Source organism: Malaclemys terrapin, chromosome 8, assembly GCF_027887155.1.
Source record: "Malaclemys terrapin pileata isolate rMalTer1 chromosome 8, rMalTer1.hap1, whole genome shotgun sequence".
Lineage (NCBI taxonomy): Eukaryota > Metazoa > Chordata > Testudines > Emydidae > Malaclemys > Malaclemys terrapin.
Window position 1 is genome coordinate 89,286,417 of NC_071512.1, and position 245,428 is coordinate 89,531,844.

General features: G+C 43.7%; 2 protein-coding genes across 2 annotated transcripts; one reads left to right on the plus strand and one right to left on the minus strand.

The window, feature by feature from the left end:
• Positions 1-116,827: 116,827 nt before the first annotated feature.
• CTH (cystathionine gamma-lyase) lies at positions 116,828-166,239 on the minus strand. Its single transcript, XM_054037863.1, has 12 exons — positions 165,898-166,239; positions 154,461-154,542; positions 153,901-153,996; positions 143,111-143,220; positions 142,261-142,392; positions 140,000-140,057; positions 138,328-138,405; positions 136,152-136,304; positions 135,771-135,892; positions 133,757-133,809; positions 122,956-123,094; positions 116,828-117,915 (listed from the first exon to the last, which is right to left on the minus strand). The coding sequence occupies exons 1-12, from the start codon at positions 166,063-166,065 to the stop codon at positions 117,889-117,891; spliced, it is 1,218 nt and encodes a 405-aa protein (XP_053893838.1). The 5' UTR covers positions 166,066-166,239; the 3' UTR covers positions 116,828-117,888.
• A 21,254-nt stretch (positions 166,240-187,493) lies between these two features.
• ANKRD13C (ankyrin repeat domain 13C) lies at positions 187,494-242,280 on the plus strand. Its single transcript, XM_054037176.1, has 13 exons — positions 187,494-188,152; positions 205,737-205,778; positions 212,543-212,647; positions 213,807-213,892; positions 216,260-216,305; positions 217,609-217,675; positions 220,875-221,019; positions 221,728-221,859; positions 224,206-224,367; positions 231,629-231,708; positions 233,286-233,384; positions 234,333-234,433; positions 237,949-242,280. Exons 1-13 carry the CDS (start codon positions 187,792-187,794, stop codon positions 238,077-238,079), a joined length of 1,557 nt encoding a protein of 518 aa, XP_053893151.1. The 5' UTR covers positions 187,494-187,791; the 3' UTR covers positions 238,080-242,280.
• The last annotated feature ends 3,148 nt before the right edge of the window (positions 242,281-245,428 follow it).

A 245,428-nucleotide genomic window follows, 5' to 3' on the forward strand; every position in this document is an offset into this window, starting at 1 on the left:
TGGGCTCCCACAGTGTTCCAGTGAGAGCTGCTTCCTTAGCCAATTTATCTGCTTGTTCATTTCCCTTTTTCAATGAACCGGTCCTCTTATGGGCTTTTATTTTAACCATCTGGATCCTCTGATAATGCCCTGCTAATTTCTCTATTTGCTGTCATAAGGTCCTGTGTTTAATTTCAGATCCGTCAGTTACTGTAAAACCTACATTATTCCACCATGGTAGGTAGATGGTGGTTCCCTAGTAAACATAATCTGAATCAGTTCCTATTATTAGCTCCGTTTGTTTGTTCTTCATTCTAGCTAAAACTTCTAAGACCACTGACACCTCTGCAGATTGTGTTCCTCCTTTGATCAATTTGTACTGGAAGAAGTTAACCCTTCGCAGGTTTCCAGTTAAACAAATCCCTGCAAAGCCAGTGACTTGTTTTCCTTCGGTGTAATAGGAGCTACCGTCCACAAACCAAATGGTTTTTCCAATCACCTTTTCAACTGGGGTTGCTTTAAAGATAGGGTGTGCTTTGGATTCCGAATGGGGTTCACAAACATGTTCTCAACCATTTATAGTCAATCCCCATGCAGATATTTCAGGTTCTAATTGAACATTCTCAGACATGAGAGCAAAAACCCATTGAATGGCCTTATCTATACTCACATGTCCTTTAGACAGATTTTTCTGACTGAGTAATTTTCCTAGTGCATGGTGACTCTTTACAATCACCTTGCTTGCTCCGATAATTGCCTGCGCTTTTTGTAGCATCCAGTAGGCAGCGAGAGCAGTTCGCTCACAAATTCCCAGTTTGCTTTCTGGACCTAATGCTCTGCTATAATAAGCAACGGTCTCTCCCCAGCACCAGTATCATCTGTAAGCATACTAACAATACAGAAATTCTTAACATTAGGGTACAATTCAAAGGGGAATTTGTTGTTAGGGGCAGCCAAGGTAGGTGCCTCCATTAACCCTTCTTTCAGGCTTTCCTATGCATTAGTTGCCTCCTCTGTCCAGGTCCACTGTGGTCTTTTAAGTACCTCATACAGGGGACCTGCTTTCTCTGCGTACTCAACCATAAATTCTCTGTGGAAGCCCCAAAAAAGATTGCAAAGATTTAGTATCTACCGGCATAGGGAGGTTAACAATCCTTATCCGCAGACCTTCCCCCTGTACTGAGTTGAATTCCAAGATATTGCAAAACGTTCCAGCAATATTGCATACCCTGGAATACAAAAGATCTCCTGTATTGAGACTCTGGATTTAAAGATTTCAGAGGGATAGCTGTGTTAGTCTGTATCAGCAAAAACAACGAGGAGTCCTTGTGGCACCTTAGAGACTGACAAATTTATTTGGGCATAAGCTTTCGTGGGCTATAACCCATTTCATCACATGCATGGAGTGAAAAATACAGTAGGCAGCTATAAATATACAGCACGTGAAAAAGACGAGAGTTGCCTAACCAAGGGCGGGGAGGGTCAGTGCTAACGAGGCCAATTCAGTCAGGGTGGATGTGGCCCATTCCCAACAGTTGACAAGAAGGGGTGAGTATCAACAGAAGGAAAATTACTTTTTGTAGTGACCAAGCCACAGATTGAGCCAGAAGGGTACCCAGAAGTCACCAACTACAGGACAAACACAACAAAGAAAGTAACAGAATGTCTCTAGCCATCACCTACAGCCCCCAATGAAAACCTCTCCAGCGCATCTAGGATCTACAACCTATCCTGGGAGATGATCCCTCACTTTCACAGACCTTGGGAGACAGGCCAGTCCTCGCTTACAGACAGCATCTCAACCTGAAGCAAATGCTCACCAGCAACTATACACCACACAACAGAAACTAACCCAGGAACCAATCCCTGCAACAAACCCCGTTGCCAACTCTGTCTGCATATCTATTCAAGGGACACCATCATAGCACCTAACCACATGAGCCACACCATCAGGGGCTTGTTCACCTGCACATCTACCAATGTGATATGCACCATCATGTGCCAGCAATGCCCCTCTGCTATGTACATTGGCCAAACCGGATCGTATCTACGCAAAAGAATAAATGGACACAAATCAGACATCAAGAATTGTAACATTCAAAAACCAGTAGGAGAGGACATCAATCTCCCTGGATACTCAATAACAGACTTAAAAGTGGCCATTCTTCAACAAAAAAACTTTAAAAACAGATTTCAACGAGAAACTGCAGAACTGGAATTAATTTGCAAAATTGACACCATCAAATTAGGCCTGAATAAAGACTGGGAGTGGCTGGGTCACTACAAAAAGTAATTTTCCCTCTGTTGATATTCACCCCTTCTTGTCAACTGTTGGGAATGGGCCACATCCACCCTGATTGAATTGGCCTCGTTAGCACTGACCTCCCCACTCCCCTTGGTAAGGCAACTCTCATCTTTTCATGTGCTGTATATTTATAGCTGCCTACTGTATTTTTCACTCCATGCATATGATGAAGTGGGTTATAGCCCATGAAAGCTTATGCCCAAATAAATGCGTTAGTCTCTAAGGTGCCACAAGGACTCCTTGTTGTTTTTGGGTTTAAAGATAAACTCGAAAAGCCATTTGCCATGTCAAGTACTGAGAACCATTTCATGTCAGGGGTGACTACCTCCAACAATTCTGGGTAAGCAGCCACTACTGGTGCTCCCCATTTGGCAGTTCTGTTTAACCCCTGACAGTCAATAGTTAATCTCCAGGTTCCATCAGGGTTTTTTTAACTGGCCAGATTGGTGCCACATTAGGCGCTGAACACCTTCGAATTAATTTTCATTTTTCCAATTCTTCTATAACTTGCCTTAAAGATTCTTTTGCTTCCTGAGATATTGGGTATTGTTTTATGTATGGGGGTATGTCTCCTTCTAATGTAATGGAGGTTTGTATTTTTCCCATATCTAGGGAGTCCACTGCCCAGATAGCTTGAATCTCAGCCCACCAGCCTTCTGGTGCAGGAGGTGGCTGTTTAAAAGTCAGGGTGGCTTTATTGCTTTCACTGTGTGAGTAGCAAGTCCCATTGGGATCAGGTTAGCGTTATTTGTTTCTCCCGTTACAGTGAGTATGTCTGATACACATAATTGGGAAGTCCAGGATTATTCCCAATCATTTGATAGTTTCTGCCCCAATTAGATTTTCTCTCCCTGAAATAGCACACTTCTCCTGAATGGTATGTACACCAAATTGGAGAGGGAGGGTTTTAACATCATATGTTTCTTAGTTCCTGATATGCCCTGTCTTTGTACGGAGTCCACAATTGGATATACATTAAATACATCTTTTACTATAGGAATTCCGGCCTCTGTGTCCAACACAAAATCTGCAAGCCCATCCCCGACTTGGATGCTTAAGTGGGGGCGCCCCCGAAAATCTATTGTCATGGGTTGCTGGAAAATGCATTCTGAGTTGCAGGGAGGGCTGTCCTATGTTACTGAATTACTAGCAATTGGATCATTCAATCCAGACACCAAAACAGTCACCTTAGCCAGCTTCATCACTGCCTTTTCTTCCTCCTTTTGAGACTCCTTGCCAATCATACATGCCTGTAGCTGCGCCCGCAGCTTCTCATTCTCTCCTTTAAGATCTAGATTCTCCTGTTTCAACATTTCAGGCAACACCCATTCACTCTCTCCATTTACTTTTCTATCTCTGTTCATTCCATGACCTCTCCAACCCCGGCCGCGAGGAGAGTATCCAGGACCCTCTGTTTTCCACTGTCCTAACTGTGTTTGCAGCTCATTGACAAGAGTTTCTTCCTGCTGTTTAACCACAGTCTCCACTTTTTCAATCCATTCATTCCAAAGTATGTCTCTGCCTCCATTCTCACACCAAGCATTGATCCATTCTATCCCCCCAGAAGGCAGCGCCTCCAAAACAAGTTGCTTCAAATCCTCGAGATCAGTATCCCCCACTGTTAAAGCTGACATACGTTTGTCTTATGTCAGCCAGCTTGGACGGAGCCTCTTCTGGCATTCCTGTAATTCCTTTAAGTGCAGTAAATCCACTGGATAACTTAAAATGCTTTTGAGCCACACATTTAACCATTTGCCTAACATCATCATCAAAACCAAGGGTATGACAATTCAGTGGTCCCAACAGGGTTTGTACTAGAATTGGTTCCTGTAACAGGTCAATTCCCACCGCTTTTAACAACTGCGAGCACTTATGTAGCCATACCATAAACTCATTAAAATTCTCAGAAGGCGGGGGGCCGACAGCTCCAGCTAACGCAGTTAACTCATTAATTTTTAAAGCGTCGAGCCCGGCTGTTAAGCCACGAACTCGAGGTGGGTGAGGTGAATATGTACGGCATTTGGGTGCCTCCATTTCCCTTTCCACTGCATTCTATAACCTCAATGGAGGTGGAACACTAGTTTGTGGGGTAGCATCAAGGGTAAAGTGGGGTGTAAGCAGGGTGTCAGGGTCAGGTTCCGCAGTAAGGCTCTCTCTCCCATTTTCCCTCATTTCTCCTGTTTTAACAGGAATTTATCTAGGTTTTGGGGAGGGTTTGTCCAAAACCCGGTTCTCATCATAAGGTGGTGGTTGCGGTGTGGTGGCCCCTGACCATGGGTCAAGAGAGGATGATCCATCTGGGTCATTCACATGTCCCCAGTGCAGCAACCATTCCAATTGTCCCATGTTCCATCTTTTAATTAACTAGGGCCACCTGTTTCCATTTCTGCCCCCATCCTTCAGGTACTGTAAAAGCACTTGAAGTCTGTTGAGCAACAGGGGACGGTACCTTTTTCTTCTGCAGGTTTTCCACAGCTGTCTCCAATTTTTTGTTTTCCTGCTTTATCTGTTCGAGCATATCAGGAGTCTGGACCGCCTGGTGCCCTGTTAAAAGAGCTTGGGATTTCCAGTGCTTGACTGCCTGGGTCACTTCCTCCACTGCTTTAGTTATCTCCTCCACTTCCCTGGTTTTCTCCATTACTTGCCTGGCCAGTATGTCGGCGTGTTGTTTAAGCCCTCTTACTGCCATAGACATTCATAGAATCATAGAATCATAGAATCATAGAATATCAGAGTTGGAAGGGACCTCAAGAGGTCATCTAGTCCAACCCCCTGCTCAAAGCAGGACCAATTCCCAGCTAAATCATCCCAGCCAGGGCTTTGTCAAGCCGGGCCTTAAAAACCTCCAAGGAAGGAGACTCCACCACCTCCCTAGGTAACGCATTCCAGTGTTTCACCACCCTCCTAGTGAAATAGTTTTTCCTGATATCCAACCTGGACCTCCCCCACTGCAACTTGAGACCATTGCTCCTTGTTCTGTCATCTGCCACCACTGAGAACAGCCGAGCTCCATCCTCTTTGGAACCCCCCTTCAGGTAGTTGAAGGCTGCTATCAAATCCCCCCTCATTCTTCTCTTCTGGAGACTAAACAATCCCAGTTCTCTCAGCCTCTCCTCATAAGTCATGTGCTCCAGACCCCTAATCATTTTTGTTGCCCTCCGCTGGACTCTTTCCAATTTTTCCACATCCTTCTTGTAGTGTGGGGACCAAAACTGGACACAGTATTCCAGATGAGGCCTCACCAATGTCGAATAAAGGGGAACGATCACGTTCCTCGATCTGCTGGCAATGCCCCTACTTATACAGCCCAAAATGCCGTTAGCCTTCTTGGCAACAAGAGCACACTGTTGACTCATATCCAGCTTCATATCCACTGTGACCCCTAGGTCCTTTTCAGCAGAACTGCTACCTAGCCATTCGGTCCCTAGTCTGTAGCAGTGCATGGGATTCTTCCGTCCTAAGTGCAGGACTCTGCACTTGTCCTTGTTGAACCTCATCAGGTTTTTTTCTGCCCAATCCTCTAATTTGTCTAGGTCCCTCTGTATCCGATCCCTACCCTCTAGTGTATCTACCACGCCTCCTAGTTTAGTGTCATCTGCAAACTTGCTGAGAGTGCAGTCCACACCATCCTCCAGATCATTAATAAAGATATTAAACAAAACCGGCCCCAGGACCGACCCTTGGGGCACTCCACTTGAAACCGGCTGCCAACTAGACATGGAGCCATTGATCACTACCCGTTGAGCCCGATGATCTAGCCAGCTTTCTATCCACCTTACAGTCCATTCATCCAGCCCATACTTCTTTAACTTGGTGGCAAGAATACTGTGGGAGACAGTATCAAAAGCTTTGCTAAAGTCAAGAAATAACACATCCACTGCTTTCCCCTCATCCACAGAGCCAGTTATCTCATCATAGAAGGCAATTAGGTTAGTCAGGCACGACTTCCCCTTCGTGAATCCATGCTGACTGTTCCTGATCACTTTCCTCTCCTCTAAATGTTTCATAATTGATTCCTTGAGGACCTGCTCCATGATTTTTCCAGGGACTGAGGTGAGGCTGACTGGCCTGTAGTTCCCCGGATCCTCCTTCTTCCCTTTTTTAAAGATGGGCACTACATTAGCCTTTTTCCAGTCATCTGGGACCTCCCCCGATCGCCATGAGTTTTCAAAAATAATGGCTAATGGCTCTGCAATCTCACCCGCCAACTCCTTTAGCACCCTCGGATGCAGCGCATCCGGCCCCATGGACTTGTGCACGTCCAGTTTTTCTAAATAGTCCCGAACCACTTCTTTCTCCACAGAGGGTTGGTCACCTTCTCCCCATGCTGTACTGCCCAGTGCAGCAATCTGGGAGCTGACCTTGTGCGTGAAGACAGAGGCAAAAAAATCATTGAGTACATTAGCTTTTTCCACATCCTCGGTCACTAGGTTGCCTCCCTCATTCAGTAAGGGGCCCACACTTTCCTTGATTTTCTTCTTGTTGCTAACATACCTGAAGAAACCCTTCTTGTTACTCTTAACATCTCTTGCTAACTGCAACTCCAAGTGTGATTTGGCCTTCCTGATTTCACTCCTGCACGCCTGAGCAATATTTTTATACTCCTCCCTGGTCATTTGTCCAATCTTCCACTCCTTATAAGCCTCTTTTTTGCGTTTAAGATCAGCAAGGATTTCACTGTTTAGCCAAGCTGGTCGCCTGCCATATTTACTATTCTTTCTACACATCGGGATGGTTTGTTCCTGCAACCTCAATAAGGATTCTTTAAAATACAGCCAGATCTCCTGGACCCCTTTGCCCTTCATGTTATTCTCCCAGGGGATCCTGCCCATCTGTTCCCTGAGGGAGTCAAAGTCTGCTTTTCTGAAGTCCAGGGTCCGTATTCTGCTGCTCTCCTTTCTTCCTTGTGTCAGGATCCTGAACTCGACCATCTCATGGTCACTGCCTCCCAGGTTCCCATCCACTTTTGCTTCCCCTACTAGTTCTTCCCTGTTTGTGAGCAGCAGGTCAAGAAAAGCTTTGCCCCTAGTTGGTTCCTCCAGCACTTGCACCAGGAAATTGTCCCCTACACTTTCCAAAAATTTCCTGGATTGCCTGTGCACCGCTGTATTGCTCTCCCAGCAGATATCAGGGTGATTAAAGTCTCCCATGAGAACCAGGGCCTGTGATCTAGCAACTTCTGCTAGTTGCCAGAAGAAAGCCTCGTCCACCTCATCCCCCTGGTCTGGTGGTCTATAGCAGACTCCAACCACGACATCACCCTTGTTGCTCACACTTCTCAACTTTATCCAGAGACTCTCAGGTTTTTCTGCAGTATCATACCGGAGCTCTGAGCAGTCATACTCCTCTCTTACATACAACGCAACTCCCCCACCTTTTCTGCCCTGCCTGTCCTTCCTGAACAGTTTATATCCATCCATGACCGTACTCCAGTCATGTGAGTTATCCCACCAAGTCTCTGTTATTCCAATCACATCATAGTTCCCTGACTGTGCCAGGACTTCCAGTTCTCCCTGCTTGTTTCCCAGGCTTCTTGCATTTGTGTATAGGCACTTAAGATAACTCAACGATCGTCCCTCTTTCTCAGCATGAGACAGGAGTCCTCCCCTGTTGCGCTCTCCTGCTTGTGCTTCCTCCCAGGATCCCATTTCCCCACTTACCTCAGGGCTTTGGTCTCCTTCCCCCGGTGAACCTAGTTTAAAGCCCTCCTCACTAGGTTAGCCAGCCTGCTGGCGAAGATGCTCTTCCCTCTCTTCGTTAGGTGGAGCCCGTCTCTGCCTAGCACTCCTTCTTCTTGGAACACCATCCCATGGTCGAAGAATCCAAAGCCTTCTCTCCGACACCACCTGCGTAGCCATTCGTTGACTTCCACGATTCGACGGTCTCTACCCCGGCCTTTTCCTTGCACAGGGAGGATGGACGAGAACACCACTTGCGCCTCAAACTCCTTTATCCTTCTTCCCAGAGCCACGTAGTCTGCAGTGATCCGCTCAAGGTCATTCTTGGCAGTATCATTGGTGCCCACGTGGAGAAGCAGGAAGGGGTAGCGATCCGAGGGCTTGATGAGTCTCGGCAGTCTCTCCGTCACATCGTGTATCCTAGCTCCTGGCAAGCAGCAGACCTCTCGGTTTTCCCGGTCAGGGCGGCAGATAGATGACTCAGTCCCCCTGAGGAGGGAGTCCCCGACCACCACCACCCTCCTCCTCCTCTTGGGAGTGGTGGTCGTGGAACCCCCATCCCTAGGACAGTGCATCTTTTGCCTTCCAATCGGTGGAGTCTCCTTCTGCTCCCTTCCCTCAGATGGGCCATCTAGTCCACTCTCCGCATTAGCACCTGTAGAGAGAACATGGAAACGATTCCTCACCTGTATCTCCATTGCTGGTGCATGGACGCTCCTCTTTCTTCTTCTGGAGGTCACATGCTGCCAAACCTCCTCACAATCCTTCTGTCCCTGCTGCGCCTGCTCTGAATCTTCAGAACATTGTGGCCGTAGAAGCATCTCCTGACGTCTGTCCAGGAAATCTTCATTTTCCCTTATGCAACGCAGAGTTGATACTTGTTTCTCCAGCCCTCGAACCTTCTCCTCCAATATGGAGACCAGCTTGCACTTTGTGCAGACAAAGTCGCTTCTGTCCTGCGGAAGAAAGACAAACATGGCACAACCTGTGCAGGTTACAACAGCTGATCGCTCACCTTCCATATCACCGTCCTCTTAGGAGCTTCCTCAACTGTTGCAGGAACTACTCGGAGAAACCTGCAGATGAAAGCCTCAGTGCGCTCTCCCTAGGCGAACTCCCGCTGTTAGCCTCTGCTGTTCGCCGCTCAGCTGGTTCGCTGCTGACTGCCCTTATATACCAGTCAGGCCCACTCAAGGCCCAGCTGGAACGGGGACTCCCTCCTCAGGATTAATTGCAAAATCCTAGCTTTTTTACTTTTTTTGTTTTTAGAGCTTCTGTTTCTACCATTGCTTTACATATGCCAGTCTATGTTTCCCCACTTTCTTTTTAAAATTCATATGGACCCCCTTTACTTGCAATCCAGCGGGTCCACGAGTTATCAAGCTCTGTGGATTTGAAGGGAGGGGATAAGGAGGTTCCCTAGCTCGTGGTTTTCTGTCATGTTAGATCACAAATCCTACAGTGGATAGCTCGTTTACTCACCAGATCAGCGGTCGGGGTCAGCAATGTCGTCAGACGTCACCGGTGTGGTGCTCTGCTCTGTCCAGTGTTGATAACTGTCGACTGCGTGCGTGTGTTCCCTCTGTGTGCTTCCCCAGCTCTGCGCAGATAACTGGCACAGCAGATGCTGAGAGAAACCCCAAGGACCACAGACTCCGATAAGGTATGAAGGCATGCGGCCAGGTGTATTGCCAAACAAAACATAGGCTCTAGCTCCCCGTATCAGACGTCTCCCATCTTTTCATGTGCTGTAATATATACACTGCTTACTGTATTTTTCACTCCATGCATCTGATGAAGTGGGTTTTAGCCCACGAAATAAATGCCCAAATAAATTTGTTAGTCTCTAAGGTGCCACAAGGACTCCTCGTTGTTTTTACAGTTCCGCTAGTATATATGTGCTCCCTGACAATGGACCGGCTCAGTCAGTGGCAGGATTTACCACTGCCCCCTAAGCCAGATAAAGACAATCCCTCAGAGGTCCATTTTTATACACAGGTACAAACAAGTTACACATCACTCCTGATGTATTGAGGTACAACCCCTCTACTTGTCAAGGTGCCACCTATTACCTTGTACTTGTTGGTTCGAGCAAAACAACTCTATGCATCATATTATCCTTTTAACCCTGTCTTTAGGACGGGTCAGCATGTTCCTGTTACCTGTGTGGAATGTGCTAGTGATGGAGTGTTCTGGTACCATCCTGGCATGTGTTTACACTATTTGTGCCCAGTACCTTTTAGGTATGTGTGTTTTTGCAGCATCAGCCCTCTTCATGTCAGATTCTGTGAGCAGGGCCTGCCTCTTATTCACAGCTTACCTTTGTTTTATATTCACAAAGTCTTGACCATTACTTTAGCTCTGGCCTGAGGCCTCATACCAGGCCTCTGATATAGGGACTTATGTTTCAGGACCTCATCTTACTATAGGGATCACTATGAGCTCTGCGTTTTGTAAAAGTTACTTATAAAAAGACGAGATAATAGATAGGGCTGTACCAAATTTGTGGCCATGAAAAATGTGTCATGGACCGTGAAATCTGGTCTTGTATGTGCTTTTACCCTATACTATACAGATTTCACGGTGGGGAGACCAAATTGGGGGTCCCAACCCAAAAGGCGGCCGTGGGTGGGGTTGCAAGGTTATTGTAGGAGGATTGCATAATTGCAACCCTTACTTCTGCACTGCCTTCAGAGCTGGATGTCTGGAAAGCAGTGGCTGCTGGCCGGGTGACAAGCTCTGAAGGCAGCAGTGTAGAAGTAAGGGTGGCAATACCATACCATGCCACCCTTATTTCTACGCTGCTGCCTTCAGAGCTGGGTGGCTGGAGAGTGGTGGCTGTTGGCCCAGGGCCCAGCTCTGAAGGCAGCAGTGCAGAAGTAAGAGTAGCAATACTATATCATGTCATCCTTGCTTCTGCGCAGCTGCTGGCAGCAGCACCACCTTCAGATTTGGGCTCCCAGCCAGCAGCCGTCACTCTCTGGCTGCCCAGTTTTGAAGGCATCGCCACTGCCAGAAGTAAGGGTGCCAATACTACAACCCTCCTACAATAACCTTGAAACCCTCCCACAGCCACCTTTTGGGTCAGAGCCCCTACAGTTACAACACTGGAATTTCAGATTTAAATATCTGAAAGCATGAAATTTACGATTTTTAAAATTTAAAATGACAGTGAAATTGACCAAAATGGACTGTGAATTTGGTACGGCTCTAACACTAGAGTGTACTTTGGAGCAGTTCTCTGAAGCTATCCTGAGAGAATTTCCCTCCCCCTGACACCCTATCCCTGGTGAAGAAGCAACCAGCCATTGTTTACCTACTGATAATTACTAAATACCATCTCAGATTTTATTTTATTTTAATTATTTGGGATGTACTAAACCTATTGCTTATGTCTGTGTGTGCTTAAATCTAATAAATAGTAGTTTTAGATAAGAACATGCTTATTTATATCAATCTTTCATTAGCCAGGAGCGTTGTGTTCCCATTGATTTATTCCTGACACTGCCTGGAGTGAAACAGTTATGTTACCACTGCTTTGGGTTTAAGATCCAGGGTAACAATGTGTGTTTTCCTAACTGCAACAATTCTATTTTTAGTCTCTGGTTTTACTCTGCTGATTGGTGCTACATAAGGTCTGAATCCTAAAGACCCCTACACACGAAAGTAGTCCTGACTTCTGCAATTAGTGTAATTAACTCTACTCAGGTGAGTAAGGTTTGTAGCATCAGGTCCCAAGCTACTAAAATTAATGAAATAATTGCACTTCCCTTATTTACTGTGAAGTTTAGACTTTACAGTTTGATAGTGGAAGAAATTTCCCCCACTTCCCATGAACAATAAAATGACCAAATTTGATTGCAGACTTAATCAGGCAGAGTATTTTCAATCATATGAATTCCAAATAATATTTACTTTTTGACACCCAGTCATCTGTTAAGTAGTAAGAACCCAGGAAACATTTATGAAGTATCCTGATGTTAGAAAAAATAACTGTAAAATATTTTGCCTGTAATAAATCCAGTGCTGAGAGAATTAATATTTAATATCATCCCGAGGTCTCCAACTACCATTTATTTTCTAAAAACTCATTTTCATAACTCATAGCTGGTGCAGTTTTAGATAGAATTTATCATCTCCCGGGATAGTACTATTCATTTTACCAGTGTAGATGAATCCTAGAAGTATTTTAAAATAAATGTTAATCCATTTTAATTAAAATGTTTTTAAACATCCCTTAGCATCTAGTGTAAACAAACATTTTAAAATGTTATCTAGTGCTGGTCATGTCTAGTCCTACTGTCAGTAGTTTGGCTTTGAACTGGGTCAGTTAGACTCTAGTTCAAGGTTGAGATGAGAAAGGGAGAACATCCTAATATGCCAGGGGTGGGAAAACTACGACCCGGGGGCTGCATCTGGCCCTTCAGACGTTTTAATCCGGCCCCCAAGCTCCTGCCAGGGCTCTGCATGTGCCATGGCTCTGCATGGCTCCCGGAAGCAGCAGCATGTCCCCCCTCTGGCTCTTACGCAGAGAGGCAGCCAAGGGGTTCTGCACGCTGTCCCCACCCCAAGTGCCACCCCCGCAGCTCCTATTGGCCGGGAACCACAGCCAACGGGAGCTACAGGGGCAACACTTGTGGACGGGACAGGGCACAGAGCCGCCTGGCTGTGCCTCCACTTAGGAGCCGGAGGGGAGACATGCCGCGGCTTCCAGGAGCTCCTTGAGGTGAACGCCACCCAGAGCCTGCACCCCTGACCCACTTCTGTGCTCCAACCCCCTGCCCCAGCCCTGATCCCCCTCCCGCCCTCCGAACCCCTTGGTCCCAATCTGGAGCACCCTCCTGCACCTCCAACCCCTCATCCCCAAGCCCCAACCCCCAATTTCGTGAGCATTTTCATGGCCCGCCATACAATTTCCATACCTAGATGTGGCCCTCGGGCCAAAAAGTTTGCCCACCCCTATAATATGCCCTTGCTGGGAGTGAAGCCTTGGGCCCTCTGAGAAGACTTTGGAGCTCACTTTCAAAGAGCTTTTGCAAAGGGAAATAGGAGACTTGGGCCTCCACCCTCAAAGACAAAGATGCACGGGGTTAGTCTGAGCATCTTTAGGGATGATTGAGAGCTTTCTGACAGTAACAGAGAGCTCAGTCTTTCTCCCAATGAAGTCAGCAGCGCATATTTTATTGGACTTCATTGGGAGCAGGATTGGGCCCCAAAGCTTCAGTTAAATCTATCTAAAGTTTTGAATGATGATCCGTCAGACCAAACCCCTTCACTGTCTTGGGTTTACACATCATCACTACTAATACAGAATTGTTCTCTACTGTATTTTCTTAAGTGCTTTGTAGAGTTTAACTTAAAACTGATTCAAGCAATGAAGTTTCCACTGCCTCCTTGGAAAATTATTCCATGTTCTAAATAAGAGACCTCGCACAGTCAGGTCACTGTTTCATATTATCCCATTACTCCTTATTATTGCCCCTTGGTCTGCCCCAAAAGAGTCTAATTTTTTATACCCTTCATAGTTATAGAGAGAGAGATCTCTTGCTGAGGGAGCTACCGTTCCACACCTAGAACAAACAAAAACAAAAACAAAAACCACACACCAATTCAGATACTTTCATCGGTAAAGACACAATGGAGCAAATTCACCCCAGTGTGACTCTGCTGAATCCAGTGGAGTTATAGCAAGGAGGAGCTGGCCGACTCTTGTACCAGTATGCCACGTTACCCTAAATGTCTAAGTTACTGCACTATTTACAACAATATATCCCACAATAATAGTTTCTTACTCCTAAATTTTTCCTTAATCAAGTAGACATTCATGATTCCTTTTACTTCATACAGCATAGCCAACCTCTCCTTACTTCACTCTGTCACTGTAGCACTAGGGATAGGTGAACAGGTTCAGGAAAAAATAAGACCCAGTCTAACATACAGCCCAAATCTCAACCCCACCCCATATTTCATTTTTATATTAACCTGAATTGATTTTGTTTAATAATCTAGCACTGAGAAATTAAATTATTTATTTTAAAATTTAAAATTTAAAATTTAGAAATTAATTATTAAACCAAAATGCCAGTATTTGAGGAGAGATACTCCAAATCAATGCTTTCTATACATGTGAGTCCTGTATTGATTCTGCATTAGCAATTAACGAAACAGACATTTTCCCAAAGCTATAATGGCAATATCTAGGAAGTTTATGTACAGACAAGAAATAATCAAAACTCAGCTGTTTATTTTAAGCTCTGTTAGAGGTACAAGAGGAGAAAAATATCATTCCAAAGGAAAAAAGACAAATCAAAAGAAGGGGGAAAAGTCATTTCCACAGATGTGGGATTTGTTTTTTTAATAAACCAAGTGTAAAACTGACATTCAAAGCCACAAAAATAATTGCCAATGTCCTAATTAACTTTGCATTCTACTCCAAAATCTGACATCTTGTCATTCCTTTTCATTATCCCCTTTCATTTCAGATTCAGTCAAGGATAGCTAGTGACTTTCAGGAGACCCAGTGCCAGCCTAGTGAAGGTCCTCTACCTGGACAGAGGATGAAGATTTGTAGGCTCTTAGTTCTAGAGGCAGAGAGCTTTAAAAGGTAGAGGGATTCCTAATGTCCTTACACTTCGGCACTTCATCTCCTGTTATGTGGTTCCTCCTGTGTCCTACTTCCTTGAACTTTGTATTTTCCTTGTAAATAACCAAATTTTAAAATCAAGAGTACCTGACTCCAGCATCAATTTCTCCTAACTGGAACAACCTGGAAGAGTGAATCTCTTGCTAACCACTCAGATCAACACTATTGTCATTCACCAAAAGAGGATCTGTGATATCAGAGCTCTAGAGTTATCAGAGCTAACTTGCATAAAACTAAACGCACACTTATACACAGGTCTCTGTTGGTTCCAACAGTGTGTACTGCACAAAATTTGACTTAAAGGACAGCATTAGCTGAACAGAGTTTTGTGATAACTGTTTATTCCTCCCTCATGTGAGAATCATGATTAATTTTTTTCACTTCTGAAAAGACTTTTGAATTATTAACTTATCCTAAAATTACTTTTCATGTGTAACCTTATGCTAGAAAAGTAGCACGTGAGCATCTCCAGGAAGCTATGAAATCGATTTTTCCCAGTAAAACAAGAACTGCATTTCATTACAATCACAGAGGAGTCATTATCCCACATAAAATAGTTACAATAATTTCCATCTTAAAACTGCTTCTATACATTTTGGTAGGAAAAGAACATTAGTCACTTCCACACAAAAAGCAACTCAGTCCTCTTTTGAAGAGCATAAACAGAAATGCACAGTATGCTCCTGATTCAGAATAAAAAGGTTTAAAACAATTTGTGCACTAGGCAGTGACATGCTTAAAAAGGAACAAATTAATTTCTATGCCCTCACGCAAATTCAGTGCATTTCAGCGTGCAACATAAGAGCCTGCTTCTGTTGAAATCAATGGCAAAACTCCCATTGACTTTGATGGAACAAGGATTAGACCACCGTTTATAACGAAATCCTGAGAGGTACGGAGCAGCTGCAACTTCTACTCAGGTAAGTGGGTCTTGTTGCAAGTGCTCAGCACCTCTCACAGGCCATTTGGGCCTTGATTCAATAAAAACACTTAAGCACGGGCTTATGTGCTTCATTGAATATGGATGACTTAAACATGTATTTCTCCCTTGCTCTCTCACTGTTCTACAGCCACCCGTATAACAGAGCACCAAGATTACAATCTGAGACTGCGTGCAGATACAGAAAATAGAAATAGGTAAATAAAAAGGAAACCATAGAACAGATGGAGGATTTAAAAGGAAGTAAACTAATTTAATATGGTTTCAACATTTAAGTGCACAGCCTTATGACTGTTGTTCTTGGCTACCTTCCCACCTCCAAGTCTTCAACTAGTGAGTGTAAGCTCTTGAGGGTGGAGACTGATTCCTATGCTATTTGTATTACTCCCATGCTACAAATGGGGGAAACTGAGGCACAGACACACTATACGAGTTGCCCAAGGTCACACAAGAAGTCTGTGGCAGAGCCAGGAATTGAATATGGGTCTCCAGAGTCCCAGGCTGGCACCTAGCCACTGAACTATCCTTCCTCCCCGGAAGCTTGGGACAACAGCCAGCTGGTAGTATGCGGCTCCAACCTGTAGCCCTGGGAGGGGACCGGGGGGAAAGTGACTTTTCCCCCACAGATATAAGCTCATGCACCTACTCCCCTCTCTACAACTTCTCCACTCAACTTCCTTCTCATTGTAGGTCCTTTGTTTCCATCCTCTGAGGGTACAAACATAGGGAGAGAGGTTTTTAATTACCCCACATGCCCAAGATGTTTTAGCATTTCACCCTCGCCTACGAGACACAACACTGCTGGCCTGCCCCTGCATTCTGAGGCTGGGCTGGAACTCCTCCCAGAGCCTTGACACTTACCCCGGAAATGCAGCACCCTGAGCAGCCTAGGCCTAAAGTTAGCGCTTTGCCTTTTTATGCCATGAAGTTACAGCTGCCTACAGGCTACTCTGCATTTAAGAGAAAATTCTTTGGAAATGTGTTTATTTTCTAGGGATCACAAGGCCTCTTAGAAAGATGGCTTGAGAAAAATCTTTAGCCTTGCAACTTCAAGCCAACCTAGCAAAGAGGTAAAACAATCCGCTACTGAGGTAGGGTGTGGGGGGGAGGTGGGGAGTATAAAGAACACTTAGCACAGAGCAGTAGGAAGGTAAAGAACTAAGATCTTTGCCACAGGGAGAACAAAATACAACAGGAAGCCAGACCCATTGTAATCTGTTCTTGTGCGCTACTGTTTAGCACCAGGGCCAGCTCCAGGGTTTTGGCCACCCCAAGCAGCCAAAAACAACAAACAAAAAAGCCGCAATCGCGATCTGCAGCGGCAATTCGGCGGAAGATCCTTCGCTCCGAGCGGGAGTGAGGGACCGTCCGCCGAATTGCCGCCGAATAGCTGGACCTGCCGCCCCTCTCCGTAGTGGCCGCCCCAAGCACCTGCTTGCCAAGCTGGTGCCTGGAGCCGGCCCTGTTTAGCACAAAGCTTCACTGAAGATAATTATTCAGTTGTGCAGGTACCCAGAGGTCTGCTGCAGTGCTCTTCTTTTCAAAAGGAGACATCCCCAAGGAAAAAGCTTTCTTTTGCCTGACTTATTCATTATATATTTATTATATTCGTGATTTAATTTCCAAATTAGCACTCTGAAATTTGGTAGGTTCTTGTCCCAAGATTAAGCCTACCATTATCATCATCACTGTTCCGTTGGGAGCTCCCATGTGCACAGTCACAGCATTCTCACCTCAGAAATCACACTACATTTATAATAGTTTTATTAACACAGTGAACAAATTCACAAACACTCTAACCCAGCAAGGCAGGTAGAGATAATACAGAATAAGCTGAGCATCCACATATTTAAACTATCCCTTGCAAAACAACTAATATTTCAGGTTATCTCCCATGGGCTACAGCCCCTCCTCTCAAAGCACACAGGGTGGGATATAACTTTTATGAGTTAAGTTTATGCTACTATGCCTAGCATAGTCACTAGGGGTTTCAGCCCCTTTTCCTTATTTGTAGCACCCTTCTCCCATAGGTTATTAATCCTTTTACCTCAAGCTTATTAGTATGTGTGTCAATTAGTTATCATGGCATTCTTGTGGTCAGATATCAGCTGATGTCCCTAACTACAAATATCTCAAGATGCTATAAACTAGCATCTTGTAATTATTTACCTAACAATAAGAGAACTAGATAAGTGCATGGAGGATAGGTCCATCAATGGCTATTAGTCAGGATGAACAGGGATGATGACCCTAGCCTTTATTTGCCAGAAGTTTCATGTTTCATTTCCTTGTTTTTTTGTTTGTTTTTGTGTCTTTCCTTATTAATTCAATCTATCAACTATGGCACAAAAGGGAGATCCAAGAATTAGCCCAGTCTGCTGCTCCCCATGTCACATTCTGTTCTTCCACAACCTTTTGGCTCCATCCCTGCACACACTGATCTTTCTTCTTCTCCTCCCCCTTGCATATAGTCCCTAGTGACTTTCCAGTCATGCCCTGCTTACACTGCCTGTGCACCACTCTCCCACACAGGTTCCCTGACAGCTTCCTGACTCCCTCACACCAACTGTCTTTTTCTCCCTCTGCATAGATCCCAGTCATTTCGCCTTTTCCTCCCCTCCACAGAGTCCCTAGTGGTTTTGTTTCTCACACCTCCTGCTTCCTTACACTGTACAAAGTTCCTATTGGTTTTTCCTTGCTCTCTCTGCTCCAAGTCTGACTTCCATTCTTTAGATAAAAACCGGGGGCTTCGCTCCTGCCATCTCTTCTCACATTACTTCTTTCCTTGGCCCCAATCTCCTCTCTCTCTTCCCAGTCTCTCAACTGTTCTTCTCCTCTTCCCAAAGTCCCTAACTGCCATTTTGCCAACCTTCAGAATGAGATTGATATTTAGATAGAAATAACCCTCCCTCTCTCAATAAAAGAGAAAGCTGCCAAGCTTCACCTGGTTTCCACATCAAAACTATGCAAAACAGTAACTTTTCCTGATTTCAATGTAAAATCATATGTTGGCCAAAAGTTGACCCAAACTGTGCCTAAGTTCTGAAAACCATAGAACCAAACAAATTGTCCTGTGAATTTGGGGATAGTTCACTTGATGATTACTGTTCTGTTCATTCCCTCTGGGGCATCTGACATTGGCCACTGTTGGAAGACAGGATACTGGGCTAGATGGTCCTTTGGTCGGACCAAGTATGGCTGTTCTTATGTATTTCAGAAGTTTTATACTGCCACTCAGCACCACAGTATCTTAGAGCACCAGGATGTTTGGGAATTCAGCACACAGTTTACTCATCGTTGTTAATTTTCCCATAACTGGAAGCACACAACTCTAAATCCAGGCCTTAAATGGAAGAGAGTTCTGAAGCCTACTTTCTTATTACTGTTTGTTTTGTTAACCATAGTGACAGGTCAGTGGTAGAACCAACAAGCCCAGTGTTTGAAGCTCATATTAAAGTGCTGCTCTTATCAAATTTAGAGGAAGTGAATTTTTATAGCATCATTCTAAATTAAGTCCACAAGAGGCTTTACTCAGTCTATGAAGGGCAGCCCAGATTTCTTCTATAGACCCTGATGATATTTCCTTTGGGGAAAATTCTGTCAGTCCATGCATAGAAAGCAAGCATGTGCTGTTAATCTTCTCCCTACAGACCTCTAGACAGTCTCTACAGCAGGGCTGGCCTTACCATGAGGCGAACTGAGGTGACCGCCTCAGGTGCCAGACTGTGGGGGGAAGGGCGCCACTAGGACCCAGACTGTAGAAAATTGTGTCTGCTGCTGGTGCATATGTATTATCTCTACTCTAGATGCACAGAGATGGTGGAGTGCTGTGCTGGAGGAAGGAGGGCACAGGCAGGCAGGAGAAAAGGTGAGAGGGAATAACAGAAAGCAGAAGGAGCTGCAGGGAGAGAGAGGAGGAGGAGCCTCTTATGTACCTTTCTAGCACCTCCAGGAGCCTGGACTGATTAACACCAGCTTCTCAGGGAGCTTCCTGTTTCCTGCTGCTTCCCTGAACCGACTTGAGGAGAACAGACAGTCAACTGAAGTAGTAGGAGCCAGTTAGGCCCTTAAGATGCTGATATCTTCCCTCACTCAGGCCCTGCTACCAGCCTGCTTATTTGTCCCCTTCAATTGAGTGTTGAGAGCCACTATAGCAGCACAAAACAGCAGTCATGAGTGAAAGAAGAAAACGCCCCTCTGGGGCAGCATTCAGAAAAAGAAAGAAAGCAAAGGAAGCTTTTCTATATAAGCAGGAAGGAGCTCTCCTTGAACAAATGTTCATGGTGAGCCTTCCAGCCCCAGTGAGCATGTGAGTGGTGAGGAGATGCCTGATCTTCCAGGTAGTCAGAGTGCAGGTGACCCGGCAGCTACTGCAGCATCCATATCTCCATCTCAAATGGATGTAACCATGCACAGTCCTGAAGAAAAGTGTAGATCAGAAAAGTGTGTGGTGGAGACACAAGAAACAGCTGCTGCTGAGTTTAGTTCCTTAAGTCTAGATGATCCAGGACTGTGAACCCACTTGAGAAGTAGCCTGAGGGACTTCCTTGTACTGCATGGGCTACAGCAAGTGAAAAACCTCATGTTCCCCAAAATGAAAATAGAAGTTTCCATCCAACACGTTACTGGTGTGAAATCCCCCATGGTGACAAAGTGGAGAGGCCATGACTTATGTACTCAAAAATTCAGAATGCTTTATACTGTTTTTGTTACAAACTCTTCCAGTCTAATGTTCCAGCCACATTGGGTTCTACAGGAACAAACGACTGGAAAAATCTGGCTAGAAATCTGGCTTGCCATGAGAAGGCAGCAAATCACCAGAGAGCATTCCATAGGTGGAAAGAGCTTGAGATGAGACTAAGGTTAAAGGCCACCATAGATGATCAGCATCAAGAGAAGATTGCATCAGAATCTCTTTACTGGCAAAATGTTCTGAAAAGGCTCATTGCCACTGTGAGAATGCTTGCTACCCAAAACCTAGCACTGTGTGGCACTTCAGATCATCTGTATGTGCCAAACAATGGAAACTTCCTTAAAATTGTGGAGCTGATGGCTGAGTTTGATGCTGTACTCCAGGAGCATCTAAGAGTCACCACCCAAGAAATGTACACACACCACTATTTTGGAAAAACAATTCAAAATGAGATCATACAGTTACTGGCAACAAAAGTCAAACAGAAGATTGTGGCAGATCTGAAGTCAGCAAGATATTACTCTGTTATTCTGGACTGCACACCTGAAATCAGCCATACGGAACAAATGACTTTAATGGTGCATTTTGTAACATCAACAGAACCTAGTGAAAATGTCCCTGCAATGGTGACTGTCAGAGAGCATTTTCTAGAAATTATTGACTTTGATGATACTACAGGAACTAGTATGACAAATGTACTTCTTAAAAAGGCTGGAAGATACGGAAATTGCGATAGCTGACATGAGAGGTGAGGACTACGATAATGGTGCCAACATGAGAGGAAAGAACAGAGGAGTGCAGACACGGATCCGAGAGTTAAACCCTTGAGCTTTTTTTGTCCCATGCAGTTCTCATTCATTGAACTTGCTGGTCAGTGATGCAGCCTCAGCTTCTAGTGAGGCTGCTGAATTTTTTAATGTAATTCTAAGCATCTATGTATTTTTCTCTGCATCAACTCATCGATGGCAAATTTTGAAGCAACATCTGGGAACATTCTCTCTGACACTGAAACCATTGAATGCCACACGATGGGAAAGTCAAGTGGAGGTGATAAAGCCTATCAAACACCAAATTGGGAAGACAGATGATGCCATAGTTGCCATTATGGAGGATAACGCTATGACAGGAACTGTTCATGGGAGAACAGTGGCAGAGGGAAATGGAATCACCAGAAACATACATAATTTCAAATTTCTGTGTGGCTTAGTGATGTGGCATGACATACTGTTTGAAATAAATGTTGTAAGCAAGAGACTCCAAGGTGTTGACCTTGATATATCTGGAGCAATGGAACAACTGGACAAAGCAAAGTCATACCTACAGTCTTACCAGTCAGATGAGGGATTTCAAAATGTTCTGAAGAGTGCACAGAAGTTGGCAGAGGAACTTCACACTGAAGCTATTTTCCCACCCATTCAAGAATACAAGAGTTACCGAAGAACAAGACATTTTGCTTACAAGGCATGGTTTAATCCCATAAGAGACCCCAAACAACAATTCAAAGTTGAATTCTTTAACCAAGTGCTAGATTGTGCAATACAGTCAGTTGAAGAACGTTTCATACAGCTCAAGGAACACAGCAGTATATTTGGGATGTTGTATGATATTCCAAAACTCCTCACTATACCTGAAGAAGACCTACACCAGCAATGCAGGACACTAGAGACAGTGTTGACACATGATGACATGCGCGATATTGATGTGAGTGATTTAGGTGATGAACTGAAAGCCCTTTCAAGGTGCATTTCAGCAGGATCAACTCCAAAGGCTGTTCTGGAATATATGTGCACAAATAAGATGATCACCCTCTTTCCAAATGCTTTTGTTACTCTGCGCATACTTCTAACATTCCTGTAACAGTTGCCAGTGGAGAACGCAGCTTCTCCAAGCTGAAGTTAATAAAAAACACATCTATGCTCCACAATGACACAGGAGAGGCTGGTCGGCCTTGCAACCATCTCAATAGAGCATGAGCTGGCCCAGACTGAGGACCTTCAGAAGAAAGCAGTTCAAATCTTTGCAACCAAGAAGGCACGGAAAGCACCACTTTGATTATTCAAACAGATAAAAATGCCAGTGTTTACTACGCAGACAAGAAAAGTTACATTTGCTGTTCAGGCGTTTGAAAGTTAAGTGTTACTTGAAATTTTTGAACGAGGCATTTTAAGTTGTTAGTTCTCCTTTATTGGTATAGGTAGCAGAGCAGTACCATGAGAGGAGTAGAACAGGAAGAAGGCAGAATTGAGACCTTTCAAAGTTGTGGCCCAAGCAAGGGGACCTGGGGGCCGGGGGCGTCATTTGAGCTCCCCGCCTCAGGTGCCAAATGTTGTGGGCCGGCCCTGCTCTACAGAACAGCCCCATTCAAAAAACTTATTTAATGAAAGACTCATAACTTTAAAAATACCTTGTAAGACAGGGAAGACGATACATAAAAACCAATAAACAGCAATTGCATGGATCTTAATCAAATGTACCACAGGGAGAAAGTATGCTTCAGAGGAGAGGGAGTCAGGAGACCTAAATGCTATTCTCAGCTCTGCCATTGACCTTTTCCTGTGACTTGGTAAAAACTAAATATCATCATGGGGTATAAAACAGATTTGACAGACAAGTTCTGCTTATGTGTGAAGAATTAGAGGATTTGCAGAGCATTACAAAGAGAAGCCATGCATTGTTTAAGGTAGCATAAGACAACAGCTTTATGCTTCCTCACTAGACGCTGCTTTCAGATCACCATTGCAATCACCACAGGTACTATATTTATTAACTACCTTGCAGCTCCATTTAAAGCCCCCCATGCATTTTATTCTTGGAAGAATTAATCTGCATTATTGGTTGCCTGTGAAAACCAATAAGTTGTGCATGTATGTAAGAATGTTGCTAATTATCCAGCTGTCCAGATGCTACAGCCTATGCAAGTGTGAACACTACAACGTATTACAAGAAGTTGCCCCAACCCGCTTACTTCACAAACAGAAGCAAAAATCTGTCTGTGGAGCAGCTCAGACCATAAATCATTGAGCAACAGGAGCCAAAAGGAGTTCCCTACTTTAAAGATGAAGTGAGGAGAAACTCTCCCTGGCAGGTAACTGCTTTCTACTTCAACAACTCCTAAAACTAGTCAGGCTCTCTCTCTGACCCTCATGAGCTTAAAGACACCAGTAGGGAAACTGACTTTTCTACTTAAAGCTTGAGAAGCAAATTAGAAGTAAAAAGCAACAGAAGGTCCTGTGGCACCTTTAAGACTAACAGAAGTATTGGGAGCATAAGGTAGGCGTATATACTGAAAACCCACCGACCGCTACGCCTACCTTCATGCCTCCAGCTTCCACCCTGGACACACCACACGATCCATCGTCTACAGCCAAGCGCTGAGGTACAACCGCATCTGCTCCAATCCCTCAGACAGAGACCAACACCTACAAGATCTTCACCAAGCATTCTCAAAACTACAATACCCACACAAGGAAATAAAGAAACAAATCAACTGAGCCAGACGTGTACCCAGAATCCTCCTGCTACAAGACAGGTCCAAAAAAGAAACCAACAGAACTCCACTGGCCATCACCTACAGTCCTCAGCTTAAACCTCTCCAACGCATCATCAGTGATATACAACCCATCCTGGACAATGATCCCTCACTTTCACAGACCTTGGGAGGCAGGCCAGTCCTCGCCAACAGACAACCCGCCAACCTTAAGCATATTCTCACCAGCAACCATGCACCGCACCATAACATCTCTAACTCAGGAACCAACCCATGCAACAAACCTCGATGCCAACTCTGCCCACATATCTACACCAGCAACACCATCACAGGACCTAACCAGATCAGCTACAACATCACCGGCTCATTCACCTGCACGTCCACCAATGTTATATATGCCATCATGTGCCAGCAATGCCCCTCTGCTATGTACATTGGCCAAACTGGACAGTCACTACACAAGAAGATAAATGGACACAAGTCAGATATCAGGAATGGCAATATACAAGAATCTGTAAGAGAACACTTCAACCTCCCTGGCCACACAATAGCAGATGTAAAGGTAGCCATCTTACAGCAAAAAAACTTCAGGACCAGACTCCAAAGAGAAACTGCTGAGCTCCAGTTCATTTGCAAATTTGACACAATCAGATCAGGATTAAACAAAGACTGTGAATGGCTATCCAACTACAGAAGCAGTTTCTCCTCCCTTGGTGTTCACACCTCAACTGCTAGCAGAGCACCTCACCCTCCCTGATTGAACTAACCTCGTTATCTCCATACTGATTTATACCTGCCTCTGGAAATTTCCATTACTTGCATCTGAAGAAGGAGGTTCTTACCCACGAAAGCTTATGCTCCCAATACTTCCGTTAATCTTAAAGGTGCCACAGGACCCTCTGTTGCTTTATACAGATTCAGACTAACACAGCTACCCCTCTGAAATTAGAAGTAATTTATCCCCCCCACAAAAAAATCAACCCTATATTAACTTAATCTTTTAATTTGATGTGGCCAATCCCGAGTAGCTCGCTGTATTCCTTTCTGGTACCCTGTCTTTCAATTTTAAGGTCTTTGAGGCAGCAACTACTATTTCGCTGTTTAAGAAGCAGATAGCACTTTGTCAGCAGTATGAGTTAGGTTGGCCTATACATAACTTACTAGAGTTTGTGTATTCTGGTAAGTGGGAGATATTTTCTGCAGGATAGAGTTCTTTGATTTTTCAGCCCTATAACATTATAGAAATAACTTTGATTCCTGGGGATTTAAGCAGAGAACTTTAGGGCACCTTAAAACATAGTTCTACTCTGGAAGTAACTGTGTAAAAATGGTTCAGTGGAGCGTACGTTATTGTGTCTTGGTGATTTCCAAATCAGACTTCATAAGTTCTCAAGTCAAAAGATGCTTTTTCTCTACATACTTGACTTGGGATCCAAAAGAAACTGGGTTCTGATTTATGCATCAATCATAAAAAAGAGTCTGTAAGTCAAATACTGCCCTCACTTATACCTGGGCAACTCTGTTGCCTCACATTCAGATTTCATTTACATCTACGCAATCCTATTGTCTCCAGTTCAGAACATAACTGCCTTTTGAAAAGCAGTCATAATTTGAAAGTAATGGGAGGCACAAGTGACCCTGCAATTGGAACAGTGAACAATTCTATTGATAAGCCAGAATAAATGCAATTCACTTTGCCAGAATCGACCGTAAAAAACTGTGTTTCATCATGAAAACAAGCAGACTAGACTCTGAATACACAGACAGATCCGCTATGAAAGTGTGCTTTTTTTTTTTAAACAGACACTTTTCACAGTTGCACACACTCTTCAAGAATGAGATTTAAATGTCTAGTCTAATGTAGTCATTTCTAAGGATTGTCATGCAGTGCTGTTTAAATGTAAATTACATAACAACGCTACTAAACATGGATCATCATTAAAAGGTCATTAGAGATTAATAAGTCACTCCAAAAGAATATTCTGACTCTGCTCATAAAACAAACTGAATTGTAAAACATGGTGATAATTGATCCAAATAAATACAACACATTAAAAAGTGGTAAAAGATTTGTGGAATTCAATAACAAAAAACAAATAAAGCCTACATTGCACACGTAAGTGTATGTGCTGGCAATTTTGAGGATTCATGTTTGAAGACCCACTGAAAATGTAAGTCTTAATCATTACCTTATATGTTTAAATAGAACCTAAAATGATTTATTTTGTTCCAAACTTAGGCAAGTTTGGCAGGGAAAGTTCTCTTCCAGAATCAGTGAAATGTATAGAAGAATCACCACTGCAAGTGACCTTTCTACTCAAGCTCCATCTACAAACAGATCTGTCTTACTTTTGGTTGTTAAGAGGGAGGATGTGCTGTCAGTTCTAGCTAGGATTTCCTTACTTTAGATAATTCTAATAGAACCTAATATACCAAGGCCAATATGTTCAACTCTGGGTGCAGCTCCTAAATCCAGAGTCAGGCACCTAAATAAAAGTGGCCTGATTTTCAGACATGCTGAGCAACCCTAGCTCCCTTTGATTTCAGCATGGATGGGTGCAGAGAGCTCAGTGCAGGATCAGGGTCTTGATGTTTCTTTCTCTTGTGATCTTTACTTACTCTTATGATGCTGTGCTGTCCGTCCTCTTTTTTTTAATCCAGTCGCACTCAGGGCCGGATTTCCCAATAGGCACAGTGGGCACGAGCCTAGGGGCACCGGCATTCTAGGGGAGCCTAAAAATTCAAATTATGCCCCCAGCAGGGGGCTGGTCCGGCTGAGGGGGAGACGGCCCCACGCAGCCCTGCTGGAGCGCTCCTCGCTCAGCCCGGCGGTAAGAGTCGCAGAGGGAGGCCGGGGCTCCTAAAAGTGAAAAGTGACAGGGTACCCCTGCTGTCCGCGGTGGGGGGCTCCAAGCCCCTGTGCCTCTGGGTGCACAAGATGTACATCCGGTCCTGGTTCCACTACTTCTTTTGCTTGCTTTGTACCGCTCTTGTCAGCACATTCACCCCCATCCTCCCAATCTAGATTTCATTCACATGGGGCTCAGACATCTGTCACCATACATCATATAAATTGTTTATCTTGAACAAGAATAACTACAGAAAAAACAAGTAGAAAAAAACATTAGGAGAGGCTGCCACTAAAAGGCAATTGTGAGGATATTCTATTTCCTTGAGAGCAAGAAAAGTAAAACATAACGGGAGTGAAAAATCCTTAAGCACTAATAAGGAGATGCAGTTTAGAGATTCAGCTATTTGTCTCTGCCAAATTTAAAGGGTCAGTACACCAAGAAAGGCATGCTGGGAAAGCAATCCAATAAGGTGGTGATCCTGACTGAGGAGAGCTAGTACTAGGGACTAGGGAGCTCTAGGCTTCTGCATTTTGTAACTGCAGACATGCATTAGATTAGAGATATCCGCTATGAAAATGCTAAGGGGCATTTTCTAGCCACACAGGGCAGTGGGCAGATACATGGCGTGAAGGCTGCTACTGCCTTTGGGCTGAAGTAGGTTTTACAGTTAACTGCAGGTGGAGGCAGGAGTTTCTGCATAGCTACAGTTCTCCTCCCACAGTTCAGCTGTGTCTTTCACCCATCCCTGCATAAGGGTGTTATGCTACAAAGTGCTCAGCTCCCAGGGGAGCTCAAGATGCTCAACATCAGGATCAGGCTTTGAAGTACAACATGAACAGAAATGTCCCAGCCAGAGTCTAAATTCCAACCCACCCATTGGATTGTGGGTACAGTAGAACCTTTCAATAGCTGCCTGGGGTTGTGTGGCACATGCTGTGCAGCACAGATTCATTTTTACAAACTCTCCTCGGGGTTTAACTTTTTGATAGTCAATATCTGTTTCTTATTATTCCTGGTCTCAAATCTGATTTCACACCACCGCCAATCAGAATGTTACATCGTAATGTCAGACTTTATATCAGTCAAGCAGGCACTGAAGAATTCCAACAGGTTTTACAGTGTGTGTACTTCTTTAGCATATAAAACAAAATGGCTTCTGTACAGAAGTATATAATGTTTTTATTTTCCTTTTGACAGGTAATTTTCTCCATAGTAAGAGCATTCCGTTCCTTGGCAAACTCTACCTGCTAAACGCAGGGTTGTAAGTTTAATCCTTAATGGGGCCATTTAGGGGTCAAGGGCAAAAATCTGTCTGGGGATTGGCCCTGCTTTGAGCAGGGGGTTGGACTATATTAGGGTTACCATTTTTTAAAATAACAAAAAGAGGACACTCCAAGGGGCCCCACCCCCACCCAACTCCGCCCCTTTCCCAGAGTCCCCACCCTAACTCCGCCCCCTCCCCTGAACACTCCACCCCCTGCTCCTCCCCCTCCCCTGCTTCCCGCGAATCAAATGTTCACGGGAAGCCTGAAACAGGGAGGCAGGCAGCAGGTAAGCTGGAGTGGGGGGGGCGCGAGGAGGCACAGCCCAGTCCAGCCCCCTGGCTGAGCGGCTCAGGCCCGGCTCGGCTTGGGCCCTGGGGCGCCAGCCCTGGCCCGCTCCGGTGGTTCAAGCTCAGCTCGGGCCCTGGGGCACCGGCCCCAGCCGAGCGGCTCTGGCCTCGGCGGCTCCGGCCCAGCTCGGCTCGGGCTCTGGGGCGCTGGCCCCGGTTCCGGCGGAGCGCGCCAGCCCTGGCCTGCCCCAGCGGCTCCAGTTCGGCTTGGGCCCCGGGACACGGGCACTGGCCCCGGCCGAGCGGCTCCGGCCCCGGCAGCTCCGGCCCTGGTTCCGGCCGAGCACACTGGCCCCAGTCGAGCGGCTCCAACCCGCCCCAGCCCCGGCAGCTCCAGCTCGGCTCGGGCCCTGGGCACGGGCCCCAGCTGACCAGCTACGGCCCCGGCGACTCCAGCTCGGATCGGGCACCGGCCCCAGCACCAGCCCCGGCCCTGGCCGAGCGGTGCCGGCCAGCGGCCGAGCACCGCCGGTCCCAGCAGCTCCGGCTCCGGCCCCAGTGTGGATCCAAACCCCACGACCCCTCCCTATTTTCCCTGACATTTCCGGCTTTTTGGAATTTCCCCCGGACGGGGATTTGACGACCAAAAAGCCGGACATGTCCGGGAAAATCCAGACGTATGGTAACCCTAGACTAGATGACCTCCTGAGGGCCCTTCCAACCCTGATATTCTATGAAAGCAAGAGATCTAGAAGTTTTGCTGCATTAGGTGTTGACTATTTTATACCTTAAAGATTGTACTACTAAGAGCTTAATTGGGCTCATACTTTGGATAAGTAATTGCACCTGTCTCAGAAAATCAGGATGTCTGACAGACTACCAAGTATGCTGAAAACTGTATTTAGTGCTACATTCCTCCAGAAGACATCGTTACTCTTAATCATTTAGAACATCCTGCTTGGGGCAATGTATGATCTAAAGGGTCACACTCACCTAAGAGCAGAGTCATCATGTGAAGGCTCATATTGGAGTTAGTAAGTGCAAGAGATCCCATTTCCAAGAGCCCCAAGTATAAGTGTTCTATTTGAGGAGCTTCACAGAGGCAGAGAGCCTGGCATAGGCCCTCTGAACAGCAGCGAATTTCACCAAAAATTTGATAGGGGATGTAACAACAAGTACCTATGGCTAATTTACCCCTCTAGTTTCAAAATTCTTGGGGCCTGGTGATTGACAAGTCATTCCCCACTCATTTAAACAGCTGCACGAGCAGAGATCCTGTTCCTGAGAATGTCACATGTGCCTGAAATTCTGTCCTTATTCCATGTGTTCAGAGTCATACTCTTTTTCAGAATGGGCTTGCTATTGCTTATCATATGCTTCCTGCCTTTTCAGTCAATCCTTAGCGCCTGCAATAACCCTGTTCCTTGGTTTGATCAGGACTGGTATCTATGCCAAAAGGGAGAAAACCCTTCCTTAAATGTATTTGTTTTACAACTGCATTTTGTTCACCTCAATAAATCAAACCACTGCTCTGAAACTGCTGCCCCTGTCTGAATTTTAAATGTCAGCAAGTATACAGATTGTTCTGTATGAGCATCTTATGGCAACTCAGTCAGCTTGTTTTCACAGTTAAGTCCTTTGAATCAGTCACTTGAAAAAAAAATCTTTAAAGAAAAATATTAGTGCAAGTAATTCAGTTTAAACACACGGGGCCAGAGGAGGAAGCTGAGAGGAAGAGAGAACTGATTCTAGCCTTGAGCGTGCAGGTGTTTGGAAACTACTCAGCCTATTTTCTTCCAATACAGTTTGATCAGAATCACTCCCACTACAATAGTCTGAACTCTGCAGTTTAATGGGTGGCCCAACTCTGCGATGTGGAATTAAGGTAAATATCTGAAGGTATCAGTAGCCAATATCAACATTGCTCTGAGTTTGATTAACAGATGCCTTTCAAAACATACTGAAGATTCAATGCATCTTATATTATAGCAATGAGTAGAAACCAAATCCCAAAATGTAAATATCCCCAAATTGCAGAGGATTAATATTCAGATCCAGATCCAAGTGTTGCAGCTCATGGTCATCCCTGATTTACTGAAACATGTTCTCTTTGCTCTAGGCAAAGGCATCTCCCCAGCTGAAGACTCCGCTGGCCTGGGTCTCTCCAGAGAGGAAAGAACTGGAATAGCTGGCTGTGTCACCTTCTCCACAGCTCCCTGCATATGGGCCATTTCAAGGGTGTGCTGTCCTTTGGCTATCCTCAAGGAACCTTTGCCAGATGGTGCAGGCTGAGCAACTAGTGATGGGGCAAGAACTGCACAGAGAATCAGGGATTTGTAATCAGCTTCCTATTGCCCTCATCACCACCACTAAAGTGGGGGAAGCAAATAATCTGGTCCATAACTTATATACTGTAGTACATCTTGGGTGTACAAGACACTTTGCAGATGTAAAACAGAGATCCTGGGACCAAGAGCCTGGGGCCAGATTTACAAAGATATATTTAGGAGCCTTTCAATGGGAGTTAGGTGCCTAACCTGTTTAGGCACTTTTGTAAATCCCACTAGGTGCCATTCTGCATCTATAGGCACATAAATTCCTTTGTAATTCTAGCCCCTAAAGTCTATATTAGAAATGAACAAAATGAATAATGACAGACTATGGCTGGGTGTAGAGAAGGAGGAGAGACTAGAAAAAGAGGAGACAGGAGTTTTCCCTAGAAAAATCTCTCATGTACTTTGTTTGATTCATGGTCAGGCACAAGAGTGGAGGCAGATAGTTCCAGTGTGAAGACTGCTGGTGAAAGAAAGAAGTTTAGTAGAGGGATAACATAGGTAGTCAGCATTTGGCTTAGACCAGAGGAAAGGGAAGACTCTTCCTGGCATAAGAATGGCATAAAGAGAATAAGCTGGTTATGAAAGAGGGAACGGGACAGGAGAAGTCAGAGCTTAGGACATGTTAGGGATTGTCAGAGGAAAGGAGAACAAAATATCAGCATAAGCACAGATGTGTAGGGCACTGAAGATAATAAGGAGATGGAAGTTGATGCAGGAAGAGAAGATCAAAAAAGGAGGAGGATGGCTACTCCCTTTCAGCCAGCAGACCTATCACCCCTAGGGTTTAGGATCTAAATAACTGGGGGAGGTTGCATTGTGGTTTCCAACACGAAAATTGATTTTGGATAGGTCTCACTGGGTTGGTCAGCGTAGAGTTTGCTGGGGTGTCTGAGACATGGTCTAAGGCTATAAAAGATGCTGCTGCAGAGCTGAAGGTCAGGAAATAATAGGGGGTAGTGAGGTGTTTGGGAGATATCTGTTGGTTGGGCAAATATCAACTGCATTTAAATAAGTTAGGTAAAGGTGAGCAAATAAGAGAACAGACTCAAGGAGCACTTATGCACTTTGCTATCATTTATTCAGCGCCTATTAGCCAACAGGGAAAAAACCTCAATCAGTCATTTCAGTTTGCCTGTGAAAGTTTTACAAGCCTGCTGAAGTCACCCTCTGAAAAAAGCAACAGAGGGTCCTGTGGCACCTTTAAGGCCTGGTCCACACTAACCCCCCACTTCGGACTAAGGTACGCAAATTCAGCTACGTTAATAACGTAGCTGAATTCGAAGTACCTTAGTCCGAACTTACCACGGGTCCAGACGCGGCAGGGAAGCTCCCCCGTCGATGCCGCTTACTCCTCTCGCCGAGCTGGAGTACCGGCGTCGACGGCGAGCACTTCCGGGATCGATCTATCGCGTCTAGACCAGACACGATAAATCGATCCCAGAACATCGATTGCCTGCCGCCAGACCCCGAGGTAAGTGTAGACGTACACTAAGACTAACAGAAGTATTGGGAGCATAAGCTTTCGTGGGTAAGAACCTCACTTCTTCAGATGAGGTTCTTACCCACGAAAGCTTATGCTCCCAATACTTCTGTTAGTCTTAAAGGTGCCACAGGACCCTCTGTTGCTTTTTACAGATTCAGACTAACACGGCTACCCCTCTGATACTTGACACCTCTGAAAAAGATGTTTTAAGCACCTGGAGCCACTCTAGCCTCTAGATCAGGGGTAGGCAACCTATGGCACGGGTGGCACTCACACTGCCTGGGTCCTGGCCACTGATCTGGGGGGCTCTGCATTTTATTTAATTTTAAATGAAGCTTCTTAAACATTTTAAAAACCTTATTTACTTTACATACAACATAGACTTATAGAAAGAGACCTTCTAAGAACATTAAAATGTATTACTGGCATGCGAAAGCTTAAATTAGAGTGAATGAATGAAGACTCGGCACACCACTTCCGAAAGGTTGCCGATCCCTGCTCTAGATATAGTCCTTAAGAAAAATTCCTGAACAATATCCAAATGCAAATACACAAATTAATCTTGTTAGCAGGAAGAGTTTGAAATGTTACATTTTGCTACTTCCTATTCACCTTAATACTTGCCAGCATACATGACTTTTTATCTGACAACTGCTTGGTAGTAAGAATACAGAAACATTTTCACATCACTTCTTGTAAATAGCAATGAAAACATCCAGGGCCTGAATCATCTCTCAGTTACACCAGTGTAAATCAGGAGCATCTCCACTGAAGTCAGTGGAGTTATGCAAGCATCATGCTGGGATAGGTAAGTGGAGAATTGAACCCTCAAGATCTTTAACCCATTTAAAATATCTCTGGGCCCAGTCCTGTGTGATATAATATTCACTCCCAATGAATGCAGTCTTGTGCAGAGGGGCCAGCATGTAGCCAGTTCATCACTGACATTTCCCTTGTTCTGAGGGAATCAGTATGCCTAAACTTCCGCACATGGGTGAATTTCATCTTTTGAGGCTAGAATGGAACAAACATGTACACACTTTCACATCCATGCCAAATGTAGCATTTTCTTTATTTGAATTGAATTAATGATTCTGTGTTAATCTACAATGGGTTCAGCTCCTGAAGCTACACAGTTTCAAACTCAGAGTGAAAATAAACTCTAGTGCTTTTCTATTTGCCTCCCCACGTAATCACAGAGGGATAGTGCTTTTTCACTATAACACTAAACAAACACAATGAGAAATGAATGATAAAATAAACTAATTGGCTACACATTCTGCCAAACACCAGCCACTCTACTTTGTAACTTGTTACAGTATCACTAGCTATCACTTTGTAGCATGGAAGATCATCATGGAAGAAACAACTAACTTGGGCTTCAGTGCTAGGCTGCAAACGTTGAAAATTTGCAGGAAAATAGTAGTACAAAGGAAAGGTGTTGTTTCTCTGCTAGATTAGGTTTTATTCTGAAATAATTTTTGACAGAGTTAGTATCACATTTCGTAGATGTATGGAAGGTCATTTGAGTGTACTGCATGTTTGGTCATTTGAGTTGGACAACAAGACAGTGGGTGCTCCAGGCATGGAGAAAGGCATTAAAGGGGGCCCTAGGACAAGAGAGGATGCGTTATACAAAGCGGATGGTAAAGAAGGGAGACCCAGGAGGTAGCTTCAGTGCCAATGCCAGCTTTCAGCCATTCAGTAAAAGACATAAAATGAAAAAAAGTCCTCAGATTCAAGGCTTTAATAATTCAGCCCCAACCTATATCTTAGATCTCACCTTTTGTGTTTCCCCATTTGCTCTGCCAATGATGCCAGCCTTCTTCAGGTCTTTACTCAGGGTGCCCCCCCCCACCCCATTGGAATGCCCTTCCAGCCTCTGCCCTCCTTGTGGGAAGAATGCTAGAAAACTACCTCCAACCTGTCTTTGCATCAGACAGACGGAAACTTTACTTGAATGAGTTCAAAATGAGGTTTGGAGGTGCGGGGACAGGGCCGGCTCCAGGCACCAGCGAAGGAAGCAGGTGCTTGGGGCGGCACGTCCGGGTCTTCGGTGGCAATTATGCGGCGGGTCCCTCAGTGTGAAGGAGCGAAGGACCCGCCACCGAATTGCCGCCAAAGAATGAAGCCGAAGTGCCACCGATCGCAGCTTTATCTTTTTTTTTTTTTCCACTTCACCGCTTGGGGCGGCAAAAAAGCTGGAGCTGGCCCTGTGTGGGGAGGGGAGAAAACCGGACCCTACTTGTCACATAGAAAGTTTTTAGTATTCCCAATCCCACTACGCCCCTTATTTCAGGGCTGTAGAATACATTTACTGTAATAGCCTCTGGGAGTATATTCAACGCAGTAGTGGTTACAGTACTCCTTCACATCCTAACTACTAGTGCACCTGCACAATTTTGAAAAGCAAGTTGGGCATAATACGAGACCCCCACATGCAGACACAGTCATTTGCAATACCCAGAGAAACCCTTCTGCATGCAAGAGACTGCTAAAAAGTTATCAGCTGCACCCTGAGGCACTTTTCTGAAAGATCAACAAGCACATCTGAGGTCAGTCCTTCAGTACTTACTCGGGCAAAATAGCAGCTCCGCATAATCTCAGGAACCACTGCAGAATGTGACCCTTGATGATTAAGCAAATGGAGTTTATAGCTAATGCTTTGTTAATAGAATTATTTCTCTCTTCAATACTTCTAAGGATAACAAATTTGGGTTGCAATGATTATGCCTTTAATATAATTGCACAGAAAAGGATGTGGTAAGTTGCTTTGAAAAAAAAATCTTTATTGCCTTAGTGAATTTGATGGGCATATTTATGTGCCAAAGAAAAGCATAAAAAGGAAAATGAAGTCAAAGCAAGGGTAATGCAGGTCTTTTCAAATGCAAACAATTAGCAAGATGAAGAATAGCCCTTAGGAGGAATGTGAATAATATTACTTCATAGTGATGAAAATTGTTTTTCTTTAAGGAAGAGAGTGTTCAAGAATGTGACACAGCCACCATAAACAAACTAAACCATAAACTTTGTCCATACTCCCAATTAAACCCTGCTCCACCATCTGTGACTGGAATTATTCCACTCACCCATCACCCAGTTTCAGAATCTGGTTCTCATGCTGTCTCTTCCTCAGCCACACCTTGTAACTTTGTCAAATATATTAGTGTGAACACATTACATGCAAGAATTGCCAAACATTGCCCTGGTATATGTAACTCACACACTTTCTAGGTGTGGTGTTCTGGCCCAGCTAGTGGCACCGAGAGCAATCAAGGAGTCTGCAACCTTAGCTAACAGCCAGTTGACTTGTGGCTCATGCACTAAGCCCCAGAGGTTCCCAGTTTGATCCCAATGACTGCGGTCTGTCGGCATTACATATGCATTTATTTCAATAGGCTTTCCCAGGTATTTCAATAGGAACAGCATGCATGCAAAAAGAGCATTTTGTCCCAATGTATTTAGTACAGTTATTAATAAGTACCATGCCATTTCCCATTTCAATAATTTCTTCCAAAGCAGAATATATGTGATAAAGTCATCATTTAGACTTCTTTCTTTCAACTTGAAGTGTAATTATTACTAAGGCCATGTCTACACTACCTGCCGGATTGGCGGGTAGTAATCGATCTATCGGGGATTGATTTACCGCGTCTCATCTAGAGACAGCATCAAGGCAGAGGTACAGTATGAACAGACTATCTACACAATATTAAGTCTAAGAGTTCAATTTAACAGTCTGATGCTGAAAACCCTCAAGCTTCATACTTCCCATCAATTTACCTTCACATCCTGTGAGGTTCGCTTTAGTTCTGCACAGGAGGTGACAAAATCCTCATCACACCTTCCAAGAGCATGACCGTGTCCTCCTCCACTTCCAGAAGCTCAATCCTGCTCACAGTGAAGTTAATAGGAATTTTGCCACTGAGTTTAATGGAAACGGATGCAGAGCCCAGGATTGCAGACAGCTACCATGCTTGCAGCAGCAGGAGGAAGCCTGTCAGTAAGCTATCACTCCACAAGTCTGTCTCCTGAGAAGTAGATGGTCTGGGGGTTACGGGAAGGGTCCCCTGCATTCTGTAGCAGCAAGACCAGAGAAAGACTTCTCCAGTCCCACTGCCGCTCAACCATCCCTTTAACTCACTCTGGGACTGAGGTGCTCCTGAATCTCACCAAAACAACTAAGCTAGTACATCCTGATACTCTTTGAGGCAGGCTAGAAGATTGGTTGAACTTGAGCAAGTTTCAGGTTCATAATGAAGATGAAAGTGATGAATTTTCACTTAGTGTAAGCACACTTATGTAAACCTTTCATAGAAAAACCTGAAACAAGGTCTGACATTACATCATAAAGATTAACAATAGCTTATTGAAGGACCATTTCCAGCAGCATGAAATCATTCAGTGAAATGACTCTTGAATTCCTACTTCTTTGAGTGAAGACTATATCAAAGTAAAGACCAGGAAGTATTAGGGAGAATGAAAATCTGGTTTCTGAGTTTAGATTATAACTAATACTTCGGATGATTTAACCATCCTTGAAATGAGGACAGCTCAAAACTATCTAATTTTTATGTCTGACTGAAATGTATTGTAAACCTATAGAATGGAATTCCACCAATCAGTATGTCACTACAGAGATCAAAGAAGGCTCGTGTGAATATGATGTGGATAATGATGCATCAAGTCAATATAATAAAGGACACTATTGTTCATATTTCTCCAAATCAATAAGGAGCCCGGCCCAAGGAGCCTAACAGACCCAACACAAAGTTCAAGCCTTACCAAGGAGGAGCCAAACAGAAAACACACACACACACACACACACACTCTACTGAGATGAGACTCTGTTCACAATGATTCACGTGGGCAGCGTGTATGTCATTGGTGGAGTTTGGAAGAGTACCACTACCAATCTGACCTCTGATTAAAACAAAAGTCTCAGTGATTTCATGAATGTTTTTCCCTACTAGACTACCTCAAGTACTCCTAAATTAGAATTAAATATTTGGATAAGATATTAGAAATATTGCAGCTGATAATATCAAGTTGATAGATTGTCCAGATTTACAGAAAATTCAAATTTCTGCCAAAAGCTATTTACTAAGTGTTATGCATTTAGCTAGAATCCATTTTTCATTGGTAGTCAATCAACTGACACTTGGATCCCTGGACTACTTAATATAAGCATGAAAGAGAAATTCAGATGCCATTTTATGGGCTTGCTAGCATCTTAACTGGGTTGTTTGGGTTTCTACAGGTTTGGCTGAGCAGAACACATCGCTCATTGAGAGGTACAAAGAGTGTCAATTCTTTAGAATTTCCTGCAGCTATTTCCATGATACAAAGGTTAAAATGTAAATGCTAACATAGCCTTAATTTTCCATAGTACAGACACTGCCAACTGGATTGCCACCTGTCAGTACATTTATGGTTTGTCATTGTTAAGAGTAAGCAGTAAAAGTTGCCTAATTGTATTAACCTGTTAAGATATTTAGGTCAGTAAAAATGGCACTGGTATCATAGTTTAAATCTAGTAGCTGAACCTAGGAATTATTTTCCTTATCCTGGCATTTCCCTCTATATTATTAGCAGGGAATTTAATAAAAAGACATACACAAATATCAGCTACTCATACCACAAAAGGTAATCACTGTGAAAAACTGACCAGGGAAAATAGAATTATTATGTATGACCAAAAAGAAAAATTGACCAGCTTACATGATTTCTAAGCAATGTCTATTTCCCCCCATACACAATTGGCTACATGTTCCCCCCCTCTTGTCCCAATATACTTGCACAAAGAAAGGTAAGGGGGCCCGAGGAGTTTTTTTGTTTGTTTGTTTTTTTAAGCAACCTAGAGAGGCCATGCAGTAGGCAAGCAGAATGGTGACCTGACACTTCATTGAATGTTAGATGTGAGTTGGGTGAATGCACCCAACAATGCGTTAGTGAAAGGGGATGTGGTTAAATGGATTGGAAGAGAGGCCATTCCTCTCTCCTCATCTCCCGCAGGCTGCCACCGCTGATGCCTGGAAGTAAATATGGGAAGCAAATGCTGCCTCTATTTGGACTGGCCATAAGCAGTGCTGAATGAGCTGCCCCGGCTCTTGCACTATGGATCAGGAAATTTTCACTTGGCTCTTACAGCTCTGCTCCTGCCACCCCAGTTCATGTCTGGCAAAAAGTCATCTGCTATGGCTATTTTTAACACTCCTTAATCTGCATACATGAGTTTTATGGGTTGGGGATGGGAACATGGCTTCAGATTGTCATTAAAAAAAATGCCATAAAACGGACTATGAACACCAGTACGTTTTTTCCTAAAGCACCTCAGAGCCCTGTTAAAATAAGCACCATTTCAATATTAAGTATCTCTACCACAAAAGCAGCTCTAAAACTTTATAAGATATATTGCTAATGGGAAAATCTCAGATAGGGCGTATCTTATCTACATTTCCTTTGGTGCTGTGCATTAGACTGGGAGAGACAATTTAATTTTAACATTTTTGTTTTCAATGTGTTTTATTCAGTGTAGTGACTTTCCTTCCCTATGACTAAGGCTAAGATTTTATCGTGGATATTTTTAGTAAAAGTCAGGGACAGGTCATGGGCAATAAAGAAAAATTCACGGAAGCCCGTGACCTGTCCCTGACTTTTACTAAAACTATCCACAATAAAATCAGAAGGGGCTGGGCAGATGCTTCCTCACCCCCCTTTCAGCTGAGCCATGGAAATCCCCCTGCAACCAGTGGTGCCAGCGGCCGGGGAGCTGCGGGGATCCCCCATGCCGCCGGTGGCAGCTGGGGAGTTGCAGGGTACCCCCCACAGCCGTGGGGGCTGGGAGCTTGGGGACAGTGCTGCCTTAGGTGGCAGGGTACCTCACAAGCTGCAGGATTCCCCAGCCGTCAAGGCTGAAGTCACAGAGGTCTTTGGAAATCACAGATTCCATGACTAAATTGTAGCTTTACCTATGACCCATTCCACTTGAAAAATAGTTTTGAAGGAGTAGAATTTGGTATTTTCCTACAACACCCCTATATCAATGTATCCTAATTTCCTTGTGCACCTCATTGACTGCACTGGGAATGAGTCATGCAAGGAATGCAGATTCCTGCCCACAAATGAATCTAGAGAGATTTCGCCATCAATTTTTTCAGCTAATACATTTCACTTACTGCTATTTGTCCCAGACATGCAGGAAGAAACACAAGATGTGAGATGTAGTTTAATTGGACACAACTTTATTAACTTAACTCGTCTGGGAATTATCCAGCAATAACCCACCCAGGGCTATCATCGTTCCTTCCTCACTCGTTTCCATCTATTTGGGGAGGGCTGTCATCAGCATCCCACCTCTCCTCACCTGGCCCCAGTCTATTGCTGGGACCCCACTGCCTTCCCCTCAGATGAGGGTTAAGTGAGCTGAGGAAACACCATTGTCTTCTCCATATTATGAGGCCCAGCCCCGTTCCCCAGCATCTTTAGGGGATGCCCTCTTCCAGTCCCAGTTTAGCAGGGAATCAGGCACACTTTGCAATGAATACCTGCTCTAGACCCTTACCACGTGCTAAGCTGCAGCAACTTGAACCTAACCTCGTATCTCACATCCCGGGAGCTGCTGTAGGAAGGCAGAAAACGACCCTGACCAGGACAATCTGGCGAGGAGGGAAAATTCCCTCTCCATCCCAAAAAAGGTAACCAGTGCAGACCAAAAACGCAGTCCCAAGCTAACCCAATGGCGATCCAGAAGTGAGACAGGGCTCTGGCTGGCAGGACAGAGCATATGCTCTCCTCTGGCCAACATGAGACCAATCGCTTATCTGAGCTCCTCCAGCCATTCTCCTCCCCACCCAGAGGTGTGGGAGGAGCTCTTAACGGAGCCACTACCCCCTTCCTCCTGCTTGACCAGACAAAGTCAGCCACCTCCCTCCTTTGAGGTTGCAAGAGTTGCATTCTAAATCCAGTTAAAGCTGAACTTGGGACCAGTGCAAATTCCTGTTCCATTCAGTATCATTGTAATAAAGTCTTGTTGTTATGGGAACAAGACTGCACTAAACAGATTACCCCAACTTGAAGCAAACTGTGTCATTTAATTTACACTCTGGTGCTTTTATTCTCCCTGTTCTACGCAATCCTTTTTATATATAAAAAAATGTTAACACACTTCCAAGCTATTACACCATAATGAATTGCCAACTGAAAACTCGGCTAAAAGTTGCTAGTTTTTAGCATTTCTATGATTTTAAACTGAAGTTGCCTTTTAAGAACAATATTTTGGATTTCTAAATTGCCTTCCACCCAAGGATCTCAACCTGGTTGACAAACAGCAGTTTATCAGCCCACAACGTCCCTGTGAGGTATTAGACTACAAGTTCCGTTGCGCTGGAACTTTATCTGGTGTCTGTAAAAGACGGCTAGTGGCAGTTATATAAACATTGGATCATTAAGTTATGGTTACAAGGAAACTGAGGAACAGAGCCTCTTGCAGAAAAAGCCACACGGTAGAGCCAAGAAAGTCCTGTTTTTCCCTGAAATTCTTTGTTTTACTGTTGTGAGATGGTATAGGACTGTTCCTATGTTTCATTTAACAGGACACACTCATTACTAGATATATACCAATTATAATTGGATTATCTATTTATATCCAAAGAAAGCCAATAAACACCACGACAAAACACCCTCTAAGTAGCAGAGTCTTTACTCTGAAAAGGGAGAAGTGCCGGAGACTTCAGAAAGTCCACGAGGGCTTTTGGTATTGCTGTTAATATTACATGGAAGACACTTGGCTACTACGTTAATAGGCAGTCATACAACCCCCTAAGATACATTACAGAATTTCTTTCCTCCTGTTCCCTGTTATGTTAATACATCTCTAATTATTTCATAAGCATGTGAACATTGCAACAGCTACAAGCTGTTGGAAATAATCACCAGGATTATTTATATTAAAGTGTTGAATGTACACATACATATAAGATCGGAACAGCTGTCAACTCCAGTTAGCAAACCAAGAGCATGCCATCTAGTCTATCATTATTCTGTTATTTGATGTGCTAAGCATATCCTCCCATTTGGCTATCAATGAGCTAAATCCATTAATATTGATGTGTAATATCAGTATATTACTGTGTTGTGGTTTTGGCTGTTCATTAGTAGGTTCTCTTTATCTTACAATACCTAGTTCTTATCCCATGCTTTTCCTCAATGGAACTCAACGTGCTTTACAAAGAAGATCAGGATCATTATCCTCATTTGATGGCTGGGGAAACTGAGGCACAGAGGCAAGTAAGTGACTTACAACGCAGCAGGCAACTGGCAGGCCAGGAAGAGAACCTAGTCTTCTGATACCTGTCCAGTGCTCTAGTCAGTAATTGTTTTATCATCAGTTTTTATTGTATAGGATTTAGAGGAGGCACCTAATAAATGGATTAAAATCAAACAAATATGTAACTGCTTCTCAAGTACATCAGCAGGGCTATACCCCTGGCCTTTTGAGAATGATTGAAAGGTGGTTGAGCTTGCTTCTGAGCTGCAGCCAAAAAGAGATAAGGGGATGATTCGAAGTGAGAATGAAGGAGAGAGAAACCCATTGCTTGAAGATCCCAGTTTCTGTGTAGCAGGGAAAAATGAAAGCCTCAAACCATCTTAAAGAAGCTATATCCATATAAACAGGGTGACTGGTCACCCTGTCCAGAGAGGACATCTCCTCATGCTCCTTCTCACTCTCCACAGAGGTACTTGAAGGAAAGACTGGATATATAACTAACTATTACTATTTACCCAGAGGTATCCTCTCATAAGGAAATGGTGGGCCTGTTACCTTCTCCAGGGGACAGGACAGAGGACACTCAAAGGAAGCTGTGTGTGAATGAGCCCTGGTCCAGGTAGGAAGTTTCCCCTACCCTTTGTTGTCCCCCTTCATGCTATTCCCCACTTCCAATCCAATTTGTAGCTGAGGAACAGGGGGTAGGATGGCACCTCAAGTCAGGACTGAAGCCCTCCTTATACTCTGCTGCTGTAAGTGCATATAGTCCAGAGGAGCATGTCACAGGAAATGAAACAGATAGGGGGAAAGAAAAAAATGGTGATTTCAAGTACATAGCTTCTAAGCCACATGTGGGACAGTTGTGTCCGGGGATTAGATCCATACTACTCTTGCTATAGCTCACTTTAAGATACTGATTGCTACTGTGTCTCTGCCACCTCCTGTGCCCCTGCATATTAGAACTTTCTCACAAAGAGAGAACTTTTAGCCACCCTCAAGACAGCCCTCCTGGTAGGGAAACCGAAACACCCAAAGGAAAACAGCCGAGAAGTTATGAGACCAAGTGATGGAATCCTTGCCGTTAACATATTACTGCAGACCAATCGATCTGTGCGGACAGCTTGCTGAAGGCTTCTGGGGATGGCAATGAGCAGCAGACTCAGCCCGCTGCTTTGCAGCTACCCGGGCTCTGAACTACATGGATTCATGTTTCTCCCTGATATGCCCACTACTAGCCTTCCACCAATCTGGAGGCAGCTGCTGCATACAACCTACAGACGTTTGCATGTATGTAGATGGATACTCAGCACATGCCACCAGTTGCACATTCAAAAGAGGGCTTGAGGCTGGCTGAAAATTTGGCCATCAATGGTCACTATACACGACTGAATTGTATTCCCTGTCCATCTGGCATTTACACTGTAGTGTAGGAGTTGGGAATTATTGTACTTCCTTCCCATACTGCGGGAACACTGACTTTCTGTAGCTCACCTTCTCTCTTTAGAAAGTAGCCATGACTTCCATTTCCACCTTAAATGATTATTTTGTTTCCAATCTGCATTTTATACAAGAGAAAGGCAGGACCAGTACCCCATTTACTACTGACTAAGTTAGACTGTGTTTCCTCATCCGTTTAATATAACCAAATTAATATCAATATTGTACTCCAATTCACTCTAATCTAATTAGTGTCAATATTTTATCTGCAAGTTGCACTGAGAATGAGGTTCTCAGCACCAGCTCTGAAAAAGAAAATAGCATTCTCTTCTATTTTGGGAATCCACACTGAATATTAATAAAGAACGACATCTGGCAACCCGAGTATTAGTCCTTGTGTTATTATTGCACACACTTTGTATACATAAGATGTATTCTGAGGGCCTGGAGGCAGTCAAACATCCTTGTAAGGTTTGGCAAGTTTCCTTGGAAAGAGCAATGGCAACACAACACTTCAGATACTGTTGCGAAATAAATTAAAGCTTTGCTCTAACCAACAGAACGTAATGGAAGCTCAGTGAACAATGTGATTTCTCTTCCTCTCCCCTATTAAGAGTACATTGTGGGGTATGTTATGTTCCCCCTGGGGAATTCTTGGTATTTCTTCTGAACCCCTGAAGATATGTCTCCCCCACTCGTATCTCTCACTTTCTGTCTCTCTTAGAAATAGACAGAACTCCCTTCACAGGCTTAACCAGCAGTAGAGTGATGTTGACACTGGTCCCTGAGAGCACATCACACTGCCATTTGGCTCCCTGTCCTGGCTCTCCTCTGTGTACAAAGTCAGATGCAAGGTTCTGACACCTGATCCATACCTGGGGAGTCACTTCTGCAAGTGATTAGAGTAACTGCCAACCCCACCACAATGCAAAATTCATTTCAGTGTAGCTTTCCTACCACCACCCACTGAAAGAGGAAGGATGGAAACAGAGACTTACCCTTTTAGAATCTGTAGAGTGCTCAGACACATAGGAGCCGACTCTGTGGGTGCTCCAGGGCTGGAGCACACCTGGAAAAAAAAATAGTGGGTGCTCAGCACCCACCAGCAGCCCCGTGGATCAGCTCCTCCCCCTCCTCCACGGCACCTCCCGCCCGCTGCAATCAGCTGTTCAGCAGTGTGCAGGAGGCTCGGAGGGGAAGGGGTGAGGTGAGGCCTGAAGTGGAACAGGGGCAGCAAGAGGCAGGACAGGGATTGGGACTTGGGGGAAGGCGTGGAGTTAGGGTGGGGCCTGGGGCAGAGCAGGAGTTGAGCACCCCCAGGAACAGAGGTAGTCGGCCCCTATGTTCAGACACCATGGTGATTGCCATGCCTGTCTGGAATAGAACACAGAGAAATGCAAGGCACTCTTACTTCTTCCATTGTATAGGGTTGATTCTGTTTGCACATAACTCCCAAGCCCCTGCTAGCTCAGGTGATATATACTGTAGGAGGAAAGGTGGGAGAAATCTACAGCAACAGGAAAATAAATTGGAAGGAGTCTCCACTCAGAGCAGCAGCAGGAGGAAAGGAGCAATGGATACGTCTTTATCAAAACGTTATTTTACTCACTGGATAGTTATTACTTTGAAAAATGAATGTAATTTAAAATCCGGCACTAATGCATCTACATAGAAAAAGTGGAGATAACATGGGCTGTCTTTATAATCCCAGTTGTTTGTTTATACATTCCCTGAATTACTGGCCAATGAGCTTCCAAAGATATGTTTAACTTTTAGTTCATTGTTCCTTTAAAGTCACAGAGAATAAATAGAACTAAACTACCACCAGTCTGGCAACATTTGATTCTTCTTTCTCCCTGATCCTTTATCGTCTCTATCTTCTGGTACCATCTCAACCCCGAATCACATCATAAATTCTTAAGAGACCCAGAAAAATACCAAGATGTGCTACATAATCTGACTAGAATATATAGAGAATATATTTTAAATTGTCTACAGTTTCTTTTCAGATCTAATAGAATATAGACTTGTGAAAGGAAGGCTGAAAACAAAAAAGGGGATGTTACCAGTGACTGAGGAAGACATTAATTAGATTGGCTTTCAGATGTCTTCTGGGAGGTACATAACCTTTCCTCTGACTCAGACAGTACTTAAAGAAAAGCAGAACATCCTATTCTCTCAGAGAGAGTAGGGAATGTGAAATTACTGAGGGCTTCCTTCAATGCCGAAGTAGAATTGATCCCACTAGTCCCAATTCTACTCTGTTATATTTGTGCAGCCTCGCTGACACAACATTGTCAACCCCAAACATTCATGAGTCAAGTGGCAAACATGAGATTGGCTTAAAAAGCCTAAATTTAAGATTCTTATTATCATCTGGGTTTTTGTAAGTATCAGAACTCATAAAAAGATCTAATTACATTCTAAAGTAACTTTTAAAGGACACTATTCAAAGTTTGTAGGACACAATCAGCCATAGAAATCACCTAGCAAGCATATAGGACATAATTGCTTTTTCATAATAGGCCCAATCCTCCAGTTACCATCTGAACCTGCTCTCACTGAAGCCAATGGCAAAACTCACTTTGCCTTTAATTGGGAAGGATCAAGTTCATAATGTCATGGGACTTACACAAAGAAAACAAAATCAGGTCAAATGTTCTAGTTAGATTTGCACAGATATTTGCGGGGGGGGGGGTAATCTTGAACTATGTTGACTATTTCTAAACTGAATTTGATTTACTGTATTTCAACACAGTTCACTTTTTGCTAACATTTTCCAAGCAAGTTTTTGCATGAATATTTACAGAAAACAGAAGTCAACAAATATTTGTTATAATTCGCACCTTGCAGCCATCTTGAGGCATTGTTTCTAAACATTTGTTTGTCGATCCTCGAATAGAAACAATACAATGTGACTTCTCTAGTTGAATGCTGAGTTAAATGTGACCAATCACACAACACAAATGTTGAATATCAAATAGTTGTGGAAAAAGTCAGTGCAAACAGTTCACAGGCAGTTGATAGTCTGAAACTTGTTCCCACTAAGCATTTCTTCACAAAACAAAATTGTTTGACAAATACATTGTGAACCAAAAAGAGGCCTAAATTAACTGGCATACTTATTAGCTGTGAATTGCTTGGCCACCTGTCATGCTAGTAAATTGCACATACTAACAATACAATACAACTGAAGAATCAAGAAGGAAAAGTTTTATTAATATATACACAAGCTGGTGCACAGACAATCCCTGAAGAGGGGATTGGTCCTGCTTTGAGCAGGGGGTTGGACTAGATGATCTCCTGAGGTCCCTTCCAACCCTGATATTCTATGATTCTATGATAAAGTAGTTTAAGGAAGGTTCCTATAGGTGTTGGTCTTGATCAAAACAAATAAATCAACATCATCAAGTTCAACCTAAAGAATATCATTCCTGATTCTGTAAATGTAATTCTATTACTGTAGCCTGGATGGTCTGTTGAGCAATAAACTCTGCTGCCTACACCAGTGGTCTCCAAACTTTTTTGATCGTGCACCCTATCAGTAAAAAAATGTTGAGCACGCACCCCCTGCCGTGCTGAAGCAAAAAAAAAAAGAAAGAAAGCTGCTCGGACTCCTGCCCGAACTGCTGAAACAAAAAAAAAAGTGCTCCTCCTGCCGCGCACCCCCACTTTGGAGACCACTGGCCTACACCACCACCCCAATTCAATTGAGGAATACAGAAAAAAAAATTAGTAACTTGCACAAAACAAAGTTACATGCAAACAATCATTGGAGGTTCTGTAGAGCAGTTTGAGGTAGCATCACACCTATGTTTGCCCCGGTAATTATTCAAACAAATTCAACATAAAGAATGTCATTCTGGGTTACTCGGAATGTAATTCCATCTTTATTTCAGACCCAACAGCAATCAACATCAGCATCTCTCTTCAGACAATATTCTTTTGGGGGTAGGGCTTGAAGATGACATACATGGTGAGACTGGTAGTATTGCTGGCCAACCGGCCAACCAAGATTGCACCCCATCCTCCAAAAAATTTGGGAATTTTAACAAAAATTAAGCGTTTTTTGGTCTGTCTTCAAATTCTTCCCCTGTCCAGCCCCCAGCATGTGTTGCCAATTTATAGTGAGAAAATAGATTTTGGTTGCCATACTGCCCCATCAATTAATTTTCTGCCCCACTCCACCCCACACCAACTTTTCAGTCTCAGAATCAAATCAATTAATTGTGTGCACCCAGCCCTCACATCTGCCTCAGGCCCGAGCCTGGGGTTACTACCTCTGAGACACACACACACACACACACACACCTGGGATGATCCTGAACCCACAAAACTGGACAGCTGTGTCTAAAAAGGCATACCCTGGGAATCCTGGGAAACCCTGGACAAGTGGCAACCACAGCTCAACTCCGCCTACCCAGCCATACCTCTGCACCCTGTGCCCTCAACAAAACTTCTGTTGCTCCTGCACCTGTGGAGGTTCTTCACTCTCTCTTGGGGGGCTGGAGGGAGGGCTGTGCCAGGAGATCTTCATCCCAAGCCTGGGTCCTCTTCTACCCCTTCCCAAATCTGGTGTTGCAGCACACAAAGGAAGAGCCGATCACAGGTGGTGAAGGAGGGAGGAGCAGAACTGCCTGTGACGGGTTGGATCACAGAAACCCCCTTGGGAGCTGCCACCTAATGTACCAAGACTACTTCTATTCCTGTTTTCCCTGCCAGCTCAGGACTTCAGCACTCTGTCTTGCTGAGCCAGACACTCCCGTCTGCTCAAACACAGACCCAGGGTCTGAATTACTTGCCCCAAAGCTGCAAGTTTACCTGAAAACAGCTCACAGAAGTGTGCTTGTCTTTAGCACTCAGATGCCCAACTCCCAATGAGGTCTAAACCCAAATAAATCCGTTTTACCCTGTATAAAGCTTATGCAGAGTAAACTCATAAATTGTTCGCCCTCTATAACACTGATAGAGAGATATGCACAGTTGTTTGCTCCCCCAGGTATTAACACATACTCTGAGTTAATTAATAAGGAAAAAAGTGATTTTATTAAATACAGAAAATAGGATTTAAGTGGTCCCAAGTAGTAACAGACAGAACAAAGTAAGTCACCGACATCAAGCAAAATAAAATAAAATGCGCAAATCTATGTCTAATACAGATAATCTCACCCTCAGAGATGCTTCAGTAAGTTTTTTCTCAGACTGGACACCTTCCAGGCCTGGGCACAATTCTTTCCCCTGGTACAGCTCTTGTTGCAGCTCAGATGATAGCTAGGGGATTCTTCATGATGGCTCCTTTCTCCTTTGTGTTCTCTTACACCCCTTTATATATCTTTTGCATAAGACGGGAACCCTTTGTCCCCCTGGGTTCCGCCCCCCCACTGGAAAAGCACCAGGTTAAAGATGGATTCCAGTTCAGGTGACATGATCACATGTCACTGCAAGACTTCATTACCCACTTGCCAGCACACATAGATACAGGAAGACTCACAGGTAAACACAGCCATCTGCAGACAATGGTCCTGGTTAATGGGAGTCATCAAGATTCCAAACCACTATTAATGGCCCATACTTTGCATAATTACAATAGGCCCTCCGAGTTATATTTCATATTTCTAGTTTTAGATACAAGAGTGATACATTTATACAAATAGGATGATCACACTCAGTAGATTATAAGCTTTGTAATGATACCTTACAAGAGACCTTTTGCATGAAGCATATTCCAGTTACATTATATTCACTTATTATCATATTTTTATAAAACTATTCCAGTTACATTATATTCACTTATTATGTTTTTATAAAACCATATAGACTGCACAACATCACACTGCCCATAATTGTTGAGCTTTTCCCCACCCCCTTCTCCACCCTCCTCCCACTCCCAACAGCATCTCAGCTCCTCAGGGAGCTGTTCCTGCCTCCTACAATGCCTGCCGCCTGCAGGTCAGTCAGAGGGAACTTTCTCCCTAGGCAGCCAGAAAATTGCAGGAAGGCTGGAACTTCTTGCATCCTGGTGACGCTGGTTCCAGAAGGGTTTAAAAATCCCATTACTCAGAAGGGTTGGCACCAGTGGAATGCAGAATTTTAAGCTACATCCACAAGGATTTCGAATCAACCAGCGTGCAATCTCAACAGATAAAATGAACCTGCCGAGATCTGAAAAAAAAGCATAGGGGCAATTTCAGAGTGGTTGGCTTGTTTGTATGGTGTGTCTGGCTGAATTGCAATGTCAGATAGGGCCACTATTGACAATACAACATGCTTTTGTTCAGTTTCTCTCTCTCCCCGCACAGCCTCTAGCAGGAAAGTTGATAAGAAATCACTTGTTATGTTCGGGTCATGTAGTAAGGACGCTGTAGATTAGTGGGTGGTTTCAGAAGCCAGAGACTGGAAAAAAAGCTCCAATCATTAGTCCTTTTATGACCCTTTCTTCAGGGCTTTTTACTATCCACAAATCAACTGATAACACTAGGTAATAATCCCCAGAGGCTGCCCCTGCTTCTGGCAGGGACAAGACACACCCTCCCCTGAATTCCCCTTTGACCCAGCTTCTCCTTCCTTCACTCTGCCATGGGCAACTGTATGACTGGTGAGGACTTGTTAACCCTTAACAGAGTGCAGCCCCTTTACTTTGTCAGAGAAACCCAAATATTTGTCTTTCATTCCAGTCCTTGCAATTGTGCCTTTGAAGTTATGTTCCTCAGTATTGTTTTCCTCAATGTGATGAACACACCTATCTGCTTTATTGACCATGTCTGCACTGAGTACTCCCATGACACTCAAACTACCAAAGTCCTGTCCCAGCATGAACAGGGTTCAGTACAAAGCTTGAGATGGACTCCCTGGGAGCAGTCTCTTCCTGATTGTTCCAAAGGCCTTAGTCTATATTACAGAGGATTGTACCTGCACCATTACCCTCTGGGCAGATTGGAGGGTCTAGATTTAGGTGAGCTGTATTGCCCACTACAAGCATGTAAATGTCATGAGTCCATCCCCTCAAAATCATGAGACTGGCTAAAAAAAAAGAAAAAGAAAGAAAAAAAAAAAAGAAAAAATGTCATGAGATTTTAAAAATAATTCAGAGTTCCTTTTATTTGCCTTCTAACATTTGAGACTTGAGGGTTCATGTTTTCCAGCTTTACTCCACAATTACAAGGGCTAGAAACTTACTTTTTTTTAAATGAAAGCTGAGATCACCTGACTCCAAAAGTGGGGCTTTAAGAAAGACACCCAACATTGGGATAGAGATCATGAGAGTTGACACAAGTTGAGTGTCAGGAAGACCAGAGATCTTGCAAAATGAGATGTGAGTTGATCAAGGAATCAGTGAGAAGTTTTGGGGCAGGAATGGGCAGAATTTAGATATGATATGGAAATAAAACCAGCAGGATCCAGTGATGGGTTATGTGAGGAGAAGATGACGATACATAAGGCAGGAGAGAAGAATGGAAGATGACATCAAGGTTGTGAGCCTGTACAGGAAGGTTAACGCAGCTGTCCACAGTAATGACTTACTCAAATTCAAGTAATATTTCACATTCATAACCACAAACTGGAACTACTTAACTCAGTATCCATCTGGAGAACCTACCAAATACATTAAAAAGCAATAACCCTATATCTGAAATCTAATTGCGGTGGCAGGTTTAACTACTATTTTTACTTCCGAACTGAGAGGGAGCAGTTTATGGCCACATCCAGAACAAGGTCAGTGATGTATTTCCAGGGTCAGTGAATTTACTTATTTTTCTTAGTATAAACTACAGAAGCAAAGACAATTATGTTTCTCCAAAGGAAGATTTGAATAGTATGTTATCGGGGCAGAGTGCATGGGGAGAAAGAGATGGGCAAAGGAGTTTACTCTTTACCAAGCAAAATTAAGAGTGAAATATAAGGGGTTAATATATATGTCCTATGATTCTGAAGATCCGAACACATACAGCAAGTAACCAGCAAAATGGATATTGAGTTGCTTGCCAATAAGGCTGAGGCACCCACATATTAATTAGAATGCCCAGTACTTAGTTAATTATGTGTTTTGTTCCTTTAGAGAGTAAGGATATAGTAAGCATGGAAATGTGCAAATCTCTATCCGGGCGTTGGCAGCACGGCTACCCACACTGGGATGGGCCGCTCTCTGGGCGTCTGCTTTTCACAGGCATGTGGAACTCCCTGCTGCATGACGTGGCTGTGGGGTGCTGGCTGATTGGTTGCTGTCATGGACTTTCAGCCCTGGGCTCTCATCTCCATACAGTCTCTGGGAGGAACCCCCCTCAGTGTGACGGCCTTCCATGAAGGTTACACTCTCTCCGGGGTTAGGTTCTTTGGGACCGTACCTCTGAGCCTTCAGCACACCTGTCTCTCACCGTGGGCCCCCTCTGGGAGTCCAATCGCGCGGGACCCCCGGGGCCTCCACACCCAGAGGGAGCAATGCCCCCGCCCCGGTCTCTAGTGACTCTCACCCAGCGTAAAACTGAAGGGTTTGTTGGGTGTCTGAACGCAGCACAGGCAGTTCTCAGGGCCCTTGGGCCTAGCAACCCTCAGCCCAGCACATCGGGTTTGTCCCCAGTCCAGCAGCGACCTCCTTCCTCCAGACCACCCTCTAGCACCTTCCTGCAAGCCCCACCTCTGTCCTTTGCCTTCAGTCCCAGGCAAACAGGTCACCTGGGTCCTCTCTCTTCCATCCTTTGTGCCCTCACTGGCTGGAATCAGCTGGTTAGGTCCCAGGGTCCTCTCTCCTCAGCCCACTATCCTACTGGCCAGCTTCCAAGCTGGGCTGGTCCTCTCAGTCACCAGTTGCTAGGGTATCCAATCTCCAGGCCATTGTCCGGGGTCCCAACTGATCCTCTGTAACAACAGACTCCCTCTCCCACCCCCTCGTTACACACACAGCACACAGGGAAACCCAGACCCACCCACTGTTCATGCAAAACACTAAGAAAATCCCCCACTTTGTCACTGTTTACCTCCTTGTGTCGGGCAGGGGAGCCGGGTGGACGTGGGCACGCGGCTGGGTGCTATTCGGGGTACACGGGCTGAGTGCCCAGTGGTAACAGGGCAGCAAGGTGCAGTGCACCTGCTCACCTCCAAAACACCTATGGGGATCAGTTGGGACCCCTCCAAAACAATGTCTATCAGGGATGGTCTAGACAGTATTTGGTCCTGCCATGCGGGCAGGGGACTGGACTCGATGACCTCTCGAGGTCCCTTCCAGTCCTATAATCTATGAATCTATGAATCTATGAACCTATAGTTCTTACTATGGTGAACTAGTAGGACCCTACCAAATTCACAGCCATGAAAAACATGTCCCGAACTGTGAAATCTGGTCTCCCCCCATGAAATCTGGTCTTTTCTGTGTTTACACCCTGTACCAGGGGTCGGCAACGTTTGGCACGCGGCTCGCCAGGGTAAGCACCCTGACGGGATGGGACAGGCCAGTTTATTTACCTGCTGATGTGGCAGGTTCAGCTGATCACGGCCCCCACTGGCCGTGGTTCGCCGTCCCGGGCCAATGGGGGTGGCGGGAAGCTGCGGCCAGCACATCCCTCGCTCGCGCCGCTTCTTGCCGCCATCATTGGCCTGGGATGGCAAACCGCGGCGAGTGGGGGCCGCGATCGGCCGAACCTGCCATGTCAACAGGTAAATAAACTGGCCAGGCCCGCCAGGGTGCTTACTCTGGCGAGCCGCATGCCAAACGTTGCCAACCCCTGCCCTATACTATATAGATTTCATGGGGAAGACCATCATTTCTCAAATTGGGGATCCTGGCCCAAAAGGGAGTTGTCGGGGGTTTGCAAGGTTATTGGGGGGGGCGTGTCATGTAATGCCACCCTTATTTCTGCGCTGCCTTCAGAGCTCAGCAGCCAGAGAGTGGTGGCCGTTGGCTGGGTGCCCAGCTCTGAAGGCAGCGCCCTGCCAGCAGTAGTGTAGAAGTAAGGGTGGCAATACCATACCGTGCCCCCCTTACTTCTGCACTGCTGCCTTCAGATCCAGGCAGCCAGAGAGTGGCGGCTGCTGACTGAGGGCCCAGCTCTGCAGGAAGTGGAGCAGAAGTAAGGGTGGCAATACCATACCATGCCATCCTTACTTCTCCGCTACTGCTGGCGATGGCTCTGCCTTCAGAACTGGGATCTGCCCAGCTCTGAAGGCAGTGATGCCGCCAACAGCGCAGAAGTAAGGGTAGCAGTACCACAACCCTCCCTACAAAACCTTGCAAACACCATTCCCCATCCCCGCTCCCACAACTTCTTTTTTGGTCAGGACCTCTACAGTTACAACATCATGACATTTCAGATTTAAATAGCTGAAAATCATGAAATTTATGATTTTTAAAATCCTATGACCGTGACATTGACCAAAATAGACTGTGAATTTGGTAGGGCCCTATTAATTAGTATAACAATCTTAGTAACCTGCAGAGGTAGTTTATCTCCTCTCACTACTTTTCTTATTCATGTATGCCTTAAGTGTACAGCCAGACTATAGGCTTAAATAGGTTTGTCAACATGGTTTTCTTTACTTTTGCAGATACACCTCAGCATTTATTTTTCTCCGAGTAGAAGATACAAGTATTAGAAAATAGAGAGTAGTATGGTACGGGGGTCTTAGCACAGAACTGGGATCCAGAATCTCGAGTCCTACTTCCATTTCTCATGAAGATTCACATAGGGTTCAGTCATGAGCCCTCTTGCACAGCTGTGCAGCAAAGTAAGGGAGTGTAAGGAGCCCACTTGGGGCTGGTCTTCACTACCGGGAAGATCAATGCTGCTGATATTGATGCAGCAGGTGTCGATTTCGTGGGTCAGACCTGACCCAACCCTCTCAAAGGTGTTTGCCTGCCTTGGGGAGGCAAAGGAAACAAAGAGTCTTATAGCCCTTCTCATGAGGGCCTAAAAAGGGGGGAAATTGATCAGAAGTTAACCCCTAATCCACCAGAGACTCAGGAGAGTCCTGCAACCCTATCACAGGATTTGAAACCTTAAAGCACTGTGTTCTTTACAATGTTTTCCTCTAAAAACCGAATTGAAGTTGGCACTGTTGGTTTATGAACCTTTTAGTAGTGCAGGCTCTGGTTATCTGCCCAGGAGTTCCTCTTTGCATTTAAGTCTGATGAGCATCTGGCTACATCTATACTTCAGCCAGGATCGGCGCCCTGAGAACAATCCACCGGCAGTCAATTTAGTGGGTCTAGTGAACACCTGCCAAATTGACAGCAGATCGCTCTCCAGGTGACCCCTGTACGCTACCCCTGATGAGAAGAGTAAGGCAAGTCATCAGGAGAGTTTTTCCCGTTGACCCCCCCGCAGTAACTTAACCTAAAGTACGTCAACTCCAGCTACATTATTCACATAGCTGGAGTTGCATAGCGTAGATCAACTTATCGGGATAGTGTAGACATAGCCTCTGCATTCACACACCACCTGCCTTTTAGCCACCATCATGTCACACTACAGGGGCATAACAAGAGGGAGGTTGCGGGACCCAGCCATCACCCTTTGGCCCTTGACTAGAGCTGGGTGGCATAACAGCAGAGACCCTTCACTGGAGGCATATTAGGGGGCAGTTAGGCTAAATTTGAGTGGGATTCTGACCCCCGGCACCCGGTCATAATGCCACTCAAATTTGGGGGACTAGCAGGTAGCCTTAGCAAAATTCTGATTGCACTCCTGTTGCACTGGCAGCCAAGAACTACCTCCCTGTCTCCCAAAAGCAAAAACAAATCCATGAAACTAGGGTTACCATATTTCAACAAGCAAAAAAGAGGACGGGAGGAGCCCCGCCCTAGCCCCGCCCCTGCCCCTCCCACTTCCCGCCCCCCCAGAACCCCCAACCCTCCCCCCGTTCCTTGTCCCCTGACTGCCCCCTCCTGGGACCCCTGCCCCTAACTGCCCCCCGGGACTCCTCTCCCTATCTAAGCCTCCTTGCCTCTTGTCCCCTGACTGCCCCAACCCTTATCCACACCCCCACCCCCAGACAGACCCCTGGGACTCCCACGCCCCATCCAACCACTCCCCACCCCCTGACAGCCCCCCCCCAGAACTCCCGACCCATCTAAACCCCCTGCTCCCTGTCCCCTGACTGCTCCGATCCCTCTCCCCACCCCTGCCCCATGACAGCCCCCCCCAGAACGCCCAACCCATCTAAACCCCTCTGCTCCCTGTCCCCTGACTGCTCCGATCCCTCTCCCCACTCCTGCCCCCTGACAGCCCCCCCCAGAACTCCCAGCCCCCTACCCCCCGCTCCTTGTCCCCTGACTGCCCCCTCCTGGGACCCCTGCTCCTAACTGCCCTCCAGAACCCCACCCCCTACCTAAGACTCCCTGTTCCTTGTCCCCTAACTGCCCCCTCCTAAGACCCCCCCCCAACTGCCCCCCAGGACCCTACCCCCTACCTGTACCCTGACTGCCCAAAACTTTCTCCACTCCCCTCCAAAAGCCCCCCCCCGTTTCTTGACTGCCCCCTCCAGAACCTCCCTGTCCCTTCTCCTGCCCCCCCTTCCCCTGCTGCTCAGAACAGGGTGTTGGGCTCTGTGCCAGCCGGACACATGGCTGAGCTCCCCAGCACAACACAAAACCCGGTCCCTGGCCCTGCACAGGGTTGCCGGAGCGGGCTGCAGGAGGAGGAGCTGCCGGCCGGCTCAGAATGCAGGGGGGGGGGGGTGGGAGGAGGAAGCTGCTCCGGAGTCCAGCCCGGGACTTTCCTGCAGCCCTCCCAGCCGCTCGCTCTGCTCTGCCAGGGGAGGGGGAAATCCCGGACATTGTGAGTGCTTTACAAATTCCCCCCGGACGCTATTTTTAGCACACAAAAGGAGGACATGTCCGGGGAAATCCGGACAAATGGTAACCCTAATGAAACAATCTTTCCCAAATGGAGTTTAACATTAACTATTATGAATGCGTTTTATAATGCTGAGCACATGCTCGGCACTATACAAGAGACGAAATGAAAACAGCCCATGCGCCAGAGTTCAAAATTGTGACCAGGAGCAATGGGATGAAATGAAAACATAGGTGAATATCAAAATCCATTAAATTTAAAATTAGACTGGACAACTATGTTGTAAGGAATAACCCTACACTGAGAGGGTAATGGAAAAGATGACTTAATAGGTCTCTTTCCATCTGTTTGGAACTTCTGTGGTTTTTTACTTGGGCAGGAGCAAGGTAATCAATGAGGTTATGGCTAGATGTAACAGGATGATGAGGTTATAACTAGCTGTAATAGGACTGTCTTCTTCACCATGCTAATGGTTTCCCCGGAGCAACAAAGAGAGAGAGAGAGAGAGAAGCAGATAGACACACGAGGGGAGGACAGGAGATCATCTCTGCCTATCATTATGAGACACACAAAACAGAGATTAGTGGACATTTGTGACCTTGTGTAACTGTATTCTTATACCTCCGTCCTACCCAATCTCAACATTTTCACAAGACTGATTATGGCTATTACAGAACATTACAATCAGCAGAAAACATGTTTTGACAAGCTTTCAATACCAGGTGCAGAAAGGTAATGGAAATGGTAGCGCTATATAAATATTTTTCTTACAAAGTTAAAAACATCTGGTCTGTCTTTCCTCAGTACTGTAATAATAATAACCACCTTCTCACTAGTTCCAATGGATTAAGAAGTCATTTGCAACAAGACATGTCCGTGCTATTCTTGCCAACATATTTCTGTTATAAGCATCACAGGTAAGGCCCTCCATCTGAGATAACTACATTTGAGAAATGGTATGTGTTATGTTTTTCCACTTTCAGTTATAGTGACCTTTTTTAGACTAGAGAAAGTGTACAAAACAAATGCAGAAAATGACTATACAAACAAATAAAGACATTGAACAAAAGACAAATTTTAGACCCAAGTGTGGTTATATTCTGAAAAATGGAATTGTGGGAATGTTTATTATCTTTCAATTATTTCCAGATCTTGTTCCATTTACAATGGGAAGGAGATTATATATGTAGGCACATACCGCAATCTCAGTTTGAGATCTAAAACTCTGGCTTGTGTATTAACATTAATAGAGCCTGTCAAAATTATTGTGAATGATCTACTTGGTGAATTTGCTTCTTTTTTTTCCCTTCTATTAAAGAGCCATTTGTGAACTGGTGCTGATTTCTGAAATTATTAGCTACAGGTATTTGCAAAATAGTTTATGCAAAACAAAATTTCAATTTTGTGCGTTTGCAAACTATACACTTCAACCATTAACCATTCCTGGGGTGCATCACCTAAAATCACCTGGTAAGGATCAGTGAAACTTTATATAGCATATAATTTGCTCAGAATAGATTCTCTGCTCACATGTAAATAAGGATGGATATTTGTGGGAAGAACAGGCATTCCCCTAACATTGGTGCAGACAAACGATTCATGTGAATGTTTCCCAGTAGCTAATAATAAGGGCTATGAACATGGTCAAACCAAACAACCATTCAGCATTCAAACAAATGTTTGGAAACCCAGTTTTTCCATTATCTGACCAACTCGAATTTCTAGCAATACGGATTCTTCAATCAGACCTTGGTTAATAACTTTGTTGATATATGAACCAGAAAAAGTAATTTATGCTTTTATAGCAGCATTGACTCTGCAATTCAAGTGAGTCAAAATACCCTGGAGCGTATACAAATAGCTCCTTCTTAGACAACTCATCTACAACCTCCCATTGAAATCATGGTACAGGATCAGGGAATTTTTCTGACCCTAATCACACTTGATATGTTCAAGCTTTTACACATGCCAACCTTAATGGCTTTGATTCGCCAATGACCTTTGCATAGGCAAAGCCCCATTTTAGTCAGTGGGGCTCTGTGCAGATGCAGAGGTTCATCGATGTGGAATTGATTCCACAATTAGCATAAAGGTGGCTAGTGCACCTCAGTAAACTAGTATCTTTGTGCCTTGGAAGGTGAACATGATTTTAAAATCATGGCAAAAATGATACGCAGTAAAAATGTTCATTAAGTTGCAGAAGTGCCATCTAAGCACTTAAGTTGTACAACTTGATAGATATAGTTAGATATTTTTTATATCTACAGAGTGGTTGAAATTAAAACCTAAGGAGTTTTGACAGATGACATTTAGTTTTTAGTAAAGAACAAGTCACTATTTTCAGGCAAACATTTTCTATTCAATATATTAATCATACTGCATGAATTAGTATTGTAATTAAAGAAGTGTCACAATCTTGATCATTCTTTTAAGTTTAAATTTCAAAGGATAATCTTTAAAAGCCTTAAAGATGCTGCATACTTACTAAAAAGTATATTTTAAATGTTTCAGTCTGCTGTAATTCTTCATCTTCACAGCTCATGGAAATCTCAGCTTGGTTTTCCTGGAACGCTACCATTCTCCCTGCCTATTACAAAGGAGAAGAACCTCTATTATTTCTCTATTTCAGTAAATTATGTGCCTAGTATTGCACTGAGTAATAAATGAGAGAACTGAGTAAATTACTACCATTTCAATGGACAAAAAATTATGTGTATTAATTCTTTAGTAGTTCAATAACAACTGAAAGTGAAATGTGCTGACTGATTTGAGTTTCCCCAATATTTCTTAACAAATCCAATTAAAGAGGTTATAAAATTTTAAAAGCTGGATTTAATACAGGAAAATTTTATTAGAGGATTGAAAAATAAATCTAAACATTTTAAAGTGCCTATGATGCAATAAAATATAAATTTCTTTTGAACCATTTATACACCATAATGCTATCATTTGACGCAGCTTTTTCATATAAAACCATAGTTACTAAGCTAAAGAAAAAAGGATTTGTTTAAAATCCATAATATTGCTATGCCTGCATATCTTTATTAATTAGAGCTATCATAGTCTTTAGGAGGAATTTAAGTTTCTCATGACAATAAGATACTAGGGACCTAATCCTGCTCCCATTGAAGCCAATGGGATTCTTCCATTGACGCTAATGGGTTTTGGATCAAGCCTTATGAGTGTGAGCCTGCTCACATTGAAGAAAATGGCAAAATTCATATTGACTTCTGTTGTACAGAATCAGGCCCTGATAGCACTTGCTAGAATAAGGAAGAATGGATGGTCTCTGTGCAGGATACTGTATCTGAATCCTACAGTGCAATATTCTTGCTAGTCCAACAGTAAACCTCTACTGAGCGGAGACCAGCAGTGGTTATGAACACTGGTTCCTCAAGGAGAACGAAGAAAGCCCACCACATTTTTCACTTGTAACCTAGCATACAGGGGCGGCTCCAGGCACCAGTGCAGCAAGCGACTTCGAAGGCGCGGGACTGGCAGATCACCCGCAGAAATGCTGCCAAATCCACGTGACCAGCGAACCACCCGCAAGCGTGCCGCTGAAGGCCACCTGACTGCTGTGCTTGGGGCGGCAAAAAACATACAGCCGCCCCTTCTAGCATAGATTTCAAGCTCAATTTCTAGAAACAGAGACTAGTGCTTTAGACTATTACACTATTATAGGGACTTCAGCACCAGGAGGCCCTTGTCATTTCAAGGTCCTCTTGTACAACACACGAGCCCACTGTAGCTCCAAAGAAAGCCTTGATCTTGCAAAGGTTTATGCATGTCCCTAACGTTGCACACTGCACCGTCCAATTGGTTTCATTGAGACAATTCAGAATATGTAAAACTATGTGCAGATGTAAATCTTTGTAGGATCAGAACTAAATTAAGATGAACAACTAGTGGGTGAAACACATGGTGGGAATCAGGGAGGTAGCTGGAGGGTAACAGAGCTAAGAACACAAGAAAGATTAATTAGAAATCCTTATTGGCCTGCTGCCAACACCAGCTGAGATGCAAGAAATTGGGATTATGACATCATCCTTGCTCCTCCTGGAATTACTCTTCTGGGGCTGATAGTGCTGGTGGCAACACTAATTACTCCCCCCAGCCCCTCATTCCCTAGCGTTACAGCCAGATTTTGGCTGCCCCCTTCACAGATGTACTGTGGGGCGGGATGAAGGGCTCCCCATATCTTCTCCACCTTGCCCCAGTAAACCATCATCTGGTCCCTAAGGGGGAAATGATGATTAATTTTCCATGGGGAAAATAAATCACTCACATTATTGATAACTAACTCAAAAACAATATACTTGGTTAGTAAGAGGTATGAATTTGTTCCACACTCACAAACATGTTAGAATGAAAAATTCTTGTTTTGGAAATTATTTCATTGGGTTCCTTTATCTTGGGGGACCTGTCACTGTGCACAGGAAATAATGAAAATAAATCCCATGGCATTTTTAAAGGTGGGCCCTAAATACATTTGTACAATTAAAGCTGACAAGACCCAGGAGGAGAAAAGATGAGAAAATGGAGAGGTGGATTGAATCTTTGTTTTGCAGATAGTTAAGTGTTACTCTTTTCCACCTATGAAGAGCAAAAAACATATACGTTCAGTCTGAATGGTTTTTATTTTAGAATAAAGGAACAACAAAAGTCAAATCTCTGACAGAACACAGTGCATCCTAACACCCTACATCACTCGGCTTCATCAAAATGGAAGTTGACCCTACAGACAGCAGGCTCCATAAAGTGCCAAGGTGTTGAATGCTGAAAACAGTTAAGCAGTGTATACAGAACAGTTAGTCCAGGGAGGCTAGCTTAAATCAATACTGGTTAAAGAGATATTTATATGCAATAGTCAAATATAGTAATGCAGCAAAGCCCTTTAAAATGCATCTTTGATATGGTAGTAAGTCATATGTTCAAAATACATTTCCATTACCCCAAAAGTTAAAAATAGAAAGTGACTCAAAATGAACGTAAGTGGAAACTGCCAAGTTTCATCTGACTGTGTCAAGGCTGCAAATTTCACATGATTTTTGTGGAACCCATAATGTACAGAAATGGGCACATATTAATCTGAACGTTTAGTGAACCTTTCGGCACTGCTTTCAGAGTGGTAGCCGTGTTAGTCTGTATCAGCAAAAAAAAAACAACAACACAGGAGTCCTTGTGGCACCTTAGAGACTAAAATTTATTTGGGCATAAGCTTTCGTGGGCTAAAACCCACTTCATCAGATGCATGTAGTGGAAAATACAGCAGAGAGGTATAAATACACAACATATGAAAAGATGGGAGTTGCCTTAGCAAGTGGGGGGTCAGTGCTAACAAGCCAATTCAACTTCCATCTTAATTGAATTGGCTCGTTAGCACTCACCCCCTCACTTGGTAAGGCAACTCCCATCTTTTCATATGCTGTGTATTTATACCTCTCTGCTGTATTTCCACTCCATGCATCTGATGAAGTGGGTTTTAGCCCACGAAAGCTGATGCCCAAATAAATGTATTAGTCTCTAAGGTGCTACAAGGACTCCTCGTTGTTTTTTCAGCACTGAGTTACAAGTTTGTGACAAAATCAGAAACCAGGTGAACTGTATATTGTTTGGGGGTTTGTGTAGCAAGAGGCATGAACCACAAAGATCCAAATATGGATTTCCCTAAAATTTACATCTAAGGTTTTGGCTCGGACTGCCGTAGGAGACAGAGGACAAGAGTTAAGTCCCTCAGAGTTAAAAGTAGGTCAGTGCAGGACACTGGAGGTTTGGTTCTGGAACATCTAGGGTTTGTTGCAAATATTTTGTACTGCCCTAGTTTCTCTTTTAACAAGGTATTTGTATTTCCAAGTTTCAGAGATACCAAGGCCAGATGGGACCATTGTGATCATCTAGTCTGACCTCCTGTATAATCCAGGTCATAGAACTTCCCCAAAATAATTCCTAGAACATATCCAAGGTTTTTTTTTCTGAGTCACTGTTTTCCAGGTCAGAGTACTCCCATCCTGCAAGTATGATGTACATTTTTTTGTTCCTAGATGTATACATTCACATTTAGCTATATTAAAAACATTGTTTGCTTGTGCCCAGCTTACCAAGTGATCCAGATTGCTCTGTATCCGTGACTTGTACTCTTCATTATTTAGCACTCTCCCAATTTTGGGGTCTTCTGAAAACTTTCAGTTACGTTTTCTTCCAGGTCATTGATAAAAATGTTAAACAGAGTCAAGAATTGATCCCTGTGGGACCCCACTAGAAACACTCCCACTCAAATGATTCCCCATTTATAGTTACATTTTAAGACCTAGCAGTTTTAATTCATTTAATGTGGGCCATATTAATTGTATATCATTCTAGGGTTCAAGTTGTTTTTCTTAATCAAAATGTCATGTTGTACCAAGTCAAATGCTTTACAGAAATCTAAGTATATTACATGAATTCCATTACCTTTATTAATCAAACTTTTAATCTCATCTAAAAAAAAAGTTACTTTTTCAGGATCTATTGTCCATAAGTACTTGTTGATGAGCATTAATTATATTCCCACTGGTAATTTGGGGAGCATATGGAGGAAGGAGAGTTCTCAGAGGCTCGGGAGGACATGGCTTCCCTAGATGAGGAATACAAAGGGGTGGAAATACTGTTGTTCAGATTCTTTTTGTTACTAACATACTTTAAAAAATCCTTATAGTCCTGAACTCTACTGGCCATGGATTTCTCCTTGTGTCCCTTTGCATGCCTTATCAAATTTCAACAATTCCTTGCTTTTGATTTACATTCATTACCATCAACTTCCCCTTCCTTCCATTGGTTATATATTATGGATAGCTGCCTTCATTCCTCTTTTAAGCCACAGCATGGACCATGCTAACACATTTCATTTTTAAATGTGCTTAGTTTGAAATATTAATGATTTACTCATTCTCAGTTCAAACTCCTATTTATTTCCTAGACCAGTAGCAAATTGATTTACAATAGGCACTTTTCTCCAGCTGGGCAGTCCTTTCCCTTTAACAAAGAACCAATTCCAATTTTTTCCCCCATTAGTGCTATTATAATTGTTGCCAATCTCAATCTCATTACTACTCATTCAATATCATACTGGCTGTACAATATGGAAGAAAGTATTAGAATAAGTGCTCCATCAAGAGTCAGAACTTTACATTTCAATGATGAACTATGAATCCATCAAGAATTGAGGATAGAATGTGATGCTTCTCAGTTTGGAATACTATTACTGTATACAAGCACGACCTAATGCTTGCCGTCTTTACTTAGGCCAAATTTACTCCAAGCATAAGGAATAGATACATACGCAGTTTAAAATAGTCTGCATAAATTGTATCATCATAATAGGTGTTTTTATGGAAATGTGTAAGGTTGTTGTATGTGTAAGATGGTGGAATCCCCAGCCAGCTCCAAACCAAAACAAACCAAACACCATTATCCACAGAGTCAAAAAGTCACCCCTCCTGCTGTCTGATTTATTAACAAATGTGTGATCCAAAGTAACTCCAGCCTTCTCTTTAATCTTGGCTGTTCTTAGGGTTCCTACCCTCAGGACCTATCTGATCCTGACTCTGGTTCCATGTGCTAGAGGGCTGCTCCCACCTCCCGTATATATTCAAGGTGAAGTCCAATGAGTCATATCTGTTCCAAGGAGGGTCAACCTGCAACTCCATTCAGGGTTCCAGCACCTGGTCTCAGAGTGTGTCACCAGGAGAAACCCAACACTCTGGAGCAAGTCTGATCCTGTAGCCACTACTAATGTGAGTGGTTGCAGAAAACTCAATGTAACTACTCATCTGTGTAAGGACTAGTCATGTGAGGATGAGTTACAGAATGGGGAGGCTCTTCATTTATTAGCTGAAGTTTATATCTTCATTAGAACATTGTGAGAAAAGTACCATTTTTTTATAAAGGACCCACTGAATCCTGCTACTACAGCTCCCAAGACATCCCAGGCAGCAGAAAAAGAAAATTTAAAAAATGCAGGAATAGTGCATTAAGAGGTAGAGATGGGAAAATCAGGTCTGATAAAATAAGGACCATGTCCCTGAACCTCTTTCCATTTTTAGAACTGAACTAGAGCATAAGGATTTATGAAAACTGTCGGCACTGTCAAGTTCCAGCAGAAAGTGGAAGTGCCGACATATTGCATTGGCATTTCCAGCTACTATTAGAAGCAGAAGTGCTAGAAATCCCACAAGATTAGTTTACAGATTCAAGAGATTCAAATAGCTCACATAAAGTACCAGAAGTGTTTGATGCTTTTCCAAACTCTATCACCATACTTTTCAAGACTAGCTTTATCACTATTAGTGAATAAGAAGTCTTTGCCAGGCTTCATGGAGGCCATCTGAAAGAGAATAACCCACCTCTTGGGAAAGGCAAAATATGAAAGCTGATCATGGTCTAGTAATGCCCTTAATATAGTAAGATCTCCCAAAGATATGACAATTTCCTCTCATCTGTCTCACTGGCCACATAGCTCAGTTTCTGACCAGCATTGCATGTAGCCCGTTTTGAGTGGAAGGTCCTATTGTTTGAGCTACCTTACACCAAAAGGCACTTAGCTACTTCTTACGGTTGTCTGAATGAAGGATAGCTATCACACCCACCAGCAACCAGGTTTCACCTAGCCTCCATTATACCAATACGTACTCTTTGATTCATGTCTTCAGGAGACAACATGCTGCATGAGGCACCAGCAGTAATTTCCTCAAGATCTTCTTCCTAGGCCAAGCTAGAGTGAAAGCATTCCTTAGATCTAAGGACAGAGTTAAAAAAACTAGATGAACCTAGATTAATGATCTCAGGGTAAAACTAATTTAGATGCTTTCTCAACTTGAGCCTTTCTAGTCAACTGCATAGAGTTTACTGGATGCCTTGCAATATAATAAAATAAAAGGGCTTCCACGTGTTGGTGTATTAAATGGCTAGTTGCAAAACCTATTTCCTAGGAACTGAGATTTATTTACTACATCGTGATCTTATTCAGAAGCCAAATTGTTACTTAATTTTAAGGCATTCTTAGAGCGAAAAATCTGGTGCCCATGTTCGGGAAGATGGTAAAAGTTCAGTGCACCTAAATATTTCATGGCTGTAGAGAATTATTGTTTCATTATCTGCTTCAGAGACTCCTTATAGTAATTTCCATCTCCTTTATTAACAGAATCAATAGAAACTGTTTTATGTAGATAGAAAAATGGTCTGGGTCCCACTTACATGAATGTAGTTTGTTAATGAATACCAGTTCTTATTTTGCCCTTTATAACCCTTTACATTTCATTACTGGATTATCTAGATTATGTATATCCTTACATGGGTAGCTCATGTGAACAATACCTTTTAGAAAATAATGGAACAGATGGCACTGTTCCCAATGAGAGTGGCATTTCCCTTTATGAAGAACAGATGTGTAAATGAACAAACACCACACTCAAATTGCATAGTGACTGACACCAGAAGGATTTGAAAAGTTATCTTAAAGCTCTTGAAGGAGGATATATTATCCACACTACTCACCAGTCTTTTGTGCTTCAAAATCATGCCATGGCCTTTTGTTTTGACTACATTTTTGAAATATGGCTTTATATGGAACAAGTTAAATTTAAACCTTTGTAATAAATGGTACTATTCATTCTTTTGAGTCTCTGGAGAAGTTGTCATTAATTTAATTGGGCCAACTGGGCAAGTAAATGGGAATTTTGCTTGAGTAATAAAGTTAGCTAAGGACTTCAAGATTCAACCCATATCATAGAAATGTAGGTCTGGAAGGAGCCTCAAGAGGTCCATCCTCCTCATGTTGTGGCAGGACCAACTATACCTAGACCATCTGTGACAGGGGTTTGTCTAACCTGCTTTTAAAAACCTTCAATGATGGGGATTCATCAACCTCCCTTGGAAGCCTATTCCAGTGCTTAACTATCCTTAGAGTAGATATTAAGAAAATCTCTTTTGCTGTAGACTAAGCCCATTACTTCTTGTCCTGCCTTCATTGGCTGCAGAGAAAAATTAATCACAGTTCTCTTTATACCAGCCCTTCATACATTTGAGGATGTATGTCCATCCTCAATCATCTCTTCTCTAGACTAAACACGGCCAGTTTTTTCAATCTTTCCTCACAGGTCATGTTTTCTAAATGTCTTTTTGTTGTTGTTGTTGTTGCTTTCCTCTGGACTCTCTTCAATTTTGTCCATATCTTTCTTAAAGTGTAGTGCCCAAAACTGGACACCATACTCTAGCTGAAAGACCCATCAGATTGCATTGTGTGGCCAGCTATCTGGATAGAGTTGGTCATGCATGGTGTCATGTCTTGTGGTTTCTAGAAAAGCAACTTTAAAACAAAATAATGTGGCCACATTCTGGTTTCAGAATACATCTGCATCACTACCACTAAACCGAGAGGGAGCTACATAAGCATGTTAGAAGACAAACTACTGGTGTGCCTTATTATCCCCATGAGGTTTATTGTACCTTTCTCTGAACCATCTGGTTCTGGACCTGGTCTGAAATAGGATACTAAACTAGAAGAATCAGATCTGATTGTATAACCAATTTCTATGACTAATACTTTTTAATTTATTCACCAACCAACCAGAAATCAAGTAAAGACACTTTGGGGGATTTACTTCAGCTTGATTCATTAGCACAATTAGATTTGCTGTTACAGAGTTCATAAAAGGTCTTGGTTTATATTCTGTTTTGGGAACCAAAATAAGATAGGATCAAGTCATGTGATAATCCTAAGGAATCTATAGAGAATAGATGCCTGTTTTATTTGATGCAGGAGAAGCGGAAAGTGGTACAGCAACAAGATAGTCAGGGACCAGACCACTTAGGACCACCTGCTGGCCTGCTCCCTAACTGTGCTGCTAGGCAACCAATGAGCCCAGCTGCACTGCCTCTCAGGCTGGTCCCAGCTCCTGATCTGCTGCTGGTTTCGCATTCCTGCCTATCAGCCTGGTTTCCACAGCAGTTCAGTGGCTGCTCAATGGATACCATGCCTGCAGCTGTGCTTGCCCTTCCTCCTGCTCATTCCAGCCCCCACTCTCCTCTGGTTTCAGACTTCTGGCTGTGACCCCCCCCCCCCCACACACACACACACACCCTGTTCTGCCTCTGGCTTAAAACTCTGGTTGACCCACTGATTCTGGCATTCCACTTCTGTCTCTCCAGTACTAATCCCCTCGTCTGCCTGTGATTTACAACTCCAGTTTACTCCCCCTGCCCTGGCATTTGGTTTTTGCCCCCTCCAGTACTGGTCCTAGGCTCATTTCCTGGATTCTGCTCACCCTGGACTCAGTTCTAACTGGCAGGCTGAACTCTTGCCACCAGGGCCATGGGCAGTCAGGCCTAGTGGTGATGGCAACAACTACTACTTTAGATTTAGAACTACTACTTATGAACTCTTTCAGATGCTGGATAATGAACAGGGCAATGATACTGAAATGCAGTGAGTTTTCCAAGTTATGTAATGTGCTCTAATGCACCTGCTCTGGTTTCTGGTCTGTCTCAAAATCTGCCAATTTTCTTACAAGAAATTCATGGGAAAGATGCTGGTCCCTGACTTATCATGAATTGTTGAAAAACACCACATATGCTTTCTACCAGAGAGGTAATTTAGTCTAGGGGAGTGGAACCAAAGATGTTTGTATTATATTTTTAACTTCCTATCTGCTTGGATTTCCAGATATTGCAGTTCTGACCACAATTAACTATCACCCCGGTGTATTTTGAGAAGAAAACATGTCAAATGGGCTTCAAGCTAGACAGACCTCAGTGATTAAGACTTTGGGAAAGATTTCATTCTCAGCATTAAAACTACAGGGAAACCCCGCTATAACGTGCCCCGCAATAATGCAAATTCGGATATAACGCAATCATAAGGTGGCTCTCACCGCCCCAAGCGCACAAAAAAAAAAAAAAAAAAAAGGCTGCCGGAGCACCGCCAAAGCACAAAACAAACAAACAAACAAAAAACCCGGCCGGAGCGCTGCTGAAGAAAAACAAAACAAACAAAAAAAGGAACTTGCCTTCCCACTGCCTCTTCCCCCCCTACCCCTGCTTCTCCTTTTGGCAGGAAGAGCCATTCTCCTCCCCAGCTGCTCCTCACTCTTCCTCTGCCCCTTGCACATCTCCTCTGCTCGCTGCCCAAGAGAAATTGACCAGCTTGAAACTGACCGGCTTTAAATGGTAAAATTTTCATAACTCCGCTATACCGCGACCCCGCATTTATCGCGATCAAAGTTTTTGGACCCCAATCATCACGTTATAGCAGGGTTTCACTGTATTTCAATAGAATCCTATGGAAATACCAACAACTAGAGCCTAGAGTAGTTAAGACGGTACAGATCCTATTGTACCTAGGGTTACCAGTCGTCTAAGCACACAAACCCAAATACCCTTGCCCCACCCCTGCGCTGAGGCCCCGACCCTTCGCCGAGGCACATCCCACTCCACCATCCCCTCCCTCTATCGCTCGCTCTCCCGCACCTTCACTCACTTTCACTGGGCTGGGACAAGGGGTTGGGGTACAGGCTCTGGACTGGGGCCGAGGGGTTCAGAGTGTGGGAGGGGGCTCTGGACTGAGCCTGGGGCAAACGGTTAGGGTGCAGGAGAGGGTGCAAGTTCTGGGTGGGAATTTGGGTGCAGGAGGGGGCTCTGGGCTGGGGCAGGAGGTTGGCGTGTAGGCTCTGGCCCGGCAGCACTTACCTCGGGCAGCTCCCGGGTGGCGGCGCAGCGAGGCTAAGACAGGCTCCTTGTCTGCCCTGGCCCTGTGCCACTCCCAGAAGTGGCTGGCATGTTCCTGTGGCCCCACAGGGGGAGGGGGGCACTAGGGGTCTCTGCGTGCTGCCTGCACCTTGAGGACCAACTCCACAGCTCCCATTGGCTGAGAACTGTGGCCAATGGAAGCTCCAGGGGGGCAGAGCCTACCTTAGCCTCGCTGCGCCACTGACCAGGAGCTGCCCCAGGTAAGCAGGGCCAGGGGGCTCCGTGCATTGCTCCCTCCCACTCCCTCCCACTCTCAGAAGTGGCCAGCACATCCCTGCGGACCTTGGGGGGAGGTGGGGAGCTCCAGGCACTACCCCCACAGCTCTGATTGGCTGCACTTCCCGGCCAATGGGAGCTGTGGAGACAGCATTCAGGACACAGGCAGACCTGTGTCCCCCATCCCTCCCTCTCCCCCCTACAGGGGCATGCTGGCTGCTTCTGGAAATGGTGCAGAGCCAGGACAGGCAAGGAGCCTGCCTTAGCTCCGCTGCACCACCAGACTTTTAGCAGCTTAAAATCTCCCCATTTGCCTCCAGTAACCTCCAGGAGATACAGCCTGATTCTGGGGGCCTCCCAGCAAAACCTGAAGGGTTGGCAACCCTAATTGTACCAAGTGCTAACAAACACTTGGATGGAATTCCCTAATCTTAAGTATTTAGGGGAAGGAGGAGTGCTGTTTAATGGGAATATCTGAGTAGTCCAAACAGGAAGTTTCCCCATTCCTAAGACTTTTGTGATATTAATCACCTTGCAACCATTTCTAATGGAAATAAATTTTGTCTCTACTCCTGCCAGCTTTAATGTTACCCTTGTGAAACATGTACAGTCTTTCGAAATAATTTTGAAGCCCTCAAATAGTAGTTTTGTTAATAATGTATCACAGACAAAACAGAACAGTCATCCTCTTACAAGACACATACAGAAATAGAAACACTACAGAAATATAACTTGACCAAGAACTTTTCTATTCCAAGGCAAAATTAGAAGAGAACCATACCACATTCTGATCTATTTCACATTATAGGAGTCAGTTCCACAATTTAGATACAATTCTGTTTCTTAGAGACATACTATTCTAGCAATTATATATAATCCCATACAGATTTCTTTGTTCTGAATTGAATGCATTTATTGAAACTTTGTGTTTAAACCTATGACATATCTGAGTTTTTTATTCCCTTTATTTCATTCAGCAGCCCTCTTTCTTGATTATTTATCTCATTGTAAGCCAGCCAAATCTACATATTTCAAAGCTGTTCCTTGATGGCTGCTGAAAAATGGTTCACAAGATAGTTTTATATTTGTGTTTTTGACAGAGAAAAAAACAGTACATGACAAAAAGCAACTCAGTAAATCAGTGAGAATAAGCCAAAAGGAAAATGAAAGTACTTCCCTACAAGTATGAACTTAATTACTACTAGAAAGTAGTAGCAGAAAATGTTTCCACAGATGTTCATTTGAATGCAGATTTCAATTTGACCACATCTGCGACCCTTTCATGTTTACATGCTGCGAACATTCCTTTGCTTGAGTTTTACTGGTGTGAAAAAACGAGCTTTTCATGCGTTAAGTCCAAGTGCTTGAATAGTTGCTGAACACTTTTTTAATTGTATATTTAGTTGTAATATTCAAAAGTACATGTTTCACATTAACAAGCACAGTTACACAAGTCATCTAATCCATGTACAGAAATAGTAACATGATTTGTGTAAAATCCCAGATAAAGACTGGAGTTATAGTTGAGTACATAGCACTAACAGAGTAAAAATATTACAGGGGTGTTGTAGTTATCCCCAAAAGTCATTAGAAACTCAGGAAATTCAGCATTAATGGGTAAGTTTAAAAATAGTTAACTGCAATTAATTGCAGCCCTCACACGATTAACTCAAAACAATTAACTGCGATTTAAAAAATTAATTGTGATTAATCGCACTGTTAAATAGAATACCAATTGAAATTTATTAAATATTTTCAGATGTTTTTCTACATTTTCAAATATATTGATTTCTATTACAACACAGAATACAAAGTGCACAGTGCTCACTTTATTTTTATTACAAATATTTGCACTGTAAAAATGATAAAATAGTGTTTTTCAATTCACCTCATACAAGTACTGTAGTGCAATCTCTATCATGAAAGTGCAACTTACAAGTGTAGATTTTTTTTGTTACATAACTGCTCTAAAAACAAAACAATGTAAAACTTTAGAGCCTACAAGTCCACTCAGTCCTACTTCTTGTTCAGCCAATTGCTAAGACAAACAAGTTTGTTTACATTTACAGGAGATGCTGCTGCCTGCTTAGTTACAATGTCACCTGACACCTTCACATGGCACTGTTGTAGCTGGCGTTGCAAGATATTTACGTGCCAGATATGCTAAAAATTCATATGCCCCTTCATGCTTTGGCCACCATTCCAGAGGACACGCTTCCATGCTGCTGATAATGATCATTAAAAAATAATTTGTTAATTCAATTTGTGACTGAACTTCTCGGGGGAGAACTGTAGGTCTTCGGCTCCATTTTACACGTATTCTGCCATATATTTCATGTTATAGCAGTCTCGGATGATGGCCCACCACATTTGTTTTAAGAACACTTTCACAGCAGATTTGACAAAACACAAAGAAGATACCAATGTGAGATTTCTAAAAATAGCTACAGTACTCAACCCTTTAAGAATCTGAAGTGTCTTCCAAAATCTGAGAGGGACGAGGTATGGAGCATGCTTTCTGATGTCTTAAAAGAGCAACACTCAGATGCAGAAACTACAGAACCCGAACCACCAAAAAAGAAAATCAATCTTCTGCTGGTGACATCTGACTCAGATGATGAAAATGAACATGCATTGGTCTGCTCTGCTTTGGATTGTTATTGAGCAGAACCCATCATCAGCATGGACACATGTCCTATGGAATGGTGGTTGAAGATGAAGAGGCATATGAATCTTTAGCACATCTGGCACGTAATATCTTGTGATGCCGGCTACAACAGTGCCATGTGAAAGCCTGTTCTCATTTTCAGGTGACATTGTAAACAAGACATGGGCAGCATTATTTCCTGCAAATTGTAACCAGACCTGTTTGTCTGTGTGATTGGCTGAAGTAGGACTGAGTGGACTTGTAGGGTCTAACATTTTACATTGTTTTATTTTTCAATGCATTTTTTTAACATAATTCTACATTTGTAAGTTCAACTTTCATGATAAAGAAATTGCACTACAGTACTTGTATTAAGTGAATTGAAAAATATTTCTTTTGTTTTTTACAGTGCAAATATTTGTAATAAAAAAATAAATATAAAGTGAGCACTGTACACTTTGTATTCTGTGTTGTAATTTAAATACATATATGTGAAAATGTAGAAAACAACCACAAATATTTAAATAAATGGTATTCTATTATTGTTTAATCGCACAATTAATTTTTTTAAATCGCTTGACAGGCCTTCTTAAAAGAAACCCAAACAAGTTAAGATATGGAAATGCACAGGTAAGGCACCCAAACAACCTTAACTCTGCCCTGTAGTGACACTATGCAATAACCAAGTAACCATGATTAATTAGTGCATAAGTGTTCGTAGTTGCAGATTAGATTTAACTGATTTCTAAAGACATTCTTTTTTTCCTCATGGTGCCACTAAAGAAGCACAAACAACAAGGAGTCCTTGTGGCACTTTAGAGACTAACAAACTAAGCAGCACAGTGCCTCTTAATGCCATAGAGGGATACTGGTTCTGTACCTACTCAAATGATGAGCATCATCTATTGAAGCAGCAATACAACTTGGTGCAATATCTGTTTTCCTTTGATGTCTCCTATACAAATAGTGATCAGTCCCAACACGGTTTAATTTATAACAGCAGTGTTTAGATACCATGATAAATAGCTGTTAATTACACAGCTAAAGGTATTAAGTATATAGGTACACATGTACCTGAACCAATGATTAATGTAATGGTTTGTCTGAATGTTCTGCCAAAATCCTTTTGCAGATATTATACTTCAGGTAAATTCCAAGTGATAAAAGAGTACTGCAGTGCTCAGAGAGAAATGCAGTCTATGGAAATGGCTAATATTCAATTCAATAAAATTACAAGGGGGAAAAGGGTACATTTAGCTGGAGAAGGTGGCTGCCTTCCTCCATATTACACAAAGCTGTTTTTACAGCTATATTTCAAAAACAATTAAAAATTATCTGTATTTCAAAATACTATTAATTCTGAATAGAACTCAAAAACATATAAAGCACACAATGCTAGGGAACGCCGCATGTTCGCATACGTCCTTGCAGGTGGTGGTTTTGCATAGAGAGTCAAGACTCACCCTGCTGGACTGTATTCTCAACATCTATTATTGTCTCTCTTCAGTTAACATCTGAAATAAATTTCTCTTATATTTGTGAGGCTAGGATGAAGTAAAGATGTCACTTCACATAGGGATCTGAATATTATGAGCTTGTCAAGGAAGGGAGATACAATGGTTACGGCACTAGTCTACTACTTTGGTGACCTGGGTTCAAGTCCCTGCTCTGTTAGAGACTCTGTGTGTGACCTAAGACAAGCCAGTTAGCTTTTCTGGGACTCAGTTCCAAATCTGTAAGGTGGGGATAATAGTGTTGCCCTACCTTACAGCGGAGTTGTGCAGATAAATAAATACGCTTAAGATTGCAAAGTGCTCAGATACTATGGTAATAGAGGCCTTACAAGTACTCTGCTATTTGTATATGTCTAAACTCAAAAAGAAACAGACACACAAGAGAAGATTTTTGCATGTGAAAAAGGATTGCAGGAGAGGTCCAGCTCGTATTAATTTAGATTCACGTATATTTACCCTCCTTTATTCTCTCTTCTAGGGAGAATTAGGGAGCTGTGTGGATATTACCGTTCTCTAGTTTGAGTTTAATCATCAGTTCCAGCTGGCCTGCCATGGATGAAGTCACTGGGGAATTATCAGTATTTCTTGAAATCAGGGACAGTACCAGCAAAGTGCAGGTCGGTTCTGTAAAGTTGTCCCAAGAGGTGCTTTATTTTGGAGAATGAGGCATTTTGCAATCTAGAAAACAAGTAATCCCATTAACTTCAGTAAGTAACTAACTATGTGAGTAAGGCACGCAGCATTTGACCTCAAATGTGGAAGAAATCATCCAGAAACACTCCACCCTCTCCCTCATACCCGCATGCCTTGAATAAGTGACCTGTGAGAGTTGTGCAACCTCTATGAAAGAGACCTCGAAACAAATAGCTTAGGCTAGGATTTTCAGAGTTGCCTAATAAAGTTCCGTGCCCAACTCCCAAGAGAATTGGGAACCTTCATTTCCTTGGATTCCTTTAAAAATCCTAGACTTCATTTATTACTGAAGTCAATGGAGAATCTGGTGAGTAACTATTTCAGGATTGGCCCATGTGAGTTACATTACAGTTTCATACCAGATACTCAGACTGGGAATTTTACCATCCATGTCAATGGGAGCAACAGAAACTCTGCTTATTAAGTGGCCAATCCAGCAAGGCACTAGATACCCTCGGAAAGTGCTCAGCCCTTTGCACCTAAATTTCACTCTTCGCTGTCAATACAGCTGTTGGACAAGTGACTCTGCACACTGGAAACTATGTTTTCACTAAGTTTTTACAAGTGTCTGTGCTTCATTAGTGGGAACATAGCATGAGTAGATTGTTCAGTAACTGCCTCTTTATGCCAACTGGCAAAGGGCACACACCTTACTGTTGTCAGAATATTTAGCCAAACTGCATGTTTGTAAGCTATTGTGTCACAAGTTTTTTGTTATACACTGGTCTTGAATATCATTGTGAGATGTATGTATGAGTTGTGTATGTGTGCTGGAAATATGTTCTTAAAAGATTTGGTGGCAACAGATAATCAAGCCTACCTTAGACAAAAATGTGGACTTACCAGTCTGGGTCAAGCTTTGTAAACCATAAACAATGAAAATACATTTACTTGTAAAGGTTAACCAGACAATCAAACAAGGGAGGAGCCGACAGCTTGGTGAGCACACCATGATACACACCAGAGAGTGAAACCCAGGAGATTTTCCTGGCTCTTGAGGCAAAGACAATGAACTGTGGGAAATAGAAGGGGAGCAAAAAGACATTCAGGTTATCCATCACTTAGAGGATGTTGCCTCCTTTGGCCCCGATTTTGTGAGGGCCGGAGATGCTCATAGCTTGATGTAAGTGAGAAACTGTTTAAGCAAAGTTATAGCTTGCTAGAATTAAGTTTTAGGCACTAGAAAGTGTGTTACTTCTTTGTAACCCTTTTCCATCCTTTTATTCTTGCCTAGTATCACTTAAATCTGTGTTGTCTATTAATAAACTTATTCTTGTTTTATAAAGCCATCTCAGTGCTGTATATTAAAGAAAAGAACGAGTCCTCAGCTAAACTAAGACTGACGTGTCCACTGTCTCTTTGGAGACAAAATTTCTGCAAGTGCCCAATGAACAGAACTGGATGCTGCAGAAAGACGTCCTTGAGGTTCACTGATTGATATCTGCAAGGCAAGGTTAAGAGAGGCAGAGTCTTGAGGACTTGGCTAGTGAGGTGGACAACCTATGGTTCCCGGAAGCTGTCTCACAGAGTAAGCTTCAGCAAAGCTCTCTCTAGACGGGGCTCAGGGTTCCCAGCGGAGAACCCCACAGTAATAGATAGTAAAGAAATGAGCTGCAGAAGGGCCATGATGCTGTGCTGCACTGGGCTACTCTAACCAGTTCAGTTTTGTTTTCATCAGACCATGTTCTCTCTTCCTCTATCACTAGTAACTTCATATATTTCATAGGTTTTTACAGAATTTATATTTTAGGTGACTGTATTAAGATCTATAAACAAGAGAACAAACAAACTCCCTCTTGTAATATAAAGCAAACCATAAATTGGAATATTGTCCTAGATTCACATTGCCATTTCTACCAAGCAACTGCAATCCTTGATTCTGTTTTCTCCCTAGAGTACCTTAACAAATGAATTATTACATGGTTCTGGGAAATTGGCAGAGTCCCTTGCTACCCACTAACTGGCGTGACACTCCTTTATCCAGTGAGGGAGCAGAAGAATTTATAGTATCAAACATTTGCCTCGTTATGTGCATAGCGATATGGGTAGCTACCACTAGAACAGCTCCAATAGCTTAACAAAGTTCACTCATTATTCAAGTATCAGAGGGGTAGCCGTGTTAGTCTGAATCTGTAAAAAGCAACAGAGGGTCCTGTGGCACCTTTAAGACTAACAGAAGCAGGGCCGGCTCCAGGCACCAGGCACCCAAGCACATGCTTGGGGTGGCACCTGGTAAGGGGCGGCGGGGGGAGCACGGCACGGCATTCCGCAGGGGGGGGGTGCTCCGGCGGCGCGGCGCTGGGGGGGCGGGCTCCGGTTGCATGGGGCTCGGCGAGGGGGCGGCGCAGGCGCGGCGCTGGAGGGGGGTTCCGGCGGCGCTCGGCGGGGGGCGGGGGCGGGCTCCGGCAGCGTGGCGCTCGGCGGGGGGGGGCAGCGAGGGCTCAGCGCTCGGGGGGGGGGGGTTCCGGCGCGCGGCACTCGGTGGGGGTGCGGCGCGGGCGTGGCGCTGGAGGGGGGTTCCGGCGGCACTCGGCAGGGGGTGGGGAGGCGGTGCAGGGCTCAGCGCTCGGGGGGGGTTCCTGCGGCGCTCGGCGCAGGGGGGGGGCGGGCTCCGGCGCTCGACGGGGGGGCGGCGCATTGCTCGGCGGGGGGGCTCGGGGGCAGTGCTTTTTTTTGCTGATTGGGGCAGCAAAAAAGCTAGAGCTAGCCCTGAACAGAAGTATTGGGAGCATAAGCTTTCATGGGTAAGAACCTCACTTCTTCAGATGCAAGTCAGGGTTGCATCTGAAGAAGTGAGGTTCTTACCCACGAAAGCTTATGCTCCCAATACTTCTGTTAGTCTTAAAGGTGCCACAGGACCCTCTGTTGCTTTTTACTCATTATTCAGTCACCGAGAGATCAGTCATGAGCCTGGCTGCCACAGCTTTGTAGGAGAGTAAGGGGCTTTAGGGGGAACTACCCACATCAGACCCAGCATGAGTGGAAAAACTCCCCTTCCCATGCAGCGAGCAGTGATGGAAAATAGGAAGAACTTTCAATGGTAACTAAGTGCCTAAATACCTTGGAGCAGGGCCGGCTTTAGGCCCTGCGGGGCCCGATTCGAATACCCGGCAGTGGTCTGGATCTTCAGCGGCATTTCGGCAGCGGGGGGGTCCTTCACTCGCTCCGGGTCTTCTGCGGCACTGAAGGACCCCCCGCTGTCGCAATACTGCTGAAGACCCGGACTGCCGCCGGGTGAGTAAAAAAAATTAAAAAGGCGCCTAAGGCGCGGGGCCCTCTTAGGCGCGGGGCCTGATTCCGGGGAATCGGAGGAATCAGCCAAAAGCCGGCCCTGCCTTTGAGGATCTGGGCCTTTGTGCTTTGGAGTCCAGAGCCCAACCAGTGCAGCTGACCTGGCACAAAAGGAAGAAATAAGCTGCAGGGGGAGGGGAACAGGGGCTGGTGCAGCTTACTTCTACTGTGGAACAGAAGGGAAGCAAGGAGCAAACTGAGACTAGAGTTACAACTCAGACCCTGCACTGCCCCTGACTTGCAGAGTGCCAGAGCAGCCCAGAGGGAATTCCTGACCCCATTCAATAGCACTGATGATGATTAGATATTCTGAGACCTCTTTAAGTCACCTGCTTCTAACTACTGTGACACACCCAGACCAGTGGGGTACAGGAGTCTGGTAGAGGGCAAATATACTGGTCACTGGATGAGTAGTTTTCTGTTCCCTGAGTGACCAGAGCAGGGGCTGCACTAGAGTTTTTTGAACACCTTTACAAGCAGCAATCATTGTTCAAAAAACCAACAACAACAACAAAAAGGGAGAGGGGTTTTTTTTTTCCACCACAATGGATGACGTACTGCGGGCACTGATACAAGCTATGGCGGCCCAGCAGGAGGCTACCCGTGTCCAGGCAGCCGCCCAACAGGAGGCAGCGTGGCTGCAGCAAGAGACCTATCACCTGCTGATGGACCAGGCTGTTCAAGACCAAGCTATGTTGCGGGAACTGGTAAACCAGGTAAAGTCCCTTACAGAGCTGAATCGCGGCCATGATGGGACGCGACTCATACGGGCCAGCCATTGGCTGCAGAAAATGACACGGGAGGATGATGTAGAGGCATACCTTCTGGCCTTTGAGAGGACAGCCCTACGGGAGGCCTGGCCTCGAGATCAGTGGTCTGGCATCCTTGCCCCATTCCTGTGTGGGGAGGCCCAGAAGACCTACCATGATCTGCCTGAAGAGGCTGCGGCAGACTACCCGCAGCTGAAAGCAGAGATCCTGGCCAGATCTGGGGTAACGACAGCAGTGCGGGCCCAGCAGTATCACGGTTGGAGGTACCAGGAAAACAAAACCCCGCGGTCCCAATTGTATGACTTCATCCATCTTGCACGAAAGTGGTTGCAAACAGAGTCCCGGAGTCCGGAAGAGATACTAGTGGTTCTGGTCATCGACCGCTACATGAGGCGACTACCACCAGACCTTCGTGCCTGGGTAAGCCAGAACGAACCCTCCACCTATGACGAGGTTGTCGCACTGGTAGAGAGGCGAAGGACAGTGAGGGAGCTGACCCGACCAGTTAACGAAGAGGCACCCTGGGTTAAACTAGCAGCACCAAGCCCTAAAGTTCGGGTGACTGGGCCACCAGGAGGGCCCAGGTGGAAAAAGAGAGAGGCTGAAGGCCCATCAGAGGCCACAAAGAGTCGGAACACTGAGGGAGAAGAGGATCATGATGTTAGACTGCCCAAACCAAGAGACCGGGGAACGCCTAGGGCTCCATACAGATGTTATTCCTGCGGGGAGTGGGGACACATAGCTGCACAGTGTCCCAATGCTGAGGAGCCTATGCAGTGTAACCTGGGGAACTGGGCAGATCCATGCTCCCTAATCCACCTTGTGGGGGGTCTCACTAACCCCACATATGTATACCAGACCACTGAAACTAAATGGGGTAGGGACCACGGCACTGGTTGATTCGGGGAGTGCTATCACGCTTATCTCAGGGAAGCTCGTGAAGCGTAGTCAGCTGCTTCAGGCTAAACGTAAGGGGATAACATGTGTCCATGGGACAGTTAGTTACTACCCCACCATCCCAGTAAAAATCGAGATCCAAGGGAACACTACTGAGGTAGCAGCAGGTGTAGTCCCTAAACTCCCATACCCAGTGCTCAGAGGGAGGGACTTCCCAGGGTTTGGAAACTTACTCCGAGTAGGGGGATTGGAGAAAGATGGAGACCCTAAAATTGGTGAGGCATCCACAACAGACTGTCAACCCCCAATCTTCTCTGAAATATCCCCAGATTTGTTCTCCACTCCCAGACAGGGTAGAAAGACAAAAAGGGAAAGAAGGGCAGCTAAGGCCTTGGGAACCCGAATACTGACCCAAAGCCAGAGGGTCGCTCTTGTAGGTAAGCGGACCCACGCAGCTGAAAAGGAGGCCACCCAGGAGGGAGAAGCACCTGAGTCTGACTCCCACCCTAATGCTTCTGAACCAGTAGAGGCAACAGAGACTGGGCCCCTAGATCTTGGGCAGATTAGCCGCGGGAGAGGAAATTTTGGATGGAACCAGGCAGAAGACCCAAGGTATGACAACATTAGGAAGGAGGTGACTGAAATAGATGGGGTCCCCGTGGAAGGGAAAACCCAGGGACCAGGACCCTACTTCATAATGAAGAAGGATCTCTTATACCAGGTTGCACCAGTACAGGGGCAGAAGGTACAGCAGATCCTAGTACCTCAAAAACATCAGAACGTTGTATTAAGTCTTGCTCATAGTCATCTTTTTGGGGGGCATTTGGGGGTAGAGAAGACCCTGGCATGAGTCCTACGACGGTTCTTCTGGCCCGGAGTACATGAAGAAGTGCGGAGGTACTGTGCCTCCTGCCCGGAGTGTCAGCTGCACAGTCCCCGTCCCCACTTGAGGGCACCTTTAGTACCCCTTCCCATCATAGAGGTCCCCTTTGAGCAAATAGCCATGGACCTAGTGGGACCCCTGGAGAAGACGGCTCGGGGCCACCAATATATACTTGTTGTTTTGGACTATGCTACTCGCTACCCAGAAGCCGTTCCCCTGCGGAACACGGCCTCTAAAACTATAGCCAAAGAGCTGGTGGGGATCTTTGCCCGAATGGGGCTACCGAAGGAGATATTAACCGACCAAGGAACCCCATTTATGTCAAAGCTAATGAAGGACTTCTGTACGCTGCTCCGTATACATACCCTGAGAACTTTGGTCTACCACCCGCAGACTGATGGGTTGGTAGAAAGGTTTAACCGAACCCTCAAGGCTATGATAAGGAAGGTGGTAAGTCGGGACGGGAAGGATTGGGACACCCTACTACCCTACCTTATGTTCGCTATCCGGGAGGTACCTCAGGCCTCAACTGGGTTTTCCCCCTTCGAGTTATTATACGGGTGTCACCCCCGTGGCATACTAGATATCACCAAAGAGATCTGGGAAGAGGAACCTAATGAGGGGAGAATTATAATAGAGCATGTAATGCAGATGCGAGACCGGATAGCCCGGGTTACCCCTATTGTATGGGAACATTTGGAGAAGGCACAGGAGGCACAGCGAACATATTACAATCGCCAGGCAAAAGTGCGACAGTTCCAACCAGGGGATCGGGTTATGGTGTTGGTACCCACGGCAGAAAGCAAGCTTCTGGCCCAATGGCAGGGGCCCTATGAGATGGTTGAACCCTTGGAGGAAGTAACCTACACGGTGCGGCAGCCAGGATGCAGAAAACAAGAACAGATTTATCACGTTAACCTTCTGAAACCTGGCATGCACAAGAGGCATGCACAAGGGTCCAAAAAGACCTAACCCAGGAAAACAAGCCTTCCAAACAGGTGAGAGTGTCTCCCGATTTAACACCAGACCAGAAGAATGAGGTGTCTGAGATGATCTTCCGGAACCAAGATGTGTTCTCAACAAAACCGGGTCGAACAACCGAGACATATCACCACATTGTCACGACCCCTGGGGCCAGAGTAACAATGAAGCCCTATCGGGTGCCAGCGGCAAAAAGGGAGGAAATAAAAGCAGAAGTAAAAAAAAAAAATGCTGGGATCATCGAAGAATCCCACAGTCAGTGGTCCAGCCCAGTCATGCTGGTGCCCAAACCTGATGGCACCACAAGATCTTGCAACGACTTCCGGCAACTAAACGAAGTATCCCAGTTCGACGCGTACCCCATACCTTGCATAGATGAGCTAGTGGACCATCTGGGTAATGCCCAGTACTTGACTACCCTAGACTTGATAAAGGGGTACTGGCAGATTCCCCTTGTAGAAGACGCAAAGGAAAAGACTGCGTTCTCTACACCAGAGGGTCTTTTTCAATATACTGTCCTCCCTGGACTACATGGGGCCCCAGCTACCTTCCAGCGACTCATGGACAAGCTATTATGCCCGCATAACAGTTATGCTGCTGCCTACTTGGACGATGTGGTCATTCATACCCCAGATTGGGAAACCCACCTGGAGAAGGTGAAGGCAGTCCTCGATACCTTCAGGCGAGCTGGCCTTACAGCAAACCCTGCCAAGTGCTCTGTAGGGTTTACAGAGGCCAAATATCTTGGCTACATTGTGGGAAAAGGTCTGGTAAAACCACAAGTGAACAAGTTAGAGGCCATCCAAACTTGGCCCCAACCAAGTTGCAAGAAACAAGTCCGGGCGTTCCTAGGTATGGTGGGGTATTACCAACGATTTATCCCCCACTTTTCCACAAGGGCAAGCCCCCTGACAGACCTAGTGAAAGCCCATGGACCTGATCTGGTGAGATGGTCTGACGCAGCAGAGGAAGCATCCACAGACCTAGGGACTGCCCTCTGCAGTAACCCTGTACTGATAGCCCCTGATTTCACCAAGGAGTTTATCCTGCAGACGGATGCATCAGAAGTAGGGTTGGGGGCCGTTCTATCACAGTTGGTTGGGGAGGAGGAACACCCAATTCTATACCTCAGTTGGAAACTCCTTCCAAGGGAACAAAAATATGCAGTGGTGGAGAGAGAATGCCTCGCTGTAAAATGGGCCATGGAAACATTGCGCTACTACCTGCTCAAGCACAGATTTGTCCTCGTGACCGACCATGCCCCTCTTCAATGGATGCAGCGGAACAAGGAGAAGAACACAAGGGTGACCAGATGGTACTTATCCCTCCAACCTTTCCAGTTCCGTGTGCAACACAGAGCAGGGAGCCGTCATGGCAACGCCGATGGCTTGTCATGTGTGCACTGTCTGGCATCCCAAGCTTCCCAACCCCTTGGCGTTGAGCAGGGGAGAGGGATATGTGACAGACCCAGACCAGTGGGGTACAGGAGTCTGGTAGAGGGCAAATATACCGGTCACTGGATGAGTAGTTTTCTGTTCCCTGAGTGACCAGAGCAGGGGCTGCACTAGAGTAATCAGGAACCTGCTAGAACCAGTTAAGGCAGGCAGGCTAATTAGGACACCTGGAGCCAATTAAGAAGAAGCTGCTAGAATCAATTAAGGCAGGCTAATCAGGGCACCTGGGTTTTAAAAGAGCACACTTCTGTTTGTGGTGTGAGTGTGAGGAGCTGGGAGCAAGAGGCACAAGGAGCGGAGAGTGTGAGGGTGAGCTGCTGGAGGACTGAGGAGCACAAGTATTATCAGACACCAGGAGGAAGGTCCTGTGGTGAGAATAAGGAAGGTGTTTGGAGGAGGCCATGGGGAAGTAGCCCAGGGAGTTGTAGCTGTCATGCAGCTGTTACAGGAGGCACTATAGACAGCTGCAGTCCACAGGGCCCTGGGCTGGAACCCAGAGTAGAGGGCGGGCCTGGGTTCCCCCCAAACTTCCCAATTGACCTGGACTGTGGGTTCTTCCAGAGGGGAAGGTCTCTGGGCTGTTCCCCAACCCAGATGGTGAATCTCTGAGGCAAGAAAATCCGCCAATAAGCACAGGATCCACCAAGATAGAGGAGGAACTTTGTCACACTACCCAATTAGCCCATAATTACCACAGCAATGTTTTGAAGAGGGAAAAACCAGAAAGATTAAGACTAATGTAACTATAATAAAAAAAGAGTCTATGGCATTAGCTACTGGCTCTGCATAGTATATTCTTTAGTTTCGATTTTCTAAGAAGAAATCAAGTCAAATCTATTGGTAAGATGCACTTGTTCTTCATGTCTAAAAAGGAATACATGTACAAGCACCAATCCCGGATCCTTGCTACCTCAGAGGGGTAAAAATCCAAGACAGCCTAATTGTTACAACACCCAAGTAGCTATAGTTCACAGCTTTCAATCAAGGGTATCGGTAAATGATCCCAATAAACTATCTCCATTTGTGTTTAATTAGTCATACATTTTTTCAACTCAAATCATTAAGGAAGACTCTTTTCCTTAATTCTGTTTCCTCCCCTCCATCATTTGAGCATTTGTTACAGTGTGCTTGACTGTGAACTGGCATCCTCTCTAAAGTGTATGTGCAGTTAGGACATATATAGCTCCTGGGCAAAGTGAATGTAAGATTTTAGCACATAAGAAATCAGGGTTGCCAACCATGCCGGATTGTCCTGGAGTCTCTGGGAATTAAAGATTAGGTCATGTGATGAAACCTCCAGGAATACATCTAACCAAAACTGGCGACCCTGTAAGAAATTAAAAGAGCAAGAGCTTGTTTTCCTCTGTCATTGGAAATCACCTAGCACATTTTGGACAGTACAAAAATAAGTACAGCACATGCAAATGAATTATTTTAAACTTTTACCATACTATACGGAGGCATCCAGTATTTATATTCTGACTAGATACATTCTAAAAGTCTTCCCTTATGATAAGATAGGAATATTTTCAAGCTTAGTTAATTCTAAACTAGAGTGAAAATATTGCAGTGTTAAATGTTGTACAATTTCCTTACTACAAAACCACCCAAAAATTAAACTCCATGAAGATCCCAAAAGGGTGTTAAAGTCAAATGAACACCTTTACAAGCAGCAATCATGTCTAGGGTTATGGAAAAGATGATGGCATAGATCCTAATATGCTATTTGGCACCAAAAGTGAATTTCTGCTCATCCACTTAGTAACAAATTAATGCATCAGGAGAGAGATCTAGATCAAAATTTAATCATTCTGGTGTTTAATCATTTGAAAAATCTATTTTAATAGGATTATCTAGATTTTCCCCTCCAAATTAGCACTGTTATCCTATTTTCTACTTCTAATAATAATCTCCACCTTTATATTGTTATTGTAGATGGATTATTATATTTTTTATCCCTCACAGGTCATTTAAACAAGGTGATCACATTTTTCTCTGTTCTCTGAGGCCCCAGTACTGCAATCTGATTTGATAACTTAGGTCCTGCAGCTAAATGAAATCCTATTACAGTTTATGGGACTCCAAATGGGCATAAGGTTCTGTGCTAATGGATCAGATTGCATAATCACAGCTTAATTTATCAACTTCTCTTTATATAATGAAATGCCAGAAAGAGGTGTTGTATGCAATGTGGTTGTGGCTATGTTGGTCCCAGGATATTAGAGAGACAAGATGGGTGAGGTAATATCCTTTTATTGGACCAACTTCTGTTGGTGAGAGAGACAAGAGCCCTGTATTAGCTTGAAAGCTTGTATCACCTTCTGCTTGTAAGAGACAAGGTGGGTGAGGCGGTAATTTATTGGATCTCTTGTTTTACATGGGATACAGAGCATGTGTACACTGCAATTACACACCTGGGGCTGGACCATGACTGGGGCTTGTTAGACTCAGGGACCATTTAATCGCAGGGTCCTAGATCCCCAGCCCAAACACCTACACCGCAATTAAACAATCCCTTAGCCCAAGCCCTGTGAGCCCTCGTCACCTGGCATGGGCCAGCTGTGGGTTTTTAATTGCAGATTAGACATAAACACTAAATGTATATGTGGGTGTCACCTCAAATTAGAGCCTCTGTATCTAGCTAACAAACAATGAAAAGCAGTTGGGAAGGGGAAAGGTCCATTGGCCCCAATAGCTGCTGCTGCTGCTGTCAGAGAGAAATAGGAGAAAAAGCAAGTAGCAGCTCTCTAGTCAATGAAAAAGTGGAGAGGGGACAGACAAACAGGCTGCCTACATTGCAGCTGGGAGCAAGCTTCCCAGCCCAGATAGCATAGGCGTGCGCAGCACATTTAATTAGGATGTGCACCCAGGGAGCCCTGCCCTAGCCCCGCCCCCATCCACTCCCTCCTACTTCCCGGCCCTGACTGCCCCCCTCAGGTCCTGGGCTGGGGATTAGGGTGCAGGAGGGGTGCAGGCTCTGGGATGGAGTTTGGGTGCTGGGTGCAGGCTCCGGGCTGGGGCGGGTGTGCAGGAGGGGGTGAGGGGTGCAGGCTCTGGGCTGGGGGTGGGGGCATAGGAGGGGTGCAGGCTCTGGGAGGGAGTTTGGGGATTGGAGGGGCTGCAGGGGTGAGGGCTGTGGATGAGGGGTTCATGATGCAGGAGGGGGCTCAGGGCTGGGGCAGAGGATTAGGGTGTGGGGAGATGAGGGCTGGGGATGAGGGGTTTGGGGCATTGGAGAGGCTCAGGACTAGGGCAGAAGGGCAGGGTAAGGGCAGCCTGCCCTGCCATTAGGGGTTGGGGGGCACTAGGACCCTGGGGCAGCAGACAGCAGGCACACCAGCAGCACAAGGAGGCAGGGGAGAGGCAGTGCGGCTTTCTTTCAGGCAGGGATGCGGTGGGGAGGGAGGGACGCGGGGGGGCAGGCTGGGGCTGGGGGAGAGACCCAGGTCCAAATATTGGTGGAGCAGAGCCCCCAGCCCTGAATATTCCTGGAGCCTGACTCCAGGGGAGGGGAGAAGGCGGGGGAAGGGCCAGCGGCTTGCTGCACCGGGAGAGTGGAGCCATTTCCCCACCCCTGCATTAGGGTGTGCCTGGGCACACCCCGTTTGCACGCCTATGCCAGATAGACAGACACATGCTAGCTCATCTCAAGCTAGCAAGCCAAAAATAAGAGCAATTATTTGGTGTGACTGTGGTAAGGGAAAATTGAATATAAAGTCTGCTAGATGGTTAAGAAATCTGACATCTTCCCCTCTCCCTGAATTAAGGAGGAGCTAGTATACATCAGAGAGAATATGCATATAGGAAAAAAGATAAGATATTCTAGCCCTGGGTATCTCTTGCTTTGTTTCTCTCCCTGAAGTGGTCCCCACCCTCTCATACAATGCGACTTAAGTGACCCATCACAGCTTGAAGAACAAATTCAGAATAGCCAAAGGAGTACTTCCTACAAGCAAGTTTGCAAAAACCACATAGACCCAAATATGTTTATAGAAGCCACTGAAAGTGTCAGACTGTGACCAGATGTTCTGCAGGTGCACCAGGCCAATTGTGGGGAGGGTATAGGAAACCAAACATGTGCATTATAGTCTGACCCAGCAACTACAGGACTGCTTTCTCCATGTACCCCTGGGCACAAGATATCCAAAAGGTGACTGGAAAGGTCAGAGAGAAGGCAATGCACAATGTATCCTGAAGGGGTGTAGATATTGACCCATTCCCTCTGCATGCCAGGAGCCTTTGGAAGGTATTAGAAGTCTCCTTTTGGCATGGTTGAGCCCACAAATCTGCATTTAAAAAAAAAATCTCATTTGAGATATCGTATGGAATGCCACATGGCATTTAAAAATCTTCAGATCTCCACCCTTGAAATTCAGTCCCCTCCGTTTGGAGATGGCATGTATATCATGCCACTTCAATAGTCTAGAAATGTGTTTTATTCTTGCATTCTGATTACTCTTTGCAATAGTACCAAAAACAAGCTTTTCCCCAAAGTACCTTGGGGTGTCCCAGATTCCTTGGAGCCTAGACTTCAGATATTAAAGCTCATCATCTTTAACAAGATTACCAGCTTTATTGAATACATGCAGCTGGACTGGATGTCTATATAGAAATAACTAAACTTCTCAAAGGCCTTTCTCAACATGTACTAGGAAACGTATAAACCTTGAGAGAGATTCCATGATTGTTTCAAGAAATGTTCCAGAGCATGGGTTCTTTCAATGATGTCATACTCAAAGATACAGGCAGGCAAAGGATTCAAAAAATCTTGGTCATTTACTTGAAATAGACTCATTTATTTAGGGAATATTTTTCTAAGCAACCTTACCCACAGATATATGCACTTCTCTGTTTAATATAGCCATACTATGGCCCTGCACAAAATCAGGTATATGGATGCAAGTAATGGAAATCTCCAGAGGCAGGTATAAATCAGTATGGAGATAACTAGGTTAGTTCAATCAGGGAAGATGAGGTGCTCTGCTAGCAGTTGAGGTGTGAACACCAAGGGAGGAGAAACTGCTTCTGTAGTTGGATAGCCATTCACAGTCTTTGTTTAATCCTGATCTGATGGTGTCAAATTTGCAAATGAACTGGAGCTCAGCAGTTTCTCTTTGGAGTCTGGTCCTGAAGTTTTTTTGCTGTAAGATGGCTACCTTTACATCTGCTATTGTGTGGCCAGGGAGGTTGAAGTGTTCTCCTACAGGTTTTTGTATATTGCCATTCCTGATATCTGACTTGTGTCCATTTATCCTCTTGCGTAGTGACTGTCCAGTTTGGCCAATGTACATAGCAGAGGGGCATTGCTGGCACATGATGGCATATATAACATTGGTGGACGTGCAGGTGAATGAGCCAGTGATGTTGTAGCTGATCTGGTTAGGTCCTGTGATGGTGTTGCTGGTGTAGATATGTGGGCAGAGTTGGCATCGAGGTTTGTTGCATGGCTTGGTTCCTGAGTTAGAGTTGTTATGGTGCGGTGCCTTGCATGGTGTCAAGTATCAGAGGGGTAGCCGTGTTAGTCTGAATCTGTAAAAAGCAACAGAGGGTCCTATGGCACCTTTGAGACTAACAGAAGTATTGGGAGCATAAGCTTTCGTGGGTAAGAACCTCACTTCTTCAGATGCAAGTAATGGAAATCTCCAGAGGCAGGTATAAATCAGTATGGAGATAACAAGGTTAGTTCAATCAGGGAGGGTGAGGTAAGCATATTCTCACCAGCAACCATGCACCGCACCATAACAACTTGCAGCAAAAAAACTTCAGGACCAGACTCCAAAGAGAAACTGCTGAGCTCCAGTTCATTTGCAAATTTGACACCATCAGATCAGGATTAAACAAAGACTGTGAATGGCTATCCAACTACAGAAGCAGTTTCTCCTCCCTTGGTGTTCACACCTCAACTGCTAGCAGAGCACCTCATCTTCCCTGATTGAACTAGCCTCGTTATCTCCATATTGATTCATACCTGCCTCTGGAGATTTCCATTACTTGCATCTGAAGAAGTGAGGTTCTTACCCACGAAAGCTTATGCTCCCAATACTTCTGTTAGTCTCTAAAGTGCCACAGGACCCTCTGTTGCTTTTTACAGATTCAGACTAACACGGCTACCCCTCTGATACTCTCAAGTTGTTTGTACTCAGAGGCCTCCCTAATTGGAATGATACACACAGGGCCGGATTAACTCTCCTGTGGACCTAGGGCTATTAGATTTTGTGGGGCCCCTGTATACAAGTCTTTCCTGGGAGGGAGTTTGGTGCAGGAGGGGGCTTGGGCAGGGGATTGGAGTGGGAGGGAGTTTGGGTGCAGGAGGGGGCTCCAGGCTGGTGCAATGTGTTGGGGTACAGGAGAGGGTGAGGACTCTGGGAGGGAGTTTGGGTACAGGAGGAGATTCTGACCTGGGGCAGGGGTGCAAGGTGCAGGCTCTGGGCTGGAGGTGCTTATCACAGCAGCAGGGCTCAGGCAGGCTGCCTGCCTGTCGGCCATAGCCCCATGCTGGTCCCGGAAGCAGCTTGCTGCTAGCACATCAATGCAGCCCCTTAGGGGAGGGGGACAGCGTGTCCCCACGCGCGCCAATGGGGACGGTGCTGGGGCAGCGTGTGGAGCCACCCCTCCACCCCCTGCCAGGGGCCACAGAGTCATGCCAGCTGCTAGCCACTTCCAGGAGTGGGGTGTGGCCACGGCATGCAGGCAGCCGGCATGCAGGCAGCCAGCCTGAGGCCTGCTGTGCCACGGGACTTTTAGTGGCCCGGAGTTGAAGATCGCTGCCTGTGATTTATTTTTGTGGGGGCAGGGCCTTGAGTTGGGGCCCTGGGCTGCAGCCCTTAAAGCCCCTGCCTTAATCCAGCCCTAGATACACACACATTCTTGGTCCATTTTTTTTTCTAGTTATTGTGGGAAACTCAATTATTCGTTCCAAATGTATTTAAAAAACAACCCTAACAATACACTTTGGAAACTGTCCAAATTTGCTTACGCTAGCAGTAAGCACAGCATTAAGTCTGGCTGCTAGTCTGCATTTTTATACATTCCGAGGCTCAACCGTAATGATCCATCAGAAGACATGACAACTTCTGGTTAATTTAACAGGGAGTTCTGTACAGATGAAAGAGAGGAACCAATGGCACTGCCTTAAACCAGACACGATATTGTAGACATGAGTCATGCAAATGTACCAGCAAAACTCAGCACCAATACTTTATCCTGACCTGTGGTTTCAGCACCTCTGCTGTTCTAATCATGGGCAGAAGCTCAAGACACCATTTGTACTGAATTGTATGGTGGGTTTATAATGTACATAAATGAAAGACTGGTGCCCAAACTTGCAAGGTCCCAAGCATCCTCAACACCCACTGAATTCAGTCCAGCTCAACATAGAACTGAAGTGAGGTCAATGGAAGTTTTGCCCGAGTGAAGACTAAAGGCTTGAATCCTGCAAAATGAGGAGTGCCTGCAACTCCTGCTGAAATCACTGAGAGCCGGTAGGGGTAAGTACCTCCACGGTTCTGTCTATACTGAAGCTGGGAGCATGCCTCTCAATACACATAGACTCGCACTAGTTTAGCTCAAGCTAGAATGCCAAGAACAGCAATGTAAATGTTGTCACACCGGCAGCTCGGGGTAGCCACCCAAGGTTGGGATCTGAGCTCAGGTAGCTAGACTGAGCCACAAACACATCGCTACTTTTAGCACACTTGCTCAAGCTGGCCTAGCATGAGTCTGTCTACCCGGGCTGGGAGGCTCACTCACTCCCTGCTGCAGTGCAGATATACCTAGCAGGGCTCTGAGTCTTGGCTGCACCCAGACAGAGCCAGATGGCCTTAGAATATCAGCAGTCCACTGCCAAGCCTCTATCGGTGCTTTGTAAAGCGCTGCATGTGTTTAGAGATGTTTATAAACTATCAGTAAATGTAGTTGGAGGAGACAAAATTACAATTGGAGGGGAAAGGACCCATTGTGCTCTGCAGAGCAACCTGAAAATCCTCCCCAAGCATGAAACATGAAAGTGAGAAATAATTGGCATTGCTGAACTTCTGATCTCGATGACAACCCGCCACACTGGACATATCACATGAGTTTGTAAAAACAGTTTCCTTTCTGTTGGATGAGTGATTTAACAGCAGAGAACAGCTGCCAGTGTGAATGTTCAGACACACAGTTTAGAAGATGCGTGCTGTATTTATTTGCTCTTCAAGGGCACATTTTTCAAAGTGACCTCTGTCTTTATATGCAGGACAGCCAATGGGGAAGGGGGCAATTGCCAGGGGCCCAGGTGATTTAAAAGGGCCTGGGGGTCCCCAGCTGGGAGCCCCGGGCCCTTTTAAATCACCTGGGCAGGCCACAGGGCTCCTAGGCACATGCAGGGATATACCAGTCCCACCCATGTTATGGAAATTCACACAGATGTACCAGTGCAAACTCCTTATGCAGACACATTACACCAAGCAGATCTTACTTCAGAATGTTACATTACAGTAGGGTTCACATACCCATGTCAGTTCCAGGGATCCCATTTCTGGAGTAGCAATAGACCGACAACAGAATAGGAACCTTTTAAAATCCACAAGTTTAGAACAGGATGCAACTCTCTTTACCGGCTTTTTTTCCAGACCTCCAAAAGATCCAGATCAAGTTCAGTTCAGATCTTATGGCGTATGAACTTGCCTAAGACAGTTCTAATTCAGTCCAGCATTATCTCATTCACTTTAGAAGCCACAGGAGTGCTCTCCTGCAGCTACAGAATCAGCATTTTTAGTGGTCAAAGCAGGGCACGAGGAGTCTGAGTCCTGCTGCCAACCTAGCCGCTGAGACCTTGAACCACTTAGTTCCGTGCCTCAGTTTCTCCATCTCAGACATCTCCATTGAGACCTTTGCAGGAAAGGTGCTATACCAGTGCTAATATTACTTTACTTATTCCCTTGTTGGACAGAAGCCAAGAAATGAAACCCTTACTGTACATTTTACTTTCTTCTTGTCATTAATTGTGGACACTAATGGAGATTTATGTTCTACATTAGACTTCGAAAAGGAGCTTGTTCAGCATGCCATGTACAAGAAATTTACTGTAAATTCCTGTTGACCACTCCAATTAAATAATGGCAGGAAATGGTCTTGGCTCATGTGTAATTGCTGGAAGATACAGACATCTATATTCATTAAATCAGGTTCTCTCTCTAAAGTGCCCACTCTTCTAGCAGAAAATGAATTTTTGATGGTTCTGTAGATCAGTTTCTCTTGATTTAAAACAAACAATTAGCAGCTTTTATTACAATAATAAATTGGATTTATACAGCACCTTTAATTGTGCAGGATCCAAATGCTGTTTGCAAATGAGGTTAGATTTTGCTACTCATGGATGAATGGAGAAGGAGTTGTTTGTGGACGACAATCTCAGCAGAGAGAGTATCATCCTACCAAAAAGAGGCCAAGACACACTTGTTAATACTGAGGTTTAAGAAACTGTCTCCTACAGAACCCTTGAGAAGAAAACAATTATTTCACACAAAGGAGCCTGGTTCTTGGGTTTAAAAGGCCTGTGGTGCACCACCAGTCTTCCTGTACAGGACTATCACAGTGCACACATAGGTAGGGAACAGCCAGAAACTTGGAGGACTCCCAAGTTTAAGAAAGATGAATTTAAACTGAAATAGGTGCAGAGAATGGCTACTAGGATGATCCAAGCAATGGAAAACCTACCTTGTGAGAGGAGACTCAAAGCTTGGCTTGTTTAGCCTAGCTAAAAGAAGGCTGATGGGGAGACATGATTATCCCTCTGATGTATTTAGAGAACAAATATCATGGAGGGAGAGGAGTTAAGTTAAGCTAAGCACCAACGTGGACACAAGAAAAAATGGATATAAACTGATCATCAACAAGTTTAGGCTCAAAATTAGGCAAAGGTTTCTAATTATCCAAGGAGTGAAGTCCTACCTTTCAAAGGGAGCAGTAAGGGCAAAAAACCTAACTGGATCTAAGACTGAGCTAGGTAAGTTTATAGAGGGGATGGTATGATGGAACTGCCTACATGTGGCCCATCGGCAACTGCCAGGAGAAAAAATTCCTAACAGCCGGAGACAGGACACAAGATGAGAACAGCCCTGAGTTACTACAGAGAATACTTTCCTAGATATCTGCCTGGAGAGTCTTGTCCACATGCTCAGGGTCTAACTGATGGCCATATTTGGGGTCAAGAAGGAATTTCCCCCCAGGTCAGATTGGCAGAGACACTGGGTTTTTGTTTTTTTTTTTTTTTTTTGCCTTCATCTGCAGCATGGAACACAGGTACTTGCAGGTTTAAACTAGCATAAATGTCAGATTCTCTGTAACTTGAGATCTTTAAATGATGACTTGAGAACTTCAGTAACTCAGCTAGAGGTTAGGGATCTATTACAGGAGTGGGTGGATGAGGTTCTGTGGCCTGCAATGTGCAGGTCAGACTAGAGGATTATGATGGTCCCTTCTGACCTTAAAGTCTATGCATCTTAGTGGAGGTGGAGGGGACCATATGTCCTTGTAACCAGGAATCCCCAATGTTTTCAGATTTTGCCCCCATGTCCCTATCCCCCTTTTCCAAAAAAAACTAGTGTTTTGTTCTCTGGCTAATTGAAGGCAGCATCAACCAGCTGAGCAGGTGAGTTAAACAGCAGGCTAGTGACTACATATGTACCCATAGGGCTACCCCACTACTAATCCTTCCATATAATTACTGTGCCCTCAAGCCAGCCCTGTCCTGTATGTCAGGTCCAGATGGAGCTAGGGACTCACTGATTCCAGGCAGTGCTGCAAGGGGCAAACCTGCCACCATGTTCAAAGCAGTTACTGATCCAGCCAAAACTGTTGCTGACATTTGACTCACAGGAACACAGAAAGGGAGCGAAAGGAAAGGACAAAAGCACGAAAGATTACAGACCTCAAGAACAGGAGAGAAAAATGGAGAAGAGCAAGAAATAAGGCAGGATTCAAAGCAGCAGATTTTAAATAAATCTAAGCCTGCAGATACAAGGCGGACTATAAATGGGATGGAACTGGAAAGCAGGCAACAAAAGAATAAATGCGACTCTCTTCCATCATGCCCCGGTTCTGTCACTGCTTGATGCCTCAGTTTACCTATCTGTACACTAATACTTACCTCATGATTGTGACACACTACTGCACTGAGATTCTTGAAAGAAAGACAGTGGTGGCCCTTAAAAGTTTGATAACTGCCTTAAATAGATTTTGCAGCTGAATAATGTCACTATTTGCAGTGTTCAATACATTTCCTTTAGTACTCTATGGATAGAAGGGAATACTGGTGATATTGAGCTAAGCCAGGGGTTCTCAAACTGGGGATTGGGACCTCTCAGGGGGTCGCAAGGTTATTACGGGGGGGGGGGGTCACGAGCTGTCAGCCTCTACCCCAAACCCTGCTTTTCATCCAGAATTTATAATGGTGTTAAATAGATAAAAACATTTTTTTAATTTATAAGGGGTTCGCATTCAGAGACTTGTTGTGTGAAAGGGGGCACCAATACAAAAGTTTGAGAACCACTGAGCTAAGCTTATCGAAGGTAAAATTGACAAATTAAGAGGCATAGCTAGATTATTATTATTGTATTATGTAGGCTTGTGCTTTCCAAGAGTCATGGTGGTGATGATTTTTTTAATAGAAGAAGATACAAGGAAGGAATGAACATAAGAACAGCCATACTGGGTCAGACCAAAGGTCCATCAAGCCCAGTATCCTGTCTACCGACAGTGGCAGGTGCCCCAAAGGGAATGAACAGACAGGTTATCATCAAGTGATCCATGCCCTGTCACCCAATCCCAGCTTCTGGCAAACAGAAGCTAGGGACACCATTCCTGCCCATCCTGGCTAATAGCCATTGATGACCTATCTTCCATGAATCTATCTAGCTCCCTTTTGAACCCTGTTATAGTATTGGCCTTCAAAACTCCCTCTGGCAAGGAGTTCCAGAGATTGACAGTGCGTTGCATGAAAAAATACTTTCTTGTGTTTGTTTTAAACCTGCTACCTATTAATTTCATTCGGTGGCCCCTTGTTCTTGTATTATGAGGAGGAGTAATTTCCTTATTTACTTTCTCTATACCACTCATGATTTTATAAACCTCTATCATATCTCCCCCTCCTCCCTTAGTCGCCTCTTTTCCAAACAGAAAAGTCCCAATCTTATTAATCTCTCCTCATACGGAAGCCGTTCTATACCCTTAATAATTTTTGTTGCCCTTTTCTGAACCTTTTCCAATTCCAATACATCTTTTTTGAGATGGGGCGACCACATCTGCATGCAGTATTCAAGGTGTGGGCGTACCATGGATTTATATAGAGGCAATATGATAATCTCTGGCTTATCTATCCCTTTCTTGATGATTCCCAACATTCTGTTCACTTTTTTGACTGCTGCTGCACATTGAGTGGATGACTTCAGAGAACTATCCACAATGACTCCAAGATCTCTTTCTTGAGTGGTAACAGCTAATTTAGACCCCATCTGAAGCCACTCAGACCTTCAGCTTATAATTAGGATTATGTTTTCCAATGTGCATTACTTTGCATTTATCAACATTAAATTTCATCTGCCATTTTGTTGCCCAGTCACCCAGTTTTGTGAGATCCTTTTGTAGCTCTTCGCAGTCTGCCTGGGACTTAACTATCTTGAGTAGTTTTGTATCATCTGCAAATTTTGCCACTCCCTGTTTACCTCTTTTTCCAGATCATTTATGAAAATTGCATGTTAAACAGGATATTGCAGACAATGGGAAAGTTAGAGCACAGACTAACTTAAGTTTCTGAAACAGATTTCACAAAGTCATAACTGTAGTAGTTATTAGACTGCACAGCAATGAACTAGCATCTGCTCAACCAGAGCTAATATCTTTATGTTAAGACATTTAAATCATAAATATTCTGGATACCTGAATGGCCATTTCCAAAACTGTGCCCTGGTGAAGACATTGATTAGTAGGGAAAAGAAAGTATCTTCATATTTCTACTTTAACAGCCTAGTGGTGACAGTCAATGGCCAGCCTGCAAATCCTAGGAGGCGTTGAAATGGAAAATCTGTTCTGTAGCATTTGACAGCAACTATATAAATAAGTTTGCTTAATTATGACAAATAGTCTTTGTATTTCTATTATAGAAACTTTCCTGTGAGTAAAGATGAAAGCTTCTAAGAACCGTATCTGACTAATATGGTAGAACACTTGGCTGCATTAAGGCTTAAAAACAAAAAGTGCACTTTTAAAAAAGGTTACTATTGTGACACCAGCTGATAAAAGCCAAAAATCCTCAGGTTAGCCGAGGATGAGGTGGGAAGGGAATGAGGGAGGGTGCTCACTTGCTGCCAGTAGTGTAGTTGAGGATAAACTAGTTTACCCACTTCTCATTTGGGGAACCTGGAGTTTTTTGCTGTTGTTGTTTTTGTTTTTAAAGTGGGTAACCTAAACTAAGCCACTACGTCCCTGCTTTCTGCCATATAACACCGCAGGCTGAGAGCCAGGTTGTGACTAGTCCTTGTGTAGCCCCACCCTCCTCTGCCACGCACCCTGCAAAAGGGATAATCTCTGCCTTTAGGGGAGCAGAGGAACTGGAGGACACACATCACCCCAAAGGCCTATGGACCTACACTTTCCAAAGAGGGAAAGTCTAAAAGGTATGGGGCACCTCTGGGGCACATTCCTTCTCAAGATCCCCACTGGGATGCTGCAGTCCTGAACTATCCCTTGCTCAGGGATGTGTCTTAAAAGCACACTGTGTTATCACTTTATTGGGTATCTCCAATGAAGTGCCTTGAGATATCTTGTGATGTTAATGGCACCAATAAGCTGTCATCCATCCTCCAGGCAATCTTGTAAAAAGGCCAGCAGAAGTGCATGAAAGTGTTCAATCTAAGTGAAACCAGCATTTTTGATTGCAGCGGTTCTTCCGGCTTTCAAAGACCAAGAAGGACTCGTATGTGCTTCTTTCTGAAGCCACTCAGATCTTCAGCCTAAAGCAGTCAGCTTGAGCGCAACAGGGGGTGCTACTTCTTCTACATGGTGAACAAGGGGCAGCAGTTTGAAAATGACTTGCTTAGATATTACTCGACTTATTTTAAGTGCCTGTCTATAATATCACTTGACTACAAGTCACATAGATGACAGTTCATTTGCTGTGCAGTCTACTCACTTTTATAGTTCACTTATGTCTCTGCATTTTTTGTTCTGCGCTGTACCCTGCTACCACTGCTCTTAGCTCTGTCTGTCCCAGGAAGCAAGAAACCAACCCTTTATAGGCCATCAACCTTAACTTGAATTTTCAGGGGCCTGATGCTTTCTACTTTGGGCATTAAATTTCTGGCTCAAGCTTTTTGCAAAGGGATAGCAAATGTTTGCCAAAATTTAGGCCACAGCTTTCCCCTCCCCCACCAGCATACCCCATCTCACAGCCAGTATGGAGGTCAATCACTAAGAAGGGAGGCAAGGGCATCAGGACCCTCCACATTTTGTAAGGTTCCTGCACCTTGAGGCAGAATGCACCAGTGTCGTCCGAATAACTAATAATAATAAAGAGTATTTACTGATTTTGGTTGCTTGATTAGAGACACCTTGGGTCTGATTGCCAGAAGAGTTAGGCACCCATAGCTCCCTCCTTGCTCTCAGCTGGAGCTGGGGAAGGCTCAGCACTTCTGAAAAATCAAGACCTACTTGTCTTAAGTTTAGCACCAAAGAGGAACTAATCCACATTTTGAGAAGTGTTTACACAGGCAAGCAGACAGGTGGATGGAAAGGCATTGTAGGTCACGTACCAACCACCAGGCCTTCAAGCCCACCCAGATAGCATATTTAGATGTTTGTTTCTCATACATTTTACTTCGCTGGACAAGTGTGTGTGCTTGGAAACAGAGCTGAATGCATTTATGAAACAAAATGCAACTTTTTGAGGAACAAACCTGGAAATCGAAGTTCTATCAGCTGCACCAGGGCAGGTTCATTAATAACAGTGGACATGCAGGTATAATTAAGAGAGTATGTGCCCCCCCACTTTAAAAAAAACAAACAGTGCATTTCTCAGAAAAACTTCAGAATGCATCAGCTAATACATATTTCAGCCATACGTATTCAGATGCTGAATAACTAGCTAAGCCCTTCTGAAGGAATTGTCAAACTTTGTAAATTTCACTTAATCTCCAGCGTTATCAGGATATCTATTAATGTTTGTTTCCTTAAAGCAGAGTCATTTGCATTTACTTCTAAGTTTAGCCATGTGTGACTATTTTCATGGGAACAAATGTAGTCTTTATTTAATTCAACCATGATCTGGGACTCCAGGTGCAAGAGAACTGCTCCATTAAGTGTGGTACAATCTGTGATTCCAGATGTGCAAGATGCTACTAGAGAAATAAAGTTCTAAAGTTGAAGCAAATGTGAAATAAGTTACTTCACAGTTTATCTACTGAACTCCCTCTAGAAGGAGTTCAGCACAGAATATCTTTAATTAGCCTTTTTAAAAAAATATATTTTGTCCCTCCTTTGAAGTTTTCCTTATGCTTCCTGGTTCACTATAGATATCCCAGAATACATCATTACGTCTGTAACATCACAATATAAAACAAAACTCATTGCAAGCAACGTAATTTGCGATGTCACATATATTTTGGGATATGTTCAGCAAACCAGGAAGTACCAGAAAGATTTTCTAAAGGAGCGGGAGGAAGGATGGTTGGTTTTTTAAATGTTGAATTCATCTAAGTTCTGTGCTTAATGTCCCAAGCAGGCTGAGTGTCATTTTAGCTTTAGAGTTCACATTTAAGAGAAAGTTTCCATTTCACGTAACTTAGGCCATTGAAGACTGACAGATTTTCAGGGAACAGTGATTATTTCTTACTGATTCAGTTGAAATATTGCATTTTAAAGATTCTGCTGCCAAGTGGGAGATCATGGCATTTGCAACAGCTAGATCTGGACATGGTATTGATTATATTAATGGACTGTAACTAATGGAAAATATCAGTGAGCTGTCCCAGAGCATATCTTTTTTTTTTGTTTTTTAAACTATACAGATTTTAAAGAAAATGTGATGAGACAGAAGTTTGTTACCTTTTTTCCTATGTTAGTTAGCTGGAAAATTATTAGGACATTAAGAATCTGTTTAAATTCTACTATAAAAAATCAATTCTTACAATGGCTCTGTACCTTAGATGGCTTCTGAAAACATCTCTATGTTTATTAAAGTTGACAATTCCCCATCATTTTTCCATAAAGACCAGTTCTGGTCCCACTGAAGCCAATGGGAGTTTTACCTCTGACTGCAATGGGAACAGGCTTGGGCCCAACCATAGACCAGTATTTCATGTGTTAAAAATAACTATTGACCAATTAATTGAGAATGTAGATGCCAGGAGCTACCTTTTCCCAATAGAAGCAGTGTATAAAGGAAGCCACATTTAGAAAAGATAGCCGCCAAAGTCTTAAGAAACATTATCCATTTCACAATAGAGATCCTGTTGGTAAAAATGGAAATCGATACCAAATGCAGCCAGTTTTCCTGTCTCATTATATGTGGGTGTAGAGGAGGAAGTTGCAATAATCTTTGCTCTTTCATAATAAAAGAAGAGAACATCACCTACTGGTAGAGCAACAGAATGTTGATTCCAGATTAGAGCTATAACTCCTGCAGAACTCAATTAAGAGTTTCCACAGGTCCTTGTTTTGCTGGCAGGGAGCTAGGAAACTGTTAGTGGTTTCTAAGTGAATGATAGTGACCACTAATGAAGTTTAGAACTTTGCTGCTGTACAAGTATTGGATTATGTGTCAGAATGACTTTCTAGAGATCAGTCTTATTAGCAGGAGGGCTTGTGTAGCCAAGATATCAAGAGAATAAAAAAAACAGGACACTGTAGTAAAATAGTATGTGTATACTAACATGCATGATGCACAGAAATTATGATGGAAAGGCAGGGCAGAGCTGCAATGTAGTGAGGAAGTGTATCCTACCAATACTCTGGGTATGGTTGCTATGAATTGAGAGACCAGAAAGAGTGGGAAGATTTGTTTCTGGAATTCACCACCCACCTCTACAAGAACACTGTTCCAGAGCTCTTTTGATAGTATCGTGGTTTTGACTGCTAATCCAGAGACAAAACTGCAGTGGTTAAGAATCCTAAATTCTGCAAGTACATTTTTTCCCAAAGAGAAAAACCTTGATTTCCCTCAGCTTCACCTCAACAAAACAAGGATTCTCCGCTTGGTACAGAATGAGTTTTAGATGGCCAGATTAAAATCCTGCTGCCATGAAATTAACAGGACATCAGGTCCTAAACAATTACTATAATAAATCAAAACGAAAGAGACCAAGAAGAATTTATCTTTATAAATTATCTAGATTATAATTGGCAGTCAGATATCAAGGCAGAGCACTAGCTGTAATGAGCCCGTGATGCCACAGCCATTATGGAATAATTCTGTAGAGCAGACATAGGTTTAAATAAATTTCCAATTAAACAGGGATCTTTTGAGCATTAAACAGTGCCATACAATTATGAATGGCCGTTCTAGTAAAGATCCAACAATAATGACTTAATGACAGGAGAAGGGAAGAAATTTACCACTTAGATGGTTTCCACTTTTGCCTAGGAAATTCCATGGTTCATTTCTCAGATGCTGGCAAATTTTATCATTATTTCCTGTCACACCAGCTAATGATTGAGGGTCAGATGGTTCTTGGCCATTGCCTAGATGTGCAAAGTGGTAGCAGGATGGGTTGAAGAAGCCACACCCCTTCACAGAAGACAGGCCCAGTCACAGGCTTGGGGTGCTTCATGTCCTGAAAAGTTTATGATCAGATGACCCAATCCCATAAATTACTCCGCTCCTACATCACCTTGCAGGATCAGAGCCTAGATGGATGACAGCCGAGAAAGTCCCAGGCTTGCTTTACCTCTCAATAACAATCTTCAAAGAAAAGTACTTTGTGTACTTTTGCCTCCTTTACAGACTTGATTTATAGTTCAGTTTCATTACCTAACTTTACCAGCCTCCTTCCAGTTATTACATGCAAATAATCTATAATACACAACTTCTGAACTTGTTATTATAATGAAATTTTATTTCAACATTTATGTGTTGAATTTGGAAATGTTGATCAAGGATATTTCTGTGAATAAAGGATAATGGGGGGAGGGGGAATCAGTATAGTTACTGGTTCCTGATCTCCATAAGGAGTGTGTGTGGGGGAAACAAGTTTTATTGTCTTAACTGGGAGCTTAGGGTTTTCCAGCTCTTCTGCACCACCTAGGGGTACACATTTTTCTTAGGCTATCCCAGTGGTTTTCAAACTTTTTTCATTTGTAGATCCCTAAAAGATTTCAAATGGAGGTGCAGGGTCAGACCCCTTTGGAAATCTTAGTCTGCAGATTCCCAGGGGTCCACGGACCACAGGCTGAAAACCACTGGGCTATCCCCGATCTCCATGTGTCATTTTCATATATGGATGTGTATACAGGTAGTTTTATGGTTTCTTAAAATGCCCATATCCATAACAACTCAGTGTTACATTAAGCCAGGGGTGGCCAACCTGAGCCTGAGAAAGAGCCAGAATTTACCAATGTACATTGCCAAAAAGATACAGTAATACATCAACAGCCCCCCCCCACACACATCAGCTCCCGGCCCCAGAGCCTCCCCCTCCCTCTCCGTACCTCCCAATCAGCTGTTTTGTGATGTGCAGAGGCTGGGGGGGGGGGGGAGGAGCAAGAGCACAGCCGGCTCAGAGGAGGGGATGGGAAGGGGTGGAGGGGGAGCAGGGCCTGTGGCAGAGCCAGGGGTTGAGCAGTGAGCACCCCCCGGCACATTGAAATGTTGGCGCCTGTAGCCCCAGCCCCAGAGTTAGTGCCTATACAAGGAGCCGCATATTAACTTCTGAAGAGCCACATGTGGCTCTGGAGCCACAGGTGGGCCACCCCTGCATTATGCTGTGCTGTCCAGATTAGCTATGGCGCTGTAGAGACTTAAAAATGACTCTCTTTTCTGTCTCATTCCATATTTAAAAAAAAAAAAAAATCAGAAGGCCAGCATTACAAATGTATTTGGGACTACAAAACAGAGCCATGAAGATTAAACGTAAACCAAAAAAGAGTCACTGATCTATATTTATACTGAAAGCTGTTTTCATTAGCATGGGACCATTTAACAGCTCATATCATGGAATTATGAAAGACTGTTCACCACCATATACATTATATTTTTGCCTTTTAGAAAAAAAACAAACCAAAAAACCCCCCAAAACACTTAGGTCCTGATTCTGATCTCATCAGATAGTGAGCAAGGTCAGCTATAGTCAGAGGTGAAAGAAAGCAGGTATGGTCCAGTACCGTGTACCGGCAAGAGCCAGTACCCCGTGCCGGACCCGACCAGCTTCCCCAGGCTGGCGATTTAAAGGGCCCAGGGCTCCCTGCAGCGGCCAGACCCACAGGCCCTTTAAATCGCCTCCCCAGCCCCACTGCTGAAGCCCCAGGGTAGCAGCAGCAGGGCTCAGGTGGTGATTTAAAGGGCCCAAGGCTCTGGCCACTGCAGGGAGCCCTGGGCCCTTTAAATCGCCAGCCTGAGGAAGCTGGTCGGGTCCAGCACGGGGTACTGGCTCTTGCCGGTACACGGTACTGGACCATACCTGCTTACTTTCACCTCTGACTATATCTGACCTTGCTCACTATCTGGTGAGATCATCTACCAGATGAGATCAGAATCAGGACCTAAGTGTTTTGGGGGGGGGGTTGGTTTTTTTTTTTTTTTTTTAAAGACAAAAATATAATGTATATGGTGAACAGTCTTTCATAATTCCATGATATGAGCTGTTAAATGGTCCCATGCTAATGCATGCATTTGTTCCAAGTTACTATTAATGCAGGTATGCACAAGTACCCAAGATGATTATTAGACTCAGTTTATTAGGGAGGAACTGTCTTGGAAAATCTAATCATAGATAATCAGAATTCTAGGTAGAAGTGTATCAGAGTGCTCAGGAACAGAGCTACGTGGAGATAAGAAACCCTAGTGCCTAGATATGGGTATCTGTTGTATGCTGTTTTCACCTTTATAACACAGCATGGAACCAATGCAGCAAACCATATTTAATTGCAATCTATAAAGCTACTCAGATGCTTAAAGCTAAGCCCATGCTTTGCTGGATCATGGTCCATATGCACATTTATTTGACAATCTTCAAGTGCAAATAAAATGAAAACATCTTTGTGATCTGTATATGGTTTGTGCTCCTTGGCTTTGTATTCTGCAGATTTTTTTCCTGCTGCCACCACATCAGGTTTCCTCCACCACCTTACTGACTTGCTATCTCTTTATAAAAGATGGCCTGAAATCTAAGTCTTAGCTCCCATATACAACTAATGCAAGCACTCACTCATTGCCAGACCAGTGAGCCTGTTACCCACCCCTCTAACGCCCCTCCATGGCTACAGGCCTTGTCTGTTCTGACTTCTCATAATATTTTGCAGCATTATCAGTCACTGTAACTGCTGTGGGTTGTAGGACATTTGTATGAACATATAATACAATTTAATTTTTTTTACAATACAAGTTAAGAGATTGATGAGCTTCACCTGTGATCACATCAGAGTTCAGTAGGTGAGCCAAGGGCTGCTCACTGATGGAGTGAGGGATGAAAGCAATAGAGGAACAACTGAGTTTCCTTTACAGCAATGATAGTCAAGGCTTCAGATCAATGCAGAAAAATCAAATTGGCAAGATTCATTTTAATCAAAAAGTGAATATTAACTAGTTTAATAGTTAGAAAAAGAAAATAAGTAAATAAAGGCAAAAACACCCCCAAAATAAAAGGAAAGCTAAAGCACAGAGCTGTACAGCTGGAATCTGTAGTCTGCATTCACTGGGTTCATTATACACTTAGGTTGGGCTGTCACAGGCACTGAAGGTGCCCAAAACCCTTTGACACTTCCTGGCTCCTTAGGAAATCCCAGGCTTACAGACCCTCCATAAAAAGTATCCCTAAAGATAGACCATAGTGCCATATAAGTGGTATTTAGGATTAGCTCCTACAATGTCCCATGGTGCTAGTGCTCCAGCTAGTATCATGGTCTGTCTTGTGCACCAGGCTTGCCTCACCCCTGTGATAATAGCAATGAGCACTAGCATCACATGTTGAGTCTGCATCACTGGAGAGATGGTTCTAGCTTGGGGCAGCAGCCATTCCAACACTGAGCTAGAGATTTCAATCCACAGTCTGGAGTAGTTTCACAGGTTTTTAAGCCCCTGATACAATTAGGTTGCCCCAATGCTGGTGCATGGGAAGAGATTTCCCAAAGGTCAGCAGAATAGGCAAGGCATTGAGGGCTAGACAGCAAGTGAACAGACCCATGTGATACAACCCATTCTCCATAACTCCTGCATTGTAGTTCTGTAGCATGCCCTGCTGGGCTGAGATCACTTTGCTGGCACCCTGCCTCAGTTCTCCTTCTTCCTGGGCTCCCCACTAAACTCCATACACAGGCATCTTTCTGTGCAAACACCCCGCTTAGGGCGTGGGTTTAGTCAAAATTGCAAACAAAATTCCAAATCCCAAAACAGATTCTGCAAGGTCCAACTCAATTCACTGCTTTTAGCAGATCATTTCTAGCCCTACCTGGCTCAAGTCTTGTTCCCCTGGCAGGGCCGGCTCCAGGGTTTTTGCCGCCCCAAGCGGCACCAAAAAAAAAAAAGCCACGATCTGTGGCGGCAATTCAGCGGGAGGTTCTTCGCTCCAAGCAGGAGTGAGGGACCGTCCACCAAATTGCCGCCAAATAGCTGGACGTGCCGCCCCTCTCTGGAGTGGCCGCCCCAAGCACCTGCTTGGCAAGCTGGTGCCTGGAGCCAGCCCTGTCCCCTGGTGTCTCAAAGTCTTCCACAGCCATCAAAACTCTGCAGCTTTACTCTGTCCCTTTATAGGCCCAAGTGCCTTCCCTTAAGTCCAATTCGGCAGCAGGTAATTAGTCACAGGTACGCTGCTTCTTAAAGGAGCCAGTCACCCTTCTGATAGCTAAACAGCAGTTTATAGTTATCAACTCAGGAGCACACTTCAGCTTGTGCTTAAATGGCCCCTTGAGTGAAGTTAAACACATGCTTAAGTACCTTCCTGAATAGGGATAACTTACTGAACTAGGTCAAGAGCTTCCTGTAGCACCTCTGGGTATGTCAACACTGCAATTAAATCCCTATGGCTGGCCTGCATCAGCTGACGGGGGCTCACAGGGCTCGGGCTATAAAACTTCAGTGTAAATGTCCAGGCTTGGGCTGGAACCCAGACTCTGGGATCCCACAACAGGGGATGGTCCCGCAGCCCAGACCTGGACATATACACTGAAGTTTACAGCCCCACAGCCCAAGTCAGCTGACACAGGCCAGCAACAGGTGTTTAATTGCAGTGTAGACAGACCTCTGAGAATGTGTTTGGACTTCCAGTCCCTCATCCTGCCTTGATGCTCCATCCTCACCCCTGTGAGACGCCTCAACAAGGAGCTAATGACTAGAAAGCAAAGCAGGAGCCACTCGATAGTGTCACTGTGACACTGCCTCTTCTTTTCTGCACCCTTTTCTCTTCACCACTTCTGCCTCCGCTGCTGGGGTGGAGGCTGTGTACCGTGACAGTGCACACCACCAGCACTGACATTTCTCTCTTCTCTCCTCCTTTGGCCTATTTCACCACCACAGCAGTGTGTTCATAGTAGTTTTGTTTGCTTTGGCTCTGTCCCTATAACACAGAGATTAAACTGGGTCTTTCTTCAACTCCAGGAAGATATATAGCCAACAAGACTGGTGATTATGAAATAACCCTGAGCAGTTCCTGGTAGATATATGCTTTACAGTATATATTTTAATCCAGTAAATAGTATTTCATTGTAGCATAGTCTACTCACTCCAGACACACACCATTATGGCTGGACATGGTGTAGTGACTCTCCCCTGGCTATTGGCAGGAGGTACCAAAGGCAATTTGGTTCTGCAGCAGTCTGCCTCTTCCTGTGATTTGGCCCTCTGGCCAGTCCACTTTTAGTCCAACTCCTTCCAGAGAAGCCTCAATCCACCACATCATTGGTCTGCTAACATCACATCAGATGTTCAAGCTCTTTGGGCCTGCCAGGGTTCCTTGACTCCGGGGTCTTCAAAACTCGCACCTTAGGTAGGAGAACTGAGGCCTGACCTCCATTCTGGGAGCCAAACCAGGGGACCATGTATGAAGCAGCAGAGGTCTGTTTATTGAGATCCTCCGATGTATCCCTAGGCTGCTCCCTACCATGGCCTACAGCTAGGCCTTTCTCATAGTCTCTTCCCCAGCTGACACATTTGCAAGTCCCAAAACAAAAGGGAAGCAAACTAACTATGAAGACCAAAAAAATAAAAGGCCTGCACCAGGCCTACCTGCCCTAAGGAGGCTCAGACACTTCAGAGGCTCTAGCACTAACTAGTCTACCCAGGCAACTTCAAAGCAGTGTCTGCCACTAGCCAACTAGCTCAAGAGGTCTACTCCCTCACCCAATCAGCCATGACTGAGCTAGGCTTTTCCTTTTCACATCTCCTCCCTCCAGGCTTGACACCTTGCATAGGTGTAACAGGGTGGGGCTGATTGGGCGCACAGGCTCTCATTAACCTCTTCCTTCAGGTGTTCCTCATTAAATAAAATAAATAAAGATATCCTATCTCCTAGAACTGAAAGGGACCTTGAAAGGTCATTGAGTCCAGCCCCCTGCCTTCACTAGCAGGACCAAGTACTGATTTTGCACCAGATCCCTAAATGGCCCCCTCAAGGGTTGAACTCACAACCCTAGGTTTAGCAAGCCAATGCTCAAACCACTGAGCTATCCCTCCCCCCTTCATTAACCCCTTTAGGTGTAGGATCTGTATACCCCAGCACACTCATCGTGTATGGACATGGGATGAGATAGAGTGCATGTGAATTGGGAATTTGCTTATTTTTTTAGCAGCATCTAGGAACAGCAAAAGGAGATATATGGTTTCAACTTTATCTAGCCTGCTTTTAATTAGTCAGGATGCAGAGTCAGATAGAAAGGCCAATAGGGAGAGCAGTCTGGAAATTGGTTTGACTACTGTTTTGATCACCATCACTCCTTTGAAAGTGTTTTTCTCTGTTAGTATTTTGTTATGGAAGTCCAAGTGGAGGTTCTGTGGTTCTTCCATGGAAAATTCTTTTTGCACAATCTTTGTAATTTAAAGAGGTAGAAACAGACTTCATTTTGAAAAACATTGTTTCAATCCTCTTCTCTTTCGGTCCTGGAGGGTCAAACGGAATGATGTGGTCTTTGGGGCCTCTACAATACTATTAGCTATGAACCCAATTAATCTCTGAGCCATTAGCATTATCTTTGAGAACTCGTGGAGGATACCCGAGGACTGCAAAAGGGCAAATTTAATATCTATCTATAAAAAGGGGAATGAGGGATTCTACAGGGAATTCTACACGTCAACTTAACTTCGGTACCCAGAAAAAAAATAGAGCAAATAATCAATCTATCGATTTGTAGATCCCTAGAAGAAAATAAGGTGATAAGTAACAGTCAACATGGATTTGTCAAGAACAAATAATGTCATACCAATCTAATATCCTTCTTTGGCAGGGTAAAAAAGTCTTTTGGATGGGGGGAAGCAGTAAATGTGATATATCTCAAGTTTAGTAAGGCTCTCTCACATGACCGTCTCATAAACAAACTAGAGAAATATAGCCTAGACAAACTTACTATAAGGTGGTTGTACAATTGGTTGGAAAATTGTCATCAGAGAGTATTCTCAATGGTTCACAATCGAGCTGGAAGGGCATATCAAGTGGTGTCCTACAGGGATCTGTCCTGTGTCTGGATCTATTCAATATCTTCATAAATGATTTAGATAATGGCATAGAGAGTACACTTATAAAGTTTCAGAAGATACCAAGCCAGGAGGGGTGGCAAGTGCTTTGGAGGACAGGATTAGAATTCAAAATGATCTTGACAAACTGGAGAAATGGTCTGAAACATATATGATGAAATTCAATAAGGACAAATACAAAGTACTACACTTAGGAAGTAATAATCAGGTACACAATCACAAAATGGGAAATGACTGCTTAGGATGGAATACTTGCAGAAAGGGATCTGGAAGTTACAATGGATCACAAATTAAATATGAGTCAACAACATAATACTGTTGCAAAAGAAGCAAACATTATTCTGGGGAGTATTAGCAGGAGTGTTGTAAGCAAGATACAAGAAGTAATTCTTCCACTCTACTCAGAACTGATAAGACCACATGTGGAGTATTATGTCCAGTTTTGGGCACCACACTTTGGGAAAGATGTGGACAAATTGGAGAAAGTCCAGAGGAGAGCAACAAAAATTATTAAAGGTCTACAAAACATGACCTACAAAGAAAGATTGAAAAAATTAAGTTTGTTTAGTCTGGAGAAGAGAAGACTGAGGGGGAGTCTGATAACAGTCTTCAAGTACATAAAAGGTTGTTATATAAAGAAGGGTGATAAATTGTTCTCCTTAATCACCAAGGACAAGACAAAAAGTAATGGGCTTAAATTGCAGCAAGGGAGATTTAGGTTAGATATTAGGAAAAACTTCTTAACTGTAAGAGTAGTTAAACACTGAAACAAATTATCTAGGGAGGTTGTGGAATCTCTGTCACTGGAGGTTTTTAAGAACAAGTTATCAACACCTGGTCTAAATAATACTTAGTCCCGCCTCAGTGCAGGACTAAGATGTCCTATCGAGGTTCCTTCCAGTCCTACATTTCTATGATTCTATGCTATGTGCATGTATAGATAGATTTTTGATATACACAGAATGGGGTGCCATTCAAAAACCAGATCAGCATTTACTGCACCAATTGACATGATTGCAATATTTATATTCCATATTCTTACAGCACATGGGAAAACACTGTTGATACTTCCATAAATGTAAGCTACGGGGGCAGCCAATCGTGTCTTTTAATAGTGCCCACTCAATTACTCCATTGAATATATTCATGTGTTTGCCACACATGTGTGCATGCACACAGACACACAGACCCACACATTATAGAAAGATAAATAATGGAGGAAATGTGCACCAAATGTTTCAGGAATGTTTGCTGCTGCTATGGAAACCTTTTCCCTACTCGCTGCTCTGTTGTATGGGATCTATCAGAGTTAACAGCAAGTCCCATTTCCTCTCCATTGTGAAACAAGAGCAATTATAAAATCAGGACATTTATCTAACATTCTTTCCATGTACTGGGAAACACGATGTTATGGTACTAGATAGAAAATACAACTATAACAGTTGCTTTGATAACAAGCTGCTAAATGCCTTGGAAAGTGTGAAATCAATTGAACCATTTATGCATACAACGTGGGCAGAGTTTAGGGGGAAAGCTGCCTTTTCTGTTAAAGCTTCATTACCCCTTATATGCCTCAACAAACAATTCAAAAATAAAGCTATTTGTGTTGCTCAGGACCTGCAAATATAACACGTCACTAAGAAAAGACAGAAAATGACTTAAGTGCAGGTTAATTCCCCTCCCCTCCTTACTCTGCACCAGCTAGTTATGTGAATTTGCATATTATAATCAACTTACTCCTACAGCGATGAGCAGGGCCGGCTCCAGGCACCAGCCCAGCAAGCAGGTGCTTGGGGCAGCCAAGGGGAAGGGGCGGCACATCGGGCTGTTCGGCGGCGGGTCCCTCTCGGAGGGAAGCACCTGCCGCTGAATTCCCGCTGAAGAAGAAAGCGGCGCGGTGGAGCTGCTGCCGGAGTGCCACCGATTGCAATTGCGATCGCGGCTTTTTTTTTTTTTTTTTTCGCCGCGTGGGGCGGCAAAAACCCTGGAGCCGGTCCTGGTAATGAGATGCATATTGACATCCTCCAGCATCCCAAATTCCATTGGCTCTGCTGACAGCCAGTTCATTTTCCGGTTGTCACTGGAGCACTCTATGTAGCAGCTAACCTGCTGAAAAACCTATGCTATGTACTTGCTGGGAAATATGTTTCATTAGAATGAAAGAGAGATGGGTAGTCCACCTCAATCAGGCCAGAAGCACTATGATTAACACTTGTGGTTTCCATTATCAAAGGAGCTGAACACACCAGCCCCAATCCAGTAAATCATATTTGGGCTAAACTTAAGCACATGAACAGTCCCACTGAAGTCAAAGCTAAGCATGTGATTAAGTGCTTTTCTGGACCAAAGCTAGAGTTCTCAGCACCTTGCAGGATTGAACCCTATCCTCACAAACTCACTATCCAGAACCATTACTCAAACTCCAGGTGATTTCTTTTGAATTATCACAAAAGTTAGCGATGGAAAGGCCAATTAGAAGCACCCTGCCAGTGCCAGCTTGTTTCCTCTGCACATTTGCTAGTGTTTTGTCCTACTTTTAAATATGGGGCTTCCACTAGTTCTTAAGAGTAACTATTTCACAGTCTCATAAGCTCAGCAAGTGGATGATTTTCCCTACTTAGCCTTAATGACCCCAAGTCATCCCTTGCTCCTGTAATTACATGTCCATCTTCTGCTTTGGAGATTACACTTTCTAAATAACTAGATTCATCCATTCTCTCCTGAGTTATTTTGCTCTTCTGGGGCCTGCTCTCAATGAAGTTAATAAGAATTTCCCCATCTGCTTCTAAGTGGGGGTTGGAGGAACTGAATCCTTAAACTTTCCTTATGAACCATTTCCTCTAGCCTCTAGTCATCTTGTTTCTCTTCTCTGATCTGCAGGCAGTCTGTGTATCTTGCAAGTAAACAAGGCAAATAAGGGTCAGCACATTACTGCACTGCCCCAGGAATAGAGCAGGGCCCAGGCTGTAGTTCTGAGAGTATGCTTCCCAGAACAACGAAGGGGCAGAAAGGAGCGTTTTGTAGGTGGCTGGCTGAGTACCTGTTTGAATTATTATTTTTGCTGCTGAGGTTTTATTGTAATATTAATTATGTGTTGAGAGCCTTATATAGTCATCTTTATTCATTATTATTTAAATGTACATGCATATATTAATTAAATAGCTCTATTCAGAGTCACAATTAAGTCCCAACAAGAGGGAAGTAATCTGTGCCAATCCCGTTCCTGGCACAGTTTATTTCCCTTGCTATTTAGTGTGTGTTGAAGGATGGAGCTAAAGCTCTACTCACTCCCCACACACCTACTTAGGAGGCGGAGTAGCAGCCTAGCAGCAGCTGATTACCCCATCCAGAGTCTGGTGATGTGGGTAGCCAATGGAGAGGAGCCAAGAGGCTTCTTACACCCCTGCATGGGCACATAGCAAGGCTCACCAGCAAGCCCTAGGGTTTAGCAGTACAGTTGTGTGCTTTGAATCATGAAGCACCTCTCCTTAATGATCCTTTGGCGAGGGAAATGTTTGTTACTATACCACTTCTCTCTTCTAAAAAGTACTTCAACTTGCAGTGGGATATTTCTGTTAGCTGCTTTGGCCAGCACTAACTTCATCTAATTACTTTAAGCGTACATAATATGTATAGGTAATAAGCCCTTTTAGGAAAGGCCATTCTATCTCAACACATATATCAACCTTTTTTTTTTTTACCTGCTTAGAAAATAGAAGTTAGGACCAACACAACTTTAGTTGCATCTGAATTAACCAAAGTCCATTTTTGGTACCATATGTTAGCAGCAGCCATTTCCTAAGCTTTCAGGAACAAGCAGCCATTTGTTCTGTCAGTTGTTAAACTCCACTTGCTGTAGCTTTTGAGAAGTTAATCTACTGCTTGGATGATAACTTGATAACTTAACAGCATGGAATGACTTCCTGAAAAGAAATAAAACAACAGCAGCTCAAATGAAGGAGAAAATTAAATGAGCACTCCTTGTAACACGAGTAGTAGATTCTATTGTTTTAGTCCTTTTGTTCTTTTCCCTTTCTTATTACTTTCCCTACTTTTTCATCTGTTCCTTCACTCTATTGTTCTCATTTTGTAAGGGTATACAAAAACATAAGATATGTAAATTTTCAGACTAGATGTTCATGATGGTCCATTTTTGCCTTGGAATCTATGGTATGCTGATCTTAAAATGTTATTTGAAAATGTGGAAGCCCGGAGGCTCTTTGTGCTTTTGTGCATATTTACTGTATATTTGTTTTGTATGGTTTAGATGATAACATTCCTTTAAAGCCTATCAATTGCCTCCAATGCTAAATGCCTTTTTTAATTTTTCATTATCATATTTTGTGCTATATTCATTTGAGCAACTTGTATATATACATATACACACACAGACATATTTATGTATAAAAATATATATCATCTGTAGCATATTATCCGTGTTTGGAGGAAAAACTAAATAACTATTAATATAAAAGTAATCAAATCTACTAGTAAATCACAGGAAACAGTAAAGCGTGGTTTAACCTGGAAAAGTAACTCTAAAAATTAATTGAAAAAAATTTCTAAGGACTTTATTGACAAATGTACTTTTTACTCGTATTAGCCTTCCAAAGTTATCACAGGCATGAAAGTGAGCTGGATTCTATTCCTTGGGGTTCATCATCAACAGAATTGTTTATTATGTTCCAGTCCATTACCCTCGTTGAAGGAAATGAGACCGTACAGGTGTTGTTGCAAGCACAATTTGAAGACAATAGGGTTGCTCGGCTGTAACTAGAATCAAATTTGGCCTGCAGAGCTTTGTTACTAGTGATGTGTGAGAAGAAAAAAACTCCACTTGACTTTCCAATCCCTGAGAGATTTTGCTGGACTGGCTATTATAAAAAGTGTCTTTACTTCTAAGCATTTGATCTGCTAATAATTGAGACACAATAAAATGGTGCCATGTTTTGAAACACCTTTCAAAGTTGAGCCACACTTTAAGTTGCTTCACAAAAGACTACACTCAATACCAAAAACAATTAACAGCACTCAAAAGCAAAGTGTAGATATTCAGCACTCAGAGACTGGTATTCCCAATACAGGTCTGTAGCGAGGAGGCATGGCCTCCCTCAGAGAGTGACAGGGAGGGACCACAACACGCCCCCTGGTGGGCCGAAGCAGAAGAGCCACGTCTGCCCAAAGGGCGGTACAGGAAGGGGAAGTACAAAAGGCAGGCCTTAGTGCTCAGTTGTTGTGGAGTTACAATAGGAGATAGATGTATTCTACTTGTTGGCGCTTGTAGCGGAGCTGCTGGGGCTACCTTTTGAGGACTGACCAGAGCTCCCAGGACTGCTGGCTGACCAAGATGCCAAGGAGTTGCTGGGGCTGCTGCCGGAGGACTGGCTGGGTCTCCCCAAGCTGCTGCCTGTGGACTGGCCAGAGCTCCCTGAGATGACAGATGCTGATACACCTGAAGGAGAGAGTAGGAAGCAGCTCAGGGAAACCAGGAACAGTCTGGCTGGGAGCTGATCTGACAATGTCAGCATGTTGTGGGTGGATCCCTGCTGACCCAGTGGCAGACCACTCTGTCACTGGTAGGTCCCTGGGCTGGGGCATAGTGGAGTTGGGTGGGCCCAAATCTCCCCCCATTCCCCTGCCATTCCATCCCTGGGATGGCAATATCCCCCTCCTTAGACCAGGAGGCCTGTGCTCCTTTGGTGACCCTATCTGAGCCCCACAGACTGCTTAGCTGCTGTGCCCTGATTGTGGGCCAGAGCCCACCCATTGCTTTGCTGCCCTTCCTGGGCCTCATAGATTGCCATACTGTTCTGCCTGGCTGGAGGATCAGAGCACTAGGTGAAGCTCACCTTTACAGGTATGTGACAGTGAGGCTGCATAGCCTCTCTCAGAGAGTGACAGCCATGCAGCATACAAGGTCAATTTGTTTTTATATGCCCCAAAGTAATTTAATAATGTCCATGGTGTTATGTAAAATGCAGATCAGATTGACTATAATTTCCATACAGTGGACTAGTTTGACCCATAGTTGTTGGATGGTATTTTAGATGTTAGGTTTCTAATGTTGTTGTGGGTGTTTTTCTTCAATACACTTCTAGGGTCAAGAGTGAGGATGTTAGCCCTAGCTGTGCCTTCTTCAAGTTGCCTTTTAAATGGTGAATCCTTTTCCAAACAGATTATTTTTGTAGACACCATACTGAGGCTGAAAGTTAAATCCATAAACAGTTGATTTGTCTGGACAATAGACCGTTTACTGTTGTGATAAAAGATTGATGAGTTGTATTTGTATGCTAGCAGCAGAAAAGCACTCAGTCTCAGCCATATGGTTTGGAGGATCTTTAGAGAATTTACTAGATGCTTTGCTACAAAACACCTGGCATAAATTCTCACTGTTTGTACACATTCCCCATACTTCAATTCTGTATATTCTAGAAACAAGTATTTTATTATATTATGAAGACTTGTTAAACACAGAACTGCTTTACTGCAGCACTAGAAGTTTATAAATCAAGTCATTAATTTTAAAGGTTCCCACATTGATTGCTAAACAAACAAACAGCAGAATGTTTAAGCCTTTGCCTTCTTTGCATCCCAGTGTGCTGCAAAACATTTCACACACTCACTTTGCTACAGCCCTTATTTCAAACTTGACTGTCTTCTTTGTCCTGTCCCTTCATCCCCCACAAACTGCATCTTAGAATTTGCCTTTTCCAGTTGTAGATGGGACTCAGGTGTGCTCTAGGTACACTGATGACTTAACACCACCTCAGGTACCTCCCTATATAAGCTGGATTTCAACAACCACTTGCCTGAAGGATAGAGGTCTCCAGAATTTCTAAACATGTTTTCAGCTGAAGTGTGTCAAGTGTTTTCTTCCAGGCTCTTTTTAAATGGGATACTTGAGTGGAGGAAAACAGGATGCTTTGTATTCTTACATAGACATACTTAGGCTCCAATCCTACAAACATTTGTGCACATAATTTACTACTGCGAGTATTTGCATTGAAATCAATGAAACAGCAGCAGCCCCAGCAACTCCTTAGCATCTTGGTCAGCCAGCAGTCCTGGGAGCTCGTGGTAAAACTAAGCACGTGCGTAAGAGTTTGTAGGATTGGGGTATTAGATTGCAAGCTCCTTGGAGCAAAAGGTGCCTTTTTGTTCTGTTTGTATATTGCCTAGCACAATGGGGGCATGATCCATGATTGGATAGACACTTAGACAATGAAATAATTTGTATTATAGTTGCTCATGGAGTCATGACCTAAACCCAGTCACCTAACAGAATGCAGGAAACCGCTGTGCTATACGCCTATCAAGAATGAAGATGCATACTATAGAGATTCACAGAGCTTAAGGTCAGGAGGAACCATTAAATCATCTAGATTGACCTCCTGTATATTTACTTACATTTCACCCAGTTACTCCTGTATGCAGCCCAATAATTTGTGATTGACTAAAACATTTCTTCCGGAAAGGCATCCAGTCTTGATCGGAAGAAATCAAAAAATTGAGAATCCATCGCTTCCCTTGGTAGTTTCTTCCAATGGTTCATCACCTTCACTGGTGGACACTTTTTTGCCTCATTTCCAATTTGAATTTCTCTGGCTTCAGCTTCCAGCCATTAGTTCTTATGCCTTTCTCCACTAGATTAAAGAGCCTGTTCATACCCAGCAAATTCTTCCTATGAAGGTATAATCAAGACACTTCTCAATCTTCTTTTTCATAAGGTAAACAGATTGAGCTCTTTAAGTATCTCACTGTAAGGCATCTTCTCTGACCCTTGAATCATTTTTGTGGCTCAACATGGAGCAGGTGAAGACCAAATCAGGCTTTATTTATGCTGTAATGGCTTCACTCTTATGCTTCTAAACCTCCTCACAAGCCATTTATTCCCTTGCAGTGGTAGAGTATATTACCCAGCCCCGGCAATTCATTCTGTATGGCTGGTCCTGCACAGAACCCCACTGAATTTCATGGTACCATGTATAGGGCCTATGATGGCTATTGCATTAATTTACGTATCCTGTGCTTAGATGCAATACCGCTGATGTGAAAACCTATGAAATTATGGACATATATAGGAAGTAAAACTTCTGGCTAGGGAGAGGGGCAGTTGTGGATAGTTTTAATACACAAAAAATTTAATAAGGTGTGTCAAGAGGCGTTGCTTGTATGTTGATTCCCTTCCCCCTAATTTTTGTATCTGTCTTTAAAGATTGTGAGCTCTTGCGGAAAGGACTGATTTCTCTTGTACATCTGTAGTGTCTGGCACATCTGAGGTGTGACTGTTACTCCTGGGGGAATTCTGCGCCACTGCACCTGCACAGAATTTATGTCCCCTGCTGATTCATTTCCCTGCAGAAAAATGACTTTCTGACAGGGCAGCCACAAAAGTGGTCCTACAACTCTCTCCAGCAGTATGTTTTGGGTGCCCAGGGCAGCCGGCAGAGAGGTAAATCACTGTCGGGTGCAGGTGGAACTGGGGAAAACATGGCTGGTGGCTCCTACCCTGCGCCAGGCTCAGCTGCTAGTCCCAGCTGGGCCGGTGAGGATGGGACTTCCTCTTCCCCTGCACGGCATCTGGGGCTGGGTCAGACCCACCCAGATTTCTCCCCCAGTTGTAGGAAGCTCTGCAACCCTGTCTCCCTCCCCTACACCCCCCCCGCTTCCTGCACCCATTGCGCCTCAGCTGCAGGGAGAGAGATCCCTGTACAGTGCATGTATGGATGGTATGCACCCATCCATACATCCAGACCCTTCTGCACCCTGATTCTCTCCCTGCCCCCCCAGATGAGCCCCACTCCTCCTGAACCACCCTCACAAGCTACCCGCACCTGGATCTCTCCCCCCAACCCCCTTCACCTTGCTCCCAACCCCAGTGAGCCCCATTCCCCCAGCATCTGGGTCCCCCACACTGACCCCCCCCAGCTGAGTCCCAACCACTTTCACCTGGACCCCCCTGCCGAGTCACATTATTGTTGCACCCAGAACCCCCCAAGACCCTGTCCATCTGAATTCCCCCCGGAGCTGCCAGCACCCAGATTGCCCCACACACAACCCTCTCAACTAAGCCCCTCCACACTTGGCTCCTGCTTTGCAGGCAGGCACCTAGCACAGAGGGGCAGGCCCAGTCCTTGTGCTGTGTCAGGGTTGCATGCAGCCTCACCACTGAGTCTATGTCCTGGGATAGGGGAGCTACACAGTGATCTCCAGTGCCATGCTGGAGCCTCCACTTTGTTGTTGTTGACAATTTGCAGAATTTTTAATTTTTTGGCACAGAATGCCCTCAGGAGTAAAATTAGCAAAACAATAATTTTACTGGCGGGACAGGCACCCTCAAAATAACTTCAATAGTGAAAGGAGAGATGGCTTGTACTATTTCTAGCAGATCAGCTGAAGGGCATGATGGCCAAAGGATGAGCATGCCCTCTGAAGAAAAGACTGCAACAATGAGAACTCTTAGTAAGACCAAAGTTTCCTGCCTTTCTGTACAGAATGTAGCACAGCCTCGGACAGGCTGGACTTTCTATCACTAAGAAGGTAATGATTTTCACTTTTGATGTGCAAGTTTCCTTCATGAACGTGTGATCCAGCTTGCAATGTATTTGAGATTCAGAGATGGTTTAAAAGGTATAATAAATGCAGGGAATCTGTTTTGGAGTGCCAGTACCCGAAGGGAAACTGGCTTTTTTCCTTGGCAATTGCGGCTATACTGCCAAAGTGTGTAATTCTCATCTGTTGGAGTTGATGTCAACCAAACACAAATACAAGTATTACTTAACCATTTTCATCTCTACACTCCATAACCATTACCTTATGGAAGTGAAGAAACTTTTTGTACAAATCAGCTACAGTTCATTTTTTTTTTGGGGGGGGGGGGTATGAAGTATTTTCCCCCCTCTTTTTCATTGCTCCCCAAGCACCAGAGAACACTCTTCTCTTCTCTCCCCCTCCCTCACTCCCTCCCCCCTGCCCCCCCAGCACTTCAAGAGAACTCTGTGAATAACCCACCCATGTTTGTATTTTCTTGACCTTTTGAGATGCTATAGGCCACTTCAGTGGATTATTTAGCAGGGATACTGCATAAAAAAGGATGCCAGTAAATAGACTTGGCAATTTCAAAATCTTTTTCTTAAACTAGTTTTGCTGCTTTCTGCTTAATATAAGCTTTTATTTGAAAAAAGATTCTAGCTACCTTCTAAAAGGTAAATGTTAACGTCAGTGAAACCTACCCACAATGTGGGAATGCATCAGAATAAACCCTTCTCCATCCTAACTTCCAACATCTTGTCAAGCCAGTGAGGATTCAAGTGTGAGATTTCAATAAAAATGACAACATAGTAAAATATTGATAAGAGCTTATCGCTATAAAAAGGCTGCATTGATCGAAGAACGCCAGCTTTGTCCCATTCATTTTATTCACTAATATGTACCACGTACAATTCATACAGAACATTCTAAACAACTTAATGTTAGATAAAAAATAGAGGGTTTCAAAAGGCCAGAGAACTAGTATGTGGTGTAATATTAGGTTTTTCTTTTAAAAACTAAGTCTAGATTTCATTTGCTTTGTGAAAATTTTAATGTTTTTAAAATTATCATTGTAGTCTGTCTGACAAATGCCCCATTTAATTTCCCCTTTCATTAAATTATCCACTTTAGAAATTCAAGCATGCAGAAAAATTCTATGTGGGTAAGACAGGAATTAAGACTGAAATTGTTCTCAAGTATAACACATTCCATTAAAAATTTCAGACTAAATCCTGCTTTTACCTGTCAAATCATCTTCAGAAAATTACAGTACAGTATCAGGTATGACTTTAAAATGTTCAGTGTTGCACAAAATCAAACCAGATTTGATATTCTCATCCAAAGAGTCTGAGTTGGATCCTACACCATTCAAAATATACTTTGTTAGACATAAAATATTTTATTTTTAAATTCTGCAGTATGGATGATGAAAGAAACAGCCTGTGCCAACATAACTGCAGCATGCACTCACCATTGTACAGCATAACACACACCCCCACCCCCCCAAATTTTTAATATTTGAGATCTGGACATAATACTCTTGCATGTACATCACAGCTGCTCTCAGATCAACAAGCTTCTGTCAGAAAGGAGAGTGACGTTTCAAGTCATAAGAGCAGGAGGAACAAGAGGATGACACATCTGAAAGCGTAAGTTTTTGTGCACATATTTATGACCCATGTTGAGTCACTGGAGAGCAAAGCTTAAAAAAAACAGACTGCTTAGGTATCTAAACTTTGACTATACGTTTGGGTGTGGTTTGTGGTGGGTTTTTTTTTTTTGTTTTTTTTTTCCCTCCCTTCTTTCGCCTTTCACTTTTAAAGGCAAATCCGAAGAAACTTATCAGTGGTTTGGCTTTTCATTTAATCTTCTCTGGGTGTCTTAGCTGTGTAGTGATCAGCTTCCAATTTCAGGTCTTAAGATTCCTAGTTGCGAACCATATGCTCTGGGACCTGCAGTAACAGAAGACAAGCATGATATAATTATATTGTGGTGTTCTCTAGTATTGCAGAGCTGTTCATTAGAACAAGAGAGACAAAAGGAAAAGTCCATGGGGAAGGGGAGATAATAATGGATGACACAAAGAAGACAAAGGTGTATAATGCCTAGTTGCTTCAGTCTTCACTAAAACGATGCTTAACAAAAATTAACACAAACCAAAATAGGGTAAGAACTGGTTATAGAAATATTTAGATATGTTAGATGTATTCAGATAGTCAGAGCCTGAGGAAATTCACTCTAGGATACTGAAGCAATCTCAGAATCATTAGCAATTATCTTTGAGAACTCATGGGTGAGGTCCCAGAGGAGGGCTGTGATGGGGTGTACTGGCCCCACACTGGAGAGGAAGGGGTTAAAGCAGTGTTCTTGGCAGCAAAAGCCACACCTCCCCGACCCTACTGGGCATTCTCCAACTGCTGCTGCTACAGTATAAAAGGGAGCAGCCTAGCTCAGTCTCAGCTGGCTGCCAAGGAGGAAGGACACAGCTTGCCTGTGTCAGCTGAGGAGTAGCCAGAATTCCAGATCACAGGAGATGCCGAGTCCCCAGGGAGACTCCACCTGAGGGGCCCAGAGACTCCCAAGACACCACGATTTCAACGGCAAGAGTCACGGTAGGAAGTAGCCCAGGGAGGGACGAGCCAGTGTCCTGGCAGCAGTCAGCATGTTAGGGACGGATTCCCCGCTGACTTAGTGGTGAACCCATTCACCACTATCAGGGCCCTGAGCTTGGACCAGGGAAGGCCTGGGTCCCCCTACCTGGCTGCACCCTTTGGGGGGTGACCCACCAAACCACCTCCCACTGATTGGCCATTAGGCTGTGCTTCCCCACAGCCAAGGGGAACCCTTCTGACTTTGGCCATTAGGCCATGCATCCCAAGGGAGTCCTATTGACTCTGGCCGTTGGGCCAAGCTTCCCTGTAATCCAGGGGAGTCCTATTAGCTTTAACTCTGGGCCTATCCTGCCCTTGCCCCACCTCCAGGGGGATGGGGTGTACTGGTCCTGTGACAAGGGCAAATACTGTACCTATCTTTAAAAAGAACAAAGAAGAGCAAGGCAATTATAGAACAATCACCCTAACTTTGAAATCTGGAAAGATATTTGAACAAATTATGAATCAATTTGTAAGCACCTAGAAGATAACAGGGTTTAAGAAATAGCCAGCAAAACAAATCATGCCAAACCAACGTCATTGACAGTGTTGCTGGCCAAATGGATGGGGGGAAGCAGTAGGTGTGACATTTTGATTTTTAGTAAGGGTTTTTGACACAATCCCACATAAAGAAACTAGGGAATGTGGTTTAGATTAAATTACTATTAACTGGTTGAAAGACCATACTCAAAGAGTAACTACCAATGGTTCTCTGGTGGGGTTCTGCAGGGGTCAGTCCTGAGTCCTGTACTAGTCAACATTTTCATTAATGACTTGGATAATAGAGTGGAGAGCATTCTTACAATCTGCAGGTGACACCAAGCTGGGAAGGGTTGCAACCACTCTGATGGACAGGATTAGAATTCAAGACCAGCTTGACAAATTGGACAACTGGTATGAAATGAACAAGAAGAAATTCAATAAAGGCAAGTGCAAAGCACTATGCTTAGGAAGGAAAAATCAAATGCATAACTACAAAATGGGGAATAACTGTCTAGGCAGTAGTAGTGCAGAAAAAGATCTGGGAGCTATAGTGGATCTCAAATTGAATGAGCCAGCAATGTGATTCAGTTGCAAAAAAGGCTAATGTCATTCTGGGGTGTATTAACAGGAAGTGCTGCATGTAAGACACACGATGGAGCTGTCCCCCTCTATTCCACACTGGAGAGGTCTCAGCCGGAGTAGTGTTCAGTTTTGGATGCCATACTTTAAGAAATATGTGAACAAACTAGAGAGAGTCCAGAGGACAGCAACAAAAAACTGTTACAAGGTTTAGAAAACCTGACCTAGGAGGAAAGGTTAAGCTGGATATGTTTAGTCTTGAGAAGACTGAGGGAGACCTGAAAACAGACATCAAATATGATAAGGGATCTTAAAGAAGATGGTGGTCAATTGTTTTCCATGTTTAATGAAAGTAGGACGAGTAGTAATTGGCTTAATCTGCATCAAGGGAGACTTAAGTTACCTATTAGGGGAAAAACTACAGGATAGTCAAGCACTGGAACAGGCTTCCAAGGGAGGTTGTGGTACCCTGGTCAGTGGAAGTTTTTATGAATAGATTAGACCAGAGGTTCTCAAACTGTGGTTCGTGACTCTGTTTTGATGGGGTCACCAGGGCTGAAGCCCAGAGCCCCGAGCAAGGCTGAAGGTAGGGGGGGCTCACGATTTTTCTTAAGTCTAAATGGGGTCACCAGCACAAAGTTTGATAAACACTGGACTAGACAAACATCTGTCAGGGATGGTCTACATATACTTCATCTCGCCTCAGCACAGGGAGCTGGACTAGATGACCTTCTGAGGTCCCTTGTAGCCCCACATTTCTATGATTTGCTACTTCATAGGATAGGAGAGTAAAGGTGTCAGGGCATGCCATCCTAACATAGCTGTGCCTTTCTTGTATTGTAGCAATGTGTGACAAAACAGACCAGCTGAGTTCCGCCTTAGCACCATGATGAGAACACTAAAATGCAATATTAGGACTTCATGCTGCAATTTTTTAAATTATGCACCTCCAGATTGGTGCTCCAACTCAAAGATAAGTGTCTCTGCTTTAGATTAGGCAGTTATGCCTGGTCCATTCTATTAGGAGAGCTTGCAGAGAACACTATATTTGTTGAGAGCAGGCATCATTCACCATGCCAACCATGTAATGGAGAGTACTATTTTGTGCAAGTTCATAGAAGAAGCAAGTAATATTTATCAATTGCTGTTGCCTTTTTTTCCTTGTGTGTGTTTTAGGGGACCTATGCTGAAGGAATGCAAATGGCATGATATCGCAAAAAAAATTAATTTCTTTGAGATACCTCTGGTGGTATGTAAGGTTTGAACTCTTCATAGAGCTTAATTTTCAAGAATTAAGAATAAATTCACTAGCTTCAAGAAAAAGAGAAGTTACCAGCCAATTATTTCCTGCATTTGATTACTTTACAGGGAGCAGCCATTGTTCTTATTAGAAGTGCATAAACTTGTTAACCACTTCTATGCCTAAGCATTACCAATCAAAAGTCATTACTATTACTGCCAGCTTCTAAGTACACCTCTACCCCGATAACGCGACCCGATATAACACAAATTCGGATATAACGCAGTAAAGAAACTCCGGGGGGGCGGGGCTGCGCGCTCCGGTGGATCAAAGCAAGTTCAATATAACGCGATTTCACCTCTAAGGCGGTAAGATTTTTTTTGGCTCCTGAGGACAGCGTTATATCAGGGTAGAGGCAGTGGTGAGCTGGAGCCGGTTCCTACTTGCGAACCGGTTGTTAAAATTAGACGCTGGTGTAGAACCAGCTATTAAGGGGCGGGCGGGTGGGCAAACAACTCCAGTCCGTGGGCCACATCCGGCCCACGGGACCGTCCTGTCCCCCATCTGAGCTCCCAGGAGTCCCAGCTGGGGAGGCCGAGGCTCCCCCCAGCCCCTCCCCCCCTCCGCAGAGCCGCAGCATGCCGAGCCGCCAGCAGCTGGGCAGTTCAGCTCCTGAGTCCTGCTGCTTTGAGCGACTGCAGGCAAGGTGTGTGTGTGTGGGGGGGGGGGGCTGTGAGCTCCAGGGCCACCGGGGGGGGGTGGGGTGGGGGTAATGGGGGGAAATTTGCACCAGGTCCTGGGCCTTGCAGGGGCCCCCGGCCCCATGAGGATGTCTCCAGGGCTGAGCTCCTCCCGCTCAGAACCGGCGGGCCAAGCGGCAGGAGCTCAGCAATGCTCCAACCTTTTGTCGGGTGTAAGAAAAACATCAACAGCTACCTTGCCATTATTGGGGGGGAGGGGGGAAGAAAGCTAGAGGGGACAGAGAGGCAGCCTAAAGAGCCAAATCTGCTTGCAAGCTTTCTAATTAAATAGTGTCCACTGGTTACTTGGGAGGTAGGCAGCCGTTGGGAGAAAGTTGTATATTTTTGCAATTTAAAAAAAATATAATTTCCATTATAGGGACAATGTTTTATAATTATTAAAATACTCATGACCAACAATTCTATATTATGAGGAAAACTGTGGTCTGTGCTTTACTAAAAAATAATAGGGCGCTTTCTTTTTTCTAGCCTGGTGGCTGTTATCCTATACTACAGTCCTGTATTACTAGTGTTTCCATTTCATAAACTAACAACACTATTCAGAATGGGGGGGGGGGGAATGTCCCTCCACTCTCCTGCAGCTGCAGCCCTGTTTCACCTACTCAAAAAAAGCTCTAGCAGAACTTGCATCAAAATCTAAACTCTGTGTGAACATGTAGGGTTTTGTTTTGTCCAATGGGCCATTTTAAAACATAAATTATAAGATTATTTTTCTCCTTTGTATCAATCACTGATCTGTTCTTCACCGATCCCTGATAAACATGTAAAAAATGTGGTGTTTGTTTGTTTTTTGGTTTTGTTTTGTTCTGTTTTGTTGTTTGTTGTTGTTAAGTAGGACTCCCAATGATGACTCAATGCATTGCCATTTCTTATGGAGAAAGGTACAAAAAAATACTTACTGTGGAACATCCCTTTTTATAGGGAATCGGTTGTTAAGATTTTGGCAGCTCATCACTGGGTAGAGGTGTATCATACATATTAGAAATCTATAGATATCCTTTTTTTTTTTTTTTTAAACAGGATGTTGCAGAGGATATGTAAACAGGATACTAATCATGGAAATTCAAAAACCCAAAATGCAGTCAGATTAAAAATATTAAGTAAGATGATAGGTTTGTGATAACGCACTTGTGTTAGTTATCTGAAAGTAAATGTATTCCACTGATTTAAGATAAATGGTGAACGATACCATACACCATTAGTTTGAAAAGCAATAAGTAAAATGCAAAAGGAAAATCATTTTTCTAAACAAGAGGCACTAAGGATTAGATGACTTACTGCTGCTTTCAAAGCTTGCTCCAGATCTTCCAGTATATCTTGTGCATCCTCCAAACCAATTGACAGGCGAATCAAAGTATCATTGATCCCAAGAACCTCTCTCTCCTCTTCAGGAACTGAGGCATGAGTCATAATGGCCCTGAACGAAAAGAAAAATAGTCTCTGTGCAGACCCATTAGGGGGTTTATTAAATAACTAATTATCTGCCAGCTCTGTAGGAGTGGTGACTATTTTTTGAACGGCAGTTTTGTGATCGTCTCTACTTAATCTACACATCAAAAGCCCAGATCTTCAGATAGTGAAAACTAGCATAGCTCCAATTAAGTCAATGGGGCATCAACTAGAATAAATCTACATAGCTCCATTGACTTCACTCGTTTGTACTAGCGGAGAATCTGGTACAATATTGCCTGACTATAACTGCTAAAGAAAAACAGTGGGTACTTTGGACACTCTAGCTCCAAGTTTTCATCTGGAAAAGGAAGCAACATCCTATACTACTTTCCTTCAACCTTTTTATTGTATTTGTCTAAACATGTGATATCTAAAAGTTTTCCTGCTGGAACTGGATATCTGTGTTTAAAGACCATGGTTTGAAGGTAAATTCAAAGAAACTGAGGTTATGCAAGTAAGGAAGGTAGAAGAACCAAGTGAAGTTTCAGGTGAAAGCTGAATCAGAAAGAATTTGTGTACTTGGAAACATAGGTGGCGAGTTATAGGGGACCATGGTGCCCATGCTCCACCAATGTTTGGGCTTATATCTTCAGAACCGTCCTGTCCATAGGATGGACCAGGGCAACTGCCTCGGGCCCCGCACTTTGTGGGATGCCGTGCTTCAGGGGGAAGCAGGGTCCAGGGTGGCCTGGGTGGTTTGCAGGGGGCCTGGTGCCAGCAGCAGCAAGTGCCCCTGCCCCACCCCCACTCCAACCCTTCCCCCCAGTCCCCACCCTTGCCCCAACTCTTCCTATCCCTGCTCCGCCCTGCCTCTTCCTGCCCCTTTCCCCAAGCCTCCGCCCCACCTCTTTCCAGCTTCCGCCCCCTCACCCAAGTGACACCAGGAGCCGGAGGGGCAGGGCGGGCTGGGGCCAGGTCGCTCACTGCTGCCGGCACCAGGCCCCCCACTAACCTCCCTGGCCACCCTGAACCCTGCATCCCCCTGAAGCATGGGACACCCAAAAGGGTGGGGCCCAGGGCGATTGCCTTGGCCCGTCCTATGGATGAGATGGCTCTGCTTGGACCCATTCTGGGCACCACCAAAAATTATACAAACCTGGAGCCCATGCTTGGAAAGTATACTTAGTGCCACTGGAGAGAGATTTGGAGAACTGACAATAAGAACCCAATGTTCATGGGTGGCCGTGAAAAACGTGGTAGGAATATTGAGACCAGCAATTAAGTTACAAACTGAAAGAAAAAGTATATGCTGCATGTGTCTGTCCCTGCCTGATCTATGATTTGGAAATTGTGGATCTTACAGAGAAGGAAGAAAAGAAGGTACAAGTAATAGAAAATGATATACTGGGGAGAATGGAAGGTTAGAGGAGGGTAGATAGAGTGAGCATGGAAGAAATTTCAATGACAGGCTGGAGAGTACAAGTTTGAGGCGAGCTGGACATATGGATAAGAATGGGAGAAGAATGACCAGCAAAGAGAGAATGGCAGGAACTGGACAGCAAGAAAGGAGGTGGAAAATCAAGGATATGATGGAAAGACTGTTGTGACACACTGCTAGACAGGATTAAGAATCCTGCAGGATAATGACCCAAATTCAACCTTTAGGGCCATATTGGTAGATAATGTTTGTATTTTTGTGTTTTTATTTATTTTTATTTATATATTTTGTTAGAGGTTAATGTAACCAAACAGTTCCTGTCTATGCTGTAATCTGTTAATTCAGAGATCAAAATGAGAGCTTAACAGTTACATGTACTGTAAATATAGATTCTAGGACTGGAAGGGACCTCGAGAGGTCATTGAGTCCAGTCCCCTGCCCGCATGGCAGGACCAAATACTGTCTAAACCATCCCTGATAGACATTTATCTAACCTACTCTTAAATATCTCCAGAGATGGAGATTCCACAACCTCCCTAGGCAGTTTATTCCAGTGTTTAACCACCCTGACAGTTAGGAACTTTTTCCTAATGTCCAACCTAGACCTCCCTTGCTGCAGTTTAAGCCCATTGCTTCTTGCTCTATCCTTAGAGGCTAAGGTGAACAAGTTTTCTCCCTCCTCCTTATGACACCCTTTTAGATACCTGAAAACTGCTATCATGTCCCCTCTCAGTCTTCTCTTTTTCCAAACTAAACAAACCCAATTCTTTCAGCCTTCCTTCATAGGTCATGTTCTCAAGACCTTTAATCATTCTTGTTGCTCTTTTCTGGACCCTTTCCAATTTCTCCACATCTTTCTTGAAATGCGGTGCCCAGAACTGGACACAATACTCCAGCTGAGGCCTAAGCAGAGTAGAGCGGAAGAATGATTTCTCGTGTCTTGCTCACAACACACCTGTTAATACAACCCAGAATCATGTTTGCTTTTTTTTTTTTTTTTGGCAACAGCATCACACTGACTCATATTTAGCTTGTGGTCCACTATAACCCCTAGATCCCTTTCTGCCGTACTCCTTCCTAGACAGTCTTTTCCCATTCTGTATGTGTGAAACTGATTTTTCCTTCCTAAGTGGAGCACTTTGCATTTGTCTTTGTTAAACTTCATCCTGTTTACCTCAGACCATTTCTCCAATTTGTCCAGATCATTTTGAATTATGACCCTGTCCTCCAAAGCAGTTGCAATCCCTCCCAGTTTGGTATCATCCGCAAACTTAATAAGCGTACTTTCTATGCCAATATCCAAGTTGTTAATGAAGATATTGAACAGAACCGGTCCCAAAACAGACCCCTGTGGAATCCCACTTGTTATTCCTTTCCATTAGGATTGGGAGCCATTAATAACAACTCTCTGAATATGGTTATCCAGCCAGTTATGCACCCACCTTATAGTAGCCCTATATCACTATATTGATCTCTTTGAAGTATATAGCAAATCACCTGCAAATGGTGGAAAATGGGCAATTGGCTTATGTTAATCCATGTAGCTAATTACTGGTGATGCTTAGGAAATAGGTCTACTTCAGAGTCTCATCTGTTAAAGGTGTCAAAGGACTCTCTGTTGCTTTTTACAGATCCAGACTAACACGACTACCCCTCAGATACTTCAGAGTCTCTATTACCTATTGTTCGCCTAAGGATTCTGAGCTGTCAAGAGAAGGCCTGGAACTGTATTTAAAAAAACAACAACCTTGGATCCTGATCCTTTTTATCTCTGATCTGCTTGATGCATTATGCAGGGGAAGCTTGAGTTGTAAGACTGAGATCTCCAGTCCTTCCTGGATATGAATATTGGACTATAACCTATAAACTAATTCTTTGCAACTATAGTGCTCACTATCTCTACTATGAAACTAATCAACTACACTTATGTCTGTATGTATACTGATCTTTTAACCAATACACTTTAAAAAAACACTTTAGTGTAAGAATTGGCTGTAAGCGTGTATGTAGGTAAGATCTGAAATCTTCATTAACCTGGGAGGTAATGCTTCCGATCCCTTGGGATTGGTAGAACTTCCTTATATGATTAAGATTTTCCACTAATCCCCACCATATTTGACTTGGGTGTCTTGGTAGAAGCCCAAGGCTGGGTTGTTATAAGGGAACTGTGTTTTGGCTTCCGGGTAACCAGTACGGTATTACAGAAGTTGTTTTGGGCAGGCTTGGTAAATCTAAGTATTGGAATATCCACCAGCTTTGAGAATTATCTGCCCTAATTGAATAACCTCAGTGTGGCTCCCTAGAAATCCTGATCACAACTGTCAAGAGGTTTAAAGAGGAAAAAGGATTGGAACTCCAAGGCCTACAAACTTGTGCCATCGACCAGGAGGAGTGGTAAAGAATTGTGGGTAACTCTGATCCCATGTAAACCAGAAAAGGAGTTGAGAAGGGAAGTGAATTAAACAAACATTCCTAGACATTCAAAAGTGGGCCACATAGAAAATTCATAAGGATTTCTTCTACCTTAAGGTAAGAGCTGATAGAGCTTTATAGGTATTAGACTCAATACTGCCCTTATTTACAGTGATATCTCCCATTTGATTTCAGTGGGCAGAAGAAGACAATGGTATACACATCATGCAGAGAATAGCCAATTTTTCCTTTGTATTCTCCTCACCCCAAGCTGACAGACAATATTAAATTCATTTTCACTACTGGCTGCAGTGACTACGGTATTAGCAGAGAAGCACAGGTCTTGAAAGGGTCAACCATTTTATCTTCAAAGTCTTCAGATAAGCCCAGAATGATCTAGTGTCAGGTAATGAAGTATTGTTTCAAACCCTATGTTAAAATACACAAAGTTTACTGGTTTCAGAGTGGTAGCCGAGTTAGTCTGTATGAGCAAAAACAAAGAGGAGTCCTTGTGGCACCTTAGAGACAAACACATTTATTTGGGCATAAGCTGTGGGTGGGTGGAGATTCTCGAGATAGAGAGAGAGAGAGAGATACACACTGCTTACTGTATTTTTCACTCCATGAATCTGATGAAGTGGGTTTTAGCCCCCGAAAGCTTATGCCCAAATAAATGTTAGTCTCTAAGATGCCACAAGGATTCCTCTTTGTTTTTACAAAGTTTACTGGGTATGAAAAACAGGTGCATGTAGTTTTGTGTGCCAAGTATGCCCTCTTGTGTAAGGAGTTAGAATAGCAGACTTTTTTTACACTAGCAAAACTGAAGAATAAGTACAGTAGAACCTTAAAGAAAAGAACACCAGCATTATGCACTAACCTGTCAACTGGACACCATGTGAAACTGGAAGTAACCAATCAGGCAGCAGCAGAGGCCCACCCCCCAAAAAAGTCCAACCAAGTACTGTGCCTGTATTGCATCTTAAAGGTAGGTACATCTGGGCTGTTGTCCCCACATACTTACAACTAGGAAGTGAAGATACTGGGGCTGCCAGCCCAAGACTGCCAGAGCCAGCAGAGCAGGATCAGTGCCAAGGTCTGTGCTGCTTTCACCCCCTCTCCTCTGGCCAGAAAGTGGGGGATGTACTGTTTTTACCTCCCCACCTCCAGACAGAAGGGGGACAAGCTTGCAAGGAAGCTGCTAGCACTGAGGAGGGAGCTCAGAGCCTACTGGAGCCTGGAGTGTCAGCTGCTGGAGCCCAAACTACACTTTGTTCAGAATTACAAACATTTCAGAGTTATGGACAACTTCCATTCTCAAGGTGTCTGTAACCCTGAGGTTTTACTGTACATAGTGTAGATTTAGTGACTCCATTGTCCATACTTTCATTCGTGGCTGAGACTCCCACTTTGAAAAAGGCAGGTCAAAGAACAATACCGTGCTGCAAAAAAGCCAATGATTATACTGTGGAAGAAACTGAAGGATATTCCTTGATTTACAGTAACTGAGGGGGCAGTTCTTCAGTTTGTTGATCTAAATGCTACTAACATAACCTCACCTTAAGCCAATGATACAATAAAATATAGCATTTTTGAGGGAGGAATTTTATCTGCTTTTGCTTCACTTGCATTTTACTAATCCAGCTAGTTTCTATAGTTAAGGATAAGAGAGGTAAAGATTAAATACGCTCTGGGTGAGATTCTAAGAGGCATAGCACAGAACTTGCAGCCCAGTTGCTCTAGGGGAGACAAAGGTGATTCTTTGTGCCCTCCCAAGCCCTTGAGGCCTGTGTAAGTTACACCAGCTTTCCAGGGCTGCCTTGGGGGGGGGGGGGGGGGGGGGGGGGGGCGTGTCACAGCGCCACCCAGAATCTCCACAGTGCTGTGCACTGCAGCTCATTATGCCTTGTAGTTCATGTATGTGGTATTTTGAATTGAGGGTGTTATCTGCTGTATGCAGATATTGTGAATCATAGATTTGTCAGGCAATGTATCCAGAAAGGGGAGGTGTGGTTCTTGATAGTCACATCTTTCTGCAAATACTTTAAAGACAATGCAGAGCAATTTGCTTTGAAGCCCTGGCTCAGCTCCCCACTTGCTGGGCCTGCCAGACCAGTTCCAGCAGGAGGGACTCAGCCCCTTGGAGAGGGAAGGGGTCAAGCAACCTCAAAAGGGTTTAAACACATAGATACTCCTTTGAGGGGATCTGACAGTTAAGGGGGAGGATGATCCAGACATTATTGGGGAGCTAATTGACCCCTGGGCTCCAGAGGTCAGGGTAAGACAGGGCTATCTAAACCTTTAGGTAAGATAGATATGCACATAGATGATTTTTTAAAACAATAAATAGTCTCTCTCCTATCCTATGCTGCATTCCTACTGTTAAGATTAAATAATACTTTGTTTTATGGAGGCTGTGTGGGGTCACTATATTCACCACTGAAGAACAGCAGGTAGCCAAAACCCAGTTGGATCTACTGATCAGTCATGTTTGGTATCTAGGGCACTGTAGCCTAGCACCCAGTCTGAGAGTGGAAGAATCAGGGAATTCCACCACAAGGAGGTTAAAGACTTGAGACCTAAGATATGGAGGGGGTGCACTAAAGAGTCCAGAAAAGGGGACAAACCTAAAGCTTGCTCTGAACTGTGACACTCCCCTCCTGCTCCATGCCCCGCCCTGCCACCTACAGCAGGACTTAGGAGGGGATGCTTAGAAGTAGGAGTGTAAGTAGGGCAGTACCCTGTACCTGCAAGAGATTTCTAGTAGGTTGCAGTGGGGGGGGGGGTGGTGCAAGGCTGCACTCTGCTCCTTTTGGGCTAGGGAGGGCATTCATTCTTAGGGCTTTAACAGCACAATCCATATGCTAACAAACTTAAACAAAGGTTTTGTTTAAGTTTATTAGCATATGTAGTTCTGTTTTATGTTGGTCATGAGTCCTCAGGAGGGGGGATGGAAGGTATTTAAATAAAAGTGGTTTTGGTCCTTTTTCTCCCCATTGGTCTGAATTATCCATGACATTCATACTGTATCATATCAAGTCCAAATCATTAGAGGAATGCCTCTGCTTGCACTGATCAGAGGATGTTTGGAGTCTGATGTCAGCCCAGTTCTGCAGCCTGACAGGAATCAGTGGTGTTGTCCCAGTGTAATTAAACATAGAATTCTGCTTTGCAGCCAAATGAGTCTAACATGCATTTTGTTAACTGGAACTGGAGCAGCAAAATAAAAAAAACAAGGGCCTCATTTTCCAGCTTCGTGGGTGAGAGAACTATAAGTGAAGATTATAATGCTGGACACTGACAGCCTTAAACCAGCTGCCTCAGGAATCTGCCAAGAACTTTGCTGAAAATATGTTCCTCATCTTAGCAGGGGCAATGGTGCTAAGACTTATCACACATCTGCCCACCTTTATTCGAATGAAGCTCCTTCTGACCTGACAGCTCAGGCATGGTCACTTTCATTCAGAACAATTTACAAACTTGGAACCTAATCCTGTAAACCCTTAATCATTTGATCAGTCCCATTGAAGACAATGGGACTATTTGCATAACTATGGACCATTTTTGTGGCAAGAGTTTCAGGAGTCCGTTCCTATAAAGGAAGTTGAATCCCCCCCATTTGAAATACATTTGGGTACAATAGCATAATGCAGTTTAAGATACATTCTACTTAAAATTTGTCTTTTAATAAATCATACATATGTTGAAATGGCTCCTCACCCAAATCCCAGATTCCATATAAACAGACTGAATACTATATATTTGGGGGGGAAAGTGTGGAGTTAAGCATGTTCATATATACAAAACACCCATTTCAGCACTGCACTGGAAAATATAGTTGAACTTAAACTTTCTTCAAATTCCATAGAAAATTAATAGACACAATTGTTTTCTGTGTTAATCAGTGTGTACCTGAAAAAATTAAATGCCTTCTAAGAGAAAAGAATCAGTCCACACTTACTTAAAAAAAAAAAAAAAAATCCTTCCAACTAGTGTTCAGAAGAGTGCTACAAGACACATACATAACCTCATGAGCAAAGGGTGGAGAGGATAATGTGGGAGGATATGACCAGCAATAAATAAAAAAATCTCAAAGAGGCAGAGGTTCACAGATTTGCAAACCTAAAAACCTGTGTTATGCTTTAAACCACCTCATCACATAACTTTTTAATGTCCATAAACCTGGGAACTGCAAAGGAACACTGAAGCCCATTAACCTGAATGTGTGCCAGTATGCCGTCACTGACTAGGCTCAAAGGCTCATTCACAACTGAACAGCTAAAAATTAACCTTGCCCTTTTAGGCTAAACAGTCATATCATTGGCTCCATCTCTGTTGTTACACAACAGAGAACAAAACTCCAGTGGGGCATGACGCTGGCACAGAGGGTCTCAGGTATGTGATGTGATTTTTCAGAATCTCTTGTAATCATGTACATGAAATAGCTGGTACTTATGATTATGCTATTTCTATGCATTGTGACAGACCCAGACCAGTGGGGTACAGGAGTCTGGTAGAGGGCAAATATACTGGTCACTGGATGAGTAGTTTTCTGTTCCCTGAGTGACCAGAGCAGGGGCTGCACTAGAGTAATCAGGAACCTGCTAGAACCAGTTAAGGCAAGCAGGCTAATTAGGACACCTGGAGCCAATTAAGAAGAAGCTTCTAGAATCAATTAAGGCAGGCTAATCAGGGCACCTGGATTTTAAAAAGGAGCTCACTTCAGTTTGTAGTGTGTGAGTGTGAGGAGCTGGGAGCAAGAGGTGCAAGGAGCTGAGATGGAGTGGGAGTGCTGCTGGAGGACTGAGGAGCACAAGCGTTATCAGACACCAGGAGGAAAGTCCTGTGGTGAAAATAAGGAAGGTGTTTGGAGGAGGCCATGGGGAAGTAGCCCAGGGAGTTGTAGCTGTCATGCAGCTGTTACAGGAGGCACTATAGACAGCTGCAGTCCATAGGGCCCTGGGCTGGAACCCAGAGTAGAGGGTGGGCCCGGGTTCCCCCCAAACCTCCCAATTGACCTGGACTGTGGGTTCTTCCAGAGGGGAAGGTCTCTGGACTGTTCCCCAACCCACATGGTGAATCTCTGAGGCAAGAAAATCCGCCAATAAACGCAGGACCCACCAAGCTAGAGGAGTAACTTTGTCACAGCATGTATATTCATCTTGGTATCTGAACTTATGAATATTAGCTATGTTTACTACATGTTTACTCCTGTGGTAATGCCCACAAATTGTTTAGCCAGCACATGAAGGGACAAGTCAAGTTGAACGGCTCATTAAGGAACACTTAGCTCACAATGAACCCTAGAATACGTGTCTACACTTACTGGATTTTTCCTGTGAACATTCTAACTACAATATGGGTGGGGGTGATGGACATGTAACTTACCCATGTGACTCCAAATACCATCTTTCACAGTGAGAATAGATTTCCCTTCACTTGGCAGAAGTTAAAAGGCCCTGGAAACATCTCCATTTTGCTTCTTTCCTGCTCCAGCCTCTGGACAATGAACATATCCTAATGGGAGCGTTCTGACCAAGGGACTGAGGGGACTTCAAGGTAATCTGGAGCCTTGATATTCCTCGATCCTTTGCAGGTGGACTTATGAGTTGGATATGGTACAGAGACTGTTCTAGCCTCACTGATTGCTGATTTCTCCCTTGCCTTGCAATGGACAAAGATCAGATGTCTGCTGACTTTCTCACATGAGTCAGCAGCCTTTGATACCTGTGGTATAAGCAACATAGCTCTTGCTTGAGTGGTTTTGTTCTTTCCTCTCCAAATGTCAAAGCCTGTTCCCATTGAACTCAATAGCAAAACTCCTTTTGATTTCAACGGAACAGGATTTGGCCCCAAGAGATCAGAGAATGTGATTTTGATCAATTGCTTATCTGTCCAGAGATATTTCTCATGTATGTTCTGCCAGGCTGATTTTGATTGCCCCTCCTGTATGTCATGCTGAGGAAAATAATAGAACTACAGCCCAAATTGTTTTATCAAGATGCACATGGCACAAACAGTTCTATGCCTCTTTTCCATCAAACCCAGATGGCACAGCATCTTTGCTTTCTTAGTGCTGGGCTGAGAGCAATACTTAGATAAAGGCAAGCTGGCAGAAGCTTAGTTTGGACATAAGGGAGGCACTGATAGTGTGTTAAAGGAAAGTGGGGCGATTACCCTTCCTATCCTTTCATTTAAAAAGTTTTCAACATGGGGTGCTGTTGGATCCTCAATGACACCTGGAAGTACAGGTGGCACCAGGGGCTCAAAGCATCATTTTATAGCTGCATTTGTTTAACACATGGAGGGCCATGTGGGGAGGTCATATCGTTCATCTCCCCCGCCGCCCTTGCGTCCCTCCTATGAGTGAAGTACCGGCAAGAAATGATTTCTACTTGCACCACTGCTTAGAAGGCAGCCTTATGGCCATCTTCCATAATGCCTAAAATAGGGGAATTCTCCATTAGCCAGAACCATGGCTTTTAGGGCTACTTTATGCTATTGTGACCCTTTTACCTGGCATTTTATGGGACTGGAGTGGAGGTAAAGAAATCATGGGAAGGTCTTGGTGACAGCATACTGTACCATTCAAAGCAAGAGTCTTCCATTGTATAAATTTCTAAAATAAGATCACATCACTGCTCATTTCTTGACTAGCCATAAAATGCTCACGTGATATAAAAATTAGCTCTATGGTGCTTGGTCACAAAGTGAAACATTCAAATTTTAAACACTACACAGTTTCAAGATGACCACAAAATCCAACGGAAGCTTTTCTTCCACAGTATGTGCAATTGAAGGATTGTTTCATCTTAAATCACTACTGGAAGACTGACTTACGGATGTTCAGCTAGGCTTTCATATCCTCCCAGACTCTCAGCCAGCGCGAAAAGCTATAGCAGGGAATACAAACGTTCACTTTGAAAAACTGCTTGTTTATTTATTTGAAACAAAAGCAAGAGGATTTAAAATAGCTACATTGTAGAGGAAAAGGCAATTATGTCTTATAATTTACTTAATTTTGAAGTGGAATTTGCTGAACTAGAAAACCACAAAACTTTCATATCATGGAAAAAATACTGGATGCACTAAGAAAAAACAATTGGTATGTAGTTTACTAGCAAAATGTTACTGGGTGTGAAAACATCAGCCTTAACTTGCCTAAAGAAGAGAAAGCAACTCAAGGGAGAAATTTTTGTCAGGGCTAACCAGGGTGGACCTCTGAGTTCTGAGTATAGTCAGAGTGGGGATGGGGTAAATCTCTTTGGAAAAAAATAAGAGCAGAACTAAAAAACTTTAAATTGAAATTACTCCCTCCTCTCTCTCTACCATATCCCTCTCCTGTCCTAACTATTAATTCTTCAGGTTTCATGCACCCCCTACACTTTCTGGGCCCAATCAAGGGCAGAACTGATGGAACACTGTTTCAGAGGTATTTTACTTGTGTTTGCAGCCTTACTAGAAGCAGAAAGGTCATGAGATTCTTTTCTCACAAGATTACTCATATGACTTTGCAAACCCAGAAATTTGGAGGAGAATCCAAACTTAACAGAATTCAATTGCTGATCCTTTGAGAAATGCCCACCACCCATTAAAGGTCTTCACTAATCTTTAATCATAGATATGTTCTTGCACTAGATGACAAAATGCTCTCTACATACTCTGCTGCATTCAGAAATATACTCTAGATGCGTGTCTGAGGAGGCAGCAGCTGCTGTCAGGATCAGCATGCCTGCTATTGTTCCTCTTGCCTCTTCTGCATTCAGGAGTAATCCACTCCTTGTATACTCAGACAGTCCAGTTTACAAAACACCTCTTTCCTTAAGCATCAGCGCAACAACTGATTAGCCAGGACGCTGAGGGGCTGGAGGTGAAAACACTCAGAGGGAGGTGAATCCTTGATTCTGGAATTTGCTTCTCCCTATTAAACAAACAGATGACTGACCTTCCAGAGCAGGATGAAAGACTCATTTTTGTACTCAAACCTTTGTTTGTGGGATGTTATCTGATTATGTGAAAGTTCAATTGTGATTTTATTTGGGGAGTGAGGGCTAGTGGTGGTGGGATGGTATGGGAGGAAGAGAAATCCTTAATTTGACCGTCAATATAGCTACTAATTGGTTCTGTTTTAAAAAATTTACCAAAATGTGTCCAGAGAACAATAGCCATGAACAAGTTAAATGATGAAGTTTAAGAAAAAGGGAGCTAAACAATGCTTCAAAGCTCATGTTACGAGAACACCTGTCAGGTGATCTGCCAGAAAGAGGCAGCACTTCCTTTTGGAATATGGATCATGAAGAAATCTCAAAAGGCATTTTCTATTGTCAAGTATTTTAAAATGTTCTAGCAGTGTTACATCAGAAACAGCTTTTCTGCTTTCAAATTGCATTAACGGTTGTCAGAAGATATGCAAATACACCTCTACCCTGATAGAACGCTGTCATCGTGAGCCAAAAAATCTTACCGCGTTATATCGAACTTGCTTTGACCACCGGAGCGCTGCTTTACCGCGTTATATCCAAATTTGTGTTCTATCGGGTCACGTTATATCGGGGTAGAGGTGTACTTTTAGTAGCAACATATGGTTTAAACTAGCTATATAAGCCCTAGCTATGATTGTAAACACTTCAAATGCGCGGATACTTTCTTTTCTTCCTTCTCATTACTGTGCCATCTCATAATTATCCATTATTTAGATTGTGGTACTACCCAAATAGATTAGAAGCTTCCCAAACACCTAGGAAGACAGTCCTTGCTTTGAAGATAACCACTTCCTCTTTCACTCAGACCCCTAACTGAGTCACAATCGGGTTCTCTTACAGAATTAGTTTACATTCATTTGAAGGGAAATTACCTTTAAATTCTTGAGAAAGATTTCAGAATGTTCAAGATTTCCTTTAATGTAAAAGGTGACCATCCCAGGACAGCCAGTGGACTGACGCTTCATTAGCTCATGCTGAGGATGTGAGGGCAGTCCTGAAATAATCACATTCTGAATAAAACAGCTTATACAGTCTGTTAAAATTGCATCAGAGAGCAAGCCACACTAAGGCACATAAAAAGCAACCTTCAAGTGTTAAGCAGCATAGAATCAACGGCAAGATAAATGCCTATGCTGGAGTAAAACTAACAAAACAAATTCAATGGATGTATCAGCAACACCTAGGAATGCAGCATCCTATACCAAACAGAGACAGAACCAAAATATCTTCTCTTCAGAAATCCTGCAACTTACCAGGATAAATGACTTTTTCTACCCGGGGATTTGATTCAAGGTACTGAGCAACAGCCAGTGCATTGTAGAAATGCTGCTTCATCCGGATCTGCAGTGTCTTTAAACCCCGATTGCAAAGGTAACAGTCAAAAGGAGATGGAACTGCTCCAAGGGCTATAAAATAGCACAATATTACAAATATATAAAAAACCTCTTCTGCTTTATTGAATAAGGTCTTACTTTCCAAACTGACCCCTGATGTTAACAGATGCAATTACTATTTATTTCTATAGGAACTTTGCCTGTTTATATCAGGGTGTAATTTGGCCCTATATCTGGAAACTCAAACCTAGTACTTAGAATATTTAGTGTGGTATCAAACGTTAAAACAAGATAGGGGAGAGAGAAAAATACATGTTTGTATTTTCTCCTCTCCTCCCCCCAAAATATGAGAGTCAGGCAGGAGCTAAAACACTGAAGATTCAGGGATGAATCTTCAATCAGACATACAGCACTCCCTCAGATTATTTTGTTTAGACTTACTTTGTATTCGCCCTGCCTCATGTGTTCTTTATTCAAAGGATAAAAATGAATTTGTAAAAATATACAGATGACAGAAAAAATGAAGCTGCCAAAACATAAGATTCCCAATTTATCATACAAAAAAATCACGTGTGCGCACTGAGTGATATGGTCATAGGTCTAAAGGAAAACAAATCAAAAAATGGACACCAGCTACATAAAATATTTATTAATTATATGCCTCCTTATATACATGTAAGGAGATATTTTGCAGGGTATTAAGGGGGAGGAAACAAATATTTAAATAAGTTTAGAAAGGTACTGTCCTGACAGCCCTGCAGCCAAAAGTCCTCTGTTTATCCACAGAACAGATACTGCTTCAATCCTGATCTGAAAGGACTACCTCCAACAGATGAGGGCAGTTATTAATGGTTTGTAGCACAGTGGGAATAGAGGTTCAATTCTGTTGGCACTGTACAAACGTACAGTAACGGTACATCTATACTTACCTCCGGGTTCGGCAGTAAGCAATCGATCTATCGCGTCTCATCTAGACGCGACAAATCGATCCCGGAAGTGCTCGCCATCGACGCGGTACTCCTGCTCCGTGTGGACCCGCGGTAAGTACTTTGTAGTTCAAACTAAGGTACTTCGACTTCAGCTACGTGAATAACGTAGCTGAAGTTGCGTATCTTAGTTCAAACTGGGGGATTAGTGTGGACCAGCCCTAAGATAGTTCCTGCCTGACAAAGCTTGCTATCTAGGACCCTGATCCTGCAAAGGACATACAGTAACTCCTCACTTAACGTTGTAGTTATGTTCCTGAAAAATTTAACGATATTAAGTGAATCCAATTTCCCCATAAGAATTAATGTAAATGGGGGGGCGGGGGGAAGAAGGGTAGGTTCCAGGGCAGCTTCCCCTACTGTGCAAGCACCAGAGGTGGTGGTGGGGGGGGGGGGTTCAACCTTCAGCCCGCCCATTCCACTCCTTCCCCCAAGCCCCCACTCTTGACCCGCCTCTTCCCCCCCCCCCCCCACCTCCTACCCCTTTACTTCACTTGCTGGCTCCTCCCCCCTCCCTTCTAAACACCACAAGCCAGCTGATTGCCACATGGGGGGGAGGTGTGCCGAGTCCTCGCTCCTCCCCCCTCCCTTCTGCCTGGGCAATCAGCTGGCTTGTCGCTTTCCATGTATAAGCAGTGCAAATAGTGATAAACATATTAAATAATGCTTTTCATCAGCAGATTTCAAAGCACTTTACAAAGGTCAGTATTATTTATCCCCATTTTACTGCTTGGAAAACTGAGGCACAAAGCAGCAACATGACTTGTTCAAGTCTATCTAGGAGGCTGATGGCAGAAGGGTGATCAGATGTCACGATTTTTGGGTCTTTTTCTTATATAGACTCCTATTACCCTCCATCCCCATCCTGATTTTTCACATTTGCTCTCTGGTCACCCTAGGTGGCAGAGACAGGAATAGAACCCAGATCTCCTGAGTGTCAATCCAGTGCTATGGACACTAGGCCACAGTCCATCCCATTTAAACTCTTGGGTCATATTTGTAGCCTAGATACATGGATTTCATATGTAAATATACCACATGCTTTCTGTTGTGTTCAGGCATACCTGGATCCAATAAGTTTTAAAGAATTTCCTGTGTTGGCTACTTACCATTTTGTAAGAATTTGAGCCTTTCATAGAGATCATCACAATTTACTGAAACCAATCCCATTACAACGTCACTGTGCCCTGAAGATAAAAGAAGAGCATTAAATTTTAACTTGTTTGTAGTCAGGAAGCTTTCAATATATAAAGGGTTGGGGGGGGTTCTTTTCTTGGTCCTGCTACTACATACTTCCTTTTCTGTTTTTGCAGTTCAAGACATCAGATATTTCTCCTAACTGCTGCCATCATCTATGCACTGACATGCACAGCCTTCCCTACCCGGTCTTCCATACAGTTTCGGAACCCCGACGTGGCACTCAGGCCAAAAAGTTTGCCTACCCTTGGTTTATAGAGTGTTGTAACCCTGTATGTACTTGAGTGACAGGCTGTCAGCTCTTGTAAGGAAGTACAGAGCTATTCTTCTGACTCATCGGGGAAATCAGATCATTAGCTCCATTCAGGAATATAAAGGACTCTTTGCTGTACTACTGATTGATCTCTTTATCTCAGAGAAGCCCTTGAAATTGCCAGAGTACATTCTCCTCCGTGAAACAAACTATCTCCCACCTCCAGTAATGCCCCCTGGTAGATGAGGGTTTGTCTACCAGCTTTGTATCAGCTACTGCAGCCCCAACCAGCAATCCATCTGACTGATGCACTCACTTTACTGAGCTGCCTGCAGTTGCTGGCTGGGGAGTGGCCCAGCCAGAGTGGGGGTAGGGGGACATTGTTGGGGGACATAGTGGGTGTGTGGGTCAGTGATGCATAGCTGGCAATCCAGGGGAGGACCTGCAGAGCGGGAGAAGAGGATTTGTAAATGAGGGGTGGGGATTTAGAAGGGGATATCCATGATCTAAAGGGAGCTGTCAGAGCTAAGAGCTATCAAGGAAGACAGCGTTCACACCATCTATTGTGAAAGTGTTTCCCACCTAAAGTAGCACCCAGTTTATTAAGCTTCCACTGTCTATTTACCCCTACACGTTTCAGGAGGTAACGCCAGTCACTTGTGGCCTTTCACTCAGCATTTTTGCACGTGGACGTAAGGTGCTTTTCAGACAGTTGAGGGTCATTACAACCAATGGCTCTTGGTAACACAGACAAGAAAGAAAGACAGAAGAAGGTCCTGGAGGGAGAAATCCTAGTCAACTTGCTCAAGAAAGAGCTTAGGTTTGAAAGTACAGTCCTGTTTTAGGGCTTTGTTATTTTAAATTAAATAAAGGCAAATCAGTTGAGCAATATCTGTTGTGTGTATGCTGTGGTCAGGAACTGGGTAGAAATACCACCTATTTATAAAAGCAACAGAGGGTCCTGTGGCACCTTTAAGACTAACAAAGGTATTGGGAGCATAAGCTTTCGTGGGTAAGAACCTCACTTCTTGCATCTGAAGAAGTGAGGTTCTTACCCACGAAAGCTTATGCTTCCAATACTTCTGTTAATCTTAAAGGTGCCCCAGGACCCTCTGTTGCTTTTTACAGATTCAGACTAACACGGCTACCCCTCTGATACTTGACACCTATTTATAGGTTTCCTCATAGCAAGGATTTCTGAGGGCTCTTTAGACAGATACGGAGAACAAAGCGCATGAAGCAGCAAGAGAAACTGATATTTTATGGCAATTATTATTGGTTTTAGACAAAACCAAGAGAACATTTGAGCTATGTAATATTCAGACGCTTACCATTCATGTATTTGGTTGCAGAATACATACAAATATCTGCCCCAAGAGACAAAGGACGCTAAAATGGAACAAACATAGAAGATCTGATTTAACATTCTTTCACCATTTTCAATCACAAACTACTCTCACCTCATCCCACAGAAAGCAGAAATTTGGTGATCAAAAAAACTAAGACTCAGGTAACAGACACACAGGCTGGGAGTTTCAAAAGTACGTCTATCTCCTATTGACTTCAGTGGGAGAAGAGTTAAGGCAATGCAAAGCACTTCTCAAAATCCTACCCCTAATTTTAAAAATTATTTTATTTCCATTTACAGACTACCTACCAGACTGCTTATAGGCATGTACAGAATAGTAACCACTTCAACATGCTTACAATCTAATCAATGTTAACTGCACATACAAAATAACTTGCCCTACCAATCAAAACCCTTAGCCTCTTCAAAGAAAGGCCCAGGTAACCAAACCAATTTGTTCATTGCATTTTTTTTTACATTTGTGTCTGGATTTGTCTTTCACCTTAATGACACTGCCACAGGAAAATCGAAGCGTTTAGAGCAGGAGCAACTGACAAACAGAATTCTTCACATTTGCTTAAGTTTTCAAATTGCTCTTCCAAGGAAAGAGTAATTGGAAGTGACAAGAGAAACAGCTGCTTTCTCTAAAAATGAGCTGACTTTACATCAGTCACTCAATTATAGACTGCAAATTATTACTCTAACACTTATACTGTGTTTATTCAGTGTGTTAAAAGGCCAATGTAGTTAATAGATTCAGAACAAAAAGGTAGAAAAATCTTGCTGTCAGACTATGTACAGAAGTTTGTATGGTCTTGCTGTCATCTCTCAATAGTGGAATAGTAATTAAAGCACTAGTGCTTTCTTCTATATGCAACATATTAAAGTAATAATAAATTCATGGGGATAGTTATCCTCTTAGCCATGTGTCCCAGTAGCAACCTTCAAGTGCTTAATACATTACCTTTTAATACTTGTCAGACAATCCTACAGAGTTAATCATTGAAATAGATTTTCTCTCTTGTGATCAAGTGAACCGACATACTAACTAGACAAGTTATTGCATATATTGCTCCTTCAACACATTTCCATATTGAGTCTTGCAGAAGCAACTCACAGCCAAATTAGAAAAAAGATCACTAAACTTTTTTCAAACTAGGGCTCCAATTCAGCAAAGCACACACTTAAACTTTAAGTACTTGCTTATATGCTTTGATGAACCAGTGCCTTAAAAGGAAGAATATGAGGTATTACCTTGACAATAGCAAAATCTTACAAGTTTGTATTTGTGCAGATCTACTTTAATCACATACAAATCCTTTATTTTGTAGCACCTCCTAAATTTATGAAGAAATTAAAAAGCAAACCAAACATGACAATTCCTGCTCCCAAAATGTAGTAAATTAATCTAATTTTCATTAAATCAGATAAGTGTATGTGTGTGTCTTGGCATGAACTGGAAACTGTACTTTGTCTGAATCTTATTCACTATACTTCAGAATTTTTTAACTTGAAAAAGTATTACCTGCTGCACAAATGGAAAAAATAGGGGAGATTTCTGTGGCCAAAATAACAAGCTCTAAATTACCACAAATAATAACTAAAGATTGTGTAGCTGAGAGGTTAAAGTGTTTTTTCTATATTTCGAAGATGCTGCGTTCAAATACATTAAGGTTATAGTGTTAAAATATTTTGTTCACTTATTCTCCAAATCAAATGAGATTACAGATTTATATTTTTTAAAAAAAAAACAATTAAAAACACAGTGTAAGGCCCAGAAAGGTGTCCTAGATTAAAACAAACAAGACAGGAGAAGAATTCAGCCATTTAAAGAGGCGTTAACTATAAAAGCAACCAAATCAGAAAATCTATTTAAAAGGTCATGTTAAGTCACAGTTAGAGAAGGTAGAAAATTAGCTTCACCTTAGATAATTGTTTTGATTTAGTGCAACCATTAACTAAATGGGCATCTTTGTTTTAATAGATCTCACATCTTTATATGGTTAGCTGATTCTTTTTCCAATTCATTCTTTAAATGGCGTAAAGTGCTTTGGATCAGATCTGTATTAAAGAGCCAATTGTGCATCACACTTTCCGTGTGAAAGCTTTAAAACAAACCAGAGGCCAAGAGCACACAGTTCTTCATTGGTCGTCCCTTCTGCCATTAGAAGTCATTAAAAAAAGATAAATTAATCCCTGTGTACCAACCTTTTTCCCATTATTTCAGACACCCAGTCAGCTTACCTGGAAATATGCTGACATAAAGGTGTTGTCCACTACTAAAATAATGTCTTTATGTTTATGGATGACATCCGCACAGCCTTGAATATCAATGACCTTCAGAGTGGGATTTGTGGGAGTTTCAAGCCAAACAAGCTGTAATTTTTCAAACAGAAATCATTAGTTTTAGATACATTGTGTAATTTACAGGTACCATCACCTATAACTTTCTTTTTAAAAGGACACTTTTTCCTTTTCTTCTTTTGCATATATTCTGAAGAGTGCGACAGACTGAGCCTCACATACTTACATCTGGGCCTGGTGCTATGGATCTCACTCACACATGCACCCTCCTTTCTTAGAATTTCTTTAGCAACAGCTTTACCAATATAATAGTGAATTTTTTTTCATTTTTTAAGAAAAGCTCTTAAAAATCATTAGCTGTATTTAATATTAGTTTGCCAAATGCCATGTTCCTATCCAGCTGTGAAAAGTGTAATTACTAAAAAAGAACCCCATGAAAAAGCAGTCTTTAACCATTAACAGAGTCAACAGCAAAACCTTCCCTCCTCAACCCAGAAGCCCCTTTACAACATTCACCTTTGAACAAACCTTTATTACTAGCCCAATAAAAAAAAAAAAAGTCCCTCTCTATGTGGCCCCTGAAGTGTTCTGAATTTGCCACCCAAATGCAGAGCATTCCCAAGAAGAGACTTCAGAACTTTTAAGATCTGTGTTTATGCTTTCTGCCATAAATAAAAGCCTGTCCTAAGAACTCCTACGCTCCTATAGTAAAAACAGCATTTGTAAAGGAACAAAACAAAAATCATTCAAGACACACTGCAAATGGAATTCAGGAGTATTCTTCCATTACCTTTGTATCTGGTGTGATTGCAGCCTCCAGGCATTCCAATTTGCTACAGTCAACAAAAGTAATCTTCAAACCCATTCTGGAGGCTACCTTCCTGAAATATCTGTTTGTACCTAAGACCGGAGAAACACTGTATTATGAAAGATATGCTTCTGCTTTACACTTATTTTATAAGAGGGAAGAAATTTTCCATTAACACTAGAGTACACTCACTGATTTTCATTTTATGGGTAAGAAAGGCTCAAGAGGGCGGGTGGAAGACAAAGGCAGGATGCTTTATGCAAAAATTAGACTAGTAATTTTGTATTTTTAAAGTACTTTTTAATGACTGGATGGACTATTCCCTTCCTGTATGCAATTCAAGTTACCACTTCCCCCTTTTCTCTGGATTTGCCACCAGATGATTCGTGCCAAAGCTGTGTAAAAACTTGTAGAAGATACATTTAATAACAGTAATTCCAATGTCAGCCAAGTAACTATGTACAGAAGACCCTGATTATATGATAACTTAACCAAAGCATGTGTTGACCCTTGACTGACAAGCCATCCAGGTTGGGCAGAATTGTGGGAGATGGTGCTAGCAGAAAGGAAGTTACTGGGTAAGAAATTTTCTGTTCTGCAGCCCACTGTCTCCCACAATTCTGCTACACATGCGAAGCAGCGAACAGGACCAGAGAGGGATAACAGAACAAACACAAAGGAAACAAAAAGACCTCTCTCTTTTACAAGATTGCTCAAACAACATGGTTATTACTGGACCACCACCTTTAAGACCTTCCTGCCAAAGGAGCCCTCCACAGAAGACAGAAAGTCCATTCTATAGCATCTGATAAAGGTTTTAGTTCAGGGGTCGGCAACCTACGGCACGAGCAGATTTTTCCTGGCACGCGGCGTGGGCTGAGCTGCTCAGCCCCGCCGCCACTCTGGAGTTCCCGCTCCTGCGGGAGCGGGTCCAACTCGGCCCCTGCTGCTGGCCTGGCGGGGAAGGAACCCCAGGCTGGCAGCGGGCTGAGACCCCGGCAGGCAAGAGCCGCCAGTGAAAACCCCAGAGCCGCGGCGGGCTGAGCCGCTCAGCCCGCACCCGCTCTGGAGTTCCCGCTGCTGGCTCCTGCCAGCCGGGTCCCCGTGGGTCCCACTCAGCACCTGCTGCTGGCCTGGAGGGGAAGGAACCCCAGGCTGGCAGCGGGCTGAGACCTCAGCTGGCAGGAGCTGGGGGCAGAAACCCCAGAGTGGCGGCAGGCCGAGCCAGTCACTGCTCTGGGGTTCTGGCTGCTGGCCCCTCGCCAGCAGGGGTCTCTACCGCGCAGCTCCACTTATCTTGCTTCCGGTTGGAGGCTCTCTTGCAGACAGGGTCCAGGCCTCCAGCCCTGCTCAGGCCTACCAGCCACCTACTCCACTCACCTCAGCTGCCAATCTTGGTTTCCAGCCCTTGCTCATCCTGCTTTCGGGCCTGGAGTCCCAGCAGGCCACCCTTTACATATAACAGTAGTTTGGTTATATATTATAGGCTTAGAGAGAGACCTTCTAAAAAGCGTTAAAATTGTATTACTGGCACGCAAAGCCTTAAATTAGAGTGTATAAATGAAGATTCAGCACACCACTGCTGAAAGGTTGCCGACCCCTGTTTTAGTTGATGACCATATTGCTGCTTTGCAGATCTCTGTGGTGCAAGCATATGCTCTTCTGGCCCATGAGTCACCATAGATATTGTGCAGAGCTCCTTGATTCCTTCTGGTACAGGAACATTGGCTGCATTGTATGCCTCAACAATACATTATCTGATCCATCTAGCAAGGGAGAGCGTCAAGATTCTGAGTCCTAGAGGTTTGGTTGGAAGGAGACAAATAGGGGTGCTTGACCTCCTCACTGACTCTGTATGCTTGATGTAAATCTTTTGTGTTCTTCTAACGTCCAAAGTGTGCCACAGCTTCACAGCTGGGTGCTGTGGCTTTGGACATGAATGAAGGGAAGGAAATCTCCCGTAAGGCATGGAAAGGAAAGTTCACCTTTGCAAGAAAATTTCTGGCAATTCTTAACACCACTGTGTCATCGTGAACATGCAGTAAGGTTTCTGCATAGCTAAGGCTGCCAGTTCTGAAAGTCACAGGGCAGATGTGATAGCCACCAGAAAACAGGTTTTGATGGAGAGGTAGTATCATGACGCAGAAGTCAGGGGTTCAAAAGGATGAGTGGTTAGGGCTTTCAACACCAGTGGTGGATCCCATTTAGCGAAGGTCAGTCCAACCACCAGTCTGACTGCTCTGAGAAGCCTGGAAACCTGAAGGTTCTTGGTCAGGGAGCGTAAAGATGCTGTGAACAGTATGCTACAGAGGGCTGATACCTGAAGTCCCTTATCCACCCCTTGAAGGAAGTCTAGAATAACTGCAAACCCAGGATCTTTTGGGTTTGCTCTGTGCTCGACTGACACCAAAGGCTGAATTTAGTCCAAATGGATGAGTAGGCTTTTAGAGTGCAAGCTCTCCTAGAGGAGAGCTAAGTCCTCTATCTTTTCTGAAGATAGGCCGAGCACAGCTAACACTTCCCTTTCAATAGCCAGGCTGCTAGATGAAGGCGTCTACCAAATCCACTGAGGTTTGGAAGTCCCCTTGAAACAGACGTCATTATCAAAGCGAGGATCTCCATCTGAAACTTTGTTTTCTTCATCCATTTGTTGAGCCTTTTGAAGTCAAGGATGGCTCTGATTCTTCCTATGCCCTTCTGAATAGTGAAGAAAATAGGATTTCCCCAAAAGAATGCTTTTCAGGGTTTTACTCTATCACTCATATGTCCAGAGGTGGAAGATCTCATTCTGGAACAACTTGCGCTTGGCAGGATCCAAGGTGACTGGAAACTAGAGGAGGGGGTGTGGTGGAGTCCTCATCTCAAGAGAGTAGTAACTCTGGCATGCTCTCTCTCAAATCCACTTGTTTGTGGTTGAACTAAACCATTTGACTTGAAAATAGTACACCCTGTCTCCAAAGCTCAGGTCTGGGTCAAGGTATGTTTGCTCATTGTGATACTGAAGATGGGGGTTTTCCCCTCACTCCTCAGTTCCAAGGTTTTTCCCTTACATATCTGTTGACTTTTCTCAGGAACCTCCATAAAGAAAATGAATGAAAGAAGTGTCTCTGTCTGCATGTGGGTTTGTAGTCCCTTCTTAGAGCACTAATTGGAGAAGGGAGGATTGATTGGTTTTAGTGGTTGAAAATGCAGCTATCTTATCCAACTTTTCTCCAATGAGGAGAGATCCTGTGAATTTAGAGAAGCAAAGGGCTTGTTTGAAGAGAGTAATTACTTTACAGGGAAGAAGCCATGCTTCGTGGCCGCAGAGCTCGATGCCATGGCCTCGGCACAAAACTGCATAGCATCAATTGACAAATTGCCACAAATGCTGTTGCTATGGAGATTTTCATAAGTATAGACAAAGTTGGTTTGGTTTTTGCCCTTAAGAGCTTTACATTATTCCAGCCATGACACTACGGCTCGACCAAAGCAAGTGGCTGCCAGAGATGCTCCGAGAGTGTCTGGGGAAGCACTGAAGTCCCTTCTGAGGGGGGCGTCCACCTTCCTATCCATCAAATGCTTAGGAAAGAAGTCTTCTTTGGATGGAATAACCATATCCCTTGCTAGAGATGCTACTGCAGCATTGACTTTAGGCATGTCAGTGACAGCATTTTTTGACTCCTGGATCATGTACAATTTGAGCATGTACTTTAGTCATTACCCTTTTCAGGGGCTTCCCACTCCTCCCTCATTACCTCCTCAAATGGCACGTACAGGAGCATAGAAAAGATTTAGCAGGCAGTATTTACTCTGAAGCTTGTTCTCATGGCCCTGCTTAGGTTGGATCTGTATAGCGGAGACAACTTTTTCCATGCGGCTTCAAACTTCTCGGGGGGGAGGGGAGGGACACAAAACAAAATAAAACCTTTGTTGCATTTTATCTGTGTCCTGCTCAGAAACTAAGTCTGATATCTCTCCTTCCTTGGTAGAGAAGGAGGACAAAATACTTTTGGGGCTTTTTCTTATCCTTTTTGTTCTTTACTTTTTCGGGAGATGGGAGGGGAGAAGAGCAGGGGGGCACATGCTTTTCAGGCATGACCACGCAGCTATGCCCTGAGCAGAGTCTTTTGCGGCTAGCCTTGCATAGGCCCTTGACCATGCTGGAAACTTCTCCCTTGGAGTCCTCCCCCATAGGCTCCCACTCCCCCAAGCTGGGGGATGGGGACTCATTGCCAGAGTTTCCTGACTCAAGCTGGGAGGGAGGGGGGCTGATTGTGAGCCCAGATTCTTTCCTCAAAGTATTGAGGACCCATTTCAGGACTGAGGTGTGGGGGTGAGGTGGGAACAGTAGCCCTGCTACAGACTTATCCTGATTTTGAATTGCCCTGGGCTGGCAGAATGAAGTCCTCCTGGTCCTTAGAGCCTCTCCCAGTTCTGTTTTAGGTTTCCTCATAAGGATTTTCTGTGGTAGAGTCACCGCTTCCTGGGGAGATCGGGTCCCAACATGTGTGTTTGGCTAAATGCTCCATGCCCTAAGCTGGCTGACCATTGCACTGCTAGATTAGGCAGGGTGTAATTCACCCTCCATGGAGCCCGTTAAAGTTGCCTCCCAGATGGAGCAAAATCTGGGCTTAGCTCTGTATTTGGGTGGCTGCTCTGCCATCCCTGAAAGGGGGCAGAAGATCTCATCAGGGTGGCAGTGAAGCAGAGACTCCGTGCAGTTTCACCGCTGCACTGCTGAATACCTGGTCCAAGAGAAGGAGAAGAAAAACAAGAAGGCTGTTCACTGCTACCTGAAAACAAAGAAAATAAAAAGGCAAAGGAAAGGTCAGAGGAAAAGAGAACCGCAACTGACTGCTGCCAGGGAAGCAGAAAATCTGATGGCAGCCAGAGAAAGGGGGTTGGTGGAGTGCTGCAGTTTGAACTGCCTCCAGAACGGCACACAGGAGGCGACTAGCTCATACATAGCAGAATTATGGGAGATGCTGGGCTGCAGAGTCTTGTATTTTCAGACAGTTCTGTGGATATAAGTAATGGGAGACCATTAAGGCTATTGTTTCAGATAGATTTCTTAAGTACTTTTTATTTTGTAGTATTATATTGGACTCTCCTATAGGAAGATGAAAGTCAGGATTGAAAGGAAATCTTTTTACGGTCCCAAAGTGCACTCCCATAGTGGTTTTCAACTTGAGACCTGAAAAGAAGAGGAAAAAAAAAAAAATAGAATGCTAGAATACCAATGTATCCGTTGTACTAAATGCTCTCCTTACTCTGATTTGGGGCATTCAATACACAATACTAATGGGTTTTGAATATCACTTGGAAAGCATTATGCTTAGGACTATTTGAATGTTTTCCCCTTCATTCACGAAACTAGCTATTATTAATAAAACAAAAGAATGGACTTTTGTTACATGGCTGAATTACAACACTTGTTAATTACATTAATTTTCCGTTTTTCAGACAGTCCATCTGCGTTTGCCTTCTTCCTCCCTTCCCTCCAGCCCCTTGCTGTTCTACTCTCCACATCATCTTTTCACACCCCCACCGCTCCTAATTCTCCTCACTGTCATGTGTTTCCACCATGCAGCTTCAGAGTAGTCACCTGTTTCAGGGTCTATTGTTGTGGAAAAAGTCACCCACGCATTGATTTTAGTTCACAGACTCAAGCCTGAGGCCAGTTTATTGCAATACATACCAACGCGTTGGGGTAGCAGTCCGAAAACTACCACAGCACGCAGGCTGCTTTTATTCCTTCAAACCGCAAGCATAGTACAAATAATGCGTCATTTGCGTAAAATAAGAGTTGGGGTCTGTCCCTTTTTCCCGGTACCTTCCTTATTATTTTACGAGAATTGGGTGCCTATTGGGTGGGGGGTTTCTTGGTGGTTTTCGCCACGGGTGGTACTTGGCACCACTTGGAATGCTTTTCTCGTCAAGGTACATATTATTTTTCCGGGGTTTTACGGTTAAGGGCTAGGGGTTTATCACAGACACCCAAAGAAGATATATGATTGGCTAGTTTGGCAGTTAGCTGGAATTACAGGGTGCTCACAGGAGAAGTTGCATTTAGTCAGTTTGCATTCAGCTATTGCTTCACACAAGCGGTTATTATATTTCATCAGCCATGAACATATTTCATTAGTGCGGCTGCTGGGGCTTTTTATTCTTTCCCTCCTTGCACCCCCCCCCTCCTCTGGTCATGACCCTTGACCGAGTTTGGCAGGAGGCTGTGTCACTTAGCCTAGTTCCAGCTTGTGGCCTGCAGGGTGGGCCTATATGATGAGTCTTCGCTGATGTTCTGATCGGTGCAAGGGAGGCCAGCCAGGCCTATTCCCCCACAATTTCCCTCCTCCGATGCCGTGTAGGCATCACCAAGATTCGCTTTTGCTGGACACAGCCGAGGCCTGGTTTCCCGAATGAAACAACATCATGAGAAGTGTTCCTTCTCGGGAGGAAGCTGCGTTGAAGATGATGAAAGGAACATGTCTGAACATGCAGGATCTTCAAGTCGGTATTTTTTTTTTATTTCATTCTTCTTTCTTAAGGACTGCCGGTCTTCCTGCTGGACTACTCTTGAATTCTCGTGTTTGAGCCAAAAAAACCCCCCAAATTATAGATAAGATAGATGTTACTCTATCTATCTATCTATCTATGGTACTATCATTTTAGATGCACTTGTGATAAAAAATAAATAGCTGAAATAGACAGATCTTCCTTTTACAATTTCACCTTTAAAGTAGTACTGAGTGTCAGTGAATGCAATGAGTAATACTAAATGAGCATTATGGTAATAATGATTAAATAACATTGACTTATTTTGTTTAGGAGAATCCATCCTCAACATACAGGATTCTGAAGACTATCCACCTTCAAGATCACCATCATTTTCTACAATGGCAGATAACTCTGAAAATGATAATGTTTCAGTCACATCATGTATGTCACATAGCCACAGTACATCACAGTAGCAAAAAGAAAAACAAATCTCCATCATCCAGAAACAACCATAGATAAGTTTGTGATAAGAACCAGCGGATTACAAAAAGAGGTAATTGATGAAAGAAATTGCCTGGTTTGTTTATGCAACAAACTCTCCTTTCCGTATGATTGAGAACCCACACTTCATTAACATGGTTCAGTCATTAAGACCAGGATACAGTCCACCCAACAGAGCAGATGTCACAGGCAAATTGCTGGATAAAGTGTATGAAAGAGATTGAGCAGGGTGCAAAAGTTCTAGAGGGTAAAATTGTTAACTTGAGTCTTGATGGGTGGAGCAATGTCCACAATGATCCTGTTGTATGTGCTTGTGTGACAACAGAAGAAGGGAATGTCTTCCTTACAGAAACAATTGATACATCAGGAAATGTACACACAGCAGAATACTTACAGTAGCAGCAGTAAAAGCTATAACAAACTGTGAAAAAAAATTCAAACGTCTAGTACGCAGCTTGGTCACAGACAATGCTGCAAATGTATCCAAGATGAGAAGAAATTATTTAGAAGAGAGTCCCAAGCTAATAACATACGGTTGCATTGCTCATTTGATGCACCTCCTAGCCAAAGACTTCAGTGTTTCAGAAATAAAGGCTAATGTTGTTGAAATTGCAAAATACTTCCGTAACAACCACTTTGCAGCAGCTGCTCTGAAAAAGGTGGGAGGAACCAAGCTAACTCTCCCACAAGACATACGATGGAACTCAGTAGTGGACTGTTTTGAGCACTATATATCAAGATCTGGCCTAATCTGATGACAGTCTGTGAACAAAATTGTGAAAAAGTAGATGGCACTGTCACAGCCAAAGTTCTCGCCATTGGGCTTAAGAGAAATGTTGAACACATGCTGAGTACCCTGAAGCCTATTTCTGTAGTCTTGAACAAAATGCAGGGAAATAGCTATTTTATTGCTGATGCGGTTGAAATTTGGAAAGAACCCAGTGAGAGCCTAAAAAGAGAAATATGCAATGACAGTTAAATTACAAAAAAAAAAACCACGAATGGGACAAGCACTATCTCCAGCTCATTTTCTTGCAAATATTCTCAATACTCGGCACCAGGGTCAAACCTTAACTGCTGAAGAAGAGGAGTTGGCTATGACATGGACATCCAGCAATCATCCCTCCATAATGCCAACTATAATAAACTTCAGAGCTAAGGGTGAACCATTCAAGAAATATATATGTTTGCTGATGATGTTTTAAAGAAAGTCACACCATTGAACTGGTGGAAGTCACTTAAGCACTTGGATTCGGAGACTGTTGAAGTGATAATCTCACTTTTAACAGCAGTAACTTCTTCTGCCAGTGTAGAAAGGATATTTTCTTCCTTTGGACTAATTCATTCCAAATTTAGAAATCATTTGGGACCTGAAAAAAGCAGGAAAGTTTGTTTTTCCTTTTCCAAATTATGAACAAACAGGAAAATGAAGGTGAAGACGACTGACTTAGTTACAGAAGCCAATATTTTAAGTTTCTTGTGTTGATGCGGCTGACATAGTTGATTTAAATTTTTTTTTAAATATTTCATTTAACTATTTTAGTTAAAAACAATGTTAACAAAAACAAGCCTGATTTTTAAAAACTTGAATGGTTAAATTCAAAAATTAATATTCTTGTTTTGTTAAAATATTATGTGTTTGCTGATGAAGAAAAAAATCTAGAATACATAATGTTGTTGTTTTTAGTTAAATAAAACAATTTAAATGTCTGTCTGGTGATGTTCTCCTCCTAATACAGCATGGCAAGAAAATCCTCCAAATATTAATGATTAACCTGTTGAATTGGAGATAGTTCACCTCCCAATGACTGCATAAATATCTGCTTCAATTACTTTTGGTAAAATAACCAATCATTTATTTTCTGATATAGTTGTAAAACTAAATCTGAAAAGTTTTCAAAATAAATCACTTTAAAAAATGTATAGTGTGTACCTTCTAAAAAATGAAACCTACATCTATCTCTGATTTGTGAAGGATATGTATTAAGGTTATAACAACCTTATGTAGAAATCCATAATTAAATAGAGGCTTCCTGACGAGTGATTTAAATCATAATTTAAATCAATTTGATTTAAATCAAATCCACCGTGGTGAGCTCATTAACTCAGAGGTTTAGCCACAAAGCCTACAGCAATGACCAAGGGCTGTAGGCATATCCAGTGTAATTTTTTATTTAAATTTTTTTTAAACACTGGAAATAACCTATTTAAAGAGAGATGTCAATCTCACCAAAACAATTCTGTCTGGGCAACTTCGAGTTTTCTGAGTCAACTTCTGGGTTTTCTGAGTCAACTTAGGTTCACATAAGCATATGATATTTAACTTGTGGATTCCTTTTGGCTCCATACATGTAAATAGACTCTTTAGATCTTATTTCTGGGTTGGGAATGTGAGGATCACACCCTTGTCATGCTAGCATTACCTTTTTCAGGTGGAGATAAAGGCTCATTTTTGGTCTCATCAGTGTAGAAGACTTTCCCCCTCCCTCCCCATTTATTCTGTCTGGGAAAGTAATGGACCAGGTTGGATTGCATACTTCTGCAGAGAAATACTCTGCAGCCAGCAGCCTACTTTACTGATTGCCTGGTAGGACATGATGATGATTTATCATCTTCTGACACAATGGTTCCTTAGTCACCCCCCTTTTTTAAGCTATCCCCCCAGGTTATCCTGGTATATGGATGACCTGTAAGTGATGAAGCATGAGGGGAGGCGGTTTGTAACAGCAGCCAATAGAGGCAACATGGCAGGGGTCAGTATCCCATCTCCAGTGGTCACGGTTGAAAGGCTGGAGCCTGAAAGATTGTAGTGTGGAGCACTTAAGTCTCAGGCTATGTTGGTTTTGGTAGTGGAGAAGTAAATTCCACCATTTCCTCTGTAAATTTAAATCAGCAGCACTGCTTCATGTACTGGACAGCCAGGTAAATCTAAGTGGCTTGGAAAATAAGTTAACATTTTTTTAATATGAAAAACTGCTTTGTGGATAATGGAGGGCAAGGTGCTGAATTCCTTCAAACATACTGTCCAGCTCTTGCTCAAGAAATCATCTTTTAACAAATATTGCCAAATGGTTGGCCTTTCCCTAATCTTTCCTTTACTGAAGAGGCAGCTAATCAGCTTGTGGCATCTGGACTCTTCTGTCTTTTTTCAATTTGGTTCAAGACCTGGGTATGATATGGAGGCTATACTAGCTATGTTGGTTGATTAGCTCCTTGTAGTGATGAACAAAGGTCACCTGTTGACCATGCTGATTATTCTAGTTCTCTCTCTGCAGACCATGAAACAGGAACCTTGAGGTGGTATTTACTTTCTCAAAGATTCTGGCAGAAGTGGACAATATATTCTTTCCTCTGAAAGTTCCCAGAGTAATATGAACAATTCCTTCTCTACCATATGGAGGCTCAATAAGGATATGTCACCCCTCCCCCATGTAAGGCTCCATAAGGATGTGTCATCCCTCCTGTTCACATTTGTGAGGCCACTAGATAAGAAGATCACAGTTAGCCATACCTTTTGAGTTCTCCAGCTTAAACGAGTGCAACCATTCTACAAACAGTCACATCTCCACCTTTGGCCAACGAAGTCATGAAGGAATGGTCTGTTATTACAGAAGACTTTTCATTGCATGAAGTTTTCTTTCCAATTAAAAATAAGGTCATCATAAAGATACAATTCAAACAATAGCTGGTTGAACATCCTAAATGCTTAGTTATCTATGATCAATTTAATATATTTAAGGTGTAGTACATCTAACACAGTTAAGACCTAACATATATTTGTGCTCACTTACCTCCATAAACATCATCCATACAGATAACAGTGTCTCCCATCTTTAACAAATGTGCAATATTCATAGTAGCTGCCAAGCCTGAAGCATAAGCTAAACCTAGAACAGAAAAAAGAATCACTGTGGCAGAGAACATACATATTTACATTTTAATAGAGAGATGTCTTTACACCATGTTGTGAACATAAAATTTCTATTCCCCCTGCCTCCCCCATTTTCCTATTTAGTGTCAATGTTTTATAAAGGGCCAGGTTCTGCCACTCATACTGAATAGTACATTACTGCATGAGTAGTTCTACTGACCTGCAGAGTGGAGTTGATATTTATATACTAACCACTGTTAGAATTTTTGGTTAAAGAATATTAATTCAGGTATATTTTAAGAAAAAAGCTTAGACCAGTGAAGAAGCTGACGAAGTAAATGCTGACAGCAAAAGCTGAGTTAAATGATTTACTGTTAGTGGTCAAACTCCAGTGCGCCAACCCTCTTAGGATACTTTTACTGTAGTCCACTCAAGATACACATGCTGACATATTTTTTAATGAAAATGCTGAGAGCTTACAGTACTTGGCTCCATCCAGTGCAGCTACAGCCTTTTCCAGGCAATTTCGAGTTGGATTTCCACTACGGCTATATTCGAAACCCTGTGGTGAAAATAAGATACAAAAACAACAGTAAGTGTTGGAGATTTTGGAGGAGGTGCTGTACAATAATATAGATAAACTTGTACTGACAATCACCGGTCTTAAAATTTGGTAAAATCCTAGACCATCCAAGAAATCCATATTCCTAACACTAAATTATGCATCCAAAAAATAGCCACCTGCTATCACAAGCTGTTGTACAACACCCCACAGGGACCCAACAGCCGTTGCTTATCAGAATAGAAGACAACCTATTTGCAGTCAAACTAAGCACTCTCATAAGCTCTAGTAAGTCATTTCTCTGAGACATAACCATAATTTGGCTTGTAAGGTTTTAATATGTCCTGTTATATTTTGTTGATAATTAGTCTCACATTAGAAGCCCTTTTTAGTAAAAGTAGTCTTTCATAGTTCAATTCCAAGCATTAACATTTATCCCTCCATTTTGGGAAACTGAGGCTAGAGCTTCAGCTATGTAAATCTGCACAGCTCCACAGATTTCATGTAGCTATGCTAATTTACATCAACTAAGAATCTACCCTGTATGTCTAAATCACATGCAACTTTTAAAACTTAGGAGTTACTATGGGAAATCTGGATGCAGTGTGTGCTCATTAAAGTACAGGCTGTATTATAATGAAGATAAAACTACAATAAGTTAATTTGCTACCATTTTAAAAATTAACTCAGTTTTTGGCACCAGCTGATTTTAATCATCTTATTCTAGCAATAATCTTATGAGACTCCCTCATGGATGTTCAAATAGGACATAATAATCTCTCTGGTACTTTGCAAAGGGTCCACGCACCTTTAACTCCAGTTGACCTCAATGGGAGGCAATGAATATTTCAGGATCAGGCTCAAATATAGTGTAGTTGGGGCTTGATCCTGCATCCATTGAAGTTAATGGTAAAGTTCCTACTGGCTTCAAATGGTGAAAGCCCAGGTCCTGAATCCTGTTCCACAATTCAAGAATGCAGTGGTGTCTCAAGTTTTCAGCAATGCATGACTGTCACACAGTGATGCCAAAATGTATAATTGGTAGTCACATGAGCTGCCTCAGAACAAATGTTTAGATATCTGAAATAATAAACTGAACTGAATCCAAAACCTCCAAGGCCCTAATCAAAGAGAAAGATGAGCTTCCCTTTTAACACACGCAACACTCCTGCCAATTGCAAGGCAGGAGCTGCAGAAGGCCTGTCAGTAGATTCTGAAAGCCACAAAGTCATCCTGAAAAATTATGATCCTCAAAAGGACAAGTATTTTCTTGGCACAAGTCATCCTAAATTCCAACTGGCATGTTGGGAAGACCTTCACTGGTGCAATGAGCCCAACAGCCCTCAAAGGGGCATTGGAGTTCTGTCTAAAGAAACTCAACAGGGGGGAAAAAAAGGGGGGGGGGGGAGGGAGGGAGAGAGTCTGGTTAAGTATTCTGATGTCTTTCTAGTTTCAGAATCCCAGTGTAAAGAGATTCTTCATCCTGTTCTAGATTCTGATACAAGCTCACACAAGGTAAGGAAGTTGTCTTTGAACTTGCAGTAAAAACATGCCTCAGAAAGTTGGATAAAAAAAGTATATTCCATTAACTCTCCTGTATTTCTGTTCTCCAATTGACTGTAATCAGCTTGTGATTATTTGCTATTTTAACTCAAATTTGGCAAATAATTATTGGTCTGTTGCTCATTCACAAGTATTTGATATTTAAATTCAAATTCTGTCAGGAGGATAGTGAGAGGACACACTGATCACATGGTATGTTTCCATTCCTTAGTTAAATAAGGGTAATGCTTAGAATGGGGGGGGGGGAAGGAGGAGGGGGGAAATCACATTTATGAATTCAAAAGTTTATTTTTCACAATTATTGCCCAAAGTCTGCTTAAAATTCTTAGTTTCCACAAACATTTCTGCCAGCATTCTCTATTATATTTATGGAAAGTGAGCAGCAAATGTTTGCTAACATTGTCGGAAGACAGGTTACTGGGCTCAATGGACCTTTGGTCTGACCCAGTGGGGCCATGCTTATATTCCAATTGAAGCAAATTCATTTAACAATACGGAGGAGGTTTTTTTGTGGTGGTTGTTTATTACAGTATGGGTCCAGATTACATTCTGCTATCAAATTTCAGATGAAGTAGTATTCTGCTTGCCCATAGACCATGTGATAAAGGACAGAACATTCATCTGGCTATCAGTTTCCTGATGTCGAAAGCTCTTCGGAATCTACACCAACATATCTACAGAGAGTCAAAGGCACAAAGAAGAGTTAGGTACTCAACTCCAACTGACTTTTAGTTTGTGTCTTTGAAAATTTCCCTTAGAGACTGTATGTTTTTTCAGATCACAGGGAAAGAGGAAGTTACTCACCCTGTGCAGTAACTGACGTTCTTCGAGATGAGTGTCCCTGTGGGTGCGCCACGCCAGGTGTTGGTGCGTCCCTGAGCCTTTGCTCAGAAATTTTTGTAGCAGTACTCGTACTGGCCACACATGCGCAGAGGCTGCCCCCCGGCTCGGAGTCTAGCTTAATAGTACACATGCATGGCCGGTCTCCTCAGTTCCTTCTCTACAATGGAGGCTACCCCAACTCCGAAGTAGAGGGGAGGAGGGTGGGTAGTGGAGCACCCCCAGGGACACTCATCTCGAAGAACGTCAGTTACTGCATTGGGTGAGTAACCTCCTCTTCGAGAGAGAGATGTCCCTGTGGGTGCTCCACTCCAGGTGACTTAAAAGCAGTGTGTCTCAAGGAGATAGGGACTTCGGACCTGATTGGAATGCCGTAGATAGTACAGCCCTGCCCAAACGTATATCAGAGAGAGGGCCTTGAGTAAGGGCATAATGTTTAACAACTGTGTGTTCAGAGGACCAAGTGGCTGCTTTACAGATGTCAGCCAGGGGAACTTTGCTTAAGAAAGCTACAGAAGCAGCCAGAGATCTAGTGGAGTGAGTTCTGATGCCGTCTGGAGGTATAACCTTCTTCATCTGATAGCACAATCGGATGGACTGAGAAATCCAGTTCGAAAGTCTCTGGGTAGAAATAGGAGTCCCTTTGGAACGCTCCGTGATGGAGACAAAGAGTCTAGAAGAATTTCTAAAAGGTTTGGTTCTATCCAAAATAGAAGGACAAGGCCCTGCGTACATCTAATGTGTGCATTGTGGCTTTGAACGAGTTGGCATGTGGTTTCGGAAAAAAGGTTGGTAGGTGTATCGGCTCATTAATGTGGAATGATGAATGCACATTTGGAAGAAATTTAGGGTGCAATCTGAGGGTAACCTTGTCCTTGAAAAATAGCGTATATGGTGGGTCTGCCATAAGAGCTGCTATTTCTCCTGTCTGTCTGGCGGAGGTAATTGCCAATAAAATGCTGTTTTCATCAAAAGGTTTAAAAGGGAGCACGTGGCTAGGGGTTCAAATGGTAGTTGAGTTAGACAAGATAGGACTAAATGAAGGTCCCACGGAGTGATAGGCGGTTTAATGTCTGGGTATAGGTCTTGGAGTCCCTTGAGGAAATGCTTGGTGATTGGATAACAAAAACAGAGGTATCATCAATTTTGTCATGAAAGGTTGTAATAGCAGCTAAATGGACTCTTATGGAGCTGAAAGAAAGGCCGGATCGCTTAAGATCCAGTAGGTAGTCAAGTATGATCGGGAGAGGTACCGATATGGGAGAAAGTTGTTTAGATGAACACCAATGTGTGAATCGTTTCCACTTTCGTAGATAGGTGGTGCGAGTAGATTGTGTTCTACTATGTAGGAGCACTCTTTGAACTTGTTCAGAGCAATCTAATTTGTTTTGGGAGAACCATGTAGGAACCAGGCTTTGAGGTGAAGCATGGACAGGTTGGGGTGGAGAAATCACCGTGTTGCTGTGATAGGAGGTTCGGGATGAGAAGCAATGAGATTGGTGGTCGAATTGACATTCTGGTGAGGAACGGTTGTCTGGGCCGTGCTGGGGCAATCAGGATCACCTTGACACGGTCTGTTCGTATTTTTATCAGGACCCTGTTGAGAACCGGTATCGGGGGAAATGCATAGAGTAAGTTTTGGTGCCAGGGGATCATGAATGCATCTCCCAGGGAATGTTTGCCCAGTCCTGCTCTGGAGCAAAAATCGGGACATTTCGTGTTTTTCGCAGTTGCAAAAAGGTCTATGGTTGGGTGACCCCAAATGCGGAATATGTTGTGAATGGTTTTCTCGTCTATCTCCCATTCGTGATCCCAGGGAAAGCGTCTACTTAGTTCGTCCGCTGTGGTGTTCATCACTCCAGGAAGATAGGCAGAGGATGTTGTTCACAAGGCACCAATTCCAGAGCTTCAGAGCCTCTGTGCAAAGTGAGTGGGAGCGAGCTCCTCCCTGCCTGTTTACATAGAACATGCATGCAATGTTGTCGGTCATTATGCGTACATGGTGATTCCTGAATAGTGGGAGGAAGTGACAGCACGAATTGCATATGGCTCGAAGTTCTAGGACATTTATGTGCAGAGAGGTTTCGGTTGAAGACCATGTGTGGTGAGACATGTGTGCACCCCAGTCAGAGATGCATCGGTAGTCAGTATGAGGGTTGGAGCCTCTTGAAGAAAGGGGACTCCAGAGCAGAGGTTGGAGTGAACTGTCCACCACAGTAAAGAATCTTTGACTCGGAAAGGTATGGAGAGAGTCTTGTTTAGAGAGTGCACATTCGGTCTGTAAACCGTGCCCAACCACGCTTGGAAGCACCTCATGTAGAGTCGTGCATTAGGCCATGTGACCTAGTATTTGTAGACAGTCTCGGACAGTCACCTGGGGACTGTTGCAAAGTTTTGTGGCCAGAAGGCTTATGGAGCTGAAGCGGTCGGGTGGGAGAGATGCCAGTCCCGTCCGGGAGTCGAGATATGCTATCTCATAGAACTGGAAGGGACCCGAAAGGTCATCGAGTCCAGCCCCCTGCCTTCACTAGCAGGACCAAGTCTGATTTTGCCCCAGATCCCTAAGTGGCCCCTTCTAGGATTGAACTCACAACCCTGGATTTAGCAGGCCAATGCTCAAACCACTGAGCTATCCCTCCCCCTCATGCTCCTATGAACTCCAGATGTTGGGTGGGGCATAATGTGGATTTGTTTATTTGCAGGCCTAGAGATAGGAAACAAGCAACGGTAAGCCGCGTGGATCAGAGAGCTTCGTTGAACGTTGAGGCTTTGAGGATGCAATCGTCGAGGTAAGGCAATATTACGACCCCTTGTTTGCTGAGGTGGGCAGTGACTACGTCTAGGATCTTGAAAAAAAACACGGGGGGCCATGGACAGTCTGAAGGGGAGAACCCTGTATTGGAAATGTGTTGAGCCAAGGGTAAAACGTAGGGAGCGTCTGTGGGCCGGGTGTACAGTCACATGAAAATAGGCATCCTGTAGGTCGAGGGCTGAAAACCAATCGCCCCACTCCAGCGCTGGGATATGGTGGTGAGAGTAACCATCCTGAACTTTTGCTTTTTGACAAATTTGTTGAGCCGCCTGAGGTCGAGGATTGGTTGTCATCCCCCGGTTTTCTTTTCTGTTAAGAAATAATGGGAGTAAAAACCCTTCCCTTTGTGTCGTTCTGGCACAATTTCTATTACTCCTAGTTGAAGGAGATGTTGCACTTCTTGGCAGAGTAGTTGCTCGTGAGAAGGGTCCCTGAAGAGGGACGGGGAGGTTGGGTGGGTGGGAGGCAAGGAGAGGAAGGGGATGGCGTATCCAATTGTAATGACCTCTATAACCCACTTGTCGGAGGTAATGGTCGTAGGTGGTGTCCAAAAATAGGTATGCTGGCTGAAATGGGAACGCTGTTTTCTAAACCCTCGACCAAGGCTTCAAATCTGCTTATTAGTTGGAGGGGGTTGAGGCGCCCCCGCAGAATTGGGACGACGATGCTGGAATCTCAGTCTCTGGCGTTGCTGTTGTTGTTGCTCCTGTGCTCTATGGAAGTGTTGTGTATATGCGGGGTAGCGTGGGCGTTGGTAAGGTTGATATCTATATTGTCATCTCCTGGTCATAGGTGTCTGGAGACCTAAGGACCGGAGGGTTGCCCTTGAGTCCTTCATTGAGTGAAGCACGTTGTTCGTGGTGGAAGCAAAAAGTTTTTCACTGTCAAAGGGAAGATCTTCAATGGTACTCTGGACCTCTCGAGGAAAGAAAGAGGAAGAGAGCCAGGAACCTCGGCGCATGACCACTGCTGTGGCAGTCGATCTTGCTGCAGTATTGGCTACATCGAGGGCCGCTTGAAGAGCGGTACATGATATGATTTGTCCCTCGGAAACCAGAGCTGTGAATTGTTGTTTTTTCTGTTCTGGGATGTCATCAATGAAGTCCATGAATTTATTATAGTTTCTGTGGTCATATTTTGCAAGAACTGCAGTATAAATAGCTATACAAAATTGTAACGTTGAGGATGCATATACTTTACGACCAAAGAGGTCCAAGTGTTTACTTTCCTTGTTGGCCGGGGTGGAGCGGGAAATACTGTTGTTTGGTCCTTTGGTTCGCTGCATCTACTACCAACAAGTTTGGCGCCGGATGGGTAAAAAGGAATTCAGAGCCCTTAGAAGGGATGAAGTACTTCCGGTCCGCTTGTTTACGGGTAGGTAGGCTTGTAGCTGGAGTCTGCCAGATGGACTTAGCAGGTTCTAAAAGGGCTACGTTGATTGGTAATGCAACCCTATAGGAAGAAGAGGGCTGTAGGATGTTCGTTAACTCATGCTGTTGTTCAGGGACTTCCTCCAAGTTAATTCTCAAGTCACTGGCAACTCTTTTAAAAAGGTCTTGGAATTTTGTGTAGTCATCCGATGGTGTTGGAGGAGGGGGAAGTAAGGCTTCCTTAGGCGTTACCTCCGGCTCTACTGGAATAGGAGCAGGACTTGGTTGATCCTGCAAGTGTGACGGTGCTGCCTGGTGTCTTGTGTCATTGGCAAATTTGTCAGGTGGTGGTGTTAGACCGATGTTGCACCTGGTTGAGGTGGAGTAGTGCGTGTGTTCTTGAGAATACGATGCCCATGGTGCCCAATATTGCCATGGTGGTGGGCAGGGCATAGGTGGTGCCATCCAGTGGTTCACCCCTCAGGGGGCAGGATCCTGAGAATAGGATGAGGTAATTTTTCTATAACCTCTGTTGACTGGGGTCTGGGGACGGGAGTCTTGATATGGTGAAAAATCCCCCTGTGGTTCAGCTTCCTTCTCACTGGAGGAAGGCTGTTCAGACCCTGACTCAGCCATTGGAGAGAAGCAGGCATTCAGCAGGGGAGACTGTGGGATAGGTGATACAAACAGATCTCTTGCCTGAGTAAACTGAAGTGCTGAGGCTCCTGTGTGAGGTGAAGGCTGTGCAGGAGGAAGTTACAGTGAGGGAACATTCCTCTGAGTCGGGGTTTTGTTTCTTGGCTCACTGCCAATCAGCTCCGTGGGTGCCGGTGCTGGGAGTGCAACATCAGCCTGTAGGGGGTCAGGCAGGTTGTGGAATGTCGGCACCGCGTCCGAACGGTGCCAGAAGAGAGGCAGGCAGCTGGAAGCCTAAAGCCTTGGCACCGGAGCTTTGCACCGCCGCCGCAGCCTCAGGCTGGTTTCGCGCGGTGCCGGAGGAGCCCGGCTCATCAAAGGTGCTCAGGCGGGGAAGCACAGGCAGGGAAACTGTTGATCTGCCTGAAGAAATCTTGTGCCTCATAACCTTCTTTGGTGAAGAAGGTTGCCCTTTTTTTGTAGATTTTTTTAGCTTCTTTGAGGTGGGGAGGCTGTGTTGGGCAGCGGAGCTGGAATTAGCGCCTGGGTCTGAAACTGAACCCAGAGATTTTTGAAGGAGGAGCAGTTTGAGTCTAAGCTCCCTGTCCTTCCATGCCCTGGAACTAAGTTTGCTACAGTGGGCACATCTTTGGGGAATGTGGGCTTCCCCCAAACATTTTATGCATTGTGAGTGGCCATCTGACAGCGGGATAGCCTCCTTGCATGTAGAACAGCACTTGAAGCCTGTGGAGGCATCTCCGAAGCGGCTGTGGCTGACAGGAACAAATTTTTTGTTTTTTTTTGTAACAGATAGAAGTGGTAACTAACTATACTAACAACAAACTAACAACAAACTAACTAACTAGAAGGCAATTGTAACTAGATGAAAGGATTTCTAAACGAGTCTGCTGAGCTCCATCTCAGGCTGGGGACGGTAGAGAAGGAACTGAGGAGACCAGCCACGCACGCGTACTATTAAGCTAGACTCAGAGCGGGGGGGCAGCCTCTGCGCATGTGTGGCCGGTACGAGTACTGCTACAAAAATCTCCGAGCAAAGGCGCAGGACGGACCAACACCTGGAGTGGAGCACCCACAGGGACATCTCTCGAAGAAGAACCTATACCTCTAGCTGGGGGGAAAAGATCGATGTTGCTGGCTTCACTTGTTTACTTAAGTTAGTACAAGGGAGGGATAGTAACATTTGGACCTGCACACATGGGTCATTTTTTTTAAAATGACTGTTGATTTAGGGTGCTTAATTTGAGACAGCTTAGAGGGCTCTGATTTTCAGGGGGCAGGTACTCAGCACTTCTTTAAAGTCAGGCCCCTTTAATATATCTCAAACTGGGCACCCAAAACATCACTAATCAGGTGAAGATCTTGGCTCTGAATCAATGGCATTTCAGTCTCTTTGATCTCTGCCAGCAGGCATTATTTCCTTTCAGCCTACAGTACAACCCCTTCTGTGCTAAATTTACTATACTCAACCCCTTCTCTAGCATAGTTTGTAGTTTATGGAGTATTGCATTGCTTTTTGCTCTGCTCTGCAGTATGACCACTTTTTAGTAGTATTACAGTTAAGAGAAACTGTAAGGACCATATATCCATGCCTACAAACTATCAAGGAACTTTTTCTATTGCTCTTCCCCCATACCAATACTACCGGGAAATCAGACTGAAAGAAGAAATACAGTCTAATGACCTGATTCTGATCCACATTCAGCTAATTGTGGGAGATATTAAGCTCCAAGCTGACTAGTCTCAGAGGAAAACAAGTTTGCCTTCTCTTGACAACTGCTACAATTCTGCACTAATAGAGCAAAGGGAGCAAGGGAGGGAATTGTTTTTCTTCCAGCCTGTTTTGCATGTTTACTTAGGGCTTCTCTACACAGGAGGAAAGTCCAAAGTAGCTGTTGTGCACTAGCTATTCTGCATTAACCACCACAACCACCCCCATATGGATACCCTTCCTGAGTACTAAAAGGGCCCCTGTGCCCATTAACATACTTCCAATATGAATTAAATTAAGCTAAACTACTTAAGGGTACACTTAATGCACAGTAAGAGTGTCCACACAGAGATAGGGTAAGAATTTAAAGTGATCCATTGTCTACAGCCAAGCTCTAAGATATAATCGCATTTGCTCCAATCACTCAGACAGAGACAAGCACCTACAAGATCTCTATCAAGCATTCTTAAAACTACAATACCCACCTGCTGAAGTGAAAAAACAGATTGACAGAGCCAGAGGAGTACCCAGAAGTCACCTCCTACAAGACAGGCCCAACAAAGAAAATAACAGAACACCACTAGCTATCACCTTCAGCCCCCAACTAAAACCTCTCCAGCGCATCATCAAAGATCTACAACCTATCCTGAAAAATGATCCCTCACTCTCACAGATCTTGGGAGACAGACCTGTCCTCCCTTACAGACAACCCTCCAACCTAAAGCAAATACTCACCAGCAACCACACATCACTGAACAAAACCACTAACCCAGGAACCTATCCTTGTAACAAACCCCGATGCCAACTCTGTCCACATATCTATTCAAGTGACATCATCATAGGACCTAATCACATCAGCCATACCACCAGGGGCTCGTTCACCTGCACATCTACCAATGTGATATATGCCATCATGTGCCAGCAATGCCCCTCTGCCATGTACATTGGCCAAACTGGACAGTCTCTACGCAAAAGAGAATGGACACAAATCTGACATCAGGAATCATAATACTCAAAAACCAGTGGGAGAACACTTTAACCTGTCTGGTCATTCTATGACAGACCTGCAGGTGGCTATCTTACAACAGAAAAACTTCAAAAACAGACTCCAAGGAGAAACTGCTGAGCTGGAATTGATATGCAAACTAGATACAATCAATTTAGGATTGAATAAGGACTGGGAATGGCTGAGCCATTACAAACATTAAATCTATCTCCCCTTGTAAGTATTCTCACACTTCTTATCAAACTGGCTGTACTGGGCTAACTTGATTATCACTTCAAAAGTTTTTTCACTTACTTAATTGGCCTCTCATAGTTAGTAAGACAACTCCCACCTGTTCATGCTCTCTGTATGTGTGTGTAATTGTGTGTATATATACACACACACACACACATATACATACACACACAATATATGTTCCATTCTATATGCATCCGAAGAAGTGGGCTGTAGCCCAAGAAAGCTTATGCTCTAATAAATTTGTTAGTCTCTAAGGTGCCACAAGTACTCCTGTTCTTTTTACCTACCCCACACTAACTCACTGCGCACTACCTCCCTCAGGCAGCCAAGCCCCTTCTTTCATCATTCTGACATTGCTAGATTGACATGCATTAAATGGTTAAAAAGTCAAAAACTTTATTAAGCATTATAAATATTGATTTTTAAATGCATAATATGTCTCTGCACTGAGTATTTAATGATAGCTATCCTGCTTTGGACAGGTGCCTATTTGGGCAGCTGTCACCTGGTTTATGAAACTTCCAAGCAGTGTTGTAACATTTAAAGTGCAGTGGCAAAGGATTTCTGTTCTATGGTATCCACTGGAATCTCTAGAGTGAAAAATGAGTGTGCATTTCCACTCCAGACCTTTTTGTGATACAGAGGAGGATTATTTACGGCAATGATACAGAATTTTTGCTTTTGGCTGAAACTTGGCATACTTGAAAGAGCCTTCTCCAGGAAAAATAAGTTTGTTTTGAAATTTTGCAAAACAAAAAAATTGTTGAGACTTTTTTTAAACTCTTCAGCTGTAAATAGTTTGCTGCTTTACATTCTTTTTGTGCCCCAAAACTGGATTTAAAAAAAAATAAACCACTATTTCCAGTCTGAATTGACAGGAAATTAATTGGTTTCCCTTACAAATGTGCGCGTGTTTACATGTGGATAATTTGTGTAAGGATCAGAGCTGGACTGGACCTATAGGGACGCACGTTTCTGCTTTATAGGGGAGTAAACCTTTTACCCCACCTCATTTCCTGACAGGTTGAGAGAGCCTTTGAAACCGACATCTGTTCCATGCCTCTCGCTCCTGCCCGCAGCGCTTTCTCTCGCTCACTCCCCACGTTTCCCTTCGCCCCGCATCACCCCTTCCACTCCCTCCCCCGCAGGAGTCCCCACTCACACAGTGCTGGCCGGGCGCCTGCTGCTTGAAGGTGGTGGAGAGAGAGATGGGGGGTACGACGGCCATGGAGGTCCATTGTTCCGGCTCCTGCCCCACGTGGATAGCCTGAGTGGCGAAGTGCTCGAAGGGCGGCAGGAAGCCCTGGGACCCGTCCTCAGCCTTCTCCATGGGGAGCTGTGGCGGTAGGGGGACCGAGGAAAGCGGCTGGGGCTGGCAGCTGCCGGGACAGGAAACGAGGCAGGCTTAGGCTATAGGTTGCAGCCGGCCGCTGTAATATACCGTGTTCCAGGCGCCGGCGAGTGCCTGCAAAGCAGCAGCTCCGCCTTGCATTGCACAAACCGTCTGGGGGAGGAGACCAGCCCGGGCGTCGCCGCCTGGGCCTGCCTCTCATTGGGCCCCGGCTGCTGACCCTGGGAGACCCTGGCTTCTTGGGAGGAGACCGGCGGGAGCTGCCGTGTGTGCCAAGCTGCCCGGGGTAGCATTGCTGCTGCGCTGGCCCATGAACAGGCGTTTGGCTGCATAAACTGAGAATCTGCCAGGGAGATAGCGGTGCTGGGTCCGTGCCAGCCCAGGCCACAGATACTCCCCTAAAGCACAAGGTCTGCACCTGGCCCTGGTTTGGTGAAGCAGAGCGCTCCCCGCTCCTGGCTTGCTGCCCTCAGAGCTCTCCCTCCTCTTTCCGTTTATTTTAACTGTTCTGTATCTACAGCACCCTTGAAGTGCAGCTGGCTCTGGGGTAAAAGGCTGCCATCCAGCTGACCGTAGCAGTCTGCAAGGCATTTCTTTTTGCATAACATCTCTAATATACAGTCTTTCCTATCCATAGCTAAAATTCTTGGCCAGGTTCTCATAATCTTATGTGATTACTACAGCAGCCTTTCCTCTAGCAATGTTGACAAATGCAATGTTGCCCCACTTGTATCCAGTTAGCATGCTGCTGCAAAGGCCATTCTGCAGGCTTGTTGCTTTGATTATATCACCCCCTCTCTTTGCATCTGTCCACTAGCTCCCCCTCCTCTGTGTATCAAACATAACCTACTTTTCTTCTCTTTCAGTGCCTTTCACAGCCTATCTCCCCACTACCCATCATCTCTCCTTTGCTATTAGGGTGACCAGATTGCAAGAATGAAATATCAGGACACATTGGGTGAGCGGGGAGGGGAGAGGACGACAATGACAGACACAGGTGCACAGAGCCATGAGAGGGGGCCCTAGGAAACTGCAAGAGGGGTTGTACAGCCCCTGCTGCAGCCCGCACCACAAGCCACAGGGCAAGGACACCTATTGAATTCAATGAGAATTTTGCATGTGAATTGATGTACCTAGTTCTGAGATTATAAAGCCAGAAGGGATCCGGGGATCACCTGGTCTCACCGCCTGTATAGCACAGACAAAGAACTTTCCCAAAATAATTCCTAGAGGATAGCTTTTAGAAAAAGCTTTTAGAAAAACACCATGACCCTTAGTTTATTGTTAATCGTTAATTACTCTCACCATTGAAAAGGTATGCCTTATATCCAGTCTGAATTTGTCTAGCTGCAACTTCCAACCATTGGCTCATGCTCTACCTTTCTCTGCTAGACTGAAGTGCCCATTATTAACTATTTGTTCCCCATGTAGATACTTACAGTCTATAACCAAGTCACTTCTTAACCTTCTTTTTGTTAAGCTAAATAGATTGCGGTCCTTGAGTCGATCACTATAAGGCATGTTTTATAATCCTTTAATCAGTCTTGTGACTCTTCTCTGAACACTCTCCAATTTATCAATATCCTTCTTAAATTGTGCACACCAGAACTGGACACAGTATTCCAGCAGTGGTTGCACCAGTGCCAAATACAGAGATAAAATTACCTCTCTACTCCTGTTAGGAATTCCCCTATTTAGTCATCTGGTCACCCTATTTCTGTGTGCATTTCCCCAAGGTTTTTTTGTAAAAATCAAAACTGAACTGGCCCCAAAAATTCTGTCATGTGGAATCATCGTGAAACTCATATGGCTCCAACCCTGCCGATGAACCTTTAGATCCATTGCACCGACTTATGCCACGTGAGCTAATGGAGTAAGTGATGGCAGAGGCAGTAGGTTGTCATCCTGTATGTGATAGATCAGCTCTATAGGGGGATGAGACACTTTTTTTGCCACTGGGTTTCACAGATATCTGTTTACAGAAGAGGAACTGTGAAACTCAGGAATCCTGGGTCTATTCCAGGCTCCTGAATGCAGTGGTCTCTAGTAGTCAAAGACCCTTCTTCCCCGTCCCCTCTAGCCTATTGCTGTCTAACCTGCCCCAGCTCCTCATCTGATTTCAATTGCCCCCCACTACCGCTCTGGATTCCTTGTCCCAGTTTCCTGGTCCTGTCTCACTCTCCTCTCTCCCCGCCCCCATCCCTCAGATGGGATGCTTGTTCTAGACTGGCAAAATTATAAGGCTTCCCAACATTTCAACACTTCCCATTCTAAATTTTCAGTTGCTTAACTATAGGCTATCTTTGCCTACAACAAAGCATATTCAGAACCTCTGTTTAAAGGGATTATAAGTGTAGCAACCTCCATCATAGCTAGTCACCAAAGATTGAACCTGAGCCATCCAGACTTAAAAGGATGAGCTTCTACTACTTGAGTTCAAGATATAACTCCCACTCCCTTAACTGGTAGTTATACAGTTATCCTCTAAAAATCCACCAGAGGAGGGCACAAAACACATATTGGGATGTCTGGTCACCCTAGATGGGAAAGTACAAGGAAACAATAAAACAGTGTTAGTCAGCATGACTGGCAATTGGGTGAGCATGCCAACACCTTAACTGCTGTCAAGTTTTTTTGTAGGCATTGTGGAAAAGGAGCATTTTAAGGAGGGATTTAGAAGAGGACAATGAGGTAGCTTTATGGATATTCATGGAAAGTTCTCTTAAGTGTGGCAGCAAAGGTTCTTGTGTGAAAATGTAACAGGTGGGTGACGGAGGCTGGCATCATTGGCCAATTGGAGGCAAGGAGTTGGTATCTCAGTAGCGAATAGGGTGACCAGACATCCTGATATTATTGGGACAGTCCCGATTTTAGGGGACTTGTCCCGTGTCCCGACCTTACATTGGTCGGGACGTCTGGTCACCCTACATGAGGGGAACCGCGGCAAGCCGGCGCCACTCACCTTTCCTCCCTGGGCTCATTGAATTCAATAGGTGTCCTTGCCCTGTGGCTTGTGGTGCGGGCTGCAGCAGGGGCCGTACAACCCCTCTTGCAGCTTCCTAGGGCCCCTCTCATGGCTCTGTGCACCTGTGTCTGTCATTGTCGTCCTCTCCCCGCCACCCGCCCCGCTCGCCCAATGTGTCCTGATATTTCACTCCTGCGATCTGGTCACCCTATTCCCATCTGTTTGTACAGTGCCTAGCACATTGGGATCTTGGTCCATGAGTAGGGGTCATGGGCACAATGGTAATATAAATAATAATAATTGGGCGGGGGGATTGTGGCCAAAGACACCAGGGTAAAATACTGTACTTAGGAAAAAGCATGTGATCTTTTTGGTGACTATGCAGAACAGACCCTATTTATTCATACAGTCATCTTTAAAAAAAATAATAAAAAAATCCCTGATCTCTTGTAAGAAATCTAACTCCACCCTTTGCATTCACACAGCATGCAACTCAATGTAACTATTGCAGGAGGAGGAAGAGATGAATCAGTCCTACTGGAACTTGAACCTATGATTCTAGGTGGTAGTTGTTTCTCATTGAGCATTGACAATATACTTTCTACAGTTCCAGTGTTTCTACTGGGATCTGAAAATCGTCCTTCCTCCTCATTTAGCCTCCACTTTGTTTTTTGACTGCTTTTTAGGTTTCCTTGCACCTTTAGCAAGTAGACAGCTTTTAATTAGTATTTATTACTTCCACAGCATCAAAGATGTAAGCAATGATTTATATAACATGTAATTTACATAGGTCATTGACTTAAGGAGTTTACAGTTTAAACTGGGTGTGTGCAATATAAATAATCAAAGAAAGACATGGCAATGATGACATAGAATCATAGTCAGTCAGGAAAAAGGCAAAAGTTGAGAATGGAGGATGGGACAAATGGAATAATATCCCTTTGTATCATTTAATTCACACACATACACACACAGAGAGAGTGCAAAAGATAATTTTACCAATAAGAATATGCTACTGTTTGTTTTCATTGTATCCATTTCCCTAAATATCTTTTTTATCCTTGGTAGGGGTTTGTCACCAAACCTTTAACCTAGTTACAAAACATGGCTATGGGCCAATCTACAGTGCAAATTAGGACCATTGTCTTGATTGTCCTCTCACTTACACTGGAGTAAATCCATGATGTAGAACAAATGCAAAAGGAAACTCTGGCTTGTGTTTTTAACAAGGTCGGGAGAAATGAGTGGACTTTTCTCTGACATTAATAGTCATGACCTTATTTCTGTGAATAGGGCTTCTTAGGGAAAAAAATAACTCAGCTAGTTTGTACAGCAGGGGTTCTCAAACCGGGGGTCGGGACCCCCCAGGGGGTCGTGAGGTTATTACATGGGGGGTCGTGAGGTTATTACATGGGGGGTCGCGAGCTGTCAACCTCCACTTGCCTCCAGCATTTATAATGGTGTTAAATATATTAAAAAGTGTGTTTAGTTTATTGGGGGGTTGCACTCAGAGGCTTGCTGTGTGAAAGGGGTCGCCAGTAAAAAAGTTTGAGACCCACTTGTGACGTTGTGTAGTTTATATAGTTTATAAAAATATGATAATAAGTGAATATAATGTAACTGGAATATGCTTCCTGCAAAAGGTCTCTTGTAAGGTATCATTACAAAGCTTATAATCTACTGAGTGTGATCATTTTATTTGTATAAATGTACCACTCTTGTATCTAAAACTAGAAATAGGAAATATAACTCTGAGGGCCTATTGTAATTATGCAAAGTGTGGGCCATTAATAGTGGTTTGGAATCTTGATGACTCCCATTAACCAGGACCATTGTCTGCAGATAGCTGTGTTTACCTGTTAGTCTTTCTGTATATGTGTGTGTGCTGGCAAGTGGGTAATAAAGTCTTGCAGTGACATGTAATCATGTCACCTGACCTGAAATCCATCTTTAACCTGGTGCTTTTCCGGGGAGTGGGGTGAAAACCCAGTGGGACAAAGGGTTCCCGCCTTATGCAAAAAATATATAAAGGGGTGGAAGAGAACAAGGAGGGAGAGGAGCCATCATGAAGAATCCCCTAGCTACCACCTGAGCTGGAACAAGAGCTGTACCAGGGGAAAGAATTGTGTCCAGGCCTAGAAGGTGTCCAGTCTGAGAAAAAACTTACTGAATCATCTCTGAGGGTGAGATTATCTGTATTCAGTTTGATTAGACATAGATTTGCACATTTTATTTTATTTTGCTTGGTGACTTACTTTGTTCTGTCTGTTACTACTTGAAACCACTTAAATCCTACTTTCTGTATTTAATAAAATCACTTTCTACTTAGTAATTATCTCAGAGTATGTATTAATACCTGGGGGAGCAAACAGCTGTGCATATCTCTCTATCAGTGTTATAGAGGGCGAACAATTTATGAGTTTACCCTGTATAAGCTTTATACAGGGTAAAACGGATTTATTTGGGTTTAGACCCCGTTGGGCATCTGAGTGCTAAAGATAAGCATACTTCTGTGAGCTGTTTTCAGGTAAACTTGCAGCTTTGGGGCAAGTGATTCAGACCCTGGGTCTGTGTTGAAGCAGACGGAAGTGTCTGGCTCAGCAAGACAGGGTGCTGAAGTCCTGACAGGGAAAACAGAAGCAGGGATAGTCTTGGTACGTCAAGTGGCAGCTGCCAAGGGGGGGTTCTGTGATCCAACCCGTCACACCACTGTTGTACAGTAATGTGCAGGATGGTTTTGCTGCAGAACTGTAAAAAAAAGATACAGTAGAGCTCTTTATTGGTAGACTTGCTGTTTATTGTGTCTTGGTTGACAATTCTGAGTAGCATTACCCTTTTAAATATTGGCCCTATCCAGCTAAAATGAGGTTGCATGACTACTGGCTCTAGGAAGAATGTGTACCTTTCTAGCCCCACCTGCATCCCCAGGTTCAACCTGTTACACCCTTTAATCCTATCATTGTATATGGCAATCTGGCCCCTAGGATGACACTGGAGTCTTCACCAAACATGTTCAGTGAGCCCCCTAATGTTCTACTGTGAGACTATGCTTTCCTTCACTGACTGAATATCAGTTATTTGAGGAAGAAATTTAAAGGAACCATGCCAAACGTATTGGGACTCTTCCTGCTTGAAAGCTAGCAGTTCAGTTTCACAGGTTAGCAAGGGAGAGGAAGAAAGATGCTTAGGTGGTCTGAAGTGTATCTCTCTGTTCCACTCCAAAGGTAAGCAGGGTGCCCAATGTATTGTCTGTTGGGGATGGGAAGTCATCTTCCACACAGCATGGTACAATATAGAAGATAAACTATACAAGTGGGCTGGGAGTATGCCTCATTAATGGGGGAGAATATGAGATCATACCAAACACACAGTTCCTAGGAAGTGGTTTCATATTATTTTAATATTCTAGGTCCATAAACCAGCATAGGTCAGTACATACACAAATGCTCTACAACTACAGAAGAATGAGCTTACGAGCCAAGTAAAATATGAAGCATTGGTTTGCATGAGTTCTCTCTCCCAGGCTGCTGAGCAACTCACTGCCAGAGCTTAGAAGGAGGCTGCTTTTGTTTTAGGGCATTAGCAGCTGGCTCACCTTTCTAATGAATGCCTCAGCGTGCTACAGAGTTAGTCTTCTTCTCTTTGTGTGACTCAGAAAACTGAAGCTATTTTATGGTGCTCATGATCTATTATTATAGATGGATTACATCACAACATTTATATTCAAGGTTAAACAAGGGTTTCTATTCCAAGACCCTTTTCAAATGCAGTACCTCCTCACTTAAAGTCGTCCCGGTTAACCTTGTTTCGTTGTTATCTTGCTGATCAATTAGAGAACATGGTCGTTTAAAGTTGTTCAGTGTTCCCTTATAGGTTTGTTTGGCAGCCGCTTGCTTTGTCCGCTGCTTGCAGAAAGAGCAGCCTGTTGGAGCTAGCTGGTGGGGGCTTGGAACCAGGCAGCCCCCCATCAGTTCCCCGCTCCCCTAAATTCCCTGTGCGGCAGCCACCCAGCAGGCTATCAATTGCCTGGCAGTTCAGCTGTCCCAACCCCAACTGCTGTGTGCTGCTCCTGCCCTCTGCCTTGGAGCTGCTCCCGGGAGCCTCCTGCTTGCTGTGCAGGGGAGGGGGGAAGAGGGGAGGTCTCCCCCACTCCTGCACCTTATCTACACAGAGCAAGAGGGGGACATGACAGGGCTCAGGATTGAGGGAGCTTGCTGGCAGCAGCTGCTGTCTCAACTTGCTGATCTACTTAAAATGGTACAGTGGGATCAGCGTACTTAAAGGGGAAATACTTGTCTCTCTCTCTCACACATTGTTTGTGTCTCTGTCTCTCTCTGCCATGCTGTCTCCCCTCCCTCCATTCGTGCTGCCTTGTAGAGTGTGAGGCTGCATTAACAACAATGTGTTAACTCTTGAGGGCTCAGCTGAGTGCTAGTTCATCATTTAGCAGTAAGGCATTCCCTGGGAAATATCCCACCCTCTTCCACCCTCTGACTTCACCACCTCAACCAAGCTTCACAATCATCATTGCTGTGTACAGTATTAAATTGTTTGTTTATAACTTATACTGTGCATATGTGTGTGTGTATATATATATATATATATATATAAAATATAAAATATAATCTTTTGTCTGGCGAAAAATATTTCCCTGGAACCTAACCCCCCCCATTTACATTAATTCTTATGAGGAAAGTGGATTCACTTAACATTGTTTCGCTTAAAGTAGCATTTTTCAGGAACATAACTACAATGTTAAGCGAGGGGTTATGTGCTTACAACTTTCTCCAGTTTTTATTTTTCAAGATGAATTTTCAATCTTTGATCTCAGCATTTCTTGGCGAAGTTTGAACAAAAATGGTTGAACCATTTTTGAGTTTGAAAAGAGTGGGAGACACCCCCCTGCCACACGTTTGTCATTATAACCACTTTTTTTCCAACCTCAACTGCAGGTGGTAGGAACTTGAAATGTAGGAAGGACTTAGGTAGTACCTAGGTCACAAATATGCTTTTCAGTGGTCAGGGGGAAATCTTTTTACATTTTGTCAAAATATAAGAGTTAAAAAAACATCCTTTGCATATGCAGCACTGGTTACTCTTATGAATAGGAAACCAGAAGAAGGGATCAATCCTACATTCCTTGAACATGCGAAACTCCTACTAATTTAATTAGATCATAGGCAGACCTTTGATTTGTTCCTTTATGGTCATTCTTATATTGTGAGAGGCCTGGATGGGTAGACTGAGGTCAAGGAGAAAAAAAAATTATATTGTTTCCATGTGGAATCTCCCTACCTCCAGTTTGACACATCACTATATCACATTATTTTGTTTCTGTTCTTAGAGGGATTCCGTAGGGCCTTCTCAAAATATACAGGATCACCCATGATAACTCCTTTCACAGACTCCCAATAACCTAATATTTGGTTCTCAAAATTTTTCATTCTATGGTAAACCAGAAAAGGCTCTGTCCTGGTTCCATGGACTATAGTTTGCGAAACCTCAGAATAAGAAGAATTCTTAGCAAATACAAGTATATTTATAAACAGCTTCAGAAACAGTGACAGCCCCAAAGGAAAGGAGAGAGTTATGTAACACTTCTAATTAAGACGGATCCTGGAGTTTTGTCAGTTCTAATTTCTTTATTACCTGATTTTGCTCAAGCTTAATTTTCTCCAGCTGTTATTCTTTCTCCCCTTGGGAAATATGTCTCATCTGTATCAGGTCAACCATTGTGAACATTAAGGCAAAATATAATTTAATTTTTTAGATTTGGCTGGTCTAGCTAGTTCCATTTACTATCCTCAGGGGTTTAGTTTTGTGTTTTTCTGTGCTGGCAAGGAAGCAGGTGGGAGGGTAGCATATCTCTTTACATACTTTCAGATAAGGAGGCGTCCAATATTTCAGTAGGAAGGATTTATTTTTGAGCTTAAATATTATTAATAATTGGATTGGTAATAAAAAATAAATCAGTTGCTCTTCTCTAATTGCTTTGGGTTTTGTGCAATTTTTCTTTTTCCTCTTTATTCTTGTCTGTCTTTCCTCCCTACCTTGTTTCGGTGCATTTCCCCAGATCTCTTCTCCAATTATTTTCACATTTCCCTACTGGCTCTTTGTTTCAATCTCTTCCACCATCTCCCCCACCCAGCTCTTTGGTCAGAGAGATGGTTGCTGTGATACAGGGTATCTTGGGGCAGGAGAGAGGTTATCTTCCAAAATTCCATATCCTCTTATTTCTTCCTCCATCTCATGGGCCTTGTATCATAGCTACGTTCTACCAGTCAAAAAGTGCTGGATGCTGCTCCTTGAGTCAGCTAGAGGACCCAAATGAATATGCAAAAATGCTGATGACCAGTGCAGCTCCCTGTCCTTTTGTCAGTCTTCTCTCTGTAGTCTAGTTGTGTGTATCTCTCCCTACCTCACCACCTTGTTTAGTTTGTCTCCCTCAGTCTGATTTTAGCTGTGATGGATTAGCTGCTGCGCCAACGGGCCCCGTGCCCAGGGGCCTCGGCCAATTGGGGAACCCCAGCGCCCTGTGCGCCTGCCGAGGAGCGGGGTTGGGGCACTGGGGCTTGCCCCACTCCCCTTGACCCTGCTCCCTGGCAGGCGCGCCAGGCTGATGGGGTAAGCCCCTGCACCCTGACCCCACTCCCCGGCAGGAGTGCCGAGCGCTGGGGTGGGGCAAGCCCCTGCACCCCAATGCCATTTCCCTGACAGGAGCACTGGAGGGAGGTGCAGGGGGGACTGCAGGCGCAAGAGGTGGAGAGGGGCCCCCACTTGCTTTGGTGCTGGGCCCCACAAGCCCCTAATCTGCCTTTGGATTTTAGGATTTATTACTGCTGCTTCTCTTGTGGGGAACTCTGGATTGGAAGCATTGTTTTATAAATAAATGGTTTTTGAATGTTATAATTCTTGACGTCTGATTTTGCGTCTCTACGCAAAAGAATAAATGGACACAAATCAGACGTCAAGAATTATAACATTCAAAAACCAGTCAGAGAACACTTCAACCTCCCTGGTCACTCAATTACAGATCTCAAAGTCGCAATACTCCAACAAAAAAACTTCAAAAAGAGACTCCAATGAGAAACTGCAGAATTAGAATTAATTTGCAAACAAGACACCATTAAATTAGGCTTGAATAAAGACTTGGAGTGGATGGGTCATTATACAAAGTAAAAACTATTTCCCCATGATAATTTTTTCCCCCTACTGTTACTCACATCTTCTTGTCAAGTGTTGGAAATGGGCCATCCTGATTATCACTACAAAAGTTTTTTTTTTCTCCTGCTGAAAATAGCTCACCTAATAGCTCAACTTAATTAATTACTCTTGTTACAGTTGGTATGGCAACACCCATTTTTTCATGTTCTCTGTGTATATATATTTTCCTACTGTATTTTCCACTGCATGCATCCGATGAAGTGGGTTTTAGCCCACGAAAGCTTATGCTCAAATAAAATTGTTAGTCTCAAAGGTGCTACAAGTACTCCTCATTCTTTTTGCTGATACAGACTAACATGACTACCACTCCGAAGGTTGACAGTGGCCCTTTAAGAGGGAAGAAGCCAGTGCACCTATGACTGGTCAGCTGAACCCCAATTAGGCTTAAGAGAGAGCACTTGAGCCCTAAAGGAAAGGCAAGTGGAGAACTGTTCAAAGGAGAACAGTAACTGTGAGCTGCTAGTGAGGAGCTTAGAGGAAAGCTGTTGTGAGAACTGACCAAAGCTAAGTACGCTCAAGAAGTGGCCCACTAGTAAAAGGGGAAGATCCAGCTTGGTCAGGAAAAGCTAAGCCTGGGTGCAAGATAATCGTTACAGGAGGGTGGATTCCCAGGCAGGGGGGGCTGGAGGAATGTAACACTGCAGCAGCAGGAGCCCTCTAGGTGCAGACCTGAGTGAAGGGCTGTGGGAAAAGTGGCCCTTCTCAGATAAGGAGACCTAGATAGTGGGTCTCTAGATCAGGGACAGAAGAAAGTGGGACCAAAGTGCTGTTACTGATTCTCAGGTGGGTGACCTACAGAGGGGATAGGAAAAAAGAAACTGTTGTATATTTGAATATTTGTTGTGGAAATTGGAAAATAGTTTTATTACAAGGTCTTTGGGTATTTTTGCACTGGTATATATAAATAAATTATGCCCATAGGTGGGCTTTCACTGTGGGAAACTATGTTCTTTTCATTGGCAAATAGCAGAGGAAACTGAGGCAGGCATATGTGCTGTTGTCTGGCCTACTGCTGAAGGGCACCCCTGGTGGTAGCTGCTTTTCCCTGTGTGCATGTGGTTTATGTTTTTACAAACTTGTTCTAGGGATTTCCATAGGTCAGCTTATAATTATGCATTTCTGCATATACTAAGTTTATCTCTATTTAAGTTGAAAACAAGTTTTATCAGATTTGTTATAAAAGAATGGATCTGATCATAAAAAAAGAGGAAAAACCTTAAAGAAAAAAAAGTAATTTAGCTTAGCTTCCAATCACTGGCTCATGTTAAAACATGACTAAGTCACTTAAACATTTCTTGCATATTAAATTTAAATATGAACAATGATGCAGGAAGCAGCCATACTGTCAGCCTGATGATGACGTATCAAAATAAGATCAGAGGTCAACATCAGAGATGCAGAAAATAGCTTTCACAGCTTTCCTGTTAACTCTCTAAGCTTCTTGCTCACTAAAAGCAGCAGGAAAGTGAAAGCTAAGTGATGGGAAGGGTGGGTGGGTGGATGGTGTCACCAAAACAGCTTCTTGTGTCTTTGTAGCTCTGATCTTCCTGTATTGATAGATGTCAAACCCATTTCACACTGGAATTATCATTAAAATGGCAACTTCCGTGGATTATGAAACTTTTTTTTTTTCCCCTTCACACTGACCTATAATTTCTTTTTCACTTCAGTGGGAGCTGGGAGTGCTCAGCACCTCACAGGACTGACCCTAAGAAAGATGTGTACAAACTGGAAAAAGTCCAGAGAAGAGCAACAAAAATGATTAAATGATTAAAGGTCTAGAAAACATGACCGATGAGGGAAGATTAAACAAACCCAGTTTTTTCAATCTGGAAAAGAGAGGACTGAGAGAGGATATAATAATTGTTTTCAACTACATAAAAAGTTGCTACAAGGAGGAGAGAGAAAAATTGTTCTTCTTAGTATCTGAAGATAGGACAAGAATGGGCTTAAATTGCAGCAAGGGAGGTTTAGGTTGGACATTAGGAAAAACTTCCTGTCAGGGTGGTTAAGCACTGGAATAAATTGTCTAAGGAGGTTGTGGAATCTCCATCATTGGAGATTTTAAAGAGCAGGTTAAACAAACACTTGTCTGGGATGGTCTAGATCAGGGGTTCTCAAACTGGGGGTTGGGACCCCACAGGGGGTCACGAGGTTATTACATGGGGGGTTGCGAGCTGTCAGCCTCCACCCTAAACCCCACTTTGCCTCCAGCATTTATAATGGTGTTAAATATATAAAAACGTGTTTTTAATTTATAAGGGGGGTCACACTCAGAGGCTTGCTATGTGAAGGGGGTCACCAGTACAAAAGTTTCAGAACCATTAGTCTAGATCAGTGGTTCCCAAACTTGTTCCGCCGCTTGTGCAGGGCCGGTTTGTGTACCTGCCGCATCCGCAGGTTCGGCCGATCGCGGCTCCCAGTGGCCGCGGTTTGCTGCTCCAGGCCAATGGGAGCTGCTGGAAGCAGTGTGGGCCGAGGGATGTACTGGCTGCCGCTTCCAGCAGCTCCCATTGACCTGGAGCAGCGAACCGCAGCCACTGGGAGCCGCAATCGGCCGAACCTGCGGACGTGGCAGGTACACAAACCGGCCCGGCCCGCCAGGGGCTTTCCTTGCACAAGTGGTGGAACAAGTTTGGGAACCACTGGTCTAGATAATACTTAGTCCTGCCATGAGTTCAGGAGACGGGTCCCTTCCAGTCCTATGATTCTAAAGAAGAAGTTTCTCTATTAGCTGTTAGGAAACCTATAAAAAGCTGGGTCTGACATAGTCCATACAGCAAATGGTGGGGATGTTCACATAAATGTGGCATAAATCACATTAAAGAAGGAGCAACACGGCACAACTGTAGTGTTCTTTCCACTTGTACTGTAGACCTTTAAAAGGACACCAACTTGAAACCTAGTTAACATCAAAAAGACTTAAATACTTTCATGCACTATACCTATCCCTGAGTTTCTCCAACCAACTTTTGTGGTTTTTAATATCATGCATTCCTGCTTTTTAAAGATGCTTTTCACCTCCCTGTTGCCGAGTGAAAGAGCCACAACAGGAGAAACTGACTCATTATCTGCTATAAATGGGGGATGAGGGAAGTTTTACACTTGGGATTCAGACTTAATAGTATGTCTGTTTCCCCTTTTGTATCAAAGCGGTGACACAGCAGGAACAATGAGGGAGAAGCAAGAGTTGCTTTAACGTGAGATTACTGTGGAAAAGTTGCTGACTAAAAAAGATATTGTGGGATAATTACACAGCTGCTTGTGACATTGCACTCTCTAATGTTTTATGGAAATATGCTTATAAGTATGAGTATGATGTAACTGGAATATGCTTCATGCAAAAGGTCTCTTGTAAGGTATCATTACAAAACTTATGATCTACTGAGTGTGTTCATCCTATTTATTTGTATGTATTATTTCTATGTCTGGAGTTAGGAGAAACCATTAAGGGTGCTTCAGAATCAATGACCTGTAAATGGCTCTGTTTACTTGAAAAAAGAAGAACAGGAGTACTTGTGGCACCTTAGAGACTGTCAGTCTCTAAGGTGCCACAAGTACTCCTGTTCTTCTTTTTGCGGATACAGACTAACACGGCTGTTACTCTGAAATCTGTTTACTTGCAAACCTTCCCGGGTATGTGCGGCCCAGCCCTGGAAAAATGGAGGCTGGGGTATCACAGGACAAGTGAACATGTCACCTGATACTGGAATCCATCTTAAACCTGGTGCTTTTCCATTTAGAAGGAGGTGTAAGGACCCAGAGAGACAAAAGATTCCCGCCTTGTGCCAAACTATAAAAGGGGATGGAACAGGACAAAGGGGGCTGCCAGTCATGAGAAAACCTCTAGTTTCCACCTAAGATGTCTGCTGAAACTAACAAGGACTCTGCCAGAGGAAAGGATTGGGCCCAGACTAGGAAGGAGTCTAGTCTGCGAAAGAAGCTTATTGGAACATCTCTGAGAGTGAGATATTATCTATAATCCGTTTCTTAACGTAGTAGTTTTAAACTTGCATGTTTTTGCTTTATTTTTTGGTAACTAACTTTGTTCTCTCTGTTATTACTTGAAACCACTTAAATCCTACTTTTTATACTTAATAAAATCACTTTTGTTTATTAGTATACCCAGAGTAAGTGATTAATACCTGTGGAGAAAACAGCTGTGCATCTCTCTCCATCGGTGCTATTAGGGTGACCAGATCGCAAGAGTAAAATATCAGGACACATTGGGCGAGGGGGAGGGGGAGGGGAGAGCAGAGGACGACAATGACAGACACAGGTGCACAGAGCCATGAGAGGGGGCCCTAGGAAGCTGCAAGAGGGGTTGTACGGCCCCTGCTGCACCTCACACCACAAACCACAGGGCAAGGACACCTATTGAATTCAATGAGAATTTTGCATGTGAATTGATGTACCTAGTTCTGAGATTATAAAGCCAGAAGGGATCCGGTGATCACCTGGTCTCACCGCCTGTATAGCACAGACATAGAACTTTCCCAAAATAATTCCTAGAGGATAGCTTTTAGAAAAAGCTTTTAGAAAAACACCATGACCCTTAGTTTATTGTTAATCGTTAATTACTCTCACCATTGAAAAGGTATACCTTATATCCAGTCTGAATTTGTCTAGCTGCAACTTCCAACCGTTGGCTCATGCTCTACCTTTCTCTGCTAGACTGAAGTGCCCATTATTAACTATTTGTTCCCCATGTAGATACTTACAGTCTATAACCAAGTCACTTCTTAACCTTCTTTTTGTTAAGCTAAATTGATTGAGGTCCTTGAGGTCCTTGAGTTATAATCCTTTAATCAGTCTTGTGACTCCTCTCTGAACACTCCCCAATTTATCAATATCCTTCTTAAATTGTGCACACCAGAACTGGACACAGTATTCCAGCAGTGGTTGCACCAGTGCCAAATACAGAGATAAAATAACCTCTCTACTCCTGCTTGAGTTTCCCCTATTTAGGCATCTGGTCACCCTATTTCTGTATGCATTTCCCCAGGTTTTTTTGTAAAAATCAAAACTGAACTGCCCCAGAAATTCTATCATGTGGAATCATCGTGAAACTGCATGGTTCCAACCCTGCCGATGAACCTTTAGATCCACTGCACCGACTTCTGCCACGTGAGCTAATGGAGTAAGTGATGGCAGAGGCAGTAGGTTGTCATCCTATATGTGATAGATCAGCTCTATAGGGGTATGAAACACTATTTTTGCCCCTGGGTTTCACAGATATCTGCTGACAGAAGAGGAACTGTGAAACTCAGGAAGCCTGGGTCTATTCCAGGCTCCTGAACGCACTGGTCTCTAGTAGTCAAAGACCCTTCTTCCCCGTCCCCTCTAGCCTATTGCTGTCTAACCCGCCCCAGCTTCTCATCTGATTTCAACTGCCCCCCACTACCGCTCTGGATTCCTTGTCCCAGTTTCCTGGTCCTGTCTCACTCTCCTCTCTCCCCGCCCCCATCCCTCAGATGGGATGCTCGTTCTAGACTGGCAAAATTATAAGGCTTCACAACTTTTCAACACTTCCCATTCTAAATTTTCGGTTGCTTAACTATAGGCTAGCTCTGGCTACAACAAAGTATATTCAGAACCTCTGATTAAAGGGACTGTAAGTGTAGCAATCTCCATCATAGCTAGTCACCAAAGATTGAACCCGAGCCATCCAGACTTAAAAGCATGAGCTTCTACTACTTGAGTTGAAGATATAACTCCCTTAGCTGGTAGCTATACAGTTATCCTCTAAAAATCCACCAGAGGAGGACACAAAACACATGTTGGACAGTGAATTACAAAAGTGCCAAAAATTATTATTATTAGACCTGCAATACTTTTCACAATGAACATCAGCGGGGGATAAACTGGGAGTTTAAGAATATTTGGAAAACAATTTTAGAATAACATTCAGTGCTGTGGTTTAAAAGAAAAAAAACCTGTTAAAACTCATAACTTAGCAGCATTCAGTGTTTGAAAAAAAAAAAAAAAAAACTTCTAGGAGCTATGGGATACAAGTTAAGAATGTTGAAACAGGAACATATTATGCTTAGTTACCACTGGGCAAGGTGGCATGCTATGTAATACTTGCAAGATTTCACTGTAATGTTTTACAATATATAGCAGCGCAATGCTGATTCCATTGATATTGTTGAGCAATTCATGCTGATTTTATTTCAGCCCACATCTTAATAGTTTTGAATACTGTAGATCACAATTTTCAGCTCCGTTGGTCTGAACATGCAGAGCTTTAAAACTGCTATGCTCTAAACTGTATATTAACTACAATTTTATAAACCTGCATGTCAGAGAACTGTGTGCCACTACTACTAGACAGTGGCACAAGGCAATTCAGTGTGAATAACAGAAATGTAGGACTGGAAGGGACATCAACAGGTCATCTAGTCAAACTCCTGCACTGAGGCAGGACTGAGTAATAACAACTAGACCATCCTTGACAGGTGTTTGTCTAACCTCTTAAAAAACTCCAATGACTGCTATTCCATAACCTCTCTAGGTAATTTGTCCAGTGCTTAACTACCTTTACAGTTAGGAAGTTTTTCCTAATGTCTAACCTAAATCTCCCTTGCTACAATTTAAGCCCATTGCTTCTTTTTCCTGCAAGTCCTGAGTGGGACGGTGGTGTGTGGGGATGGACTGGGGAAGCAGCGTGGAGGAACTGAGGGTGACAGGACTGGGACTGGGGAAGTCAGGGGGGGCTGAGGGGGATGGGACAGGACTGGAATGGGGGGAGTGGGTAGGGGCTGAGGGGAGCATGAATGGGACAGGGTAGAGAGAGCTGTGTAGAGTGGGGCGGGGCGGAGGAGACAATGGGGTTGGGCTGGGGAAGGTCGGGGGGTTGGGGAGAGGGACAGAGTCTGGAGAAGATGAGACAGAGGGGAGCAGGACTGGAATGGGGGGAAGTTGAGGGGGTGGGACAGCACGGGGAGCGATGGGGGTGGGATGACGGGGGAGGCTGAAGAAGAGATTTGGGGTAGGGCAAGGCTGAGGGCAGTGGTTGGGGGGAGCAGGGGGACTGTGGGGGAGGCTGTTGGAACAGGGGCAGGGACTGAGGGCCGTGGGTTCGGGTGGGAAGTACAGGGGGGACTGCGGGGGAGGCTGAGGGAACAGGGTCAGGGTGGGAGCTGAGGCAGTGGGTCGAGTCTACACTGGCACCTCTCAGCATTGCTGTGCCAGGCGGCAGACCTGCACCAGCGCTACCCTGGTGATGGAAGAGTCCTCAGTGGAAATGCAGACTTCATGACACAGACCCTCCTCGTCACTTTAAACCTGACGCTGCTCTGGTCAGTCGCTAGGCTGTTGTCACTTTCAAACCCATGCAGGGTATCTGGCTCTTTTTCAGTTCTCAGGTTAAGAAAAGCCTCTGCATTTTGTGAGGGCTTCAGCATTCACTTTCCTACTTGACAAACTGTCTGCCTGACACATTGCTCCCAGGGCATTCATCTTTATTCATTATCGGCATGTCCATCAGATTAACGAGCAACACAGGGGGAAGCAACACAATGGTGTCAAGGATTTTTAATTTTTCAAACCACTTTGGCCTCAACAGGGATAACAGCAAATCTGGACAGAGCAGATGGGTGTCAGGATGGGTTTGGGTATTTTTTTTTTTTTTTTTAAGTGAAAATGTTTGGGTCTGAGCAAAGGCTGCAAACTTCCCTTTGGAAACCTGTGCTTAGCTTTTGCCCCCGGGGCTAATGACAGCCTGGAATCCGGGACAGATTTCCACATCCATGCAGGGTGAGATGATGGGGGGTGGGGGGAGGGACTGTGGGGGAGGCAGAGGGAACAGGGCAAGGCGGGCTGAGGGCAGTGGATTGAGGGTGGGGGGCACAGAGGGGACACTGTGGGGGAGGCTGAGGGAACAGGGTCAGGGTGGGGGCTGAGGGCAGTGGGTCTGAGGGGAGCCCCCTCAGAGGGACCTGCCAGGGGGCCAGGTGAGCCCAGCAGTGCTTACCTGGAGCAGCTCCCAGGAAGCATCCAGCAGGCAGGTCCCTTCCAGTCCCTCTGGCTCCTTCCTAGGGTAGGGTCGGATCGGGTCGAGGGGAGGGCTTTCTGCCCGGCGCCTGCTGCCGGAGTCTACAAGCCCCGCCCCGCTGCAGCACGCAGCGGAGCGAGATCTCCTCGCTGCCTCTCTGTGTGCCCGGGGCAGGGGCAGGGCTGCGCTCTGCAGGCTCCTGCCAGCCGGGCAGCGGGCCCTGTGGGCTGGTGCCGCCGTGCCGGGAGCTCAGCTGCGAGCTGGCACAGGGAGGAAAGGTGAGTGGTGCCAGCGGCGCCGGCTTACCGCGGTCCCCCTCATATAGGGTCACCAGACGTCCCGACAAATGTAAGGTTGGGACGCGGGACAAGTCCCCTAAAATCGGGACTGTCCCGATAATATCGGGACGTCTGGTCACCCTAAGTGCTATAGAGGGCGGACAATTTATGAGTTTACCCTGTATAAGCTTTATACAGAGTAAAATGGATTTATTTGGGGTTTGGATCCCATTGGGAACTGGGTGTTGGAGATAGGTGACCCGATGAGCAGTTTTTGGTTAAAGTCTGCAGCTTTGAGGGCATGGACCAGACCTGGGTCTGTGTTGCAGCAGGCTAGCGTGTCTGGCTCAACAAGGCAGGGTTCTGGAGTCCCAAGCTGGCAGGGAAAACGGGCTCAGAGGTAATTCCAACACGTCAGGTGACAGTCCCAGGGGGGTCACAATGTTATTTTGTTTACAAGATGCACTAATCAATTAAAGTTAACTTTACTGTTGTACAGTTCAGTTACACTTGTACCATGAAACAAGATTTGGCACTTATGAAAAGCTATCCATCCTAAAGTGTTGAATAGCTTGAACCTCAGAATATCAAAGGCAGTAATGTATATCATCTTAATTTTATAGATGGGGGAATTGAGGGACTTGATCACCATTTGTGTCAAAGGCAGGATTAGAACATGAGAATTCCTGGCTCTTACAGACATGCTTAGTTTACTGACTCATGCTGCTTCTCTACAAATGAGTGAAAAAGGTTTCCTGTAACTTCCGGCACAGCAAATTCTACTGTGAACTGAAAACAATGCTGTGTCCTTACTTATCCACACATGACAGGTTTAATGGTTCTCTCAATCACCCCCAAAGGGAGGGTGCGGTTGCTGAAGCTGGAAGTGGAACACACTGTGCCCTTCTCTCTGGGCTGAGGGGAATGTGGACAGTTATGTTCTGCAAATGTAGCAAGAAAAAGGGAGCCAAACTGAGGTTTTCCAGAACAGGTTAGACAAACACCGGTCAGGAGGGACTATGTATAAGTAGACCATGCCTTGAGTGCAGGGAACTGGACAGGATGATCTACTGAGGTCCCTTCCAGTGGAACACTTCTATTTGTCTCCCCACAGGTCGTATTTACAGGAAGGGGAAGGTATATTTAACATGTTAGATAAGCTGTATTAATAGGTGTGTTAAACTCCTACTGTAGACAAAGTAGGTTACCAGGCCAAGCTACGAGGTAGGACCTTTTTCTCATAGTATAAGTGTGACCAGTTAGCATGCTGGTTACTACACCACGGACTGAACTGGGACCATAGGTGTGTGCATGGGGTGTGCCCGGGCACACCCTAATGCCCATGGGCCAGATCTGGATCTGGCCCCTCAGGGCTTTGGATCCGGCCCGCAGGATTTGCCCCCCGTGGTGCCGCAGGCCCCACGCTGCTTTCAGAAGCAGTCATCAGGGCACCATGTCTCTGGGGCTGGGGGGGTGTTGCTCCAGGCACCGCCTCCCGAAGCTCCCATTGGCCGGGAACGGGGAACCGTGGCCAATGGGAGCTTCAGGGGAGGTACCTGGAGGCGTGGCAAGGGCAGTATGCAGAGCCCTGTGCCGCCCCTCCCCTCTCCTGGGGACGTGGTGAGTGGTGCGGCATGGGGCAGTGGCAGGCAGGGAGTGTGCCGCTTTGGGTAAGCGGTGCTGGGCTGAGCCGGAACCCCTCCTGCACCCCCCCTCCCTGCCCTGAGCCCCCTGCCTGCACTCTGTTGAGCTGGGCTCCCCTTCCCCAGGGCCGGGCTGGCTGCTTTAACAGCCCCATGTGCTCCCTGGCAGCCTCCCACCCAGCATCACCAACACAGCCACTTAAGGTGGCCCACGGAGGTGCTGCCACAGCCCTCCCCCCCGCAAGGCAGCTGCTCCCCTCCAGGGCCCCAACCCGCCTGCGGCTCCCCGTGCTGGCTGGGGGCCCGGGCACCACCCTCCTGCACCCCAACTGCCTGTCCTGAGCCCCCCTACCCCCCAACTCCCTGCCCTGAGCCCCCTGCCTGCACCTTGCACCCCAACCCCCTGCCTGCACCCTGTACCCCAACCCCCTGCCCTGAGCTCCCTGCCTGCACCTCGCACCCCAACCCTCTGCCCCCCAACTCCCTGCCCTGAGCCCCCTGCCTGCACCTCTCATCCCAACTCCCTGCCCTGAGCCCCCTGCCCCACAACCCCCTGCCTGCATCCTGTACCCCTCCTGCACCCCAACTCTGTCCTGAGCCCCCCTGCCGCACCCTGCACCCCAATACCCTGCCCTAAGCCCCCCTGCACTCCACACCCTTCCTGAACCCCAATACCCTGCCCTAAGCCCCCCCTGCACTCTGCACCCCAACCCCCTTCCCTGAGCCCCCTCATCCCGTACCCCTCCTCTGCCCTAATCCCTTGCCCTGAGCCCCTTCCTGCACACAGCACACCCCCACACTCCCTCCCACACCCCAACCTTTGTGATGTTCGCCGTTAAAAAAAAATTCCCTGGGTGCACACCCTAATGAAATGTGCTGTGCACGCCTATGACTGGGATCACCCTGGACTAAGCGCATCGGCTGTTTTATCTAAGGAGCCGGTGGCCGTGTGGGGCTGTCTCGGGTCTGAGCCCCGCAGCGCTCCCAAGGCCGACGGAGTCCTACGCGCAGCCGGGACAAGGCTGGAGCTGTAACAACGCTGTCAGGGGCGGGGGCGCCACCAAGGGTTACAGGGCAATGGCCGCTCGGCTGAGCTGTGACTAGCGTAGCCCACGCCCAGCAGCGAGCGTCCTGCCTGTCTCCGCTGGAAGGGGGCGCCGTGCCGCCCAGCCCAGAGCCCGCCTGGGGCCTCGTAGCGCCCAACGCCCCGCCCACTCCCCTCCCCTCCCCGCCCCGCCCCGCCCCGCGCGGCGCCGACTCACCCGCCCCTCTGCCAGCTCTACGCCGACTTCTCCGCGCCCAGCCGGGCCGCTGTGCTCTCGCGATGTGGCCGGCGCTCTCGCGCCTCCTCCTGCCGCGTCCCTCTCGCGAGATCGCTTCGACAAGATGGCGGAGCGGCCGGAGGGAGGGAGGTAGGCTGGCTGGCTGTCGGCTCCCCTGAGCCTGCTGGGTCCGGGCTGTTTCCGGCGGGGATGCTGACGGGACGGGACTCGCCGCCGCGGCTCTGAGTGCCTCGTCCCCCCGCAGCGGCTCCGGCTCCCCCCGGCTGCGGCGAGTCTCCCCGGCGGGGCCCCCCCGTTCCCGGGGCCGCCGCTGGCGATGACCGGAGAGAAGCTGCGCTCGCTGCGCAGGGACCACAAGCCCAGCAAGGAGGACGGGGACCTGCTGGAGCCTGGCGAAGAGGAGGCGGCGCCCGCGCCTGGAGGCGTCTTCACGGGGGGCCGTGGGGGCAGCGGCAAGGGCGGCCGCGCCGGGGGCCACCGCATCTTCAGCAACCACCACCACCGGCTGCAGCTGAAAGGGGCCCCGGCCCCCGCCACCCCGGGGGCAGTCAGCCCCGCCGCGGAGGCCGACAAGTGCCCGGGGCACTTCCCGGTGCACGAGTGTGTCTTCAAGGGGGACGTGAGGCGGCTCTCGGCACTGATCCGCACGCAGGGCATCGGCCAGAAGGACAGTCACGGTGAGTGTTGCCCCTACCCGCGCCTACGGACAGCAGCCAGCGCCCCGCAGAGATCCTCCTCATCCCCGCTCCTAGGAGAGAGCTGCCCCATCCCGTTCAGAGAGCGCCCACCGCCGCCATCCCTGTGCTCTGCCCTCGAGCTGCCAGAAGGACAGGCGGGATGACAGTTTTATTTGGGAATTCCCCCATATTCCAATGGATGCATCCTCCCTAACTCACCCATCCCTCTGTCATCTACAGCCAGGGCATCTCCCAGAAAGATGGCCATGAGCAGTGTGCCATAGGTTGCTTCCCAAGTTACTTTCAGGAACCCCCTCATCCAGACCCAAGACATTTGGCCAGAAGGACAGCCACGTCTCCCATTTCTTGGGATTGCACCTCAGAAAAGCAATCGTAGTGGGTTCTTCTTTGAAGCACCCCCAAACGGAGGTCCACCACTGGGACATAGTGCAGATGGATTAGTGGGGAGATATTTCTGCCCCACGCTGCTTGTAGAGAGACTCCCCCATTCCTTCCTATTTACTTGTGCGATTCATTATCGTGGCTTCCATTCCCTTCCCTTGTGGAAAAACCTTTCCATATGTGAAACTACAGGATCAGTCAGAAAGATGATGACAGTGAGTTTCTTAATTTCCCCCCCATATACTCTAGGGGGCGATTCTTTATTCAGACACCCTGTGACATTACATAGGGTACAATCTGGACTGATAAACAGCTGTCCCCTCTCAGTTCTCTAACCTGGGGTGCCTTTTACACTGCTTTGCTGGTCTGGTCACACTAAGGCTTTGTCTATGCTGCGCACCTTTTAGCAATAAGGCTGTGCCACTACAGCTGTGCAGCTAAAAGGCATGCAGTGTAGCCACTGTCAGCAGGAGAACTGTCCCGCCGACAAAAAACTTCCACTCCCTACAAGTGACAGTAGCCTGCCGACAAACCTCTGTTCACACCACTGTTCACAGCTTTTCATCAGCAAAACTTTTGTTGTTTGGCGGGGGGGGGATTTTTATTTCACACCCCTGAACAATAAAAGTCTTTGTTGTTCAGTTTCCAGTGTCGACAAAGCCACCGCCTCCTTCATGTAAATTATACTGCAAGACTGCTACAGTCAGTAACCCTTGAATCACACTGTAGAGCAACACCAGCAAATTCCCAGCCCCAGACTTTCCCCCAGAAATGTACCTCATGTACTGCCCAGCACTGTCCTGGATAATACAAGTTCGTATAAAGTCTTTATTAATAGAAAATGATATGCACAAATCCTGTTATCCCAAATGGAGCTTCCCAAACACACTTGTCTAGATAAAACAAGTTCATTAACTAGAGAAAGATAGATTTTAAGTGAGTATAAGTAATGAAGCATAACAATCAGAATTGGTTAGAAGAAAATAAAAGTAAATCTCAACTAATGCCAAATTTAACAAGCTAGAGTGAATTCAAAACAAAGGTCTCTCACCACATGTTTTAGCATTCTTATTGGCTGAATCTTTCAGTCAGGATCCCTCCCCCAATCCAAAGCTGTTTCCTTTGTTCTTCAGGTGGTGTGGATGCCGGGGATAGAGAAAAAGGAGGAATAATTTGGGGCATCTCCTCTCTCTACCTCTTTCTCTTCTTTGAGAATCATCTCTTGCTGTGGTTCAGGAGTCAGACAGCCTATGTGGATGGGAAACCCCAGCTGTTCCTTTGTCAAGATGTAGATTTTCACCCACATCCTCTTTCCTGCCAAAGAATGACCACTTAACCAGGGGGTGGTCCATTTGGTTTTGCTGACACCTGGCTGAGGCATTGGATAGCCTTTTGTCTTTGGGAAACTGGTTTGTGGCTGCTTCCCCCCAGACTTGGAACGTGTTGAGTAATAGCATACAGAGGAATCCTGTAACTTTACATGCAGTATTGCCACACACGCTTTACCTGGACAATAATGATCAGCAAGTTATGAGTTTCCAAATGATACCTCACAAGGCATACTTTGCACCAAATTTAGTATAGTTCTGTAAAAGAGGGGAATATTGGAGTACAGCTGTCACACGCCAACTTTAAGGAGCAGTGGGATTGGGACAGTCCAGAATTTGGAGGAGAATCCTGGGATATTGCTTCCCTGGGAGGTCTTTTTCTCATCCAGAACCACTGGATTGGCCAGAATCCATGGGGTTGAGTAGAAGAATAATCACTGCCAGTTCTTCTTAGTGGACCACTCTCCCTTCCCCTGTGGTGAGGCCCTCATCATCTTGTCTACCCCGTTTTTATAGTGAATTCCTTTCAAGATTTCCTATTCCAGTTTGTCAGGATAGATCCTTTGGGGCAGATTCTTTCCTACTTCTAATCCAAGTGGATTCCCTGACACTATTCTTCTGCTATCTCTATTTGTGGTAGTCTTGTGTGGAACCTGGCGGTTAGGGATGGACTCGCTTACTATGATTTTTCTATCTCTTTGCAAAAGTAGGATTCATTCTCTTCCTCCCCCTTTCTCTGCCCCACAACAGCAGAGAGTGAAGCCTTTCATCCTGAAACTCTTGATGTAAGCGCAGTTTAGTGAGTTGCATTGTAGTGTAAGGTTGGAAAAGCTTCCAATATGTAACATATTTTCACATGCTCATAACTTGCTGATGTTCTATGTTTGTGCAAATTCACCTCTGGACATAGAGCAGTTTTGGCTGGGGAAAAATAGTCATAAGTGATTGAAAAATCACTTCCGCACATGCTCTAAGACTTGAGTGGAAGGATTTGGGCAGAGTTTTTCCCCAGCTGAAAGACACTCTGGATGAGTGATTGTAACGTAAACTCTTGCACACAACAGTCCTCCAAAAATATTCTTTAAAGTTATGGGTAGGAAAAAAGAGGATATGTGGGGGGAAATATGCAGATTTCTCTTTTAATGCAAGTGTAGGGCCTGTAACTTGTGATGTACACTTTACAAATTCTAAATTTTGTTTTTAAATAAAAAAAATCTTTCCTTTGCTATGATACAGCTATCATAATGTAAACAAATGTGCTACTGCCCCACTAATGTAGCCTAATAGAATATGGTTTCTAGCTGTATAATAGCAGTGGCAAAGGTGAAGGCTTGCCTCCTTCCCTAATTCATAAGGTTTGAGCTTTCAAAGCCTGATCAAGGTCCTTTAAATTATCATCTTAAAGCTGAAGGGTTCCGATTAAATAAATAGAGGATAAAACTGGAAAAATGTGAGGGGCAGGAGAGAGGGGGAATGGATCTGCCTGCACTTCCAAGGTCTGCAGGTGCCTACAGGGAGGGTGACTCTACATATACAAATTTTAAGGTACAACTTTATTCAGCCTTACAGACTCTAAGTAACTTTCTTTCTGGTTCCTTAGACGGTTGTGTAAGATAGGTTTTACTATTCCAAAAGAGCTTCATTTGTTGTCAGAAGCTTGTTGTTTTATGGCTGTTTTTATATGCATTGTGGCATCATGTTAAGGGAAAAGATGGATTTTTGTGCTGAACTGCTCCATGAAAACCATTAAATTTGGTTTTTAGACTCCCACATTTTCATAATAGTGAATCAAAAGTGTACAAACGCAGCTAGAGCCTTTGAATCTCTACTTGTACAGGTGCTGGATTTTGCATATATGCTTATAAAAATGTTTTGTGCATGCAAACCCTGGAACCTAAAACATGCATGTGCACTAGTGCTAGCTTGGATGAGCCCCCAATGAAAGTCTGATCCTAAATGTGCAAAGAATCAATATCTAGTGAACTTCAGTCTCTTAATTTGGTCTATCATCAGTTGTTTTATGATGACAGGTTGCAAACTAATTTGATTTTGCTCTTTCCGAACTCTTACACTAATACACACAACAGCCACTTGAAGTTTACATAATCATTTAAGTGGCTGTTAGTACAAATTAACTTATGTTAAAAGTTTATGCATGTCAGACCCTTAATAGTTGTAAAACTATAAATGATCCAGTAGCTTATTCTCCAAAGCTGGCAATATTAATTAGAACTTGTGGCATCAGATGCATGGTATACATGACAATTTTTAGGATACACTAAGGTGGTGGCTGGAAAAATAAAGTGTGGATTGAGAATGAACCTGATGATTGATAATCTGTATTTTCCATAAGTAACTGAGCCTGAAGAGGAGCTCTGTAAGCTCAAAAGCTTGTCTGACTCACCAACAGAAGTTGGTCCAATAAAAGATATTACCTCACCCACCTTGTCTCTCTAATATCCTGGTATCACTACAGTTACAACAATACTTTGTCACGTGTTTGGTATTTCATTCTCTTCCAAATGTACCTCCTCCGTCTTCTAAATTGCATCAAGTCCAAGGATGTTGCATGAGGCTCCTCCTTCCTTATTTATATATACTACATCGGGGTGGACAAACTATGGCCCATGGGCCGGATCCGGCCCGGGGGATTGCCCCCTATGGCACTGTAGGCCCTGCGCCACTCTCAGAAGCGTCTGGCACCATGTCCTTGCGGCCCCCGGGTGGGGGGGCAGAGGGCTCTTTGCGTTGCTCTTCCCTCCAGGCACCGCCCCCCGCAGCTCCCATTGACCGGGAACAGGGAACCACGGCCAATGGGAGCTTCGGGGGAGGTACCTGGAGGCACCGCAAGGATAGCACAAGCGGAGCCCTCCGTCCCCTTCCCTCCCCGAGGGGCTGCAGCGCTTTCTGGAGCGGCGGGGGGCCAGGGCCAGGGCCAGGGCAGGCATGCAGGGAGCCTACCCTGGCCCCGGTGCGCGCTGCTTCAACCCCAATGCCACTTTAGGTAAGCGGTGCCGGGCTGGAGCATCCCACCCCCCCAGCTCCCTGCCCTAAGCCCCCTGCCTGCACCTCGCACCACTCCTGCACCCCAACTCCCTGCCCTGAGCTTCCTCGTACACCCTGTACCCCTCCTGCACCCCACCCCTGCCCTGAGCTCCCCACTGCACCCCGTACCCTTCCTGCACCCCAAGCCCCTGCTCTGAGCCCCCTCTTGCAGTCCACACCCCTCCTGCACCCCAACCCCCTTCCCTGAGCCCCCTCATACATCCCGCACCCCTCCTCTGCCCTAATCCCTTTCCCTGAGCCCCTTCCTGCACACCGCACCCCTTCCCACACCCCGCACTCCCTCCCACACCTCAACCTGCTGCCATGCATTCAATTTCCCCACCCACATGTGGCCCTCGGCCCAAAAAGTTTGCCCACCCCTGTACTACATTGTACTACTTTCATTTCCTCTTTTTGTATTACTCCAGTAATAAGCAGCTTAGTCTCTGTCCCTTTTGTGTATGTAGTCTCAATCACTGTAAAAAGTAAGGTCTTACAGTCTTTTACAGTAACTTCCTATTTCATAAGTGACTTTCTTGGTGCTTCTATTATAGAATGGATTCTGTTATAAAATGGGTTCCCTTACAATACAGATTTTACAATAGTGATGCATATGTTAGTGCTCTAATAGTATTAAATCAGAATTCCTTACAGTGAAGTATCATAAAAAGCTGGTTTTAGATTTGTCATAATTTATGGTGTACAAAATGTATTTCTGGCTGAGTAAGAAAAGTTAACTTTACTACATGGCTCTTACATATGGTTTCTGATTGCTACTAATTTTGCATTAGAATTTCTAAAAATGGGTAAAATTTTAGACTTTTATCAACTGTAGTTGCAATTTAATTTAGTTGTAATTAGATTGTAGCAATCCTAACACAATTTTTTAAAAATCTATATTATAGCTTCCCTAGACAGAGTACACACTGATACTTGATAATACTCTTGAGAAGCCTTATTTTCAGTGCCATAATTAATAAACCTTAGGTGACTGACACATTTAATATGGAGTTCAATAAGACTTCAAGACTGTTGTATGTTAGGATTGCCTGTTTCCATTTATCTGGAATTCTGTTTTGATTTTTTTTAATTTAAATTCCATGGATACTAATTAGATAGTAAGGCTGAGACTTTTTGCAATTTACTGGTACTAGGAGACACTTAGGAGCATTTTGTGTGCTGTAAAACAATTTTGGCATTTTATCAGTTTGAGACTTAAATTTACCCCTGGTGGAATTTAATTCCATTCCAACAAACCAAAGTCAGGCCCTGTAGGTTTCTTAGATTAGGCTAATGAACTGGCTAGGGGAGGTGCTCTGCAAAAAGTTGTGCCCTGGTTGGTTTTCAGTGATAATATGTTACAAACTAGTCACTCGTAGTTCGTACTGGAATAGTTATTCTCCTTTTTTAGGGGTGAGAGAATATTTGTTAGACACCTTTCCATTAAAACATTGTTCTAAATGTGTGTGGTGACTGGGTGCAATTTCCATCTTGACCTTTACTTTCTTTAGTTCTTCTATGAGCTGTAGATACAAAAATCCTTGATTGTACTATCTTTCCACTGTTCATGCTGAAATCAAACTGAATTCTTAGTTTCTTTAAGGTCATTTCTTTAAGTCTCACACCTTATGCTGTTTTGGTCACGTCATAATTTAAATGTGTTCACTCTTTTTGATACAGAGCTGAAGTATTTTAGTTCCTGGGACTCAAAACTTGCTTCTTGCTTTTTTTAATGCCCTAATGGGAAACTTATCTCATCTGCATCTACTGAGTTTTAGGATCCATTGATTGCTGAGTTATCCTCTGCTTCTCATTTTGTTTTCAGATCTTTCAGGCTTAATTTTGCATAAGAAATGCATATTTGGGGCAAGGGAGGGAGAAACAGGATCTCTTGGGTTAATTACGCTCTTTGGGGCAGGGACAGTCACTTTTTTGTCTGTACAGTGTTGAGTACATTAGGGACAAACCTAGCTGTGGCCTTCAGGTGCTACCACAATATAAATGTTGTTGGTTGACATCTCCTTTCAAACCTAGGTGAGGTCTTTCCTGATCAGAATTGAGGCACACGACTGGGAAGCATGGAAAAAGTTTGCCATTTCCTATACTGAACTTGTTTTGTGGTGAACAAAATAGAAGACTTCAGCTCTTAGGACTACCATCCAGAACCTGGCATGAACACTTACATTCAGGCAATAGCAAGTGCATAATTTTACACAACTTCTTGCTGTTATGTAAAGCCTTTTTGCAAGTAAAACCTTAGCACGTGCATTAGCTTTTGGTTTATTTTTGGTCTTCCTTGCTCTCTTGGCTGTTTCTACAATGTTTATAGCTTGTTCAGAACCCCATCACTCAATTTTAATAAGTCAGTTTGTTTTTTATATCATTCTATTAGTCATATGATTGAACTTGCTTTTGGAATGGCAAATGAGTATAAAATTTTCTTGCTATCTTTCAAGCTGTCTCAACCTTAGTGCTCCTACCGGCATAATCTGGTCCAGGGCCAGCCATGTCTTTTGATATCACACTTTTGAAATACTACTCTACTCCACTGCCTCTTCCCTTGTGCCCTCTTCAAACCAATTCATCACCACAGCCCAATTTTAGAGTATCTTATCCTGTGATAATTATGTAGAAGGTGCTCCAGTATTTGTAACATTTAAAAAAGCACTTTTGTCTGATTCCGTTCATTTACTAGCGCTGTGTGCATAATATGGTATTATGAATTCTTAATTCCAAACTAAAGCATTTTTCAAGTAAATATTCCTCACACTTTTAAGCAGTATATTCACATCCTTAAATAGGTTAGAGGGCTAGTTTCCTAAACTTAATGGGCTTGATTTAAAAAATAAAAGATGGGAGGGTTAGTTAAGGCCCTCAAAATTTGGCCATATATCAGCATACTTTTGAATGATAAGGTGTTAGTACCATGGCTTTTTAAAAACAAATTCTCAACTGTTGTTCAGTGTGGAAGATTCCTATGCCAGCAGGCTCCTATCCCATCTTCAAGCAACCCCTTTTCAATTTATAGTAGTAAAATAATGTTCTGTTTGTGCACTTCATCTAATGTTGTACGTTGTTAGGCGGGTATCTATATAATTTTTTTACAATGTAACTTGCATTTCTTGTTTTTATACCTTTCCATTTGCTTTCACTCTTCTCATAATAGACCATAATGTTTCTTCATTACCCTCTGCGTCTTCGTATGTTGTGCTTTGTACTGTTTCGTCATTTTCCCCTTACTTATCTCCTTCATGACTCTCCCCCTCTACCAAACTTTTTCTAACTTATCCCATCAGTGTTCCCTCTCCCTCCATGCTCCTCTACTCACAGAAACGTAGGCCAGGCATCTAATAGACTGAAGACTAAGGACCAATGTGAAAGAATGGTGGCTTTATTGTTCAGAGGCAATGCCCAGGTGAGAAGCCAAGATATTTTTCTGAACAAATTGCAGTCAAAGGTGAGGGTACTGGGATTCCTATTAGAGTACTGTTCCTGGATTTTGCTTAAGGAGCTTCAGCCTCTGTCTGATAAATTGGCTGCTGGGGAAAAAGGAGAACTTTCTCTTTTCTTACCCCAGACTTTCCTCACACTAGAACCTCCTGACTTTTGTAATGACAGTTGAGAATCTGTTACTTTACCTCTCCTCTAGCTTCCTGGCTAACGTAATGTGTATCTTTCATTTTTTCCTTGTCGTCCCTCATCTGTCATATCAACCTGTTCTATTGTCTTATAGTTGGTCTGCAAGAGCTTTGGGGCAGGGACCCCACTTGTTATGTTCTTGTACAGTGCCTAGCACAATCCTGGTCTCTGACTGAGGCTCCTTAGCACTAGCACAATTCAAATAATAAATAAGAGCAATACTCTGCTCTTCCATGATCTTTTATTTTATTTTTTTAAGTCCCTTTTCCTGATGACTATTTCCAGTGACTGCATCTGTTGCTGAGAGCTTTCCCAGTCACCGGTAGAATGAAATTGGTCAGAGTTCTGAATACCACGTATGAAAAGTAGTAAGGCTCTGGTTAGTTTTCATTTTGTTATAGGTTGGCAAAGTGCTGAGACCTATCCCAGGCATTGGAGCTCTGCCTGTGTGCAGACTGGGAAGTCAATTTTCTGTAAGTGAGTATATGCTTGGTTGACATTTGGAAGAATTTTTGGAATCATAAGGCTTAATATTCTAAATGAAAAATTTAGATTCTACAGAAGCTGATGGTATTTGTACGGAAAAGATTCCTACTCACCACAGGTGCATAGGTGAGTGGACTTTTAAATCCCTGCTCACTCCTGACTCATATTTTTTTATTTTATTTTTTTAGATCACTTGTGTTGGATTGTGATGTTAAACTTATTCTATTGTAGAATGGCTACTTCCTTGTGTGAGGTCACATAATTAAGTGGCCATTTCCTGCATTCTGCAGAGAGCATAGTTTGGTACAAAAATATTCTTATAATAAGTGATTGTTAGCTTGGCTGTTGTGAGTTGATATTGCATAAGGAACTAGGACATACCAGTCTGAGATGCTGTTAGTGACCTAGAGAGAGGAATGGTTTTCACAGCACATCTTTTTGACTGATTCATGAAGTTGCATTTATGACCTCTCTGTTGGTGACTGTTCACCTGTCTAGGCCAGAGATTTTATGATGTCTGCTTTAAAGCCATAGATATGAAGCTATTGACTTAGTGCCTAGAGCAGGGGTCGGCAACCTTTCAGAAGTGGTGTGCCGAGTCTTCATTTATTCACTCTAATTTAAGGTTTCGCGTGCCAGTAATACATTTTAATGTTTTTAGAAAGTCTTTCTATATGTCTATAATATATAACTAAACTATTGTTGTATATAAAGTAAACAAGATTTTTAAAATGTTTAAGAAGTTTCATTTAAAATTAAATTAAAATGCAGAGCCTCCCCGGACCAGTGGCCAGGACCCGGGCAATGAGAGTGCCACTGAAAATCAGCTTGCGTGCCGCCTTTGGCACGCGTGCCATAGGTTGCCTACCCCTGGCCTAGAGAGAACCCCAAAAATTCATAGGCTATTTCTTACAAAAGTATACCAAGAAATTATATCACTTCCTTGCATATGGTGCTAGCACTTTCTGTTTTCTGCAGTGCTGCTTTAAAGTAACAAGTGCACCCAGACTTAAACATAGTTACAAGAAATGCAAATTTAGGGTTTCTATTAGTTTTTAGTTTCAATAAAAAAATTTGCTAAAAATCAATAGAATAGTTAAATATATGCAGTTAAATGGAAAAATATAGCAACATTAGGTTGCACAAATAAAATCAGGGAATTCAAAAGGTAAGGTTCCAATACATTAACCCAGAAGAACAATGTTCTGTATAATTCATGGTACATACTTCATGACAGTGCTACAAAATATACTACATGTTGTGATCCAGGGGCTTCTTGATGCCATTTGGCAGAGGGGATGGGGTGCATAGAGTTTTACAGGGATCCTACTAGATCAGGGATATGCATAATAATTCACCAAAGGGTGGTATGTGAAGTTTCTACTGTGAGCCAGTAGCCCGCTGGTTGTCATAATAATTTCAAAATGTATGTATAGATAATATTTAAGAAATTGTGTATCTCTACTGGAAATTATGTTCTCTAAACCTTTTGAGTTGAGGCAGGTAAACAGAAGGTGACATGTGTAAGACTATCACCTACCTGGAAGGAGCCAATAGACACTTACCTCCCTATGCGGATATTGTATGTTTGCATTCAGATTCAAAATGCTAATAGAGAGGAAGTTTACAGGAAGAAATAAAACTGTGGGATGGTATCTTGTTTATGAGTAAAGGCAATGGATTGTTGGAGTATATGTGGGGTGCAGAGGTACCCCCTGGATCTTTTCCACTGAGGAGGCAAGCTGACAGCGTTGCTTTTCTCATGAACAGGAGAGCATAGCCAAGCCTGCCTGTAACATGCTGCAAGGATTTTAGGTGAGCTTTTGCTCTATAAGACATGATAGTGACTAGTTAAATCTAGAATGCAATATGTTTTTATTTAATATGTAACCATTTGTTTCCAATATTCTACTTGCTGTTATTAGAATCTTTACTTAAATTAACTTTTGCTCATTTACTCTGTAAACATACCTAATGTGCTGTGTGTTAAGTGGAGCTGTGATCTAAGGAGTAACTGGTAAGATGGGCATACTGTTCCTTTGGGAGTAGTGAATCTGTGAATTCTGTGATTGTTCAGTGGACCAGGGGCTGGACACTTCCGGGAGGTGCTCGGAGGACTTGGGAGTTGGAGTATGCCTGTTGCTAACCAGTGTAGAGGGAAAGTGGAACCTGCGAAGGGCTAAGAAGAGAGAGTGCTTGTGTTGCCAGTGGAGTCAGAGAGTTGACACGGTTCTTCACGCTAAGGGTAGGTGATAGCAAGGTGCCTTACAATCCTGGGTGCGCCTGGAGAGTGTCAGTCATGTAGCCAAAAAAATAGGAATAGAAAATGCTACATGTCTGCAGTACGGGTGAGTTGATATTTCTGTTGGTAATTGGGCATTTCTTGCTTTTTGTGTGTGCAAAGTTGATGTTGCATTAGCATAGCTATATTGATTATTTGTATTTCATTTTTTATAAGAGGGTGAGAAGTTCCTGTTGGACTGACCCAATTAGACTCCAGTTCATACTAAACACCAGAACTTCAAATGAATTAAGGAATTTTGCTTATCTTCTCCCCCAAAGCTGGATTGAAGAATTTTGGGGCACTGTACACTATGGAAATTGGGGGGGCTCCTTACCTTCCTTAAGGGACCTGAGAAACTGGACACCTCCCAGAAGCCCCACATGTCTGATTGCCATGACCGTCCAGGAGAACATCAACTATCTAGGATGCAAAACCTGAGCAGTGCTGCAACCTTGTGTGTAAGGTCACAATGCTACTTATTGAAGTTTGGCCTGCCTCCCCCTCCCCCCCGTCTTCCACCCCCAATTCTGACTCATGATGGGACTCTATTAAATGGGGGGGGAGGGGGGAGCGGCAAACCTGGTCCAGGTCCAAATGGCGTCACCTTTACGAGGCAGAAAAAAGGGTCAGTTCCACTCCCCTCCCCCCTAGCCTGAACCTTCCTTTTTCCTCAAGGGTGCATGGGGCCCCCCCCACATCAACCTTAGTTCTCTGGCCCATGACCCCTACCCACCCTTCCCCCCAGGAGCCTCAGTTCTAGGCACCCATGTGAATAGGAAGCCTCAGCTGCCACATCAGCATATTGAGAGGCCAGCCTGTGGAGTGAGACCTGGGGTTTGTGCTGGCCGCACTCCCATCAACCATGTGACTTGCAAACAGTAATGGAAGCTCTCTGCTGAGTCAGTATGGTTATTCTCAAAGAACTTCATAGCTGCATTGTCTGTCTTATATACTATCATTGTTCCAACTAATAATAAAAGAGAAACTGTTAGGATTAAAACTGCATTAAAAATGTTTGTGTTAAAAATAAAACCTTTGGCCAAAATTTTTAAAAAATGTATATCTAAAAGTAAGCTCCTAAATAAATTTGACCTGATTTTTCAAGGGTGGACTTATTTAGAAGCCTAGTTTTATGCACTCAGGTTTGAAAATTTTTGCCTGAAGGAGTCTTATTTATGACACTTTACTACTCATTTCATTCAGCTTGGAGCAGATAGTATAATTCTAGTGGATGTGTGTAGCAATAAGAAAAATAGGGAAGTATTGATCTCCCTTTCTAGTTCTTATGCACTAACAAAGGTGTGGTATTTGGGTAGCAAACACTGTTGGAGGACATTAAATTTCAATGAAAAAAAGTGTTGACTTCAAATTAGTGGAAACATTTTATATTATTATTAGGTTTTATAAACTTCTTGAACTCTACACCATGAGGCCTGAACTACCGTGGTGTCCCTTTTTTAATAAGCATTTTGCTGGCACTCGTGTAATCACCTTGATCATTCTGAAGAGCAGAAGCTGGTGGTTTTATAAATTCCATTCAGCTACAGTAACTCCTTGCTTAACGTTGTAGTTATGTTCCTGAAAAGTGCGACTTTAAGTGGAACCATGTTAAGTGAATCCAATTTCCCCATAAGAATTAATGTAAATGAGGGGGTTAGGTTCCAGGGAAATTTTTTTCCAGACAAAAGACAGATATAGACAAAAAACTATATATTATATAGATATACACACAGTATACGTTTTAAACAAACAATTTAATACTGTTCACGGCTATGATGATTGTGAAGGTTGGTTGAGGTGGTGAAGTTAGAGGGTGGAAGAGGGAGGGATATTTCCCAGGGAATGCCTTACTGCTAAATGATGAATGAACACTTGGCTGAGCCCTCAATGGTGATCACGTTGTTAATGTAGCCTCTCATACAAGGTAGCACGAACACGAGGGAGGGGAGAAGCGTAGCAGACAGACAGACACACACCTTGTGTGTGTGTGTGGGGGGGGGGGGAGAGAGAGAGAGATGCACACTGCCCCTTTAAGTAAGCTGACCCACTCTTAAGTGCATTGTCTTTTTAAGTGGATCAGGAAGTTGAGACAGCAGCTGTGCCCCAACCTCTCTGTCTCTCTCTGTCCGTGTCCCCTCCCTGCTGTATGTGGAGAAGGGGTAAGTGGGGTGCAGGAGGGGGACACCCTGACAGCCCCCCCCCTCAACCACTGCACAGCAAGCAGGAGTCTCTGGGAGCAGCTCCAAGGCAGAGGGCAGGAGCAGCACATGGTAGTGGGGGGGAGGGACAGCTGAACTGCCGATTGATAGCCTGAAATTGCTAGCCTGCTGAGCGGCTGCAGCACATGGAACTTAAGGGAGCAGGGAGCTGATAGGGGGAAGCCGATAGGGGGCTGCCGGTCCACCCTGGTTCCAAGCCCCTACCAGCTAGCTGCAACGGGCTGCTCCTCCTGCAAGCAGTGGACAAAGCAGACTGCTGCCAAACGTTAGAAGGGAGCATTGCGCAACTTTAAACGAGCATGTTCCCTAATTGATCAGCAACGTAACCATGAAATAACGTTAATAAGAATGACTTTAAGTGAGGAGTTACTGTACAGCTTCATAGGTGAGCATGATGCTCGACAGGCCAAAGGAAAAAAAAAAAATGGGGTGGCACCTACCCAGAGGACGCTACAATCCTAATTAGCTATAATAGAGCTAGGGGGATGGAGTATTGGAGGTTAAGGGTGTGACAGGATCCCCGGGGTGTGGCCTGGGACTGTGGGACTGCTGTGCCCCCTTAACTCTCCAGCCTGGGCTGTCTCTCTCAATGCTTTGCTAGTGACAAGCAGCAGACCCCTCCAGGTGCTGTTACCATTCAGTACAACCACGTGTGGAGCCCCACACCTAGTTGCATTGCATGAATCTCGGAGAAAGGCACCAGCCAAATCCTCCACGCCTTGTACCCTGGGAATATACCATCTTGCACTGCTCAAGACCCTTTCTTGAGCAATGCAAGTTTATTAATTGGTTCACCACTTCATCAATGGAAAGTGGATATACACCAGCCTTTGAAAACCTGAGCAGATTTACCAAGCACTTCAGGCAAACTCACTGTTAAAGATAAACAGTAAAACAAGTTTATTGTTTACAAAAGATAGATTTTAAGTGGTTACAAAATAAAATAAAATATAAGCATGTAGTCTCAACTCTCAACCCTATTAGACTGGGCAACATCTAGATAAAGCAGTTTCTTTCACCCCACCGGATATTGCAGTTCATAGTACACAGGTTTCACACTTGAAACCTGGGCCAGTCTCCTCTGTTGGAGTCTTCAGTCTTCTGAGAGTCCTTGTTGCTTGCAGCATAGGTGGGGGGAGGAAAAAAGGCCAAGCACGAGGCCACTGTGTTCTGTTTTATACCCTTAGTCCATGTGCTTGGAGAACACAAATCCAGGCATGTCTGGTGGCCATTGCTGAGTCAGCACCAGACAAGGTTAAGCAATTCCCCTGGAGTGGCCTTGTGCAAGTGAGTCATTGCATTGTAGCTCCCTTGCTGGATAATGGCTGTTGATGGTTGTTCAACACCTGTCCGGGTGTTGGTTATCCTCCTGGTTGTTGTCTTTGGGGAGCTAGTATCTGGGCGCTTCCCAAACCCACAACATATATTACTGAGAACCATACAACACAATTTCATAACTTAATATGCATTAATGATGTACATATTTAGATGGAACAGTGGGTTTCAGCAGATCATAACTTTTCCCTGATACCTTACAAGGAATGCTTTATATGCAATATCACAGTTATATACAAATGATGAATATAGGGGTTACAGGGCGTTCCCCTGGGGGGTAGAGTGTCACAAGGGTTATAAAGATCATTCCCTTTCTAGAAGGTAAACATTTCCAGTTCCTGCACTTAGAATCTACACTCTGTAACACAGTAATTGAAATTTTGTATATATAATGATGTATGGTGGCATATTTAGAGGCACTCAAGATACATTATCTTCCTCACCCTTGTATTTTTCAATACTTAGGTAAGAAATCCCTGTCAAAGTGTAAATTTAGAACTAGGGATTTTTACTATATAAAATTACAATTGTGTTTGTTTTGTTGTTGGAACTGTCCAGAGATCTAATTACAGTTCTCTATTCCCCTTTTCTTTGGAAATGTTGTTACTATTCCAGTTGTTTAGTAGCAGTTTATTCTTATACTTTCCCCTAAAGTATCTAGTGACAAGTCTATTTTAAGCCTTTTAAATAACCTGAAGGATTGACTGCCTTTAGCAATACCGTCTCCCCTTCCCTCATCCCAAAGTAGTAAGTTATGCAGATTGGATACTTATTAAGTGTTGTTGATGGCCTTACTATGTTTGTTTGACCACTGAGACTTTTTTCGTTACATTTTACCTCAGGTCCTGCCCCCCCCCCCCCCCGAGCCTCGGGGGAGGGAACGCGGACAGAGGTAAGGGGGCGAAGACAGCTGGGGTTCCATGCGCTGACCAGGAGTGAGCTGGGTGGTGCTCCCTCCCTGCCCCCCATGGGGCTGGATCAGGCCCCAGCCGCGCACTCCCGAACATTTCTCTGTGCCCCCTGGGGAGGGGTGCCCCACAGTTTGGGGACCTCGGCTCTAACCAGTCACACTGTCTTCATATTGAAGGGTGGAGCATTACGTTCCACTAGCTGTCTTAATTCCATACTACTAAAACTGGTTTAGTATTCATAGAATCATAGACTATCAGGGTTGGAAGGGACCTCAGGAAGCCATCTAGTCCAACCCCCTGCTCAAAGCAGGACCAATCCCCAGACAGATTTTTGTCCCAGATCCCTAAATGGCCCCCTCAGTTATTGAACTCACAACCCTGGGTTTAACGGGCCAATGCTCAAACCACTGAATGTCTGGGAAAAAAATTAATAAAACATACTGTCAGACTCTCTAAAGTTGCTCACAGGTGTGAGTACCAATCTCAGGACAGATTGAAGAAGCAGTGCACAAATCCCAAACTGACTGAGTTCTATACTTGGATTTCACCAATCAAGTGTGAACTCCTCTAGCGCTATAACAAACTTAACATGGAGTCACAGATAGTTCTTTTGGATACTCTGGTCTATTTTGCCATCCAAGCTTTCCTTTGTGATAGATGATCTTTTATCCCAAAAATCACAACAATATTCAGGTTACTTATTGTCGCTTACCCCAGGTCAGTTGCACCTTAGATCCTATACCGAAGACAACGCTTGTAGCCAATCCTATCATAACTTTTTTTTTCTTAGTTAATAACTCTTTAGTTAATTTATTTACAAGGTTAAAGCTGTAAAAATACACACACAAATGAGTTAGTCTTCGTTTCCAAAAGGGTAATAGAAGTTGCTGCAATATGTCCTTTAGGGCTAACCCAGACCAAACAGCTGGAGATCCCTGGCTTGTGCTTAGAAATCTTCTTCCCTCAGAGTTCAAGCACCATAGAGATACAATTCCTTCTTGTCAGGGATTTTTATTCCCTTCATCCAGAGTTCAAGTTGGTGGGACTAGTCCACCTCCAGTCTCCTCCTCATGGGTATGTCGGGGAGCAATCAACAAAGTCTTTGTTCTTTAATGTTTCACAATATCTCATTTGGTTTCAATGGGCCTTCTTCCTGGGCAGAACCCAGCACCTTTTGTATGAAGCCAGCATTCCTAGATTAATTAATGCTCCTTTCCTGTTAGATGACAGACATGATTACAGAGGGTTACAATGCAAACAGTTAATGTAACCTTATCACATGGGGTACCAGATTTATACATGCAGCCTCCTACAAGCATTTCATAAAGTCTAAACCCATTCTTATAAAATTAACATCTATTTTAACAGTACTAACACGCTGGAAATCAGTCTGGTTCACCTGTTATGCATTTGTCAGTGTTCAGTGAGGCCTAGGGGCTTTGGCATGAGCTAGCACCTTGTTTGCCAGCATCACACATGCTCTTCAAAATTTTATCAGAATAACTTTCTTATGTGTAGTTGTTGCCCTAGATCTGCTGTTCTTGATACAATTTGAGACTTTTCAACAAATAAGGTGGTTTGGGCTATAGTTCTTTTACTTTCCTAAAAGTAGAATCAGAATTTTTTTTTTCCTGTTTTAATTGCTAGAAACAAATTTCAAGATGTAAATGATACAGAAAACTCTCTTCTTGAAACACTTTTAATGTAGATGTATATTAACATGTTACAGTTTTTGTATCGAAGGAATCATTCATTAAAAAGAATAACCTTGTAACTTTTATATATTTATGGTATCATTGATTGTTACATTCTCACGTTGTTAAATTAAGTTATATATGAGCCTTCCTTGAGACACGAGCCAACTCATGAAGAAAGTCTCATGGATTCTTGTACCGTGAATCTAATGTTCTCCCCTTTTTCCCTCCCTCACTGCAGGAAACACTCCGTTACATCTTGCTGTGATGTTGGGACATAAAGGTTGGTAAAACTACTTTAAGTATCATATGTTCTCAGATTTCTCTCAAGATTTTAGGGAAGAGAAATGATTGGAAAAGTTGAAGACTTAAAAAAATAGACTTTAATTGAATGTGTTCAGTTAAAAGTGCGGAGGCTTTCAGGAAACAAGAGGATACATGAGAATAGAAAATAAACTTGAGAGATTGGGGGTAAAGATGTCAAAATCAAGGTGGCAGGAGGGAGCTGAGGAATGAATAGGAGCAGGTTGGAGGTCTTTGGAGACAGGAAAATGAGCTATAATAGGTGGGCATTCACTGGGCACTCTGCTGAGAGTCTAATAAGAGAATAGGTGGAGAAGGCTTTCCTCTTCTTACAGAGCTATCAGGAAACACTGAGATCTGGAGGGTCCTAGAGTTAGAAAGGTGAGAGAAAAGAGGCATGACCAGAGGTGCTTTTCCATCTTCACCCTGAACGAAGACAGGAAGTAGTCCTCCTGGCAGGTGGAAAAAGGTGCTGCCATTTCTTCTTGCATAGCTAAACCCCAACAGGAAGAGGAGGGGCTGTTGAAACAGGTGGGCTGCTTCACGTGAGTTGGCTAAGCAACAGAAGCTAGGGTGTTTTTCCCAGCTGGCTGCTTGTGTACCAGAAAGCAGGAGAGAGGGGAAACTCTCATTTAAAAAAACAAAACAAAACTAGGGAAACAAAATCAAGGACCAACTGAGATTAATGCTTTTGATCATTTTCAGGTAGGTTGGGTGAAATTAACCTTTTAGTTGTTGTTGCTTTAAAATCGCATTATACGTGTATACTAAGTGTTGATACTAACATCTTAAGATGTTAGTATGTGACAGGTAGCTCCAAATTTCTAAGGGAAGCTTTTTATCAAAGTTTTCCCATAAATAGCATACACTATATATTAAGATAATCTCGGTGGGATAAATGGGTGTTCACCCCACCTGTTTCTAGATAGTTATGTCCTCTTCCATTTTTTGAGTAAATATCAATGTAGTTTGGCAATTTTAAATTTAAATCAATTTTTAGAGTCTGATCTAGTTATGTCTTTTAAGAAGAATTTTTTTGGTAGCTGAACACTTTTCAATTAAGCTTTATATAGAAGTCTTATTGGTACAAATAGTATCTGATATTTCCAGATTTCAGCTATATTAAGTAAAGCTGGGTTGCATTATTAATAATCAATACTCCATGAATGTTGACTCATCCTCACAAGACCCTTGTGTAGGTAGGTAGGTATTGTCACCGTTTTAAAGATTGTGACTTGCCCAAGGCCACATAGCAAATCATAGCATGAATTAAACTCAAGAATGCATTGCTTTTAGCCTTGTGCTCTGCCCATTAGATCATGATTTCCAGGATCTCATATACCAGGTGACTGCATAACTTTACTCTTCTTTGGTTGGTGTTTGTATAACACATCATAATTGCACCTATTTGTGGTACTTAATAATTTAAGCTCATGGAATGCTAATGGCAGAGAAGCCTCAGAAACATAGGTCTCAGTAAATAATGAAAGCAAAATTAAGGGTAGAAAGTAGAAGGAGGAGGCTGTATGAACTGTGTGACCATGCTATTGAAGTGTGAATGCTTTTAAAAATATTTTTTTCAACTTCTGAAAACTAAGGGCAAAATTATAGTTGCTTAATTTCATTTTTATATATGTGCTAGATGTGTCTAGTAGCTCTTCTCAATACATGTACTGCCTGTAAACGACTCCAAAGTGTCTGTTGTAAATAATGAGACATGGCAAATGTAACACATTCAGCCTTTGTCCATTTTAAAGTATATATTGCATGATGGCTATCATTGTTCCAACCAAAGTGGAACCAGACCCCTTTTAAGAGCATTTCTGCTTCCCTTTTATTTTGGATGGTAGGGGCGTTGTAGTAGAACTGGAAAGAATTCCTTGTCAGGATGCTCCCTTTTGGAGCATAAGACCAAGAATATGATTCAAATGACTTTAGCATTGTGCTGTCACTGGGACCCTCTTGAATTTTTCCATTGAAACATTTATCATAGTTACTTTGGCATGCTTCTGCTGGTGTACTAGTTAAACTCTTATATGTAAGAGGTGGGCACGTGTGATTCTTATCTCCTAAGACTGCTTTTGAGGCAAGAGGATGTGCTCAACACATCAGCTAAGTGAACTCAGAGAAATCTCTTCATCATCCAGAAGTGACAGATGTCTTTAGAGGTATAACCATCAAGAACATGATAGTATGCCCATTGGGAATCTGGCTTTTAGATCAATAGACATTAGAGGCACAATGCAATTAATCTTTCTATTTGTGTACAGTCTCTGCATCTTGAGTAAATGTAAAAGCATGTTTGAACAACATCTGTTTGAAGAAACTAGCTGTTTTGGTTTTAAATTAAATTGGTTATGCTCTCAATCATGAGATGCGATTTCAAATCTCAATAGCTAAGCAGGATTGAGCCTGGTCAGTACTTGAATGGGAATGTCCAAGAAAAACCTCAGGGTTTTAGAGAAAGTGGTCTGGGTAATTCAGTAGATTTCACATATCAGAGGGGTAGCCGTGTTAGTCTGAAACTGTAAAAAGCAACAGAGGGTCCTGTGGCACCTTTGAGACTAACAGAAGTACTGGGAGCATAAGCTTTCGTAGGTAAGAACCTCACTTCTTCAGATGCAAGTAATGGAAATCTCCAGAGGCAGGTATATATCAGTGTGGAGATAACGAGGTTAGTTCAATCAGGGAGGGTGAGGTGCTCTGCTAGCAGTTGAGGTGTGAACACCAAGGGAGGAGAAACTGTTTCTGTAGTTGGATAGCCATTCACAGTCTTTGTTTAATCCTGATCTGATGGTGTCAAATTTGCAAATGAACTGGAGCTCAGCAGTTTCTCTTTGGAGTCTGGTCCTGAAGTTTTTTTGCTGTAAGATGGCTACCTTTACATCTGCTATTGTGTGGCCAGGGAGGTTGAAGTGTTCTCCTACAGGTTTTTGTATATTGCCATTCCTGATATCTGACTTGTGTCCATTTATCCTCTTGCGTAGTGACTGTCCAGTTTGGCCAATGTACATAGCAGAGGGGCATTGCTGGCATATGATGGCATATATAACATTGGTGGACGTGCAGGTGAATGAGCCGGTGATGTTGTAGCTGATCTGGTTAGGTCCAGTGATGGTGTTGCTGGTGTAGATATGTGGGCAGAGTTGGCATCGAGGTTTGTTGCATAGGTTGGTTCCTGAGTTAGAGTTGTTATGGTGCGGTGCGTGGTTGCTGGTGAGAATATGCTTAAGGTTGGCAGGTTGTCTGTGGGCGAGGACTGGCCTGCCTCCCAAGGTCTGTGAAAGTGAGGGATCATTGTCCAGGATGGGTTGTAGATCACTGATGATGCGTTGGAGAGGTTTAAGCTGAGGACTGTAGGTGATGGCCAGTGGAGTTCTGTTGGTTTCTCTTCTGGGCCTGTCTTGTAGCAGGAGGCTTCTGGGTACACGTCTGGCTCTGTTGATTTGTTTCTTTATTTCCTTGTGTGGGTATCGTAGTTTTGAGAATGCTTGGTGAAGATCTTGTAGGTGTTGGTCTCTGTCTGAGGGGTTGGAGCAGATGCGATTGTACCTCAGTGCTTGGCTGTAGACGATGGATCGTGTGGTGTGACCGGGGTGGAAGCTGGAAGCATGAAGGTAGGCGTAGCGGTCGGTGGGTTTTCGGTATAGGGTGGTGTTAATGTGGCCATCGCTTATTTGTACGGTGGTGTCCAGGAAGTGGACCTCCCGTGTAGATTGGTCCAGGCTGAGGTTGATGGTGGGGTGGAAGCTGTTGAAAGCATGGTGGAATTCTTCCAGGGTCTCCTTCCCATGGGTCCAGATGATGAAGATGTCATCAATCTAGCGTAGGTAGAGAAGGGGCATGAGTGGACGAGAGCTGAGGAAGCGTTGTTCTAGGTCAGCCATAAAAATGTTGGCATATTGTGGGGCCATGCGGGTGCCCATAGCGGTGCCACTGGTCTGGAGGTATATATTGTCACCAAATTTGAAATAATTGTGCGTGAGGATAAAGTCACAGAGCTCAGCAATAAGTTGTGCTGTGTCATCATCAGGGATACTGTTCCTGACAGCTTGTATTCCATCTGTATGTGGGATGTTTGTGTAGAGAGCCTCTACATCCATGGTGGCTAGGATGGTGTTTTCTGGGAGGTCACCAATGCATTGTAGTTTTCTCAGGAAATCTGTGGTGTCACGGAGATAGCTGGGAGTGCTGGTGGCGTAGGGTCTGAGTAGGGAGTCCACATATCCAGACAGTCCTTCAGTGAGAGTGCCAATGCCCGAGATGATGGGGCGTCCAGGGTTTCCAGGTTTGTGGATCTTAGGTAGTAGATAGAATAACCCCGGTCGGGGCTATAAGGGTATGTTGATTTGTTCCTGTGTTAGTGTAGGGAGTGTCCTGAGTAGATGGTGCAGTTTCTTAGTGTATTCCTCAGTGGAATCTGAGGAAAGCGGCCTGTAGAATTTGGTATTGGAGAGTTGTCTGGCAGCCTCCTTCTGGTAGTCAGACCTGTTCATGATGACAACAGCACCTCCTTTATCAGCCTCTTTGATAATGTCAGGGTGGTTTCTGAGGCTGTGGATGACATTGCGTTCTGCACGACTTAGGTTATGAGGCAAGCGATGTTGTTTTTCCACAATTTCTGCCTGTGCACGTCGGCGGAAGCATTCTATGTATAGGTCCAGACTGTCATTTCGACCCTCAGGAGGAGTCCATGTGGAGTTCTTCTTCCTGTGTTGTTGGTGGGAGGGTATCTGTGTATCAGTGCGCTGTTCGGTGTTATCATGAAAGTATTCTTTGAGTCGGAGGCGGCGAAAGTAGGCTTCCAGATCACCACAGAACTGTATCATGTTCGTGGGGGTGCTGGGGCAAAAGGAGAGTCCCTGAGATAGGACAGACTCTTCTGCTGGGTTGAGTGTGTAGCTGGATAAATTGACGATATTGCTGGGTGAGTTAGGGGTACCCCTGTTGTGGCCCCATGTGGCAGGTAGGATTTTAGACAGCTTACGGTCCTTTTTCCTTTGTAGAGAGGTGAAGTGTGTAATGTAGATCTCCTGTCTTATTTTAGTAAAGTCCATTTGTGTGGAGGGTTGGTTGTTTATGAAAGTCTCCAGGTTGGAGAGCTCTTTCTTGATGTTTTTCTGTTTGCTGTATAGGATGCTGATCAGGTGGTTCCTCAGTTTCTTTGAGAAAGTATGGCATAATCTCTCACTGTGGTCTGTGCAGTATGTAGATAGCAATGGATTTTTCACCTTCAGTCACTTTCACAGACCTTGGGAGGCAGGCCAGTCCTCGCCCACAGACAACCTGCCAACCTTAAGCATATTCTCACCAGCAACCACGCACCGCATCATAACAACTCTAACTCAGGAACCAACCTATGCAACAAACCTCGATGCCAACTCTGCCCACATGTCTACACCAGCAACACCATCACTGGACCTAACCAGATCAGCTACAACATCACCAGCTCATTCACCTGCACGTCCACCAATGTTATATATGCCATCATATGCCAGCAATGCCCCTCTGCTATGTACATTGGCCAAACTGGACAGTCACTATGCAAGAGGATAAATGGACACAAGTCAGATATCAGGAATGGCAATATACAAAAACCTGTAGGAGAACACTTCAACCTCCCTGGCCACACAATAGCAGATGTAAAGGTAGCCATCTTACAGCAAAAAAACTTCAGGACCAGACTCCAAAGAGAAACTGCTGAGCTCCAGTTCATTTGCAAATTTGACACCATCAGATCAGGATTAAACAAAGACTGTGAATCCAACTACAGAAACAGTTTCTCCTCCCTTGGTGTTCACACCTCAACTGCTAGCAGAGCACCTCACCCTCCCTGATTGAACTAACCTCGTTATCTCCACACTGATATATACCTGCCTCTGGAGATTTCCATTGCTTGCATCTGAAGAAGTGAGGTTCTTACCCACGAAAGCTTATGCTCCTAGATTTCACAGTTCTCTATTAACCTATGCCCTATTATAGCTTTTGAGGAGAGAGAGAAAGCTATAGTCTTGACAATTTTTGGTCATCAAGGGTGACACACTATTTTTGTGAAACTGGTGCATTGGAAACTAGGCCTGATTTGTGAGATGACCCAATCAGATCTGGCCAGAGAGAGAGACTTAGATGACGTTCACCTCCAGTGGCTCTGCCTGCATTTTGAACACCACCTGGAATATGAGACTTTAGTTCCTGCTGTCACCCTTCCCCTTCATGTCATTTTTCTTTCCCACCTTTTATCTTCTATTCTATTTTGTGCCTTCTCTTTAATAAAAGTGTTAGCTGGCTAAGTCTGTCTGTCTCACAGCACTGCAGTGAGCCTAGGACTAGAGGGCAGCTAACGGCAGTGTTTTAAACAGCCAGCCTGACACTGGTGCAAGTTTGCCAAATCTCAGAGCGGTGTTCTGCCAATGTTTCTCTAGCAGTCAGATTGCAAGTAAGTCAGTACCAGAGACAGAAGCTGCATTTTCTGTCCTTGCTGTTTTGTGTTTGGGGGGAGAGGGGAGGGAGGAAGAGAATCTGGATCAGAGTTTAACAGCAACAGTTCCAGCCCATCTCAACTGCTTTTCTCCAGAAAGGACAGTTATTACCATCTAAAAGACTGTCACAAGGTTTTTTCCCCTATAAAAACCTGACAGCTGAAGGGAAGAGGAACAAGGTTTATTTTTAATGACCTCTTACAGAATATTTAAAGGAAACTATAGTGTTTGCTGTAAATAAATATTACTACTTGTTCTGTTACAGAATGTGCGCACTTGCTTTTGGCCCACAATGCTCCAGTAAAGGTGAAAAATGCTCAGGGATGGAGTCCTCTTGCAGAAGCCATCAGCTATGGAGACAGACAAATGAGTAAGAAATCTTAGCTGATTAATTGGTTGATGTAAACAGAGGTCTTTCTTAGCCTAGGAAATGAAGTCTGTTTAGCTGACATGAAGAGTATTGGCACGTTGTGGAGACAAAGACAGTGTTAGTTGGTTGTTAAGGCCCCCTCTAAGGTTGACTGCAACTAGTTAACATTTATTTAGATAAATGCTACTGCCTTTGTCTACCCTGGATACTGTGGTGTTTAAAAATGTTAGTTAACTGTTAATTAATATCTCTGCTAAACACAGTTTCCCTAGTCCCGATAGCACCAGAGTGGTAGTAAGCTAAACTGTATTAAAGTGAAGACAGAAGTTTAGAATGTTTAAGACCTTGTTTTTCAGTGGATGTAAAAACAACAAACTGACCTTTTCTAAATAAGAGTAAAATCATAAGCCAAGATAGCAATGTGATTCACTCACATTCTGCTATTTCTTACTGTAGACCATTGGGACATTTTAATGTCTCTTAAAAGTTAATCAACCAGCTATGTGTTAAATATCTCAAGTGCAGTTTCTAATTGTGATTAATGGGAGGGAGTGTGTGTGCAGATAACATGTAACCACAGGCAGTGGGATACTACTTTTGTCTTTGGTTCTCTGCTGACCAGGGGACTACGTCACAAGCTGTGTTGAGTGAGTTACTTATCCATTCTGCTGTCAAGTGAAGCAGTAAGGATCAAAATTAGCCCACTGCCACCTGTTGTTAGATGGCAGTTAAGTACTTCATTATTTGTTGTTTTACTGCTTCTCATAGCACACAACTTAATGTTTTGCTGGTCATTTGTAAATACTACCAGCATTTTAAACACAGGGCATTCCTCTGTGCTGAGGGTTTCTCCCCATAGAAGTAAATATTAATGTCTTCCACGGATGCATGTCCAGTAGTATGCAAGCAAAAATGGGATGCAGCTAGAAGTGTTGCCATGAACTTACATATGCTGATTATGTTGCAAAACAGAATTAGTGAGGCTTTCTTGCTGCTGTGATTCAAATATAGCTATATATAATTACATATTTAAAATGTCTGATGAAACAGACACTTGCTTACATTTTTCAATATTTGAAAAGCTCTGGAAAATGAGTCCCTGTCCTGAGGGGTTCACAATCTGAGCAAAATATTTGATTTACAGTACTCTTCTATTTAGTTACAGCACTCCTAAGGAAGCTGAAACAGCAGTCCAGGGAAAGTGTTGAAGAAAAGCGACCTCGATTATTAAAAGCCCTGAAAGAGGTAAGCTTAAGGAAACTGTTGATAAATGACAATTATTCTTTTATTATGTTGACACTGAGCCATACTATCATGTGCCCTGCTACTCTCCAGGAGAGCCCATTTCAAACCAGGTAACCCTTCGAGGAAGTATGTTTTCTTTGCCTTGAAAGAGATCATGATCACCACATGGTGGTGCAGATGATCTCTTAGTGGAGACATGTGGAGGCAGTACATTTCTAGAGCAAAAAGTACTGTGGTAAGGTAACTTCTCGCACTGTTAAATTTTCAGAGATTCTTTAGTTAGTTAATCTAAATGTGCTGAATGCTGGAGTTATACTTGAGGAAATCAAATGCTTAATTTTAAAGTTACTTACAGGTATTGACATTACTTTTCATTTGGCAGGTTCAGAGCCCTAATGAATCACTGGAGTGTCATAGTTTTTACACACCCACACCCACCCCTCAAATTGTTAGTGTCTGGCATTTTCATTGTTCATTTTGACTGTCACTAGTGCACTGGTTCCCAAATTGTTGTTCATTATCACTCATGGTGAAGTGGCTGGTCACATATGTTGATTATTTCCAATGGTTCCATAGTATTGCAGTATTAAGATATAGCCAGTGCTTCCTAATACTTTTCTATGTAAACAAACTGATGTGATTGCCCCGGCAAAGTTGTGGTTGCAAATAGGTGGGGAGACAGGACATGCATCCTGAATGGGAGAGTGGGTGGTGCATGCTGTGAAATAGTTTGTGTCCCTCCTCTTGTTTATTGGCTCAGTTTCATAGCTTCATGTTTTGGAGCATACATCTCTAGGGATAAGAAGAGAGCTTAAGCTCTATGCCCGGTTAGTCCTAGGCGCTCTGCGGAAACCGCCTAAGAGTGCCAACGAGGCTTTGGGACACAGGAGTTCCTCCTCCACTGTTAGAAATTGTTATAAAAGCTCAGTTTATGTAAGGAGGAATTATCCATCTCCTGTGGTTTGCAGTAATTAAGCCAGGGCTTTCAATGTGACATAAAAGTTAGAAGGATACTTATTTTGTATTGGATTAGGTCTTTAAGCTTCTCTCTTTTGGAATAACCCTATCCCTTACACCAGATTTTGTTTCTGATATGCTCACCTCTTTCAGCTATCAGTTTTACTACATGTAACATTGAACCTTTTTTCTCTTCCTTCCCCCTTTCTGTCAGTGCACTCATAGCAGTGAGTTTTTAGCTTAGTCTTTCACTTAAATAAATGTACCTCTATGTGCAGCCGCCTAACTCTGCCTGTGCACAGTAATGCTTTCCCCAAAGCAGTAATATGAAACTAGATTAAAAGATTCTGTCCAGTTTCAAATTGCTGCTGCCTGTGCTCTTGTTAGAACACTAGCTGCTATAAAACATCACAGGTGCTTTCAACTTCCCTTGGGTCACTGGTAAAATGTGGAATGGCTTGTGGTAAATAGGGGGTTGAGTCCACATCCATTTAAAATCTGTATCTGTAAAATAGATCTGTGCAGTTTCTCACCAGCCCCAGCGAGACTGGCAGACAGTCACTAAGGTTACTTGGCCCTCCAGCTAAACCCTAAATCCCACAGCTCTAAATGTCACCAAGCCATTGTCTGGTGATCTAGGATGATCTGACCACCACAGAAAGGAAAGGGGTCAGTGAGAGGGAGGAGAAAGGAAGAAAAGAAGCCAGAGAAAATGTCCGAGTACTTATACAAGAGAGATATCAGTATTTAGTTTACCATCCACTGCCAAAATCTTTAGTCCTATTTCCCCATCCGTTCTGTTACCTCTCAGGCTAGTCCCAAGTTTCCTAGGGAGACAGGCCTCATCCTGTATCCAGTTTTCCTACATTTGTGCCTCTCCTTCTGCCTGCCCCTTTCTGGAACTGGTCCTCCTCCTCCTCCTCCTCCCACCATTGGCAGTTCTTCAGCTGCCTAGTCTTCTGGGCTGCTGCCTCATCTTCTGTCTATGGAATGAGCTGGGTCTGGTTTATAGAGATTCGATACCCCTCCCACTCCTAGCAGCCTCGGAAAGGATTAGCTAATTGGAGTCATGTCCTTAGGTCCCCCCGCCCCCCCCTTTGAATGATTGCAAATAAAAGAAATTCAGAAATATAAGCTACTAATGGGCAGTTTAGCCTCTCAGTTTGTAACTTCATCATATTCACTCCGCTCTAGTTGGAATGAAGAAATGTTAATTTAATTGTTTTTCAGATGATAACATTGGAGGAACGAAGGCTAGATTTTTTTTTTTTTTTTTTTTTTTATTCAGCTATACCCTGTCTTCATTTTATCTAGCCTTTCCCAAGATGACATTTGCATTTCGCATGTCTTCCCAGAAATGTTAAAACAGCTGTCAATATGGCTAATGATACATTCATATTTTTTTCACAGCTAGGTGACTTCTATCTTGAACTTCACTGGGATTTTCAAAGTTGGGGTAAGAACTATAATACCTATCTTTATGTACTGATAGGTGCAAAGAAATGGAATCTGTAGTATCCCCCTAAAATTAGACTCCAGCATTGCTTAAAGAAAAAAATTAAACCCCACAGAAACCTCCTTTCCTTTTAGATGATGTGTGCAGAATTTCAAAGCCAATTTGCATGGAAAAATAAGCATCTGCTGAGCTATGAAAATTTGTTGAGCAGATGTGCATATAGCAACAACTTGGAGTGTTGCAAAGTAAATTGTGCTCTGCCTGTTGAGCTGACACCTGCACCTTTCTGTATAAGTGTACAGTATCTGAAAGGGCCAGACAGGGTGGGAACCAGGCCTTCCTAGAGTGGTGATGCTGAGGCCTGATTCACAATGCCTTGATATGGCAGTCCGCCTTTGCCTAGGAAAATAGGAACCGGGAGTATAGCCAGAACTGCGTTGTGGTTCCACCACCAATCTCCCACAATGGTGAACAGCACGGTCTTGAGTGGAGTGCATCCTCTAATGGCGTTCCCTAAACCACCCCATTCTGCTAATCTAGGGTCGAGCCCCTCTTTGTCTAAATCCAGTTTCGTAAGAATAAGACTCCTGGACAGTGCATTTCAGAGCAATTATTCCTCTTCTCAGTAGGTTCAATTGACTGCAATTTGTTCTGCCTTTATAATGCCACTCAGAACATTGTGGGGCATTTTTAACCATTAACTGTTTTACTGCAGTAAAAGAAATGATGCTTTTAAAAATGCAGTAAGCTGTGTTATATCTGTCTTCTCACATATTAATATGATAAGACTGTCCTGATGCCCAGTTTCACTGCTGGTTTAATGTTCACTTGAAGTTTTAGATATGCTACACTATGCACTTTCCATTTCAGTGGTTTCAGTACAGTCTAACTGTAACTAATCTTTTTAGCCAATATAATAGAGACATAAAGGAAATTCTGAGATCATGACTAAAATATAAGTAGCTAGGAGGCAAATGGTTGGGAACCTGTATCTGGTTCAGTTGGCTTGAGAGCATTTTAAGCTGTTGTGTGATACTGAAGGCAGTCTATTTCACTACAGGGTATTTGTTTGTTTTTCAGTTATTGATTGCAACACTGTAATTTTTCCATATTTTAGGTACAATTTCAATAGAAGTGTAATGGGCATAGTTCTATACTTAAAATACAGTAATATCTGAAGATGGGTGGAATTTACAGTGTTTTATTAAATGTATATTGCTGAGATAGGGTCGGTTGCGCAGAAGTACTTAGTTATATTTCTTATGTCTTGTTCAGTATTAATACTTTTCTTTTACACATATAGTGCCTTTACTTTCCCGAATTCTGCCTTCCGATGCGTGTAAAATATACAAACAAGGTATAAATATCAGGTAAGCACTGGTTTGTACTATTGTAAACTTAAGTTAAAACAAAGTGTTTATTACTGAACTACAACAGTCCAACTGAAATATCACTTCTGGTAGTGGTTTGAAGACTATAAATCAGGGGTGGGCAAACTTTTTGGCCGAGGGCCACATCTGGGTGGGGAAATTGCATACAGGGCCATGAATATAGGGCTGGGGCGGGGGGGGGGGGTGCGGTGTGCAGGAAGGGGCTCAGGGCAGGGGTTCGGGGTGCAGGCTCCAGCCCTGTGCCACTTACCTGGAGAGGCTCTAGGGTGGCAGTGGCGCACGGCAGGGCTAAGGCAGGCTCCCTGCTTGCCCAGGCCCCGCGCTGCGCCACTCCCATAAGCGTCTGGCATCACGTCCCCACTGCTCCCCTCCCGGTCAATGGGAGCTGCGGGAGGCGGTGCCTGCAGGTGAGGGCAGCGCGCGGAGCCCTCCCCCCCCACACACCATCCCCCAGGGGCACAGGGACTTGGTGCCGGCCACTTCTGGGAGCGGCGTGGAGTCCGCAGTGCCACAGGAGTGGCAATCCTGCAGGTTGTAGTTTGTCCACCCCTGCAATAAATGGCTCCAGCCTTTAGAGCGTTCCGAAACAGTATTATGCTTGCATTTTTTTTTCCCCCTGAAGGGCAGTGGGGGGAGGGGGAAGAAGTTGCACATTGTCCTTTTTAAAAACAAAAAAAACCCTCGTGCTTATATAACAGACTAGAACTGCCTTGCAAATAACCGAGATCTGCATTCTGAGCTAGTTGCAAAGGTTTAGTTCTGTTTAAATTAAAGATTGCTTTATGTAATGGTTAGGTTTCAGGGGTCTCTATGGAAGTGAATCAAACAAGCATTTACAATTATTCTAATACCAAACAGGAGTGGGCTATTACTGTTGACTGTAATTAACTCTACCTCGGGCATAATTGGGAGTAATAGGATAAAATTAAGGGAAGAAACTTAGTCAAGGAAAATCTGTAAATAGAGAGACCTATTGTATAACAGTGTTTTGTGGGATGTGGTGAAATGCATTATAACTTGTCCTGTCCAGTTTCAAGTGACAAAGCATCAAAGAACACTCTAATGGGAAAATCTCTTTTGACACTTGTTGCCTTTTAGATTCTTTGGTGCCTAATCTAAATTCTTATTTGATTCAATTCTGTAAATGCTTGCAAAGGCAGCCTAGTATGTTTTTAATATTTTTGGAATAAGTGTTTTCTGATATTCTTGTGCATTGGAATGCAGCTTTCTGCTCTTCTAGGTGCTAAAGTTGATTTTCTTAGAAGTCAGCTCAGATGATGCTCTTGACTAACAAGTGTTGTAATTACTGAAATGCTTCTGAAACTTAACTAGACAGGGATAACTATAACTTAAATTCAAATGGTTGGAGAATGAATTTTGGTTAGTTTTTTACTGAGTCAGTTCCGGGAACAAATAGTTCAGTTGTACCTGACTATCTGTCATGTAACACATTCATGTCTCAGTGAGTCAATTATATTTTTAAACATTATTTGAATTAAAGCAGATTTCAGATATTTTGTTCAGAAATGTGGCTGCTCTATAAAACATCAGTGGCAAAGGTTACTATAACTTCAGAGAACAAATGTTCAAATTCTGAGAGGCAGAGTTATAAACCATTTTGTTTCTACAACTTTTACAGCTCGGCTCTTTAATTAGCTGTAATATTCTTTGTTGGATTCAAGTGTCTCTTCCCTTTAAGCTCCAAAATCAAAAAAATCAGAATAATAAATTAGTCAAAGAAACTGCTGCTCTCTTTTAAAGCTTTTAACACAGAAATATGTTCTGACTTTTTAGGTCAGCTCTCACTGAGACCAGTCTGAGTCTCTTCTCTGCGCATATGCTACTTGCATTAATGGTAATGGGAGTTGAGAGTGAATCTACATGAGAATACCCTATATTGTCTTGAATTTAAAAGATGAATAAATGGCATAACTGATTTTAAAAATATTGCTTAAGGACTAGTGGCTGTTAGACTAAACAAATCTGGTGGCTTTAGCTGTCTGTAAAAACACACATTTTGGAGGCAGCCCACAGGAATTATATCTGGGGAAAACTTCATGCTCCACTCAACTCTTAATTTAACAGGTAGAAGTATTCCCTATGCCAGGGGTCGGCAACCTTTCAGAGTCTTCATTTATTGACTCTAATTTAAGGTTTTGCGTGCTAGTAATACATTTTAACATTTTTAGAAAGTCTCTTTCTATAAGTCTATAATATATAACTAAACTATTGTTGTATGTAAAGTAAATAAGATTTTTAAAATGTTTTAAAAACTGCATTTAAAATTAAATTACGATGCAGGGCCCCCCGGACCGGTGGCCAGGACCCGGGCAGTGTGAAAATCAGCTCGCGCGCCACCTTCAGCACGTGTACCATAGGTTGCCTACCCCTGCCCTATGCCTATGCGGCTGAAAATACAAGAAAATAAATAAAAGGCTGGAAATAGTCTAGCTAAATATGACAAAAACAAGGCAATGCAAAGTTCACTCTGTTACTGGTCCTCTTCTCAATTTGGGCCAGATCCTGATACCATTACGTGCAACCTTGCTGAAATCAGTGAAACTGTTCAGTAATCCTCGTTCACACTGAATAACACATATCAGAATGTGGCCACTTATGTTTAGGGAAATTCCTCTCAGTGTATTTGTATGCCAGGTAAGATCAGTCAGTATCCTGATACCATGCAGTTTTGAGGGCAAAAGGATGCAGTGGCAGCTTTTCTTAAAATGTTTTCCATTTGTAATTCTGCTATATTGATACAATATGAAAGGAAATCATTATCTTTTGCCATGAAAGTAACATAAAAATCCCCCTGAACTGTATTTGTAATGTAGGACTAAGTCTCACTGAATTCTGTACATTTCGCCATATTTATATAATTGAATCCCTATACATTTTCCTATGCATTTGTGCCACAACCTTAGTTTGCATTTATACAGGTATCTTTACTACATTTGGAATTTACTGTATAAGCAAAAAGTAGTAATTTGTTGCCTATTTATACAAGTGAAATTTGCAATAATAATTATATTAAAACACAATGAAAATGTAGACTTTACTATACCATTTTGGGGGGAAAAGCAATGCTGTTGGATGCTAATAGAACTCATTTGTGTATTTGAACATTTCTGGATAATTCCTTTTGCAAAGGTGCTTTACCATGGGTATATTTCCACAGGCTTGACACAACTCTCATAGACTTTACTGACATGAAGTGCCAACGAGGGGATTTAAGCTTCATTTTCAATGGTGATGCAGCACCCTCTGAATCTTTTGTAGTTTTAGACAACGAACAAAAAGTTTATCAGCGAATACATCATGAGGTGAGCAGCTGCATATATACACAATGTTAAACATATTCCCTTATACCTATATGTTTTCAGTACTAATGAAATACTTACATTACATGTGTATTCTCCTAAAAAGTCAGGTTCTGTACCCAACTTTAAGCTACTGTTTACATGGATGGTGATGCAAAATCAACAAAATGGGGCAAGGTGCTTTCAAATAATAACTTTAAAGCTTCTTAACTGATTTTAGACAGCTATCTATCCCTTTCCATGGAAACAGAGAAAAATTGGAGCAGAGTTGTAAACACATCGCCATTGAAGTTAGGGATGGTGATGCTGTTTGTTTTTTTTTGTTTTGTTTTTTTTCCCCTCTTCTTCCCCCCAGTACCAGACAAACTGTTTGAATCTGTTTTTTTCCATTGGTGGTACAGTAATGTTAAACTAATTGAAACTGTACCCGTACACTGAATTATTAGTACATTTGGCTGGCACAGTTTTAGACCATGTGCCTCCTTCTGTAATACCAATTGTATAAGGTACTATGATGCCGATGTTATAGGACATTTTTTGAATAATTCCAATAAAATAGCTACTTCTTGAAGCATCCATAATTTTCTGGGGGGAAAAAATGATCCAATTAAAAGGATAAGGCTTATTCATGTACAGTCTGCTTGTAAAAATTAGAAAATTTAAAATAATCAGTAAGTACTGTTCAGTATTGTAGGATTTCTTTTGCTCCAGGAATCTGAGATGGAAACGGAGGAAGAAGTTGACATTTTAATGAGCAGTGATATTTATTCAGCAACATTATCAACCAAATCAATTACCTTCACGCGTGCCCAAACAGGATGGCTTTTCAGAGAAGACAAAACAGTAAGTCTGAACAGAGCCTCTCTGTCTTATCCAGCCCTTTCTTTGTTCCTGTGTTCAAAATAGCACTGGCAGATGGTGTTAATGCAAAAGAGGAGAGTAAGGAGTGTGTGTTTGTCTCACCTCTCTTTGAGTTGTAAGCCATGGAGGAAGAGGGTTTTTTAAGTTCCTGGTTGAAGCAGAGTCTGTGCCAGATAGTGGAGGCAGTGGAAGCAGTGTAGTTAAAGGATCTATGACCCATTGTGAAGAGACAGGAAAGGGGACAGAAAAGTGCAGTATTCCACAGTAGAAGTAGAGAATGAACAAGAGATTATGAAGACCTGAAGTCGGAAGTAGGGGAATGAAGACTTGAGAATGAAGATGTTTAAACATTTTGCTATAGCTTGGACAGAATCAGTGTTTAGATGCCACCGTAATAGTTGACATATTAAAACAGAGAGAAACCAAAACAATGGCAGAAAGCACATTAATTCCTTTTCAAAGGATTGGATGAAGAGAAGTCATAACGGTTGTTGTTCAGGCACTCGTTTTATTATCTCTGGCTAATGAAGACACTTCAACTTAAAAACTCCCAAAGGCTATTTCTGATAGCTGACAGCATTTGCTAGGTCCCCTGTCAAACCACTCCCCTCTTGCCAGGATGCAGTTTTCAGCCAGTCTTTGCTTCATCTAGTTCTCCTACCAGCTCCCCATTCAGGGCAGGCAAGATAGCAGGTGAGGCAATAATCAGCTGACCTAGGTGCTCTGCCCATTCTTCTGACATTCCAGATCCCAGACAGCAAAGGCAGATACAAAAATTATGCAAAAATACAACTTTATTAAAAAATTTTAAAGCATACAGTGTAGAAATCCCATGGGGATTCATCTGAAAAATGCAACAGTTAAGTCAGCTTAGTCAGTAGGCACCCAGTGCACTTTGGTGTACTAACTTTAACTGTGTTCTGGCTGATCATTTTTGAAGAAACACCTGCTAATTTGGAACTCTGAGTAAAAATTGAGCTCAATATACTTTATGCCCCTGTGTCTTCTGATTCCACCGAAATCTACACTAGACTGCATCATTGTCAGGTACAGACAGAAAATACAGCTCACTGTATTTGCACTTTGACAAGATACATTTAGAGCTTGCAGAAATCTACATTAATTTGAATTAACCAGGGGGAAAAAGCCAAACTCTCTACAATTGTTACTGCTCTTACAGCTGTAGAAACTGTGAACATACAGAATGCCAGTACCTTATACTTGTTCAGGTTTGATAATCTCAAAGAGGATGAAGCAGAGATATCAACAGTGGTCAGAGACATGGGGTTGTGGATTTACCTGTGATGTTGGAGATGACCTACTCTAGGATTATTTAGTGCAGAAAGGCAGATTGGGAGGGATGAGACTAAAATTTGGGAAATAAGGACCTGAACCTACAAGCTTTTTTATGTTCCATTGAACACAGGAGGTGGTGCTCAGCATTTCATAAGATCAGGCCCTGAGGTATTAAAAAAAATTAAAGGAGTTAACAAAAATTGTGTGGGGCTACTATTTCTTATCTCATTCTACAAGAATAGAGACATTCAAAGCTGTAAAGTAGAAAGTAATACCATTTATAATTTTAAATTACTAAACTGCATACAGTAATACCAAGAGTAATGGCAAATAATTTCACAGTGGTTTTTTTAAAGGATTAAATAAACTAACACTTCTTGCTATGCAACCTAGACACATGGAAAATCCAACCTGTCCGAGAGGTACTAGCACTCATTTGTAAGGCAATGAAAGCAATGTTTTCTTCTCCTTAGGTATAGATATACTGCCTGTTGTTCTCCTGTGTGGGGGAAGATTTTTGCCTTCTTTTGAAGCATTAGGTGATGTCACTCAAAAGTTAGCTCATATCTGACCATGTTTTTCTAATTTTTACTTTTTCCATTTTATGAAATGTAAACTTTAGGTGCAAAAAATAAGTCATATGTATAAAATATCAGTTGATACAGTCAGCTGTTCTAGAATGTACCAGCCACAGAAGAAAAAAACATGTTTCCCCTTGCCATCTTTAGATTAGCTCTTTGGGAAATGCTGCCATAAATAGATGTTTTGTGCTAATGTAAGTTTTTATCCCCAAAGAAATCCTGGCAAGGGCAGCCAGTGTTACTGCTGCACTTGCATTTACATTGTCGGAGGTATTCAGTGTTAATGAAAGTGCTCTGTCAGTACAGGTGACTTAAAGTATAACATTCATTCTTATGTTCTTAAATGTATTTCCTTTCATGTAACAGAGTCATTTTAGTCTTTGAATATTCCTGATTTAAGTTATTTTACCGTAGCTTTTGAGTTCATTAATGTCAAATATCTATCTTACAGGAAAGAGTAGGAAACTTCTTGGCAGACTTCTACTTGGTCAATGGACTTGTTTTAGAATCTAGGAAAAGAAGAGAACATCTCAGTGAGGAAGATATTCTTCGAAATAAGGCCATCATGGAAAGCCTGAGTAAAGGTGGTAACTTGATGGAACAAAATTTTGAGGTATAGTTAGCTTGTTATCTACATCAGTTTTATTCCAGGGAATGTTAATCTTCACGCTTGATACCTAATAAGCTTTATAGAAAAAAAATGTTTCCCCCCCTCTTTTCTGTATAAATCTTAGTTTAAAACATCTGAACTGGTTTATAACTCTAATCAATGTGGTCTTTCCCCTGTTAAATTCCTTCTGATTATACTGAATATTTCAGTGAGTGATCCCTGGATCTTTCATAATGGCTTTTTCTATAAGGTGGAGTTCTTTCTGGCTGACTGAATCAGAATAGTTTAGTTTTCTATTTGGCAGGATTTTTTGGTTTAGAATGTTGCTTTGAAGGTCATCTTTTTGTCAGTGCTGTTCCCTGCTAGAGCACTTTATAGAGGTGGCCAGCTGATTTTACCCAGGACCTGGCTTCTGAATGGTCTCCATTTTAAATACCTTATCAAGCCAATTGGTTAGAGCTTTGGACAGGATTAACCTTAAAATGTAGTTTCCCTCTTTCCTTCATGAACTGGGAAATTATTCCCCAAATAGTTAGAACTGCTGACTTATAGTCTTCGCACTATCCTAAATGTTTGATTGTACTTTTGTGGTTTTAGTCTGTCTCATGATTTTCAGGAAAACTTTATGCATTTTTGTGGCTTACACTCTTTGGTTAAAATGTGGTAACATAAGGAAGGCATGGATATCACTTTACTATCTTGAGCTAATTATAGTTACTTTCAATGGATAGCAAATACTTCACTGATCATAATGTAAAGAAAGCAAACTGCTACATGAAGTCAAAGTATGCGGAGTTCAACTGTGTGGTGAATTGAGTTAATATTTTCTATTTGTCGAGTTTTGGTGTGTGTTTAAAATTATCCAGCATAAAATGACTGAAGTGATGTTATGCTTGGGGGGAGGGAGCAGAGGTGGGGGAGCATTGGAATTACTTGATGTTACTAATATGTAACTTGTCACAGTGGACTTGCTGCTTGGGGGATTTATAAGAGCAGCCAAGCAACTTACTATTTTTACATGGATAGTGAGTTCAGTGTTAGTAAGGAATGACTGTGCAGTTGTGCCAGGTTATGCAAATTACAGGAGTGTCTTTCTGGACCATAGTGCTTCAGAGAATAGGATTCTCGTACATTTTTATTTGTGTATATATTTGTGAATATAGAGCCAAGATTTTTTTTCCCAAACTGATATAGATATATAGATATATATATATATATATATATACTGGGTTTTGAGAATTTACTACCAATTTTAAAACCTTTGCCTAACTTAAAAATTATACATTCAGTTCCTGAATACATATGGTAATGGAGAGTAGCATCCCTCCATCACCACCCTGGAACAGGGATAGAGATCCACAAGCAATGTTTTAGCAAGCTTCAGGCATATCCAGTTTCCATTGGAAGAGATTAACCTCAGTAGATAGAGACCGCTCAAATCCTACAATAAATGTGGTAATTTATTTATTTGGAATGAATGACACTTTTACACTTAATTTTCACTAGTTTTCTATTGCTTGAGCAGGCACTTAGATTGGTGATAATAGGTGATTTTTTTTTAGAAAGCATAAATACAGTAGAACTGATCGAGGAATAGATTTACCTTCTAAAATCAGCCTGACTGTAATCCATCTAACCTGACACTTGAGTGCTACCATAAAATATTGGGCAAGCATTCTGGATTCCTAATTTAAGTCATAGTGTGATGTGCGCAATGATGTTCTGTTTCATGGTATTAAATAGACACTTTCTTTTTGCTAATGGAAATAACCTGGTTTGGTAATGTTATCTGCTTCTGTCTACCAAGTAAGTGACTCTTGCAAGTCAAGCTTGAAGTTCATTTGCAGGACAGTGTTGAACGCTGATCCTGAAATATGCTTGGATGAGTAGAGAAAACGATTACTTACCACCTCATAACTGTTGTTCTTCGAGATGTGGTGTTCACGTCCACTCCAATCAGACGTGTGCACGCTGCGTGCATGGCCGTTGGAAAGTTTTTTCCCTTAGCAGCTCCTGTCGTGTCGGCTGTGGAGCCCCTGCAGTGGCACCTTTATGGCGCTCAATGTATGACCCTGTTGACCCAATCCCTCTTCAGTTCCTTCTTGCTGGCTGCTCGGAGAGAGGGGAGGAGGAGGATGGGTATTGGAATGGACGTGAACAACACATCTCTAAGAACAACAGTTACGAGAAGGTGAGTAACTGTTTTTTCTTCTTCGAGTGCTTGTTCACGTCGATTCCAATTGGGTGTCTCCCAAGCTCTACCCTGGAGGTGGGGTTGGAGTTAAGGAATCGTTGATTGGAGCATCACCCTGCCGAATGCTGCATCATCTCTGTTGTGTTGGGTGATAGCATAGTGAGAGGTAAACATGAGCACCGATGACTAAGTCGCTGCCCTGCAGGTCTCTTTTATCGGGACCTGGGCCAAGAACGCAGCTGATGAGGCTTGTGCCCTTGTGGAACGTGCCATAAGAGTTGGGACTGGGACCTTGGCTAACTTGTAACGTGAGGATGCAGGATGTGATCCAGGAAGATATTCTTTGAAATGAGACCAGGAGTCCTTTCATCTGGTCTGTTACCACCATGAACAGTTGGTTCGACTTCCTGAACGGTTTTGTGCACTCGATGTAGAATGCTAGCGCTCTCGGAACATCCAGTGAGTCCAGTCTCTGATCTTGGGTACTGGTGTGAGGCTTAGGATAGAAGACAGGTAGAAAAATGTCTTGACCAATGTGGAATTGTGACACTACTTTGGGGAGGAAGGCTGGGTGAGGCCTGAGCTGCACTTTGTCCTTGTGAAAGACCTTATAGGGTGGGCCGGAGGTCAGAGCCTTTAATTCAGACACCCGCCTTGCTGATGTGATGGCTACCAGGAAGGATACCTTCCATGACAAATAGAACAGGGAGCAAGTCACCAGTGGTTCAAAAGGGGGCCCCATGAGACTGGTGAGGACCAGGTTAAGGTCCCATGCAGGAACCGGTCACCTGATCTGTAGATATAGGCATTCCAAACACTTGAGGAAATGTCCTATCATGGGGTTAGTGAACATGGAGCGTCCAGATGTTCCTGGGTGGAAGGCTCTGATGTTTGAGATGCAGAAGGTACTCCAGGATGAGTGGCATAGACTGGAGTGGAGGTGTGTGTTGCTGGGCACAGCAGCAAGTGAATCTCTTCCACTTAGCTAGATAAGTAGCCCTGGTGGAAGGTTTCCTGCTGCCGAGAAGAACCTCCCTTACTGGCTCTGAACATAGGAGCTCCATGGGGTTTAACTATGAAGCTTCCAGGCCGTGAGGTGGAGGGACTGGAGGTCTGGGTGGTAGAGGCGACCATGGTCCTGAGCGATCAGATCAGGGCAGAGTGGTAGGACGATTGGGGTGTCCACTGACAGCTCCAGAAGCGTGGTGTACAAGTGTTGACGGGGCCATGCTGAGGCAAGCAGAATCACCTCCGCTTTGTCCCTGCAGATCTTGAGCAGCACCTAATGTATGAGTGGACTGGTGAGAAGGCATACATAAGGCAGTCTCCCGAAGGTAGCAGAAACGCATCCATGATTGAACCCAGGCTGTGTTTCTGGAAGGAGCAGAACATTGGGCACTTCTTGTTGCTCCGGGTGGCGAATAGGTCGACCTGGGGAAATCCCCACCTTTGGAAGGTGGGATGAAGAACATCTGGATGGATGAACGGACCACTTGTGGTTGCAGAACGATCTGCTGAGATGATCCACTAGCTCGTTCTGCGCTCCTAGGAGATAAGATGCCTCCAGGTGAATGGAGTGGGCTATGCAGAACTCCCATAGTTGGAGGGCTTCTTGACATAGGTGGGGAGAACGGGCTCCACTCTGTTGATGTAGAACATAGCAGCGGTGTTGTCTGTCATCACTGCCACACTTTGGCCTTGTAGCTGGGACTGGGAAGTTTGGCATGCCAGTTGCACTGCTCTGAGCTCCCTGATATTGATATGAAGGGAGAGCTCATCCCGCGACCACAGGCCCTATGTTCGGAGATCTCCCAGGTTTGCCCCCCAACCCAGATCTGACGTGTCTGTTATTAGGGACAAGGAGGGCGGTGCACTGTTGAAGGGGACACCTTCGCATACCATCTGAGGGTTGAGCCACTATGGTAGGAACTCGAGTATGTGTCCTGGCACTGTCACTACTGAGTCCAACCTGTTGCGCCCCGGTCGGTATATCTGAGCAAGCCACGCTTGAAGGATTCTGAGTCTCATTCTGGCATGTTTGACTAAGTACGTGCAGGCCGCCATGTGTCCCAGGAGACTCAGGCATCCCCTTGCAGTAATGATCGGGTACCCCTGAGGCTTTGAATAATGTCTGTCATGGCCTGGAAACGGGTCTCTGGCAAGAATGCACTTGCCTATACCGAGTCCAATACCGCTCCGATGAATTTTGTTCTTTGGGTTGGTGATAAGAATTACTTGTTCATGTTGATGAGGATTCCCAATCTCTGGAAAGTGGACCTGACCAATCGTACATGAGACTCTACCTGCTCCCTGGTACAGCCCCTGAGCAGCCAGTCGTCTAGGTATGGGTATACCTGCACCTACCTCCTCCGGAAGAAGGCTGCTATGACCGACATGCACTTGGTGAATACTCGGGGGGCTGTCGACAGACTGAATGGTAGGACTGTGAACTGATAGTGTTTGTGGGTGAGCGCAAACCGGAGAAAATGTCTGTGCACAGGTCAAACGGCTACGTGAAAGTACGTGTCTTTCATGTCAAGAGCTGTGTACCCCCAGTCTCCTGGATCCAGGGAAGGGATAATTGTGCTCAGGGAGACTGTGCGGAACTTCAACTTTACCATGAACTGGTTGAGTCCTTCCAGTTCTAAAATGGGTCTGAGACCCACCTTTGCCTTGGGAATTAGAGAGTCACCTGATAGGAATCGATGTGAACAAGCACTCGGAGAAGAAAAAACAGTTACTCACCTTCTTGTAACTGTTGTTCTTCGAGATGTGTTGTTCACATCCATTCCAGTACTCACCCTCCTTCCCCTCTGGCGGAGTAGCCAGCAAGAAGGAACTGATGGGGGGTCGAGTTGGCAGGGTCATATATTGAGCGCCATGAAGGTGCCACTTTTTTGCAGTTCAGCTCTCTTTTCAACACAGTATTAGAGCTTTGTTCCCTACAAATAGATGTCACAATTCCAGGTAGGTAACATAGGGGTTGATATTGGAAACAAATTGTTCATGTGATTAAATAGTAGAAGCCTCTTTAAGAATCCATGACTGGCTTGCCTGGTGAAGTCAACAGACCGGGACTTTCTTGTCTAACAGTTGTCCTTGAATACAAAGCTATTAGATTTATTAGAGAATTAAGGAAGACTGTTTTTAACTAAAATCTAAATTAATTTGATTAAAGTTTACAAATCTTTGTAGCATGTAAACTAAGCATTCTAATTCAGATTCAAGTTGCTTGCTTGCCTATTAGCTATAGGAAGAAATATTCCAATTGCCATCCTTAAATGGAACTTAAATATTTATCCTTTCAATAATTTGGACTTTTCTCCTCTCACTGCTTGTTGGAGGTTGACTGTAACTTCCAAATTCTTTTCACAGTTGAAATGCACCTTCTAAACTTAATATAATGCCACTGGATACGAATTTGCACAATTGAGCTGATATGTAAAATACACATCATCTTTTGTAAATGTTAGTGAAATACTATACAAGCCATCAAATCTTGTTTTCTTACTGTTCTGTTTATAGACTAATAGAACTGAATAGTCAGTTAACATATGGCATAATTATTTTGCTAAGGTGAGCATCAGTATGCTTCTTTTTCTGACAAAGAATATTAAATGTGATGTTGTTATAATGGAAGACAGTATCAACTATGAATGTCCATTCACAGCCAGGCAAGAAAAACAAGCAGATTTTAAATACTAAACATGCCTTGAAGATATTAGGATTTCAGATAGGTTCATCAGAAAGGAGCCCTCTCCAAAGTCAGTGTCTTTTTGGATACTATCTTTAAAAATCACAGCTTTTCAAAGCAGACTAAAATTGCTAGAAGCAGAATATAGCAATTTGGACAAAACTGATTATGAATAAAAGAACTAACATAATGGATTTGTAGTAATGCATCTAAGATCGTGCTCTTTTGGATTGCAGGCAGTTTGGGGCAGGAACTCTTCTGTGTTTGGAAACCACCTAGCATATTTTGGGAATTACCATAGTCCCAATAAGTCAAGGAAGAATGGGAAACTGGTATCTCAGTGTTGGAAATGGGAGTGTAATAAATGTATTTGTCTCTATCAAATGGGAAATTTGCTTTCTTCCATACTTTTTTTTCATAATCATTTCCCTTCCAGTCAACTCCATAATTCAGTCAGCAGAATAAACCTTGTCATGCTTCTGTGTATTGTTGCCTGTGGTGTTCTGAGCAGTAATGAAATGGACCAGTCTCATAAACATCCTGGGTGTTACCAGCACTTTCCAGGCAAAGTAAACGTTACATCAGAGGGAAGATTTCCAGCATTGGGTGATTTTACTATCTTTGTAAATCCTCAAGAATTGTCCCGTTTTAATTCAAATTCTTTGAAAATTAGTGTACCATCAAACAAGATGGCTTCATCCTTGGCAACACCTTATGTAGGAACTTTGAAGTCCGCTGAAGTGCAGTGAGCAGCAGGATTTCTCCCCCACCCCCAACGATACATTAAATATTTACTAGCTGCATAGTCAACTTTATCTCCTTATTTTACCAGCTCTTGGAATCTCAAACAATTCTTTATGCAGTATGTTCTTGAAGTACAGGAGTATCTTCTCAATGTCTTTTTTTTTTTTTTTTTTTAAGTTAAAATCTTTGGATTATTCTTAAGAATATCCTACAATAGCATTGTCCAAACGTCTAGTTTAAAGGGAACTCTTTTTATTTTAAAGAAGAAAAGGTGTATTATGAGAACAATCAGCATAAAGATTTTATTTATAGTATACATTAGCCATAATTTCCATCAGTCTCTTCTTTCCTGTTACTTGTCGTCCTGATGTTCGTGATTATTGCTGCACTAAAATAACAAACTTCTGTGTGAATTAATACTTGGAGCCAAATGTCCACATGCAAAGTTAAAACCCTGGGAGGGAAGAGCAGGAGGTAGAGTTGAAACTGTTAAACTTGGCTAGCTTCATATTGGATGGGATGAACGGATACATTTTATAGACTGAAAAGTGCAATTTTATCTTTTGAACAATATAGTACCATGCAATAACTTAATATTTTACAGATAGTGACCACTTGTTTTTCCTTAACAGCCTGTCAGACGACAGTCCCTTACTCCACCTCCACCCAACACAATTACGTGGGAAGAATACATATCTGCTGAAAATGGAAAGTAAGTGTATCTGTTTCTTTTAAAGACCGAGTCTTTAGCTGTCGTTTCCTTCTTTGGCTTATGTTTTTACAGCTCCGTAGTATCTGTATTTTTCTTGCCTTGGCCTATAAAACACACTTTTCACAAGGCTGGCATGAGTAAAAAAGGGGTTGTGTAGCAGGGAGGATATAAATAATTTGACAATATAATCTTACACTGCAATTAACTGAAAATATAGCAATATTTTGTAAGCTTGTGGACTACTTGATATCTGAAGCCTAAACTTTAAACACTTAAAAGAATAAGCTCTGTGTTTAACACATTTCAGTAAAGCTTTCTACGTACAACAATCCTATTTATCCTTAAGGTAGTGTCAAATTAATTGCTAGCACCAAATAGACCTCAGTTTTGACTTCAGGCAAGATGTAATAAATAGCTTATGACCAAACCCATTATTTACATCCAAAAGTGCACATTTTCTGAAACAATGTGTAGAAACTGCTCGATAGCAGCCATGTTTTGTGTAAAATGCAATCCTCATCTAACACCATAGTTAGCTACTTGTTGCCTCTTATACTTGTTCACTGTAGTTTAGATTATGTAAATTCAGCAGCTGAGTAAAAATTGTTTTTCCTATGATTAGACTTTCCGTAATTTGATGTCTGAGCACCCAAAAGTGTGCTAGCTGCTTCACAAAAACCAGTAAAGATACAGTCCTTGGTCCAAAGAGCTCACAATACATATTCAGATGTTACAAAAAGAGGAGTATGGGTGATATACAGAGCAAGATTTACAATATGTGATTATTCAATAAGACATGAACATCTTGATTTTTTTTTATGTATGAACTGATCTACATATAGAGGTGTGGCAGAAGTAAGTATATAAGGAGGGATGTGAATAATTGTACACAAACTCATCTATTAATATGGGGAGAGAAAATGATTAAATGTTAGATTTTTTTTTTTTTTTTTTTTTTTGCTTATTCCAAACATAAATCATGTGTTGGACAGTACAAACATCTAAGAGGATATGAAGGTCCAGTACAAAATTGTGTCCTATGTTGTGTTCTCCAGTGTTTCATCCATTCTGTTTTTAAATTACTACGGCAAAAGAATTTCTGCTGCTTCTGTTGTGAGTCCATTGTACAGTCTGATGGATCTCATACCAAGAATCTTATATTCTGCCTAAACTCTTCCTGTCCCAAGTTCATTATGGCATTTATTGTTTATACTCCCATAGACAACCCTAAACACTTTCCCATACCATCTTGGCTGGTTTTCATGTCTTCCCCCATAGTTCTCATTTAGCACAACCTATCCATATTCACCTGTTTTAATCTTTTTTTCCCATAAGTCAGCTCCTTAATCATTTTTGTTGCTTTTCTGTGAATTCCCCAGACCCTAATGGTAAGCTAAATTAAGATGCCTTCCAATTCCTTTTCTCTCCTAGGTGCAGCTATTATTTCATAATAATTCTCTTAAACATAAATAATGTTTTTCACATCTTAACTCTTTTTTAGGTCTGACTTATTTATTTCATAAAAGCAAACGTCCCATTGAGGAGTGTTTTTTAACTATTTGTTTGTTTGTTTAAAGAGCTCCTCACCTGGGTAGAGAGCTGGTCTGCAAAGAAAGCAAGAAAACATTTAAAGCCACAATAGCCATGAGCCAGGAATTTCCCTTGGGAATTGAATCGTAAGTTAGTTGTCTGTGAACGTTCATATGTGGGGAAATTAAACAGTTACCTTACCTGTACTGTAACTGTTCTTTGAGATGTGGATACAGACATGTATTCCCCTCAGGTGTATGCACATTTATTTTTCTGATTCTTACCCCCTTAACGTCATTGACTTCTTGTACTGCTTCTTCGACAAGGAAACAGGAATGGTTTATGCTGTCAACAGCAGTTTGACTCATTTCCTCAAACTTTCGTTCAGAAATCTACAGTGGAGTGAGTTAGCTCTTCTAAAACGACAGACATTTGTACAAAGCAATGATCAATGAATATGGAAAAATGATATTAATGGGATGAAACCCAATCTGTAAAATGCCTTTACCTTTGCCAGATTGGTCCATACTGCCCACACGCCACCCCACTCTTCTCCCCACTCTCTGCAGCTTCAGGTTTTTTTATCAACTGATATTGAATACAGGTAGTGAGACAATAATGCGTGAAAGCTAAGGAGTTAAGCTTTGTGATAGTTTAAAGCTTGGGTTCCTAGTTCTAGGTCTCCATATAAATGAATTCTAACATTAATCTGGAGCCAAGTTTTGAGGTGTTGGGAGAAGGGAAGAATAGTAATTGGCAGCATGATTTTAAGGTCCAATTTCTCATGATTCACCAAGGCTAGAAACAAAAGCTTTCATGCCCACTTTATTACATGCCATATGTTAAGATGTGGATTACTAGAAATTGAACTTTAAAACTGTCACTAAGACTAAGTCAAAGCAGCAATGCTCTGTCATCACAGGTCTAGGTGTGTGTGTGTGTGTGTGTGTATAGTAGTAGAACTTAGAGCACTAATTTTCAGTCCCTTAACTTTATCAGTTACTTATCCATTGCGTTGGTTTAAATTTTCTTGGAACAAAAATCAAAGTGGCAAAAGTGAAGAGCTTCTAATAAAAATGCACTTTCCTTTTCAGATTATTGAATGTTTTAGAAGTAATTGCACCCTTCAAGCACTTTAACAAACTTAGAGAATTTGTTCAGATGAAGCTTCCACCAGGCTTTCCTGTAAAGCTAGGTAAGGTGACTCTTTTTCAGCTTCTATTAAGGCAGGGGTCTCAAACTCAAATGACCACGAGGGCCACATGAGGACTAGTACATTGGCCCAAGGGCTGCATTACTGATCCCCCGCTGACCTCGGCCCTGCCCCCACACCACCCCTTCCATGAGGCCCGCCTCTTCCCACCCCTTCCCCAAAATCCTCACCCCAACTCCGCCCCCTCCCTGCCCCCAGGGGGCACAGGAGGGGTGTGGGGTGTGGTGGGGGCTCAGGGCTGGGAGTTGGGGTGTGGGGTGCAGGAGGGGTGCAGCGGGGGTTGGGGTGCGGCAGGGGTTCAGGTCAGGGGGTCGGGATGCAAGAGGAGTGGAGGCTACAGCAGGGGGTCGGGGTGCGGGGTACGGCAGGGGGTCAGGGTGCAGGAGGGGGCGGCAGGGGATTCAGGGCAGGGGGTCGGGGTGCAGGAGGGAGTGCGGAGTGTGGCAGGGAGTTCGGCTGCAGGAGGGATTCGGGGGGCAGGCTCCCTGCCCTGACCCCACGCTGCTCCGGGAGGCGGCTGGAACCTGGGGGAGGAGGGGCACAAGGGTCTGTGTGTTGCTGTTGCTTCAGGCACCGCCCCCAGCAGTTTCCATTGGCCGGGAACGGGGAACCAGAGCTGCTGGGGGCGCTGCCTGAAGCAACAGCAACACACAGACCCATATGCCCCCCCTTCCCCAGCTTCCCGGAGCGGCGCGGGGGCAGGGCAGGCTAGGGTGACCAGATCACCCAAGGCAAATATCGGGATGCGGGGGGAGGGAGGGAGTGACGCGGGGGGGTGTGGCGGGGGGCGTGGCCAAAAAAACCAAAAACCTTCCTCCGCAAGCGCTGGAGGGAGGCCCGGGAGACGCAGGGGAAGCGCGGGGCCGGGGTGAGTAACAGTCCGGCCTGGCCCCGAGCAGGCAGGACTCAGTTGGGTGGTAGGGCGAGGAGGGGGGCGGCCCGCGGGGCCAGGCGGCGGCTGTTCTCACCCCCGGGCAGCGGGACTCGGGAGCAGCTGCTGCTGCAGCTCCCACTGCTGCGGGGGAGGAAGTGGCCATGGCGCTCCGCGGCTGCGGCTCTGGCGCCCCCGAACCCCCCGAGCCGGGGCCTGCTGCGGGGACCCAGCAGCGCCCACGCTGGGCCCAGCCCCTGGCCAGTCGCGTCTGGGCTGCTGCCCAGCTGGTGCAATCCCGCGGCGGCCCCGGAGTGGGGGCAGCGGGCCCCAGCCCCACCGTCCCGCAGGGGAACGAACGGGGCTGGGCGGCCGATGCCTCCGCCCCGGGGCTGCCGCGGGATTTCACCAGCTGGGCAGCAGCCCAGACGCGACTGGCCAGGGGCTGGGCCCAGCGTACGCGCTGCTGGGTCCCCGCAGCAGGCCCCGGCTCGGGGGGTTCGGAGGTGCCGCAGCCACGGAGCGCCATGGCCGCTTCCTCCCCCGCGGCAGTGGGAGCTGCAGCAGCGGCTGCTCCCGAGTCCCGCTGCCCGGGAGTGAGAACAGCCGCCGCCTGGCCCCGCGGGCCGCCTCCCTCCTCGCCCTACCACCCAACTGAGTCCTGCCTGCTCGGGGCCAGGCCGGAGTCTCACTCACCCCGGCCCCGCGCTTCTCCTGCGTCTCCCGGGCCTCCCTCCAGCGCTTGCGGAGGGAGGGGGAATGGTGAGCCCGGGGAAGAGGCGGGGATTCGGGGAGGGAGCCAATCGGGGGAGGAGGGGGCGGAGTCAGGGCGGGGGGGGGCGAGCACTTCCGGGCTCCGGGGCATTTCCTTGTTTGTCCGGTGTCCCGACCGCACGTCGGTCGGGACGCGGGACAAACAAGGAAATATCGGGACAGTCCCGATAAAATCGGGACGTCTGGTCACCCTAGGGCAGGCAGGCAAGGAGCCTGCCCTGCCCTGCTCTGTCCCCGGTGTGTGTTGGGTCAGAGCCGCTCTAGGTAAATGCTGGGGGCGGGGGGAGGCCGCAAGGAGCTCGCGGGCTGCGTGTTTGAGACCCCTGTATTAAGGTGATCCTCCATTTTCAAGAAGTGGAGGTGTTTAATTGAAATGACTAAATTTGTGTAATAAGCTGTTGATTTTGGGTTATATAAAGGAAACTTAATTCTCTGTTACAATGGGCTGCCACAGCCTTTAGAGGAATATAGTCCAGACCTTGGTGAATGGAATAAACACAATCCCATTATGTTAGTGAAAGACTGAGGAATATTTATAGCTGGGATTAGAAGAGTCAGCAACCAAGAAGTCATTTGCTTTACTAGTCACTAAAGGACCTGACTGAACAGTGGAAGCTCCAGATTATAAAAAATTACCCTTTCCTTGTGCTGGGGCTCATTCTGAAGTGAAGACTGCATGGTGTGGTGCTCCCAGGGAAACTGCAGATCACTTGAATCAAGAGATGACCTTGGCCTTGAGTGAAGGAATACACTTTTGTTCATGTTAGTCCTGTGAAAATTCTGATTCTAATCAGGACTGTTGCCAGGACCCCTAACCCTACATCCTCATATGGCAGATTTTTTTTTCCTCTTCGAGGATTGTTCAGAATATTTTCTCTACATTTACTATTTATTGCACCTCGTGATTACTGTAAATCACCTATGAGAAACTACATGCAGGTTTCCAGTTTCTGTTAACAGATGGATAAAACATATTTGCTAATTTGCGTGGACAGATAACCACAGCAAAACCTTAAGCCATAAAGAAGCAGACCCACCCAGTTCACAAATAGCAGCAGAGATCCAAGAATAAACTGTCTCTTCGGTCTAGGGTTATTTGTTATAAACCAGGGTGCTGGTGGTATATTTGAACTTTTTTTTCGTTTTAAATGCACCAAATCCTACCTTCTGTTACACATGCACAACCCCACAGTATTCAGTGGGAACTGCTTGTGCAATCTGAACGCTGAATTTGTCCATAGCTTTTAAATACTATTTTGGATTAAAACAAAAACAAACCCAACTGATTTACCCACCTCTAAGACTTTGCCCAAAATTTAAACTGAGACATCTTGATGTTTGAAATTTTATTTAACCATTCTGGCACCTGTGCACTCATTTTGTGCACCTGAGACCAGAACCTGAATATTACAAGAGCCTCTGATTGAGATTTTCAGCACAGTTTTGCTCATCTAATACATTCAGATGTTTATTCAAAGCAAAGGGAATTTGGTTGTCATCTAAACCAAACCTCTGGAGGTTTGCAAGTCATTCAGGGCTTTTCTACACAGGGAGTAGCTATTCCTGATAAAATAGAGTAGATTAAACTAATTTGAAATATTGCACTCTTACTGCAGAATAAGAACATCCCACACATGGAGTCAATCAGCTTTCGGTTCACACTCTACTTTATTCTGGATTAATTTTCATATGTAGACAAGCCAATCATGTGTTTGGAATATTTAAGTCTAGAAACCTATAACTAGAGTCCCTAATCACAAGCGTATGATAGTTTATTAAGCCAATTGTTAATGTAATAATTGTGTAACCCTTTGTCTCTTTGCTCTTCACTGTGCCACTCTGCTCTCTCCAGACATACCTGTGTTTCCCACCATCACGGCCACTGTGACGTTTCAGGAATTTCGCTATGATGAGTTTGACGAATCCATCTTCACTATTCCTGATGACTATAAGGAGGACCCCAGCCGTTTTCCTGATCTCTAATTTAACTGGAAAGTTAATAACAATACCAGCGTACCACAGTGAAAGCAAATGGATGCAAATAGCCCACAGATATAGTTATAGAAGTGGGTCAAAATGGAAGGGATAAACTTTTTTTAAATGATCCAGAAGAAAAGGGAACACACACATGACTGATGTACTGAAATTCACTATAATGGGCATCTAATCTAGTATCTGAATTACAGCAAATCTCCTGATGTGTCATTTACACTTTTATACATACAGTGCTGCGAGCGAGATAGTTTGACACCTCAGTGACTCTAAGGATACTTTAACAGCTGTGAGGACTGTCATTTGTTTATAAATTTTTTACATTTGTTCTTGGTGATACAAAAAGTACTCTTGGACCATTAGCGCAAAAACTGAAATGTCTTAGCTGGATATTAGCCCTTTAAACATCCCACCTTACACAAGGTGACCTTATAATATTCTTTCAAGCTGTTTTCATAAATTGTAAACTATGTAACATTATGTATAGTTCAGTAATTGAATGTTAGTTGAACGTATATTAGAAGGAATGCATTTTCTGTAGATGAATGAACCAAATGGTAACCATTACACAATTGCATTTACACATTGCAATACACTTCAGAAATAGCATTCACTCTGCAGGGAATAAGGTACCTCCTTTAGCACCTTAGTGCAATCCATTGTGGTGCTATTCATGTTTTTATCTGAACTGTTATCTTTTTCACTGCAAGTTTACTAATTTTCCTTTCAAAGAATTTACAAATACTCTCTTCCCCCACCCCCCTCACCTCCCTGCTAGTTTAAAAATCCTTGCTGTGTTCATGATATGGTGTTGATTAGCATGCTTGGGGATTCTTTATCTACCTAGAAATTGCATCACTTGCATTATTTTACTCTTGGTTAGGAGACTTGCCCCATAATCGCTGCACATCAACCAGGCTCTTTTATATTGATGTGGAGCAGCACACTGGAACATATTGGCTGCATCAAGACACAATCTCAGACGTTAGAGAGGTTAAGTGAAATAAAACTTGTATCTTGAAAACCTAGTGTAATTGTAGGGCACATTTAATAGGACTCACAATGGAAAAATGTGCACTTTTCCAATACTTAGGGTGTAACTTCAGTTTCTTCCTCTTGCCATATAATGGAGTATGTTTATTTCTTAAAATAGGCTTTAAAATCAGGAATTGTTTTGGCTTCTTTAACTTATTCATTCCACGGTCCTAAATTTGAGGGTAATCTAGCTTTGTTTTGCTAGAAAGAATGTGTGAAGCTGGCTGTTAGTGCTAATTGTTTGTATGAGATTTAGCTTCAAGTGCTGTGTGTCCAGAAATGTAAATTTTCAAAATTGTTTTGTGCACCCCAGCTAAACTACTTTTTCTAGAAACCCATACAGTAAATGTTAAACTTGAATATCTATAATGAACCATCAATGCTTAGTAAAGGTAACCAATCTTACTAATCAGGTGGATGATGAAATCAGACAGCTAAATCATGATACAGTAAAAGCAGACTTGTCAGCCACATTGGTTTTATTGGGAAATGGTTAAAGTAGAATTCTTTCAAAGGGCGTTGGCCCGGTCTGTATAAAAGGCTGCCCTAAAGTTACAATATCCACAGTTGAAGGAGTCCTATCCCCTCACCCACAATAGCAGTTGACTAAATGGACTGACGGGGAAATAAGGATGGTTGCTCCATTCCAGTAGTATTTTAAACCTGTGAAAGGTTAACACTTGCCTATCTACATTGCAGATTGGTGACTGATACGCTAGAGAGAAATTGATCAGTTCTCAATGAAAATAAAAAGCACTAGTGAATTGTAAAATTGTTGTAGTTATTCCCAAAGTACATAACCAATCACAGATGTTGAACATTTAGTAGGAGTGATGAGTTGTTCTTCCAGCTCATTATGAGTCCCTCAGGTTTGACATTGATTACATGAATCGGTACCTACCTTGCATCCTCCTTTGGCATCAGCTGAAATCCTTAGCAATAAGTGAGACAGAATTATGTGGATGGAGACAGAATTATCTTGTCTGCTCTGTAGGTCAAGGTTAAGCTTCCGTAGGGCCCATTGTAGGAACTTACAATGCCACCCTAGCTATAACTGTTCTAAGGATAAATGGTGAGAGGGCTTCAGTATCCAGTGCTGTCAGTCCAGCATGGGTGACAAAGCCTAAACCTGTTCCTACAATATTTGTAATTCTGAAACTAATGGATACACCTCACAACTTCAGTACTTAACTATGTGGCAATTTCAGCAAAGACAAATTGGGATGTTTCTCAATGACAGAAATCAATAGTTGATTAAATCTTCCTTAGTATTACAAGAAAGGAACTAGTACTTTGATGTAAAAAAACAAACCAACGCCCAAGCCTGTATCATAAAAGCTGCACCCATAGGAAGAGATGCTGGAAGCTGAGTTTTATATTAAAGGCACTATAACTGGATTTTTTTTTTTTAAATAAGCCTTGAGACAAAGTAGAGGGTACAATCCACCCATGGTATGTGAGATCAGTAGTGGGCCTGAAGAGAGGACTGCCTTTTCCTCTAATGAACTGTTTGATTTAAAACTCATTGCCGTCTATGGAAACATGATATCAATGGGCTTTGGACTAAGCCTTACGATACTAGGAATTAGGACAATTAGGAATCATTTGACTGTAACCTTTGTTTTAGAACAGTTGCTGTTAGATTCCAGTGACAGTCTCAATCAAATTTTAAGTAAGAATTAGCATAATTGCTTGCATCAAATCCTTTGGATACACCATAATTTGGCTCGACATTCCCAGTGACAAATTTAAAAACACAGCTAGTGAAATGTGTGCTTTCAAGAGTGGCTTCCTAAATAATACACAGAAGGCATAAGTCTTAGCAAATGAGGGATGATGTGTGAGTACAGGAGGTCAGTGTTGTAGACCAACATCTATGGTGTAGCAGGAGTGAGCTGGCATAGCTCTCTTTCTGTTCCCTCCTGCCATGTAAAGGATAATTTTGTCCCCTCTACAGAGAGTATGCAGCCACAGTACTTTTACAGAATGCATATACCACAGCTTGCTTCAGCAGCATAACAATGAACATGTCATGTAATAGTCTGAAAACTTTACATATGCATGTAAAGGGATTTGTTACAAAAAGATACCCTGGAATGTGAAAGGCAGTTATCTGATTGTTTTAAAAAGCATGACATTTTTGGAAGTATGCTATTTGTATAATTTCAATATCAGTACTGCTGGGAAAACAACAAAAATGTTAATCTTCTACTATCATGGACATTCTAAAACAGTCAAAATTTAGCGATGCAAATTATGAATAATTACATGTCCATTTGAAAGTCAAGCTCTTAAAATTTCAAGATTCCTCACTGCGTGGGGAGGAGCGATCTCAGAGCAAGATTGAAGAAAGCCTAAATGTGAGGTACTTTTTAAAAATTAGCAGTTGGATCTGGCCCTATTTCTTAGTGGTGATTGAAATGTTTGATTCAGAATATTAAAAAACAGCCATTAAGTCTCAAACTGAAACAGAATGTTTGCAAAGTCCTAGAACTGTTCCTTAACCAAACTCAGTTTTACTGGTCTTCCAAAACACCGCTTTAATTTGTGGTAAAGGGAATGCATTTTATTTTATTTTCAAGTAGCTGCGGTTCCAGTCACTCTATTCACTTTTATAACTGCGGTTCTTGACACATGTACTTATCAAATTGATTGTTACAAAACTTGATATATTTTCCTAGAAACCCACCTTAAGTTTGGTAATATATTCAAAGCAACTGTCAATTTTTAAATGTACTTGTTCTTGATTTTTTAATTAATGTAAGGATAATTACATTATTTAAACTTTAACAAATCTCCTGTAATGCTGCAGAGTCATTTATTTTCTTTAGACATTTGTAATTATCATGGAAACTTATGGTCACTTTTTTGCATTTTACTATTTGTGTGGTCTGTGTTCTTAACTTACCTTCACTAATAGTCATTTTTAGGTTGTATCATCTGTTAGAATAAAGACCAAAAGATGCTGTTTGATTCTGAAACTGAACATGTGAAAACTTTAACTATAACTGTACAGTACTTTACATATGTACATTGTAGGCACTTTGTACATGTTTGAGCAAGGATTGAGTTGAGGAAAGGTTGGAGTGCTTCAGCTCATTCTGTAAGGATGTTTTATTGGTCAGTTTTTAAATAAAATATGAAGTTTTCAATATAATCTTGTTCCTCCCATCTCTTGTAGAATTTTGTTACTCTACCTTACTCAGACTAAAAGTTATCTTCACAAGAAGGTTCTGATCCTGAGAAGATATAGTTCCACTTGAAATCAATTTGTTTGTAGGATCTGCATACAACTAAAAACCCACTTCCGGCACCACTGCACTTAAGCAACAGTAGATTTAAAAAAAAAAAAAAATGGGAGGTCAGGGTTTCACATATTAGAATTCACTTTCCATTAAAGAGCCTGATGTATGCAATTTCTCTCACTCAATGATTGGAAGCATGTCATTTAACATAGATCTGGAAGAAGGTGATGAGGGAGAACAACAGACTCCTCAACTCTCCTTTCATTGTTTGCCTTCAAGACATGAAGCCTATAAATTGGGTCTTTTCAAAACCCCCATTAAAAATTTAGTGCTTAACCCTAGAACAGGGGTAGGCAACGTAGGGCATCCTGATTTTCAGTGGCACTCACACTGCCCAGGTCCTTAACCATTTTAAAAACCTTATTTACTTCACATACAATAGTTTATTCATATTGTAGACTTATAGAAAGAGACTTTCTAAAAACATTAAAATGTATTACTGGCACACAAAACCTTAAATTAGAGTGAATAAATGAAGACTCGGCACAACTTCTGAAAGGCTGCAGACCCCTGCCCTAGAATGTGGAGTGGAAACAATTTTATTGCAAGACTAGAGTGATGACTTGCCCCCTGCCTGAGGAGGAAAATTATTTTTAGTCACACCGCTTAGCCTTTCTCCAAAGTGTTGTTGAAATTTACATCTATAAAAAGTTATCTGATTCCTTAACATCTTAAAGGAGACAGAAGTGTTACCTCACGCACATACAGAGCAGGCAATTTACAAGCTTTACATCAAAGCAGCAAAAGCAGGGACCAAGACAATCCTTCGAAGGCCAAACACTACGGTAAAATGCTGGAACGTTAATTATGAGAAGTATTTTTTAAAATAGCAGTGAAAAGCACAACTGTAACTATCCTGAAATTCTTGAAGTTGGACCTGAATCTGAATATTTTACTAGTTAGTGCAGTTAGTAAATAGCTCCCTTACATGTTGGTTATCTGTAATATGCATTTTTATTAACTAGTGAATCCATTTAAAATTTTTCAGCACAGCACTGATAGTTGATTATTGGGAGGGGAGCAGCAGAACATTTTACCTTAATGAGAATGTGGGAACGGTCAGTTACACATCAATTCCTGGTAATGAATTATATTTAATTCAGAATTAGAGCTGTGCAAGAACTATTTCATAATGTTTGGCTTTGTTTTGAATCTGAATGGAAACAATTTCCCATAAAATCAAGTGTTTCATTTCAAGAGTTTGAAACATTGATTGGTTAATGCTTCGCCCCCCCCAAACAAAACTGCTGAAATCAAAATGTTCTAAGTTTTGTTTTCAATTAAATGTAATTTTCTTAGATGTTCTAGTGGAAAATTCAATCAGTGCTATTCAGAATGTCTCAGGTATGCAGAGAACAGCTTGCCTGTATTAAATGAGTTAAGGTTGATATTACTGCAATTTTTCTATCACTAAATGTAAACTTAAGTATATACACTCTTGAGGTCAAGAAATAAGAATCCTTTTACACCATTTTCTTATATTGAGGTGCATTCAATTTAACTGCAAGCAGCAGCTACTGAAATATCTCCATGCTATCCAGATAAGGATTGCAAATGTGTCAAAGTGACATGAAAGCCTGCCATTAATCTAACTCTTATTACAACTGGAGCATTTTGCAGAGCAGCCAAGAGGAATCACTGCACGCACTTATACTTTGTGCTTTCTTTTAAGCAGAAGACAGCTTTTTACTTAATGCAATGGCACGTGACTTTCGGCACCACGAGGATGATACATCTCCAGTCATTTGTGGGAGGAGGAGCAGGGAAGGAGAGGTTACTTATTTTAAAAGTAACAAGTTCTTAGAGATGTTTTGTCCGTATGGGTGCTCTACAGTAGGATATATGCGCACTTATGCACTGTCAACCAGAGAATGCAAAGCAGCGTCCACAGGCTTGCATGTTTGTAGAGCAGCATTTTGTGCCTCCAAACAAGGGCATATAAGCACAGAGCCGCTTCCACTTTCTTCACTACTGCAAAGCAGAGCCTCCAGAGCTAAAAGGGAAAGCGGGTGGGACACATTACAATAACCTTGTATTCTTTGAAAGGTATGTAACTTCTGAGTATATGTCCCTGTGGGTGCTTCACCATAGAAGATGCCCAAGCAGTAACTTGCTGAGGAGGCAAGTCCAAGACAGTTCAGAGGACTGCATCACCAAAGATGGTAGTATCCCTAGATGCAGGTAAGATCGTGTAATTCTTGGCAAAGGTATAAATGGGAAACCAAATTGCAGGCCTACAAATTTCTGTTATGGGAACACCTTCAATGTGCTGTCACTCTGTGAGGGAGGTCTGCATCCCAGTTGATTCATAGCAGGTTAAGATGCAACCTGAAACCCAATGACAGTCTGAGTGGAAATAGGTTAACCCTTCATCCTCTCTCCTAATAATACAACTAGCATAGGAGGTGCCTGGCAGGTCTTAGTCCTGTCAAGGTAGAAGGCAACAGCCCTTCCGGCATCTGTTTTATGTAGGCTGGTCTCCTCCCCAGAGGCCTGAGGTTTTGGGTAGAACACTGGCAGATGAATCTCTTGAACAACATGGTATTCTGAAGACAGTTTTGAGAACAAATGAGGATGGGGATGCAGTGTAACCTTGTCCTTCTAAGAAGTGGTATATGGCAGCTCAGGCATAAGAACACTGAGTGATAGCTATGAGGAATAAAGTCTTTTGGGAGAGGTGGAGGAGAAAACAGGTAGCCATGGTTCAAATGGAGATTTCCTCAGGACATTGAGATCCAAACTGAGGTCCCAGTGGAGGGGCTGCTTTCTGTACAGGAGGCAACCTATAGGAATCTAGCTGTAATATGGTGGGAAAAGACTGAAGTCTTTCTGGTTGGAACTCTTATAAAATTGTTCCCTGAGGTGACCCAGGAATTCTAGTAAACCCACTGAGGGGATGGAGAGGGGAAGGGTCCCTTCTATGGATAGTCATAAGCCCTGTCTCCAGGATGTCTGGAGGGATCTGAATACTGGCTCATTAGGGTGTGGTAGCAAGGTGAT

Excerpts from the sequence above, each read along its gene's own strand:
- CTH (XM_054037863.1), bottom strand. The coding sequence starts at position 166,065 with ATGGAGAAGGCTGAGGACGGGTCCCAGGGCTTCCTGCCGCCCTTCGAG. Across the intron at positions 140,058-142,260 it reads TTATGTCAGCATATTTCCAG|CGTCCTTTGTCTCTTGGGGC; the intron begins GTAAGCTGACTG and ends GTTCCATTTTAG. Across the intron at positions 117,916-122,955 it reads AGCAAGCTTTGAAAGCAGCA|GTCCCAGAGCATATGGTTCG; the intron begins GTAAGTCATCTA and ends CTGTTACTGCAG.
- ANKRD13C (XM_054037176.1), top strand. The coding sequence starts at position 187,792 with ATGACCGGAGAGAAGCTGCGCTCGCTGCGCAGGGACCACAAGCCCAGC. Across the intron at positions 217,676-220,874 it reads AAACAAGGTATAAATATCAG|GCTTGACACAACTCTCATAG; the intron begins GTAAGCACTGGT and ends ATATTTCCACAG. Across the intron at positions 234,434-237,948 it reads AGGCTTTCCTGTAAAGCTAG|ACATACCTGTGTTTCCCACC; the intron begins GTAAGGTGACTC and ends TGCTCTCTCCAG.